The 288,358-nt window shown below is 38.4% G+C and overlaps 1 protein-coding gene and 1 pseudogene across 1 annotated transcript; one reads left to right on the top strand and one right to left on the bottom strand.

Annotated features, from left to right (window-relative positions):
* LOC110261405 lies at positions 79,576–151,881 on the bottom strand (annotated as a pseudogene).
* Positions 151,732–233,998, top strand: C6H1orf87 (chromosome 6 C1orf87 homolog). The gene is given in 13 exon segments (XM_021097622.1): positions 151,732–151,798; positions 152,817–152,946; positions 171,215–171,273; positions 171,276–171,433; positions 183,056–183,196; positions 183,749–184,012; positions 185,699–185,766; positions 189,760–189,928; positions 196,995–197,092; positions 210,172–210,236; positions 218,730–218,809; positions 222,564–222,771; positions 232,361–233,998. Coding segments are annotated over 12 exon segments (1,578 nt in total). The 5' UTR covers positions 151,732–151,798; positions 152,817–152,839; the 3' UTR covers positions 232,522–233,998.

The raw sequence follows: 288,358 nt of genomic DNA on the forward strand, positions 1-288,358 counted from the left end.
ACCTACCATACTGGTCTCCTTGCTCCTTAAAAATGCACAATTTACTATCACCTGTGGGCATCTACAACTGTTTTTTTACCTGCCTGATGTATGGATACTCTTCCCCCTGATATTTGCATAGTTTCTTCCTTCATTTCAATAAGCTTTCTGTTCAATGTCACCCCCTCAGGAAAACTCTCTCCCTCTCAAGTTACTCATTTTTTTTTTCTTATGTTTATTTCTATAAGTTTCATAGTTTCAGTTCTTACATTTAGGTCTATGATCAATTTTGAGTTAATATTTATATGGTATAAGGTAAGCATCTAAATTAAATTTTTCTACATATTTATATCTAAGTGTCTTAGCACTGTTTGCTAAAAAGATTATAGGATTGGTTTGCCATCTTTATCAAAAATTAGTTAACCATAATATAAGGGTATAGTTTTAAACTCTGAATTCTGTTCTTTTGATCTGTATTCTAGTCTTCCTCCAGTACCACATAGTCTTAGTTATTGTACCTTAAAAGAAAATTTTGTAATTGTAAAGTATGTCTTTCACCTGTGTTCCTTGCATTTACACAAAATTTTGCAATCAGTTTTCAAGTTCTGGAAAAAAAAAAAGGCAGTTTAAGGATTTTGCCGGGCATTAAACTGAATCTGTAAATCAATCTGAGGAGAAATGCTATTTAACAATATTAAGTCTGCCAACCCATGAACAAATCTCACTTTATTTAGAGCTTGTTTAATTTTTCTTCAACAGCGTTTTGTAGTTTGCAGCATATAAGCCTGATGGATCTTTTGCTAAATACATGCCTAAGTATTTTGTTGTTTGTAATGCCATCATAAATGTAAGTGTTTTTTAATTTCATTTTCAGAAGAGTCATTGATAACATATAAAAACACAATTTGTTTATAGAGTCCTTAAGATCTTCCACATAAAAAGTCATGTCATTTGTAAATACAGACACTTTTACAACTTATCTCTCAATTTGGATGCCTCCAATTTTATCTATTTTTGTATGCATGTGTATATTATATATTGCCTTGTTTAGCCAGTTAGAAACTCCATCCACTACAATGTCAAATTGGTGGGAGCAGAAGTACTTGCCTTGTGCTTGATCTTTAGAGGATGTACTCACATTTTAGATAACATAGATGACTTTCCTTTCTTTTAAATACATCGCTTAGGAGTGACAGGAGGGAGGCCTTATCTAAAGTGAAAAATCTAAATTCAAATCTTTTCACACCTAAGGTTTCCAAAAGCATTTTTGAAAGCAGCCAACTAATGAACAAAATTTATTTTTATTTAGGTGCTTTCTGTACCCAGTCCAACTTGACCTCCAGAAGCCATTTTTGTTCAAGCACCTGAAGGTAGGTGGAGAGCTCAGGCCCTGTCCATCAGGTCCCTACCAGATGCAGTGGAAAAGAGGAAGGGGAATGCAGCGACCTCAGAATTTCTCTCGGGCGCCTCATGGAACACGGCCAGTGCTCCTGTGAATGGACATCGCAAGTAGGAAAAAAAATTAAGAAGGGAATGGTATTCATATTTTAAACTGTCATAAGATCCTTCTAAGACAGTGATTTTTTTTTTTGATTAAAGTGTCATTGATTTACAACATTGTATTAGTTTCAGGTGCAGAGCAAAGTGATTCAAATATATGTATTTTTTTTTTCAGATTTTTTTCCCCTTATAGGTTATTACAAAATATTGAGTGTAGTCCCCTGGGCTATACAATAGGTCCTTGTTTGTTATCTAATTTATATATAGTAGTGTATATATGTTAGTCCCAAATTCCTAATTTATCCCTCCCTCCACCTTTCCCCTTTGGTAACCATAAGTTTGTTTTCTGTGTCTGTGGGCTAAGAGTTGATTTTAGCCTATCTCATAGTGAGTACTCAATAAATGGTTGCTTCTGATGGTATTACTACCATCACTAATCTTATCATTACTGTTAATATGTATTCAAATTAAACTCTGTTCTCTCCAAAAGGACTTGGTTATTCCCATTTTTCTAATGAAAAAAATTAGAATAAAAGACATTATGAGTTTAACTGGGTGACAAAAATATACAAATCTGCTGACAATTATGACTGCATGTCTCCTGTGTGCTATTCCCCAGCCATAGACTTGACTAGTGACCAGGGAGAAGGCAGAGAGTACAGAAGCTGGGAAGCCTCAGCTCCAGGGGCTGGATGACCCCTCCCCCTCTCCATCCCCAGCTGTGTGATGACAAAGCTGTCAATAGTTAGGGGAGCTAGCAATCCCAAGTGCAAGGACCTTATGCTGTGCTCAAGAGATGGGAAATCACTCCTGTCAGCTGGGGGAGGGTGGGCATGGAGAGCCAAGTCTGTGGGAAGAGGGAGGGGTTCGGGTCCTGCCGGCTCCGTGGTCATCTTCTGGAAGAAACTGCAGGAAGCCTGCTCTGAGAATCACTGCACAGGCCCCCGCTGCAATGACAAAGAGATCACCTCGAGATGAGGGCGTTCTTGGGTGTGAACACTCTTTAATTCCCTGCCAGGCAGCCACAATTTATTGAAGGTGGGTTTGTGAAGTAGCGCTCTGCCAGGGAAAGATTGGCACAAGAGAAATGGAGACAGCTAATTCTCAGGGGGTCGTCTTTGGCAAAATCCACTATTGAGGCCTCATGCTACTTGTGCTCATAGCTGCTGAGAACCAAGAGTGCCATCTGCAAACTGTGATTCATAAACACTCTGTCAGTCTGCCATCTACCCTGACATCATAAAATAACAAGAAGCGGCATTATAATAAAGAGGGGAGGTTTGCAGCCTACCAATTAAATGCATCTAATTTATTTCTCTTACAGCTGAGGCTTTATTTATTAGTAAACAGCTGCATTTGTTACACTTTTTACTCAAAACGTGCCAACTGGCACTTTGGATGATCCATTAATCCTAAATAATCATCTGTGTACTTCATAGATCCTGGATATATAGGTCTATATGTATAAGAAGGTTATTAAAAAGCTAAAGCCTAACCTTGCCAGTCAGCTGGAGGGTGTAGCCCTGGGTGTCAGGCTGGGTGAGTTAATGTGACATGAAGTATGAGGATACGAATGAGCTCTAGCTGTTTTTGGAAAGATTTTGCATGTGGCTTTATTTCTCCCCTCTTCCTAAGTACATGTAGAAAAATGTGTATGTTAATTTTCTGCAATTGAGCATTGCCTACATTCTTGTCAAAGTCTAATTAGCTTGAGACTTCCAGAAGCAGATTATAGGGTTACCTGCTTTTAATTGGGGCTGGGAGGAGGTGGGATAAGAGGGAAAAAGTGTATTCCCTCACCACCTGACCCTGCTAACTGGCATGTGCCTCTGAGGCTAGAGTTCTACTGTTTTGGCAAATGTGATACCTACACACATGCGTACACACACACATGCACACACACACACCTCATTTTATTTAAAAATGGCTGTGGTATATATGGAAAAGATCCAATCTAGCCCAGTTTTTGAGAAAAACAATACTGAGAATCACGGCAAGTGATAAAAATGACATCAAGCAAAAGCTAACCATTTTGTTGGGCCACCTGTAAAGGGAATTGATTTGTTGACTATCAGCTTAGACTTATCCTTACCCACTGATTTATAAATAACCTTTAGTTCCATCAGTTTCTTATTCCAGTAGAGTCACACTGAAATAAGTCACTGGGGGAAATAGTTTCATCTTTAGAAAGGGCTGGCCCTCTTTCTGAATACTGTATTTTGTTTTTATTTTCTGGGAAGTAGTTTTAAGTATAATCTATGCAGAGAGGTATAAATGACCGACTTTGGCCTACTTTAAACTCAATTAAATTAGAAGCCCTCTATAATGTGACATTGCATTTGTGGCTGCTTACATTATGTAGCTGTATGAGGGTCACCAGCATTATCTGCAGACCAGTATTCTATGATGGTGTTTTAGAATGAACAAACATGGATGCAAATGATCAAACTTTAATTTTCTCTTTTCCTTTGATTTTCATTTTTCCATCCACTGACTTAGGCTGGGTATGCTGTGTAACATGCATAATAATTGAGATCGCAAGTTCAATTTAAAAAGTGAAGAGGGACTACAGAAGGAGGAGGCAGTTGAAAGGATCAACAAACAATTTATAAAGTTTTGAATATTTATGCCTCTTTTTTTATTTACCCAAAAAATAATATTTACGTACGGCCTTTTTCATGAACCCATACTAATAAGATCATTACAAGTTCCATGCTGAAACTGAATCTAGTAATGGCTAGACAATTATCAATTAGGTATCTACGTGTTTATTTATTTATTTACTTTTTTGTCTTTTTAGGACTGCACCTGTGGCACATGGAGGTCCCCAGGCTAGAGGTAGAATCCGAGCTAAAGCCGTTGGCCTATGCCACAGCCACAGCAATGTGGGATCCAAGCCATGTCTACCTATGACCTATACCACAGCTCATGGCAATGCTGGATCCTTAAGCCACGGAGTGAGGCCAGGGATCAAACCTGTGTCCTCATGGATACTAGTCAGGTTCATTAACCGCTGAGCCATGAGAGGAACTCCTTTTTTTTTTTTTTTTTTTTTTTTTTTTTTTTTTTTCCATGTGTTTATTGACTACAGTCAAAGGTGCTATGTTGTTTCCAAAGTTGGTTCACAGTTAAAATGTGGGATTTTAAGCCAGATTGTCTGGATGTGAATTCTCAATCCACCCTTACTTGCTGTGGGAGCTTGGGTAAGTTACTCAACCATCCTGAAACTTGGTTCCTTCAATTTTGAAACATGGCTAATCCCAGTTCCTGTTTCAAAGGATTATTATACATTTGAATAAGATAATTCTCATAAAATGTTTGGCATAGTATCTAGTGCGTGCAAGCCGTCAATAAATTTTAAATTTAAAAAAGAAGCAAATCTCTATAGACGAAATCTCTGTAGAAGAATGCTACTGTCTTTCTGAGGTCCCACACATTTAGCAATTCTGTGTATCCTGATGAATGCTACTGAGGGCAGAATGGTAGGTTACTGTATGCAGGTCGTTAGGTGACAGTCTCCTCAACACAGCCTTGCGCTGGTGTGGCCAGTTTGTGCCCTTTCTTCCCCATTCTGTATGCAACAAAGTCTATATTCAGTAACACCACAATGGCAGCTTGAAATCAGCTATGATGGGGTAATGTCCCTCACAGAAATCAACAAATTCTACAAATCAGGGCTCCTCCATTCCCAGCTGGCATTAAATATTTATCAACTCACTCTCCCTATAGAGAAAATGAATCTCTTAAATAAAGCTGCTGTGCAGCCAATTAACAAAACCCATGCAAGTGTTTTACTAAGGATAAATCTTGATGTCCTCCCTCAAAGCTTCTTTACTCTAAGTTTACATATACAACTAAAAAGTTGCATTATTTAGTGTCTTGTTTGATAGCACACTAGAAACAGCAAATATCAAGGCACAAGGAAGACGGTGAAAGGAAAGCAGATAAACATGAACGTCCAAAGATATACAAAGTCTGATGTCATTTGCTATAGGAAAAAAAGGAGTCTGCTATGGCCTAAAGTCCTGTCCTCACAGGAATTCATGCTCTTAGTGAACTTGAATTTTCAAGGAAATATTACGTTATGTTCTTTATTATAATATGTTTGCTTCCTCTAATAGGTTAATTGAAATATATTTAATCATGGTCTAGATGTCAGACTATTAATGCTGAATGGGGTCTTGGGAACCATCAAATTTTTTAGCCACAAAACAGTGTTTCACTTGGTCTACTATACATAAGCCAAAGAGTTGTGGGAGGGCAACTCCAGTTGGGAACAGAATTGATGTTTTGTAGTCTTGCCCTTTCTCCATGAAGCATGACCATCTTCACATCCCTTCTGTGGGGGTCTTGGGACATTTTAGAGTAGGCTGAGAACTACTGAAGGAGAGCACCCCTCCTCACTGTCTAGGCTTATAGATGAGAAGATACGCTTACCTAAATCAACCCCAGTGTATTAGGGAAACAATTCTTGCTCTGGGAAGGAACTACATGGGGTTAAGTCAGAGTTTAGAATATTTATATATAAGAAATAATGTCATTAAATTTGAAAAATAGTATAAGCTAAACATGGTTAATATTAAGACCTACCATTTATTTGTCACTTGCTAGATGTCAGACAATATGTCAAATATTTAATCCTTAGAAATTCTATCTGATAGTTACCATTTTAAATCCCATTTTACAGATGAGCAATCCAAGGCTTGAGAAAGTTAAGAAACTTCCCTAAGTTCACTCAGCTGCTAACTACTGTTCAGTGATCTGAAATCTATGCCCCCAAACGCGACAATCATTCGTTCCCCCAATATCCCGCATTAACAAATTATAAAGTCTTAGAAATGCTAAGACCAACAGACCTAGAGGGATCAAAGACCAACTTAGAGTACAGAACTAGAGCGCAGAGTTGGCAAGAAAAGAATTAGGATACTGGGATCAAATGAGAAAGCTAGGAATGGGATTTGCTTTTATGTACTAGAAGAAGCAAGATGCATATGCAAATCAGCTGCACTTAAAGAATCTGGATTTGGATGGACAGTTTGGGTCAGAATTTCCAAAAGAAGTTGAATGACTTTACTAGGATAACATGGCTCTTTAGCAGTCCAAGTCCAGTTGTTTTTAAACTGTGTCTTAGAGAGGAAAGAGTCCCCTTGAAATTATTGTGATAATATTAAAGAACTTTGGCACCAAAAAACTTAATTTTCCTAAGAAGGAAAATTAATTTTTGTGAAGCTCATGAAGCCAAATAATTGAAATAACCCTTTGCTGTATTTGGAGTACAGATGCAAGTGTATGTCACTAAATAATTTGGAAATCCATACCATCAAATCAATGTTTATTACTCCTTTGCTGGAATGTTGGTTTATACTTAATATTACCTGCCTTATAAGACTCAGAAAAGAGGACCAGAAAGAAATGAAGAAAGCAACATTGTCCTGCTGGTCCAAACTAGAGGACAGAGTAGAGCAGAACTACCTTTAATGGCTACCAAAGAGTCATTCTGTTTCTACTATTAAAACATGAAACAACTGAGTCAGGGAACAAACCGAGTTGGACCCACTCTCCACACATTCAAAGCTAGAACTGCAGTTGGCCATAAACATTTTGCTTCTTTCCAAGACCCCCCTTTTAATCTTTGGTATGGTGTTTGGTGACCAGGCTAAAAGCTACAGATAAAACTAAGAGTGTTCATCTGCTCTTTCATCTACTCCCTCCCTGACCTTCCCTTTTGCTGAAAAGCCATTTTGTTTCTATTGACTGCCCTTTAGGTTTGATGGGGCAGATGTGAGTGTGTTCATAAAATTGAGCAGATTATCTTCCCCCTCTCATCACACCATTCAATGATAATCATTAATTCCCTGAAAGCGCACAGTGCCAGCAATATTGGTCCAATAAGTAAAGCCACACTTCCTAAACAGATGGGAATGATGTTTCTTTGCCACTGGGTGAAATTGCTTTAAAAAGCATCAGCAACAAACATAGGGAGGGAGAACTGAACCATTGCTGCTGGAAGTCCAGCCCCATGTAATGCTTGCTGCTTAAAAATCCAATATTGCATTTGCTTCATTACAGTACTTCGTCCATCAGCTCATTTGAGTCTATTAACTTAATTGTTCTTTATTAACAAATGGGTCATTCTCTCTGGCAGCAGAGCAAAGCTCAAACGCCAGTTAAATACTTTGATAAATGCAACGCCCCCTTCCACCTGCTCCCTCCCTGAACACACTGTGAATGCGCACACACGTGCTCACACACATGCACTCACAGATGCTTAATCAGATGTACTTATACAAGAGGAGCATATCAAAAATTGGTTTTTAGAGTTCGCAAGCAGAGAGAAAAGTGCTTGTCTTTAAATCCTACTGTAATCACTTACCATATTTCTTTTACAAATGTGTGTCATGCCTTTGGTTAAAATGCTCTTACCCTTTAAAATGAGCTAATGTTTTAGCCAGAGAGAACAATGACAGAAATCTTTTGGCAAACCTTTTGCAAAGAGGTTCTCTTTTAAAATCCTGTGTACTTTCCTTCATTTCTCTGACCCACTAATTCTCCCTACGATGAATATTAATCTTTCATAAGATTTTTTATTGTCTTTGTGTATCTTGGTCTCCCTTTCTCTTCCCTCCCAGCCCCCAACCTACATATCCCTTTTTCTTAGGTGACATTATCCTACTCACCAAACCTGTAACTAACAGAGGGTGACAGGGTGACCTTGACGACAGATGTTCTTATGGCAACAGATGGCACTGGCAAACCCGAGAAGCTGCTGTACGCCGTCTCTGTGCCACCTGTGCCTGGTCAGATTGAGTCCATCAATTATCCAGGCTGCCCCATTCCCTGCACAGCCAGTCAGATGGATTGGCCCAGAAGGTTTGCTGTGTGCATGACAATAGGCAAGGGGCCAGTGAGGAAGCAGTCAGGTGAGCAAGTCCCCTTCCTCCACTCTCTACCCTCCCCATCTCAACCCCCCACCCTCACTCACTCATATAGTTAATGACTTCAGTGAGCCAAAGGGATTAAACTGGTTTTATCACTGAGAGTTCACCAAATGCCCTTTAAGGATAGCCAGCCATGAGATGGCTCATCTGAAAACAAAGTGATAGTGCTATCGTTTTGTGCACAGAAGTATATTTCTATTGTCTGGTGACCCTGCCACATTAGAAAGCTGTTCCAGGAATAGATACATAGTGTGTAATAAGGTCTTTGCTTATCAGTCTTTCAATTTGGTTCCTCCTTTTATATTCTGAGCCCATCCTTGCTTGTAATATCTTGTTTTTACTTCTCTGTGCCCACGTGAAAGGAAATAAAGATGACTAGATGGAGGAAAAGTTGATGATGATGATGATGATAATTTCTTAATCTGTTAGTATGTGAAAGAGGTACTTGGCCAGAGATCCTACGGTCATAACCGTTATACTTCTAAACAAAATTATTTCTAATAAAATTATTCCTATTTTATAGTTGAGAGAAGTGAGGCTCAGAGAGGTTCAGTAAGATGCTCAAGGTCCCATATTTAGCAAACAAGACAGTCAGGATCTGAACAAAAGGTGGTGGGCTTTCCACTGCAGAGCAATGCTTCTACCAACCAGGAAAATGCAGGATCTGCTTGGATAGAAATGGATAATATTGGTATATGTGTTTGGCCCTCAATTCACTTTCTTAACACAAGCATCTGGCTTGCCTTCTGCATCCCAGCTACTATGATAATTATATAATTTATTAATAAAGCAGTATCTATCTCCAGTAAGTAGGTCAAACATAAGTGTAACCTTTTATTATTTTTCATTAGTACAACAGGTAGTTAAAGTTGGAACAGTTTGGCTTCTCTCTACCCGAAGAAAGCTGGAGTATTGTATGAAATCATCAGTGGACCTTAATCCAGATGGTGGTGTCATTTCTAAGAAATAGCATATGCTAGCTATTATGATACTTAAATGTAATGGTTTTATATCTCTCCAATGGGCAAAGAAACCATACAACAGGTTTTAGTCTAGGAATTTTTTAATGGTATTTTAACTCTTTAAAATAGAGTATTTCCATAAAGAAATTCAACTGCTAGAGTTTGGTTTAATAATAAAGGAATGAAAATTTCTGCCTTGTTTCATGCAATAATAGGACAGTGTCTGGATTTACTACTCCCTGAGTCTGCTATTTTACATAATGTTGCTGAATTGGGGGCTATTACATGCTTTTTTGATTTTAGAAAAATTGCCTTAAAGGTTATTTACACTCATTTTATAACAAAGAGGGTGATATAACTAATTTTATTCTTAGCGTGATTAGCCATGAGTCATTTCCTAAGAAATGAGTTTAATTAACCAGGGAAAGAAAGTTGTAATAAATCATGAAAGTGGACTGTTTCTAAGTGGGGTTAAAAACATCTTATTTAAAACTGCCATCGAATAAATCACAAACCCTAAGTTATAAATTAAGGGAAGAAATTTTTTTCAATTTTGAAAATTTCTGACAAAAGGAAGGAAAAAAGAAAAGACTGCATGGCAAGGGAAGTAGTTTAAATTAGTTGGGATATTTTAAGAAAATAATGGCAATAAGGAGACCATTATGTTAATTCAAGGTCTATCAGTTAGCTGTACGATTTTGGAAATTCACTTAATTTCTCTGTTATTTTTCCTTCCTTTTAAACTAAAGAGGTTGAATTTGATCAGTTGTTCTTGACCGGAGATTTGGGGCAGCCATTAACATATTCACAAATATTTCCAGGTCTCTCCCTTTTCTGGCACATGGTAGAAGTACAGACTTCTACTACTTTGAATTTAAATGTGGACATTTGACTTGCTTCGATCATGGAATGTGAGAAGTTTATTTCCAGGCGGAAGCTCTAAGATCCCATGCATAGTATGTCCCATCCCCTTCCCACTGCACTTCTAGTCATAGCAGGACTTATCTAGACGAACTTTCAGTCAATGTGGATCTCTGAGTGATCAGGATGATTAATTTTCCTGCTGACCCACACTTTCCATGTGACATGAGCAAGAAATACACTTTTGTAATGTAAAACCATTGAAATTTTGGTAGGAGTTTTTGTTACTGCAGTGTAACCTAGCCCATCTTATGTAGTAGATGAGTGGATATAAGATTCGCCTTGGGAGATTTTCCAGTAAATAGAAGCTAGTACTTATCCCATGACTAATGAATCAGAATCTTCTGGTATTGGGAGATCCTTTGCAGTCTAGTGGTTACAGAATCAACATTGTCACTGCTGTGGCTTAGGTTCAGTCCCTGACCCAGGAACTTCTGCATGCTATAGGTGTAGCCAAAAAAAAAAAAAAAAAAAAAAAAAAAATCTTCTGGCAGCATGAACTTCAGATTTCTGTCTTTTAAAAATGCAACCCTAGTGATTCTGGTGTACACTCTTGCTTAAGAAGTACTAGAATTCTGTGTGTGAGTGGGCACATGAGTGACAAGACAGCCTTAAAATAGACTTTTAACCTAGTATTACCCTAATGGATAATATAGTAAAGTCTTAAAATTACCTGTTGCATTTCAATTTATATGAGCACTTTTGTTCTGTTTATCTTATCTAGTTGTTAAAACATTAGTAGATAATAATGTGTAGGCATAGTATCTATCCATGCATTGAAGACTTAAACCATTAATGTGACTTGATAAATAGTTTCCACTGTCTTCCTTACCACCCACTGTACCTTCTCTTAAAAATTGTCCACTTAGTTGATAATGTTGATCATCATGATAATGGATAATCTTTCTCCTTCAAGGGTCTCAGAAGAGCTGTTTTCCTGCTTGTGACTTTTCTTTCCTTTCCATGGACTACTGAAGTTCCTCGGCTAAGACCACATTGTTCAAAGTATACTCAGTGTTGTTGAAAAATATGTGGTTACTATTTCTGCATTTTCTATACTTATCTTGGGGACCTTAATATTTCTTTTACTCCCAAGTTGTGTGTGAGAACGTGACATACTGAGAACGGAACTCCTGAGCAAATATCATTAAGTTGTTTGATCTGAAATACCACACGGAGGTGGTATTCAAGACTTCTTAATTTATCAGAATACTAAGTTCAACCTAATATATTAAACAAAACATATCATCTGGCTCAACTTTTGAGAAATTCTTACAGAGTTATTATCATTAATATGTGAGGATGATATGTACTTATTCACACATATACTGTAAGTAATACCTAGACAAAACTACTTCTTGCCCATAATATTATCATTTAGGGGACAGATTCTAGAGTGAAAATCTTTGCTTTGATGTCTTGGCTCTCTTATTTGCTCTAGTGGATTTATTGTTGAATAGAACATTCAATTTCCTTAATTCTTACTTTCTTGGTTAAAACAAAAAGGTCATAATAATAGAACTTATAAAATCATCAAAATTAAATGAGGTAATATATTAAATTGGAAGAAAGAAATAAAGAAAAAAGAAAACAGGGAAGAAGAGTAAAAAGAGAGGGAATGGGGAAGAAAAGAAGGAGGGAAAGTAGGAAGGAAGATAGAGAGGAAGAAAAAAGAATCTGAAAATTAATTTAGGGAGTCAAATATACCAAGTGATTAGGGGAGCAAGCCAAGCAGAAAGCAGTATTTAATTACTGAATTCCAATGCACTGCTCCTGGGGATATGTGCATACTCTAAATTCTTGTCTCTTTAATGCAGGTGGATCACCTGAATTTCTAGCAAGAAACTCTCCTTAAAGTAATTACATTGGTTTGTTCAAGGAACAGAAAGAGTTAATTTTGGGGGCATCTAGATCTGTCAAGAGCTCCTATAGAGAGAGAATATATATTTATTTTAGATTTATTGACTTTTAAAAACTGAACTGATGGTTTTATACAGGCCCAGATTGCCTAAATGAGACAAATATTTGTTAAAACACGTGCTCTTTATTTTTTGGTCACTAAGCCCCTAAGTCTTCAAAGAACGCCTCTCAAAAGTTCTGATCACACAGAGTAGCTGTTTGGAACCCCACTGAAAAGAGGCCATCACTCTCCACTTCCTCCACCTCCCCCACGCAAAAAAAAAAAAAAAAAAAAACCCTCCTCTAAGCTTACCTCAGCTCTTCTTAACATCCTGCCTGGATAGTTTCCCCATGAAACACATGAAAACATTTACTGTAAGAGAAGATATAGGCTGGGTAACACATGCATGCATGGCTCAGAACCTTGCTTCAGGTGATAAAAAACAAGCAAATAAATAGATGTATAGATAGATAGGTAGATAGATAGATTTGGGTCTGATGTATATGTACATATATATTTCACAGGTGTGTACACATACACATAAGATCACATGTATGCATGTGCATGTGTATGCACATACCCAGATGTGCATGTTTCCATATGTGTGAGTTTGGATGTATGTGTATATATGTATGCTAGAGTGTTTTGTGTGTAAAGGTTTGGGTGCATATGTGTACATGAATGTGTGTTGATGCCTGTGAGAACAAGAGAAGAAAAATCCGCCTGTCCTCCTATGATACTGAGAAGGCATTAAAGGGTTAAAGCAATCACTTTGGAAGCCATTTTCCAAAAAAGCTGCACCCTAAATTAATTTTGGCTGGTAATCTATATCGGGTTAAATAACTCCTCATTATTCTGTAACACAGCTGAGGCATCTCCAAATGTTTATCTTGTTTTGTAACCGGTACCTTCTGGTATATTCTAGTGCCAGCTCTCCCGGCTCCTGCTATATTTCATTCTCACTATTTTTGGACTGGAGCTGCTGGTTCCAGGTGATTTAATAAATTGCTTTTTTTTTTTTTTTTTTGGTGTTCCTTTTAACTTACCCATCTGCTCAACACATGCGTAACTTGCAATCTGTCGGCAGTTTGCAGAAAGACAAACTGTCAGAGCTGCATGCATTTGACAACTTTGTTCCCAATTAGATTAGTGGTAATTTTAACAGATTTCAGGGCAATGGAGAAAGGGATGGCATGTTATTAAAGCATCAATTCTGACAGACCCAAGCACATATGATTTCAATGTAAATTATTTTAAATGCTTTAATTAAAACTAGAGAAAGATTTACCCTTTACATTGGTAAGTGATAGCAAGACAAATTTAAAAGGAAAGAGAGTGACTGAGTTTTGTAAATGGTTTATGTTGTGCAGGCTGTCCAGCAGTCAAGATGACTGTAATCTATGGCGGTGATGTGGAGGCCGAGTTAATTATTCATTGCTTCCTCTATGTAGCAGATGTGATTCAATACACGAGGTACAGGATTCAGAGCCTGGAACACTCTCTGTGAAAATCTCAGCTCAGGCTTCTTTGGGAACCATCAGGAAATTGCCAGAATCTGTTTAACACGTTAAATGTATTCATAAAAAAAAAATCTTTTTTTTTTTTTGGCTCTTTGTTTTTTAGATGTTTCAATGCAGCTGCTTCCTTCCTCTAAACCTAGCACCCTAGCCTCTGTAAAGTCACCCCATTTCCAGTCTAATACCCCTGAAGCATATGCACGGATGAAAGCAAGTGACTAGATTAGGCAAACCCAGGGATTCTGTACCTCAGGTCACTTTACAGGCACATGGCTCACCAGAAAATACCCCATCTATAATTTAAATGTATTGCAATAGTCACAATTCTTGAGTGCAGAGTGTCACTGACAGAATTTCTGGTGTTCTGGGAGGGAGCTCTACAGAACCAAGGACACATATAGGTGGAGAAGTTTCCCCGATGAATTTGACAATGTGCTTGATTTATTCAGCCATAAATCTAACCATTGGTTTAATGCTTTCCATTTGTTCTTAGACAACATTAGGCATTTTATTATTGAAATCACCAATACATTAATTAAGGTCTAATATTCCCTGAACATAATTGCATAAAATTCTTTTACATGCACATTTCTTAGTCACTTGGGAAGAGCTTACAATTTTATAGATAGGCCCTTTGAGTTGAGAGCTGTCTGCTCTTTAAGAATTATTTAAATGACTTGAAGAAGAAGGTTATTACTATCTGTATGTAGGTTTTGTCAATTTTTCAAGGTTTTTTTTTTTTTTTTTTTTTAGGTCGGACCTGCAGCATGGGGAAGTTCTCAGGCCAGGGACCAAATCTAAGCAACCTAAGCTGCTAAGTGACAATGCCAGATTCTTAACCCACAATAAAACCCGTCAAGTTGTTTTAAAGTAGATTGCTTCCCTGTGTCTGTAAGGGCATCTTTTAGGCACTTGGATTAGGTTGCATCTAAGCTGAATTGGATCAAGATTAAATGTCTGAGAGAAGCTGAATTTCACCTTATTTTTTTGCTAACATTACCTGTAAGAAGTGCATGCATTCACATTTTCAGTGGAAGAAAATATTAACAGAGTTGTTGAAGGATCTGTGCAAAATAGACATGGAGGACTAGTCGTACATACGGTGAATCAGTCAGAGATGGCATTTGGGGAATGGTGAAAGAGACTAGAACGCTAAGTCAGTCAACAAACTCCAGCTTTCCTCCCTAACAACATTCCACTAAACCCTTCACACAAGCCTTGCCCTGGCTTTCGGTTACTAACACACAGAGATTTATCTTCTTTTGCTTTTTTTTGTTTTGTTTTTCCTTTAGTAACAGAAGATAGAACTTAGTCTTTGAAATCCACCAGCCTCTGAAAGGAATTTATCACTTCCACATCCTAGATAAATAACCTACGTCAAACTCTAGTATCTTTCTGAGCCTCAGGTTTTTAATCTGTGGGTATGATAACAAGTAGCTGCATTGCAGATACCTTTTGAGAATTAAATATGATAATGTGCTTCAGGTGGCTGGTATAGAATAAGTGTACCATAATACAAATTTCCTCTGTCCCTCTCCTCTCATTTTACTCATGCTTTTGCATAATTATGTATTTTTGTGTTTGCTTTTCCTTGTGGATAAAGAAGTACAGAGAGGAATGGAAAACTTTGAAGGGAAAGGGAACGCATCCTTCAAATCTTCCAGGTGGGATTTATTACCTGGAGATTTATACTCCCAGGGCTACAGTTATACCAGTTAGTTTTGAAGCAAAAAGACAATATGAGTTTGCATATACTGCAATTTGTTTCCTCCTATAACTATGGTGTACTAAGGAATTTGGGCTATAAATTATACCACACTTTAAATTTACACATTCATTTAATCAGTTTTGAGTTTACATCCCACCTTAGTCTCAATTCAAGGCTTTCTTCCTTACCCAAAGTGGTCCCCTAAAAGCCTAACACCACCTCAAATATTTAGGACACATATCCCGATCTTCAGTTCACATTAGTCACCTACAATGCTCAGTATCCAACACTACACAGTCCTTTACTGTCATCCTGAAGTGGGTCATAGAGAACCATGGCTGAAGGTGAGTACCAAGTTTAGTGCCCACTGCCCTCTAGGGTTCTGCATATCTATAGTGTGTCACCAGAGAGGAGTGAAAATCCTGGATCATTGTTCCCAAAACTAAATGCCCTCCTCCAGCAGCTTTGAATTTTGGAGTTCCAAATTTCCTCTTCACTGCACCTACTAAGTTTTTAAGCTCAGGATCTCAATTCTTAATTAAAAATAACAGTAACAATAAGGTGCCTTAATTCTGCCCTGAGGACTGCTTTCTAGGAATCAAAACTCTGCTGGACAGGGCTTGAAGGAATTGGGGGTGAGACACTGCTTAGTCTTTCTGATACAGAAGGGAGAAGGAAACAAAAATACAAAATTCAATAATTATCTAGTCCCATGTGGACAGCAACAAGGATTTGAAAGGAACTCTTTATATGTATTCTCAAGGTGTCCTTTAAATGTCATTAAATGAAATAAGATGCAAACCCTTATGGATTTTCCTCGAATCAAAATAAGGATGCTGAATATTAAAACTGCTCAGTAGCTGAGTTAAGTAATTTTATATTCTTGGGCAATACATCCTAGTGGCTAAGAATAGGGACTCTTCTCCAAGTTCATGTTAAGCCACTTACAGTTGTGTTATATTTAGTTGTCTTCTTATTTGGAAAATGGGTGTGATAAATAGTACATCCACAGTAGACTGGTTGTGAAGATTAAATGAGTGCTTGGCCCATGGTAAGATTCAACAGTCTAGCTGGAACTGATGATGACTTGAAAGACTCAAGTTGTACTTCCTGCCCTGCCCCTTCCAGCAGAGTCTTCTTTGTGGACATGTAACCAATGCAGTCACACAGGGCTCCACACTCAAAAGGGCTCTGTGCTTGGGGTTTAGGGCTCTACGTTCACGTTCTTAAAATCCTTAGTACTTAATCTTTGAATTTATATTTTAATGAAGTCGGATGGGACAAGGAGGTATGTGCCCTGGGTTTAGAACACCAAATCACATGTGCCCCCACCTCCAACTCTCTCCCTAAGATGGGTTCTTGGCCATGTGTTACCAACCTTTTGGCACCATGGGCCTGGTCTGTCCTCTCCCTCCCTATACTCATCCTGTGTCACCTTCTTCCCCCACTAAGATCTGGATATGGATGAAGAAAGTTCTGGTTCTGCTCCCTGCAGCATCATGGGCACGGCATGGTTGTGCCCATCCATTCCCTGGGCTGACAGTGCTACAGTGAGTTTGCCAGGTGATTCTTCAGTGGCAAGCTTCTCACCCATCCCAGATCCAGGTGCTATACTGAACACATTCTAGCATGAAACTTGAAGCTCCTTGGGGGTTTCATGTACATGGTGAATTGGAACATTGGACATAACAGCCAGCTGACAGGAGGGGGAACGAAGATATAGGTGGGATCATAGAAGGTAGGCCCCTAAACACCTGTGAGGGTGTGCACATACCTTGAGTGTCCCCCCTGCTAGAAGGAGCATAGTATTAACTACAAACATTAGGACAGACTGAGAGACTACAGAGGAAAGCAAAAGGTTTTACTGTTCAGGTCTTACCTTAATGACAATCTCTTCCTGTTTATTTATTTTTTTTAATCAGGGAATCCAATATTTCATTTTGCACTGAGCCCACTAATTATACAGCTGGCCCTACTTGTCAACTCTGTGGTTAGAGCAAATCATCTAACCTTTCTGGGCACTGTTTTCCTTAGGTGTGAATTGAAGCTAAATTAGATTTTTCCCTCCATGGTCATAAGGGTTTTTGATGAGGAGAAAATAAAATAAACGTGAACATGTTTGTAATTCATAAAATGCAAACATATATGAAGTATCATTATTATTTTCATTATAATGCAGTATCTATGCATTTATTTCATTTTAGGTTTTACACTGCCATGGAGATTAGAAAAGTGATGACACTAAATTATATTGCATTTGGAATTTTTAGAATTTTGAAGAACATCATCATATCCTTTGAAACAAAAGGCTATAAAATTTGGAAAAATGTGTTCCCTTTTGAATATGGAAAATGGAAATTAGAGGAAAAATGCATTTTCATAAGAGAGGATAGTGGTCTGAGATTCCCTCTAAGTGGTGTGGTATCTCCACAGATTTCTCTGAAGTTGGTTATCATACTCCATGTTTCCATTCTCTTCAGCATTTTCATTATTGCCATAATATCACATTTCATGAAAGTTCTAGACAAAATGGACTCAAATGTATACTTCCAAAGTAGATAGGAACACTTTTAAAACAAAAGCCCTTCCCCCAAATAATGTGATTTTGGGGGGGATACAGGATGATTATAAAAAGAGAGAATTACTCATTGTAAATGGTCACTTATTATATACATCTATACTTCAGTTAAATTAAAAAAAATAATAGATGCTTCAAGCAAAACAAAAAATTCAAGAAAAATGATCATTCCTAATCTCATAGATCTGTGGAAAGTTTTAATTCATTACCATTTCAAAAATAGTTTTATTTTTTAAGAAAAATGGAAGTATATTTTATAAAATATTTTCAGCTGTTTTTAACATATATAGCAATACATGATACTAAATATTTTTACAATATAATTTTTAAAGATTGCATAGTGGTCACTTGTATCGATATACGATGTTATACTTAACCAACGCCCTGTTTTAGACACTATAGTTAATTTCTTTTTATTTTATTAGTAGTAATTTTGCGATTGTAAAAAGCACTACAATAAATATTCTGGCATGTGCACTTGTGTGCACATTTCCATTCCATCAACTTCAGTCCAAGAATTATGATTTCTAAGTAAAGAATATGTGCAATTTTTAAAGATTTTTATAAATTTTTGCCTGGATAAAATTTATATTAATATATACTAACTTCAGCAGAATATGCACCTAATTATTTAAAATTATTATGTATGTGAGTTTTGTTTTTTAATTTTTTTAATTAAAATATAGTTAGTTTACAATGTTGTGCCAGTTTCTGACTTACAGCAAAGTGACCCTATTATGTCAGTTGTCTCTCTTCCTGGTGTATTATTCTAAAGAAAATTGAGAGCCAAGCCATGGCATGTGAGCTTCCAGTGAATCTATGATTCTTTTCCCTCATGAGTAACAAGTGAATCCATAATCTGGAAGCTAGTCTTCAACTATTTTTTTTTCTAGATGTGCCAGTAGGCCCTTTTCACAACATTAAGTATCATCTAATACATTTAAATATTACCATGAAAAAACATATCTGACACAGTAGGAAAAATGTTTTTAAATAAAAGCATTTAACAGTTAAGGGTTGAATTGTATTGCCCTAAAATTCATAAATTGGAGTCCTAACCCCCAGTATCACAGACTGTGATGTTATTTGAAGACAGTGTCTTTATATAGGTATGAGTTAAAACTAGATAATTTAAAGTGGTTCCTAATCCAATAAGACTAATGTCTTTATGTAAGGGGGAAATTTGGAGACAGACATACAGAGAGGGAAAATGATACGAGACATTAGAGAGAAGATGTCCATTTTCACAAGCCAAGGAGAGAGGCCTAGAGCACATCCCTTCCTTACAGACCTTGATTTTGGGCTTCTAGCCTGCAGAATTATGAGACATACAATTCTGTGTTTAAGCCACCCAGCATGTGATCATGTGTTACAGAAGCCCTAGCAAACTAATGCACAAAATAAGTTAACTTTATTGAAAAGAAGCGAGAAGTGTCTCATGCCTTAAACCTAGAGACATTTGCATCATACTTCGAAAATAAACACTGTTATTCTCCCTCTGTGACATTTTTCAAGTGCAAGGTTTTGTTGATTCCAAGACACTCCCCTTTTTTTTGAAAGATCATTGACTCTGAAATCTTATGCATTTTGCAATTGATGGCAATTGATTGTTCAATTGGATGTATTCTTTTCTTTTTTAGTCATCCATAAATTAGGGATTCAGCTTACAATTAACAGCATCTTACATTCAGTAATATATAACATTTATATATGTATATGAATGTCAATTAATTTTAAATTACCAGCATTTATAGAGCATCTCTACGTGGCAGGCACCAAACTAAACTAGATAGAGAGTAAAGAAAACATAATTCACACAGTAGGGGCAAGAGAGAGAGATTAGCAAGAGTGACAAAAATCAATATCTTAAATACATCTCAGTACCTATATGGTACAATAGGAGGCAATGTTAGTGGAATAATTGACCATTAGAAATTACAGGAAATTTTTTTGACGAAGTAGATTGAGAACGTGTTTATTAAAGTGCTAACAAGGATTTCCTGAGCAGATATGGTGTAATTAAGAGACTGGATGATTGAAGGTAAGAGAATTAGGCAATATGTTCCAAAAAGAAAAAAATGCTTGAACAAAAACAAGAAGCCCCATGGAACATTTAGAGGACCTTGCATGGCTTGGACTATGATGAAGAGGATAAGAACCAAAGACAGGTAGAAACCAGCTAAGAGAGAATGTGCATATCATGAGGAAATTAGAGAAGAGTCTAGAATTTATAAGGCAAAGGATTTGTTAGAAGGCTTTCAGATTGTACATAATGGAATATCTAATAAAAAGTAGATTAAACAATAATGGATTTATTATTGCATATAACAAGAAGTCAAGGGGGCAAACAGCCTGTGCTTTACTAATTCAGCAGGTCAATAGGGTTAATGTTCTAGATCAGTTTGTCTGATTCTCTTGATCTCCCTAAAGAACACCAGGAGATATTGTATATTGGTTTGGGGAATGCCACATTTCTTGATAAACTACTACCCAGTATGGGCACAAAAGTGGGGTTTGTATACCAAGAAAGAAGAAGATGGGGACCTCCTGTCACAGCTCAGTAGAAACGAATCTGAGTAGCATCCAGGAGGACACAGGTTTGATCCCTGGTCTTGCTCAGTGGGTTAAGGATCTAGCGTTTTGGTGAGCTGTGGTGTAGGTTAGCAGCTATAGCTCTGATTCGACCCCTAGCCTGTGAACCTCCATAGGCTGAGGTGCAGCCCTAGAAAGATTAAAAAAAAAAATAAAGAGGATGGTATTTGCAATATAGTATCTGCCATATAGATACTATACAGTATCTGCCATATAGCAAAACTTTCAGAATTCAGAAAAATGCTAATAAAATAAGATTTGACTCATCATTATCCTTCAGTTTAATTTGGAATTTAAAAGCTCATCGATTTAGTCAGTCATTCTCTCAATAGACACTATTCAAGCACTCAACAAATGCCAGATATTGTGGTAGGAGTGGTAGAGAAAAAGATGGATTAGAAAAAGATAAAAGCACTTAAGTAGTAGAGCCAGAGACTCATGTTTACAATGAAACAGAAAGATATGGTGTGTATGAGGCTACAGGGCAAAGATGAATGTGGTAAATGTCATAAAATAGATATAGTATATGCTGTAGTCTATTCAGGATAACTGATTATGTGCCACTCTACAAAGCTCTGCGTTTACACCATCCTGTTGATAATTTGAAATTGTCCATGGTGGAGCAATTTACATCAAGGAAATTGGCAAACACTACAAATCAGGGCTTTTTAATTTGTGTGTTTGTTTTCCCTAAGAGAGTGTGTTATTATATATTTACCAGCATAGGACAAGTGATAGGCAATGATAAGAGTAGGTTTTTAAGGAGGGAAAGATCAAAGATCTTAATTTCATCATCTCATCATAGTAAACTAATCATCAAATAAACTTCTGAATAAAGTCAAATTTGAATTGAATTGCTGACATTAAACATTTATAAGCTTTTCTCTTCTGATGTGTAATCTCTGTACCTCTGTGTGCTTACCAGGTTTTGCTAAACTGGAAGATGAGAAGTGGAAATATCCAGAAAAATCTTTATAAGAAAGTATATTCTCTCCCGGCTACTCAATTTGACAAAACAGGTGTCCTGGGTTTCAGAAAGCATATTGCTAAAGTGATGTCTTCCAGCCCTTCAGCTGCCTCTATATTTACACTATCTTCTACATATCATCTCAAATCGTGAATCTCTTCATATGGCACACTCTCTCCTGATGTTTGTCACAAATAGCTCTGAATACTATCTGCAGTCTGAGAAGCCATGGCCTCCTAGAGCCTGCAGGCCCTTAAAGTTCATTTCATCTCCTTAGTCTTTAGATAGGCTAATTCTGAAGCCAGTTTCCTGGAGAAAGCAGAGAAGGTCATTTTGGTTTTGAAGACATAATAAAGTCCATATCTTACCTTCATTAGCCTGACTTATGATTAACAATAAGATAGGAAATTCTTCCCGAGGTCAATTTAAATTTCACATTTTAGAATTCGATTTCTAATTTGCTGTCCTGTGGGTATTAGAAAACAGATGGTGACCATCCTTAGTGTAAGAGGCATTTATTTAGGCAGATGGACCTCCTTTTTTGGAAATGTTTTAGGCAAATTAAATTTTATAAAATGAATTGATTTCTATTTGGGATATCCCCTGTGTAAAGAGAATCTCTTTGGGAGGTGAGGAGTCCTCTTGTGGAGTGATTGATTATCCCCTTGTTTGGGTTTTGTAAACATCAGTGCTCAGATACTGGGTGTTCTTGGAACAAGACTCGTCTATGCTTAAAGATACATGGTAAATCATCTTTATGGGCTAAATAATCTCTATTCTTTTCATCCTTCTTTATATATATAATTTACTTACTATTTTATCATATGTCTTTCTAGATATACACCTATACATATATAAATTAACAACTTTGACTGACTTTGCTATATAGTCAGTGAAAGGAAAGCAACACAAGAAATGGTTTTCTAAAGAACTTGACTATTTCCACAGGTGGACATAGTTGATCAAATCAATTATAGCAGGTCAGTCAATCTATAAAAGAAAATAAGTTTACAGTCTTTTGTACTTTTCATAAACCTCTCATCAGATTCTTACAATAAACCTATGCGATGAAAAAAGAAAAGTATCATAAATTGCATCTGATGGATAAGGAAGTAAATATAAGCACAGGTAAACTTATTTATAGAGTAAGCCTAATAACTTCACACAAAAACTACTCAATCTGATAAATGAATTCAGCAATCACAAGATTAACATCCAGAAATCAGTTGCATTTCTGTATACTAACAATGAAATATTAGAAAAGGAATATAAAAAACTACTTTTTAACATTACACCAATAAAAGGAATAAATCTGACCAAGGAGGTGAAACACTTACACACTGAGAGCTATAAAACATTAATAAATGAAATTAAAGAGGATTCAAAGAAATGGAAAGATTTCTTGGGTTGGAAGAATTAATATTGTTAAATGGCCATGCTACCCAAAGCAATCTATAGATTTAAGGTGTTCCCTATCAAATTACCCATAACATTATTCACAGAACTAGAATAAATAATCCAAAAATTGATATGGAACAATAAAAGACTGAGAATTTCCAAAGCATCCTAAAGAAAAAAAATAAAGCAGAAGGCATAACTCTCCCAGACTTCAAACAATAAGACAAAGCTAAAGTACCAAGTTTTGTCTTGGTACAAAGACAGACATACAGATTAAAAGAACAGAATAGAGAGAAAAGAAATAAACCCAGACATCTATGGTCAATTAATGTTCAACAAAGTAGGCAAGAATATAAAATTGGGGAAAAGATAGTCTCTTCAATGGCAAAAGGTTGTACATCAATTATACCTTTAATTTATAAAAGTAATTGGAACCACAAACAAAAAACTACAATAAATATACAGGCAAAAGTAAAAGCACCTCAAACATAACATTAAAGATAGTCATCAAATCACAAGAGAAGAGAACAAGAGGAAAGGAAGAAAAAGACCTACAAAGAGAAATCCAACATAATTAAGAAACTGGCAGTAAGAACATACATATAAGTAATTACCCTAAATGTAAAGAAATTAAAAGCTCCAACCAACAGATATAACTGGCCAAATGGATACAAAAATCAGACCTGCATATATGCTGTCTGTAAGAGAACTGCTTGAGATCTAGGGAAACATACAGACTGAAATTAAGGAAATGGACAAAAGTATTCCACACAAATGGAAATAAAAGAAAGCTGGAGTAACATTATTCATATCAGACAAAATAGACTTTAAAATAAAGATGGGTAAAAGAGAAAAAGAAGGACACTACATCATGATCAAGGAATCAATTCAAGAAGAAGATATAACAATTGTAAATATATATGCACCCAACACAGGAGCACCTAAATATATATATGGGAAATGCTAACAGCCATAAAGGGAGAAATTGACAGTAACACAAAAATAGTAGGGAAATTTAACACCCTAATTAACATGCTAATCAATGGACAGATCATCCACCCATAAAATCAGCAAGGAAACACAGGCCTTAAATGACACATTAGACCAGATGGACTTAATTGATATTAATAGAACATTCCATTCAATAGCAGCAGTGTACACTTTCTTTTCAAGTGCAAATTGAAAGAAAATTCTCCAGTATAGATCAAATGCTGGTCATAGAACTAGCCTTACTAAATTTAATAAGATTGAATTGATACGACACATATTTTCCAAATACAATGCTATAAGATTAGAAATAATTCACAGGGGAAAAAATGTAAAGCCCACAAACACATGTAGGCTAAACAATGTTATTAAACAATCAATGTATCATTGACAAAATCAAAGAGGAAATCAAAAATACCTAGAGGGACTTCCAATTGTGACTGAGCAGTAACAAACCCCACTAGTATCCATGAGGACACAGGTTTTATCCCTGGACTTGCTCCAACATTAAGAATTTGTCATTAGCATGAGCTGTGGTGTAGGCCGCAGATGCAGATCAGATCTGCTATTGGTGTGGCTGTGCTATAGGACTGCAGTTACAGCTTCAATTTGACCCCTAGCCTGGGAACTTCCATATGCCTGGAATGCAGCCCTAAAAACCAAAATGAAATAAAATAAAATACCTAGAGAAAAATGACAATGAAATCACACAGATGCAAAACCTATGGGATGCAGCAAAAGAAGTTCCAAAAGGGACATTTATAGCAATATAATCTTCAAGTAACAAGAAAAAACTCAAATAAACAACATAACTTGCACATAAAGCAACTAGAGAAAAAGAACAAATAAAACCCAAAGTTAGAAGGGAAAAAATCATAAAGCTCAGGATGGAAATAAATAGAGACAAAGAAAACAACATAAAGATTGAGGAAACTAAAAGCTGGTCTTTGAAAAGATGAATCAAAATTGGTAAACATTTAGCCAGATTCATAAAGAAAAAAGGGGGGGGCGCTCAAATCAGTAATATAGAAATGAAAAGGAAATTTACAAGTGACACCAAAGAAATACAAAGGCTCATAAGATATTACTACAAGCAACTATATGCCAATGAAATGGAAAACCTAAAAGAAATGGACAGATTCTTAGAAAGGTAAAATCTTCCAAGACTGAACCATGAAGAGATAGAAAACATGAACAGACCAATCACAAATACTGAAATTGAAACTGTGGTTTAAAAATTTCCAACAAATGAAAGTCTAGGACCAGATGGCACTGGTGAAGTCTATCAAACATTTAGAGAAGAGTTAACACCTATCTTTCTAAAACTCTTCCAAACAATTGCAGAGGAAGAGACACTCCAAAGCTCATTCTATGAAGCCATCATAACCCTGACCCCAGACAAAGATACCACACAAAAAAGAAAATTACAAGCCAATATCACTGATGAACATAGATATAACAACAAAATATTAACAAACTGAATCCAATAATATATTAAAAGGATCACACATCATGATCAAGTGGATTTATCCTAGGGGTGCAATGATTCTTTAATATCAGGAAATCTATCAGTGTGATACACCAGATTAACAAATTTAAGAATCTCTATAGATGCAGAAAAAGCTTTGGACAAAATTCGATACACATTTATGGAAAACTCTCAAGAAAGTGGACATAGACAGAACCTATCTCAACATAATAAAGGTCATATATGAAAAACCTAACTTCATTATCAACCATGAAAAGTGTAAAGAATTTCTGCCAAAGAGTCCCCATCATGGCACAGTGGAAGTGAATCTGACTAGGAACCACGAGGTTGCGGGTTTGGTCCCTGGCCTTGTTCAATGGGCTAAGGATCCAGCATTGTTGTGAGCTGTGGTGTGGGTTGCAGATGCAGCTTGGACATGGCATTGCTGTGAAGGCTGGCAACTGTAGCTCCAATTAGACCCCTAGAGTGGGAACCTCCATATGCTGCAGGTGCAGCCCTAAAAAGCAAAATAAAATAAAATAATAATAAAAAAAGAATTTCTGCTAAGATGAGAAACAAGGATTCCACTTTTATTCAACATAGTTTTGGAAATCCTAGCTAGACTATCAGAGAAGAAAAAGAAATAAAAGGAATCCAAATTGGAAAAGAAGTAACACTCTCACTGTTTCCAGATGACATGATACTAACATAGAAAATTCTAATGATGATACCAGAAAACTATTAGAGCTCATCAATGAATTTGGTAAAGTTGCAGGATACAAATAATATGCCCAAAATCTACTTCATCCCTATACACTAACAACAAAAGATCAGAAAGAGAAATTAGGGAAAAAATCCCATTTACCATCACATCCAAAAAGATAAAATACCTGGAAATAAATACACTGAAGGATGCAAAAGACCTGTACTCTGAAAAATATAAGACACTGATGAAAGAAATCAAAGAACACAAACAGATATAAAGAAATAATGTGTTCTTATATTGGAAGAATCAATATTGTCAAAATGACCATACTGCCCAAGCTGATCTACAGATTCAATGTGATCCATATCAAATTACCAATAGCATTTTCACAGATCTAAAACAAAAAAGTTAAATGTTCATGGACATGTGAAAGACCCAAATAGCCAAAAAAAAAAAAAATCCTCAGAAAGGAAAAGTGAGCTGGAGGAATAAGGCTCTCTGACTTCAGACTATACTGTAAAGCTATATTCATCAAAAAAACATGGCACTGGCACAAAAAACAGAAATATTTACCAATGGAACAGAATAAAAAGACCATGTACCCATGGTCAGTTAATCTATGACAAAGCAGGCAAAAATATACAGTGGAGAAAAGGAGTCTCTTAAATAAGTGGTACTGGGAAAACTGGGCTACTTCTTGTAAAAGAATAAAATTAGAATCCCATACACAAAATAAACTCAAAATTGATTAAAAACCTAAACTTAAGGCCAGATACTATACAATTCTTAGGGAAAACATAAGCAAAACACTCTTTGTCACAAACCACAGCAATATCTTTTAGGATCCACCTCCTATTGAAATGAAAATAAAAACAAAAATTAAAAATGTGACCTAATCAAACTTACAAGATTTTGCACAGTAAAGGTCATAACATGCAAAATGAAAAGACAACCCAAAGAATGAGAGAATCTTTGCAAAGGAAGTGACCAACAAGAGATTAATCTCCAAAATATACAAAGAATACATGCAGCTCTATATTAAACAAAAAACCCAATCAAAAAATGGGCAGAAGACCTAATAGACATTTCTCCAAAGAAGACGAGTGGCTAAACAACACATGAAAAATCGCTCAACATTGCTAATTGTTAAAGAAATCAAATCAAATCTACAATAGGATCTCCTGCTGTGGCACAGAGGGTTAAGGATCTGGCATTGCCACAGCTGTGGCTAGTATTCAATACCTGGTCTCTAGTTCCAATCCCTGGAATTTCCATATGCTGCAAGTGCAGCCAAAAATATAAACTATAACAGGTAACGCCTCACACTGGTCGGAATGGCCATCATCAAAAAGTCTACAAACAATTATTGCTGGAGAGGGTGTGCAAGAAGGGGACCCTCTTATTATGTTGGTGGGAATATAAATTGGTACAACATCATGCAAATCAGTATTGAAGTTCCTCAATAAACTAGAAATAGAACTACCATATTATCTTGCAATCCTACTCCTGGGTATATATCTGGAGAAAACCAGAATTTGAAAAGATAAATGCACTCCAATGTTGATTGAAGCACTGTTTACAATAGTCAAGACATGGAAGCAACCTAAATATCCATTGACAGAGAAATGGATAAAGAAGATGTGGTACATTTATATAATGGAATGTTAGCCATAAAAAATGAAATAATGCCATTGCATCAACATGGATGGACCTAGAGATTATCATACTAAGCGAAGTAAGCCAGACAGAGAAAGAAAAACAGCATATAATATTACCTAAATATGGAATCTAAAAAAAATTATTCAAATGAACTTATTTACAAAACAGAGCAATGGAACAGGATAGAAAGTCCAAAAATAAACTCAAAATCCTATGGTCAACTAATCTATGATGAAAGAGGCAAGAACATACAGTAGAAGAAAGACAGTATGTTCAACAAGTGGTGCAGGGAAAACTGAAAAGAAAATGTAAAAAAAATGAAGTTACACACTATATAACACCACACACAAAAATAAACTTAACATAGATTAAAGACCTAAATATAAGGCCCTATACTATAAAACTCTTAGAGGAAAACATAGGCAGAATGCTCTTTGACATAAATCACAGCAACATCTTGTTTAATCCACCTCCTAGAATAAGGTCAATAAAAACAAAAATAAAAATAAACCAGTGGGACCTAATTAAACTCAAAAGCTTTTGCACAGGAGTTCCCGTGTGGCACAGTAGTTAACGAATCCAACTAGGAACTGTGAGGTTGCGGGTTCGATCCCTGGCCTTGCTCAGTGGGTTAAAGATCTGTCGCCATGAGCTATGGTATAGGTTGCAGATGGGCTCGGATCCTGAGTTGCTGTGGCTCTGGCATAGGCCAGCAGCTGCAGCTCCAATTCAACCCCTAGCCTGGGAATCTCCATATGCCACAGGAGAGGCCCAAGAAATGGCAAAAAGACAAAAAAAAAAAAAAGTTTGCACAGAAAATGAAACCATTCAAAAAAATGAAAAGACCCATAGAATAGGAGAGAAATCTTTGCAACTGATATAACAGACAAGGGCCTAATCTCCAAAACATATAAACAACTCAAGACAACTAAACAACAAAAACAAACAACACAACAGACAAATAGGCAGAAGACCTAAATAGGTATTTCTCCAAAGAAGGCATATGGCTGGCCAACATTCACCTGAAAGAATGCTCAACATCACTAATTATTAGAGAAATGCAAATCAAAACTACAATGAGCTAACACCTCACACTGGTCAGAATGACAATCATTAAAAAATTACAAATAGCAAATGCTGGTGAGGGTGTGAAGAGGGTACCTTCCTTCACTGTTGGTGGGAATATATATTGGTACAACCACTATGGAGGTACCTCAGAAAACTAAATATAGAAATATCATATGACCCAGTAATCTCATTCCTGGGCATATATCTGGATAAAACTTTCATTGAAAAAGATACATGCACCCCTACGTTCATTGCAGCACTATTCACAATAGCGAAGACATTGAACAAACCTCAATGTTCATCAACATATGAATGGATTAAGAAAATGTGATACATATACACAATGGAATACTACTCAGCCTTAAAAAAGAACAAGATAACAAGCAACATGATGGAAACAGAGATTCTCACACTTAGTGAAGTCAGCCAGAAAGGGAAAGACAAATACCATATGATATCACTTATATGTGGAATCTAAAATATAGCATAGATGATCCTATCTACAAAATAGAAACAGGTTAATGACATGGAGAGCAGACTTGTGGTTGAAAGGAGGAGGGGAGAGGGAGTGGGATGGACAGGGATTTTAAGGTTGGTGGATGAAAATGGCAACATTTGGAATGGATGGGCAATTGGGACCTACTGTACAGCACTGGGAACTGTGTGTTTGGGTCACTTTGCTGTACAACAAAAATTGAGGAAACATCATAAATAAACTATTCTTTTAAAAAAAGGAAACAGACTCACAGACTTTAAAAATAAACTTATGGTTCACAAAGGTGTCAGGTTTGGGAGGAGGGATGGATTGAAGTTTGGGGGTTAGTATATGCACAATATCATATATGGAATAGATGATCAGCAGGGACCTGCTAATGTAGCACTAGGAACTCTACTAAGTATTCTTTGATAACCTATATGGGAGGAGAATCTGAAGAAGAATGGATATGTATATATATATAACTGAATCACTTTGTTTTACAGCAGAAACTATTATAACATTGTAAATCAACTATACTTCATACAACTTTTAAAAATGGGAAAAAAAAGCAAGGGAAAAATAAAATACCAATTGTAATACGTAAAATGGGAGGGGAGGATTTGAGTAGAAAATAATCATGATTTTCTTATTTTAGGATGTGGATGTAAAGACTATACCAGTTGCTTATGTCATATCCATTTTTTCCTTTTTATTATGTATATATATATATATATATATATATATATATATATGTACACACACACACACACACACACACACAGAGAGTGAGAGTGTTTGGCAATGTAACTACCTAAAGTTTCATATGCCCCTGCTGCCTCTTGAGACTAGATATGTTTACGAATTAATATCTTATCAATAAAAAGTAAATATTGTCTGAAATGTTCAAGAAGATTTCTTAAAGAGTGCAAAATCACTTTTCTCCTTATTGATGGAACGTGGTTATGATAACTCTAATTCCAGCAGCCATATTTAACAATAAACTGAATAAACTGACCTTGAAAATGACAATCACACCCTAGGAAGACAGAAGAGAAAAACAGAAATGTTCTGAGTAACCAATGACCATGAATCTATTCTATCAGCCTTTATAATGCCTATTTCTGAAATTATTTTATGTGATAAATAAACTCATGTCATTTAAGATGCTGCTATTTTGGATTTTTCTCTTATATGTACCCAAACATAAACTCAACTGATAGAGGAGGGAGAGACACAGATTAACTTCAGAATTTTAAATGTACCTGTTTAGAGGGAATAATTAAAATAGTAGAAATACTACGCAAAACCTCTAAGCCAATAGAATTGATATAAAAATTTTGGGGAGAGGAATGCTTGGAGTGCTAAAAAAATGTGGTTACTTAAAGAAAACTTAAGAAAAGAGAAAAAATGGTTCTAGTAATTATAAGAACATTTAGGTCAGATATGCATGTAAAGAGTTCTAATAAAATTATTTTATGAAATGTAAGCATGGAAAAAGCAATATATTTAAATTATGCTATTATTTTATACAATATGTGTGTAATTAAATTCATAAATTGGAATGTGTTATTTAGCCAATGTAAATACCAAAGAAAATCAGCCCTCAACTTGTTGTTACAGACCAGGAACAAACTCATTTCCCTTCTAAGCTCATTCCTTTTTTTTTGTTTTTGTTTCCTTTTCCATCACCACCATTGACCTGATTTTGACTTACCCTTTAATCTGTTGATTAACCTGAGTTCTTTGAATTGACTCTTGGCCCTCTGCAGAATCAGGTTCACAGTCAAGTCTATGGATCATCCACTGCTTGTCTAAATGTACTATTTTACATTTGATTCTAGAATTCAAGCTCTCAGCCAACAATATTCAAGGTTACAGGAATGGAAATAAGTTTCTATTGTTTCTTGTTTGCACATAGATGTTGAATAATGACATATGGCAAAAGTGATATATGCCACCTCTAAGACAAGGTTTATAACATCTCCTGTCCTTCTCACTCCCGCTCCTAACATGTAGAGTATATATTTACTCTCTTTCCCTTCCTAACTTCTGGCTGGATTTAGAAGGTTAAGGAGAACTTAGTAGCCATATATGAAGGTTGGCAGACTCCATCAACCTGAGTCTCAGTGACAACATGGACTCCCACTATGAAATCCTCCACTAAATGAAATTTATATGAATAAGTGGCTTATTCATATACCTTACCTTTTGTTAAGCCACTAAGGTGTGGGTTTGTCAGTTTAAATAGCTAATATTGGCTGAACAAATGCATATGTTATAGATGGCAGTACAATTTTATAATAAATAGAAAGGGCAGTCTAGCAATATGTACACTCTCTGACCCAAGAATTTCACATAAAGATATTGATCATAAGGAAATTACCAGATAAATGTAAAAGATATATGTATAGGAATACTCATTTGGGCATTGTTTATAACAGCAAAGAGAAAAAAGAACTTAATCTAATTCCATAGAGAACTGACTAAAATGTCACTGCATTCACATCATGGATATTTCTTCATTTATTTAGCAAACGTTCAGTATGCGCCATGTAATCCCCACTGTGATGGATACAAGTCAATGGTGAAAAATATAAGATACCTGCCATTGTGAAGCTTACAGTTTAGAAAATATAGACAGACATTTACAATGTAATTTTAAAATTTGAATTATAGTTAGTTGTCATACAAGGAAAAGTATGAGATGCTATGAAGACACATAATAGTAAATATGTGACCTATGTTGTTGGTCAGGCAAAGCTTCCCATGTTAACAAAGATGCCATAAAATAGAGCAAAGATGAATAAAAATCATCTGATTTTCCCAATATTTCCTAACTTCCACCAAGCAAAATGCTTTTAACGTACTTGAATAAATAAAATTCTAATAGAAGGATAGAGAATAGAGATGAAATCATCAAATGTTTCCTTTTAACATTTCATGTATTAATTTAATTACAGGTATTATAATATGCAAAATATAAATTACATTAGAAATATTGCTTTGTTACACTTTATTTGTGGAATACCAAGTCAGCCTGCCTGGGATTGAATCTTGGATCTATTACTTCATAACTGTGCCTGTGGGCAAGTTTCATCGCATAAATGGTAAAATAGTGATAATAATAGTTACAGTTTTTAGGGTTTGGTGGAAATTTAACTTTTTAAAAAAGGTATTTAGGAAAATTACCTGGCCTATAATAAGTGCCACGTAAATATTAGCTATTATTTTTAGTTTCTGTATAAGCATTTTACACACTAATTTCTTGGTTATCAATAGTGACTGATACCTTGGTTATCAATATGAAATCATCTAACACTCATCTTTATTTATGCTTAAGTTATTTGAGATTCTTTTACAACCATAAGACGCTGTCACTGCAGTTTTTATCCCAAGCAATAAACACACGTTTGCATAACATTCAGATAGTTCAGTTATCCTGCAAGGTTACATTCATTGTCTGTACCATGAAGGTACTTAACTACAGGGTTTTTTCTAGTCTCTCTGCTTCTCCTTCCCCACTTCATTTCCGTTCAGTGCAATTTTTATTTTTTTCAAAGCAGGATAGCTGTTCATTGCTATCTAAAGGTAAATATTACTGACAGATTTTTCTAACGTAGAAATCCCATGCTCATTCCTCCTTGCTCTTGCATACCCCCTCTCAAGCCACATGTGTCTTCCATCTACTCCCTAGATTAATTCCCCACCTAACTTTTGACTCATTTAGCGGTTTCATTTACCAATCACTTAGCTTCTTCTAAAAACATGACTATATTGCTTTTTTTTTTTTTTACTTCAGACATCATTTATTGACTTCATACTACTGAAGATTACATTTCAACTCTTTCACCACCAGCCCCATCAACCCTATTTTTACTGTTTTCACTATTTTAAGTTTCATAGGTATCGACCATTTTGCTTAAGTTAATAATCATTGTTTATATGATCATAAAATCATTGTCTATACATGGCCAGTCAGAATATTAATTTTTAATTTAATTTTATTGGAATATAATTGATATACAATGCTGTATTAGTTTCAGATTACAGCAAAGTAAATAAGTCATACATGTAAATATATCCATCCTTTTTTTCCATCTAGGTCATTACAGACTATTGGGTATATTTTCCTGTGTTATATAGTAGGTTCTTGTTAATCATCTATTTTATACAGTAGTGTGTATGTGTTTTTCCCATCTTCCCAATCCCTCCCTCCCCACGATGGTTTCACCTATGGCAACCAGAAGATTGATTTTGAAATCCGTAAGTTTGTTTCTGTTTTTTAATTAACTTCTTTTGTATCATTTTATTAGATTCCACATATCATGGAGCTTTATATAAAAAAAAAAACCCAATCACAAAATGGGCAGAAGATCTAAACAGATATTTCTCCAAAAAAGACATACAAATGGACACAAAGCACATGAAAAAAATGTTCAACATCACTAATTATTACAGAAATGCAAGTCAAAAGTATAATGAGTTATTACCTCACACTGGTCAAAAAAGCCATCATCAAAATGTATACATGTAAGGATAACCTGACCCCCTTGCTGTACAGTGGGAAAATAAAAAAAGTTATAAAAAAAAGTCTACAAAAAATAAGTGCTGGAGAGGGTGTGGAGAAAAGGAAACACTTCTACCCTGTTGGTAGGAATGGTAAATTGGTACAACCGCTACGGAGGACAGTATGGAGGTTCCTTAAAAAACTAAATATAGAACTACCATATGATCCAGCAATCCCACTGCTGGACACATATCCAGAGAAAACTCTAATTTGAAAACATACATGCAGCCCAATGTTCATTTCAGCACTGTTTACAATAGCCAAGGCATGGGGGCAACCTAAATGTTCATCAACAGAGGAATGGATAAAGATGTGGTACATATATACAAGGGAATATTATTCAGCCATAACAAAGAAGTCATGCCGTTTGCAGCACACAGATGGGCTCAGAATATTAAAGTCACACGTGCTATATCATGCAAATTAATTTTTTGAAGTTAGTAATTAACTAGGATTTTTATTTCCCTGATTTTTCTAATGATATGTCCTTAAGTCAGACCTAAACCTCATGAATTTATGATATTTATTTCAATATAAGTACATCAGGAAAATAATCTGTCATATATCAATTGAATATTCCAAAATGAATTGGTTCAATCTGCGATTAATGATTGCTGTGAAACACACACAATGGAGAATAAGTTGTACTTTTAGTGTTCTACCTAAGGAATTTTTGCCTGCCTCAAAGTCATAAAGATATTCTTTTATGTCTACTTCTGTAAGGATTGAAGGTTTAACACTTACCTTTAGCTCTATAATTTATTTTGAATTAATTCATAAAGACAGTGTGAGGTAAAGAGCAGATGGTTTCACTAGAGTTACCTATAAAAACTTTAAAGAAGAGCCAACTCTAATTTTACACAATCTCTTTCATAAAATAGAAGAGGCGAGGACATTCCCCAATTCATTTTATAAAGCTCATATTTCCCTGACACCAAAACCAGGCAAAGATAATACAGAAAAAGAAAATGACAAAAAAATATCCCTCATGAATATAGTCACCAAAATTCTTAACGAAATACTAGCAAATAGAAATCAGCAACCTATCAAAAGAATTATATATCATACCAAGTGAAGTTTATTTCAGAGATGTTAAATTGGTTCACTATTCAACAATCAGTTATACTCAACTATCCTAATTTCTTCTGATATTTATTTGTCTTGTGTCAATTAGATTGTTAACTCAGAAGAATTCTAGGTTGGTTTTGAAAGGACATATATCTAGGATTTGCAAGATAATTCCTCATTTAGGCAAGAGCTGATTTTGTTTGTCCAGAAATTTGAACAATCAATCCAAGAGGTAAATATAAAAACTAAAGACAAACAACACAGAACATAAAACAAAAACTGTGCATAGATGAGGTCATATGTCAAAAGATATGTTCCACTATGCAAGATAATTTTTAAGAAAAGAATGTTATCTCATGAAGCACATCCAAGGAAACATGGATACTTAGCTTAGAAAAGAGAAGATCCAAGAGAAGCATGAGAAATGTGTCAGGCAGCTGAAAGGTGTTTGCATTGAAGCAGGTATGGGTATTTTGTGATCCAGAGCCAAACTAAAATAAGTGGAAGTGAAAAAGAAAGAGATTACCAAACAAAACAGAAAAATCTAACAAACTGACAAAATTTCTTATGTTAGTGAATTTTGTGTCTGCATGATTATACAAAAGAGTTCTGACAATGCACAGAGATGGACATTATAGAGGTGGTCTGTGTGTGAGTGAGATTGAACTATTTGACTCCCCAGTATCCCTTCCAATACAAAAATTCTTTAATCTTAGGGAGCACAGAGCTAGATGAATTATTTTGAACTTCACCTGCAAGTCTCAAGCTCTATGTCTAGCCTAAATGGTCCTGTTGCTTAATTTAAATTGCTTCAATTAGCTAATGTAGAGATGATGTTTGAGTGATAAATTTTCACATTAACATGATTTGAGATATGATCTTGACAGTCTTGCTAGACTGGTCTGCTGGAAAGGACTTCAGGAACCCTACAAATAGCTCTCATTACTTTTCCCCAGTTTTAAATGATGTTTATTTAAATTTTTCAAAATTCCAAGATCTGTAATTACCTAAGGTTTATAAGGTAGTGAACAGATAATTATTCTTTATTTTTAGGCAAATGATTATGATTCTATAATACATCCATCATTTGCCTCTGGTGCCAGGCTGTGTCATAAGGTTCTCACTTAAATTACAGCTCCACCTTTAATGGTACTGATGGTTACAGTATTCCTTCAGCTGCTTTGTCCAACCTGCCAGGTTTAATGTGTCAGTTAAATCAGCATCACAACCACCAGAGAGAGGGGCTTGAGTACAGGTTCAAGAAGCAGCCTTATAGAAAGATTAGTTTTGACCAGCTCTCAGTTATACGTCCCAGAACAAACATAGTCAAATCTTAACCCTGTCCTTTCTGATGTATAACCTAGATTTAAATGCAACTCAAAATAGAACAAGGAGATAATATAAATTAAATAAATTGGATTTAATTTACTTCTGGGGGGAAGGATTAACTGTTATTTCCATTTTATAGATATGAACATTGAAATTTAAAGGATTATATAACCTCATCACATTGTTAGCAATAAGCAAAGCTGTAACCCAGAACACATTTCACCCTGAATATCATGGGGTTCCAGAATTATGGCAAAGCTGGAAAAATGAGAGACAAGACTTTTCAACTCATTGTGATTTGCCTTTGGCAATACAGTGCTACAACATCTGTGTGTAGATATGTACGTACATGTTTTTCCTCTGGGAGCAGTAATATCACTGCTATGATACACACTTTATAAGAGGATTCTATTTCTTAGTATACTAATAATTTTTCCCTCAGCACCTGTGTTTTTGCTGCTGCTATTGTTTTGCACCTCAAGGACAAAGTAAAATTAGGGTTCTGATTCAGAATATTTCCTTTGTGGCTGGTATGGGTGAAGATCTAAACCATGCTCGGTTGATATGAATGGTCCCCAAATACAAATGCCTTCACTGTTTTCCTTTTCCTTGAATTATTTTACAGGTTGGGCAGAGAAATAGTTAATGGGAACCAATATCTGAATCACACATTTTCAAACCTTTTTCTGGAGTTCACTAATCGGTTTTTATAAGATGACAGCTGACGAAATGTCCTTAATGACAGCAGAGCAGAGGCGGTATTGTGGGTAATTGGGCAATGACTTGGAAATAGGATATATCTCTTACAAGGCAAGTGATCAGAACGTGTGAGGGAAGTGAGGGCTGCCATCACTCTGGAGTCCAGAGGGATTCAGTGGTACAATGGTGGTGATTGTGCCTCCTTCCTCAGCTTATTTGGGTTGAAAGATACAAGGTCTCAGTGTCTTAATCTCAGTTTACTTCTCATCTTTCATACAGCAATCTCCCTTATAGTCTGCTTTCTGCTACCCTAATATTTTTACCGTACCTGGAACACAATTTTTGTGTGAGTGAGTGAGTGTGTGTTTGTGGTTGGGGGGTAAGGACATTTGACATGAGGTCTCCCTCTTCATAAAGTGTACAAAACAGTATTGTTAACTATAGGCACAGTGTTGTATAGCTGATCTATAGAATTTATCCATGTTGCATAACTGAAATTATATCCCTTGAACAGAAACTTTGTTTTTTCCTATTCCCAGCCTCTGCCAACCACTGTTCCACTCTGTTTCTTCGAGTTTGACTGTTTCAGATACCTCATATAAGTGGAATCAAGCAACATCTGTCCTTCTGTCACTGGCTTATTCCTCTTGGCATAATCTCCTCAAGGTGTACCCAGGCTATCACATAAGGCAGAGTTTCCTTCTTCTTTAAAGTTGAATAATATTTTGCTACGTGCATATACCACAGTTTTTTAATCTACTCATCAATGGACATTTAGGCTGTATACACATCTTGGCTAGTATGAATAATGCTGCAATGAATATAAATGTATAAATATTTTTTCAAGATCCTGATTTTAAAATATTTTGCATTAAAACCCAGGAGTATAACTGCTAGGTAATATGGTAGCTCTATCTTAATTTTATGTAGAAACTTCAGGATTGTTTTCCGTAATGACTGCAGTGTTTTTCATTCTTATCAACAGTGTACAGAAGTTCCAGTTTCTCCACATACTTGCCAAAGCTTATCCTTTTTTACTATCAGCCATTCTAATAGAAGTGAGGTGATATTTCATTGTGGTTTTGATTTGAATTTCTCTTATGAATTGCAATGCTGAGTATCTTTTCATATACCTGTTGGTGATTTGTTTGTCTTCTTTGGGAAAATGTCTATTCAAGTCCTTTGCCTATTTTTAATCAAGTTATTTGTTTTACTTGCCATGGGGTTGTAGGGGTTTGATACACATTTTAAATATTAACTCCTCATCAGATATATGATCTGAAAATATGGTATAAGGTAAGGGTCCAGTTTTATTCTCTTCATGTTTCTTTCATTCATTCATTTATTTTATGCTTTGTGTTGCTGTCTGTTCATTAGGAAAAAGCAGCCACCTTGCTCAGTCTTCATGGACTGGGCTCATCCAATGGAAGACCCTCACCAATCAGCTTGGCCTGAGATTTTGGGGGCCTCTCAAACCTTCCCTGTGTATGTGTCTTCTTTAAAGTCATATGTGTACATTACCAAGTAGAGAAATTTACCAGTTTTCTTTTTTTCAGGTGTCCTTAATTTCTTGCTCCCTCAGGTGCCTGTCTGCTGTACCCTGAGTCTTTTGGAGAAGCAGCATTCCTCCAGCAAATTCTCTGTTCTCAGTTGCTTCCAGACATCTGGAGTATGCTGAGTCTTTCCATGCTCAGACTGGGAAGCAACCTGAAAAATCTGAATACTGGACATATTGTTTCAATCTTCTATTGCTCTTCCCAGGGATAAGCCAGGAACAGGGAGTCTTTTTGAACATGTTGCACTGATCTGGGGAGAGAGACTCTAGCAGGTGACTAGGTACTACTTCAAACCTTCACCTTTGTTCTCAGTGGTCCTCAGTCATCTAGAGTATGCCAGATGCAGTCAGTGCTCTGAGACCAGGGAGAGAGAAGTCAGTTTTTCTGGCAGCTGCCTGAAATGTAAGAACATTGGGTGTACAGTCTAACTCCTCCTCTCCCCAAGGAGAGTCTGTGCTGGGATTTTTAACCCTCTTGCTCTGTGCTGAGATAGTGGGAGGGGCTAATAGTGAATGCTTATCATGCTAGTACAAACTGCTGGGTTGGATACCTAGCACATACCAGGTTCTGTCAGCACTCTGAGACAGAGCCAGTTCCTTGACCAGTCCCTGGAAAAGCTGAAACACTAGATACATGGTCCAACTACTTCCTTCCCCAGGGAGAAGATGGGATCTAGGGTTTTACAACCTCTTGCTCATGCTGAGCTGGGATGAGGGGCTATAGCAAGGGCTTACATGCTAGTCAAGCCACCATCTTTTTTCTCAGATTTCCAGCTTGGGATCCTTTTCTATTAGTACTCAGATTCAGACAAGAGAGATTCCGGTCCCTTGAGCAGCACCCCCCCAAAAAACCTCAGAACATTGGACGTCTGATCCAATCCTCTTCTTCCCTTCCCAGGGAGAATCTAGGCATTCTCTCCCAATCATGTGATGCTGCACTGACTGGGGAGAGATTATGGTGATGGAGTATCTCAATTTTGGAGCTTTGATGTGGTTGGTTTCCTGCTCACCCAGGATGCAGGAGACTTTCAGCTGCCTTCAGGGTTCGTCGCAAAAGGAATTGGTCTTTGTAGAATTGTTCAGTTGGTGTGCCCATCAGGAGAAAGAGGGTCCTGGGCTTCCTATTCCTTGCTTGTATTGACATTTCTAGGTTGGAACACAAACTTTTCAGGGCTTTCACACATATTGTTCCCTCTGTTGGGAAGGAAATCCTCTCTTTTTTTTTTTTGCCTATATCTAAATATTCTCCAAGATGCTTCTTTGATATCACCTACCCTCTCATCTTCAGATTTATATGCCCCTCCTCTGTATTCTGGTAGCACCCTCTTTTGCCTTCAAAATGCACTCAACTCTGTATTGTAATCATTGTTGTACTGGTATGCTTTTTCCCTATTTGACATTCACCTTACATTTATCTCCCTAGAACTCAGCACATGAACTGGAACATAATGGCAAAATAAGGAACAGGTAAAAATCTGCCCTTTAGATACCTCCTTTTTTCTTTGTGAGAAACAGTAGCCTGGGAGACCAAGAAGATGAATACTTGTCATAGCAATGCCACTACATAGCTGTGTAAACTAGCATGAAGTCACTCTTTGGTTGTCACTCCACCTGTAAAATGAAGTTATTTGACTAAATCACAACTGGTCAAAAATTTCACTATTTTTTTTAACAAAGTCATATTGGAGATACTTGGCCGAAATAAATCCTGAATGAAACACTGGAGCTGTTTTTCATGATAAAAGGAGACTGCCTAGAGCCCTACCAATTTAATCTCCCCTCTTCCACTGCCCCACTCCCACCTGCTCTGTGCTTAGAGCACAGTTTTGAAAGCCACAGAACTAGGTGATCTATAAAATTCCAGCCATCCCAAACATTCTTGAGTTATTTATGCAGTAAATTGAATTGACCTCTTCTTCACTGATGTACCACATTCCCAGGCCCTGGGGTACATCTCCATCTTCATTGGGCTCTATTTTTGTAAGCCTGACAGGTAAGGAAGTCAAGTTTTTTGGAAGTCAACAAAGCTTTGTTTTGGCATTTAGAATGTTTTTTGGCTGGTTTATTGGGGTTTGTATTCTATCCTACTGATGAAGAAAAAGAATGGCATGTGTATCTTGGCTTTGAAATTGGAATATCATTTTAGAATCCTGTGTGGGATTAAGCCATATAGTGGTGGCCAAGAGCCAAGGATAGAAAAAAATTTAAGTGATCCTATATGTGTAGTTTTTAATTCCTTGTGGTTTCTGAAAGGTGCTATATAAAATTATTATTGACCTTAGTAGTCAATTAAATTTTGGCACAGAGGGAACACCAGTTTATTCTTTAGTGATACAGGGGAATAATTAAAATACAGTAATATGAGATCACTGTTTTTAACTTGCATCGAGTTGGTTGGTTGATTTATAGAAGCGATAAGGATTATTTTTCAATTGACTAGAAACAAATATAAGTAACCAAAAAATTCTGCCTCTTTTTAAGATAAAATTTTTGTGACTGCTAATTGTATGAGAGAACCATTTATCAATCTTCTAAGGCCCAGGCTTTATATATCTGATTACCTATATTTTCATGAGGTTAGTACTATTAATCCCACATTTAATTAAGGAAACTGAGTCTTGAATATGTTTAAGAACTTATTGAAGTTCACAAAACTTGCAAGTGTGGTATACATAAGAGAACTGTCAAAAGTACATGGAATAAACTATGTGTGTTATTTGTTTAAAATCTGTTTTCTCTGGAAGAATGTACAAGTGAAAAAAAAATTACATCAAGGTAAGAGATTAAAACTTACATCACCAACTTTGCTTCCAATTATAATGGAGTAACCAGTAGTATATTTAAACTCTTGCAGCACGCTACTAGAAAACTGGATAAACTATATGAAGTGTTGATTTCTGATACTGAGCAGCACAGGAGAGTGATCCTTGATAAAAGAGAACAAACAAGGTAAGGCCTATAGTTGTCCACATTTTCCATGTGGAGGCATTTTCTATATCATTACAGAAAGGGGGAGCCTAAGCAGAACACTGGTCTCTCTGAAAGGAGACAGAAGTAAGAATTAGGGAAACTGATGAATATCTAATTCTCAAGGTAAAATAATAGAAAAGAAGGAATTATGAAGAGCAAAAGCTCAATAAATACATGGATTTCCCTGAGTCTGGTTGAACATGAGCAGTACATGAATAATGTGAGAATGCACGAGGCCAAACAAAGAATAACTATCAAGGAAAGAACAGTTACTATAAGGCTGTGGCTGAATAATTTCCAGAGCTCACACAGGGCTGGAAGACTCAAGTTTTAACTATCAGAGTGCAGAAACTTTATTGAAGATGTGGGGCCTCCAGAAGGGCCCTCAGAAGGATCCTGGCTGTATTGTAAGTCCAAATTAAACTAAATTAAAGTATACTTTTGGTTACCTTTTTAAAATATAAAAAATAAAACTCAAAAGAATTAATCAAGGGATTTAATGACATGTTAAAACCAAATTAAACATCTTTAAAGGTTGATAACAAAATCTATATACTCAACAATGTTATAACCACAAGTATAGGGTCTAATAAAAAGTTATAGTACATGTGAAGAAGCACAAAAAATTTTGACCCATAACAAGGACAAAAACAATCAGTATAAATAGACTCAGAAATGTAAGAACTGGCAGAATTAGCAGATGATAGATAGGGACATTGTAATGGCTACTATAAAAATGACTGAGATTTTAAAAGAAAATTTGAACATAATAAAGAGAAAAATTTAATATATAAAAATAATATCTAGGTATGTGGAATGACTGGCCAATGGGGACCTGCTGTATAGCATAGGGAACTCTGCCCAGTATTCTGTGATAATTTGTATGGGAAAAGAATCTGAAAAAGAATGGATGTGTGTGCATGTACAGCTGAATCACTTTATTGTACAGCAGAAATTATCACAACATTGTAAATCAACTATACTTCAATAACATTTTAAAAATATCTAGAGATAAAAATATATAATATTTGAAACATTTTTATAATAACTTGATGATGTAAACAATAGAGTAGACACTGCAAAAGAGCAGCAAACTTAAATTTGGAGACATAGCAATAGAATATTTTATAACTGAACCCCACCCAAAAAAACCTCAAAAATATTTCAAAGCTACAAAAGGGACAATATCAAGCATGCTAATGTATATTTAATTGAAGTTCAAGAAAATGAGAAGAAATGGTCATAAAAATCATTTGAAACAATGGGTTTTTTTTTTTCAATTTTATAAAACCGCATATCCAAGAAGTTGTAGAAATATCCAGTTAAAATACAGGTATACCAGCCCATAATATTTAATATTCATTTAATAATGCTGTCATAAGTGGGAAAAATGATATGGCTGACCTTTCAGATACTGTTGTCTTTAAGGCAAGAAAGATATTGATGAGGGAAGAGTGAGGAAATGCACTCAGTATGGCGTGTCCTTTACTTGGTAAACTGGACAACACTATATTTAAGAGTCATCAAGAACACTTCCCAAGTCCTGTGTTTGATGCTAATCACACCAACATGCAGTCTGTTACTGTCTGCAAATGTCTCCCTGACCACCACTGCTTTGTGCGCCCATTGAGATCTGTGCCAAGGTTGCTGCTGAGTGTGCTGAATTTTTCATCAAAGGCTCTGTTTTCCATTATTGCTGTAGTCACTGATATTATTTCCTGTCATTGCAGGAGTTGCTGTTCACACTCTTACAGTTCTTTGTTTATTTATGTGTTATTGTTGCACTGGAGTTCTAAAAGACTGGGATTCCACCTTGAATTGATGGGAATGATGTGAGAGACGTGAAGTTACACTTATTCTTCTACTCCAACACTAAGTTTTAACCCAATTTGTGACTTTGATTTTTCTCTTCCTTTAGAATGTGTTCTTTCCAAGTTCACTGAGTCTTCAAACAATACCCTCTTATAGGCATGCTCCTTACTGCTTCCAGAATTGCTTGGATGCAATGGTGGTCCCACTTAGGATCAAGCTGCAACAACTGCTACATATATCATTCCCATTGGGGGCCATCAGGTTCTGGGAGCCATTCAAAGGTGAATAACCTATAGTCTCTGACATCACGGAGCTTGCAAGTTACTTTACATAAATCCCCCAAATAAGCAGGATATGTTCATATAGTAAAGGTCCCTGATATGTTTTGAAGTGTTAATCTTTCCTATGACTCTACTAGGCATGGCAAAAGGAAAAGGGGAATACAAAGGGTGACCCAGCAGCTTCTTTCTTTTTCTTTTTCTTTTTTTAGGTGTAAATTCAGCACTTCAAGATTCTGAATTTTTAGAATGTTGATAAGCTGTGGATTTTACAAGGACGCGGGTAGATTGTCAGATATTTTCCTCCTCAGGGTAAAGAGGTAGGTAGTAGGTAATAGTTCCACATTTTTATATATATCACTGGTTTTGAGATTATTATCCATTTTAAGGACAAAATTTCAAAAACCTGGTAGCCTCCTAAAATTTGCCAGAAAAGAGCAATATGTATTAGAGATATTAGCAGTTATACCCAGCAATGATGTGTATTAGAGATATATTGGCAATTATACTAATATTAGTTACACTTCTCATTCATTGGGATTTATTTCCCCATTTGCAGACAGCTAGAGGCTTAACCCAAGGTTTTGTGGTTCTTAAAGAAGCTTACTTTCTTCCTTTAGAAAAATATGTCTTCAGTATAGACAAGATTCCTAAAGTAGAATCTAGAAATATTTCCCTGCTAGTCTAAAGTGAGACTTTCAGACACAATATATTTTGACAACACCTGAATTTTAGAAAGACAAACATAAAGTCAAGAGAATAAAGGCTCCCTTTTATTTTCTTTTGGAAAGAATAAATAGTTTCAAAGTTATTGCACTGCCTTTATTTTACTTGCAAGCTTCTCTATACTCTATGCCATGAGTCATTGTTTATATAATTTAATTAACATTGGCCAGTGCCTGCAAACTAAAACACTGTCTTAAAGCATTTACTTGAAAAGTCTCCTTGTCCCTGAGCTGTCATTTCTTAGCATGATGGATAATGGATAGAAATAATTACCCTGAACAAGGTTAGACAGCTTAAATGATTAGAGTTTCAAAGAATTAGCAGCCTTAGCTAAACATCTTATTTTGAAAGATGTATTATTAAGGTAAAATACCATGGAGACTGTGATGAATCTGAAAACCCTCTTAAAACAGTGCCATTGTCTGTGACAGGTAAGTTTGTATCAAGTATATTTGCAGAGACACATTTAAATCAGCCTGCCACAAAATACCTCATCAATTCCTCCACCAAAGTGACCTGAGATAATTTTGAATGTCATGCATCAATGTGGGACATATGTAAGTGGAAATATTGAGTCTTGGTCTATACAGTGCAGGGTATTGATTAATCTCTCACAGACAGGACTTTGTGTCTCTTCTATAAGTCTAAATAAGTAAAGGTTTTCTATTTTTTAAATGTTTCAATATTATCCATAACTAGGCTTGCATTTCCCATGCAGGCCCATTATTTTGGCTCTCATGGAATTGCCCGCTATGCTGACACTTGGAAGGATTTACCACCTTTACTGTATTAGAGCACTTTTATTGTTCCATAAAATTTTTTATTTTTATGTTCTATATTGTAAATGGTGAGAAAATGATGGAAAACTTTGAGGCCAGTCATATGTCTAAGGAAGTAAGAAAATCAATTTAATAAAATGTGTATTCTTTTCAGAACTATTTCTCACACAGTGAGCAGAGCAACCAAAGGACACTTAATGCTGATGCTTCGTCATCCCTTCCTAGAAAAAAAGAAGACTCAACTTTCTGTCTATGGTAAAAAATAAGTTCTTTCCTTCTTTTTGTTGACATTCTTCTTTAATCTTAACCCAGTGGAAATACTGCAAAATATTTAAGAGTAATTTGAGGAAGAAAATGTACACCATTTTAAAGAATTTTTTACTGGGCCTGGTGATAATCATGCAACTTACTACTTGTATGACAAGTGGTGGGAAAGCCCTCTTCCTCTTTGAGTTCATGTTTCGTCCATAAAGAGGGGAGGATGACATTTATTTCACACTGATGATTTGAGATCCTACTGAGATCCTACTGAGATTACATATAAAAACACTCAGCACAGTATTTGCAGTATTTAGCCCATTGCAAGCCAAAAAAAAAAAAAAAAAAAAAAAAAGGTAAACTAATATCTCCAGGGTCATACAAGTGGAAAAGCTGGGATAAGAAGTAAGTCAGAAAGAGAAAGACAAATACAGTATGATAACACATATCTGGAATCTAATATAAGGCACAAATGAATCTTTCCACAGAAAAGAAAATCATGGACTTGGAGAATAGACTTGTGGTTGCCAAGGGGGAGGAGGAGGGAATGGGGTGGTTGGGGAGCTTGGTGTTAATAAATACAAACTATTGCCTTTGGAATGGATTAGCAATGAGATCCTGCTGTGTAGGATGTCTAGTCACTTATGATGGAGTATGGTAATGTGCAAAAATAGAATATATAAATGTATGTGTAACTGGGTCACCATACTGTACAGTAGAAAAAAAATTGTATTGAGGAAATAACTATTAAAAATAATAATAATAATGATAAAAGAAAGAAAAGTTGGGATAGGAACTCGGGTCTATCTAACACTAGAGCCTGTGGTTCTATTTAACCTCTACATCAGTACTTGCCAAAGTGTGGTCCCAAGACCACCAGTATCAGAACCATGTGGGAACTTGTTCAAAACATAATGTCTTTTGCTTCATCCCAGACATAATAAATCAGAAATTCTGGGGACTATTAGTTAGTGTTTCAACTAGCTCTTCAGGTTGTTCTAACACATGCTAACATTTAAGAACTAATAAAATAGGCTATACCACCTACCCACTGAAACAGAAAGAGCCTTCCATAGGCAATGAACAGAACCCTTTTGTCTCACTGTCATATGGGGATCTATATGACTCTTCCTAGGAAATGATACCGGGCATGCACTGGGTCCTAGATTCAGCCTGAGGTGGAGCAGATCCCTTCTGTCAGGAGACAGGTGAGTGCAACAATGATCCACCCAGTGGCAGAAAAAGCAACAGGAAAGAAAGAAACTACTGCCTTCTCTCCCTTGCCTAGCTCATCTCCCTATGATTACTTCTTTCTCCAGCTGATTCCAGGGATGCCGGAGGTGACAGAGTACAAATAATAGGCATTATTTTCTTACTGTAAATGACTTACCTTGTGTGCCTCATTATATGATAATAATCATGCACATGATTATAGAAGCTTTAAATCACTTGATTTCAACCTTAAATCTTTGTGTATGTGTAGTCCTCTCAGAATCAGAATGCCTATTATTATTTAAAACAATTATCATGAGTATTTCTTTGATGTTTGCTTTTGTTTCTTCTTTTCCATGTTCAAATAAGTCTGGTTAACAGGGAGATCAAATCCTACTATCCTCTTCTATTTAAAGCTGGCATGATCTTTTTAAATATTTATGAATAATATGTGTGTAAGTATTACCTTCATGTAAGAATTTTGTTCTTTGAGCTTAAAGTTACCATAATGATGCCTCTTTCTTTTAGCCTTGGATGCTTAAAGTCCTCTGCCCTAGCAGAGAATGATGAATTGTCCATGTATATTGCAGAAAGCTGCTTTATTGTTACCGTAATAGCATGCAACTGAATGGGTGATGATATTTCAAGAGAGACGTGGGAGAGGGCAGTTTGCACATAGTAAAGGATCTTGGAAAACTCCACACTTGCCTCCCTCCCCAGTGTCCTTTTGACAATGAAGTCACTGAGAAAGTCGAACATGCTAGGAGCATTTTAAATTTGTGTTTTTTAGTGGAATAGCTGATCAACATGAAATGTAAGGCAAAATAAAACAGACCAAAAAAAAAATTCTGCCAGTGGTTTATATTTGTCTTCCTTCCTCTTGCCTCCTTTTTAACTAATATTGTTTGACTGTGTTCCCATGAAAAAAAGGTTGGATTTAGAGTGAATCAGATCTAGGTTTGAGTCTCAGCCAGCTTGATTCTCCATCAGCTTGTGACTATTTGTTTGACTTATCTATGCTTCAGTTTCCTCTCCTGTAAAAGGAGGACACAAGGAGATATTGACAAAATGAAGTATATTGTATTATATGTGTAAAGTCTGAGCATAACACTTGGTCCATGGCTCAATAAATGAATATCTTATCTATGTTTCTTCTACACAGTTGAGCTGTGGTTCTCTACAGAGCAAAGATTCTCTTAGGATCTTCTTGAGAGACTTCCACTCGTGAGAGGGACACAACCCCCTCCTTGATACATAGTCACCCACATGAGTGAGGATCCTTCTGGAAATAGAGTCCCCAAAGATTAGAAGAAAATGGCCCTTTCAAAAGGATTTTGCTGATTAATAATGATTGTATTGGAAATTTCCATCTAGTATAGTCTCATCACCTACTATTTGGAAATACTGGAAAAATTAAGGAATTTTGGAAAACCAAAAACATTCTGTATTCACTTCTCAACTTCTATATGATGCTCTATGATATAATAATCTACATTCTTTTTTTTTTCTCTTTCTCCCACCATGACAGGCATAAGTTTCACATGAAAGAAAAAAAGTAAGTAATGTACTCAGGGGAAGAATGCAATAATATGTATAAGTATTGCATTACTTATGTAATAGTATTATTAAGTATTCACAGTATCCATTGGTCTATAAGATTGCACACTTCAATGCTAAGATATGAGTCTGAACTTTTCCTAAGTAGAAAGAGTGTTAGAAGAGCACGAATTTTATTATCAAGTGGATAGTGCTTCCTACACTTTCTGGTCATGTGATCTTGAAGCAATCTAACTCTGAGTCCTTTTGAGCCTTAGTTTACAATCATACTTATTCACAGGTTGTGAGGATTGAATCAAACCATGAATATAAAGTGCTCGATATGTGGAAGGTAGTTATCTCTTGGAAACTATGATTATTTCTGTTTGAATTGTTTTTTCCCCCCATCCTTTTACTTGTTTCTAAGCACCACAGTTTGATCTGAAAAATAGAATTTAACCCTACCTTGTAAGGCACCATAGTAGCCATTGGTCAATTTCATCCAACATGGAGTTCAAGGTAAAAAATTAACACTCACCAAGATGTTCTTTAGTCACTGAATGGATAAATAAACTTGGTACATCAAACTATAAAATATTATTCAGTGCTAAAAAGGAATGAGCAATTGAGCCAGGAAAAGACATGACAGAAACCTAAATGCATATTACTGAGTGAAATAAGCCAATCTGAAAAGGCCACATGCTGTATAATTCCACTTATAGGACATTCTGGAAAGGGCAAAACAATGAAGACAGTGAAAAGATCAGCAATTGCAGGGGTTTGGGATCAGGGAGAGATGAATATGTAGAGCACAGAGGATCTTTAGGGTATTGTATTCTGCATGATTCCATAATGATGGATATATGTCCTTATACATTTTTCCAAACCCACAGACTATATGATATCAAAAGTGAAGTTTAATATAAACTATAGATGTTAGGTGATTATGATATGCCAATGCACAATTCTAACTGTGACAATCGTAATGTACTACTCTGATGTGCAATGTTGATAATAGGAGAGACTGTGCATGTGTGGGGCTATATGGAAAGTGTCTGTACCTTCCCCTTCATTTTTCTGTAAAACTTACACTTCTCTAAAAAAAATCCTGATAAAAAAATTAATAGATGCAGACTATTGCCTTTGGAATGAATTAGCAATAAGATTCTGCTGTGTAGCACTGGGAACTATGTCTAGTCACTTGTGATGGAGCCTGATAATGTAAGAAAAAAGAATGTATACATGTATGTGTAACTGGGTCACCATGCTGTACAGTAGAAAATTGACAAAACACTGTAAACCAGCTATAATGGAAAAAAATAAAAATCATTATATAAAAAAAACTAACACTCTGACCTTGATTCAGAACCAACTGTCTGGCCCTATCTTTCTTTATCTGTAAAGTGAGAGAAATGTACTGAATAAATGTGATAATCACACATCCTGCTTTTATAGGGTTTTTAGCACATGTCACAATTATAATGAATTGCTTGCTTATTTGATTAATATCTGTCTCTCACATCAGATTCTAAATTTCCATAAGAGACTGTGTTGTTCATCCCAGCATCCTCTAAGATCTAATAAAGTACCTGGCACCTAGCAGATTTTCAATAACTTTTGTGAAATGAATCAATGAATATGACATGGGTGTGCAATAGAAATGAATTGTTCTTTCACTGAACCCCCTCAATCATTCATATAATAAATGCTTTTAAATTCTTGATATGCATAAGGCCACATCCTTTGTGGTAGGCAAGGCAGTATTCTGCTAGATTATCTCATTTAATCTTTATAAAACACTTCGGGGAGACATTGTCAGTAGGTCTACACTACAAATAAGGAAAGTAGACCTTAAAGACATTATGGAATTTTTCTATGGTCACACAAATGCCAATGAAAAACTGAGCAAATATATTTTTAATTTAAAATTTTTAATGTAGTACTTATTATTAGAGGCATTCTTCTAAGCAATTTATATATCTATATTAAATTCACTTAAAGCCAAAAGGCTTTGAGGTGTTAACTGTTATTATTATCAGCTTTTAGATGAAAAAACTTGGGAGCAAAAAAGGTAGATGATTTTCCAGTGGAAATTAGGGATCAAGCAATTGCCTCTGAAGTCAGACAGTACACAGTGGAGAGGTAAGATGTGAGCCCACAGAGTTCAGTGGTACTTAGCTATCACACTACAGCACATTTCAGAAACCTAAAACAATTCTAAATTAAATACCAAATGCACTTGAGGCTCCCTTGTTTGAAGTCAGTTGAGTTAGTGAGAGGATGGCTAAAAACGAGTATGGTAGGATTTATTCATGTATGTGGTTTATGAAATGTTTTGATGTTTTTCTGTTTTTGTGCCTAGGTTAACACAATAATGTGCTACATTCAGTATGTGCCCAACAACTTTTATTGGTGCTTTGGTTGAAATATATATTGTAAAGCATAATCTAAGTCATATCAAGAAATTCAAAAGAGAGCATAAATCAAAGCAATTGCTAATTATTCAGCTGGCCAAATGCCCCCTTTTCTTAGCATAATATACGATTTTCAGAATAAAAGTTTCAACAAGAGCTGGCTCGGAATTTATTCAGTACCTTCAGCTGTATAGTTTGATCTTAGTATAGTAATCCCTTCATCTAAAGACCAAAATTGCCTAGAATACGGGAATTTAGAAGGAATACTCACTCTGTAATATCAATATTATTATAAGGCAAGAACTCGTTGCAATTTTGGGGAAGAGGAAGAAAGTGGAATAAAAACTTCTAAATTCAAAGCTAGTCTTGTTTTGAGAAGAATATCTTCCACCTTAAGATGCTAATTTTGGAGTTCCCATTGTAGTGCAGCAGAAATGAATCCAACTAGGAACCATGAGGTGGTAGGTACGATCCCTGGCCTCGCTTTGTGGGTTAAGGATCCAGCATTGCCATGAGCTGTGGTTTAGGTCACAGATGCAGCTCGGATCTAGCATTGTTATGGCTGTGGCATAGGCCAGCAGCTACAGCTCCAATTGTGAGTAGTGCTTCAATGAGCTTAGGGATGCATGTGGCTTTTCCAGTGAAAGTTTTGTCCAGATGTATGCCCAGGAGTGGGATTGCTGAGTTATACGGTAGTTCTATATTTAGTTTTCTGAGGTACCTCCATACTGTTTTCCAGAGTGGTTGTACCAAAATATTTACTACAGTGGCTGCCATGTAGCAACTGCTGAGTAAAAATGGCTTGAATACTGCAATTTTTCATCTGCCATTATACTTATGATAATCCTACTTATAGTCTGTCAATTTTTATCCATTTATTTAATAAATATTTCTTGATTGTTCTTGAGCTGCTATACAAAGCACTGGGGACACAATGATAAGTCAAGCACACATTGTCCTTGTCTTGGCATAAGGCCAAAGATTCTCACCAACACATTATCAAGTTTTTATTGAGATATGCTGGGAAGAAGACATTAGACCTGAGATCTAAAGAATGAGTACATGCTTATCTAGGTATCTTAGATAGGATAAGAATTCCCTAAAGGCAGTGCTGAGACACAGGTTCCTGCACTAAAGATTTAGCCCAGAGAGAAGGGTAAGGGATGGGGAAATAGGAGAGGGAAAGGGAGGAAGCTGAGCAACAGTGTGATCTCAGGCACAGATGTGCAGAGAATAGTTTCAGCCAGACCTTGCAGGAAGGCTCTAGATTATGAGCCTTGCCTCAGAGCCGTTTGCCAATTTTTAAACTTTCAGCGTTACAAACCCCTGGGGGAGGGAGATTTAAACTCATTGGTACTTCCTGCCAGCAAAGTGGCTCTAGTAACAAGAGGGCAAACATTAACAAAGGAGCTGAAGGTGCTGCACAGGAGAAGATGCAACGAATTGATAGAAATGGCTTCTAGGAGACAGGGGAAAGCATTAGTATTGTCCTTTATGCTAGATGAGGGTCAACTATACCAGTATATGCATATCTCCTATGGTGGACCAAAGCTTTTCCAGGATGAGGCCTGAAATAAATGCAGAATGGTTAGAACCAGTCAAGACTATCAATTGGCATGAGATGAGCTGGAGGCACGTGAAGGCAGGTCATAGGTTGACTATGGCCATGACTTTTATCCAAGAGCAGTGGGAGGACACCGAATGGTTTTGAGCAGGGGAGAAACACGTGTGGATTTGCATTTAAATCCTATTCCATCTGGAGTATGAAGAGGATTGAAGAGAAGCATGTTTGCGGGTAGGCAGACCTAGTTAGAAGGTGATCTAGAAAAGAAATGATGACAGAGTGGAGCTGGGTATTGGTAAAGAGAAGTAAGCATGTTGGAGAAATTTTAGGAGGTAAATCCACTAGAATTTATTTGCTTATGGATTGTATGGGGGAGAGAAACTCTAAGAAGCATCAATACTTGTGGCTTTCTGGACCAGATGGATGATGGTTTCATTCATGTGAAATAGTAAATACTGGAATGCTATGTCTCAGGGCTCAAAAGTACACACAGGAGGAGACCAATTACCTTCTTACTGACTATCTGCTTTAATTCTCACAAGAGATTACTGCTCACTGGGTAATATTTTGGAAACAAGGAGTGAAACTACAGCCATAGGTTAATTTCCAAATTGACATATCTAGACCAACGTTAGCCACCTTGCTCCAGGAAGGTACTGTCCAATGAATGAGATGGGACTGACTAGGAAAAGAGACCTAGGATAGAAGAAGAACCAGGACAATAATAGAATATAATTACTGTTCATATATGTGATTCAACTATATATCTAAAGGTCTCAAAGAAGTTTTTAATTGAGTGAAATAAATAAAACTCTAGCCCATTGTTAGGTACCAAAGTTGATTCTAATTTTTCTGCATTCTAAATAGTACTGAAATGGATATCAAAGGGAGTGGTATTACTAGGGCACAGGGAATATAATTTCAAAGCTCTTGGGCATAGAGTCAATTTACTTACTCTACAGCAGTGCTTGAATGCACTTTTCCTATACCTCCACCCTACTCTCTTCATTTTGCAAAAGAGAAGTGTGTTATGGTGTAGGGGTGGGGGGAGTAACTTATGGTTTATCTTGTTCATATTTGATTTCTTACATGATTAAAGTTTTTACTATCACCTTCTTACTCTTTTAAAAATATTTTTATATACATTGCCCAAATATATGCTGCAGTATTAGTAATTTTTCTTATTAATTTCTATGAATTTTTGGATTTTCCATTGTGGCTCAGCAGTAATGAACCCGGCTAATATCCATGAGGATGTGGGTTCGATCCCTGGTTTCCCTCAGTGGGTTAAGGATCTGGCGTTGCCATGAGCTGTGGTGCAGATCACAGATGAAGCTTAGAGCTGGTGTTGCTGTGGCTGCAACATGGGCCAGCTCAGATTCAGCCTCTACCTGGGAACTTCAATATGCCTTGGGCACAACCCAAAAAGCAAAAGAAATAAAATAAAATTCTATGATTTTTTTACATAGACTTTTACATATACATTAGCTTCATGTACATGTAATGCAAAAATTTTCCCAAGCCCAATATTTTATATCCAGAACCTTAATTCTAGTCTATAAAAATTCTATAAGATTTTCATTTGGTATTTCTTTGCTTTTTTTTAAGCTTTGAAAGTTTTCCCTTATTTAGAGATAACAGCGTATTCTGAAATTTGTTTTTAAAAAATGCCAACAAGGTATGGGGGTTAGTAATACATAAGAGTATAGATGAACTCAAATTAATCATGTATTTTTCAGATTGAAGCTTAGTATGAATTCATTATACTATTTTTTACCCTATAAAAATTTATAATAATTTTTTCAAAGTTATTTCTATTTCTTTTTTAATTCAGCAAGTTTAGCTCTGGAATTTCTTTTATTTTTTATTTTTTTAATTATTCAAATGAATTTATCACATCTGTAGTTGTATAATGATCATAACAATCTAATTTCACAGGATTTCCTTCCCACAGCCCAAGCACATCCCCCCACCCCCCAAACTGTCTCCTCCGGAAACCATAAGTTTTTCAATGTCTGTGAGTCAGCATCTGTTCTGCAAAGAAGTTCAGTCTGTCCTTTTTCAGATTCCACATGTCAGTGAAAGCATTTGATGTTGATGTCTCATTGTATGGCTGACTTCACTTAGCATGATAATTTCTAGCTCCACCCATGTCGCTAAAAATGCCAGTATTTCATTCCTTTTAATGGCTGAGTAATACTCCATTGGGTATATGTACCACATCTTCTTGATCCACTCCTCTGTCAATGGACATTTAGGTTGTTTCCATGTCTTGCCTATTGTAAATAGTGCTGAAATGAATATTGGAGTACATGTGTCTTTGCGAGTCATGGTTTTCTCTGGATAGATGCCCAGGAGTGGGATTGCTGGATCAAATGGTAGTTCTATGTTTAGTTTTCTGAGGAATCTTCATACTGCTTTCCACAGTGATTGCACCAATTTACAATCCCACCAACAGTGTCATAGGGTTCCTTTTTCTCCACACCCTCTCCAGCACTTATTGTTTGTACACTTTTTCATGATGGCCATTGTGGCTGGTGTAAGGTGGTACCTCATCATGGTTTTGATTTGCACTTCTCTAATAATGAGTGATGTTGAACATCTTTTCATGTGTTTTTGACCATCTGTATGTCCTCTTTGGAGAGGTGTCTGTTTAGATCTTCCGCCCATTTTTTGATGGGGTTGTTTGATTTTTTGGTATGGAGCTGCAGAAGGTGTTTATAAATTTTTCTTCCATTCTGTAGGTTGTCTTTTTGTTTTGTTTATGGTTTCCTTTGCTGTGCAGAAACTTTTAAGTTTGATTAGGTCCCATTTGTTTATTTTCGTTTTTACTGTCAGTACTCTAAGAGGTGGATCTGAGAAGATGTTGCTGTCATTTATGTTGGAGAGTGTTTGGCCTATGTTTTCCTCTAAGAGTTTTATAGTGTCTGGTCTTATATTTAGATCTTTAATCCATTTTGAGTTTATTTTTGTGTATGGTGTTAGGGAGTGTTCTAATTTCATTCTTTTCCATGTGGCTGTCCAGTTTTCCCAGCACCACTTATTGAACAAGCTATCCTTTCTCCATTGTATATTCTTGCCTCCTTTGTCATAGATTAGTTGGCTGTAGTTGCGTGGGTTTAATTCTGGGCTTTCTATCCTGTTCCACTGATCTATATTTCTGTCTTTGTGCCAGTACCATATGGTTTTGATTTCTAATTCAAAGACCAGAAAAAGTAGTTCTGCATCATTGCTAATAGCCTTCTAACTGAGTTTCTTGTTCTGCCCTAGAACCCATTCTCCACATAACAACCAGGGTAATCTGTTAAAATGTAGGCATTTTAGCTCCCTATTTGACCCAAAGAATTTCAGCAGCCAACAAAGTCCCAGGTGATCCATATACCACCATCACTATTTACTGCTCTGATTTCACCTACAGTTCTTCCCCTTTGCTGACTCTCCTCCTTGCTATTATTTGAACAAGCTAAGCACACTCCCATCTCAGGGCCTTTGCTCTTGCTTTTCCTCTGTTGCTCCAGATTCCCACATGTAAACTCCATCTCCTCCAGCTCTTACTCAGATATCCCCTCTTCAATGAGCACTCAAAGGAAAATAGCATCTCTCCCATCTCTCGAACTTCTTACCCTTATCTTATCTCATATCACCAACCATAGTACATAGTTACTTTTTCATTTATTATCTATCTTTCAAAATGTAAACTTCTGGGTCCTTCTCAGTTTTAATTTTTACTATAATTCCAGTGCCCAGAATAGTGCTGAAAAAAATTAGTCATTATATAAATATAGGGTGAATAAATGAATGATGTGCAAGAACTAAGGAAATCCTGAAGAACTATAGTGCATCTATAGTGGAATATAAACAAGTAACTGAAATTGAGATGCTTTTTAATATAGAGAGAAATGTTTTACGGAAATGCTAAGTGGAAGAAAAGCAGGGTACAAAATTTTCATCTTTGGAAAGAATTATGAGTTAAGAATATCAGGAAGAAAATTCAGGTCCTCTGAATGAGAGCATTTTATGTGATTATTTTGTATTTTTGTGGATTTTCTGAATTTTAGTCAAAGATTTTTATAATAAGTAGATAAATTTTAAGAAAATATAGTCATACATCACAAATCTAAGTTTTCGCTTCTGGGGCAATATCTTATATGACCAGTAATGATATAAAAATATGTTCTATGATAATACAGTATATGGCATTAGATTCTCCTTGGACAATATAAAGATAAGGATGCTAATAATTTTAAACTAAGGTTGTTAGCTAATGTCATTGGCAGGAACAACTACACACTGTGTACTTGACATGCTCCAGGTCCCAAGGTAGATAACTTGGGAGTTTAGAGTGTGAGCAGGGATAATGCCTGTCTTATTTATCATAAGATCTCTAGCACACAGTGCACAAGGTATGTGCTAAATAAATAACTATTGAATAAATGGGGAAAAAGGACTTGGGGCTACCACCTTCAAGTAATAGACTAAATGAACATTAACACGCACAGCACTAGATTTTGCTTCTTCTTTCACAAGATTTATCATACAGATGATTATTTGTGTATACATGTCTTTCCTCCTTTACTGTAAAGTTTGTGGAGGCAGAGACTATATCTATATTGACAACAACTGTATTCCCATTGCCCAGTACAGGGCCTGCCACCTAATTGGGACCTGATAAATATTTGTGGCATGAATGATGGATGGATATGCCCCAAATTCCCAGCTAGGTCAGATGTTTAAAAGGCACAAGAAGTTCAGAGAATCTTGAGAAGCAGAATTTTCATCTTGTTTAAAGGAACCTGAAAAATATAAGGAAAAGAGCTGACATTGAGATCAATCTTAAAGAGTAGATAAAAAATTTTTAGGTATGATAAGAAAATAGTGAAGTCATTTTAAGCAAAAAAGGAATGGAATGATCAGTGGTATCAGATGTGCTTTTGTGAGTTTTTGCTATTTGGTGCCTTTTGAAAAGTTAATCCTGTTTAAAGAAAAGTTTAATTGTTGGGACCCACAGCTGGTACCTTAAGTGCCAGATGCTGGTTTTGTTTTATAGTTAGCGGTGGCAACACCGCTTAATTGTATATTTACAAGCAAACACATGTTGTTTCATGAAAACTACTTGATAATTACACAGCGACTACTGGAACCCCTGATAATTACACAGTTACATGTGTTACTGCTACCAAGTTATCTCCTGATAGCTGAGTAATTAACTTGTCAACTCAGCAAATGGGGCTGGAGGGGAGGCATCTGAAACACTTGTTCCTTTTCTTACAGATGTCTGTAGGTTCATTTGGCACTTGTTGAACTTGGTACCATCCTCCTCTCAGTCATCTAACACTTAACTAGAGGCTGAAACACTTTCTGCCTTCCTAAAACTCCATAAACCTCTTCACACTTCTGGTGACTTTTAACACATTTTTTCCTTGCTGCTACTTTGGGGAATATGCATACACACATACATGCATGCATCCATCTATTGCCCCATCCCCCATGCTAGAAGTTTTTACTGGGCCTGTCCTATGTGCCTAGATGCCAGACCTTGTCTGGGAGTCATTGTTACTACTTCAAAAAGCAGTGTGGTATAGCCCAAAGAACATGAATCATGTCTCAAACTCAGGAAATTCTACTCTTTAGGTCTATGAATTTGTGCCAGTTTCCTAATCTATAAAATGGGCCTAATGGGTGGTTGTTAGGATGACAGATAATGAAAAGGCTTGGCATGAAATTAGCACTCAATAAAATTTAACACCTAACCACTGCCCACCTCCCACTGCCAGGCACCAATTAGTCTTAGCTACTTCATGTCTTCATCACCGTAGATCCCAGAATAGCTTCCACTCAAGATTATTAAAATTTGTGGATAGATTTGAAATTAAAATATATATATATATATATATGTTTTTAGTTCTCCAAATTCAAACTACACCAAACTAAAGGCCTTTTATCAAAATTATTGAAATTAATTATTCTGATAAATGGTGTCCCAAATATTAAAATGATAGAAATAAGTGAGATCCATAAGACTTGTATACTATTTTAATAAAACCAATGCCCAAAGCAAAAACATGGGTGATAATCACACAAATGCATCTACTTGGAGGGTAGAATTCAGGAGTCCTCAGAGCTCCTGGTTGTTTGAGACTTCTCAGGGCCCTCACTTCTCCCCGCTTTAGCATTTCCTGTCGCAAAACTTCAGTTCATGAGGAAGTGGCTCTTTTCCGGAGAATAGGGCACGGGACCTTGTGCAGAGCCACAAATAAAATAGAAGGTGAAAATAACACCAACTCCCGGGATTTTAAATAAGATGTTATTGTGGCTGATACCGATTAATGACTTGCCTATGTTAGTGAAAGTAGGAGATAGCAGAACCATAGTTCAAATTCATCATCCTGACTCCTAACCCATGCCCTTTGTAGAACGCTACCCTGCCTCAAGCCAATTTGCACAATACCTTGAAAAATTTTCATCCAATGCTTTCCCATTAGCTTACAATTACTAAGTGCCTACTACATGCTGATAAAATATCATGCCCTAGAGAAAAAAAGTTTTGCATAACTAGCATCTCATCTATGCCTGCTACATGGCAGTCACATATTTTTATGCACATTAGCTCACTGGATCATCTTGACAACAATGTAGGACAGCAACTGTTAATCATCCTCATTACATGCAAGAAGAAACTGAGGCACAGAAGGCTTGTATAACCTGCCTGAGGTCACACCCCATTAAGAGGTACAAGTGAGGAGCTCCCATTGTGGCGCAGTGGGAATGAATTCCACTGGTATCCACGAGGATGCAGGTTCAGCCCCTGGCCTCCTCAGTGATTCAGGGATCTGGCATTGCCGTGAGCTGTGGTGTAGGTCACAGATGTGGCTTGGATCCCATGTTGCTGTGGCTGTGGCATAGGCCAGCAGCTGTAGCTCTGATTCAACCCCTTGCCTGGGAACTTCCATATGACACAGGTGCAGCCTCCCACAAAAAAAATTGGGGGGTACAAAATGGTACCCCTCAAAGTGGTACAAGTGAGATTTGAACTGAATCTGACTAGCTCCAAAGTCTACATTGTTAGCCACCAGGCAAGCTCTGCTCTGTTTTGCTGAGATAGCTATAAGGCCCAGCGCAGGACTGGAACATGGGCCAATGTGAGCACAAAATTTCACAGTCTAATAGTGAAGAAAGGCCCAGAAACAAATATCCTGCAATGTGCTAGGTATTATAACATGTGGTTGTGATGAAGCCCAGATCCCAAATGCCTGCTCTGTCACTTAAAGCTCCTCAGAAAATATAAGATAAAAGATGCCAACCACATGCAGCCTGGTTATTCCTTGCCATGGTTTTCATCTGAATTCCTGCCTACTCTAGGGAGCTGGACTTGATCCCATGTGGAATAAGTGAATCAAAAATAAATTCCAGGGGTGAACTCTAAGACAGAGCTCAAATAAATCCCAAGTGACTAGAATTAGTTTCCCCTTTTTCATCTTCTCCTGGTACTCACCTGGTCCCATTTGGCCCTCTCAGTCTTGGGAACTCTCTAGCAAAAGCTCTACTCAGCCTAAATTTTACATTCTAGTCACAGAGGAGGAGACGGTCATACAGTTCATAGTCATTTGGACCTTTGTTCTTTCTACAAAAGGTCCTTCCTACATGGCCAGAACTCTCCTTCTGACTAAAGAAAGGAGAAGACTCCATGTCAGTGTAACAGAAGGCTAGCAAAGTACAGAGAAAGCACAGAGAAACAGGTATGCACAGCACCTGAGGGGAAAGAGAGGCTTCACAGAGGAGCGGATGGCTGAGAGATGAATAGGGAATGCCAGTCCCATAGGGAAGAAGAGAATTCCCAACAGCAGGAATGTATGCACACACAGGATGGGAATGGTTAGAAATCCAATGTGTGCCTGGACACCTGGACAGGGAGAAGGAGGAAAAGTGACAAGAGATATAGCTATAGAAGTCCCTGGGATGGATTAGAGAGAACGTAGCCTGTCAAGTTGAGGTGTTCTAATTTTTCATGGGAGATCCTAAAGCATGGTACTGGCATGATTGATTGATTGATTGACTTGGCTTTTTAGGGCTGCACCTACAGCCTATGGAAGTCCCCTGGCTAGGAACTGAATCAGAGATGCATCTGAGGACTACTCCACAGCCAAAGAAACACTGGATCCAAGCTGTGTCTACAACATATATCATAGCTCAAGGCACTGCCGGATCCTTAATCCAATAAGTGAGGCCGGGGATTGAACTTGCATCCCCCTTAGATATTAGCTGGGCTTGTTACCCCGACCTACAATGAGAACTTCAGGCATGATTTATTTTAACAAGACCAGGGAAGACAAGTAAGAGCCTATTCCAATTTTTCAGAGAGTGTGTGTTTGTGAATAAGCCAGAGATCAACTTGGGAGCTATTTAAGTAGTAACATTCAGGGCTTAGTGTCAAATATGGAGACAGAGGAAGCAGGGAGAGAAGAGTGTGCCACCAAGCCTTCGACAGAAGGAAAATTGACACATGGAAACACAAGCAGTAAAACCCCACAAAACCTATTCTTAAAGAATTATGATTGTAAATCTGCCAAATATATAGGCAAGCTTAAGCTTCAGAATTCTGTTCTCCTGATGGGTAGATGGTGCTAGTCATGGGAGACAAGATAGGAAGAGAGGAAAACTGAATTTGACTTCTGGGCATAGTTCCTATGTCCGAGTCCTAATGACACTCCCACTGCAGGCTATAACGTCCAGCATAGGTTTGTAACCCACCTGTCTGTGCAGAATTTCCCACTAACAGTTTATGAGTTACCTGTATCTGCCCTGAACACCAGAATATTAACTTCCAGATTGAATCTACACAAGCAAGATATTCATCAATAAAAACACTGGAAGCCATGAAATAAAAGTATTATTGACAATGACTGAGATTATTCTCTGAAATCGCAATAGTTTAAACAACAGCTGATGCATACTTAGAGCTTTCTTTGTTCTCGGTCCTGTACTAAGGGATTTATATATAGATTGCTAATGTGACCTGTGATGTAATATAAATTTCACTCAAGATTCTTGTTCTCCCAAATTTTCTCCCTATAATTCTCCAACTACCAATGGGAGCAAAAATAGGTCCATTGCTTATTTGGGCCAAAATGTAATAGAACTTTTACAGCGGGAATGGGAGGTAGTGTGGTATAATGAGAAATGTTTGGAGCTTTGGAGTTAGAGAGAACTGGCTTCAGTTCAGCTCAGTTCAGTTCAGTGCAAAAGAGAGACACTGAGTCTCTACCATAGGAGTTATAATAAATGCATATGACCTTAAAGTAAGCCCTGAGCTTGGGAGCAGTTATACAAATAAGAGTGAAGGCATAGCACTTGTTCTTAAAGAGCTTACAAACTATAGGGAAGTGGAGGCACATAAATAGACACTTTCCAAATAAAATGGTCAGTGTTAAGATTGAGGTAAAGAGAGTACGATAGGAGCTCAAGGGAGAAACACTTAGCCCAGCTGAGATAGTTCCTGACCTCTGTCTTAAGGGGTAAAGAAAATATCCCTGGAGTTCCCGTCGTGGCGCAGTGGTTAATGAATCCGACTAGGAACCATGAGGTTGCGGGTTCGGTCCCTGCCCTTGCTCAGTGGGTTAACGATCCGGCGTTGCCGTGAGCTGTGGTGTAGGTTGCAGACGCGGCTCGGATCCCACGTTGCTGTGGCTCTGGCGTAGGCCGGTGGCTACAGCTCTGATTCGACCCCTAGCCTGGGAACCTCCATATGCCGCGGGAGCGGCCCAAGAAATAGCAACAACAACAACAACAACAACAAAAGACAAAAAAAAAAAAAAAAAATTAAGATTAGTATGGAGATCCAACATCTGCATAATAATGTTCAAAAGAGAATGAGCATAGAAAATGAAGAAAGAAATTCAATAAAAAAAAAAAAAAGAAAAAAAAAAAAAAAAAAAAAGAAAATATCCCAAGCAGGAATGGTGAGAAACCAATTCTAGGCATTGAAAACACTGACTGAAAACACGTAGCTAAGTTTTATATATAAATGAAGAATTACAGACAACATAAATGAAAAACAGGACATATTTACTATGTGAGCTGGGCAAATTCCTTTACCTTTCTGAGCCCCAGTTTTTTCATCATAGAAAGATTATAATTACATCATTTATATCTGGAATCTAATATATGGCACAAATGAACATATCTACAGAAAAGAAACAAACTCCTAGACATGGAGAATAGACTTGGGGTTGCCAAGAGGGAGCAGCAGAGTGGGATGGACTGGGAGTTTGGGGTTAGTAGATGCAAACTATTGCATTTGGAATGGATAACCAATGAGATTCTGTTGTATAGCCCAAGGAACTATATCTGATCACTTGTGGTGGAACATGATGGAGGATAATGTGAAAAAAGAGAATGTGTGTGTGTGTATATATATATCTGGGTCACTTTGCTATACAGGAGAAATTGACAGAACATTGTAAATCAGCTATAGTAAAATTTTTTAAAAAAGATTATAAACAATGTTTATGCCACAAGCTGGTTACAAAGATTAGAGGTGAAAACCAATAAAGTACCCAGAATGTTGTATATGTCAGAAATTCAAAGTAAGGTAATTCATAAAACATTTTTTCTATAGGATGTTAATAGATGTTTTAAGTTCCACAGTCAGTTATGACTTGGAAATATGGAATTGACTAAGTACAAACGTTGAGCAGATTTCTTTAGAACTGGGGCTTTTAATATGATAATTTTCATTGTGGACCTTTAAAGAAATGAGAGGATGTGTTTTAAGCTTTTCCAAAGTTTTTCGCTTTTTTTATTTTCCCCTAACAAAGCATCCCAAGGGACTCATGTTCCTTAATCACACTGGAAAATATCGGCCAAGACTCAAAGAGCACAGAGGATGCCTAGCACAGCTTTAATCCATCTTACCTTTAGGGAAACTGAATTTATTAGTTCATCACTATATTTAAAAGCCAGGACTTTTTTTTTTAATCCCATGAAAAATTGTGTCACAATGACCCAGAGTAATTAAGGGATCTATGTGTGTAAAGCCATTGAAGAGTTTCAGCCTTAGAACAGCTGGTTTGTAAGAAAGGATGGACTTTCATCCCTGGTCTCTTAAGTATTCGAACTATCATCTGGACAATAACCCATTGCCTTATAAGCAAGAAGGAGGCCTGATATGGTGTCTCTGAGCTCTACAGTGATGGGGAAAATGCTTAGATTCTCTGGGCCTCAGTTTCCAATTCTGAAAAACAAAATATTGGTACACATCATCTATTACCCCTTCTCTTAGATTCTGCAACTATATCACACCCTAGGTCAACTGAGAAAATACTCAGTCTCAAACCTCTAAACTTGGTGAGGCAGGAAGCCATGGCTTATGGGAACAGAATTCCATAGTTCTTGGTGGATTCCATACTTAGAGATACATGGGCAGTAATGTAACTGTTCCTAGGAAGAATGGATGTGCCAACTGGAAATAGAATAGTATCTTCACCTAGCCTAAGGCTTTTTGAAAGAAAATAAGGACTCCATGCCTGTGTTACATGTTGGTGTTAAAGGAGGGCAGTGGGACAGGGAAGACCAGGAAGAAAGTTATTTGCTTAAGCGCAATCTGATCAATTCAAATCCAAATCTCCACTCAGAGTTCTTCCAAAGCTATATATCTATATAGCCAACTGTTCAATAAACATCTCCACCTAACAGATACCTCCCACTTAATGTGTTCTAAACAGAACTTGTGTCTTTTCTTATCTACCTATCTCTGAAGTAAGATGGTTCAAAAAGATCTCACAGGTCTGGGGAGGCGACATCTTGCATCAGAAGGAGCAGTCCTCCTAGCACTGGTCTAAGCAGACAGGAGAGAATGACCAGGGCTTCTGTGTTCTTTGTCATCAGTGCTTTCTCTGATCCTATCTTATTGAATCATGTGATTATCCCCATTTGCACAAGCAATGAAAAGGGAAACTCTGAAAGGGTAAAACCATCACTCAAGGTCACACATAGAGAAGTCCAGAAGCTGGACAAGTAGTCCTGCCTACCCTTGACTCCACAGCAACATTCCTTTGAGCTGTCTCCAGCCTGAGGACGTCAGAAAATTGGTGAGATATATATAAGCCAGGAATGGGCAGCCCTGGTCTTGGGGAGAGGCTGCTCCTTATTCTACATCATGGTCGTCATCAAGAGTGAGCATCTCAGAAGTGCTGAATGCTACCAGAAGGAAGGTATAGAACTGTCAGTCAGGGAAGGAGATGTTAGCATCCAGATTCAGCAACTATCTCCTGTGATATATTGGGGACACTGTGGTTTCTGTGCATGTCACCTTAGAGCCTCCCTTTTTTTATACATATAGCTCATCTTACCTCCCTCCTTGTATCCCTCTCTCTCCTTCCTCCATCTCTCTCTCTCTCTCACATACACATACACATGCTCAAATGATTGCACCTACTCTCTCTCTCACATACACACCTACACCCTCTGCCTGCTCTCTGTGGACACTGCAAAAATGCACAAGATTTACTCTGAGTCACCACACAGCTCTCTCTAGCTCAGAGTTTTATCCACAATTAGCTCTCATTTATTGAGCACCTATTGTGAGTTTCTGCTCTGCAGGCCCAACCCTATTTAATTCACACAACATTCCTCTGAAGCAGCTGTTATAACTTGCATTTTGGAGATGAGGAAACTGAGGCACAGCAAGTTTCAAAATTGTTTGTGGTCACACAGCTAGTAAGATATGGGGTGGAAGAAGTAGAACCCCAGATGCAAAGCCCAGGATTTGGCCAAGGCACTTGGCTGTTTCAACTGGCCCTGTTGGTGTGGTGCTGGGTAGACAATTCTAGCAAGACAGTTTTCTGGTGAAGAAAAGTGATTTAAAATATCACCGATCTCTCTACTGCCTTAAACTTAACACTCGCAGCAGCTGGGAAGTGTATATCAAAGTGAGCTCGTATCCCTTTTTCTATGGAACAGGAAAAAAAAAAAGCCCTAATGAATGCTATTTCATCCTGGTTCACCTGAGTTATGTGAAGAAAGCAGGAAGCATTTCTTGCTGCCAAAGACAAGGTCCAGAAGCCTCCCTCCAGTGCAGCAACACTGACACCCAGTGGCCAAGTCAGCCTTCCCTCCTCCATCCCTGAATCCCCTCCCACAGCATCTGGTGGGAGGGCCACCAGCTCACTCCCAGTCTCTGGAAGGGGGAGCTGAGGAGGACAGATCCAAGCTCTGGGTTGGGAGAGCTGCTAGTAGAGTCCATTTTGCTCTCCTCAGAAGGCAAATACCCCTGCAAGCAACTGATTGTGAAGCTAATTTATGGCATGGGAACAGAGGAAATTAGACTCCCCCCCAATAACTATATTTCTTTATTTAACATTTTATATATCCCTAACTTTGTTCCAAATATACTTAGAGGCAACTTTAAAAGATGTGTTGATGTTTAGTTAGGTAATCCATTTTATAATTTGCTGAGCCAAACGAAGCAAAGGTAAACAATGGCAGGAGTTCCTGTTGTGGTTCAGCGGTAACAAACCCAGCTAGTATCCATGAGGAGGTGGGTCCAATCCCTGGCCTTGCTCAGTGGGTTAAGGATCCAGTGTTGCCGTGAGCTGTAGTGTAGGTTGCAGATGCAGCTTGGATCTGGCATTGCTGTGGCTGTGGTATAGGCTGGCAGCTGCAGCTCCAATTTGACCCCTAGCCTGGGGACTTCCATATGCTGCAGGTGCAGCCCTAAAAAGAACAAAAAAAAAAAAAAGTAAACAATGATAGAAACAAAAATATAGGTCTAGAAATGAAACCTATACAACATGCATCACAAAAAATGCAGTTTGAGAGTATGGATGAGACTTGGATTTGCCTCTGGGTCTAATCTAAGCTAATGAAAGGATAAAGTCCTCACTGGTTACAGTCTATGAGATAAAGAACAAACCATAAGCCAAAGAGGACACAACAAATCCTAATATGGACAGTGGGGAAAAAACGAACAAACAAGCCACCTCTTCCTATGTCCTCACAGAGAATGCAATAAGAAAATGTCATGAAGAGCCTCAGTACACAGATGAGGAAAACTGGTTCAGATGATATTTCTCTGTGGCTCAACAACAGAAAATGGTAATATTCTGACTCATTCCCCCCACATTTGCATTCTTAAAATAGCACAAGACTTTTTTTTTCTTCATTATTGGTTTTGATCCTGTATGTGTGTTTAGAAGGCTTTGTGCTTTCTCTTTAAACGATTGCTGCCAATTACCTTTGTTGTTCTAAAATGCAATAAGATTCCATTTTAAGAAGTCGATGCAGGGCTTTTACTGAGGAACACAATAAATTAATCATTAAATCAATTGTATCGATTAGAACTTGCAAGGCATGAAAAATTGCTGGGCAAGAAATATTTCCACCAAGGGGTAGGAAGGGACTTCAGCATCCTAGGGGAAGGTGGGTCAGTATTCTCTGATAGAACTGCCTCATTCTTTCGCTTGGATCTTTGCTTCATTTATCAACTCTAAAATAAATATGGAGGCCATTTGATTTCAAACATCCACCCAGAATAATAGCTTCTGTTTATTAAGTACTCACTAGACCCTCCACACTATGCTTAGTGCTTGTGTGCATTATCACAGGATCCTAACAATAAAGTCTGTAAGGAAGGCACTCCTATCCCCAATTTGTGGATGAGAATACGGAGGCTAAAGGACACACAAACTTGCTTGAGGTGTCCCACTTAATGAGAAGCGATACCTGGATTTGAACCCAGTTTTGAGTAAAGCCAAAGCCCCTGCTTTTACACTAAATTATACCTTAAATTTTAAAAGACTATAAAGAAAGTTTGGAAACTAGAGCACTTTTTTTTTTCCTTTTTTAGGGCAGCACCTGTGGTATATGGAAGTTTCCAGGCTAGGGGTCCAATCGGAGCTGTAGCTGCTGGCCTATGTCACAGCCACAGCAACACCAGATGCAAGCCTCACCTGCAACCTACACCACAGCTTGCAGCAGTACTGGATCCTTATCCCACTGAGCGAGGCCAGGGATCAAATCTGCATCCTCATGGATACTAGTTGGGTTCTTAACCTGCGGAGCCACAGTGGAAACTCCCAGAGCACATTTTTCTGCCTCTTGTCTGGGCTGCTTAACTTCCAGTCGGTGTGCCAATACAAGTGCTAAAAATGTTAGAACCGAGATTAGGTTTTATTTGGAGGACACTGAGTACTGGTGAGCAATGTCCCAGATGAGTGAGCAAATACCCAGGTGAAATACTTAGGCGCCAAGCCGACCCCAGTGTGGAGATAGGTGGAACAGATTGCCAGGAAAGGCAGGGGGTGCTGAGGGTGTGGGGGCACAACTGCCCCCATGAAGTGGTATAAAGAGCATTTGGCAGTTACTACCATGATTGGGGGTAAGGTTGACATAGTTTTTGACCTTAAAGTTTATATCATGCACCTTGGGCATGCACCTTAATCTCTGAAGATCAGTTTCCTCATCTATAGAAGGGGCCAGTCAGATCTCCCTCAAAGCCCTCCAGGTGTTATTGTGAGGTTTAGTATGATATGCCTGTGAAGCCCTAAAGAACCCCTCTGGTACTGAGCAGGTGGCTTGTCAAAGGATGTCCCTTTTTCCCCTCCCTTAATCTCACATAGGTGAGCCTCTATGAAGGAACCTCCGAACTGAATGTACTGGCATAGTGTTCCTATCCCAGGCTTTTAGTCACTTTACCTCTTTACACTCTTTAGCATGACATCAATCTGTAACCTGGTTTCTCCCCTTTACCCTCAAGGAGATCTCCCTTGGCTTGCCCCTTGGAGACCAAGTATAAAAAGCGCTCTGCCTGTCAGTCCTCACAGGTGTGAGTAGGGCTGGTGATGGGGTGATGCTGATGGCAGGTGTCCATTTTGTGGCCTGACTCTCTGCTTACTGTCATGGATAAAGCCATCTAGTCTCAGAGGACTGTCTTGCCTTAGAAAGAAGAAAGGACAAAAAGGAACCTATACTGATCTTTCTCACCACCTTCTCTCTGAGAAGCAGAACCTCTCCCAGGCTTATTCAGAGATAACCTTTTTAGGAAGAGTCACTCTGAAAAATGGGTATGAAAGGCCGAGGAGGTACTATTGCCTGACAAAATACCGGCCTCATAAAAACACAAGCGAATTTTTATTTTGCTGGGTAAATTCTTTCGACCAATGCATACTTGTTGGCTGATTAAAAATAAAGGTGGATTCATTCATGCCACACTTCTTGAAAAGGCTATAGCCAAAAGGAGAAAAAGAAAAGTCTTGATTATAGTTGCAGCAGGATTTATAGGCTGGTTGAGTATTCACCTGAGATTTGAGCTTGAAGTTCTGGTACCAGATATAGTTTAGGATTCTAGGGAGGAACAGGAAATGGCCTAGTGCAGAGTATTCCTTTTCACTTCTTGAGTCCATTTATTTTATGGGTCTGAGCACATGCCAAAGCCTTTTGGAGTATTCAAGAGTTTAAATAGCGATGTCCAATTAATAAGGCATAAAACCCTGCAGCTTCCTCACCCCCATGCATTTAGCCAGCCCCTCTCTGCTCTGACTGTCTAATTGATAGGAGACACTTGCAAGCCTGTGTCTCCGCACCCAGGCCAAGGATGGGAGCAGTCAGAGTGGTCTCCAGTATGGGTTCCTGTGTTTGGAACCGTTTGAGCTATCATGTCAAGATGAATTACGATTCCTCATGGACACAGTGTCTATGATTGGAATAGGATGAAAGTTCTGGTAGTTTTATTTCTTTCTGAGACATTCTGGAACCTTTTAGCAGTGAATTTGTCTCCTGGCTTTTTTGGACTACAACCCCCCCACATATTATTTTAATAATGAGGCATTCTGTTGAGGGATTAATGAGATAGCTTTGCGGTGTTCAAAGTGACAATTAAAGCTGTTTCTTTTTTTTTTTTTTTTCTCAGTGATGCATTCATCTCTTTCAAAATGATTATTTAAAAAAAAAAAAAAACGCTCATGTTTAGATTTTAGATTTCACCTCTACTTGAACAAAGTCAAACTGGAAAGTATATGAGAAACAACTTGGGTCCAGGAATATTTGAACATATTTAATGGAAGAATCTATTAAATCTTTTCTCTTTAAAAAAAACCAAAAAAAACAAAAAAATGATTTTAGGTTATAGCAGGTATTCACAGCTCAAATTAGAAGGGATGAAAAGCTCTCTCTGTTTTTTGGCTGAAGCTTTCAGTTTTGGGAGAGGGTACAGAGAGGATGTTCAATCTCTCCTCTCCATAATTTGTAGATTACACAAACCCTTGTGCTTTTAATAGACGGTTCCTCGTTAGCACAACAGAATAAAACAATTGTTCTCTATTATCCTTGGGAGGCAGCGCCAAGTTTCCCCCCAAAGAAATTATCATATCAAACAGCCACTTTAAACGCAATGAGAAATACAGGCTTTATGGGAAACCTTTGGATTTCTCCCTTCTGCCAAAGGAGTTCTAAAAGATGAGCGCTTTTGTTATGGATGGCTCTGGAGTTCCTCTAATAGGTGTACCAGATGAAAGATGACTAAAGACATCCCAGATGGAAGAGTTGGCTAACAGCGGCACCATAAATACCTGATGGATATACAAGCCTCTTGGCGTGAAATACAGTCTTTGCTCTGATTTACACTTTTAGGGCATATTTAAAAGAACGCCACATTTGCTGGTGGGGTGGGGGAGAAGCACTAATAAAAAAAATGTTTAGATTAGTGGGGAAAGGGTAAAAAAGCCTCTATTCCTTGACATATATGTTATTTTGTTTACTTGCCAGAGCCCCTTCTTTGTCTCTAAGGACATCTTTGCTTTTCTGAAGAGATTTTTTGTTTGTTTTCTGTTTTTGCCAGAGAAGGTAAACTCAATTCCTCTAGATTAACTCTGAGGATTTTGCAGGAAGAAAAACCTGTGATGTTATGGAAATAGCATTGACCTTTGAGTTCAGAGATGGGACTCTTTTATACGCAACTCTGTGCTTACTTTTGTCACATTGTTGGCTACAGTGCCTTGTCTGGTACTTAGTAGGCTCTAAATAAATATTTGTTATTTATCTGACCCTCAGTTTTCCAATCTTCAAAATGGGTGCTAGCAATATCTACACCACAGAATTCAACCTATATTTAACAAGAGTCTCTGTACGCCATAGTCTTTGCTCAGCGCTTTGTACAAGAAATCTACCTGTATGAGTACAGGATGGAAAGGAAATGAATAAAAAAAAAAAAAACCCAACATGTGAGAAGGTCATACCATAATAAAGTCAAACAAACCTGAGTTCAAATCCCAACTCAGCCACTTGCTAGTAGAGTTGCTTTGGGAAAATTACTTAGCCCATCTTGGCTTGCAATTGTCAATTTCTAAAATGGAATATTAATAGTCCCTACCTCATAGGGCTATTGAAAAATTAAATAAGATGATGCATTAAAACTCTTAAGAAATTGCCTGCCTATAATAAGTACTCCATAAATCTCAATCAGCAATTTGGCTGGACTTAATGAAACCTAGTGCCTAGAATGAACTCTTCAAAACTTTTCTCTGATCAAACCATTGCTTGAGTGATATTTTTATTAGGACATCACAATTTAAACAGATGTCAGTACATCTGAAAAAGAATCCCACAGGAGTTTCCTTCATGGCTAAGAGGTTAACAAACATGACTAGATCCATGAGAATGTGGGTTCGATCTCTGGTATTGCTCAGTGTGTTAAGGATCCAGTGTTGCCATGAGCTGTGGTGTAGGCCGGCAGCTGCAGCTCTGATTCAGCCCCTAACCTGGGAACTTCCATATGCTGCAGGTGCGGCCTTAAAAAAAAAAAAAAAAAAAAAAAAAAAACAAGATGAAGAAGAATCCCTGAGACAATGAAAGGTATTGAAATAATTTCAAGTGAAAAAATGGTTGAATAGTCTATCTACTATTTCGATTTAAGAAAAAAATCCATCACTCCACACATATTTGAAGAGGGATTCAAGTCCTAGGGGATTTTTAAAAGAAGAACTGGAAACATCTGATGGGAAGGTTGATACTACTTCTATTTAGAAGAGGACTTCTTGATATTTAAGGCTTTCTAAAAATGGAATTATCTCTTTTATGTTGTCATTGATCTCCTGTCACTACAGTTAAGAAGAGTAGGCCTACTGTCTGCCTGATGTGGATCTGAATATAAGGTAGGGGACTGGACTTCCTTCCACCCCAAATGTTCTGTGACTCCACATCATGATTAGCAGGCTGACTCTCCTAATGCTATATATTGGATGACAAAAATTCAGAGTTTTCCTGTCTTTCCAGCTACTTAGTGGTAAATGTGTGCTACAAATTCATTCTGCTAATTCCATTCCATTTACAGAAAGTCATCACTTTACACCGATGTGTCCTTCCTTGGGTACAAGGCCAAGCCCTTCACATTTTTTCTTGATTCTGTTCTCTCCCACAGTCTCTCAGATTAGCTCTTAAGCCTCTTTCTCTTTAAATGTTTGCCTCCCACAAAAAGGAGCCAAATCTAAACCTGCAAATATGTTCCAAGCCCTCCTGTGTTTCTTGCTAGCTAACACTTCATTTTTCATCTTTTCTCTCAGTTGATAACATGTTCTTACTTCTCCGAGTACTCAACTCCCACTCACTCCTCAATCTACCAACATCCCCAACCTGGAACTGAAACAATTCCAGAAAAAGCTTTCCTATCGCCAACCCCAATAATCTTTCAGAACTTTGCGTACTCTCCTTCTCTAACTCTTTTTTTTTAATCCTTCCAAAGTTTATTAATTCTTTTCACAATCTTTTGCAATTATGTTTTCAGGTAAATTAAACAGAACAAGCGAAAAATATATACATAATAGTATGAATTTGGAAATCTCTAAAATATTCAACTTTTTTTTTCCTTTTTCAAAATGCATCATTTTGTTTTCCTAAGACAGCTCCAAATCTTATAATGTGACAGTCATATGATTTCTTTAGTTAACATCAAAATTTCATGAGCATTCTGGAAGCTTATAGCCAAAGCTGTCCTGAGATTTCAAACAGTAAATGTTTCTTTGATGTTTATGTTATTGAACACAAACTTGTGGATAATTTGTCTTCAGCCTTGTCCATTTTCTGTTCCTAAAACTTTTACCTACACTTTGTTTTTGTTTTGTTTTGTTTTGTTTTCAATGAACACGCTGATTCCATTTAGCACAATTTTTTCTCCCATTAGATTTGGGTGAAAGAACCGAACAGTTAGGGGTGAATTAATATCATTGGGGGTTCTATCCTACAATGCAACAATAAAAAAACTAAAAATGAAGTTCTCTTATCTTTCCAGGCTTGTCTCTCACTGCCCACCACAATTACAAAGGTAAATAGGCCATGAGAACTGAGCAGGCAACACCTTAGCAATAGTATGGATATAGGACATTTTAAGGATATGGAAGAGAAATGATGAGTGGTTCATTTTGACTCATTTGGCCTGAGTATAATGTTGGTGGTGGGGCATAAGGGAATTTTACAAGAGCTTAAATTCCAGGCTAAGGAATTGATTGTTACTTATATCTTCAACAAGAAACTGTTTCATTTTTCTTAGTAGAAAATTGTCACAATCTTTAATTATAACACATTGAATGAATGACTGGAGGTAGGAAAATCCATTTGGGAGGAGCTATTTATTTTCTGCATCCTTCTCTGCTTCCTATACTCCGGCCTGTTTGGTTTGACTTGAGGAGAAGGTATTCAAAATGAGCACTTGCACAAAGTTATTATAGTACCATTGACCATATTCTCTATGCTATATTTTATATCTTTTTTAGTACTCTGTGATCCATTGGCAACTCAATGATAGATATTTTCTATAACATATAATACATTACTGGGAAAAAAAACTGAGTACTTGCTTAATATCAGAAAAGGAGCTTATAATATTGCCACTATCATCATGAACTTCCCAAAGTACAGACGTGGAATACTGATGGTACTAGAGATGGTGTGGGGTGGGCTAGAGAAAGAACATTAAATATCCTTGTAACACATGACAAGAATTTAAATTATCTTTCAACCCATCCAATGATACCAACAGGGAAGACATCATTTTGGTACTCTGTAGCTTTAGCTCTCTAACACTTTGCTAATCACTTTTCACAAAGAAGTTATGCCTTAGGCACAGAGCCGTCTAGACATGAGGCTCTACAGTGGGAATTTAGTAATACTATTTTGTTTTCATTTATTCATTTTTATTATTACTATCTATTATGGCAAGTGGGATTGCTTTCCATTTATATTGGCATCATACATCTTCCTTTTAAAATGCATTCATCTAAATAAAATTCATCTAAATAAAATTTAAGAAAGAGGGGAGTTAATTTACCAAAAAAAAAAAAAAAGTTAAATAAAAGTACAAGAGCTATGCAGTTATGGTGAAAACCAATGAATAGAATATGGAAAACCATAATTTGTTAGAAAATGTGGAATTTGGACTCAGACAAAATTGGCTTAACTATCCAAGGCATGCTGAATAATGTAAGGCAATTTTCTTAAAGTGTTTTGGCCGTAGCATCTTCATTTGGAAAAATGAAGAAAATAATACCTACTTAATAGGGCTGCTGAGAGAAAATAAAAAAGGAAGTATATTTTTTAAGTGCTGAGCACAACACAGTGCTTAAGATATGTGGTACATATCAGTGTCCTCTTCTTTTTCCCTGATGACCACAAGGATTGACCATTGCTTCTCCATCCCAAGGCTCCCCCTTTCACCGTGTAACCTGTGGGTAGGCTCTTGTGCCTAAAAGCCTCTGATTGAGTTCTCTCCTTGCCGGTTTCTCTACTGACAGGTTGGCACAGGGCCGGGCATCCTGCTTGTAAGGGGGGAAACTCTGGGCTGCAAGTAGCAGGAGCTCTCAGACAAGCGCTCTCCATAGCATCCTCCTTCCCCCTCATTGTCAAGGAGTAGGGTTCTTTGTTCCTTCTCCTCTCCTCTTCTATGTGCAAAGTGGCTAACAATCTGCCCTTTAATTGATTCCAATTATAGGTGAACTCAGGGGAGTTCAGGAGCCCAAACTGGAGCAAAGCAGTGAGAACCAACTTATTTATGGCTTCTCGAAGATTATTCATCAGCTATAGAGTCAAACCTTACTGCACCTCTTACAAGCTTGGGAAAAACATGTAGTTTCACTTTCAAAGCCACAATTTTCTTATCTGCAAAATAGAATTACTAAGGCCCTCTTTTTTGGGTCACTGTGGCCCTCTTTTTATGCTAGAAAGTAAAGGCTTCTAGCATAGTTCCTGGAATCTGATATGATGGCCACCCCACAGTATTAATTCTCGCCAAGTATTAGCACATTCATGGACAGAACCACCATTTAATAGCTGAAAAGAATTTGGAGATTATTAACTTTTTTCTCTCATTGGAAACAGGAATCTTCTTCAGCTTTAAAACTTTCCACTCTCCAGATGGAGGATCCCTTCTTGAAAGGTAGTTTCATTGTTTGATAGATTATAGTTGTTACAAATTTGATTCAACCACTGAGTTTAAATTTGCTTTCATTTGTCTATTTTCCTTTCTAGAGCAAGACAGGGTAAATCTAAGATTTAATGGCTTATGGATCATTATGAATCTGTCTCGAGGGGGCTTCTGATCTGTTATTCTTACAGCCTCTCTGGTTTCTATGAAGGACTTTGCCATTCCTTTTGGTTTTTCGGCACTGGATGGTTTTCCCCTAAACTTCAGGTAGTCCCACAAGTCTCATTATGGTCATTCTGTTGCAAAAAGAACCCTATGACATTCAGACAAAAATCTTGCATAATTCTGGGATTTCTAGACAGCAAACGAGAGTGTTTAATAAGTCCGAGGTTTGTCTAAATGGGAAGACAACACAAATTGTCTTCAAAACCTAGATTCATGGAAAGATTGAGGGAGGAGGCCAGCCACATGGTGGGTAGGGGATCAGCCACCACACAGAAGAGTAAATGCAATGTAGCATGCCTGGCTGGGCATGAATAGGACAAGATCATCCAGGGCAGGAGCTGGGAGAGCCCTTGAACTTGCTAGCTCTTCCCTTCTGATATTACTGGTGAGGAAGCTCCCATGGAGGAATGAAATGTGCAGTTACACAACAGGCAAGTTAGGGCCCAGTTCTCTGATGCCTAATCCAGGGCTCTTCTCCCTACACTAAGTTGTCTCCTGTCCACCACTACTGCCTTCCCTCCTGATACCGTCCCCAGCCCCTAAGCCTCATTAGACCACCGTCAGTAGAGCCATTTTCAGTTCCGCATAAGATTAGACCTTCAACGTGGCTCCTGAAGCCTTTAATCCTTAGGATCAAAGGATATAAGAATCTAGAGTCTGGGAAGTAGAATGTAGATAGTCTGGTACAAATGTTCATTTTAAGAAGGAAAATCAAAAAAAAAAAAAAGGAAAGAGACAAGATTTGAATTACTTCCCCAAGGTTACACCTCTTATTACTGACAGAGCTGGGATGTGAGTAATAATAGTAACTGAAGTTATTGAATGTTATTATGTGTTAGATATGGAGTGTTATGATTTTTCCAAGCATTGTTTCATTTATTGCTCTCAACAAATCCTAGGTATGCACAATGCTGCTTGCATTTTTCAGATGAGGAAACCAAAGCACGTGGCACTAACCTGTCTCCTGAGAGACTATGTACTTGGTTATGTACAAGAATTGGGGATACAGAGGTGACTAAACCCCACCATCAGCCACATGGAGTATATACTCTGGTCAAAAGACACATACATAAGGAAGTGAGCCTTAGGCACTGTGGTGAGTACAACAGTAAGAAATAGGGACAAAGGCAGATCAGAAAACAAAGTAACAAATTCATCTCTGGCCTACTTTACATACAAATTTGAGTCACATTACTCTTTTTTATATGTAATATTATATAATAAAGGCATTTTCTACATTTAAGGACTGTTTTTTTAAGACCCTCATATTGGTCTATAAAATAGGTGAACTATCATTTCTTCAAATCAAACTGTTTAGTAATATTCGCTATTGTAAATAACTCTTCAAAACAATCTTTGAATACTAAACATTTTCCCCTTTTTACTTTGACCTTAAAATATAATTAGTGTTTCAACGTGTTCCAATTTCTTTTCCAAAAGCTATACCTCCTTCATTTTACATACCATCAAGCCAAAGTCCAAAAGCATTAAGCTGTTTGACCATGTCAAAATAATTAATAATTAGTTAAGAGGAGCCTGGAACACAGGTTCCTACAGTTTCCCAAGGTAATGCCTAAAGTTCACAGGAGAAAAATACTTCTCTGGGTTAGAGTTTCTCAATCTTAGTACTATTGAAATGTTGACCAGATAGCCTTTCTTGTGAGAGACTATCTGGTGATTGTAGCATATTTAGCATCGTCTTTTGCCTCTACCAAATATACATACATACCAGTTATGACAACCAAAAACATCAGCAGACATAGCCAAACATCCCCTGGGTTGGAGGATGGTGGTGGTAAAATTGCCCTTGGTTGAGAGCAAGGGCTCCTGCCACTTTGATCTGAAATGAGATCTGCATTGACATCAATGACAGTAAAAAGACATCCTTTTCAATATTAATAAACTTTGATTCGCCACCATAGGTGGACAAATGAATCTAGTAATCTAGTATAACTTAAATATTAAACATCAGCAAATTCAGGATAAGATACCTATAAGAGTTTTGAAGTAGGTTATTCCCCCAAAAAAAACAAGAAGAAATTTATTATTTTGAAAGGCTTTCAGGATTCCTGCTGATGCCCAAGAGAATGTATGATCCACAGACAAGAAAATGAAAGAAAAGAACATAGACATAGTCATCAACTCTGTGGCTACCGTGGTCTTCCAAGCCACTAATCTCTTAGGATTTCTTCGAAAAGACAAACCACACGGAGAGCTTGTTACTTGGAACTAGTGTTTATGAGTCTTTGGATAGTGATATGGGGCCTTGGGAAGACTCTGGCAGTCAATAGGATGACTGTAAAACTCAAGGGATCGCTTTCAGCTAATGTATAGGTGTCTGGTTTCTTAGAATACAGAATTAAGGTAGTCAAAATCTTACAATGAGTCTACCCACATGGTCACTGACTGCATCCCTTACCATTCTGATTTCAGGGGACCATAGTTAAAGAGGACAGTGGACCTCTCAAAACCCATTTAGCATAAAGTAAGCAGAATTTGGCACAATTTAAGATTTGCTTGAATTGCTCTCATACATTTATAGAAAGAAAAGAGTCATAACTAGGTAGAAAAGTGGCCTGGAACTTTGCTTTGGGATAAACTGCCATCCAACACATAGACTCAAGGGTTTTCACAAGAGAAGACTGGGTCACTGTTCATCCTCATCTATCTCTATAACCTGTGCTTTCAGTTTGATGAGTAAATGCCTGGCCAACAGCACATAGACTCCTAAGAAAGAGGCTCTGGTGATTACTAGCTAATAACTCATAGGCAGCTTTCTTCATTTCTCTGAGCCCAGTTAATTTAACTGAACATACTTCCCCAGATCACTTTAGGATTCAATAAGATATTATAAAACTCACCTAGCATAGCATCTACTACATGCTAAACACTCAATAAATGTTAGTTCTCTTTCCCTTTATCGTTCTTAGATAGTCAGACTGTGGGCTAGTGAGCATTCTTAGGACCTTAGCTTGAGGATCCTTTGGCATTTTGCTAAATGAAGTTTCAATTAAGATCTGGGACAGAGTTGGACAGTGACCTCCAGGAGGAAAAGAATCATGCCAGTCGTTTTCTGTTATATGAGAGATACCTCAGTGTTTGGCATATATTAGGTGCTCAATATATCTTTGCTGAAAGAATTAATATACCAGTAAATAAGTTGATTAGACAATAAAGTTATGATATTGGGAAGGAACAAATAGCATTTCTTTAGTGTCTACTCTGTGCTAATTATCTTGATATACACTCTCTAGCCATTAATTTATTTACCTTTCTCAAATTTTAGCCCCATTATTTGGAAGATGGAACTGTGACTTAAGTAACTTGGCTAAGGTCACTTGGTTACTAGAGTATTTGGCTGAACTTCAAAGTCCTAACCCCTACACCTCAGAATGTGAATGTCTTTGGAAATAGTCATTGCAGATGTAATTACTTAAGATAAGGTCACACTGAGTAAGGTGACTGCAATAATGCAGTGTGACTGGTGTCCTTGTAAGAAGAGGGGAGATTGGCACAGGAGAAAGGGGCCATGTGATGGTAGAGGCAGAAATGGCAATGCATTATCTGCAGTGCAAGGATAGCTGAGGATGGCTGGCAAACAGCTGAAGCTTGTAAGCCTTCAGGACACCAGATTGCTCAAAACTCACTTCTGAAGATGTTGTACCCCTGATTTGCATCTCAAATCAGCATGTTTCAAAATGGGCCTTTATTTACCTGGATACAATAATAGTACAGACAGACCTGGCACTCTAATGCCAAGTTACGCATGAGGCAATCTCTGATGTCCCTTCACTGGCATTATGAATTATTATCATATGGCTGAGAAGACAAGCTCTCAGGGTAAGAAGTCCATATTTGAGGTACGAAACTCAAGTTAGGAGTACTTCTCTCACTAAGTACCAGTTATTTAGCCTACAACTCTCAAATCAAATTCATCTGTGAATCTGGGTGAGATGATGGGCTCTGTTCTATCTACTAAATGCTTTTGTGCATAGAATAACATCTTGAGAAGCTACCTTATGCAAAAGATGTTCAATGCTGTAAAATATAGTTGTTAAAACTAAATGTCACTTACTTTTTCAGAGATGAATTAATGAACAGCCTGGTCAAATTCAAAGCTTTTTGGTATATAAAACTTCATAAATGGAGCTCTCCCATGAATAGGCAAAGTATAACACAAATCTGTTTAGATGGGTTTTTTTTGGGGGGGCATATTATTCTGAGTATTTTATTTGTTCCTCAAATGAATCACCTCTGTGGAGGTGAACAAAGACCACCCAAATGAGAATAAACAATATTTACTGACAGCAAGAGAGGCATCCACTACCACCTCCTGTGTTTGGCAGAGACCCAAATCAAAGGCAAGGGGAGGAGTTGAAAAGCTCCATGGTAGCAAAATGGGAAGGCCCAGCCTGATGGAAGGTTATCTGGGTGGGGAAGCTGGAGGAAGGCTGTGTAGAAAGGGGCATCCTATGTAATTAGTGAGGGGGGCATGCTTGTCTTTCCCCTTTTGGTCCTAAGTGGAGGGGTGTGGGCAAAAATGGCAAGCTGTCAGTTTGGGGCTGATTGCTGAAAATGTGTGGTCTGGTTTTCTGACATGAAACCCCCCCTTTGTTGTCTTCAGTCAACTCAACACATGAGGCAATATCCCAGGGCAGAGAATTGGTTTGGGGCAGAGAATAGGTTTCTGGCAGAGAATCCTGGGTTCCCAGTTAGATGTCTGCCAAGGCCCAAGGCTGCACCAATCCAAATGTACCTTCCATTGAACATCCTCAGGCAGCTGGACCTCCTTTGAATTCATGCCAAAGGACTATGACTGCCTGTTCCTAGAGTCTGTTCTAACCATGTAAGCGAGACTAAGACCTTCCTCAAGTGAGTTGATAAAAGCCCATGCCCTTTGAAGGCTGGAAGCTTGGACAGTTTGGCAATAAGAAAGACCCTGTCATAGAACTATAGCATCTTATCCAGGAATTGCTTATTCTTGGCTTCAAAGTTGCCCCTTACACACTGAAGCTCTTTGCGGGCATGGTGAAGTTTGAGCAGTACCAGCCTGTCCTCTCCTTTTCCTTGTACTTCTCTATCTTGGCCTGCAGTCTCTCATAGTCCTGACTTGGGGGCCTGATCTACCATCATCTTACCACAAAGTTGAGGCATGGAAAAACACTGCCAACCTTTTTTAAGGGTTCAGTTACAGTCTTTTGCATCTGGTTCCCCTTTTCCTGGCTGAAGGTATCCATCCATTTCATGGCCATGTCTAGGGATATCACCATGTTCAGAGGGTTAATCTAAGGACCTCTTCACGGCAGACTTGGACTAGACCAGGTCAGCGCTGGTGCTCTTCTTCACATCCTTTGGCAGGCTCTTGGTCTGCTCTTTCAGCTGCTTAAGTTTTTTATCGTTCCTTTCAAAGTCTCCCTCCCTGCTGTCCAATCTTGGAAAGAATTCAGCTTATGACCCTGAATGTGACCCTGCTGCTGGGGTCCTCAGCTGTAATGTGGTCCTCTTTGCTTTCTCAATGAGACTTATTTTACTTAGAGTGGAAAGTTATGCTAGGGACAAAGTCAATACAGACATATATATATATGTATGGAACATCACAGATATAAAGAATGTTTGTAGGGGGTTGTATTGGTGCAGAAGTAAGAAGCTAGGAGCAAGGAAGAATTCTCCCCTACAGGTTTCAGAGGGAGCATGGTCTTGCTAGTGATTTGATCATCTGGTTTTTAGAACTGTGATACAATAAACTTCAGTCACTTTAAGCCACCCAGTTTATGGTATTCTGTCATGGCACCCCTCAGAAGTTAATGCAGACCCTCTGCATGAACTATTTCTGAGCACACTGGAGTTTACCTTGGAAGACTGTTCCTCTCTGTTGCTGAAGGTACTCAAACACAAATAGGAAGATTTCTCAGTGGTCATGTTGATGAGGAATTTAAACTATTATTATTTTTGGCTGCTCCTGTAGCATGTGAAGTTCCTGGTCCAGGGATTGAACCTGTACCACAGCAGAGACCCAAGCTGCTGCGGTGACAACACCAGATCCTTAACCCGCTGCATCACAAGGGAACGCCTAAATTATTTTTTTAGGGTCCCACCTAACCTGGATTCCATGATCTTAAGATAGGAAAAGTTGAAGAGGAATGATTCTGAGGTTACATTACAATATTTGGAGGTGACTCTGGGGAGTATTACTAGCATAGTTGGATTTTTCTAAATCTCTCCAGTCTCATAAGCTACAGCCATCAGTTAGATGTTTTTTAAGTGTTGTTCTGGTCTCTTTCAATGATTTATCCACTTTCAAATAGTGTTTGCCCTCCATGTGGATCGTGGCTTTAATTGCTTTGTCTATACCTTGCCATTTTTCAGATCTAGGAGTGAAAATGTGTGTTCCAGATATAAAATACTGTCTTGAGCTAAGAAAGCATGAGTGATTAAGACTCATCCAAGCCTTTTAACAGAGCCACAAACTTCTCTCCTCTCAGGACTTAAGTGTTAGATGTCTATGACTATGAAAAGTACAAAATTTACAAATAAAGCAAACTTTACCAATTTCAAATATTCCCTCTTGGGTAAGTTCCTTGTGGAAATGGAGTTCCTTTTATTGTTAAAGGCATCTCAGTTTCTTCCCTGTGATTATCCACCAGTATTGGATATTGATTTATCATTTTCATAAAATTGCAAATGGGAGCCTGTTGCCTGAGACCAGTCATAAATTATAAAAATGTGTTCATCTCCTCTGTAGGGACTGATCTTCTTATGGGGAGAATTTCCCAGAGCTAAATTTAACTGCTTTGCATATGTTTGTGAGAAAGTTTGATGTCCCTGGTCCTCTGATGGGGAAAGAAAAGAAGAAAGAGACAAGCATTTGCTAAAACCTACTAGGGGCCAAATTCTTTGCATGATGCTTAATTTAATGCTCTTAAAACAATGGAGCACAACCACCCTTTGCTTTGATAGAAGATAAAATAGACACACAAAATGATGAAAAGACTTTCCTCAGGCTAGTGAAAGAGTAGAGCCAGTTTCAAACCTAACTTTGTCTGCCTCTGAAGTTCAATCTCTTTCTACTTACTGCATTGCCACTCTGAAGTAGAATAGTAATTTCTCAGATGGGGTGGATGGGGTGGTTTTTATTAACATCTACCTAAACCTTGTGCTCTTCAAGTTCTGATAGATTTGCTCCAAGGAGCCATTAAGAAAGGCCACTGATCCAAGGGCTATAAATTAACACCTTCTTCATACACAGCAATAAGCAGCTATTTAAAACCTGGGTAATATCATCCTTAAAATAAAGTATCAGGTGTCTGGGTATTTATGCTTTATCACTCTTGGTTTTCCATCCTTGACTACATTAATAGAATTTTTCTTAATTCCTTTTCTCTTTTTATGGCTTTGCAAGGGGCTAATTTGCAGGCAAAATTGCTAATTTTACAGTTGCTTTCTGCTTTGTCAGCATGAGACTGACTGAAGAGTTATTAATAGAAGAATAGGATTCCCTTTCCATCCTTTTGCTCCTGACTGTTGTAGGATGTGGGACAAAAACCATTATTTAATAACATTTGTTCTTCTTGAAAGGTCATCATTCCAGCCTTTCAGTTTTCACTAAAGTATAGCAGAATCAGCAGCCACGGCAGGCACTTTCTCTTCCTGAAAGGCTTCTGGAATTCCTCCAGGCTATATGGTTGGCATAAAACTGTTTTGAGATCCACCTTGGGAATGGGCTCCAGCTGGGAAATTCTCTCAGTATTTCTATGCACTTTCCAAATAGTAATTTCTAGCTACAATTATTTTTAAGTGCTCCAGTCACCTACCTTCCTGGAAAGGATGCTGAATTTGGGATATATCAGTTAAGAATTGTGCTTGGCGGTTAGTAGCAGGTAATAGAAATACAGTAGCATAAACAGGAAAAATTTATTCTTTACATAAAGTATATCTCAAAATGGGCACTCAGGATTGGTTTGGTGACCTCATACTGTCATCAGAGACACAGGCTTCCTTCAATTGTATTGTCATTACTATGTGGTTTCCATCCTTAGAGCTGACCCACGGCCTCAGACAGCCACTGAGCACATGACCATAAACACACAGTTCTAAGCCAGAATCAGGACATAGAGTAAAGGGCAAAAGGACAGATCAGTTCTCTATCCATCTCTTATGGGACTTTCCCAGAGTCCTCCCAATAAATTCTGTTTACCTCCTTAAACTATAAAAGACACTGGGAACCATAGTCTTTCAGCTAGGTACATTGCTGCTTCCATATTAGCTAGGATTATCTTATCTATGTCTGTTACACAGATCAAAGAGAATGACTAAATAATATTAAGTCAGTAAGCTCTTATTAAGCACCTAGTTCATGTCTGGAAATGAAGTAGAAAGATTTGATTAATTCCTTTAAGGAACAAAAGTTTACATGTCTTTCCCTCATGTCTTCTTAGCCTAGAATGCTTTTTCCTTCCTTGCTCACTTGGAAAACTTGTATTAATTATTCAAGGCTGGTCTCCAGTGTCACCCGCTGTCTGAGGTTTCTTTGGAAAATGCTTCCCAAATGCCAATTGCTCAGCCCTGTCTGCATAGCACTTTATCCTTAGTTCTATTATGCCACTCAATTCCTCAGAGGCAGTATGCTGAGTGAGGATAACATGAGAATTAGGCAAAGCTGACTTTTATCTGTCACTTACTAGCACTGAGCCAGATGCTTTTGCCTTTTGAGTTGCAATTTTCTGTCTCTAGAATGGGGAATGCTAAATTCCACACCAGGGACTTTTGTGAAGATTAAATGAGATACTATGTGCAAAGTATGGCTGCAGGCAATCCTTAAAATATGTTAGTTTATTTCATTATGCTGTACTATATGACAGTTAATGATTTACAGAAAAGAAGCGATAAAATTCCATCTTATTTAAGACACTGCAATTTTGTGGATTTTTTATAACATTCAAAAGAAATTTAACACTCTGATTAATAAAGTTTCTGAGATACATTATTCATATACCTTTTCATAAAAACCTACTTAAAGATATATTTTATCCAAAGGAGAAAGACATCAAAATTCAACAGCCAAAAGTAAAGAAGTTCAATATGAAAAGACTGGCAATGAATACCAACCCATGCAGCCTAAAATTAAAAATAAATAATGAAAATTATAATTGTAAAATTGTCATTAAATATTAAAAAATAAATAAATACAAAGATAATAAACTATAACAGAAAGGCATAAAATTGCTGGGTCATACAAATAAAAACAAAAATAGTATAAAAGACCAGAAATTGATAAAAAGTGAAATTGATGAAACTGAAAATTATTGTCCTTATTTTTTATAGCAGAGTTGCCAAAGTAGCTATATTATTAAATATAAATGTGAGCAAGTTATTTAAAATTATAAACATAACTAAGAATAGAGTTAAAAGCAAACTGGACCCCTTTCAAATCTCTAGATGAGAACAAAGACAAAATTCCCAAACTATAACTAAAGATTTTTTTAAAAGAAGGAAAAATGAAGGTCATATTTTTTTAAAATAACAGAAAATGTAAAAGTCATACATAAGACCATAATAGTGTTGTTAAAACAATAATTAGTAATTACAATAAAATTGATAATTAAAATCAATGTAAATGGTTAGCTTAAATCAAAATAAGAACTGACATGTCTAAAACAAAACATCTTCAAAAAACTGATGAAAAGGAAGGGCAGGAGAAAAGCTAGACTACCAAAAAAATTAAGAATACATTGTTTTTGTTGTTATCATAACAGAGAGACTTGAAATCAAGGTAGAATTGATTTCATGTTCTAAACAAGGGAGTTTACTAAAAATATAACATGAGACTATAACTGTAATGATTTTTAAAGCATTGAAATGAATAGAACCCAAGTGTATGAAGCAAAATTCATGAAAATGTAAGCTAAAACCGCATTTAGATAAAAATTTGTAGGCATAGAGCATTCAATAACATAAGTAATTTGAAATAATAGGTAGATACAAGCAAAGCTAGAGAAAGAGAAAGAGAAAGAGAGAAAGGGAAGAGAGAGGGGATCAAACCTGGTCATTTATAAATATAAAATATACTTTCTTTACAAAGACCCATAGAATAGTTTTAATAATGACCACATACCATTAGAAAATCTTTAAATTCTCCATGAATTTCAGAAAATAAAACTATCACGCGCTACATATTCTGGCAGAAGTGCAACAATACTAAAAATTAATAACAGAGATATATAAAATTCATTTATAAATGCATATGTGGTCTCGATTTGTATGCCAAAAAGGAAGATATCTAGAAAATACTTAAAGGAGTTCCTGTCATGGCACAGCAGAAAGGAATCCGACTAGGAACTATGAGGTTGTGGGTTCCATCCCTGGCCTCGCTCAGTGGGTTAAGGATTTGGCGTTGCTGTGGCTTTGGCATAGGTTGGCAGCAACAGCTCTGATTAGACTCCTAGCCTGGGAACCTCCATATGTCACAGGTGTGGCCCTAAAAAGACCAAAGACAGAAAGAAAGACAGAAAGAAAGACAGAAAGAAAGACAAGAAAGAAAGAAAGATAGAAAGAAAGAAAGAAAGAAAGAAAGAAAGAAAGAAAGAAAGAAAGAAAATACTTAGAGATACCTGTAAAAATTATGAAATGAAAACACTAATATCAAAATCTACTCACTTTGCCCAAGATGTAGTAAGAGGAAAATTCACAAAATTTAAGTAATTGAAGTGTATTAATGATATACCTAAGTAAGACTTCCAAAATAAATAGCTTAATTGCTGAATAAATGCAAGAGGAGTTTCCCTGAAAAAATAAATAAATCAGTCATTAGTTTATCTAAGAAAAATAGGTAAGAGAAAATAAAACATATTAAATTAGGAATGAATTAAGACACATGTTTTAAAGCTACAGAGGAATTACTTACAACTAATGTTTGTGTAATCTACTGTAATAAGTTTTGAAATTCTGGGTGAAAATGATTATCTTCAAGGGAAATACATATGTTTAAAAGTAGATTCAAGAAACAAAATCTGTGATTTTGTTCTGTAAACATGGTGTACTGAAAATCCTGTCAACACACCTAGAAACATGAATAAAATAAGAAAAGGGTATTTGTAAATGTAGACCTGAGATTACAAGACCACGAGAAAAATTCTTAATGATGAGATAGAAAGTAGGGGCATGAATTTAGATAGATAAGCAAACACTTTAAAGTAACTGCCCTTTGTATATTTATAGATGCAAATATTTGTTACAATCTACTATCTGTCCAGAATGAGATTATGAGACCTATGACCAGTGCAAAGTGGCAAGTAGAAATAAAGACACTATGAATGGCTTAGATTCCTAAATCACTATATTACTAATAAAAATGAGACTAAAAAGTGGGGAAAAGGAAATTGCACCACATGGAAATTTAATTCTTTTAGACTTGGGGTAAAAATATCTCCCATGTGAATTGTTGCTTGAATCAATGGTATCGTCAGTCCTAAAGCCACAACCTAAGAATTTAATTTAAAACTGTTCTGGGTTAAGAACACTTTCTAGCATTTAAAATAAGCAACACAATTCCTCTCTTGAAAAATAGGCCCTTAATCCAAGTCCCTTGGTAGTTCCAAATATAAAGTTCTAGCCAACAAAATTTCACAATAAAAAATGGACAAATTGCGCTTAGCATAAATCACACAAATCACAAAGAAAAATCACCATAAGTGAGGTCAACAGAAAATACCCACAGCAAAAATCAACTCCTGAAGACATTCATATGTATTTTCTATATGTTTAAAGAAATGAAAGAGGAATTTCAAGTAAAGATCAAACAATTGTTTTAAATGAAAGAGAAGACCCAAAAAGAGTCAAAAAGAAATTCTAAATATTGAATATGTAACAACAAATTAAAAATTTAAACAATATATTAGCTATCAGATAAGATAGCTAAAGATTGACTGAATGGGAGAAACACCTAATGAAATTAACAATTAAATACAAACTAAGATATAGATAACAAAAAAACATTTATGAAACCTGGAGTTCCCATTGTGGCTCAGTGATAATAAACCTGACTAGTATCCATGAGGATGTGGTTTGATCCCTGGCCTCACTCAGATGGTTAAGGATCCAGCATTGCTGTGAGCTGTGATATACAGTGCAGAGGCAGCTTGGATCCCGCATTGCTATGGCTGAGGCATAGGTCAGCAGCTGAAGCTCCAATTCAACCCCTAGCCCAGGAAGTTCCATATGCCATGGTGTGGCCCTAAAAAGCACACACACACACACACAAAGAGTTTATGAAAACTGGAGAATAAAATAGGGAAGTCTAATATATTTCTAATTATAGTCTTCCCAAAATATGATTTAAAATTGGAAAAGATAACTTTCAAAAGTATACCCCCCAAAATTAAATACCTAGGAATAAACCTGACCAAGGAGGTGAAAGGAAAGATTTATATGTTGGAAACTGTAAAACATGAATCAAGGAAATGAAAGAGGAGTCAAAGAAATGGAATGATATTCCATGCTCCTGGATTGGAAGAATTAATATTGTTAAAATGGCCATACTACCCAAAGCAATCTACAGATTTAATGCAATCCCTATCAAATTACCTATGACATTTCTTCACAAAACTAGAAAAAAAAATCCAAATATTTATATGGAAACATAAAAGACCCAGAATTGCCAAAGCAATCCTGAGGTGGAGGAGTGGGGACAAGCAGGAGGCATAACTCTTCCAGACTTCAGACAATATTACTAAGCTACAGTAATCAAGATAGTGTAGTACCAGTACAAAAAACAGACATACAGACTTATGGAACAGAATGAAGAACCCAGAAATAAACCCAGATACCTATGGTCAATTAATCTTCGACAAAGGAGCCAAGAATATAAAATGGGAAAAAGACTGTCTCTTCATGAAGTGGTGCTGGGAAAACTGGACAGCAGCCTGTATATCAATGAAACTAGAACACACCCTCACACCAAGCACAAAAATAAAATGGTCTAAAGATTTAAACATAAGACATGACACCTAGTAGAGAACATAGGCAAAACATCCTCTGACATCAACCATACATTGTTTTGTTTTGTTTTTCCCTTTGTGTGTGTGTGTGTGTGTGTGTGCTTTTTAGGTCCACACCCACAGCTTACGGAGGTTCCCAGGGTAGGGGTCAAATCAGAGCTGTAGCCACCAGCCACAAACACAGTCACAACAATGTCAGATCTGAGCCGTGTCTGTGAACTATACCACAGCTCACGGCAATGCCAGATCCTTAACCCACTGAGCAAGGCCATGGATTGAACCCGCAACCTAATGTCTCCTAATCGGATTTGTTTCCACTGAGCCACAATGGGAACTCCTCGAATGCTTTCTTAGGTCAGTTTCCCAAGGCAATAGAAATAAAAACAAAAATAAACCAATGTGACCTCATCAAACTTACAAGCTTTTGCATAGCAAAAGAAACCACAAAAAACAAAACTACACATATATAATGAGAGAAAATAGTTGCAAATGATGGAACCAAGAAGGTCTTAATCTCCAAAATATACGAACAACTCATACAACTCAATGGCAAAAAACAAACAACCCCACTGAAAAAATGGCCAGAATACCTAAATAGACATTTCTCCAAAGACATATGGGTGGCCAACAGGCACATGAAAAAACACTCAGCATCACTATTAGAGAAATGCAGATCAAAACTACAATGAGGTACCACCTCACACCAGTCAGAATGGTTATCATTAATAAGTCTACAAATAACAAATGCTGGAGAGGGAGTGGAGAAAAAGGAACCTCCTACACTGTTGGTGGGAATGTAAATTGATGCAACTTCCATGAAAAACAGTATGGAAGTACCTGAGAAAACTAAATATAGAACTACCATATGACCCAGCAGTCCCACTCTTGCACATATACCCAGACAAAACTTTCATTCACAAAGATACACGCACCCCTGTGTTCACTGCAGCACTATTCACAAGAGCCAAGACATGGAAACAACCTAAATGTCCATCGACAGATGAATGGATTAAGAAGATATGAACACAGAAAAGAACACAATTTTCAGCAATGTAGATGGAACTAGAGACTCTCACACTAAGTGAAGAAAGCCAGAAAGAGAAAGACAAATGCCATATTACATCAATTATATGTGGAATCTATTATATAGCACAAATGAACCTATCTACAGAACAGAAAAAAACCTCATAGACCTGGAGAACAGAACTTGTGGTTGCCAAGGGGGAGGTGGAGAGAGTGGGATGAACTGGGAGTTTGGGCCTAGTAGAAGCAAACTACTACATTTGGAGTGGATGGCAATGAGGTCCTGTATAGAACAGGGAACTATATCCAATCACTTGTGATGGAACATGATGGAGGATAATATGAGAAAAGAATATATACATATAATTGGGTCACTTCGCTGTATAGCAGAAATTAATAGAACATTGTAAGTCAATTATAATTTAAAAATATTAAAAAATAAAAAAAATAAAATTGGAAAAGAGAATATATTTGAAGAGATAATTACTAAGAATTTTTTACCATCTGAGAACAGTAGACAAATGAATACAAATATAAAAGAATACCAAAGATAAAGGCTAGTCTTAAAAGAAAATAAAGAGAAGAGCTAACTTATCTTTAAGGGAACAAAAATCAGACTTAAACTTAGCTTCTTAAAAATCACCACAAAAAGTAAAAAAAAAAAAAAAAGTGGGGGAATAAAATATATATTGAATGCTAACAGAAAATAAGTGGAAAATTATAGTTGTATGCCCAGTGAAACTATTTTTCAAGATCAAAGGTAAATAATTTTCAGGTAAATGAAACTGAGTAGATTTACCACCACAAAGCCCTCAATAAGGAGTTCTATAAAGATGTATTCCATAAAAAAAGACACTCTTTCCAGAAGAATTAGAGATAAAAGAAGGAATAGTGAGCAAATAACATAGTTAACATGTGGGGGAAAAGAAACAAATATCTTCTCAATAAGGCATAAATAACAATTTTCAATCTGTGGATTTAAAATAAGACCAGTTGAAACTAAACTACTATAAAAGACACCATGTAAGCCAAGAAGTAAACCATTAGAATTAGAAAAATTTAAATTATATTTTAATAATATGCTAATACCATTCAGGATCAGGGTAAAGACACTAATATAATTCAAACTTTCTTAAGCATAAATATTTAAACCTCAAGGTTGACCACAAAAGATAATAGAAACAGAGTATATCCCTTCAAAATTAGCAGGAGGAGAACGGTATGAAATTTAAAAAAAAGTCTGCTCACAAAACAAGAAGGCAAGTACATAGAATTAAAAATGAATAAGAAGCACAAAAAATGCTGAAATTGCAAATATATTAATAAATATAATAAATACAAATGAATTAAAGTAAGTAAAAGCAAAATTTGTCAGATTGAAATTCTTTAAAATACTGATACTTATTATTTATAAGTGATATAAGATTACTGAACATTTGAAATGAAAGGGAAGGAATGAGTTCTTAGGCAAATATTAGCCAAAATAAATTTAAACCAGTTATGTCAAAAGGAAATAAAATTGATATGAAAATCAAAAGCATGTTTTTAAAATAGAAAAGGTTACTAAAAAATAGTAAAAATTTAAATTCTCTTGTAACTTTAATGATTCTAAAGCAAGATGGATTTAAGATTAACCTCAAAATAATATAAAGCATAAAAGAAAATAAACCAGGTAGAAATGAATTAACCTATGACCTATTAGAAATGTTAACACAATTATCTGTGAAAACTGAAGCACAAAATCAGTAAAAGTCCAGAAAATTTGAACAACTAGCAAGCTTGAGCTAATTAATATCTATCCATCTGTCTATCTATGTCAGTCTTGCATCATGTCAGAAAATACCCATCCTATTTAAACACTTGCACACCCTTTATGAAAAACTGTCCTAGGACATAAAGCAATCTCACCCAATTTTAAAGAATTACTATTCTACAGACTGTATTCTCTGATCTCAATCTAACTAATGCCATGAAAATTTATCCTTAAAATATGATTAAATACAATATAAAATTGGAAATTTTAAATTTTACTTTTAATTACAAGCCCAGTTAAATATACTTCTACCATCCAGCATGCTTACAGCAGAACTGACTAGCAAAAAAACAAAACCCTGCTGATTAGTCTCATTTTAAATTCATGATCATTAAACTCAAGTAGAACTTGGTAAACTCAAGACAGCTTGTTAATCCTGCTATTTCATTCATCCTTCTACTCTCTTATGCAACTATTCACACCTTCTTCTTTCTCCCCAAACCACTCCACCTGCTCCCATACTTCCTCTCAGCTTAGATCTTGCTTCCTATTTCCCTCCGAAGAGGCAATCAGAAGATAATTTTAATAAGCTCAGGTCAGAAAATATATTCACCTATTTCTTCTTTACCTTTGTTTTGATGCATAAACTACTCATGGCCCCTATAGACCTCAACCTTTCCACTTTTATACCAGGTCCCATTTTCTGTCACCTGCACAAGAACACAGTTCCAGCACTTCTCCACTTTATGTCCTATGTCATCAATTTTCATCATCATAGGTAAATTTTCCTCCAGAGAACATATTTTCTTCCATATATCATAGAATTTTCCCTCTCTTTTTGTAGGAAGAGTCCTTATGATGGCTGTGAGAATGCCTCTGATGACCTCCAGCTACAGAGTGCAGTTGACAAAGAACCCAATTGCTATGCTCCGAAATCTACCTCTACATTTTTACCAAGGCCATGTTTCCCACAAGCTACTCTTAGTCAATGGCCACGTGCAGCAGGAAAACTAACATGGGTACACTGAGTTCACCATATAAGACTTCTCTGGTACCTTTGACTCAAGGACTCTTTGACAGCCTTGTGGAAATGTCCTTATGCCACACTGCAGTCTATGATGTGCCCAGCTAACCTTCAGTCCCCTTCTCCTTCATGCAAAATCAGACTTGCAAGCAGTCAAAGGACTATCCCAGTCTTTTTAAGTTCTCTCCCCATTTTCTTTAATACAGGTATGTTTCCTAATAAAATCTTCACACATTTAATTTCATTTTGGAATCTGTCTCTCAGAAGTCTCAAACAAATTCACTCCTCTAAAATGTTTACCTTCCTCGGTCTCTAATTCCTCTCCTCTCAACTTTGTCTTGAATCCATTCTAATCACATTTCTGAGCTAGAACTCCATTGAAACCATTCTAGTCAATAACACTCATAATTCCAAGATTGCTAACTTGAAATGTTAAATCTTATCTATATTTTAGTTGCTCTGCCAGCATCATTTGATATAGTTCATCCCTCACTCTTCCTTTATACTCACAGGCGGATAGGACACAATCAACTATAGTTTGTTTATTCAACTCCTACTCAGCTTCTCTATGTAGATGTTTTAAAGGTATTTCAGATTTGACTTGTCCAAAACTGGGGATTTGATGATCTTCCCTCCAAATATTCCTTCTCTCTTAATTTTCTCAAATCTGTAAATGACTAGTCCACCCTGAAAGAGGGGACATTACTACAGATCCTATGGATACTAAAAGGTTAAGGAAATAATACTATGGACAATTAAGTGTTCACAAATGTGATAACCAAAATGAAATGGAACAGTAACTTGAAAGATACAATTTGCCAAAACTCACACAAGACAATTGGAATAAGCCTATATTTATTTAGAAAATTGAGTTTGGCTAGAGTTGGGCCTGCTCTACATTGGTGAGTCACCATTTTAAATATTTGCTCACTATCTTCCCTGAAAAGAAGTTTTGGTTATTGCTATGGCCAATATTAATACTTTTTAATAATTAATAAATAATAGTAATCAATATTCCTTTTCTTGAGTGACTTCTATGAGCTAATATGCTGTGCTCGTTGCTTTTGATACACATTTTTTACAACCATCCCCATTTAATAGAAAATTTTAGCTCAGTAAAAAATTAGTTTGTCCATTGTCCAACAGTTAGCTAAGTGAATAAACTAATATAATTTGTCCATTATATCACAGCTCCATACAGTGAAAACATCTGTCTGACTCCAAATCCTATGCTCTCTCCATAGCCCCATGCTAGTGCATAAAAAGGTAAAGCTGTCACCCTAGACCATATGAATCAATGAGAACTTGCTGTCCATTCTCTAACGGGTTAATGCTTTTGCCTACCCCTGTTGTAGCTTCTTGGAAAAAGACATTAGGTCTTCAACTCTACAGCATCTATCATTCAACCTGAGCATTTGATCTGCTAGTCTGCTTTCTTGTGCATGCTAGAAAATAAAAGTAGGAAACCAGGAACAGTTTAGCCACACTTATTAAATATTTATGGTGCTGGCCAGGAATGATGTAGACCTTAAAATTATGAATTAGAAGCACACATTCTGAAAAAGAATTCAGTTCAATAAGAACAAAACCAGGGAGTCCTGGGAGAAGCTTCTGGGTGCCCACAGAAGATGCGAAACATAAGCAGCTGTTATATATTTCCTCTGGCTTTTGCCATCGATGGTGCAACTCTAAGGTGGTACAGTTTTTCTATGTATACGTTTTTCAAGAGAGAAGAGGGGAAATCATGACTTTATTTGTGGATTCAAAAGCAACAAGAGAGAGGAAATGGTTTGGGAGAGAGAGAAAATGTGTTCCACCCACTTGTTTGTCCATAGTCTGCCTCCCAAGCATGTGACTTAAGTGTAAAAAGTCAGGTAAACCGGAAAGTTAAACAGTATTACAGAAAGATCTGCCTTTGATATAATTTAATATATTTTTACTGAGGTAAAATACTCATAACATGAGATTTATAGTTTTATCCATTTTGAAGTATACAGTTAAATTGCATTAAGTACATTCAGAATATTGTGATACCATCACCACTATCCAGTTCCAAAACTTTTTCTCTACCCTAAATGGAAACTCCATATCTGTTAGTAGTCACTTCCCATTTCCCCTTCCCCCAGCACCTGGCCACATGAATCTCCTCTCTGTCTCTATAAACTTGCCTATTCTGAAGTTTTGGCATAAATAGAATCATGCAATCTGTAACTTTTCATAGTTGGCATCTTCTTTCACTTAGCATCATGTTTTCAACATTCACCCTCATGGTAGCATGAATAAGTACTTCATTCCTTTATATGGCTGAGTAATATTTCATTGTGTGGATAGTCCACATTTTGTTTGTTCATTCATCAGCTGATGAACTTTTGAATTGTTTCTACATTTTGGCTATTGTTGAATAGTGCTGCTTATATGTTATTTTAGATCCACTCAAATCTGTTTGTCAGGTATTGAAGAAAGTTGCAGTAATTCCCCTTTTTCCCCAAGTGTCCCCCACCCCACGTCCCTGTCCCAGGTGCAAGCTCCACTCCTACACTGCTGAATCAGATTCAATTTTATCTTCCCCAAGTCCCTCTTCTTCCACCCTATATAAAGCAGCTCCTCACTCTGCCATTCTCTATTGCAGGCTCTTTCTCATTTCCTTCTTTCCTCACATTCATTACAATTTGTAATAGATACTCAATTTGTTTAATGTCTGTCTCCTCTACTCCCTAAGGAAAGTCAGCTCCTTAGGGATAGGAGACCCTATCTACTTAATCACTAAGGAGTTTTTCTAAGCACTAATGACAATGCCCACCACAAAGAAAGGTTTAATAAATTACCTGGTAATGGAGATATTTAGCTAAATGGGCTTTTGAGATGTTATTGGACATCTTGCTGAGGTCTATTTAAATTCTGGGATTCAAATATTGTTGCTTAAACACCTTATTGACTGGATTGGTAAATGTTGACCAGGCACTTTGAAGAGAGCTATGTTGATGCTACTGTTTTGCTTAGGAGTAGCCAGATCCTGGAGAGCTTGTTAAGCCAAGCCTCCTCTTCTTAGAGTGTCCTTTCCCCAGATATTCATCTGGCTCACTCCCTGCGTCTTGGCTTCATGGTCCCTCTTTTTTGAGACACACGCTAACCACCATATTTAAAATTGTGGTCTGGGGTTCTTTTCTTACACTTCTTATCCTCCTTTTTTGGGTTGTTGTTCTCCTCAGTGCTTATCACCATCTGACAAACCATCTTGTCTCTCTTTTGCATCTCCCCACTAAAATGTAACTTTAGGAGGGTGGAAATTTGCATTGGTTTCTTTCACTGCTATAATTCAGTATCTTGCACAGTTACCATATGTACAAGTGCTTGATTAATATTTGGTGAATGAATAAATAAACAAGTGAATGCGACATTTTTTCCTAGGGACAAAGGTTGGCCCCACTTCCAGTCCATAAATTTTTGGCTCCTGGCTTTGAGTTACTGAGTCTTAGCAGCAAACCTAGAACTATTGAGTTCTATTATGGGTCAAACTATTGGGAGCGTGTGTGCCTCCCTAACCTGTACTTAAATGTTATTTTCCTGAGCACAATCCTACTCCCCTTCCAAAGATGTATATAGCTCCAATTCTTGCAAATAATAGTATCTAATATGAACTTTTTCTATCTCTTCTGAATGTACTGCCACAGTCCATGTTATTGAGGAATGTGAAATGACACTTATTGTATGCTGGGCATGGTATAAGAAATATATCAATTATAGTAATGAACCCAGGAGCCAGGTGGGTATTATTTTATCCCTTTTACAGATAAAGAAATAAACATCTGTAGTTAATCCCTAAATCACCTAGATGTAAGAAACGATGCTCAGGATGAGCCTATACTATTTGACAGTAAATCTTCAGATCAAACTATTTCTACCCTTGGATCTTCTATTAGTTTCCTATTGCTGAAAATCCATCATATTTAGTAGCTTAACACAATACTCATTCATTATATCACAGCTCCATACAGTGGATATCTGGTACTGTATGGCTGGGTTCTCTGCTCAGGCTAAAATTAAGATATCAGCCAGGTGTGTTCTTACCTGGAGCTCAGGGACTTCTTTCAGCTCATCCCTGCTATGAGTAGGATTCAATTATTTCTGGTTGTAGGACTGAAATCCCTGTTTCTTGCTAACTCTAGCTCCAGCTGTGCTCAGTTTCTAGAAACTACCCATATTTCTCATCACATGGCCCCCTTAAGCTGGTAGCAAATCATGGACTCTTTATTATACGTGTAATCTCTCTGAGTTCTTCCAATACCAGCCACAGGGAAAACTCTCTTTTTTTATGGTCCATGAGATTATATTAGATCTACCTAGATAACTTCCCCCTGCCATATAATCATATAACCTAATCATGTGAGTGACATCTCATCATATCCACAGGTTCTACCCCCATTCAAAGGGGAGGCTATTTCTTATACAGGGGTAAGGATTATCAAGCTCCTTCTTAGAATTGTGCCTACCAAGATATTGCAAACCTGAAATGAGACCTAGTGTTTCAACAGCAGTCACATGGCCTCAAAGCAGGCATCATTATCCTGGTGGCTTTTCTATAATCCACAACCTCCTGAAACAGCCAGGGGCAGATTTCTGTATTTTATTACTTCAGTCTCCTCCAATTCCATGAGATTCTTTTTTTTTTTTTTGGTCCAAGATTTGGCTAGCCTGTGAGTACTGAACCAATAATAATTAATTGTCTAATACACATAATGATGAAAAAGGAGCTGGGAGAGAAATAAAAGTAAACTTTTAAATACATTCATAAGTATAACTAGAAAATAGACAAATAAGTCAAGAAATAGCCAATGTTAATTTTCTTATCTTCTTGAAAGATACACTTGGTACCACACTTCTCCTAGAATTTTTGTTTTATTGAGTTTCATGTAAGCTCTAAGCTGCAAGAATTAAAGCTCCATGCTGGCGTCCACACAACTAAATCTGAAATGGTCTGAAATGGCTGTGAGTGATTGATGCTAATTATGATTAAAAACTAAGTATATGAAGGTCTCTTCAACTGAAAGGCCATTGCTATACAGAGAGCCGCTGGGCTCAGCTTTCTCCTGCTCACCCCAGCACACAACTTGATGAGACAACACATCTGCCTCAGATTTCAATAAATGTCCCTGTGGGAGCATGCAGAAAGTAGACTTACTTGAAAGAACAGAAGGATCCTATAACATTCCAAAGTATAACAGCACGTCCTAATGGAACACTTTAACCAGTAGGAACTTTGTCTACCCTAGGATTTCCATGTCATCTCTCAAACCTCCAACAAAGAAATGAAAATTTACAGCTGCTGGTTTTCTAAATAACTCTCCAAGAAATCCAAAAAGTTGCTTTGTTCTCAACTCTGTTAGAGACTTTGAATCTGTTTAGCTTGTAATGCCATTATTTTTCTTATCACTCTTGCAAGACTGATAACTTGTTGAGTGAGGAATATATGCCTTATTGTATATATTTATATAATTTAATATACAGTATGTAGTAATTGATTAATAAAATGTCTAGTGATGTATCACCAGCCAAATCAGTGTTCTGTTATCATTCATGTTGTGCTGTCTTATCTTTAAGCCTCCTTAAGGTTATATATTTATGAGTTAGTGGCTTGAATTAGGGCACCGATTATTAATGTGAGCTAACCAGAGACACATAGGGTCTGTCTCTACTCATAGCTAGTTGTAGTGCAAGCCAGCTGGAAGCATCTGGGATGGATTCACAAGGATCTGGTGAAAGCAATATAACACAGTAATGGATTAACAAAGTTCAGACAGGGACTGGCAAATCCATCCAGAAAAACATTGAGCTCCAAAGGAAAGTTAATCTGGGTAGTGACAACCTCTTGCACCACTCAGATCCATTTGTTCTCTCCTGTCCTAAGGAGATCTAGGACTATAATACATATCCTTTTTTTAATAAGAGAAAGTATTCTTCTCTGAGAGAAGAGGTACAAAAGTCCAATAATTCATATTCAATACGGTGGCTAGTTGAATTTGTAAAGCACTAAAGCGAGAGAGTTTGTAAAAAAAAAAAAAAAAATGCTACAGCCTTACTGCTGTAATTTGTCTAGAAGGCAAAATTGTTATTCAACCACTTTATCAGTGCCATCTTAGATTCCTCTCACCCTGGTCTAGCATGTTAGCTGATATGAGTTATTTGCCTAATGGGTGACCCAGAATTTAATACCTGAGAGGTAAGAACTAAGTACTCTGTCCTTGTTCAAGTATGTTTGCTGTAGTTGACCATAGTCATTACCAGGCACAGAAGTATGAAGAGATACCCCAGTAGCTCCTTTGGATTCCAGACATGCCCACACCCTTTCTTCTAACAGGGACAGGCAGGGTAAATTACCTCAGACAGTATGTAATACCCTTCTTAGCCTATTGGTCTACTGACATATGAGGAGTCCAAAGTGACTTGGTAGTAGTGATGGTACCCGGTTTAGTAGAACACTATTTTATCCCGTAGCAAGAGACTAGGATTGAGGCAATGGAAGCACAGATTCCACATGTGGATTACAGGGCATGAGAGTTGGGGTGGACACTTTCACTTTCACCCCTTATTTCCCAGAGCCATCTATTTTAAATGGGACAAAAATAACACCAGTTCAAAGTGTATACCACATCTTGAAGAACAGCATCCCACTCTGCAAACATTGACCCTCCATCATGCCTTAACTAAATATTTACAGGCCATTCCATTTTTATCAGGTTGGCTCTTTCTAGGTGGTAGGGTATGTAGTAAGACCATAAACCCATAATCATGAACCCACTATCACTCTTCCTTTGCTGTAAAATGGATATCTTCATCAGGCAACGTGTTGGATGAAAAAACCAATGGATAAGACTTGTTGCAAGTTTTCAGAAGTCTCTGATGAAAACCACTCTATTGGAAGGGAGGACAAACTGCTATCTGGAGTATTTGTCAATTCCGCTAAAACATAAATGACTTCTTCCTCCACTGTGAAAGGATTTTGATATTACGAGATCTGCTATCAGTGACTCCCTGGTCTCCCTGAGGCATTGTTCCTTGTTGTTTGCTGCTAGCAGATTTGCACCTAGCAGTGACAATGTTAGATTAGCCTTGCTGAGGAGGAGCTTCTGTTGTTGAGACTGGTGCATAATCTACATATCTGCTGCCATGGTCTATCTATTCATTGTACAAGCACTGGGATATGCGATACTGAGGAAAGAATATAGTTAATATCCTTAGCATAGGATCCTGTACTGGAGGCTGTCTAGTTGTATTAAGTGTGAGGCAGAGATCTGTATGTTCCAATAACTACCCCCCCCCCGCCTCCTCTATAATTGATACATGTTAGACAAATCCTGGGATTGCTTTAGTTTAAGGATTTTTTTTTCAGAGTTAGGCTTGTGTTTTTCTATCAGGGCTGTGCTAAGACCTAACTTTGATTATTAGCCAAGAGGTAATGAGGGGTGGTACAGGTGTGTCTTGAGAGAGTGACTTTCTAAGGTACCTGGTTAGGTGAAATAATTATATAGTTTCCAGGGAAAAGGAGCTTACTCTCCTCTGGAAAAGATGAAGATGCTGCTTTTACTATCCAGAAATGTCCAAGAGAATTTGGGGGTTCAAGACTCTCAGATTTGTTGACTCAGATGTTACCACCCCTGGGTCTCATGGTTCTACTCTTTTTCTATGCCTTGGCATAGAAGACTTATCAGTCCCTTTCGTAATTCAGTCACCCTTATCTTCCTGGGCCATGTTTTCATCACAGTTCTCTATAAAGACTCTATAAGGCAGAATCTGAGGCAAGGATTGAAGTGACGTGAGATACTTTGTTTACAAAAAAACAAGCATAGAGAAATGAAGGTGGGAAAGACAAGGAGAATCAATCCTTTGAGACAAAATGCAATGCATTTTAGGACACTGGCCACTTTTTCACAATAAGCCAGAAAGGCTTAGAGCAGTTTATCATTAGATATGTTTGACTGACCTGCAGGACTTCTTTGGAAGGTTTACAAAGAAATTTTTCACCTCTGAGAAACTCTGCCAAAGATAAATGAGGTAGAATTATATGACTAGCTCTTATCTATCTCTCCTTTGTCATTGCTCTTGGTTTGCTCCGTTGTACTAGATCAGCTTCTATAACAAATATGAGCCATAAGGCTCTGCAAAAATACCTAATGTTGGCAATGACCAAATGTTTGGAAGCCATAAATAATAGTAAGAGTTTATGAAATAAAATAGACATTCAAGCTGACCCTTATACAAGGAATTGCAGATAATTAATATTGTATGGAAAAGACTGGGTAGAAAAGAACCAATAGGACCAAATGTTTATAGAGAATTCTTGAGAATTTTCTTCTGACTCACATGAAAATATGTTTAGATATCCATGATTATTTCAAAAATCAAGAAATAAAATTTACAATATAGTTATATAATTCTACCCTAAAAATAAATTTCTTCTTCTTCCATAATGAAACAGCAATGACATAAAAGTCATCATTTAAATAGTTGGTGTATTTTTTTATCTTTAAAACAAGTCAAGTATTTGATATGAAACAGAGGCAAGGAGACAACTTAGGGAGTACCCACTCTTGAGGGACCTTTGGGCTCATACCAAGATTATTTTATTTTTACTTAGAGTATGGTCAAAACAACATATAGTTCCCTCATATATATGCACTTTCACACTGTTATTACAAACACTATATAAAAACTGCTGGATTGTATTTTCTGTAACGGCCTGGACCATGTGTTTTAGTTATCAATGGTTGCAGTATGTCAAACTTGGTAAGCATTTAATTAGTATTTATTGGATAATACAATAAGTTAATTAATCAATCATCCCCAAAAGGCTTGATACACTTTTCCATCTGTCATTTCTTATTGCTCTTGGCTCACCCCATTTAAAGTTTTGATTCTATGTCAAGTACAAATTAAATTTATTAACCTGTTTTTGAGTAGGCCTCCTCAATCTTTCTCATAGCTCTCCCTCAGTGCAGTGAATATAAATATAGAAAATTGTATAAATTCATGGCTAAAAGATTAGCCTTTGTAATGCTATGAGTTTAATACATAAGTTGAACATAGTTGAACTTTTATGGTCATCTAGGGTAACTTGGGTACATTCAAAGGATTTGTGACGGTGTATCATGTCGATGTCCATAGATTTCCAGGGGATATTTATTTTTATACTAAATGTATAAAAAGACAAACTCTAGATTGCCTTACTGTAGCCTTATTTGACAAGTAACACTGGATTCATTATCATGGGCCAAATTTCTCCACTGAAAGCAAATTTTTTCCTTCCTTTGTCTTATGTGATATGCTTCAATCCATGGTTAATAGTCATTAAAAATAAGCCTGAATGTTAATATTCGTTATGGCCAGTGGTCCAGAGCATGGATCCACGGGTGATTCTCTATGTAATGAACAGAACTGGAATTGAACAAATAACTGAAATGGGTTCAAAACAAAGTGTCATAAGAAGGGCATTATTTTTCTCCCTCAAAAATGTAGAAATGTCATTCTATAAGACAATAGCTATCCCACAATATTTCCATAAGTTACTAATGTTTGAGGAAAATGAAAAAAAAAAAAAAACCTGAAAGATAAAGGGAAGTCACCAAATCTCCATTCTGGCAGAAGTAGGCTTGTCGCACTTAATCTGTTCCTCAAGATTCAACATTTTTAATATCAGTTGATTTTGTCAACATCAATCAATTGAAAATACATAGGGAATGTAGATTGTTGGAAGAATAAGTGGTTGGGGAAGTTCTTGGAGAACTCCATGGGAATAGAAAATGACTATCTGGTAAATAAAAACACCAAAGATATAACAAGATATTAGCTATCATGGAAAGGAAGTAAGTGCTACTAATCCCTGGGGACATTAGACAAAAAGTCCATAATATTTGTGCTTCAAGTAGCAATCGATGCTCGGAAGATAACAGCTTCTTGGGAAGTATTAATGGATCACAGGTCAAACAAACTCAGTGAAACCAGATCCAGTTACATGGAAAGATGGTAGTTCAAAAGGGGACACCGCTGAATTCTGCTGTTTTATCCAAAGCTACATTCACATAGTGGAGTCTTGGGAAAGCTGGAAGTCTAAACACAGAAGTCTCTCAAATTTTCCTTGCCTGCTTAAGAAAAGGAGTAGAGCATCAATTGTGTGGGTTGGCTGAATGATGCTTGAAGAATGAAGTTGTCCAGCAATTATCAAAGCCTAGACTGCATCTATTCATGTCTCATTTAATCTAGTGTTATGAAGTATGACATGCTGATTAAACTTCTTAACACATCTTAGAGGTAAGATAATTTTCCAGTATTACAGATAGTTTCAAAAGTGACTATCCTGATCATATTCCATGAAGCTAACAACCTACTGATGTCAAAGAAGACTGTACAGGTTAAATTCTCTATTTCTTAGCGTAGACAGATGAAATATGTTAGGAGATTTCCTTCCTCCTGCACATTTTCTCCAATTGGTTTAACACTCCAATTGGCTTCACACTGTTATCAAAGAAGCGATAAATGTTCTTTCTCCCAAGAACTGAGTGAGTAACCTTCAGAGATCCTCAGACTACTGGTCTCTCTGTCTATGTCTCGAAGGCCAATATGATGTAACTATAAGGACAAGAGGCCCAAAGACTGAACATAAAAGCTACTGATCACAACTCTAACACTAACTCATTCTGTGACCTTGAGACAAGTCATTTTTCTTTTCCAGGTCACAATTTTCTCATATGTCAAATGAAGGCATTCATTGAATAATCTGTAAGCACAATTTACAGCTTAATTGTTCTTTAATTCAAAGCATAATTGGGGGTCTAGATTTTCCACATATTTTAGACACCTCATTTACTCTAACAAAGATTAGACTTTCTGGATATTAAGTGTGGTTAATGTAGGTTTGATGTGAAGGATTTGGAGAAAGAAACTTAACTTTGTTGAAATTTGTAGACTCTTCCAAGTTTTCTTTGGGTAACTTTGAGAAACTCTGAAAGAACTCATTTGCATATCCAATCTCAGTGGCCTGAATGGTTTGAAACATGTCTCTCAGTTGGACAAATCAATTCACTCTCATAAATAGGTCAATCTCTTTTGGTTCTCTTTGGGAATAGCCTTTCTGCTTAAGAATATTTTAAGAAGGAAATGGGAGCTATTCAATGCCTTGTGTCTTTCACATTCTGCCTCCTAGGTCCAATGGACCTTTAATGAGTGCCCAATCTGAAAGTGAATTGGGGGTTACTAAGTCATTTGCAAAAGAGTATCCATTTTGATTCAGTAATTAGAAATGTTCAATCTTTTATTATCCTCTCTATGGCTGATTGAATGTGAATTCTTCCTATATACAGTTACCCAATGGTTCTTCTTTTCTATTCTATGGACCCTAAGATATAAAACAGAGAGATATGAAAGGGTCCCTCAGGAAGTTTAACTCTTCCTACAGTGATGGAAAATGTTTTGAAGTTGGCAAAGAACCAACTTCTAGAATTCTTTAGAATATCATCTAAAGGAAAGAATTTATATCAGATTTTTCAAATTCTTATTTTATATCTACAACTGAGTATGCTTTCAATAAATATTTTTGCTTGTGATTATTAGTAGTAGTATATTATTTTCCAAAATAATATCAATCCTAGAAAACTGGCTTTCTACTTTATGTAACCCTTTTCCCCAGATCATATCCTCACTAGGGGTCTAAGGGTGCTGAATATACATGATGTATTGGATATCATCTGTTTCTCCTCCAGATCTGCTCTCCACATTTCTGCACTACTTGATCCAGGAGACTGATCTGTGCGAATATACTAAGGGGCTGACCTGCCTTCTAACTTTCAACTGGGTTTGATCAATGAGTAATATCAGCAAGAAGTCAGAGGACAAGAGCTATTTATTGCCTGCTTCCTTCCATTATGATTGGTTAGAGGCCATCAACTAAAGGTTTCATCCCCTGTTGGGCAGTTCTTTTCACACAGCTCTGTCCCTAGTTAGTAACTATTCTCCATGCTTGCCCGTCAAGCCAGTGCTTTTCTATTACAAACCAGAGGACACTGCACTATGCTCTCCGGTTTACCTACACCCAACCACATCTTGGTAAATGGTCCCTTTATTACATTTTCTTTAAATTATCAATTAATATGTGGCATGCCCTTCCTGATAGGACCCTAACAATGCACATGGCCTCTAGGCTTTCAGTTCTGTGAGGACAGGATTTCTATTACAAGTTATTCATTGCTATATCCTCAGCACTTAGCACAGTTCCTGGCTTTATTAGGCATTCTGGATATATTTGTTAAATGAATGGCTGTTCTTTAAGGAGGGTTTTAGCACAGGTTTTATGGAGAAAAAGACTCATAATTTTGAAGGCTCTCTTTGAGAAAAAGAATATGCAAATATATTAGTGTTGCAAAGTATAAAAAAATATATAATCTTATTACTAAGGCCCCTCAAGACCTTGAATGGGTCCCATGCAAATGAAGGGCCCTGAAACTTAATTTCCTTTAGTTTCAACCTGCTTCTTCTTGAACCTCAAATCACAGTTTCAAGGAATCTGCCAGTTGCCTTCATATAAATGTAAAGAGGACAGCATGATATAATGGAAAATACATCATATTAGGAGTCGATGCACATGAATGGGAATTCCAACTCCTCTGCTTACAAGTTATTTTCCCATAGACTTGGTCTACTTCATCAATAACAGAGGGATGATATTCATCTTTCAGAGAATTGTGAAAATTATCTGAGGTAGCTATGTAAAGGTTGCAGTAGGTGCTTAGAGATTGGTCAGTCTTGCCCTAGGAAAGGTATTTTCTCAGCATCCTCTGTTCAAACCTTCCCCAGGCCTGCTTCCTATAATGCCATAGATGTATGATCATGGAATTGGATCTTCTTGATGATCTGTATAAGAACAAGACTAAGCAGATGCTACTTCAAGAACAGACCATGGCCCTGTTCACACTATGGTCTGGAGTCAATATTTTTACCATGGGCAGTCTAGCCTCTAACACAACTTGCCTCTGGCCAAACATATAGCCCTGTTTGCCAATGATTCCTTCCTGTCACTGACCATAACTCAGCCTGATCTCTGAGGAGCCATTTAGATGCTCTAAGCAAATTTTTTCATTGCTTTCTCAGAGGAAAAATTCTCCCCATATTTCATTTTCTAAGTGATCCTCAAAGGATGTCATCTGCCTTCTACACAAGCATTTTATTATAGGTTTGAGTAAGCCACATTTTAGAGCTTGGGTTATCTATTTTTGCAGATTCTATGTGCTCTCTTATTAATGCTCTCTTCTTCCAGTTCCTCAAATATGAACTACACACAAAGCCTTGCTTAAACAATTCAAAATCCATGAGGATAGGACATGATATTTGCTTTATTTATCATTGTGTTCTTAGAATTTAGTGCCTGGCATGTAATAGATACTCAATATGTTTTAATTAATAAGTGAATTATTGAGGACATCAGTAATCTAGGAGATATTCATTATAAGTATAAATTAAGAAGTCAAGCACAAGCAATATTTTATGCTGTATATCACAAGGCTAAATATCTTGTGAGAGAGTGAGTTCTTCATGACTGGTGGTGAAAAAGTCAAAACTGGTGAATATCTGTCAGGAATTCTGTAAAGAAAAATCTTGCCTTAAATTGATGATGGAATTAGATGGTTACCTATCATTTCAATACCAACTCAGAATGTAAGATTTCATAAATTCATACTGCATAAGTGTTAAGTACTCGTTTGTGGCAATTCGGGGGCTTAATTGACCTTGGAGGTAATTCCAGTTCTAATAAACTAAATTTGGTACCTTGTCCAAGTCAACTTCTCTGAGCCTCAGTCTCAATATATGTAGAATGATCATAACACTGTCACAGGATCATAAATGAAATATTAAATTTGAGTCCTTACTCACCACTCTAAATATTTATTAACTGCTCAACAGGTATTAGATGCCTCTTCTACACTATCCCTCAAATGTATACTCTTAATAAAGCTAGAGTAGTTAAGGAAATCCTCAAGAATATAATTTGTGGAAGATTCTGGCATTGTAATTCAGAAAACCTGGTTTCATAATCTATCACTGGCCCTAACCACCCCTGAGACTTTCAACAAATCAAACACCTCTTATTCTTCAGTTATAGTAAGAAAGCCCTAGATGACATACTGCCTTAGATTCCCTCAAGCCCTTAAGATGTGTATGCCTGCAGAAAACTCAGTTTACCTACAAAAATTCTCAGAGAAATATTAGAGAGGAAAATCCATACTTCCTTACTGGATTTTCTTACCATTATGGATAAAATCCTAGCATGTGGCTGTATCTGACGTGGTCTCATGAGTATAGTATTATGTACGCTGGGCTTTGTGAAGTATAATAAGCCAAGTACACTCCATTAGCCTTAATCAACCTATCTTGGCTGAGAGGAAGGCATCCTACCTCTTCCACAATTGTTATTGTGGCAGACCTCTTCCACAATAACCTCTTTTCTTCCTGGAAAGAGACTGAAGAATTAATACACTGTAGCTATTAAGATAATATTTCGATTTTTCAAAAGGAAATATTCTTAACATGCGCCTGGAATCCCTCCTGCTGCTACACAGTAGGGCCCTCCACTTCCTTAAATGAGTCCTCCTTATAAAGTCCAGAAAATTCATTCTCTGCTAAACAAGTACTTGCATAACTATAGTGAGGAACAGGTCATTTTCACTTCCTGTCCAGAAACCCTACAGTGCACTGGTATGCCTTCCTAAAATTTGATTAGTTCTTCAAATAAAAAGCCTGATATCTTCTCATTATATTCTTCCTCCTCTGGGAATAATTTTCAAAAAAATAATATGAGTAATAGAGCATAACATTAAAATGGGGTGAGTTATTCAGTGGAGATAAAGAGCAGGAGTCAAGAAAAGATTCTTTTGCCTCTAACTGAGAAACTGAGCTGCCCTCTCCGTTTTGATTATAAAGGGAAGAAAAATTTTACTCAACTGTGAAGGCAAAAGGTTTGATTGATAGAGCTGTTATCCTTGGTGAGCTTTATAATGACTTAGTTTGGATGGGTTGATTTTAAGAAAAATTGATTTCGAAGATATGCTTCTACTTCCGTGTCTGCATTAAAGTCATAGCACCTCCTTCCAACCCCATCGCATATTCTCATATCACTTTCATCATTAATGAGCAGTGTTAGGTTCCAGATGGTTTCAGGCCTTGATCTGTTGGTGCACTGGCAGACCCTGGCTGTGTTAAGTTTTGAAATGTTCTTATCTAGAAGTTTCAATGAGAACCTCTGTTTTTGCCACTTGCTCTAATTCCAGTCACTCCCAGGATCTGCTACTCTGAGACTTTTCGGGAACTCTTTACAGACCCAAGTTGCCCCAGCTCAAAGGATGAGTTTGGATATGCCTGGAGCTTGAGTCCAAAAGGCACAAGAATACTGTATACTAAAAGAAAAAATAGAGAGAGGACCACAATAGAGGCACCACCTTTTGAAAAAGATCTGGAAAAGCAACCTCAATGTGGATATCAGAGCACATGAGTTCCAGAATCAGCAAATGCTGACTTAAGCAGCCAGGGAAAACAGGGGCTGCTCCACATCATTTCAACCTCATATCTGTATTTTAAGGAGTCATTATTAACTCTATGTATAATGAAGGCATTGAAACTCAGAAAGGTTTCATGACTTTCTTAAGGTCACACATTTATTGCAGATTCGAAACTTGAACTCATAACTCTTGAGTCTTTGTTACTAACTGACTCTCATAACCAAAAGAACAGCATTAAAATCTTTCTTTGACCAAAATTAAAACCACTCACCTTTAAGTTAAAAATGCCTTATAATCACTAGGATCTTTTCTTTTCAATGACTGTGGTTGTCCGTAGTTTTCAGGATAAAGTTCAATGTTCTCTCCTTAAGCCACAAGTCTCTCCATTGCCTTTCTTCCTACTCCTTTGCCGTCCTCTCTCCTAATCCTCAGAAGCATGTCTTACTCTATGCACTACCCTCCACCCTAGACAGTAATTGCAATTTTCCCAGTATACATGCTACTCCTCCATATCACTTCTCCCCTTTATTTATACACTGAACTCAAATATATCTTTAATAATTAACTCTATGGTCTCATCTTCTGAAAAGCCGACTTTGACTCCAGCTTAATTTAGATGCCTCTCCTCTGCCCCCCACACACCATGGGGACCACCCTTAGAGCAATTCTTCATAATAACCCACTGACTTGCTTTCCTCCTTCACCAGATTCAGAATGTCCTAAGAACAAAACTACCTTGAAGTTGTCTTGTATCCTCAGCATCTATCCCAGCAACTGAAGCATAAAAAGTGATTAAAAAAATAAATGATTCTGAATGAGTAAATTATTAAACCAAGATGGATCAGGAATGACTAAAAAGACAAAAGGGGGATAATCTCTATTTGAGAAGTCAAATTCTTTCAGCCACAGATTTTACCCACCTGTACAATTTTCCATGTCACTCCCTGCTGTCCTCTTCCAACTCCTCCCATCTTAGTCTAGGAGGGATATTTTCTAGTATAAGACATTTCCTGTAAGAATATACTATAAGTAAAATTTCTATTGAAATTGCAGACTGCCAGGTCTGCAACCATGAGCCATGAGCAAGTCCCTGGCAAAAATGGAAAGAAGAAATCTACAGAGGGGAAAGAAAGTTTGGGGGTTCCTATTGTAAACACAGAATCCATGGCTTTCCATTGGCTGAGTCTCCACAGGCTCTCCTTGGAAGCTCTTGCCAGGAAGGAAGAGGAAGTTCTTTTTTGTCACTTTGGGCTCTGCCTATCATCACAGAGCACGAGAGCTCCCTCTTCTGGTCTCCCAACTCTATTTGATTGAATTTTCTGTTTATTCATTTTTGACCACCCATTTATGATTATCTTTGGCATGTTAAAGTTTGATATTATGCTCTCAACTTTCACTGACAATTGCTATGAAAAATAACCCCCCAAACTCACTGCTGATCCTATGACGATATTAGGAAGTTCTTAGAAAGATTAGCTCTGGAAGAGCTTAATTTTTCCTAAATAGATTGTATCCTTTTTCCACTTTTGCAATATAAGCTATGTAACCAGTATAGTTTCATATTCATTTTATTTCCTAGGAACTTTAGAGTCAAATTTCTTGTAAAATCATAGCAACTCTATAAGTCCTCTGGTTTGCAAATTTAAATTTTTATTTTCCTTTCTGGTCTCTACTTCAACAATGTTTTTTGAGAGCTTATTGCATGCATGGAACTATTCTGGGGGCTTAGTGTATATTAATTAACAAAACAGAATTAAAATTCTACCCTCATGAAACTTATCCAGTATAGAGATATATAATTTTTATGTAAATCATACAAACTAATTCCAAAATTAATGCCATACATATGATTTAAAGTTGATGTTTACATTTATTCAATACCTGTTCCTTCTTTTATAATGCATTTATTATAAATATATTTCTCAGCTAAATTTTGTAAATGCTGACATTCACAGATTTGAAACCTATAAGAAAAACATAAAATGTTGGTGGAATTAAAATCACCACATTTCAGACTTTCTTAAATAATGGTAATAGAAAATTTATAGGCAGATTCCGTAATCCCTAATCAGCGTTTTCTAACACATTAGCAGTTGGTGTCTGAAATCTGACATTTACTGTGAATGAGTGCCTGACAGCTTTTGTTGTAAGTTTGGGCTTTTTTGCTTAGTAATTTGCTCCCTGCTATCTAAGGGGAGGGAACTTTACTTCCCAAGATGCCCTGCAAGGTGTCAATATCAGATTTCCAACCCATCCCAGAGCTCACTGTTCCCCACCAATACCAGCTACTCTGACCTGAAAGTTTCCTTGTTCGGAGTCAGATATGACTTGCCCAAGGATTGGAGGGCTTCTTCTGAGATGTCCCTGACAGTCTTCAGAAACATCAAGAGAGTCTCTTTTTTTGTTAAGGCCTTACAGAGACAGCCAAAGAATCACTGAAGCTGAATGTACTTCATGAACTAAGGATATACAGCTTGCAATGCATTTAACAAAAGCACCATGGGCATTGGATTGTACATACTATGCAATGGGAACCTGGTACCTATGTCCCATTCAACTTCCCAAAAGGGTTACAGCAAACCTTTAGAGTGAGGTAGCTAAGTAAGTGAGATCCACTGTATCTATCATTTCTCCTGTCATTGCTTAAACTCTTCTCCTGGGCCTCATGCTTCCCTTGTCTTACTGCCAGACATTCTGTGAGAGGGTCTGACCAAAAGGGGACTGACTTAAAAATGTACCCCATTATTGGGACAAAAACTGAAAATCCATTCACTAAACCTGACACTATCTACCCCATCTCTATTTAACTATTTCACTCTTAATACCATATAGGCTGCACATGCAACAGTGGTATCTAATCCAGCCTAATCTGTCAAGCAAGATGAGTGGATTACTACTAAATATGCAAACTAGACAGAGAATGACTAAAGAATATGGATGGAAAAAATGGCAGGGACTTAGACCTCCTACCAGTTTCCTCTTGTTTGTGTGCTCATAGGATATCGTCACCTGTTGGCTCAGAGAGCAGTGTTCCTTTGTTTTGTTTTTTATATATTGAAAAATGTGACTTTTATACTACACTGAAGGAAAGAGTAGCCTCCCCACTTCACCACTTATGTATGTAATTCATTTTCTTTTGATAAATATACCACATTCCTGACAGCTTATTTTCATTTTCTTTCAGGAAGTTGGCAGGAAAATGTGCTCTGAAGTTACTGATACACGAAACATCATCAACAAATCTCAAATGCATGGTACTAGACAAAAGAAGCCCCTCCCCAAAGACTGTATACTACCATATGAATTCAGGCATACAATATTCAGGAAAAGGTGAAACTAAAAAAAATGAGAACAAATCATAGTATTCAGGGTTGAGAGGTGGGTGCTGGACTTGCCTAGAAAGAAACTTAATGGGGGAATTTTGACATAGAAACAGAGATGAACCTGTCATGACTTTAGGAGTCGTTGCATGACTCTGCATATCTATCAAAATCTACAGAATTGTACAGCCAGGAATGGTTTTGGTTTATGTAAAATAAAACAATAAATAAATAGCAAAGTCCATGTGATGAAAAGAACTCCAGATACATGTCTAATAAGTATGAATTTGCCATGCTACTTAAGACACATATTTATACTTATTAACCTTTAGACTTACGATGTCCAAAACTATACTATAATTTTGATAAGATTGATTCAAGTATTTAAATAACCTATAATCATAGATACATAGTATCTAAAAGTTGTAAAGAATCTTGAGGGTAATTTACCATTAGATTAGAAGATCAAGAAAAACATATATTCATTGAAATAGATTCAGAAAAATCCTCTGATGACATCTAACTACCAATCTTAACCAGGAAAAAAAAAAGACAAAAATCCTCTCAGCACACAGGCATAGAAAGGAACAACCCACCATCTAATGAACCACATCTGCAAAAACCGATAAGCTAACATCCTACTTGACAGTAAAAGACTGAATGTTTTCCCCTAAGATGAGGAGTAAATCAAGGGACCACTTCGGACCACTTCTGGTTAACAGTTTGCTGGATGTTCTACCCAGAAATATGAGGAAATTATCTTTTTTTTTTTTTCATGGCTATTTACCAAAATCTACATTTTAAATATGTGTGGGGTTTTTATACATCAGATATAACTCAGTAAAGCTTTAGAAAATTACTGATTTAAGTACAGTCCCTTCACCTACTGTGAACCAAAGCCTAATCAAGTTCTTAGACTCCACAGTCTGACAACACTGGATCTTAGAAATAGCCAGGAAGTCAGGAAGTCATTAGGTAGAGACAGGCCTGATGGGTTGTTTTTTGTTTGTTTGTTTGTTTGTTGGCTTTGGTGCAGCGGGGGTGCTGAAATTATCTTATGGAAAAAAAAAGAGTAAAAAAAAAATCAGACTTCCAGAAATCCTGTTCATTGAGAGCACAAACTATGAGTTCTAGCCTGAGAAATAGAAAAGAATAGTATAAAAGACTTATGGTGTTGGAATCACACAGATTCAAATAAAATTCTGAATTCACCAGTTCTCAGTTGTGTGACATTGATATATTTATTTCACTTTCTGAGTTTCAATTCCTGTTCTGTTAAATGGGGGCAATAATATTTTTTTCTAAAGTGTGCTATAAGGAACACATAAATTATTCCGCATTAAGTGACAGATACTAAGGATTTAGTAAATATTGGATACATTACCTTCCTCTTCTACAAAGTCCTTTCAGTCTTTTCTGATTTTATTTTTTCCCCAAAGCCTTGTAGATACTATCTATCCAATTATTTACTGAGTATTTTCCTAAAATCAACCCCAGTGCTGGGTAGTGAGGCATCATAGAAAAGCCAGGTGTGGCATTTATCTAGAAAGAGCTCAAAGTCTAGTCAGAAAGACTGATGTAGAAACAAATGTGATCCTGCAATGAAAGTACTACAAAGGGTAGAGCTGACAACAAGTGGAGTGGATAACTTTGATCAGATGACTCAGATGAGGTTTTTTTCCCAGAGCAAAAAGTATGTCTTAAAAGTTAAATAGGTTTATGTGGATTTGGACACAGGGAAAAACATTCCAAGCTGAGAAAGCAAAAAGTATACACTACAAACACTTTACTAGCAAAGTGCTACTTGTAACTCGTGCTTCATGACATAGGTCTGAATCCACACACATTGAGACTAACTTTAGGTGTCACCAGCAAAGCCCATTAATAATTCCTAGAAAATAAAAGTAGAATCTGGGGGAGTTCCTGCTGTAGTGCAGTGGGTTAAGAATCTGACTGCAGCAACTCAGGTTGTTTTGGAGCCCCATTGCAGTGGGTTAAATGATCCAGCATTGCAGCAGCAGTGGCATAGGCTGCAGCTGCAACTCAGCTGTAGCTGGGAACTTCCATATGCCACAAATGTGGCCAAATAAATAAATAAAATCTGTGTAATAAAGTCTGAACTTTCTTTCCCTTTGTGCTTCATCTAGTGTTACTAGCTCATAGTGTGCCCCATGCAGAAGCTTTGCACTTGGCACTTCAGACCAGAGTTCCTCATGTGAAACACCTCAGGGACTTGTGCAGAAGCACTGTGCACAGCACTGCAATTCAAGATGGTGGTAGTGGGCCATGTGCATAGATGCTTTGCCTGCCCTGTGAGAACACCGCCCCCTCTCTGCTCCAGAGATTCCTATAAAGCAGCCCTGTCTCCAGCCTTTCTGGGAGAGCATCTGCTCCAGAGCATGAGCTCACATCTCTCCATTCTTTGATCATCCTTTGCTTCTGAACTGAACTTGGTCTTGTTCTATTGGAGAGAGAGGCACCAGACAGGAGGACCCCTGTGGGGCCTGACTTGGGAGGGTCAGTAACATAGGGAATCCTCCAGCAAATGTTTAACTGCACAGAGATGAACTCCATGGCTCACTCAACAGGGGCTACTCATTCTATATGACTTTCACATCCTTGGTGTAGCCCAGACTCTGGGAAAGTAAATGGAAGAGACCCAGACCATCAATAACATAATCTTGAAAAAAAGGGTCTATGCCTTCTAAGCACAAGTTCCCCATCCAGTTTGTCTTTATCACAACATTAACATCATTTAATGGTCTCTCCCTCTTATTCTACAGAAAGTAGAGAAATTGCAAAATGACATGCCCTTGGGCATGTCAGATATAATCACTGAATGTTAGTTTTCCAAATTATTTGCAGAAGGAATGAAACAAATTATCTGCCTCTAAAGAAATTGCTGAGCACCTTAGAGAAAGATACCAACTAATTATATCACAACCAGAAAATCTGAAACATCTGGAATCAGATCTTTTGGAATACACATCAAAAGCTATACATTGAATCAAACAGGGGAGCAGTCAGTCTTCTAAGCTAGAGGAGTTAATTTGATTTGAAGCCACAGACAGTAGTGCTCCACTTCCCTTACCTATACATTGCTTCTCTTTTTATAAAGCGTGTTCTAATACATTGCCTTGATTTGAAGTTGCCTAGATATGAGGCATCATGAAATCCTGCAGGTACCAAATTCTTGATTTCAAGATGTGTGTTCATTTTATTGCACTATGCCCCTTCTGAAAGAATGAGTGTGCCATTCTTCCCTCCCCCACCATACCTTTTAGAAGAATCTTGAGCAAATGAAGCTCACTCTGATTGATCAATTTTGATGGAGAAAAGGTGAGATTGAAGATCAGGTACGTGAGTCCAGGGATAGTCAAACTTGGAAGGTCCTACAAAGATAAAACAATAATTAAAAGGAACTAAAGAGAAATAAGGGGAAAAGAAACTACTTATGTGCTTTGCACTGTGCTAAGTGGTTAGCCACAGCCAGGGATAGATATTAATATATCTATTATAAAGATAAAGAAACTGAGGCTTCTTCAGGTAGTAAAAATTGTCACAAAGTCATCAGTCTCTTACAATCATCATAAAAACCTTATTTGAATTTTGAATCGAACCTGATAGTTTACAATATGTTGCTAAATCCATTCTTTCACTTGCTCCTATTTTTATCTATCTAAAAAGGATAAGACATATTTTCTGAACTCTATTTTAGACATGATCAGACTGAGGCACAGAGCTTTAAATACTTTGTCTAATTTATTACTGGAAAAAAAAAAAAAACCTCACTAACCCAAAGCTTACAATAATAAGCATTTTGTTCTATCTCCTGAGTCTGCAAATTAAGTATTTAAGCAAGGATCTGCTCTATGATTCTTCTCTTCCATGCAGCATTGAAATCTCTCAGTAGTATTCACCCAGCAGAGGGACTGGTTTGGAGGATTGAAGTTGGCTTCACTCATGCCTGGAACCTTGGTAGGCAGACTTTGTTTAAAAATTTTTTGAGATATTATTGAAAAATACCATTGTTTAAATTTAATTTAAAATGTACAACCTGGAGATCCTTCATGATTCAGTGGGTTAAGGATCTGGTGTCGTCACTGCTATGGCTCTGGTTATAGCTATGGTATAGGTTCAGTCCCTGGCCTGGGAACTTCTCACATGCCAGTGGAGCCAAAAAAATAATAATAATAAAGCACAGAATGTGATGATTTGACATACATATACGCTGTGGAATGATTAACAAGATCACGGAGACTTTAAACAGAATGCGTACACATGGCCTTCCAGCATAATGGTCTCAGGTTAGTTCCATCTAAGGTAGAAACTGCATGACTGACATTTATAACCTAACTTGGAAAGTCAACATAATTGCCTCTCCTAGATTCTATTGGCCAAAGTAGTCATAAACTCACACAAATTCAAGAGAGGGAACATAAACTCCAACTCTACAGGAAAGGAAAGGCAAAGTACCTGTGATGATGTTTCAAGACTGCCATAGACTTACAGGTAATATTGCAACTGTGATTTAAACCCAGCTTGGACTTGAAGTTCCATTCCCTTGATGCAGTGTCTGAGGAACCATTACCAACTTACAAACCTGCAGGGATGGCAAGTTAGGGGAAAGGAACTATAACGGATCAGTGGCCACTCAGAAGGCACAGACTTGGGGCTGGGCCTAGAATCCATCACCAGTCGTGTCAATCTATCATGAAAATCTAAAAATCTAGATTTTTATGTGAAATCTGCCAATTTTTAATTATTAGTAAATAATTCAACATTTTTATATGCTACCCAAAATAATTTTAATCTCTATTTTTTTGCTTTTTTTGGGGGGAGGGGTGTTGCACCTGAGGCATCTTGAAGTTCTCAGGCTAGGGTCCCATTGGAGCTACAGCTGCTGGCCCACAGCCACAGCCACAGCTATGAGGGATCCAAGTCACATCTGTGACCTACACCACAGCTCACAGCAATGTCAGATCCTTAACTCACTGAGTAAGGCCAGGAATTGAACCCAGATCCTCATGGATTCTGGTCAGATTTGTTTCCGCTGTGTCACAATGGGAACTCCTTTCATCTCTGAATTTATCTCAATGTCACATCATTTGAAATTTTCTGTTTGGCTTTCATGTAGGGAGGAAAATGAGATAATTATTTGTTTCCTTCAAAGCAAGAAGAATAGGTTACAGCTCAGGCCAGGAAGCAGAGAGCATCAGGTTCCAACCCCAGTTTTGCCACCTGAGAATTCTGCGCCTGATGTTATATCACTTATGCTTTCTGAGTCCGGGTCCTCATCTTTAAAATGGGGATAATAAATAATAGTTACAAACAAAATATAACAAAATGAGGCAATATATGTAAGAAGGCTAGCATAGTTCATGACACTGAGCAGGTGCTCAGTCAGTTGTGTTTATCATTATAGAGGGGAAAACATCCTCCCCACTCTAACAGGAAATAGTACAGAAAGCTTTCACCCAGAGTCAAAAGCCTGAGTCTTATTCTGACTCCACCTCTGACTTTTGATTTCCTGACTTTAGCATTCTAGAATCTCAATGACCTCATCTACAGAATCAGAACAGTAATATCAGTTACACCTACCTCAATATGCTGGGGAGATCAACAAATCATGTGTCTGAAGAGTATCATAAACTGCTCCCAACATTTAAGACACAATCACAAGTACCACCATGTGTCCATGGATGGTCAAATGCCAGAATCAGAAAAGCAAAGGGCACAGTGGTCAGAGGTGAGTCCGGGCTATGGTTTTGTATTCATAAGGTGGGAAAGTAGGAGGCCCCTATAAAGCTGAGGTCTGGTCAGGCTGTGCATGGAATAAAGTGCATGAAAACAAAGACCATGGTCTACACAGAGACTGAAGGACCAGGCAAGCAGCATGGTGAGCCCTGAACTTGGAATGGGGTCATTACTTAGATGACCTTGGGGATATCAATGGATTTCTTTGAAGTTTGCTTGAATTCCTCATGGATAAAATGAATGATATAATTTCTTCCTCAAAAGGTCAATGTGAAGATCTATTGAACAAGTTTGTGTAAATTATCTGACAATGTCTCATGCATACCTTAATGAACATTTATTGAATCTGACTCTGAGCCATTCTGAAGTCAGGCAGAAGACTGAAGATGTTTCCTTTTTAAAACTCAGAACACACACACACACACATAGATGGAGATACAAGTACATCTAAAACTGTTGAAGTAAGCCCTGTCGATTGTACCAATGTCAATTTCCTGGTTTGAATGTGGTATTATAGTTATGGGAGATGTAATCATTAGGGAAAAATAATTGAAAGCTATACATGGGATCTCTATATTTTGTCTGTTTGCTACTTTCTATGAATCTATAATTGTTTTAAAATTTAAAAAGCTTAAAAAAGAGTCAGAAGAAACAGTGGACATAAATGAGAGAGAGAAGAAAGAAATCAGCAAGGCACAGCAGAACAGAAGGCAAAGACTGGAAATGTGGAGAGAGTGGGGGCAGAGGCAGGAACGGAAAGGAACTCAGGGACGTAGAGAACAAACTTGTGGTTGCCAAGGGGGAGGGGGAGAGGGAGGGAGAAGAATGGAATGGGAATTGGGGGTTAGTAAAGGCGAACTATTACATTTAGAATAGATAAGCAATGAGGTCCTGCTGTACAGCACAGGGAAATATATCCAATCACTTCTTTTAGTTTCTTTTCCTTTCTATTTTTCTTTTCTTTTTTTTTTTTTTTTTTTTTTTTTTTTTTTTTTTTGTCTTTCTAGGGCTGCACCCTCAGCATATGGAAGTTCCCAGACTAGGGGTCAAATTGGAGCCACAGCCACAGCAACGTCAGATCTGAGCCACATCTGTGACCTATACCATAGTTCACCAGATCAAACCCACGTCCTCATGGATACCAGTTGGATTCATTATCACTGAGCCACACAGAACTCCCCCAATCACTTGTGACAGAACATAATAGAAGACAATATGAGAAAAAGAATATATGTATACATATATGTATATATATGTATATATATCTGGATCATCTTGCTGCACAGCAGAAATTGACAGAACATTGTAAATCAACTACAATTTTTTTTTTAAAGAAAAAGAAAAAGGCTGGATAAAGCCTGTAGGGAAACAAAGAGCTTTGAAGTACTGATCCTAAAGTCTCAAATCTGAGGTCATTTTCTCTTATATCCTCCATGCTTCTTGCATGGTTACTATTCTGTTAAGAAAGCTATCTCAGCACCCAGTCAGAATGATAGTTGCAGATAGAAATAGGAACAAAGGACCAGAATGAGAGTCTGCTTCATAGAATGAAAGAGGAGACAGAGGAAAGAAAGGTGGCCACCAGAAAACATCCCGAAAGTGGATTATTCCTCTTGCTGTGTGTGGTTTTACAAGTACACAGAGCTTGCTCTGCAGCAAATTTTGAGCGGTGCATTTGGCTTCCAGGCAGATTGGTGATCATTCTCTTGATTATGCAATCCACAGAAAGGTTAATTATGCTAGTGACTATGGCTGGGAAACAATTCTTAGAAAATGCTTTAATAACAACAGGTTGGCAGTGTATGAAAACCATCTGCTTCCCACAAATGTTAAGGTAAACTTTCAAACTTGTGGGGTTAGCAATTACAGATTGTATAGTAGTTTAGTGGAGGGAAAATACATGCTGTGTTGATGTAGACTTTCTGGATCTTCTTGACACCCAGACAAAGAGGAGCACCCTGTTATTAGAGGGATGGTCTTTGGGCATATCAAAACTTAGAGTAAGTCATCATTGTTTGCATGTATTAAAGCAAACAGAACAAGAACATCACACAAGGGAATAAAGTATTTATACTGAACGTCTCCTAAGTAAATTAAGCCTCTCCGGTTTGCTCTTGCCTTGACCTACTAATGGGAACAGGATCATGGGTGGAAGATTTGTTTCTTATAAAAATATTCAGTTTATTCTACAAAGGAATATAAAATGCTGCTCCTCTGACCTTGTGGCAGGAGTTGCTCTCAAGGGCTGCAATTGTGGTTGTTCCAGCTGCTTTGTCATGAAGAGGTCTGGTCTCCAGCTCTTCTGATGGCAGGGCTTCACGGCTCCCCACCACCACTCTGGAGGAGAGAAATGGAAGTGGCTAATGTGTTCCCAACCTAGGAAATGTTGTCAGGGCTACTAATCCATCACTCTAAGGGTACTTCTCAAAGAGACAGATTCTTGTGAAAATCATTCAGCTGAAGCTGAGAGGGAATATTTTAAGCAGAGTGGAGTTCAAAATTATGAATGGCAGCAGAGAGTGGACACAAATCATATTTGCTAATGGAAGTGAAAAATCTAATTGGTCCCTTGTGGTTTCAGCTTGAATAGCAACACCTTATAATGCTTAGGCCCTAGGTGGCTTATGTCCATTACTTATTGAGGAATGGCCACATAAATATATGAATTAAAGTTTAAGGCAATCTTTGATTTAGAGGTGATTAACGCTCTCTACAGAGCATTCTCATCCTGACTGAACATTTGTGATGTTTCTGCTAAGATATGGAAAGGCAGGGTGAAGAAAATGGTATTATCCACCACAATTTGTATATATGAACATCTTATAGGGCAGGTTATGAAAAAAGAAGACTTCTATCTTTGTCGGTAGACTCAGGGCAATAAAAAGAGCTCAAAATCTGGAATCAGATATTTATTTTAACAGAGACTCTGCCACTAAGTAATTGACCTTGTGCTGGGTATTTAAATTCAGTGAATCACAGAATTTTCATAATTAAAACTGGATAGATAATAATATACTTTCTCATAGGATTGCTATATGAGAGATAGCTATCTCTCCATGTGACAGATACCTATTATTTCCTTCTTTCTTGTTAATCAGGTCCCAGTTTTGTTGAGGTACTCACACTTCCCCTGGCTGTGGGCTCAGAGAAAGGACCCTTCCCAGGCCTAAAGGGTTACTCTTGACTAATCTAAGCCAAACATGGTCATTTCACTGGGGCATAGGTATGTGACAAAATTCTTGCCGAAGAGACATGAAGGGAAGACTTTAGGGGAAGGAGGCCCCTAGGAAATGGATTATTCATTCTTACACAAAGAACTATAAAGACAACTTCATTTTTCTGCCTCAGCATAAGGTCGGCTGCCTATGAGACCTGAAACTGCAGCAGCCATATCAAACATTAAAACAAAGACAAGAGAATTTTAAAGAACTCAAGCTATATCCAGTATGCATTTATCAATAAGTACCCAAAAAGCCATCCTATCTCTGGACTTCTTGTTATGTAAGATGATAAATTTATCCTGTTTAAGCTAATTTTTTGTCTTACTTGCAGCACAAAGGGAATCATACTTATTACAATATAAGTACCAACTAAATAATGTCTGTGGAGGGCTACCCTTCAGATATGGGATGAATCAGATGCAAATGGCACCTTATCAAAGTTGTAACTCAGCTTCAAGTCATCTCAATCTCAGACTGTATTCATGTGATCTGTCCTCTATTTACCACATTGACCATATGGCGAACTCACTCTGGAGGAAAATGACATCACCAAGAGCTTCCACAAATTCCCATAAATAATGTCTGGCTTTCAATCACACATACAGCACATATCAACAAGCATGACTAAAAGGAAAAACAGTAGAAAAAGCATGGAAGGTAAGCTGGTTGGGACCCATCAGATATACACTTTAAAACGACTGTGAGTAAAACTTTTTTAAAAAATAGATGACAAGATAAAGAATGTAATCATAGAATTTAAACATTAAAAAAAGCAATAAAAACTCTGGAACTAAAAAATACAATAATATAAATTAAGAATTCGATATGAACATAATAATGAACTAGGGTTAAGTCAATAGCAACCATTCAAGCTAACATAAGGAGATCAAGAAAAGACAGAAATTTAGGAAGTATCATAAGAGACATAAGAGAGAGGATAAAAAGGTCTATAATGTATATAGCTGTAACTATATAAAGGAGGAAGAGAAAAAGTCAAAGGCAATACTTGAAAGCGAACAGCTGAAAATTATCAAAAACTGACAAAAGGCAGTGAGCCACAGATTAAGGCAGGATATATAAAAAGGAAATAATACCTAGGCATATCATAATTAGACAACTGAAAATCAAAACCAAAATCATTTTAAAAGCAGCCAGAGGAAAAAACTCATTTACCTTCAAAGAAGAAATAGTAAGACTTAATACCTGACTTTTCCATAGAAACTTCAGAAGCTATAAAACTATAAAAATGCTTTTTAAAGTACTTAAGGAAATAACCATTACCTCCCCAAACTCAAACCAATGAAAAATGGTATATACCAACATAAAAAAGTATTTGTGTCCTACAAAAACAAAACAAAACAAAAAAAACACCTAAACAATGATGTTCATCACAGTTTTATTAGTGATAGCCCCAAATGAAAAACAAGCTAAGGGCCCAGCAACAATAGAATGGATACATAAATTTCGACATAGTCGATAGGATACTACATAGCAATTAAAATAACTTTTACACATAAGATGGATGATTCCACAGATTTAACATTGAGTGAAAGAAGCTAGAAACGAAAGTACATTTTGTATGATACCATTTATATGTAGTTCAAGAATAGCCAAAACTAACTTATTGGAAAATACAGATTTGCAATTACTTCTATAGGAAGGTGTTGTCTGTGGGAGAGGATGGGGAAAATTTCTGGAGGGCCCTGTATTTCAAAACCTTGATTTGGATAGCACACATAAAAATTCATCAAGCTGAACATTGAAGTTTTGTGCTTTTGGATGTAGATAAATTATTCCTCAATACAAATGACATCACTTATACAAGGAAGAAAAGAGCAAAGGGTAAATAAAACTATTTCCATACAAGCAAACAAAAAACCCTGAGAAAATGTGCTGTCAACCGAATCACACTAAAAGTAGTTAGTTCTTCTATAATAGGAAAATAACCCTAAACAATAAAATGAAAATGTAGGAGAGAATTAAGGGAAACTGAGATAGGTACATTAAGTATATAAGCCTAAATGAAAATTGTCTATACAAACGATGGTAATAATGTCTTGTGAACTCTAAAATGCATGTGTTACTTTGCTTGATATTAACAACAAAACTCCAGGAAGCGAATAAATGGAGTATAAATGTTCTAAATCATAGCAACATCTGGGAAGTGGTAAAAGATCTAATTTATATTAGACTGTAATTAGTTAAAGGTGCTTGTAATATCTAGGATACTCACTAAAAGTATGGTAAAAGAACCAACAGGTTCATATCCAACAGGTTAATAGAGGAGAAATAATGAAGACAGACCTGAGAGAAAACAGAACATACAATATACCAGAATATACACTAAGTATAAATGAACTAAATATTTCAATTAAGAAAATTATCAGACTAAATAAAACAAAATACAACAATATGCTCCTTGTGTTTAAATATAAAGATATAAATGAACTATAAGTAAAAGGATAACTTAGGGTAGATTTCCATAGAAGGAGACCCTAACGCAAGAATTTGAATGCAAATAATTTAGTGTTATATGATGCCCAGCATCGTATGTAAGGGAGTGAGAAAATAAGACAGGGAAAGGAAGGATACTGGATGCATTAATGAACAGTTTAATTCTTGGGGCAACTATAACTGAGTTTTGTTATGGACTGCTGCAAGTTGGTATAAAACATATATCACAATTGTCTCAACTGAGGCATGAGAAAACTGAAGTATTTATTCCTAAACTCCCAGACTTTATCTTTAGAAGGTGCTGCCTGGAAAACTACTTTGTGCCTGCCTTAGGAGTCAGTTAGATAAAAATGTCAGGCAGAGAACCTAGGGCACCTTCAAAGGATACAGCTGGATGCTTTGGCACTTCTTGGAAGAGTGATGCTGAGGAGATATGAGCAGAGCAACAGACCTTCATTCACTAATGAAAAAATATATACAATGCAAACACTAATTAAAAAAACAAAACTAGGGTAGCCATACTAATATCAGACAATATGGGCAAGACACAGTTTTAGAAATAAAATAAATATTTTATAGGATAAAAGGGTGATTAAGCATTTATTGATTAGTATGAACTCAATTGGATAGCTTCACAGTATACAAAATATAAACTATATTAGAAAAAGGGAAAATAAATTTATAATCATCATCAGAAATATTAGCATGCTTCTCTCAGTAGCCAACTTATACACTGACAGAAATATCAGTAAGAAAAAAGATCTAAACAGCACAAACGACATTCTGGAACTAATTGACAGCTGCAGAACACTGTAGCAGAAAGCAACAGTAACAGAACACATATTATTTTCAAGTGTATATAGAACATTTATCAAAATTGACCATATGCTAGACTATAAAGCAAATCTCAACAGACAATTAGTCATATACAGTATGCCCTCCAAACAAAATGGTTTATAGATAGAAAACTCACAAAAATGTCAATAGAAAATCCCTAAAACTAAAGATTATGCAAGATATCTCTAAATGAACTTTGCATTAAAGAATAAATCACAATGAAATTTAGAAAATACTTTGTACAAACGTCAAAACTTGCAGGCTGCTGCTGAAGTAAAGGCCTGAAGAAAAATGTTTAGCTTTAACTGCATACATTAGAAAAGAAATTTTAAAAGGCCCAAACCCAAATGTTTTAAGTAATTAACTAAAAAAGTAGGAGGGAAATAAAAAAGGCAATAAAAAATAAAATGGAGGAAATAAACAAAGCAAAAGTGACTATTAGAATAACAAAAGGAATAAATACCTAACAAGATTGGTCAAGGACTGAGAGAAAGAGAGAGGGAAGGGAAAAGGAGGGGTAGGAAGTGGAGAGTGATATTTGATAACTGGGCATAAAAAAGAACATATCACAACACATCCTGAAAATACATTTTTGAAAAGAAGAAAGGATAAGGAGAGGATATTATAAAGAAGTTTATGTCAAGAAATTTTAAAAGTTAAGTGAAACTGCCAAATTTCTAAAAGAAGAAAACTTGCCTAAACTGACATAAGAATAAATAGAAAACTTACATGATCTATAGCCATTAAATCTCCAAATAAAAAACTCCACTAAATGTAGGAGTCTCTAGGCTCAGACAGCCTCAACTAGTTAATTCATCCATATTTTTAAGGAGGAAATATCATTAGTCTTGCACAAATTTTTCCAGATAATAGAAAAGAGCTAACTTTATGAGATCAGCATAATTTTGATTCAACCTGGCAAGGATAAAAAGAGGAAAATATCAGAAAAACCTCTCTCAAGAACATGTAAAGATCATAAATAAAATATCAAGTCCAATCTGGCACTATAAAAATGATAGTGTCCAAAGCCAACTAGAGTTTACTCCAGAAATAAAAATCCCCAGTTGGTTTAGACTCAAAGTTCAATCAATGTAATTCAGAACATTAACAGAATAAAGAAGAAGGGAGTTCCCCTTGGCTCAGCGGGTTAACAACCTGACTAGTATCCATGAGAATTCGGGTTCAATCCCTGGCCTCGCTCAGCAGGGTAAGGGTCTGGTATTGCTGTGAGCTGAGGTGTAGGTTACAGACTCAGCTGAGATCCTGCATTGCTGTGGCTGTGGTGTAGGCCAGCAGCTCCAGCTCCTATTCAACACTTAGCCTGGGAAATTCCATAAGACACAGGTACAGCCTTAAAAAGAAAAAAAAAATGAAATAAAGAATAAAACAATGTGGAGTTCCCATCACAGCTCAGCAGTTAGCAAATCCATCTAGTGAACCCATCCAGCATCCATTAGGGTGCAGATTCAATCCCTGGCCTCACTCAGTGGATTAAAGATCCAGCGTTCCCATGAGCTGTGGTGTAGGTCGCAGATGTGGCTCAGATCTCATGTTGCTGTGGCTCTGGCATAGGCCAGCAGCTACAGCTCCGATTGGACACCTAGCTTGGGAACCTCCATATGCACTGGATGTGGCCCTAAAAAGACAAAAGGTCCAAAATAAATAAATAAATAAATAAAACAATGTAATAATATGAACACATGTAAGCATTTGATAAAATTCAATACCCTTCAGTCCAAAAATTCCTAGCAAAGTTGGAATAAACTTTTTTTTTTTTAATGTCCATACCTGGGGCACATGAAAGTTCCCAGGGCCAGGGATTGAATCCAAGCTAGAGCTCCTTTAACCCACTGTGCCGGGCCAGGGATTGAACTCAAGCTTCCACAAGTGGTTGCCTTGGGATTCTCTATGCCACAACAGGAACTCTCCAGAGTGAACTTTCTTAATTGGATACATAGTATCCTTTAAAACCTTATATCAGGGAGTTTTCTTGTGGTCCAGTGGGTTAAGGATCTGGTGTTGTCACTGCAAAGCCTTGGGTATCATCACTGCTGTGGTGCGGGTTTGATCCCTGGCTCAGGAAATTCTGCATGCTGTAGGCACAGCCAAAAAAGAAAAAAAAGAAAAAAAGAAATTATATCAAACGTATTACTTAATAGTGAAATATTGAAAGCTTTCTCCATGAAATTGAGAATGTGACAAGAATGCTTGATATTACCATTTCTATTCAACATTGTACTGAGGACTGGGCTGGCACAATGAGGGGAATAAAAAAAATAAAAGCATAAATACTGGTATGGAAGAAATTAAAAGGTCCTTATTCATGGATGATATAAGTGTATGAAATAGACAATCTGAGAGAATATATAATTTGAATTAATAAGTGAAAAAAGGCAATAGTCTGCATCTGTTAGCCTCAAGCTCCCAATCCATCCCACTCCCTCCCCCTCCCCCTTGGCAACCACAAGTCTATTCTCCAAGTCCATGATTTTCTTTTATGTGGATAGGTTCATTTGTGCCATATATTAAATTGCAGATATAACTGATATCATATGGTACTTGGCTTTCTCTTTCTGACTTACTTCACTCAGTATGAGAGTCTCTAGTTCCATCCATGTTGCTGCAAATGGCATTATTTTGTTCAGATTATGTTGTGTAGCACTGGGAACTATGTCTAGTCACTTGTGATGGAGAATGATAACGTGAGGAAAAATAATGTATACATGTATGTGTAATTGTGTCACCATGCTGTATGGTAGAGAAAAAACAATGTATTGGAGAAATTAAAAAAAAAAAAAAAAAAAAAAAAACCTATGCTTATACCAATGGGAAAAAAAAAGTAAAAAAGCAAGGTCGATATTTTTAAACTTTTAAAATAATAACAAATAGAAAATATTTTTAAATAATATCATTTACAGTAGCATCAAAGGCATGAAATACTTTGAAAAAATCTTAACAAAAGATGCACAAGACTTCTGCACTCACAACTATGAGACATTAGTGAGAGAAATTAAAAAAAATATATGCTTACTTATTGGAAAACTCATACTATTAGTTCAATGCTGTGCCATTTGACATTTGTAGCAGGGCTAGTTATTACTATAAAAAATGACCAGCCAATTCTAAATTTTATGTGGAAATCCAAATGCTAAGAAAGCTAAGATGATTTCAAAAAACGCAATACTGCGAGATTTACCTACCAAACATCAAGACTTGTAAAAGTGTACTGTATTAAGACATTGTAGTACTGGAGCATGGACAAATATATCAATAGAAGATGAGCATATTCAAAAGTAAACCTATACATGTATGGTCACTTGATTTAGACAGACAATTTCCTGCAGTGCAGTCAGGAAATAATGGACTTTGCAATAAATGGTACTCGGTCAGTTGGAAATTATTATAGAAAAAGTGAACCTTGATCCCTTCCTAGCAGCAAACAAAAATTAATTCCCAATGAAATGTAGGTATAAATATAAAAAGTGGAACATTAAAACTTCCAGAAAAAAAAAATATCTTTATGGACTGAGAATAAGCAAAAGTTTATTAAACGGGATGTAAAAATCAACATTAAAAATTATAAAATAGACTATAAGAAATTAAGAAATTGTATATTCCCAAAGATAACATTTAGAGAGTGAATAATTCAACCACATAGTAGGAGAATATATTTGCCGTATGCACTCAGCAAAGAATCTACATCCAGAATTTTTTTTAAAAATATCCGTAAATCAAGAAGAAAAAGACAGAAAACCTGAATTGGCTTATCACAAAAGAAGATATTCAAATAGCCAATAAGCATATGCAAAGGTGTTCAACTTCATTATGCATTAGAGAAATGTGAATTGAAATAAAACTAATACCACTACACATCCAACAAAAAGGGTATAAATAAAAATTCTGACAGTGTCAATTGTTGGTGAGTATGTGGCTCTACCAGAACTCATTCTCTACTGGTAAGGGAATAAATTGTTTGAACTACTGTGGGAAACCTTTAAGCAGTACCTAATCCAGCTAAAGATTTACACACTACAACCCAAAAATCTGGCTCTCAGGTATACAACCAGCAGAAATATGTTTCTGTTTTACCTGTATATCAAAAGGCGAACACAAAAAATCATAACAAATCAAATGTCCATTAATAGCAGAATGAATTTTAAAAATATTGTACAGCAGCAAGAAAGAACTATTGCTACATGCAACAACATGGATGAATATGACACACTAATTGAGAGAATCATACAGCAAAGTACATAATTCCATTTTTTTAGAATGCAAAAATAGGCAAAACTAATCTAAAATGTTGGAAGTCAGATCATCAGTTAGCTTTGTTTAGGAAGAGGCACAAGGGATATTAGCAGGGTATAGGAAATGATCTCTCTTTATATCTCAGTGCTAATTACATAAAGCATGTGCTTTGTAAAACTTAATTGATCACTTATAATTCATGCATTTTTCTGAAGATACAGTATAGGTAAATAAAAAGTATTGAAATAAAATAAAACACGTGTACTAATGTACTTTGTAAATGAGAAATATGTAAAAGCAAAGTGGATGTCCCTCAGTAGTTTATAAAGTTTTTATGAATCAGTTGTAGGAACATGCTAAGAGATCAAGAGGCATTTGGTAAAGACAGAGCAGAAAAAAGAAATATACAACAGACTGAAAGATTGGTGTGAGGAAAGGAGAGAGGCTGGGAGAAGGATGTTCCATTTCTATCCTGCTAGCTCTCAGATTCATTGATGTAAATTATGTAAGAATCCATGCAACTGCAGCAGTTGGTTAACTGCTAAGTACTAAGCTCTGGGCTTTTATTCAATCATGCCAAGCAGGTAGGTGTTTTACATCCATTTTATGGGTGAGTATAATGAGGCTTGGAGAGGTTAGGAACCTGTGCAGTCACAAAATCAGTAAAGACAGAAGCAAGGATGTGAATCCCTGTCGATGTGACTTCTAGACTTTATTCTCAATGGCCACCCTCTCCTGCTAATAAAATAGTCAATAGTTAGCTATTTAGATATATGTTTTCAAAGCCTAAGTAAATAGCAAGTTCTAAAGTTTCCCCACATCCCAAACTATTTTCCTAATATTTATCTTCCTTTATCTTTGATGAACAGAGAAGATATTATACAGGAAAGGAAAAGTGATGACACAGCAACAAATTGATGCCCTAAAAAGCTTTATGGAGTTGGGTCCTTGGAAGTGTTTGCAGTTTGCACATGCAGGAGAAAGCAATGGAGTTTTAAAACACAATGTCTCATGTACACTGACTTCATCAATCACCAGAGAAAACAGCCCTTTTTCTGAAAGCAAATATGTTCCTTCCATTGTTCAGAAAGTCCTCCTTATTCACATCCTGACCTTGGCCTCAGGCTGATCTGGCACCTGCAGTGTCAAGACCACACTGGAAATTCCCAGAGTGACATCATCATTACCCTGTGCATTTCTTTCATCCAGCCAGCACTTTTCTTTGCCTCATTTTAACACTTTGGCATTCAGAGTCCTTCTCTTTTGGAAATCTCATTAAAACCTGTTTGTTGTTGACCTACTGGGTGAATAAATGGTCTTATGGCAATTAATCCTCATCATACATCTTTAGAGAAGCTTGTTGGACTCCTATGTTACATTGGAAGAGAGTGAAGGTCAGAGATGTTAAGGGGTGTGTTCAAGGTCACACAAATATGAAGGGACAGAGCCAGGACCTATCAGATGCTAGAGACTGGGCTTTCCTTTCCACATATACCTATAAAATGCCCATACATAAGTGTAGACTCACATGAATAGCAAAACATCTTTAAAAAGAGAGAGGAATGTGAAAAACAAAAAAGCATAAACACAAAAATCTTAGTGATCTGGGGCTATGTGAAGGGCCAATCGTGTGTATTTCAGTGGCCTCTAAAACATTTGTAATTGAATTACAATTACTCAGCTTCATTTTACAATTAATCACATCTGCTTATACATGCACTCGTTTAGTCAGGCCTTTAGTTAACAGTAGAAGCCAGGCACTGGGCTAAGAAATGGGATGATGATGATGATGACAGCATGCTATCTTCAGGGACCTTACCATCTAATTGGGAAGTTAAACAATTACATCAGCAACATGATATATTGTCAGTCATGACGGGGAAATTGTGACCCAGATCATCAAGTAGGAAGTACAATCATGATTAGAGTTCTGTTGTCAAAAGGGCATGAAAATGTGAAATATATTTAAAACAAGATATTATTATTTTTATTTATTTATTTTCCACTGTACAAGATATTATTAAAATAAGGTGGGGCATTTATATGTACATGACTTAATAACTAGAAGCTGTGGAGTTCCTGTTGTGGCTTAGCAGGTTATGAACCCAACTAGTATCCATGAGGATGCAGGTTCAATCCCTGGCCTCACTCAGTGTGTTAAGGATCCAGTGTTGCTGTGAGCCGTGGTGTAGGCTGCACATGTGGCTCAGATACCACATTGCTGTGTCTGCAGCATAGGCTGGCAGTTGCAGCTCCCATTCCACCCCTAGCTTGGGAACTTCCATATGCCACAGGTGCGGCCCTGAAAAAAGCAAAAAAAAAAAAAAAAAAAAAAAAAAAAGACAAATAAATAATAATTTAAAAAAAACTAGAAAAGGTATTTGTTAACTTTTTTGTGATAATCAGACTAAATAAGAGATTGTTCTAATATGATGGATGACTTTGTTTTACAGTAAAATCAAAGATTATTAGCATTTCTGGTTCTACCTTCTGTTCCTAGCAGGATAATATGAAAAGAGCAAGGTATTTTAGGCACAAATACTGAGTGTAAAGATGAAATACATCATTAGCTTTTCTGGTTCTTTTTAAATTTCTATTAGAAAAAGTCATCCATAAGAATACTAGACACAGGGCTATTCTGAAGAATCAAGAAAGGAGTTCCTTTCATGGCTTAGTGGTTAATGAACATGACTAGGATCCATGAGGATGCAGGTTCAATCCCTGGCCTCGTTCGGTGGGTTAAGGATCCAGCTTTGCCGTGAGCTGTGGTGTAAGTCACAGATGCAGCTCAGTCCCATGTTGCTATGGCTGTGGCATAGGTCAGCAGCTGCAGCTCTGATTCAACCCCTAGCCTGGGAACTTCCTTACTGTGGTACAGCCCTAAAAAGAAAAAAAAAAAAAAAAAAAAGAAAAAAAAAAGAAAGGAAAAACAAGGAAGACATGTATATAAACATAATTTGTTACCTATTACTCAGAAAATTTTTGGTTGCAAATGCCAAAAATCTAATTCTTTAAAATTGTATGTGTTAAAAATATCTGTCCACACAAAAACCTGCACACAGATGTTTACAGGAGCTTTATTTATAACTGCCAAAACATGGATGCAACTAAGAGGTCCTTCAGTAGGTGAATGGATTAGTAAACTGTGATATATCCAGATAATGGACAATTATTCAGCTTTAAAAAGAGGGAGTTCCCATTGCGGCTCAGAAGGAGCGAACCTAACTAGGATCCATGAGGTCACAGGTTTGATCCCTGGAGTCAATCAGTGGGTTAAGGATCCAGCATTGCCATGAGCTGTGGTGTAGGTCACAGACATGGCTCGGATCCTGCATTGTTATGGCTGGGGGGTAGGCCAGCAGCTGCAGCTCTGATTCAACCTCTAGCTTGGGAATTTCCATATGCTGCAGATGTGGCCCTAAAAAGCAAAAAAATTAAATAAATAAAAAATAAAAAGAAATGAGCTATCAAACTATGAAAAGATATGGAGGAAATTAAAATGCATATTACTAAATAAAAGAAGCCAATATGAAAAGGCTGCATAACGTATGATTCCAACTATATGACATCTGAAAATCTATGGAGACAGTGAGTGAACTAGTCTTGCCAGGGATGGGGGTAGGGGGTGGGATAAATAGTCAAGAACACATAAGATTTTTAGGACAGTGAAAGTATTCTGTATGACATTGTAATGGTGGAAACTTGTCGCTGTATGTTTGTCCAAACCCACAGAATGTACAACACCAAGACTGAACTGTAATGTGACCTATGAACTTTGGGCAATTATGACCCATCAGCATAGGTTCATCAATTGTCACAAATGTACCATTCTGGTTGGGGGGAGGTAATGGGGGAGGCTAAGCATGTTGGAGGGGGGGGCAGGAGGATATGGGAAATCTCTGTACCTTCCTCTCAACCTTGTGAACCTAAAATTGCTCTAAAAAATACTGTCTTAAAAAAAATGTAATTTACCATCTCCAATGACTGGAAAGGGTGGGGTGGGTCCCACCTCAAGCTCTGTTGGGCCTGGGGGCAATCAGAATGCTTTCCGTCCCTTGCCTTTTTTACTCTTTTGGCTTCATTCTTTTCTATTGGAAACAGTCTTCTTGAGTCTTCTGACCTCATCCTGGCTGGCAATCCTACAGGAGAGACAGTCTCTCTCTTTTTACTTTTATGTATATAAATCTTAAGGATCCTGGTGGGCCAGGCTTTCAGCCTGTACCCATCCTCTGAATCAGTTCATGGGACTAGAGGGAGGGGATTAATGTGACCAGCTAGGTACGGGCACACTCTCACCCTGCAGTGACATGGAAGGGCACATGGGATTGCAGTTCTATCGGAATACCATGACTAGGTTCTGGGGGAGGGGTGAGTCTCCAAAGAAGAGGAGATAGAGAAAACATGTTAGGGTGTCAGATCTACACAGCCTACCATACACAGTGACTAAGTGAAGATCCTCAGATTTCTACAAACACTTCACAACACTTTAGCTATGTGATCTGGGCCTACATATTTCATGGCTCTGTGCTTCATTTTTCTCATCTATAAAACAAGCCATTTCCTTTCTAAGAATTAAGTGAAATAACAAGCCCTAGCTGCTTTGAACCTTGCGCGTAGAATTGCTCTGCAGGAGTCCCCATTGTAGTGCAGTGGAAATGAATCAGACGAGGAACCATGAGGTTGCAGGTTCAATCCCTGGTCTCGCTCAGTGGATTAAGGATCTGGTATGGCCATGGGCTGTGGTGTAGGTCGCAGATGCGCCTCAAATCCAGCAGTGCTGTGACTGTGGTGTAGGCCGGCAGCTACAGCTCCGAAAGGACCCCTAGCCTGGGAACCTCCATATGCCGCGAATGCGGCCCTAAAAACAGTTTTTTTTTAAAAAAAAAAAGCAAAAAAAAAATTGCTCTTTAGAAGGTAGCCATTACTATAAGATTAATCCCCATCTCAAAGACATGGGAACAGAGGCTCAGAGAGGTTCTAACTTGCCCTTGGACACATCCATTGAACACCCCCTCAGAGAGATCACAACAACAAATACAAGAGCCTGGAGTCTTGCAGACATTCTTTGCACTCTGGGAATTATACCAATGATTTATCAGTGATGACATCTGCCCCTGAGGGAGATAAGGCTCACTTTTAGCAGTGCTTATGGACAATCGTATAATAATCGTAAGGCCTTGTGCTGCATGGTGCTTTTATTTTTCAAAGTGTTTCCCATCAATTACATCATTTTACCCTTAAATATCCCTATGAGTCAGGGAAGGCATTATCACCATTAGTTGTTGTTATTATTATTGATTTTTTTAAATGCTCTGCTTGTTATAGAGCAAATAGAGTCATTCCCATTTTTGAACAGTTTCTAATATATTTTTTCATGAATTCTGGTGCTTAGCTTTTTCTGACTTGAATAACTGTCTCCACATTGAAAATGGCTAATTTCCTTGACAAATACACCACAAGATGGCTTAGGACGAGACTCACTAAGGAGTAGGGGAGCTGGAAAATGGATTTTTATGTACAAACAAATGAATGACAAAATCTGTATTTCCCAGTCCCGAACTTCTGCAGAAGCTGGAGTCAGGAGGACCAAGGAATCTGTGAAATAGCTAACACTACAAGTTAGCAGCTGTTCACATGTGGCCCAGACAGTTGCCAAATGAATGCGTGTCTCAATGTAAACAGAATCAGTGGAAAGTCTGGGTCTCATGAAATCTTGAAATCTGCTGGATAACTCCAGCTGCATGAAAATGAGTTCTTATCTTCTTTTCTCATTATTCAGTGTAGAAAGTCTGATGCAAACAGGAGAGTTTTCATCTAGGTAAAGGTCGGGAGTCCCAGATGCTACCAGTCCGCTCTGCCACTGACCAGCTGTCTGGCATTAGAGCAGGACACCTGCTCTCTGAGCCCTATTCACTCCTGGAGAGTGGATATATTGTGAACTTTTAAGAGAGGTAAGTCTGGGTGTGAGTGCAGCTTCCCTACATTCTGAGTGCATGGTGAGCTATATAATTATCTGAGCTCTGATTTCATCTCTCAAATTGCTTATATTTGAAGATTAAATAGCATCAATACAGACAAAGACTTAATACAGTGCCTGCCACATACCAGGGATCAATAATTATTAGTTTTTCTTTCCCTAGAACAAAACAAAGAAGTAAGCCTATATATATTTGATAGGTAAATAGATATATACATAGGCACATAGATGCTATGAATATATGTATACATAATTACTGGGATAAAATTAAAATTTTGTTATTTCAAATGATTATGAATACATTTAATATGCAGTATACATGGATCATTTTATATTATTTCAAAGTCTCGAATAAATATTCCAGCTTCAGAAAAAGTATCATTGTATAAAATCCAGGGTTAGGATCACCCCAGTCTCTCACATAGTAATTATTTAAGGACCTCCTATGTGCCAAACCCTTCCTTGCATATAACAACTAGCGAAACAGATGTGGTCTCCACCTTGCATCTAGTGAAAGTTCAGGAAATGATGACAAAAAAACGGTTCCTCTGGAGAGCGTATCTAGGGAGGATATCTGGGGAACAAATCAAAGGGCCCCCAAATTCATCCTCAGCAGAATTTAGCCAGGTGGAAACAGAAGCTGAGGATACTAGATAGAGCAAGGGACATGTATGCATTAGATCTGAGGAGGAAGCCAAGAGATGCTCCCAAAGGTAGAATTGATGGCAAATGATTGGCCAGAAACAAGATCCTCATCTAAAACTATAAAACAGGCAGTCACCTTAGGATGAAGGTCTATGTTTTCGATCCATCGGCCTCTGGGTTTTGGGCCTAGCACACTCCCGCTGCACCACTCTGCTGGCGGACAGTTCTACCTTTTCAAGAAATTTCACCCTTTTCTCTAAAACCATCTGTATACATCAGCAAAAACAGAAACTTCGCTTATCAACTTGCTTTGATATCCAAAAATGCTTGAACTGGTCCCAAAAGGTAATCAGTTTCACAGCCCATCCAATGCCTTGTGGGAAATCTAGTTTCACAGTCTGGTTAAATCACATAATAGTCACATGTCTTTGGGCAAGTCCCTTAACACCGAGGCTTCAGTTTCCCCGTTAGCGAATGTTCACAGTCATAAACCAATTCACTCTTCTTTTCAACCACCCACATGAGACCAACACTTTAATGAAAAATGGTATTTTGATGTCACCCCTTACCCTATGATTTTATGCATTTATCATAAAGCCTGATTTTATCATCAGCTAGTTACTACTTATTTAAAAAAAAATGAAAACATCCCTGCATAATAAGACTCTTATGGAAATGCTGAGGGAATTGGAATTCACTTATAAAAATCAAGTAGCGAAACGATTTAGCTGTTGCTTCACTCCAGCCTCAGCTGTGCTTTGCATGAAAAAAATGAGTTCATCTTGGAATGCATCAGATTCTGCTTGGGTGGGTAGTGCTTCTAATCGAGGAATATATATTTTCCCTCAATCACAGGAAAACAAATTGTCAGTGGCATGTTGCTTTGATATTTCAACCATTTGCTGGATTTCCAGTTTCCTAAATGTCTTAAACAGAAACATGAAGTATGAATAGGCCAAACCAGGGAACCCAGTATTTATGAGCCTTTTCAAACCTTGTAAAGATTTGATCAGCAAATATGCCAATTGATACACCATAATGTTTTACAACTGCAGTTGTCTTGGTCTATAAAACTTATTATAATTCTAATGGGATTTCTGCTTTTTTTGCAGACATTTCTATTTTACTGCCACCTAGTGGTGTATATAAGAACTGGCAGTTTTGTTGCTGGAGTTTTAGGAGGCAGATTTTTTTCAAGTTTAAGATACAAATAACCCTGATAGGTATTTTCCTCTCCTTGCTCACTCATCTCACCTTCCCCATCCAAATAACCCCTCCCCTTACACACATAAACACAATATTCCAGGCAAAGTCTATATGGCTCTAGTACGAATTATGGCCTACCAGGTAGAAAAAGTCCCAAATCTATTTTTATCAAAGAGCCCTCATCGTCCTGATTTTTTTTTCTTTTTTCTTTCTTTTTTTTTTTTTTTTTTTGTCTTTTTGCCTTTTCTTGAGCCGCTCCCGAGGCATATGGAGATTCCCAGGCTAGGGGTCTAATTGGATCTACAACTGCTGGCCTATGCCACAGCCACAGCAACGTGGGATCCGAGCCGCGTCTGTGACCTACACCACAGCTCACAGCAAGGCCGGATCCTTAATCCACTGAGCAAGGCCAAGGATCAAGCCCGCAACCCCATGGTTCCTAGTCAGATTCATTAACCACTGCGCCACAGTGGGAACTCCATCATCTTCCTGATCTTTAATATCTATCAAACCATAGTGAAAGCTGATATTTTCACACCCTTTTGACTCCTCTTTCCAAAAATCTCTACAAGTTGGAAGGCAATACAGAGACCTTCTAGACGTCTGACAACAGAAGTTAAGAAGGCAGCAGTGTTGAGGAGCCGGTATTGGTTTCTTAGGATATGGGCTGGATTTGGCAGAATCATGGCCCAGGATAAGCACACTGAGATGTCAACTGGAACTTCTTTTCTAGGAGATTCCTGGGGCACCAAGCAAAACACACAAGAGAAAATCCCATTCACAATGTACTGAGCACACAGAGAAAAAGAAAGGTCCGAACCTGCAGAAGTTCTACGGCTTCCCACACAAATATCATTCTAAGCCTACATAGCACCATTGAGTCCCACTAGATAGACAAATTTCAACTTGGCAGAGCAGCGTCCCCACAATAAGTATTTGAAGTGGGGGTGGTGTATATTTTGGTTGCCGCCATGATTAGAGTGTGCTTCTGGAAACTAGTGCTTGATGTCCTGTTACTGTTCTGGCCTCTTGGCCTTCTTAATCAATGGAAATTGATAAGAGGCCAGGCAGGAAAATCCAGGCAAGCCTTTATTGGAGCCCCCACAGCAGCAGGGGGGAGTGACAACAAACAGTAGGTTCCCTTGTCTGTTTACTCACTGGGGGGAAGGGGACAAGCTGGTTCCTTAGATGGAGCTGGGTAGGGGTGGGTTCAGGGGTCTGGCCAGAGGGGTAGCTTAGGTGCTCTGCCCACCCCTTTTGTGGTGTTGCATGAAGGGGGCATGCTTAGTACGCTGCTTTTTTTCTCAGCTCTTCAGAAGTGGCTGTTGAATTTTCGTTTTCATTTTCATATTTATTTTTGCTTCTTAGGGCTGCACATGGAGGTTCCCAAGCTAGGGGTCGAATTGGAGCTACAGCTGCCAGCCTATGCCACAGCAACTGTAACACGAGATCCGAGCTGCATCTGCAACCTACACCACAGCTCATGGCAATATCATATTCTTAAGCCACTGAGTGAGGCCAGGGATCTAACCCACATCTTCACAGATCCTAGTCTGGTTTGTTAACCACTGAGCCACTAAGGGAACTCCAGGCTGTTGGATTTCTAGACTTTTTTGTATCTTCTTGCCCATAATTTTCCCTGACTGTGCATGTACATAGTTATTTTTAGTCCCCTACCGTTTCTTTGTGTTTTGTTGTTTGAGGAGATGTTTGTCCAGATGCAAGTATTTCAGCCACTGCAGTAAAGGGTCCCATGTCCCAGGTCCCAGCCTATCTCACTTCCATGTTCTAGACAATCCTGCACAATGAAGAAAGGTCCATCCAGAATGCCAACACATCATTCACTTGAGGATGGGGACAATTCTTCATTCCTTCATTTATTCTTCGCTAAAGAATTTCTGAGTTCCTTCTTGTCAGACCTTGGGTTAGAATCTATAGATCTGATGTTAAAGACAGGAGGAGTTAGCCTGCAATAGGATGGACATTATAGTGTTTGAGATTTAGGCATCCCACCCATGTACCCAAGTCTCATAAATGTCAAAGGATCCCAGTGGGTATTCCATTCGTTCTCACCAACACTGTACTTTTGTTGGTTTTCTTTTTCTCTTTTGTGGATATGGTAACTAGCCAGGAAGCCACTTGAGGATAGGGCAGCCGTGTCAGAGTCATGGATGAGGGTGCCCACTAGAAGGATGTTGATTACTTCCCAAGGATGTTGTGGTCCAGTGCACACATGGTACCGCCCTCTCAAGAGACTCTAGCAGAGCGGCATTCTGATTTTCATGGTATTCATACCAAAGTGGAGGGAAATACCCATCCTTTCTCTTTTGTGTTACACCCTGTCACCTGCTTACCAAACACATACTGCTTCCGTCTCTGTGCCTCCACATCATCTCCTTTAACATCTGTGTCTAGTTATGTTCAGACTTGGGTACATGGGTGGGATGCCTAAATCTCAAACACTCTAGTGTCCATCCTATTTCAGGGTAACTCCTAAACACCCACATGAAACCCCTTTATTATTTTCCTCCAGCAACTCCTGTCCACCTCTGGAAAATTCCCTCATGCAAACCTATTACCTGAGGCCTTCTCACCAGTTCACTTCATCAGATATATTAAATTCCACGTTAGACTCAAGCTCCCATTGCATAAGAGCCAAATTGATGTCCTTACCTATGCTTATAAAAAAGGTAGAGAGATGGATAGGGCATAGATGATAGGATGTGACAGAATATCACATGTAAAAATGTTTGAAACATACTCAGCTCTTAATTAAATTCAGCTGTTATCCTTACTACATTTTTTGACAATTCTGTTATCAATGCCATTTTAAAGATGAGAAACTGAGGCTCAAATTCACAGAGCAATTAGTTCATAAAGTTAGGATTCTAGCTTATTGTTTTCTGACTCCAAAGCCCAGGCTCTTTTGACAAAGCCATACTATGTTCACTCCATTCTACATAAAAGGAACCTATTTTAAGACTGTGTAATCTGTTAATATCACAAACAAGTGACTGTGTGTATACACATTATATTGGTTGCTTCCTTCCTCAAGTGTGGCTTTCTCTCTCCTCGCATTCTGATGAAGAGGCATCCTTTGGAAGCTGTGGTCTATAGTGGTTAGACTGCAGCTTGCAGCTGAAGCCAAATGAGGTGTCAGCTGTGTGTCGGCAGAGCTTATGTCACATGCAATATACACCAATTTATGCTACTGTAGAGATAATAACAGGCAAATTACGGAAATAAATGGATATCTTTCTTTCATTATGTGCTGTGGGTGGATAAACCGTAAACAACATTTCCTTCATTTGAAAGTGGTAAATGCAACAGATGGGGAAATTTCTGTTAATAGTATATTAGAACTCTTACATATCTCTACTTTGTTTGTAAATACAATCTTGTTCTGAATCACAGTGATTTTCTGCAAGTGTGGGTGTGGTAGTCATTACTCGGTCTCCTCAGTGTCCAGGCATACAAACACCACACTACGCGGTTCTTGTTTGTATCAGGAAGAGCCATGTTACTGGCCTGGCTAAGGGGCTGTAAGCAGGAGCAGGTGTGTGTGTGTGTGTGTGTGTGTGTGTGTGTGTGTGGTCTTCTAGAACAGAGTCACTTAGTTCCAGGTGGGTAACCTTGATGAACTTTCTTCTTGCAACAGTCATCATGGAATCCTGGGTTGAAATGGAGGTGCCAGAGGGTCCACAGAGACTAGATTGCTCAGCCAGCCAGCACACAGTGGATAACTGTCCTGGAGAATTGCCCAAATCCATGGCAGAATTTGCATAAATAAAAAGGTTTTACTTTTGTTTTCTTAAGCTAGTGAGATTTAAGGGCTGTCTCTTACAACACAAGAGACACAACTTGAACAGTATTGACTATGACAGTGGGTGAGGTAATCTCATTCATACCATGAAATAGCATGCATACACATCCTTCTCTCCTACTCCAAAATTATATATGCATTTTAATCTCACACACAAGGTCTCCTATGAAGTCGTCCAAACCTATCTTCTGAAATCACTTTCTACCATTCTCCAGGTGAAACTAGAAATAATTCTTTGACCATATTTTGCAAACTCTCGCTTTTATTTTTTTAAATCTCTACCTCTGTTATTGCCTTGCTTCGCATTTTCTCTTCCCTTCACAGGTATCAAATTACTACCTGTCTTTAAAAGGCCCAACTCATATGCTAACTCTTCCAATGAAATCCACCCTAATCCCATTATTCTGAATTTTTTATTTCAAATTTACATATTTATTTTTTGTTGTTCCTTCTAACTCTATATTGTGCATCATGATATTACATATAATATTATATTGGTTTCTGGTTTAAAGCATAATAATTCCAAATGTGTATGTAAAGTGAAATAATTACCCCAATCAATTTACTTCATATCCATCACCACTCATAGTTTCAACTTTTCTTCTTGTGATGAGAACTTTTCAAAATCTACTCTCTTAAAATGCAAATCAAAACTATAATGAGGTACCACCTCACACCAGCCACAATGGCCATTGTTAGTAAGTCTACAAATAACAAATGCTGGAGAGGGTATAGAGAAAAGGAATCCTTCCTACTATTAGTGGGAATGTAAATTGATAAAACCACTGTGGAAAACAGTATGGTGGTACCTCAGAAAACTAAATATAGAACTACTATATGATCCAGCAATCCCACTCCTGGGCATATATCTGGACAAAGCTACAATCCAAAAAGATACATGCACCCATATATTCACAGAGGCACTATTCACAATAGCCAAGACATGGAAGGAACCTAAATGTCCATCAGCAGATGAATGAATTAAAAAGATGTTGTTACATATACATAATAGAATACTACTCAGCCATAAAAAAGAACGAAAGGAGATGTTCAATCATGGACTTGGAGAAGAGACTTGTGGCTGCCTGATGGGAGGGGGAGGGAGTGGGAGGGATCGGGAGCTTGGGCTTATCAGACACAACTTAGAATAGATTTACAAGGAGATCCTGCTGAACAGCATTGAGAACTATGTCTAGATACTCATGTTGCAACAGAACAAAGGGTAGGGGAAAAAATGTAATTGTAATGTATACATGTAAGGATAACCTGACCCCCTTGCTGTACAGTGGGAAAAAAAAAAAGAACGAAAGAATGCCATTTGCAGCAACATGGCTCCAACAAGAGGTTCTCATACTAAGCGAAGTATGTCAGAAAGAAAAGACAAATACTACATGATATCACTCATATCTGAAGTCTAATATGCAGCACAAATGAACCTTTCCGCAGAACAGAAACAGACTCACAGACATGGAGAGCAGACTTGTAGTTGCCAAGGGGGAGGAAGTGGGATGGACTGGGAGTTTGGGGTTAGTAGATGCAAACTTTACATTTGAATGGATAAGCAATGAGGTCCTACTGTATAGCACAAGGAACAATATGCAGTCTATTGGGATAGAACATGATGGAAGATAATATAAGAAAGGCAATGGACATATATGTATGACTGGGTCACTTTACTGCAGAAATTCGTGTAACATTATAAGTCAACTATAATTTAAAAAATGGGAAAAAAGGAAAAAAAATCTACTCTCTTAGCGACTTTCAAATATGCCATACAGTATTATTAACTAAAGTCACCATTCTGTACATTATATCTTCATGACTCACACATTTTAAAATTGAAAGTTTGTGCCTTTTGACCTTTTTCAATCTCTATTTATGTTATTCCCCTGCATTTCATCCATTTCAACCCCCACCCATCTCCCATCCATGGCAACCACCAATCTGTTTGTTCTTTGTATCTATGAGTTCGGGGTTTTGGTCTTTCTATTTTTTAATTTTTATTCTTATATTCGGCAAATAAGTGAGATTATATAGTACTTGTCTTTCTCTATTTTCACTTAACATAATGCCCTCAAATTCCGCTCATGTTGTAGCAAAAGGCAAATTCTAACATATGTAAGGTGATACCTCATTGTGTTTTTTAATGATTTTTATTTTTTCCATTATAGTTGGTTTACAGTGTTCTGTGAATTTCCTACTGTACATCAAAATGTCTCAGTCACACACATATATATACATATTTTTTTTCACATTATCTTCCATCATGCTCCACCACAAGTGAATAAGTAGATTTCCCTGTGCTATACAGCAGGATCTCATTGCCTATCCATTCCAAATGCAATAGTTTGCATCTACTAATCCCAGATTCCTAGTCCATCCCACTTTCTCTGCCTCCCCCCTGGCAACCACAAGTCTGTCCTCCAAGTCCATGAGTTTCTTTTCTGTGGAAAAGTTCCTTTGTGCCATATACTAGATTCCAGATATAAGTGATATCATATGGTATGTCTTTCTCTTGCTGACTTACTTCACTAAGTATGAGAGTCTCTAGTTCCATCCATATTACTGCAAATGGCATTTTTCTTTTTAATGGCTGAGTAGTATTCCATTGCGTATATACATCACATCTTCTAAATCCATTCATCTGTTGATGGACATTTTAGGTTGTTTCCATGTCTTGGCTATTGTGTCTCGTTGCGGTTTTGATTTGCATTTCCTTGATAGTCAGTGGTGTGGAGTATCTTTTCATATCCCTGGCCATGTATGTCATCTTTGGACAAATGTCTATTCAGATCCTCTGCCATTTTTAATTGGATTATTTGTTTTATTTGCTACTGAGTTGTATGAATTCTTTATACATTTTGGATATTAAACTCTTATCAAACGTAGGATTCATGAATATTTTCTCTCATTCAGTGGATGCCCTTTTCATTTTTTTTGTTGTTTTCCTTTGTTATGCAGAGCTTTTTAGTTCAATGTAGTCTCACTTTATCTTTTTATTGTTGTTATTCCCTTTACTTTCGGTGTCAAAATTTTAAAAATCATTGCCAAGATCAACATCAAGCCTACCAGCTATGTTTTATTTCTAGGAGTTTTATGGTTTCATGTCTTATGTTCAAGTCTGAACTATTTTGAGTTGATTTTTGTAAATGATGTAAGATAATAGTTCAGTTTCATTCTTTTGTAGATGGCTGTCCAGATTTTCCCTTTACTGAAGATTCTGTGTTTTTGTCATTGTATATCTTGGATCTTTTGTTATAAATTAATTGACCATCCATGCACAAGTTTATTTCTGGGTTCCATATTCTATTCCATTGATCTAAGCATTGACATGTCTCTTCTTATGCCAAGACCATACTTTTTTGATTACTGTAAACTTTGTAATATAGTTTGAAACCAGGATACATGAGGCTTTAAGCTTTGTTCTTCTTTCTCAAGATTGCTTTGGCTATTCAGAGTTTTTCTGGTTCCATATAAATTTTAGAATTGTTTGTTCTTTTTCTGTGAAAAAATGCCATTGGGATTTTGGTAGGGATTGTATTGTATCTATAGATTGTTTTGTGTAGTGTGGACATTTGAAAAATATTAACCTTTCTAGTCTTGTATTATGTATAAGCATATTTTACCACTCCTATTGGTAATCTTGAGAAGGACATTCAAATCTCATTCGTTATTGTATGCTGACAACTCAACCTGGTATCTTAAAATTATGTCCAATAAACATGTAATACATATAGATATCAGTGATACAAATATAGTAAGTTTTATCATAAAATCAATGTAGACCATTTTGGGGCTATATTAAAAAGTGTTTCTTTTCTTAACCACTTTCTTACCCTCCCAAAACAAATAAACAAACAAATCCAGGAAGTGTTATGCTAATAAGGCAGTTTTAGAAGTAGGTGAGGATATTAGCCATTGAAAAGCCCTGCACCTACACAAGGCCCCTCTTCTAGGCCATGAAGCAGTACCAGGAAAAGCAGCAGGCCTCCCTCTTCCCCCACAAGTATTTATTGAGTATGTAGGGCATGTCAGGACCTGTGCTAAGTGCTTTGTGTATTTTTTATCACTTGCTCTCAGCAAGACCAGCAGGAAGGTAGTATAACATGGTGAATGTGCCTAAGCTCTGAAGCCAGATGGCATATGTTTGAATCTCAGTACTACCACTAAGTAATCGTGTGATCTAGGACAAGGTATTTAACTTCCTTCTGCCTCAGTTTCCTTAACTGAAGACAAAACTCCCTACTCTATATAATTATTATCATGATAAATGTGTTGGCAAATTGAAAACACTTAGAAGAGGGCCTGCATATGATAAGGGCACAATAAATATTGCTTTGAAAAAAAAAAGGATAATGTAGTTATTTTTATGATCCTTCTTTTACAGATTAGGATGCCAACGCATAAATGCTAAACTCATTATCCAAGGACATGCAACAGTAAGTGGTAGAGTTGATATCTAAACCAAATCTTCTGATCTCGGAGTCAATATTCTTACTTTTTCTATCATGTAGCCTCTTTGAGGCCTTCAGAATGATGGGGCAAAAATGTTACAAAGAATATCCAAGCTTCATCTGGCTGGGTGGAGGGACAGTTAGACAAGACAACTTGTAAGATTCCTTTCAACATTGAGATTTTTGTGATTTGCAGATGTTGAAACTTAAAGAGGGTAAGGTCCCTAACAACCCAGGGCAGAGGTGACCAGAATGGTCTTCCTGTATTTAGAAAGTCTGTAGTCATTCTCTAGGACCTTTCATTAAAACCTCATTTTTCCAGGCCTCTGTTTTTTATACTCTAGATGATGAAAATATATGTCCCAAGGAGAAGTTACAAAACCTTAGAGTCAGGCAGATGTCAACTTGAATCACTGTTCTACCACTTATTTGCTACAAAACCTTGGGCAAGTTATTCAACATCATATCAGACTAATCTTTACCAGGTTTCTGTACCTTGTAACTTTTTGGATACTGTCTCTTCTCCACAGCTAGGACTCTGCCAATAATTTTGTTTATGATTCTGCTATTATCTCCTTTCCCCAAGTGCAACAATTCATTGGTTCAGATATACCGGCATAACCCAAGTTAAGCCAACCGTATTGTTTTCCCTAATAGATGAAACTAAGAAATTTTGGGCTTACTAATCTCTTGAATGGAAATAATGTAAGCTCAAGAACTGTGATGGGTGATTTTTTTCCCATGGTTGGAATCAGAAAATACCAATACATAGCAAAGAAAAGAATAAGTGAAGCTGATCTATGGAGAGAAGCAAAGACAAAGGTTAATGAAAAAAAATCTCCATGTCCCTGACTCTTCCAGAGGCCCAAGTTCATTTCTATACCTGGGCTTCAGAAGACATACCCCCTTTTTCTAGAGTTGGCTTTAGTAAAATTTCTGTTATTTGCCACCAAACGTCCTGTCTAATCCAGCACTGACCCCAGTTTCCTCATCAGTAAAACAAACAAAAATAAAAATAAAAATCACACCCCTTTTAGGATCATTACTGAGATTAAAAGAGATGCTACATATAAAGTGCCTTATGTGTAAGATACCACACTTACACATAAAGTGACTGGCATATAGTAAATCTTAAATAGAAGATGTTATCCTTTGTTAAATTATGTTTACTTATGATAATTCATACTATTATACCATTACAAATGATCCAGTGTGTTTGTTTTCTTTCATGTATTTAAAATATACTTATGATCACATACTATGTGCCAGCACTGTACTGGCCACATAAGTAAGACACAGTATCTACCATGAACAGGAGCAATTCGAGCATGAGAAAAAGATATTAAACCAGTAATTACAATTGAGAGCAATAGCTGTTAATGTTACAAACCTGGTTCATTTTGCAGAATGAATAGCCCAAAACACTAGGACTCTGAAGTTTGTAGGAAAAGGGGTTTGTTCAAAGGCAGCTAAGGAAGGAGATGGAAAAAGGAATATTAAATCTACCTCCCCAAAAGCAAGGGGCTATGAGTATTTCTGGGTTAACAAATAATGAAGCAGGGTGGTTTGAGGCATTGAGAGTGGGGAAAGGTGATGAGAAAAAGGTGCAATAAATATTGTTCTGTGCAGGTGTAACTTAGCTACTGGCCTCTACAATTTCAAAAGGTCATGGAGCAGACACTTGTGCATGTCCAGTTGAAGAGCCAGTGGTCCTATCCAGTCTTAGCTGGCTCAGCTCAAACTAGACACAACTGATTCCAAGTTCCTAGAAAACAACTCAGGCAAACATCTGATTGTCTAGGCTGCATGCTGCTTGGAGGACATGCCATTCCAAAAATCACCTTGATTAGTGAAAGTAGGTGAATTGGGATTTAACCCAGGTTTCATTAAGACTGCTAGTTTACTGAAGAGAGCAGACCTATCTGCCTTAGGATAGTGGGAACACATAGCCTACAGAATTGGTAACATCTGATTTTATCGTAAAAGTTAGAAACAGGGCCACGAGGAAAACATTTCAAATTAAAAACAACTTCTGCAAAGGCATGAGGGATAAAACCCCCTGGAAATTTCTTAAGGAACAGCAAGCAACTTGGTGAGGCTTCAGTTAATGAGGTGGGTGGGAGAAAGAGTGGGAGATGAGATTGTAGACGTGAACAAGAGCCAAACCAAGGAGGCCATAATAAAGAACATGTATATCACCCAAAGGAGGAAGACAAATGAAAATAAACTCTTATCATATAACACTATTCTAAACATTTGTTAATTCCCTTTAACCTTCCCTGATTGTAAGCACTGGTACTATCCACAAAGAGATAAAGTTACAGAAAGGCAAAGTAACTTTCCAATAGTAACATCATACTAACTGCAGAGGCAGATTTGGGATCCAGGCAGTTAGGGCTTCTTTTGGGTTGAACTGTGTCTTAGTCAGTTCAAGTTGCTATAACAAAATACCATAGAGTGAATGGTTTAAACAATATCCATCTGTTTCTCAAAGTTCTGAATTCTCAGAAGTCCAAATCAAGGAGCTAGCCAATTCAAACCAGAAAGAGCCTTCTTCCTGGTTTGCAAAGGAACACTTTCCTGTTGTACTTCATAGGGTGCAGGGAGAGAGCTCTGGTCCCTTCTTTCCTTTTAAGGGCACCAATCCCATGACCTCATCTAAACCTAAATACCTCCCAAAAACCCTACCTCAAATACCATCACATTGTGGATTAGGAATTCAACATATGGATGGGAGGCTAGGGAGGGAGCATGAATATTCAGTCCATAGCAAATTTTATGCCCCTCAACTCCACATGTTGAAATCCTAACCCCTAGTTGCTGAGACTCTGAACTTGTATGGAAATAGAATGAGTAGTTTCCTGGTAGCCTAGCAGTTAAGGAACCACATTATCACTGTTGTGGCCAGAGTCACTGCTATGGCTTGGTTCCATGCCTAGTCTGGCAACTCAGTTGTGGGAAAAAAAAAATTGCAGAGGTAATTAGTTAAGACCTGAGTAGAGTGGGCACCAATGTGCTCATGGGGGAAATGTCACGTGAACATGAAGGCAAAAATTATAAGCTGAGGAATGCCAAATATTATCAAAAAACCTCCAGAAGCAAGGATGCAGGCATGGAAGATATTCTGTCCCACCACCCTCAGAAGCCACCAACTCTGCTGACATCTTCTGGGACTCTAGCCTCTAGAACTATGAAACAATAAATTTCTGCTTTTAATCCACCCACTATGTAGTACTTGTTATGGCAACCCTGGTAAACTCATATAGGGGCCAAAGTCAACCCATCTAATCCGTATGCTACATGACCTTATTTTTCCAGAGCCATGAGAGCATTTGAAAGAGGAAAGAAACTTGGGCATATTTTCATTCTGTTCTAAAATCAGCTTGCCCTTGCTCATCTTTTCACCTGAAGTCCCCCATTAGTCATAAGGATCATTGGCTTGAGTCCTGTATGTTTCTTTGGCCAAAAAAAAAAAAGAAAAGAAAAAAGAAAAAAGATATTGCCTCATATTTTTTGCAACACAGTCTACATCAGTATTTGTCCCTTCTCTTTTTAGACAGGGACTTTAATGCAAAATGCCTCGGTTTTAAAGATCTATGATTAAACTGTTCAAAAGTGGTGCTTTATGGCTTCCTATTTATAAACTCATTCTTTTGAATTATGTGGGCAAAAATAAAACATTGGAGACAATTCTTTTCCTCTTCTTTAGTCTATTTGATGGTAAATGTGAAATTATGATGTTTGGGGGGGGCATTCTTTGGTCCCCTTATTACAGCTATTCATCTTTTTGGGGAGGTGGGGGGAAGAGAGAGCTGACTCTATTGGATAGAGATGTTTCTCTGGAATCTTTCTCTGGTGACTTGTAATCTAAAGCTGTTGAATTCTAGGAAGACAGCTTTAACCATGGTATTTAATCTTGTGGAGACATTTATTGCATAGCTTTTTGTTTTGTCTTGTTTAATATAAACCACTGGAGAGATGTTTCCTGGTTATGTCATTTCATAAAGCAGAGTGTGAAGTAGAAAATCCTAGATAAGAAGGGACCATTCCTTCTTAAGAATTTTATCATAGAATCTTTTCTCTATGGGATCTAGACCCTTAAAGCAATGCCAATAAAAATATTAACTTAGTAGAATAATAAAATGGCTAATATCCACAAAGGAGGAGTAGAGGTTATAAAGGCTACTTCTAGAGTCAGACGCATCTAGATTTGCATTGCAGCTCTGACACTTTCCAGCTATGTTCCCTTTTTTATTCTTTTTTTTTTTTAAGTTTAGTTCAGGTATAGTTGATCTACAATGTTGTGATCATTTCTGCTGTACAACAAAGTGATTTGGTTATACATATATACATATCCATTCTTTTTCAGATTATTTTCCAATATAGATTATCACAGATTATTGGGTAGAGATCCCTGTGCTATAGAGAAGGCACATTTCTTTTATCTTCTCTAAATCTCAGGTTCCTCTTCTCTAGAATGGGGAATAATAATAGCCCTTATTTCACACAATTTGTGGGAATAGTCAATGGGATATTGAATGAAAAGCTTTTAGTACAGTGTCTTGCACGCGATATTCGCTAAATATAAGGTCCTATTGTTATATACAAGAATACAATTTATTGGAAGCCTAGCAGTGCTTATTAGGGTTCTAAGAATGTTATCTCTAGGAAGTTCCTTCATGGCACAGTGGGCTAATTCGATCCCGACCTGGGAATTTCCACATGTCTTGAGTACACCAAAAAGAATGTTATCTGTAATCCTGATAGCAATCTTCTGGGTAATTATTTTTGTCTCTACCTTAAAGATAAAAGAGTTAAATTGCATGTCCAAGGTCACTTGGGTAGGAAATGGCAAATCAAAGGCTCCCTGGGGTCTGAAAAAAATACATCAAATTTCATCTAAATACTTCCAAACTGATAGATGAGCTGCATTATGGAAAGCCTCCCTCCAATGTCATTTTGTTTCAAGTTGGCATTTGTAAAGCCTCTAAGTCAAGATAAGGTCAAAGGATAGTCTTTAGTAGAATATCTGATTTGATCAAGAGCAATTTACTCCTTCAAGCTTTATCACAGAATTTATAGTGAAACTTAAAATGCCATTCAATCTATTAACTGAACCCCACATATAAGCCTTAGCAACATGAAGTTTAAGAGTATCTGAATTAATCAGAACTCTTTGGATCTAACACACAGCACAAATGAACCTTTCCATAGAAAAGAAAATCATGGACATGGAGAACATACTTGTGGTTGTTGGGGAGGGGGGAAGGATAAGATGGACTGGGAATTTGGGGTTAATAGATGAAAACTATTGCCTTTGGGGGATAAGCAATGAGAGCCTGCTGTATAGCAGTGGGAACTATGTCTAGTCACTTATGATGGAGCATGATAATGTGAGAAAAAAAGAATGTACATATGTATGTGTCACTGGGCCACCTTGCTATATGGTAAAAAATTGACAGAACACTGTAAACTAGCTATAATGGAAAAAAATAGTGATAATTATTAAAAAAAAGAAAGATTAGTGGAGTTCCCATCATGGTGCAGCGGGAAAAAATCCAACTAGGAACCATGAGACATGTATCTTTTTGAATTGAAAAATGGGCAGAAGACCTAAATAGACATTTCTCCAAAGAAGACATGTGGACAGCCATGAGGCACATGAAAAATGCTCAACATCAATAATTATTACAGAAATGCACATCAAAACTACAACGAGGTACCACTACACATCAGTCAGAATGGCCATCATTATTAAGTCTACAAATAACAAATGCTGGAAAGGGTGTGGAGAAAAGGGAACCCTCCTACACTGTTGGTAGGAAGATAAATTTGTTCAACCACTGTGGAAAACAGTATGGTATTTCCTCAAAAAACTAAATACAGGAGTTCCCATCGTGGCTCAGTGGTTAATGAATCCGACTAGGAACCACGAGGTTGAGGGTTCTATCTCTGGCCTTGCTCAGTGGGTTAGGGATCTGGCATTGCCATGAGCTGTGGTGTAGGTCGCAGACACAGCTCGGATCCCACTTTGCTGTGGCTGTGGCGTAGGGCGGCAGCTACATCTCCAATTAGACCCCTAGCCTGGGAACCTCCATATGCCATGGGAGCGGCCCATGAAAAGGCAAAAAGACCAAAAAAAAAAAAAAAAAAAAAAAAAAAAGATTAATGAAGCCCATCTCAAGACATTTTAAGTAAAAGGCAAATGCATCATTCCTCTGTTTGGGAATTCTAGAATCTAACTTTAGACACTCCTGGATTCAGACTCTTTTTTCTTGTCACCTTTCACACACTGGCTCTATTTTCAGTTCTGAACTGACTTCCTCCTCTTCTACTGAAAAAAAAGGGGGGGTAGTATGTGTTGATAATGGATCTCTACCAACAGCCTCAACAACTTATCCTCACAGGTTACTGAACTGTGAGCACATAGAAGAGTTCTTTTTCTCTCTGATATCTGGGTACTGGTAATTGATAAGAACTATTTAGCCTCCTTAAGCCATGAAGTGTGATCAATTCTATAAAGAAGTAAATCCTTCAATGGCATTGCATTAATTTCTTATGGCTATTATAATAAATTATCACAAACTTGATGATTTACGACAACAAAAATTGGAAACCAGATTCTCAAAAGCAGTGTAGCTGGGCTAGGGTCAAGGGATCAACAAGATGTGGTTCCTCCTGGAGGCCCTAGAGGAGAATCCCTTCCCTTGCCTTTCCTAGCTTCTGGAGGCCACCTGCACTCTTTGGCTCATGACCCATTCTTCTAATTACTCCACCCTCTTGCTTCATGGTCATATCTCCTACTTCCTCTCCTGTAGTCCAACCTCCCACTGCCTCTCTCTTTTGAGGACATTATTTATTATACTCGGGCCTACTTGGATAATCCAGGATAATCTCCCCATCTTAAGATCTTTAACACCTGCAAAGTCCCTTTTTCTACAGAAGGTAATGTTAATAGGTTCCAGAGATTAGAATGGGAACATTGGGGCCGGGGGGCATTATTCAGTGTATCACAAGCATAGCCCAGGAAGATATGATAACAGATGCAAACAAACAGTCATATCCTCAGGCAAAGAAAGACATATTTTATAAAAAAGAAATCAAATTATACAGAGAATGGAGAAATCATTTTCAGCTTCTGGGATCTGGTTTGGCTTTTTGACAGATCATTATAATAATGATGAGAGCCAGCATTTATATTGCTCCTTATGTGTCAGGCATTGTTCTAAATGCCTTATTTATATAACTCAATTAATCTTTACAAAACATCATCCTCATTTTATAGAAGTTGAAACAAAGGCATAAAGTTGTTAAGGGACTTGCCTGAGATCTCCTTCAACTAGAAGAGCTGAGATTTCAACCCAAGTTATCTGAGTCCCCGATGCATACATTTAACCATTTGAGACGACACTTAAAGAACAGAGAACAGGCTGATACAATGAGGAAACAGAAGGGTATTGTAGACAGAGGGAAGAGAATGAACAAAGGCACAGAGGCAGAAAAATGAAAGGCAGATTCAGACCAGTGAGTAGACCAGATTGGATGGAGTATAGCAAGTCTGGGAAAAGTAGCGGGATAGCAAGTTAGATCTAGCTTGATGTTGGGGCATAGAAGACTTTGAAATTATGCATGACCTCCATGGTTGATGGTGGCCTTTGAGACACTGGACTAGAGGAGGGGGCTTATCAGAGCTGTGCCTTGTGAGGACTTCTCTGGTGACAATCTGAAGGCTGGACTGGAGGAGTGAGACAGGAGCTGCCCCCTCTCCTGTACTCCCCTGGTGCTTCATATATCATAGAACACACTTATGAGTCTTGCCCACTAGAGAGTGAGACCTAGAGGAGATCCCAATGCATCATCCACCTCTGGCAGCCTGTGCGGGTAGATGATACAATGAAGCACAACACACAATATAGCTAGAGGGCAGGAGTCAGGATGTGGGGAAGCAGGAGTTGTGGATGCCTGGACTGCTGCTGCTGATGGAAATATCACCACTGTGGAGTCCATTTAATGCACTTTTACCCACATTTGCTGAAAACTTTTAGCATAATAAAAAAATGCCTGAAATTTTAAATATGTACGTTTATATTAAAATCTTGCCTGTCAATTGTCTCTGTGGAGTCCTGAGTAATTTGTCAACACCTCAAGACTTGTTTTCTTAATTTTTAAAATAGAAATAAAATTATTTTATTGGTAATTGTTAACTTATAAGGTAATAGTTATCAGGCTCAATGAGGGAGCTGGCATATGGATACCACTCCAAATTATTTTTTAACATGTTCTTATTTAATTGCATCACCAACTTACATTTATGACCCTATTATTACTTTCCCCTCTTTTGCATTTGTGGACACTGAACCTCTGGGAGAAGAAGCTGTACATTGAGAGCCTGGATTTGTAAAATTCCCAGCTGTGTGTACACCTCATAAAGGGAAATGAAGCTTAAGGGAAAGAGCGGGACAAGCGTGACCACACAGGGGAGAGAGATGGGTTTCAGGAAGAATGCTTAAGTCTTTGAGGACATTCCAATGTACAGATTTGAAAAGAACTTCCAGACTAATTGCCTGTCAGCAGCAGCACCCTGGGCGTGGGTGGAGGCCCCAGCCTCCAGCAGGTAGCAGACTTGGTCCCCGCCCAGCAACGGCCCTCTGCGTCCTTAGCAACCTGGAGTAGGGAGCAGCCTTCGCCCAGAGCGGGGCTGGTGATTGGCTCAGAGTCCTGGGCCCAATGCCCCTCCCCACCCTGTCCACACAGGTCGGGTTTTTGAGGAGAAGGGCTGACCGCGCGTACCCCTGAGTCGCAGGAGCGGTAAGATCAGCCCCTATGTTCTCTCTAGGGCAAGGACTCAGGACTGACACGAAGTTGCTGGGTAGAGGGGACCCCACAATCATAGATTCTGGTCCTTGAGTTTCCAGAGAGCTTCAAAGAAGTTGAAGGGATGGGACTACCCTTGTAGAGTAGGTCCTACTGGGGAATACGCACTAAGAAAAACTGGCGTCTTCGGAAGAATCCTGGTCTTGTTACTAGACTGGAGTACTAAAAACAAGTCTGCTCTCACTTGCTGTGTGACCTTGGTCAAATAATACCATCTCTGAGCTCTGTTTCCCAATTTGTAAAGGAAGCATTTGGTTTAGAATGATTTCTAAAAGTCTTTCAATCTCAGAGAGGCTCTGAAAGGGAATGATTAGCCTAGAGCCAGGTTTACAGAACTTCTAAATTTCCCTTGGCATCAGTCCTGTTTAAAAACCATCTAGTGCAGGACTTCAATTTTAGATTCACTGGATTATGACAGAAACAGATCAATGGTAATAAGAAAAATCCCTCTTTTCTATGCATGATGCTCCTTCAGATGCATAATCTCACTGCATTCTCCCTAAAGCCTGAGAGCAGAACTGGAATTATTCTGGTTTCATAAATGGGGAAACTGAGCATCAAAATCGAACACAGGTTCACATATCCCTCGAAATCCCTGGTTCCCTCTTTGCCTTCACAAGAATCCTGTCTGGTGATGTGTAGTATAGGAAGGCAGAGTCCCTGAATGGCTCAGTCGACCAGTTTTGCAGACCTCTTGGGTAGGATTCCTAACTCTGTTAATTACTATTATGCGGTATTGGATAAGTTATTTAGCTACATTATGCCTTAACTGTAAGATGAAAATAATAATCGTGATTGAGTATCTTACATATCCTTTTATAAGAAATATTGAGATAATAATATAGGGAAAGTAGTTGGTTCATTGTGGTTGTTGTTATTGTTATTGACAAGGATGCTACAGTTGTCTAGTGGAAATCAAGAGGAAAAGTTTTGCTTATTTTCCATCACCAAGGGTTTGAAGAGGTTTCCAGAGTCATGTCTTCAGTTTGGAGGACTCCCCGTGGATCAGACGCAATGCCTGAGATGGTGGTGAAAATCGTAGGAAGTAAACACTTTCGATACCTTGTGGAGAGGCCAAAGATGTAAGTTTACTGTTTGAAAAATACTGTTTTGCTTGGATGATAATGAAGTTTGGGTTTTTTTTTAATCTAGAAATTTACATTTTAAAAATGCCATCCATGGAAAATTAAGTCATTAAGATGCAACAACCGAATAAAATAACTGTTGATAACTTCTAAGCAGAGTGTTTTCCTGAATTTTTCATCTTTGTAATTCCCTATACTCTTTAATTACTTGGGCTAATTTTCCAAATGGATGGGAAATATAAGTATTGAGACATTTATAAATATTAATGGAGTATTGCTGCTTCTCCTCATCAGGTTTGTAATCCACCACATGTAGTAATTTTGGTAGGGGAGGAAGGGAAGGAGGAAGGTTGTTAGTCAATTTGTTAGAAATTAAAGGAGTGGGATTAATAATGAAATCATAACTTGTAAGAGTTTCACTTACTTTTCTTCGTATTTCATACTGCTCTAAGTAGGGGCTTCTCAGAGCATAACCTAGAGGGCTTTCTTCCTCCAAACCCATCACAGTCACATTTGAGAGAGGATACTCATCAATCTCTGATATCCACTAGATGTTTGGCACCACAAAGTATAACCAGTTCTTCCTTCCGGAGTATTGGTGGTTTGCATAAGAAAAGGAAGGTACTAGACCTGCTTTAATCTAGTAGATATCCCATAAATAGCAACCAGTCAATTATTGACTTCCCAAGATTATTTCCTTAGCTTTTTCCTCTAGTTCAGAAACCCACAGAGCAAATAAATAGACAAACAGAAAGATCTAGCCTCATTGAACAGGTGCAGAAAGCAGTGGACTCCAAACCTGGCTCTCATCAGAATCACCTGGAGAATCCCTAAAATAAAGACATGGGGTCCAACCCAAGACCTATTAAATCAGAATCTCTGAAATGAGGCCATTAGAACTACTGTTACGGAGTATAGGACTAAGAAGGGCAAATAGGTTTTAGCATCAGTATTATCAGCCCCGAGAGACTCCAAACTGAGTACAATAATCAATTAGTAATGTCTGCCATGGCACAGGAAGTGAGCTTTGCAGCACGAGTCATACATTTGGGATCCCTACGGACCTGAGAGATGTGTTTGATTCCTGGCTTTGTGTCTTTCTAACCTTCCAACATTGAGAAAGTGAATTTACAGCTCTGGCCTCAGATCCTACATCTATCAAGTGGGTATAAAACCTATCCATCTAGCAGGGTTATTGTGAGGATTAAATGAGAAAAAAAAAGTGTGTAAAACATCTTCACAGTGCCTAGCAGTATATTTGACATGCTTAATAAATGGTTCTGCTATTATTATTGAAGCAAAGCTTTCCATGGATATAAGACAATCAAATCTTTTTCTGTGAAATGCTTGTTGTTTCTTTTATGTTCAATGCCAAGATGTCTTTGTTTTGTAGATGAGTAAGTGAAGTGATAAATGATGTTTCAAGATCTGCTAATTTTGACAAATCCTAGTCATTGTCCAGAAGAGTAAATAAGATCGGTTGAAATGTTTTGCTCAACTCTCCTGCTACCTGAAAGACAGCATTACTGTTCTACTAATTCCATTTCTCTTTGAGATTGTTTGTTTAACCTTTTCATACCCAACCACTTCCTTTTTCCAGAGGTATCAGGGTCTAATACATTTCTAATGTGGGTAGAGGATTAGGAGAAGGGTCCTTGTCCTTTTAAAATAGAGAAAAATTTCATTTGTCTATAAGGTGCCTTTACTTATTTCTCTCTATTCTTTAAACTTTAGATTCGGGAAATAAGATTACATCAGCTACGTCAATTGGGAAATAAAAGACACAGTTCTGTTTCTTCTGTGACACAGACAATAAAACAATTGTTATTTTTTATATTAAGATAGATTTTGTTTCTGTTTTATACGGACTTGATAATACTATTGCTGGAATGACGTAGGATAGTTAATAAGCTTTACTAAAATATTTTTGTATAGTTCAAAAATAAACAACTCTCAAAAAAAAATCTTCCTGAGATAAGGACAGACCCACCACAATTATTTATGCCTTGCATGTTCCAAATTCTGTCTCTAAAATTCATTTTCATCATGCTGTATGTACATACACCCTTCAACCAAGGTCTCAAGAAGTTGTTTTCTTTGGATTGAATCAATGTGAACCCATTAGTAAAAAAAAAAAAAACCTACCTAGGAAACATAAGTAAATTCCAAAAAGAGGGAAGAAATCTCAAAAAGGGAAATCTGAATTAAAAAGAAATATTATAAATTTAAAAATGGATGGAAAAACAGAAATCTTCTTGTGTCACTACATGTAGTTCAGATTTCTTAAAGGATGTTTAGAAAAGAAGGATAATATGTCAGACATAGAAGTGACCTTCAAGGCACAAATCAGTGTATGTTTGCTAGATCTGCTGTATGAAATTACCATAAACTGGGTGGTGTACACCCACAGAAACATACTGCCTCATAGTTCCAGAGATGACAACTGAAACCAAGGTACCAGCAGTGCCCTGTTTCCTCTGAGGTGCCCAGGAAGCACCCTTCTGTTCCAGGTCTCTCTCCTTGCTTCTCCCTGTATGTGTGTCTGTGTACAAATTTCCTCTTTTCATAAGGACATCAGTCAGTTGGCTTACTTACTACTTTAGCATGACCTGACCTCATCTTAACTAATTATATCTGCAGTCACCTTATTTCCAAATAAGTCACTTTCTGAGGTACCGGGGGTTAGGACGTCAGTATATGGATTTGGGGGCTGGGATACAAATTAACCCTGGATATCCAGTCTCCCATTTCACAGATGAGGTGAGACAACAGGCATCAGTGGACCTAAGTGTGGCCTCTTGTGAAGAACTAAGACTGGAATTGAACTCCCTCTCCTTCCTCAGTTTAGTCTATATAGTTATTGACAGGAGATGAAAGGAAAATAATCAATGCCTACTTAGAATGCATATTTCACCAAGGAAGTCAATATAAAGGGTTTAAGGAGTAAAACAGGAGTCCCTTAGTTTGCAACGTTATCATTATCCTTCTTGATGCCTACAACAGCCCTCCAGCCCAGCTCCCTGCCTCTATTCTCACTCACTCTTGGAATCCTTTCTCCTCGGAGTGTGGTCTATGGACCACCACCAGCAACCTCGCATGGGAGCTTGTTAGAAATGCAGAATCTCAGGGCCCTCTGCAAACACTGAGTCAGAATCTGCATTGTTGTCAATTCACAGGTGAGGCCTATGCAACATTACAGTTCGAGAAGCCCAGTTCTCAAGTATGGCTGGCACCATCTTTTTAAAATGAAAATATAATCAGGTGCCACCATCACTAGCCCCAGATTTTCCTGCCTCCCACTCCCTGTGGGCTCCCTTAGCATCGTTAGAGATTATTAGTGCACAACTGTACCCTTAGCACTGAGTGCAAAGTCTGGTACATATTGAAAGCCCAATAAATGAATTACAGTACAACAGATGCCAAGAAAAGTAAAGCTCTAGAAAGACAACACTTAGTTGCTTTAAATATAAGCCTAAAGGCCCATTTTGCTAAAATAACATGAAGCTGTAACTATGGAACCCTGATGAGTAATCTGATAGCTGATCCAGAAGAAGATATGCCAGATGCTAGGAGATAAATATTCTCATTTTCTCAAAGGAGATAAAAGTTGGTAATGAAATCACAGAACTTGAGGCTTGTGGACAATCCCTAGCAAAGTTATGTATCAAAGGATTAACTATACTAGATATGAGAACAAAACACAAAGGTGATGGTCAGTAAGGGTCGGTACATGTTCACTAAAAACAGATCGTGCGGAACTGGCCCCATTTCCTTCATTGATGAGTTTACTGCAGTGCAAAGAAAGGGAATCATAAACACACAGTATTTGTAAACTTCAGTGAGTCATTAGGCAAATTTTTCTCATAATCTTGGAATAAGGCAGAGAATTCTGGACTCATCAGTATTAAGGTAGTGACATAACAACCTGGTAGTGATTAAACAATGGCTGTAAACACACAATGTTGGAGGTAGAGAGGATTGAGAGGATTTGTGTAACCCTGTTCTTAGTCAACATTTTTTTAATCCTCAACTGAAGGATGACAGACAAATCACTTCAGTAAACAGGTAGGTAGTTGAATGAATGCTGGGTAGTGTTGGTAGGAAAATGAACTAAAACCAACAAGATGAAATCTACAGAAATATATGCCAAGTCTGTCTTTAGATAAGGGTAAATGTAAGTGGTTATAGAGAGAGAATAAAAGTTTAGGTTTTACTTACTCTGAAGTAATAGAATATGTACTAGTCTCTGCTCCCAGATCCTGGCATTGAACTTCTAAATCCCTTGCAACTTCCTAAGCTATAAGAACACCAGGAACATCTTTTGTTCTTCAATCTGGTCTTTTTCCCTGGTTCTGACACAAAGCTCTTAAATCCTGTGGAAATTCTTGAGTGATGGAATTTTATTCTAAGGAGGATACCATCATTGGGCTCCTGGATGGCTTCAGGATGGTTGCTGGTCACTAGAAAGACCAAACAATGAATAAAAGCTTAGAATTCTCAGCCCCAACCCTCACTCCATCCTCAGAGGGAAGGGAATCTGGAGACTGAATTAATGATTAATCTTAACTACATGATTAAGCTTCACTTGGATTCCAAAAGTATGGGGTTCAGAAGGCGTATGGGCTACTGAGACATCCATGTGCCAGGAGGGTGGTGTGCCTGCAGACGGCATGGAAGTTCATGGCCCGTCCTACATACTTTGCCCTATGCATCTCTTCCATCCAGCTGTCCCTGCATTGTATCCTTTTATAGTAAACCATTAATCTAGAAAGTAAATGGTTTTCCTGTGTTCTGTGAGGCACTCTAGCAAATTCATTAAAGCTGAGGAGGAAACCGTAGGAACCCTGATTTATAGCCAGTCTATCAGAAACACAGGTAACAACCTGGACCTGTGACTGACATCTGAAGGGAGTGAGCAGTCTTGTGTGACTGAGCCCTACATCCATGGGGTCTGTGCTAACTCCCGATAGATTGTGTTGGAACTGAATTGAAATGTAGGCTACTCTGCTGGTGTCAAAGCGTTGTTTGGTGTGGGGAAAACCTACACATATTTGATGACCAGAAGTGTGGTAATAGTAGAGAGTGGAGTGGAGGATAAAACGGAGGGTTTTCCCTGTACACTTGCTTTTAAGCTCAGCAGGAGCCAAAGGTATCCAGATAGAGGAATGGGGAGGCCCATCATACCTGTCACTGGGAATACTATGCTTCATCCTGCATGCCACAAATGTACGGCATTATGGAAGGTCCAGGGTGTGACAGGTGGCCTAGGGGAGCATTTATAGAATCTGGGAATAGAGTTGTTAAATAAAAAAGGAATTGGTTCCCTTTCAACAAACTCCAGTGAGTAGAGATGCTTCCAGTGAATAAAGTTGGCCTCTATAGTTCCTACCAGTGCCAAGAATCAATGACCCAAAGCACTTTATTCTGTAGTTACATTTCTATTCGTATAAAATCGTTAAGCACAGGGGAAGCTGGCTGTGATTTTTTATGGGAAAGGGTAGCAAATATTTGTATAATGTACATTGATATTTAGAGCCAATAAGTATAAAGTTCTGGTATTTTTCCACATGTCTCTCTGGAGCCCATTCTCTGTGATTTTTTAAATCCCTCAAAGCCCTTCATATTAATACATTAGTTTTTCTTCATTTCTTGAAGTTTTGTAAAGTGTTAATGTTAACCCTCTTAGAAATTAATGCATATATGGAATCAACACCTTTTCTACAAACATTAATTGAGTACCTGCTGAGTGCCAAGCCTTAGGAACACAGTAGTGTGCCTGAAGTTCTAGTGATGGGAGACACTCAACAAACTAGATAAACAATGACCATGCAAGTGAGGATAGTGAAATGAGGAAAAATAGAAGAGGGTCATTAGGGTATATTGAGTCACAAGAGGTGACTCTCTAAGCAAATGGTATTTAACTGAGACTGTACAGATGAGTTAGAATTATTTAATGAGTCTTTACCATGGATTGCTACAATGTGCTGCCTAAGACTAGCCCAACTTTATCCCAATGAGCATGACTCACCAGATTCCAATCGTCCATAAAACTAGTAGTTTCTTCTTCCTTCTTCTGACCCAGAAGAAGAGGCTGTAACTTCCCACAGACCTCGCAGCCTCCAGATATTGGACATTTGGCTTTCCCCGCAACTACTTCAAATAGCACCTAAGTTCAACACCTGGAGCCCAAGCAGATTTTTTTTTTTTTTGGTACAAGGCTGCCTTATGCCTGCGTCGTAAAAAAGTCACCTTCCAGGATCATAGCACCCAGAGATCAGGGCAGTCTTATAGCTGCTGATTTCCTTCCCGTGAGAACCAGTGGGTACCGAGCGACACCATAGGTGTTTACTCCCATCCTCATGCCTCCACAGTTCTGCACAGAGAATCAACTGTAAATAGATGAGGCAGAGCATTCTGGGCAGAGGGAATAGCCATTAGAAAACCTTTTGGTATGTTTAAGGAGGAGCAAGGAAGCCAGTGTGAGTGGAACTAGTGGTGATGGGGAGAGGGGTAGGAAATGAAGTCGGAGAGACAGTGGGGCTCAGATTCTGGCCCATGTGGTCCATAGTAGGAACTTTGGATTTGTTCTAAGCAGAATGAGAAGACCCTGGAAAATGAGAGCAGTGGAGGACACAATTGAGTGTATGCTTTCTAAAGGATGGTTCTGGCTGCTATGTGTTAGGATAAATGATAACAAGAATGAGTAAAGTGAGAGAGACCTTTAGGGAGTCATTACAATACCCAGGCGGGAGATGGTAGTGATGGTCAGTTATAGTCCTGATATAAAACCTGGATAAACTATGGGATTGAGAAATTCATATGCCTGCTTATTCTTTTTTTTAAGGAATAACTAATCATTATGTATTGCATTTCCTGCTGTATAATCTACCTATTACCTTACTATCCATGAATTCAGTCTCTCTTTAAAACAGAATGATATCAGAGCACAAGCTATTGTCTTTATTTTCACAATTTCAAAAAATGAATATGTTAAAATCAGACTTCTCCTACGCCCTTTCCACTGTGTTTTTTAATCTCCTACAATAAGTTTTAAATTATTGTTATTATTTTAGGCACTGTGAGAAGTATAAACAAGCATGATATATTGTTTTGGCATATGACTTTAGCATAATACATAGGCACAAAACTTAAGTAAGAGAATATGGCATTATGTGAATGAATGTCAAATCAACGTTGTAAAAATAGGTTCCCATTGGTCTTAAATATCGAGGCTATTAGGTAAAGATTGTTACTTTACTATTTAACTTCTACATTTCCAAAAATATAATAAATAGTAAAAGGCAAAAGCAAAATACTATTTACAAAAAAACGACAGGAAAAAAATAATCCTCTTAATGTATAAAGAGCATTTATGAATTAGAAACAAAGATGAGCAGTGCAGTTTCAAAGAAATGGCAAAAGATCTAGATAGGCAATTCACAAAAGAAGAAATAAAAGTGAACACTAGATATGTATATGGTTGGGGAAGTGGGATGGGGAATTCAACCTGAGTGGTAATAAAAGAGATTTAAACAATTAGATTTTTTTTTCTTTTATGGCTGGATCCTAGATATATGGAAGTTCCCAGGACAGGGACTGAATCCAAACTAGAGCTGCGACAGACACCACAGCTGCAGCAACAATGGATTCTTAAGCCACTACTCTGGGCCAGGGATTAAACCTGGACTGGCACCTCTGCAGAGACAAGCCAGATCATTAACTCACTGTGCCACAGCAGAAGCTCCTATTATTTTTTACCAATCAAATTACAAATATTTTTATAGGCGTTCCCATCATGGCTCAGTGGTTAACAAATCCAACTAGGAACCATGAGGTTGCAGGTTCAATCCCTGGCCTTGCTGAGTAGGTTAAGGATCTGGTGTTGCCATGAGCTGTGGTGTAGGTTGCAGATGCGGCTCGGATCCCACGTTGCAGTGGCTCTGGCATTGGCTGGCGGCTACAGCTCTGATTCATCCCCTAGCCTGGGAACTTCCATATGCCACGGGAGCAGCCCTGGAAATGGCAAAAAGACAAAAAAAAAAAAAAAAAAAGGAAATGTTTTTATAATGGAATTACTCAGAGTTGACAAAGGTTTAGAATAAAGAATATTCATTTGCTATTGGTTTTTAAGCATACTTATTAAAAGTGCATTACCTTGGCATAAAATTTCCATCTATGAATTAATTCTATGGAAAGAATTATAGGTGGATTTAATGGTTTGGTTTCAAAAAACTTACCCAAGAATATACAAGCCTGGCTCCAGTAGGGAACCAGGAAATCGTCAAATTAGGATGATTCAAGGAGGGTTTGGTTATGAGAGTAAGAGAATTGCTAGGTGTAGTACAGGAATCATGGGCTAGCAGCTGCTAGGCTGTAATCAGCCCTGAGTCTGCAGAGATGGAAAGAGACGAATATTATTGAGGAAGGAGCATTCTGTAGTTCAGGCCACCTTGAGAAAAGAAGTGACCTTTGCAAGAGACAAAAGTAGCTGGAGTCACTCTTGCAGAGTGAGCCATCTCCTGCCAGGGACAAACCTGCCAAGATCAGAGGACATGGGACCTGACCAGCTGACCAGTCCACAGAGGTATCGTCTACAACCAGAGGACAAGGCAAGGAGGTAGGAGCAAAGGAAAACATCCAGAGGAGAAGCAAAATTTAAATTAGTGAAAATTGGAGAACAGTATACATTCCCAAATAATATAGGACAAGTTAAATAAACAATTGTATATCTTTGCAATGTAGCAATTATCTAGATACTTTAAACATTCTTGCAGAGATGTAAATATTGATGTGTAAAGTATCCACATTATATTGTCAACTGGGAAAAAAAAATTTAAGGATCACAAAATTTATGATCCTAGTTTGGTTTAAAAGCAAAAGACAAGTTCTTGTGTATGTATATGGAGCATTTCTGTAAGTAGATAATATAATAACTTGCCACATTGAGTTTAACCGCTTATAATTTTGAGAAAGCACAGATGTTTATATAGTACTTTTTTTCAGGACTTTATTTTTTAGGTCAGTTTTAGGTTCACAGCAAAATTGCAAGGAAGGTACAGAGAGTTCCCATATACCTTCTGCCCCAATAGTGCATAGTCTTCCCCATTATCAATATCCCCCACCACAGTTACAATTGATGAACTTACACCAACACAGCAAAATCACCCAAAGTTCATAGTTTACCTTAATGTTCACATGGTCCTGTCCATTCTATGGGTTTGGACAAATGTATAATGACAAGTGTTCACCATTACGGTATCAGACATAGTATTATTATTGCCCTAAAAATCCTGTGTTCTGCTTATTCATTTCCCCCTCTCCTTTGCTATAGTACGCTTTTAAATCCATGATCTCTTTATCTCAACCATGATCTCAACCTAATTAAACAAAACCGTGTAGCAATAAATACTGCTCCTCATTTCCATAGACCATGTGAATGTATCCGACAGAAGGTGTCAGTGAGTGTGGTGCATGCTCTCAGAGTGTGGATAGAAGATCTGTCTCATAATTGTGCATTAAAGCACGGAGATAATTGATGAAGAGGCCAGGTAGTTACACAATCATCTTGCTTAGAAACAGGTGAATACAAGCACAAAGGACATTACATTTCAAGCCCATAGTTGAAATTGTTGCCTCAAAGATTTAAAAACAGCACAGTGCACAGCCCCTAGGTATAATTCACCTGAGGACATTGTGATGCAACAATGTTTCTGTAAAATTAAGGAAAGTGATTCCAAAGAATTATGCTTTATCAGAACAGATTTTAAACACTGATCAACCTGCGCTTTTTTTTTTAAGCGTTTCGTTTCTAAAACTTTTATTTACTATTATTAGGAAATAACAAGGTGGCTGGATAGATTATGTTCTTTTTACCTATTTAAAAATAGGTTTTCCTCAGTTCCTGTAAACTATGAAATTTTGACCTTTCGGACTTTAGTTTTACCTATCAATAAAGAAAGTTTGGGGATCCAAAGGAAAGAGCATTCCTTATGTACCTGGGTGATGAGGAAGGTATTGATTAAAGAGTTATCTTTAAGTTAGGACTAACATAAAATTACCGTTTGTATGGGATGACTGAAAATCAGGTTCGGTGCTAAATATTTTATGTATTTTATCTTAAGTATTATTTTTCTAATCTCAGATTAAACTGAAAACCAGAGATGTGAACTAACTTACCAAAAGTCCACAAGTTATGCTTGGGGCACCAGGTCTGCTGGACATACGGTGTATACCCTTAACTGCTGCCTGAAAATCATATACACACTTTACACAATTATGGAAAAGATCTTCCCTTCTCAGTATCTATGTTGGTGTTTCTCAAACTCTTGTGTACATAGGAACCATGTGAGATGTTTGCTAAAAATATAAATTTTCTGTCCTGCTTTAAGAAATTTTCTGTCCTGCTTCTGATTAATGAAGTATAGAGTGATTCAGGTTTTCTGTCCTACTATCTAGCACCCTGCACAATTACGAATCACTTCAGGTGGTCTAAGGCTCAATCACTGTCATTTTCTCCAAGAACAAGCCCTTCGTTCTATCTGGAATATTTTCTCACCTCTTAATTTCTCTTTCAGCTTTTGTTTTAAGTATCAATACCTTCATGGAGTCATTGCCATTCCTCTTAAGCAGATTTGGTATGACAGTCCTCTAAGATTCTATATCTCTTTGATACATACTCTATTTTTTCAGTTATCACATTTTGTTTAAATATCTGCTTCCCCTACTTATCTTTGAAGACAACACAGCCTGAAAACAGTGAGGAGATTAGAAACTCACTGCAACCTTGACTAAGACAGTAGTAAATCATAGCTAAAAGTCAAGTACAATAGAAGAAAATATCCTTGGTGTAAATCTAATGCCGTAGTACTGCATTTAAATGGAAAAATTAAGTTCCAAAAGAGTAAGTATGTTGGGATATCATCTTCTCTGGTTTAATTTACCTGAAGAAAATGAAAACACTAATTCGAAAAGATGTGCGCATCCCACTGTTCACAGCAGCACTATTACAATAGCCAAGATACAGTAGCAACGTAAGTGTACATTAACAGATAAATGGCTAGGAGATCACATCATGACTCAGCAGAAGCAAATCTGACTAACATTCAGGAGGACGCAGCTTCCATCCCTGACCTTGCTAGTGGGTTAAGGATCCTGCTTTGCTGTGAGCTATGGTGTAGGTAGCAGATGCAGTTCAGATCCCATGTGGCTGTGGCTGTGGCTGAGGCATAGGCTGGCAGCTGCAGCTCCAATTCGACCCATAGTCTGGGAACCTCCATGTGCCTTGGGTGCAGCCCTAAAAAGACGATAAATAAATAAATAAATAAATAAGTGTTATATATACAATAGAGTATTAATTAGCCTTTTAAAAAGAATGAAATTTTGTCATTTATGACAATATGGATGGAACTGGATGGTGTTATGCTTGGTGAAATATGTCAGACAGAGAAAAACAAATACTGTGTGTGTCCACTTATATGTGAAATCTAAAGAATAAAATAGATAAACAAATGTAGCAAAACAGAAATTGACTCACAGATACAGAGAACAGCCTGGTGGTTGCCAGAAGGAAGAAGGGTTGGGAGAGGGGCAGGTCAGCAAAGGGCACTAGGAGATACAAACTACTAGGTATAAAACATGTCTGAAATGTACAGCACAGGGAGTATAGCCAATAATGACTTTATATGGAGGAAAATCTATAAAAATCATGAATAACTATGCTATACACCTAAAACTAATATAACATTATAAGTCAAATATGCTTCAACAAAAGAGGGGGGAGTAAATCATATCAAAGAACAATTGCTGATTGAATTGGTTACTAATTTTGCAGCCAAAGTGGCCCTAATTTGAGAAACTGTTTTTATTCCATAAAGTAATATAGTGCAAATGCCATGAAAAATACACTTTGGTTATTTTCACTGATGTCAGAATGTGGCTTAATGCTAGGAAGAAAGAACTGGGATACTTTGGAAATAACTCGGGTGTTCTGAGAGGAACTTTAGGCCTATATTGGAAGATGGACAGTTTGTGTATTATGGGTGTGAAATGAAGGAGGAATGTGAGAGAAGGGGTGTATGCTTTGAAACCACACAGACCCGGATCTGAGCCCTAGGTCTCTATTATCATTTTATCAATGAGCAATTTACCCACCCTCTCGGATATCCTAATCTCAGAGAAACAGTGGTAAGCAATGGCTTGGAGTGAGATCTTAATTTTCTGCTCAGGAATTGAACTTGATGAAAACCAAGAGTCCTAGCCACTAGATTAGCTAGAGGCTATTAGAAGAATTGCCCTGATCCTTGCCCCCCATTGGAAAGCAAGAATGTTTCAAGGAGACAAGGACTATGAAAACAACTATAAAGTTTATTATTGGAGTCAGTACAACATGTGGGAGAGCACACAGATAAGTGGTTGATTTATTTAAGTCAGAAATAAAATAATACACACCCTAAAGAGGAGTACACCCCTGAGTGAGGAGCGTGCCAGAGAGGTGATTTAAATCACTTATATAGAACAGTTCTATTGGGTCTTTGTTTACCTTTAGCCAGTTGTCTTGTTTTAATTCTCACACCTGATGGACATAGGACCCTCCCCAATATGTGTGTACACCTTTTGACAAAGATGGGCTCCAAAGCAAAGAATGCCAGGATGGTAACAGGACTTGTTATGGCCTGGTGCCCCCTCCCTTCCTGACCCCTAGGAGTCTTACTGCACATGTATTATTGAGGAGATCTCCTTGATCCCAGGAGTGACTGAATGGTCATCCTACTTACGTGGAAAATGAAACAGGCCTAAAAGGACACAGACTCCTTATCTAACAGGCCCGTGTAATGGATGAGTTTCCAAAGACAAAGATAGGCCCAAGGCCACAGACTGCATGGCTCAACAGAATGACCCCTTCTATAAAAGAAAAAAAAAAAAGCACTCCCATGCATTGGAGGAGCCCGAGCCTCACCTGCTCAGAGCTCTCAATGACTCTATTGGTTAACAAACTCTGCTTGCAATCTCATTGCTCCAGCTTCTGCCCCCTTCTTTCCTGTTGCTCTAACAATCTTATCTCTCTACTCCAGCAGAGCTCAGTGCCTTCAACTAACTTTTTCCTTGATATGTCAAAGAGAAACAAGGCCCAGTTTACTCGTCCTAACAAGTCCCAGCAGTTCTCAGCCCAGGGGCCCATCTACCTCCTACCTCAATCCGTTTCCTCATCTGTACAATGGTGATCATAATACCTACTTTTTAGCATCATTAGCATGACATAAATGAATTTGTGTGAACTTATACATAGTGATGACAAAATAAGCACCATCTTCTACAATGATGAAGAAATGACTCAGGTATAGGCTTGGAAGGTGATGTACTTTAAAAATCTTTCTGAGGACTAAATATCAATGATAATAATATATGGATGACTCCATGGCCTAAAAAAGAGGGAAAAGCCCTCACAATTCATCACAATGACATTTGCTATGTTAGCACAGGTTTTACGTTTCAGCCTCCCCGTGGAGTTCCGTGAGATTTTCAGCGGCTCCCCTCCCCCGCCCCATTTTATTTTTTATTTTGTTGTCTTTTTAAAAGGGAAAAATCTGGTTGTGTTGATTATCTGTTATTACTTCCAAATAAGAACATGCTTCCATTTCCTGAAATTACATCCCCATTCACTATGTTGGCACACTCATGGCTGTCTTCTCCAGAGGGTTTGTGGCCTGTTAGATGGTACACAGTTGGAAACTGGCAGCCCTGAGTCGCTGCCAAGGCTGGCAGACCTTTAAGATGGCATCTGGTGACCTTTTTCTGAGCCCCCTGGGTCCTCCATTTGAGATTTGATGTTCTCGGCAGGGGTGTAATCCAAATCAAATGTGAGATCTGGTGAGATGGAGCTGCATGGGAGGCAGGGGCCAATAGTGGGATCTGTATGTTGCTTCAGGCGGAGGATGCTACTAGAGGCCCTTGAAATGTTTCTTTCTAATCCTGAGATGCTGAGCTCTACTAGAGGGTGGAACTAAAGGGCTTGTTTGCAGGAATAGCCCAGTATAAGAAAAGGGAACAATTGGACAGTTTTCTCATTTATTTATCATCCAGCAATACTGTAATCCTCCCTAATTGCTGTAGTTCCCAGATGACACTAAACTCTTTACAACATCGCTCAGCACAACAGCTGAGGTTAGAAGTATATATATGAGGAAGCTAGCTGTGTCTTACTTCCAAAATAGTATTGGTGACTTTTTTTTTTTTGCCTTCTTTCGAAATGGCAATTTTCTATTTTCAATACTGCAGGTAGATAGCACACAAGCCCAAAAGAAAGAACTGTGGGTTTGTGAACAGCATAACAACCAAAGTGTGTTGATGAATTTTTTGTGCTAACAGTGGACACATGCCATTTCTCAGCTGGGGAGTCTTTTTCATGATAATTTTAAAGTGCTATGAATGTTTCGTGTGTGTGTTTTAAATAGATTTTACTTTGAACAGATTTAACAGGTTATTTTTGATTTTACGTCTACTGTGGCTATTTTAACAGACAAACAATCACATTTTACATTTCTCAGGCAATTCTGCCTTGAGACTGCCCACAAAAGGATTTTGAAAGTGGTTAAAGTAAAGATGATTTCTCCCCATTGCCTTCATCCAGAAGCGTTAACTGTCTGCCCATGACCATTTTCCCCTTTAAATCCTATATTTCCTGCTTGCTTCCTTCTCTAATTTCTGCTCCTCTTATACTCCCTAACTTCCAGGCATCCTTTCCTGACTCTACTGGCACTTGGAACTGGTGTACAATCAGGATGACTTAGGTTTAAATTCTGGCTCCAGCTTTGCAAAGTCATGTGGAATTGGACAAATCACATAAACCCTCTGAACCTTAAATTCTTCATCCTAAAATGAGAATAATATAAGCACCTACCTATAGAGCTGATCTAAATACTAAATAAACAAATGTTTGTAATGGCTATAATGTGGCTGTCATGTAGTTAAATGTTCAACAATGCTATTACTTTTGAAACTACTGAAAACCATAGTTACTTATCTTTATTATGAGCTTCAAATTGCACTGATTCTTTGTAACATCCACTTGACATTTATTTATATAATAATTAGATATATTTCATATTATTTATATAAATTTTATGCCTTTTTGTACTTTATGAAAATATAAGATACCTACATAATACAGAAAAGTGCATGCATCATAAATATACCACTCACAGAATTTTCATAAATGTCATATAGCCATGCAACAGACACCCAGATCAAGAAACAGAATGGTACCCAAATCCTAGAAGCCCTGCTTGTATTTCCTTCGGGATTTTATACCTCCCCTCAAAGGTAACCATTATCCTGATTTAAAAGTAAGTTTATACCACTTGTTAACCTTACTAGTTATGCTAATTTTGGACAGCCAAATTAAATTAAATTATCTGAGGTCAGGGACTGTATATGTCTTCTCTGATTGCAAGAAATATGTGTTAAATATACACTCTTCTTATAATATTTCCAGGTTGCTCTATTTGACTGTACCTGTCTCTCAAAGCCCCAGCCCTAGGCAAGCCCCACTGTTTGCCTCCCTTGCATCTCCATGAGGACTACTAAGCATGCACCTTCTCCAACAGGTGCCACAAAACCTGTGATCACCAGCATTCTCCGGCCACTGATTTGTGCCCAGCTAATCTTTCTTCTCTTTCTGATCAGCTATCTTCCCTTCTCCATAGTGGCCATTTCAAAACATATGCCTTTAATTCAAACTTGCTACCCCAGCATGTCCCTTCTTGAGACCCAACAGGTCTCAACTTGTATGTGAAAAATTCCAGCTGTCAGCAGTTTGATCAATCTCCTGTCATCATATGTTAAAATTTGCCCACATACTTGTCAGTCTTCATACTAGTCTACCCTGAGGTTTCATTTCTACCTCTGTTCTCTCAGTGACACCCTATCTCACTTTTTCAGGGTTTACTTTTTGTTATCAGTAACATCCTCTCCTTTTCTTTAGTCAGTTGGCTCTTCATCAAAATCCACTAATGGCCCTCTTATCTTCAAATATGATAATAACAACACCTTATCTGAAACCAGCATTGCACTCCAGTGACTACCCCAGCTCTCTCCCCTCTTGCAGCCAAAATTCTTCACAGAGGTCATTATACTTCCTACCTTCAGTTTCTTGTCCCTGCGCTTCCCTTAACACACTTGAGTCTAGCATCCACCTCCACTAACTCATGGAGCCCCCTTACCTAGATTACTGATGGCGTCCTTATGGCTTACTCAACGGAAACTTCTCAGAACTCATCTTTCTCAGCAGCACTTGACACTGTTGACTATGCCCTCTCTCTCTATAAACCTTCTCTACACTTTGCTGCCAAGGCCGCACTCTTCTGATTTCCCTTCTACCTTAGAATTTCTTCTAAATCTCCTTTTAGGGCCCTTCCCCCTATAAATATAGGTGTTCCTCGGAGTTCTTTCCTAAGCCTTCGTTGCTTCTCATGCTGCCATGACCCAGATGATTACTATGAAAAATATGTATACATCAAACTTTTGCCTATGGTTTGGCCGTATTCAGATCAACAAGTATTGGAGCTATTGTTGTATGCCAGATAACATGAAATGCTTTAAAATAGGTAGTTTCCATTGCATCAGTATCAACAGCTAAGGAGTTCCTGTAGTGGCTCAGCAGAAATGAATCTGACTAGCATCGATGAGGACAAAGGTTTGATCCCTTGTCTTGCTCAGTGGGTTAAGGATCCAGCATTGCCATAGGCTGTGGTGTAGGTGGCAGATGCAGCTTGGATCTGGCATTGCTGTGGCTGTGGTATAGGCCAGCAGATGTAGCTCTGATTTGACTTCTGGCCTGGGAATTTCCATATGCCATGAGTGTGGCCTTAAAAAAAAGAAGACAAAAAAAAAAAAAAAAAACAGCTTAAATTTATACAACCTTCCAGTTGCAAGGCATAGATATTTTGAAATGTATTTTTCCTGATAATGGAATAATATTTGCTCTTAAAGGAAATTTAGAATAATAGTTGCATAAGATATAATATAGAATATAATATAATATCCTAACTTCTATTACCCCGAGATACTGTTTACTTCTGACGTATTTCCTTCTAGATATATTATGTACCCTCACACATAAAACATATACTTATACATGAATTTATAAGGTTGAGATAATTGTATTTTTCATTTATTTGTATGATTAGACATTTTTTTATAATTAAATTTATTCATAACTATTTTAATGGCTCCATAAATTCTATCATATGAACATAGAATACTCAACATGTCTGTTACTAAACACTTATTGTTTAAAATTTTTCTTTTTCTGCATTTTTTTCCTTAATATGAATTTTTTGAAAACTATTTGGTAAAAAAATTTCAATGTCCTGGATCTTTTTTTTTCTTTTTTCTTTTTTTTTTTTACTTTGTGGCTGAACACGTAGCATATGGAAGGCATATGGAAGATCTGGGGCCAAGATCAGATGCCACCACACCTGATCTTAACCCACTCTGCTGGGCTGGGGCTGAGGATCGAACCAGTGCCTCCACAGAGACAAATCACATCATTAACCCTCTGTGCCACAGTGGGAACTTCTCAGTGTCCTGACTCTTAATATGTTCAGTCTGGTCACCCACTATAAGAATTATATATATTTATGTGACCGCAAGCATTTGAGTTTCATATTTCCAAAGAAGTTTTTGATATTTAAAACAATGCCTTAAAATTATTTTGACTTATAAGTCTTTACTTATTAAACAAAGTTGAATAATTTTTAGATTTGGGGGTTTTACTTAAATTTTTTGAATCATTCCTTCAGTTTTTTTCCCCCTTTTTCTATTGAATATTAAACAAAGGACTACTGAGAAAAAGAAGCTTCATGGTGAAACAATTAAGGAGAGACACAGAGCATAACTCAAGCTGGAAAACTGCCTTGACTTTCTTTCTTTCCTAGTTGCAAACACAGAAAACACCTGTTAGACTTACAAATAAGAAAGATATGTGATAATCTTTAGGGTTCATCTGCCATTTCTTATACTAAGGGTTTTGGAGCAGATGGTTAGATCATCTTTATGAGTACGAGGAAGATGAAGTCTTAGAAGAGACTAACATGTCTTTCTATAGTAAATGATCCCTAGACAGATAATCAACATTTACTTAGTCATTCCACCATGCTGCATTACCACTGTTCACACCATCAGACTACCACCTTCCTTTTCTTATGCCAGGCTAGTGCAGGGCGAGTCTTTCCTGTGAGTAACAAAGTGCAAAACTGTTCCTTCACAGTAAAGAAGATGAGAACTTGAAGGCAGAAACTCAAATAGTGCTCCAGAAATCAGTGACTGATATGCAAGGCAGACAAGCAAAGACCCCCCAGTTCCTGCTAATCCCACCGATCATCAAATCAATCTTGACCCAGATGATGTGGAAGAGAACAAGCATCCAGAGAGCCACCAGAAACCAGAGGACAACCAGAAACTCAGCTGCAGACTTCTGGATAACAAAGTAAGTGACAAATACTTGAGCTTTCCTTGGTTACCGGGTAGGAAAATTCAGTTAGGTCGAAAACACAGATTCACATCAACACACAATTGTACTAATGGTAATTAATACATTTTGTATCAGATAGAATCATTTTTTCAATCTGAAAATGAATTGTGAGGTCATTTTGTATGTTGTATCTTTTCTGACCACCAACTGAATTGGTCAACCTACTCTGTGACTAACTCAGTGATAGTTATGCAGTAATACGTCATCAGACATGCATATTTGGTGTGTGTTGGAGGGAGAGGGTCCATCTGCTTTATCATTACCGGAAGAGACCATTTATTTTCACAATCCAATGAAATCATGTTTACATATCAAAAAATATCAACCCTAAACTATCTTGATAGAAATATATATCAGTGCACTAGGGTAAGAATCAAGTCCACAGCAAAATAACTTGATAATGATGAATCTAAATGATTAGTAATTTGTAATTAAAAATCGAGAATAGCAACAATTGAAAACTAGATCCAAATCAAGACAAACTAATGATTCATTGATAACAAAGTACCATTTCCAAAAATTGCTGAAATTGCAATTAAATGGTTACATAGAGGCGTTCTGCAGTACTGCCAAGTATTAAGTGACAGCCAGATATTTTAGTAGAATACTGAATTAGAGCCTGCAGTAAACTCTAACGTTACTATTTTTATTTTATAGTTTTAATAGCACTTACTAAATCACTCAGATCCTCTCTAGTTTTCAGTCATGAACAAATAAAAGCCTATAGACTTGTGATCTTTTCCTCATCTGAACTCTGCAAAGATTATAATTTGAGTGGTTACAGTCCACCAATGGACCTCAGACCATTTTCTGCAAGGTCTGGGGATTTTTCTTTTCTTCCCAAGTTTTTCATTGTTCCTTCTAATTGTAAAATATTACATACACATAGAAATTTTGGAAAATGGAAGGAGAATAAAAATAAGATGAAATTAAAACTCAAAGAAAAACAGCAGTATATTTCTTTCTCTTTCTTCCATGCATAGATATAGAACAAGAAACATTATGTATATAGTCTTTGTTATCCTGGTCTACTTGCTTCTTATTAAGGATTGTCCCCATGGCTGCAAAAAAATTCATCCTAAGCATCATCTTTAATAGCTCTATGGGAGTCATGCTCAGAACTAACACTTAGATAACATTTACTATGTGCCAGGTACTATTCTAAGCTCTTTACATAACTTACTACTCCTAAGCACCTAATGAGGTTGGAAGTTTAATTATCTTCAGATCACAGATGAAGGAACTAAGAAACAAAGAGGTCAAGTGCCTTGCCCAGTTCCTAAGGCTGAGAAGTGGCAGAGCCACAGTTGAGGCCCAGATTCTAGGTTCTTAATGCCCAAGTGGTATTCATTCTTTTATTTGAATATAACATGGCTCATTTAACTAATCCCTTGTTGATGAGAATTTAAATAATTCTAGCTTTTCTCTTATAAATGGAAGTTTATTTCTTGACTCTATCCCTATCACATCAAGCTACCCATTTGGGGAACTGTTTCTACATTTGCCATTGTAATAGGCAAAATATTCATTGGGTAGGCTCTTCTTGGACTAAGATCTGGATTCTTTGCTAGTTCTGTAATGCCAGAGGGAGATGATTTGCCCCTCCTCTCCCGGAATCCAAGGAGGTTTCTTGTGGGAGACTCAGAGGGGCTAACACCCAGCCACCAAACACAGCAAGACCTCATGGTAAGTGTGGAGCCTGACTAATTGGTTCTTTCTGCAGAACGTGTGGTGCTAGCTGGACAGATGGCAGCCACAGTTGCCTGGTTCAAAGACCCTCATTACCACCTTGACTAAGTGGTAAATGGAATCTTGCCACAGTGAAAGAATTAAACCAATTAGAACTCCTTCTAGATCCTTATCCTCACCCATACATGAAAATAAGCTTTCCTGCCTGCTTCATAACAGGCAATCTGGACCTGCTGTATTTATTCTAAAAGAAAAGTTGCTGATAAAGACTTGAGCTAATGTGAGTGAGGACAGCCAAGTGTGAAACTCTGCTCTAAATTACAAATAAATTGAAGAGTAGTGTTAGTAGGAATAAGTAAAGCAGAAAATATTAAGAGAATCCATAGTTTCATGTATGTGAGAACAGTAAGATATCTTAGAAATCAACAAATACAAACTTTCATTTCACAAATGAAGAATGAGAGGCCCAGAGAACTTAAATCATGGTTTAAATTCCCACAGGTAGAGCCTGGCTCTTCTCATCACCAGCCCTAGAATTTGTCTCTTAATTCTTCCGTGGTCGTCTTTGAAAATAATGTAGATGTGGTTTATGCTATTTCTCAGAAGTATCAGTTCTGCCTTCTCTCAGAAAATAAAAATGAATGTGTGACTAGCAACAAACTCAGTAGCACAGTTTCAAAAATAAAATTAAAGTAAGCTTTTTGCATCTGGCAGCATGAAAATGAAAATGTTAGTGCTTTAATTTCAATAATTATCACATTTGATTAGTAGTATGTTCTTTTCAAAGCCCTTCTGCTGTTATATCTTGTTTGTTCTTCACAGAAGCCCTGTGAGGTAGGTAGAGACACATGTTACCCTCATTTTTTAGACGAATAGACAGATGACAAGGACATTTCCACTCGACTGTGCATTGGCAGCTCCAATTCAATAAGTTCAACGGAAAACCTTTGATCCTGCTCTTCTACCCCTAGTCTGTCTCCCAGAAAGATTCCACTACTCTCCCAGTTGTACCAGCAAGAAAGCCAGGCATGCTTTCGTTTTCTCCCTAACTATGATATCCAACTAATCACTGAGCCCTTTAAATTCCACCTTTTTTAATGTCTCTCAAAATTGTCCTCTTACTTCCATTTCCTCTGCCCTCATCCTAGTCAGAGCACTTTTACACATCTGCAGGAAGATTTCAATTATCTTACAAGAGGATTTATTTTTCTATGCTTCCTTCTCTTCATTGGTCAGCTGTGGTAATAATGATGCTGTGTGAACAAATAACCCCAATACTCTGGTTCGTAGCAAGATCACTTATGTTCACATCACCTATGTGAGCTAAGACAGCTTTTACTTATTCCAGTAGGATGTTTTGAGGTTTGGCTCCAGAGTGTAGATGTGGTTCAGGTCTGCTCTGTTTTTCTCATTGTTCTGATGTAATGGGCCTCTCAAGGCAAGATCTTCTCGTGGTAATTGAAACATCTCAAGAGGACAGACTTGAGTAGTCACATTACTCAACCACAAGTACATTTTAAGTCTTCACTTATGTTATAGCCACTAATATGCCAATGGGCAAAGCAAGTCACATGGCAAAGCACAACACCTGAGGTGCAGGGATATATGTGTGTACATATGTATAGATGATATACATGCACTACCTCTTGTAAGAGGAACTTCAAGACCTACTAAAACACTTAAAACCATTGTTTATTCCCAACAGCCCTTATATAAAATTCAAACTCCTTGACATACCATAGCAATTCAGCTCTGCCCACTCTCTACTTACCTCCCATCCCTACTTTTCATGAAACTGAATTTCTGGTTCTGAAATAGAGCTCTGCTTCCTTTTATCCCCTGTCTTTTGACTATGCTGTTAGTTTTATGTGAAATTCTCTTCACTCCATTTTTAATTTACTCCTGCTTTACAACAAGGTCTCAATATAAATATCAGCTCTACCACGAAGCATCATTGTCTGATCATCAAGACTGAGGTAAATGCCTTTTATAAGGTACTTCTAAGTTAATCTGTGCATAATTCTACCGCAGATGTTGCTGTACTATCAAAAAGAGTTTGTTCTCTTATCTGTCTCCTTCCATGAGCCTGAAAGTTCCCTGAGAATAAGAATTTGCCTTGTTCATTTTTGTTGCCAAAATAATTCTCTCTATGTATTAACCCAAAGCCAGCATCTCATTTAATGGAAAAACACTAGAAACCTTTTTTTTTTTTTTTTTTTTTTTTGTCTTTTTGCTATTTCTTGAGCCGCTCCCGCGGCATATGGAGGTTCCCAGGCTAGGGGTCCAATCGGAGCTGTAGCCACTGGCCTACGCCAGAGCCACAGCAATGTGGGATCCGAGCCGCGTCTGCAACCTACACCACAGCTCACGGCAACGCCGGATCGTTAACCCACTGAGCAAGGGCAGGGACCGAACCCGCAACCTCATGGTTCCTAGTCGGATTCGTTAACCACTGCGCCACGACGGGAACTCCTAAAACACTAGAAACTTTTACATTAGAGGCTGAAAGAAATCAAAAACACCTATTATCTCCACTGGTTTTGATACTGTGTTGGAGGTATTAGCTAAAGTAATTAAATAAGATGGCTTAATCACAGGCATAATAATTAGAAAGAAAAAGGGAAAACATGCATATATATGAAATACACATGTCTGTGTATATGTATATGTGTGTGAATATAAATATACATAAACAAAAAATACCAGTTAGAAGATAAAATGGAAAACATCATTGAAAACAACAAATAGGAGTTCCCATCATGGCGCAGTGGAAACAAATCCAACTAGGAACGATGAGGTTGTGGGTTAGATCCCTGGCCTGGCTCAGTGGGTTAAGGATCCAGCATTGCCGTGAGCTGTGGTGTAGGTCGCAGACGTAGCTCAGATCTGGCATTGCTGTGGCTGTGGTGTAGGCCGGTGGCTACAGTTCTGATTAGACCTCTTGCCTGGAAACCTCCATATGCCATGGGTGCGGCCCAAAAAAGACAAAAAGAAAAAAAAAGACGCTTAATTAAATTAACTAACTAAAGAAATAAATCAAATGCCTAGGCATAAACTTAACAATAAATACTGTCCAAACATTTGTGAGAAAAAATGTAAAACATTCCTAAAAAACACAAGAGTATATTTGAGCAATGGAAAGGCATACTATGGTCTTGTACATAAAAACTTAATATCATCAATTTCTGTCTAAAGTCACCATGACTTTTTTTTTTGGTAGTATTATAAAAACTTGTCTTAAAATTCATATGGAATCTCAAGGGACCTAGAATATCCAAAATAATCCCGAAAAAGAACAAAGATGGAGGACTTATACTTTCTGATTTCAAAACTAACTGCAAAGTGCAAAGATACAGAAATCAAGAGTATAGTAATGGCATAGAGACAGACATATGGACCAATGGAATAAAATAGGGAGTCCAAAAATAAACCTTTATGTATATGCTGAAATGATTTTTTGACAAGAATGCCAAGATGAGTCAATGGGGAAAAGACAATTTTTTTCAACAAATGGTACTGGAAAAACTGGATATCAACACATAAAAGTATGCAGCTGGACTTTTATTTAAAACCATAAACAAAAATTAACTCAAAACAAGGCTATGAATTAAATATAAGATCTAAAAGTATAAAACTCTTGGAAAAATATGGCAAAACCTTCACATTGGATCTGGAAATTATTTCTTGGATCTGACCCCCACGGCACAGACACCAGAATAAAATAGACAAATTCGATTTCATGAAACTTTCTAAATGTTGTACATCAAAAGATACTATCAAGAGAGTACAAAGACAACCCACGGAATGGGAGAAATTATGTGCAAATCATTTATTTGATAAAAATATAGAGAACTCCTAAAACTCAACAATAACAACAACAAAAAGACCTGATTCAAAATAGACAAAGGACTTGAATAGACATTTCTCCAAAGAGGGAATATGAATGGCTAATAAGCATGTGAAAAGATATTCAACATCACTAAACAATAGGGAAATATAAATTAAAACTGCAATGAGATACCACCTCACACCCATTAGGATAGCTACTATTAAAAAAAAAAAAAATAGAAAATAACAAATGTTAGCAAGTACGTAGAGAAATTGAAACCATTGTAAGTGTTGGTAGGAATGTAATGTGGTACAGCCACTGTATGGTAGTTTCTGAAAAAATTAAAAATAGAAATTACCATGAGATCCAGCTATTCCACTTCTGGTAACACTCAAAGAGTTGAAAAGAAGATCTCAAGGAGATATTTATACATCTGTTTTCATAGCAGCATTATTCACAACTGATAAACTGGAGAAGAATCCTAAATGTCTATCAACAGATGAATGGATAAGCAAAATGTGCTATATGCATGCAATGGAATATTATTCAGCCCTAAAAATGTTGGAAATTTGATACATGCTACAACATGGATGAATCTTGATATTGTTAAGTGAAATAAGCTTTCCACAAAAAGACAAATACTGTATGGTTCTACTTATACAAGATACTTAGAGTAGTCAAATCAGAGGGACAGAAAGTGGAAGGTGGTACCAGGGTCTGAGGGGAGGAGGGAATAGGCAGTTATTATTTAATAGATACAGGGGTTTCAATGTATATGAAAAAAAAAAAGAGTTCTGGGGAGTTCTCATCATGGTGCAGTGGAAACAAATCTGACTAGTATCTATGAGGATGTGAGTTCAAGCCCTGGCCTCATTCAGAGGGTTGGGAATCCAGCATTGCCATGAGCTGTGGTGTAGGTTATGGATGTGGCCTGGAACCCATTTTGCTGTGGCTGTGGTGCGGGCCAGCAGCTGTAGCTCTGATTATATCCCTAGTCTGGGACTTCCATACACCACAGGTGCAACCCTAAAAAGAAAAAAGAAAAAAAAAAAAAAAAAGAATTCTGTGGGAGTTCCTGCAATAGCACAGTGGGTTAAGAATCTGACTGCAGCAGCTCAAGTTGCTGTGGAGTTGGGGGTTCAATCCCCACCTGGTACAGTGGGTTAAAGGATCTAGCATTGCCACAGCTGTAATGTAGGTCACAACTGTGGCTCGAATTCAGTCCCTGGCCCAGGAACTTCCATATACTGAGGGTGCAGCCATTAAAATTAAAAAAAAAAAAAAAAGATTTCTGTGGATGCATGGTGGTGATGGTTGCACAACAAGTGAGTATACTTAATACCACTAATTTGTGCACTCAAAAATGGTTAAGATAATGAATTTTATGTTGTGTATTTCACAACAGTTTTTAAGAATGGAAAAAAAAAATATTAGCAAAATCAAGACATCAATTCTACCTGAGATAATTTATAAACTTAATGTGATTCCAATAAAAATAATATCAGATTTTTGTTTTGTTTTGAAACTAGTCAGGTTGGGTTATAAAGTTAATTTTTCATAATAAACAAGCAAGAATAGTCAGTAGAACTCTGAATAGAAGAGCGGTGGGTATGTGGCCAGCATTACCATATATAAGAAGTAAAAACTCTCTATGTACAATAGTGTTATTTTGTCACATGAATAGATGAAAGACTAAGGGAGTTGAAAAGTGAAGAAATAGACCTGATGGGATATTGCAATTTCGTGCATGATAAAGATGACATCACGAATTAGTAAAGAAAACATGAACTTTTAAAAAAGTGATATTAGGACTGTTGAATAGTCACAGAGAAAGTCTTAAATTGGATATATATATACCTCATATATGATACATATAACATGTATATCATGATATATTCCAAATGGATTAGGAATTTAATATAAAAAATAACTGTACAATAGTATAAGAAAATAGGTGATTTCCTCTGTAATCTGGGATAAGGGAACATTTTCTCACTGTGACTCAGAAGTAGAGGAAATTTAAAATGGAACAATCCCTTTCGAAGGAAATTAGGCAATAATTAGCAAAACTACTTATGCATTCATTTTTTGACATGACAATCTGCCTTTCAGAGATATATCTCAAAGGTACATTGGAAAAATATTTTAAAATTTATATAGAAGGTACTCATTGGAGTGATATTTATTATGTCAAAAACCAAAATAATCTAAATTTCCATCAATAAGAGACTGGTTGAATAAACCAAGTTACATCTGTACATGGAGTATTATAAAAACTTTAAAACTGTAGAAAGGAATGAAGAAATTTAATATTAAAAAATTGTACAGTAGTACGAGAAAATAGGTGATTTCCTCTGCAATCTGGATAAGGGAGCATTTGTTCAACTGTGGCTCAAAATGCAGATACAGCAAGAACAAAATTTTACAATTTTAACTAAACATATGTGGCCAGAACTACCTTCAGCAAAGCTTGACAAACTGAGGGAAAAAAATCTGCAACTTATATTGCAGATATATATAATTGATGGGTACAAGAAAATAGTGATTTCCTCTATAATTTGGGATAAGGGAACATTTGCTCAAACTGTATCTATACAAACCATATCATAGATAATTATTGATGAGACAGGGCTTTTTTTTTAGTTTTCTATGTATTTTTTCTAAATTTATTTTTTATTAAAATATGGTTGATTTACAATGTTGTGGCAATTTCTGCTGTATAGCAAAGTGACCCAGTCATATGTATAGATACATTCCTTCTCTTACATTATCCATAGTCTATCCCAGGAGAGTGAATACAGAGAAAGTTTTTCTTTAGAAGAGTATTACTGTTAATAAATGAGAAGTAATAGTAGAGTAAGAATATCATTGTTTTCTAAAACCCTAATGGAAAAAATGGACTAAAGAAGCAAGTATCAGTACTTGTGAATATTGCAAAAAGTAAGATAACCTGACAGCCCGTGCTTCCATGGGAAAATATACATCCTATGAAAAAAAATCTTGCTTAAAACAATTGAACCTGATCATGATCAGGATTCTAGATATAACTACTATTTTATAAGATATATATGGGACAATTTGTTAAAAAGCATAGGGAACAAGCAACAAAATCCAGACCATGGAAAACTTTATAGGGCAGACAACTCATCTTCTTCAACAAATAAATTCTAAAGGAAAAAATGCAAAAAGAAAGGATGGAGGGTAAGAAGAACTAGAAATTTTAAAGGATATAAGTGATATCAGCCAATTGAAATGTGTGGATATTATTTGGCTCATGATTTGAATTAACCAACCAAAAATATGATTTATCAGATAATTAGGGAATTTTGAACACTCACTAAATATTTGATGATATTAAGGATTTACTGTTATTAATAAGGACTATTTTAGCATAATTATTATAGTTATGTTTTAAAGAGAATCTTTATCCTTAGGTCAGTGGTTCTCAAACTTTATTGTGCATTAGAATTAATGCAATGCTTATTAAAACAGACTTCTGGACCCCCAACCCTAGATATTCTCATTCAATAGATCTGTGGAGGGTCTTGAGAATTCACATTTTTAGCAAGTTTCCAGGTAATATTGAGGCTTCTGGCCCAAGGACCACACTTTGAAAATCACTGCTTTATAAATACATGCTGAAACAATGTCAATGAAATAATGCACTCTTTAGAGTTCACTTCTTCTCTGGTAGGGGGTGATGTGGGTATAAATAAAATGATATTGTCAGTTAATAACTGAAGCTTGGTGATGAGTGTATTGATTTTCATTACTCTTTTCACTACATGTGCCTATGCTTAAAGTTTTCTATAAGTACAAGTTAAAATTTCAATAAAATATGAATTTTTATAAAAATAAATAAAAATCAAATGAGCAATATTTATTGTACTAATAAACCATCTGCAAGCTCTGTGAGGGCAGAAGCCAGTTCTGTTTTGTTCCCTGTGGGGCCTATCACAGTGCCTGGCTCAGCCTAGGCAAGCCACAAGTATTTCTTAAATGAAGGAATATAGTTACTTAACTTCTATAAGCCTCAGCTTATCATATATAAAAGCTTGCTAGTACTGTCTATCTTATAGCATTATCATAAGGATTAAATTACATAAACAAAGCATCCATTGGTACTTTGTACAAAGTATATGCCTGATAAATGTCTTGTTATGTCTATGCTGGACTTCTCTGCTGCTTCTCCTCTCTCTGCCCACTCAGAGACCCTCTTGATTTTTTAAAGAATCTATTTTATTTTTATTTGGCTATGTGTACAGCATGTAGAAGTTCCTGGGTCAGGGATCAAACCCGAGCCACAGCAGTGACAATGCTGAATCCTTAACCACAAGGCCACCAGGGAACTTCGCCCTCTTGATTTTTTTTAAGTGATCACAACTCTAAACATCTGTGGGTTGTATCCATATTGATAGCTTATTCAATGTAACTATCAACTGAGTACGGATGCTCAGTTTTCAGTGAGTCCTTCTGACAATGTCTCCTTTCAATTACCTGATATTAAAAAATAGCAGGTGATTCAATTTTTACCCAGGATTTTATTTTAATCAAGTGTGACAAGGTGACAGATCTTGAGGTAACTTCCTTTGAAAGAGTGGGTAACTTAATGTTTCCCAGGAAAAGGGGGGCATGCTACATCGCAGGAACACATGTGGAAGCCCCAAGATCAGTTAGGAGGCAGAAGTGAGGGGAAATCACAGGCCACAGGCTTTACATGGGAAAGGCAATGCAGGACAGGGCAAACCGATTATAATTGGGCTTTGGGCAATTCTGGTGGGCTTCGGGCAGGGGGCTGGTATCTGGACCTGGATTGATTTCAGGCGGGGAAATTTTGGCTTGGTGTGTGAGTGAGACCAAGGAGGTGGTTGGATATGTGGACCCAAGATTGGCTGCTTCCCATATAAAAGATGTGTTAGCAGGCATGCTGCTTACTATCTCTGGGAATTAGTTAGCTCTTTCAGGGGCAGTCTTCTCCAGCCAGCAAGGCCTCCAGTATGTCAAACCATCATAAAATATAGAAAATCAGAGTTCCCTCATAGCTCAGCAGGTTAAGGATCCAGCCTTGTCACTGTCACTACTGTGGCTCTGATTACAGCTGTGGTACCAGTTCAGTCCCTGACCCAGGAACATCCATGTGCTGCAGGCACAGAGGCCTCCCCCCCCCAGAAAAAAATGAGGAAAATAAAAAACATTATTCATGCATCATACACAGCTCTTATGTTGGAGACCACCATACAGCTGAACTCTGCAGGAGGCAAAAATCTGTGGACTCAAAGAGTTCCAAAGTACATGGTCTCCTTCAATACACCATGGCTTGAGAGAATGGATTTTACCATTGACCTATCTTCCATCATTTATTCTGCTGTACCCTTTAATAACATTGTTCTTGGGACGTAATATGCTGGCCCTTTCATTCTTGACAAAGCTCACAATTGTCTTTGCTGTCCTTCTTGAATCTGCAATTTAAACAGCCCAGGGATAGCCCTATCTCTAAGAAGAATTCTATATCTGTTCATAAACACCTTGTAGTCTATCCTTTGTCATACATAACCTCTTTTTTGCACAAATGAAAATGTTTCTAATTGTTAATTTGTCAAACTTGTGTTAATTGTGCAATGCTGAAATTAATGTTGAAGTAAGGTTTTACTCTCTGGGGCCTCAATGACTCATGACCACATGGGCTGAGGTCATTTGGAACTAGGAATGTGTTTTAAGAATTAATTTGCTGGGAGTGTCCATTGTTTTGTAGCAGAAACAAATCTGACTAGTATCCATGAGGATCAGTTTCCATCCTGGCCTCTCTCAGTGAGTCGGTGATCCACCATGAACTGTGGGGTAGGTCACAGTCACGGCTTGGATCCTGTTGCTGTGGCTGTGATGTAGGCTGGCCTTGATTCGACCTCTAGCCTGGAAACTTCCATATGCTGCAGGTGTGGCCCTAAAAAGAAAACAGAAAAAAGAGAGAGAAAATTAATTTGCTCACTCATATTTTCCCTTTTTTCTCTCTTCACCTACCACTTCTGATCCTTGCTACCATTTGTCTTTGTGTTGTCAAGATTCCCAATCAGGCAAACATCTACTGCAGCTCTGTACCGACTGGAGACCAGTCCCTGTCCTATATCCATGGCCTTCCCAGGAGAAACCTTAGAGACTGGTCCTTAGAACAGATGGCAAGGGACAGTTCTGACCAACCCAAGGTGTGTATACAAAGATTGTTGAGCTGTTTTCTATTGTGGATGGAGGGGTATTATCTGTTGACAGTATATTTTGGTGTGGAAGAGATAATAAGATGATCTGAGCATGGGCTGATGGATTCCATACGCCCCTCAGCTTTCCAGGGAGCCTCTGTGGGGATTTCACAGGTAAACCTCAAATGACTCCACTGAACATCCCATCTTGCTTCCTTCTTCCTCCCACATCCTGTGGGGTTCTCAGATTTGTTTTTCTAAATGCTCATATAATCAAAATTATTTCCTAAAAGACACATGACACACCTTAAGGAGGCTTCTAACAGAGCAGTATTGCAAAATGGTTTCTTCTTCTATTCTCCTGAAGGAAAGGGTCCTGGTATATTGTAAACTAAAGAATACACTTGGACTGAATACCTAATTCCATGCACATTCTTTCCTGGTCTGGGTGAGGCCTGAAAGTGGATGACCACCCCACCAGCCCACCTAGGCTTCTGCTCCCTTGCATTGGCCTTTAGTCATTTTATTTTAGAGCCCTGTTAATTTGTTGTTGTCATTTAGGATATTGGCCAGAGGCCAAGTGGACCAATAAAAGAAGACATTTTTCTTATTGCCCTGGTAAGAAGAGAACTCAAGTCACACCCTTTGAGTCCTGGCTTATTAGACAAGCTTCAGGAAGAGCTTAAGATCCTGGATCCTGTGTCTTCAGGATTTCTCCTCCAGTCTCAGCTGACCCACCTCTTCTTGAGGTTTGAAGTCCCTCTGCAGCTGCCAACAGTCAAGATCCTTTGCCAGAGATTTTGTGGGATGGGCTCTCCTGAAATGGTATGACCATCTTGCTATTTTTAACTGTGGGATTCTTTTGTTAACTTGACTTGTACTCACAGAGTAATAGGATTATAATTTTTTTTCTTGAAAATAACCTTTGCTATTGACCCTTAAGATACAAAGCATACTTAGATGCATACGTGGAAATCTCTAGTCAGACAAGACCAGACTAGAAAATAGACTTAGGTCTCTTAGCCCCATTGAGTTTCTCTTTAAAGAGCTTTCTTGTACCAGCTTTCATTGGGACAAACATCATTGGGATAGTTACAGATTCAAGATAATGGGCCCACTTAGGTCCATTTATAAGCTGCTTGGTCTGTGAGCTCTGAGATTAGAATGGAGAACTTGATGAAGATGTATCATGACAGTTCCTGGAGAGTTAGGTAGGAGGTATCTTTGAAATATAACTCACCACCATCGTTTTACTTATTAGAAAACTGAAACCCAGAGGGGTTAAGGAACTTGCTCAGGGCACCCAGAGAATTAATGGCAGACTCAGGAGAGAGAGAAAGTTCCCAAAAGACAAGGCTATGATTCTTTCTCTGAGCACTCCACTTCCCAAACTCATACTGTGGGTGAATACAAAGCATAGTCCAAGTGTAACCACATTCTGGGAGTTAGAGGAAACTATCCTAAAATAGGAAGAAGTTATAGCAATGGGCAGATCATTAGGGTGCATGTGATCTGGGCACAAACTAACCTCCTGAGGTCAACCTGCGGATTTTGTAATGTAGTAAATGCAAATTACCTGGCCTCATGCTTAGCATTTAGTAGGTACTCAAATAAATGTTAGTTCTCTCTCCTGCCCATCCCTAACCTGCAAAAAGTAGAATTAGTTATATATTTGTGAGACATATTAAGCAATATAATGTCAACCTACTAGTACAACCTCTATGAAGCTTCAGCTCAAGCCAATTCCCTAGCTTGAGACCTAGTTTCTATCAGGACCTTATCTAGCTTCCTTCCCCCACTGCTACCCCTCTATTGCCCTAGAGTTGTCTGCCCATCAGAGTCCCCAGGATGTCATCTTAGGTTTTTCACTTAGGTAAATAAAGTCTTGTCCGTAAATTCTCTGATTTTATCTGATGATGATATTAAATATAAGCTTATATTATATGTAATAAATATATGAGATGTGTATGTGACAGAGAAGCTAGAGCATAGGTAATGCTGTTGTAACAAATAGCCCCAAAGGCTCAGGGCCTTAAAATAACAAATACTTATTTTTCATTTACATTTCCGTAATGGATCTGCCACATGCTCCTCTCAGTACTGTCATCCTCTTAGCTCCAAACCCAGGCTGATGAACTATTCACCCTGTAATCTTTTTTGAACGTGATGGCAGAGAGGAGAAAGAGATGTCTGGAGGGTGTCATGTCAGCAGTTTAATCCTCAGCCCAGAAGCAGAACATGTCAATTCTTCTCACTGCTCACTGGCCAGATCTGGTCATTGCCCTACCCAGACACAAGAAACCAGGATATGTAATTTTTCCATATGTCCAGAAGAGAGAAATAAAAGGAATAGTTGGTAAAACGCACCATTAATTATTCCACTATACTTAAAATCTGTTTTAAAAACTTGTCATGTTAAAACTTGTCCAAATACATTTTATCTCAGCAGAAGTCTTCTTTCTGCTACATGTCAGTTAAATGAGGATATTCTGTTTGATATTTAATTTTCAGGTGAATTACGAAAAGCTACTCTGGTTTTTAAAAGTCGCCACTTCAGATGATCCACAGCAAGACAAAAGGCTGAGGATAACAACATGAAGGAAATTCAGGGTGGTAGCCATCGAAGGTACTTTTCTCCCTTTCTGCAGGCATAGTGTTCGTAGACTTCAAAAGCTGCCAGGGATCTTGAAGGTCATACATTCAAAAGATTCACTCAATGCATAATCATTTTGCTCTTCATCAATACTTAGATTCTGATTATAGTTTTCTCCTCTCTCTCTCGTATGCAGACCAGCATAGAAAGTTGTCTGCAACAATTACCTGCTTCTTAACATCAAGCATGTGTCTTTTTCATGAGGTTACCATGTGAAAATGAAAAATCTCATTATGAAATAAGAAATGATTGTGTCCTGGGGCAGAGCTCCAGTCTATAATGTGTTATTCCAGAAATATGTTCAGTCAGTGAACTCTTGGGTTACAGGCGCTAGCAGAAAAAGGTATAAGAGACAGAAGTCAATAATTCTTTCACGTAATCTCAAAGGAAAGAAATGATTCAATGTAAAAATAGGATGTGAGAAGTAGAATTAAAGATGAGATACAGTAAAGCATGACAGTCCCTGTGTCCTCCAAGAAAAGTGACAAAGTACAGTGGTTAGGAGCATAACCTCCATTGACAGAAGCCTGGGCTCAATTCCTATTTCTGTCCATTAGTGGCTCTGCAACCTTGGGCTGGTCACTTACCCTCTTTGTGCCTCAATTCTCCAGGGGTAAAATGGTAACAATAATAGATTTTCCCCCTTCACTTCATAGATTTGTAAGAAGAACTGAGTTAATAAATGCAAAGTTCTTAAAAATAGTGCCTGATAGATAGTAAGTGCTCTATAAATGTTCATGACTATTTTAAAACTATCCTACCAGAAGATACTCTTTCCAGTTACACATAAGGTAACATAGTGGCTAAGAGCCATAGCATTGAAGTCTATCGCTTCACTCCAGGGAGAAAGGCAGGGTTTCCTACAAAAATGCCCCTGGGCCAAGTGCTAGACTTGATTCCTTTCTACTGTGTGCCCTTTTTGACCACAATATTTCATTCAACACACATTCATTGAATGCCAGCTGCTTGCCGGGCACACTTTGCTGAGCACAGTGTATCTGGAGATTGGTAAGGCCCAGTCTTTCCCTGAAGGGCTCACAGTCCAAAGAAAATGATGCTGCCATGTGGATACACCACTCAGATATCACTCAGAGCAATTGCCCTACTGAGAGCTGGAAAGCCCTAGCAATATTTAATAATTAGAAACCATATACCACATGGTACAGACAGTGAGATTTGGGCCCTGAGAGGTAGTAGATGTTGCATCAGAATACATGGCCACTTATTGGCAGATATGGGTTTTATGAATCCTAAACAGGAAGCCTTTCCTGAGCTCTGAACTAGGTTACATCTCTTCTCCTTATGACGCCATAGCCCTTTCCTTTTATAACAGTCATTGTTCTCATAATTACTTATTTGACATTTGAAGCCAGGGATAGTATCTTTCTTGGACAACTCAGTGTCCAGCTTAGTTCTAGCACACTTCCTGGAAGATGCTCAATAAATATCTGTGGAATGTAATTGGCACCTCCAGTTATCCAAAGAGTTTTCATCCCTTCACTTGGAGGGATATCTGGATATCTACTGTATAAAAAGCTGCATAAAGAAATCACTTGGGGAGTTCCCATGTGGCTCAGTAGGTTAAGGACCAGGTGTTGTCTCTGTAAGGATGCAGGTTCGATCCCAGGCCTTGTACAGTAAGTTATGGATCCAGCATTGCCCCGAGCTATGGTATAGGTCACAGCCTCAGCTCAGATCCAGTGTTGCTGTGGGCCTCAGCTACAGCTCTGATTTGACCCCTAGCCTGGAAAATTTCATATGCCACAGGTGTGGCCATAAAAAGAAAAAAAATCATTTTGAATTCATGTAGAGAAAAAAAAATCATCATGAATTCATCAGAGAAAGTGCTATTCTGTTGTTATGTACAAACAAAACAGTATGTGGAAGGACAGGGCTGACGGCCTATACAAATCAGTCTCTTTGTTAATTAATGTACTGCTCAGAAAAAGGCCCTCAATGTCAAGTAACGCCTTCCATGGGGCAGCTCTGTGATGTTTAAAAAGCCCCAAGCATCACCAGTGGCAGCAGAAGTGGCCAACAGCTCTCATCACCTAAGTTGGACCAGATGAAATAAATTCCTGCAGTAGGTTTTTCTAAGAAATACCACAAGCTGCCATAAATAGGTTCCATATTACACCTGCCCATTCAGTACTCAGTGGGGCCAAAGCCTTATGAATTCCTACCCACAGGAACTGCTATTGCAAGAAAAGGAAAGATGAAGGAAATTTTCTGACTAAAATCTGGGACAGATACATCAGATTGCCAAGGCCATTCTCTATAAGACCCACAGGAAATTAGGGTAAAACAGACCCATCTCATGTCTTACAAAGCAGTCTACTAGGGAGGTCAGGCAGGAAACAACAGCCTAAGGAACCAGAAGCCATTGTACCTTGGAGGAAACATTAAGGAAAAGAACAAAGAAGGGACATCATATTGGCATCTTGAAATCAGCCATGAAGGGAGCATTTGCACCATGAAAATTAGTAATGCTTCCAATTAGGGCTTTATCTTGAAGAGCTGGTCACTAAAGATTTACCAGAATGTCACTATTTACATGAGTGGAGGTTGGAGGATGGCTCTTTAGGGAAGTGACACTTAAGTTGAGATGGTGGAAACTAGGAAAGCTTCACTGTGGACAAGATACTGCAGCTTGCATCTTGAAGGACACATACATTTGTGTGTTAAATGAGTAAACATCTCAATCTAGTTTCATAAAATAAATGACCATTTTTTTTAAAAAACGTAAAAAAAAGATAAAATAATAGAAAAAATAGCTTTCAGTATTATGACATTATGGATAATTTCCCAATATGTCCATTGTTAACAGCAAGGTGACTCAGGGAAACAGAGGTACATTGACAAAATTCAATATTTTATTGAGTTGTAGCCCAGTCAAAAATATCAACCCCACTCTTACTTTGTAGGGTTTAATGGAAATAAATATTAGTGCTGAACTTCTAAAAAATGTTTTAATAAATGACTATCACATTTTATCACCCTGTTGTTTTTCACCAATTGTTTAAAGTAGCAATAATGTTACATACACCATCTCAATAATTACATACGTTTGCATTCCAGATGGTAAGTAAATAATTATTTCCAGACCTCTTCCAGGTTATCTAGATACAAAGAGCAGAGTCAAGGATAATGCAGGAAGTTCTTCGGGTTCAAGAGTTCCTTCTATATGGAGTTCCCGTCATGGCTCAGTGGTTAACGAATCTGGCTAGGAACCATGAGATTGCGGGTTCAATCCCTGGACTCACTCAGTGGGTTAAAGATCCAGTGTTGCCATGAGCTGTGGTGTAGGTCACAGACATGGCTTGGATCACGGGTTGCTGCGGCTCTGGCATAGGCCAGCAGTTGTATATCCAATTAGACCCCTAGCCAGGGAACAGACATATGCCACGGGTATGGCCCTAGAAAAAGGCAAAAAGACAAAAAAAAAAAAAAAAAAAAAAAAAAAAGAGAGAGAGAGAGAATAAGAGTTCCCTCTGTAGAGGTTCTCTGGTTATAGGGATCTAGCAAGATCTGCTTTGCTTTGCTTGTGGCAATGGACAATTTGGAATTTGATTTGCTATCAGTAATTACCTAGGCTTTAGAAAAGTAAGATCAAGCAGGTAAAGTAAACTATTATGGTTACTTCTAATTTTCTCACCTGGAAAAAAGAGCTAGTGGATTACAAATGTTAGTCTGTATTCTAGTTGAATTAGTTGGTGCCTCTGGAGGAAGAGACTGGCATTCACAAGGGTGGAACAGATCTTAGGTAATCTGTGCCCTCTCCACATGCAGTCCCTTGATGAGGCTGCCTAATGGGTTCTCTAGTTCCACAGTGTATATCACAGGGGAGAGATATGGTATGAAAACACCCAGCAACTTTGAGTGGGTCATCTTTTCACAGCCTTTCTCTTGCCTCTCCAAGCAGTACTGCCCCTCAGGACTCCAGCTCCCAGTCAGATGTGAACAAGAGCCTGCTGGAGATCTTGAAGATGACACTGAGGGCAGCCAAAGGCAAACTCAACATGGAGAACCTCAACCTGAGTTTTCGTAAAGAAGATCACTCGTTCTCCGGCTACTTGCCCCCACCCAAGGTAACCAAATTAGAGTTCAGATTTGTTCACCTCAGAAGGCCACCTCAGGGTATTGGATCTATAGTCAGAAGGCACAGTTGGGATCTGCGTTCTGCCTGTGGGTTACATTACACAATTGTGTGCTTTCTGTGCCCAAGAGGAGAAAAACAAAAGAGAAAAGGAATTTTGAAATATGCAGAATTGGTCCGGGAATTACTTACATTAGGCTATGTTTTATGCTAACAATAGACACTACTACAATGCTTAAAATAATATTTCACAATGGAAAATAAATATTTCTCCAAAGCCAAGTATTCATTTCTCACACCCTCTGCCAGCTTCCCGTGAGGTTATCATGTGATACCCTGTGCCTTAGGGACACCACATTTAGGCACTGATGTGATTAATTGCTGACAGAGATTAGCATGCTGGCACATTAATTAACTGTGCAGATATGTTTCATGAAAAAAGATCCAGAACCATATTGTCTTTAGCCAAACAAACCCCAGTTACGAGGTTACCTTGAATATAAGCAAAATAATAATGACCACTACTACTGCAATTTCACTAACAACTTTCACCACCAAGCTGTACTGAGTTCTTCCTAAGTGCCAAATACTGCACTAAATGCTCTACTTACATTAACTCATTTAACATTTACAAATAAGTACAAAATATAAGTAGAGTTATAATGCCCATTTAATACATTTTTAAAAAACTGAGTCTCAGGAGTTCCAGTCATGGCTCAGCAGAAATGAATATGACTAGCATTCATGAGGACACAGGTTCGATCCCTGGCCTCCGCTTAGGGGTTAAGGATCTGGAGTTGCCATGACTGTGGTGTAGGTTGCAGACAAGGCTCAGATCTGGTATTCCTATGGCTGTGGTGTAGACCAGCAGATACAGCTCCAATTCAACCCTAGACTGGGAACTTCTGTATGCTGTGGGTGCAGCCCTAAAAAGACAAAAAAAAAAAAAAAAAAAAAAAAAGGTTAAGAATTGAGAGAGGAGTTCCTGTTGTGGCCCAGTGGTTAACGACTACAACTAGGAACCATGAGGTTGTGGGTCCATTCCCTGCCCTGCTCAGTGGGTTAAGGATCCAGCGTTGCCATGAGCTGTGGTTTAGGTCACAGACGCGGCTCGGACCCCGCGTTGCTGTAGCTCTGGCATAGGCCGGTGGCTACAGCTCTGATTAGACCCCTAGCCTGGGAATCTCCATATGCTGCGGGAGCAGCTCAAGAAAAAGGAAAAAAAAAAGAATTGAGAGAGAATTCAAAAGAACAAGCGACCTTTACTAAAGAAGCAAGAACACAGTATGCTGGAAGTGGATTCTTATTGCAGGACAGAAGGAGCTATCTCTGGCTTTCATTCATACAGTCAACTAACCAACTAGTCAAGGCACGTGTGTACGTGTGTGCTTGTGTATTCCATCCATGAGCATTACATATGCAAGCATGTTTCACTAGGAGAGAGAACACTAAAGGAGAATCCATACATCATAAATGGCTTTTATTATGTTACTCAAAAGATCAGCAGAAATTGACTTAAGAAGGAACAATTTTTTTGTTAGTAATTTGAAAATACATAACAGCATCAGTGAAGCTGGAATGTTCTCAGATGACACTCATAGAATGGAACATAAATGACTTGAAAATCAAAATAAATTTGCTTAAACTCTTTGAGTCTCAGATTTTCCATCTGGAAAAACTGGGTTCCAAATATCTTCCTCTTGGGTCTATTGTGAGGATTAAGCAAGGTAAGTATTTGAAGGCATTTATTACACTGTCTGATATATGATGCACTCAGTAACTGTTTCCCTTCTTTATTAAAAAAAAAAAAGTGGTGAAATTATGCAAAGTAGCCTAAAGAAGGAGTACGTTTTCCAGGGTCCCATGATGGCTACATCGCTCACTGGCTATCACAGCAGGCCCTGAATGTCTTCCCCTCCATAGCTGGCCCTAAAAGCTTAAATTTGTAGTTCATATCCAAAGAAATGGGGCACATTTTTCTTGAAGTTGGTCTGCCTCTCATGAGCCATCTGGTGTCTCTTAAAGACATCTGGAACTCACTCAAAGTATATTACAGTTCTGGGAAGCATGAAAAATAGAATTCTGTTTCCCCAGAACCTGAGACAAATTGAGGCTCAACAGACATTGGACATGGCAGGCAGCAGCAATTGTACCCCAGTGTCCTTGTTCCTAGACACAGAACTTCAGAGTAGACTGAGAATGGCCACCTTAGTTGGAAAGGTTTCTCTTTTTGATCTGTAATTCTAAATCTATTCAGGGTACAGGGGAGAGAATCACAGACTTCCTTAAGTTTATCATGAAGTCTATGTAGCTTGTGCCCAGAGAAGGAAGAAAGCACATTCTCACAGCCAACATTTCAGAGGGCTTAGAGCTCATCCGTGGCTATTCTAATACAAAAATGCAGTTTTTAAGGGTGATCTATGTGTCTTGTCACTCAAATCAATGGCATTGTCACCATCCTCAAAGAACAGTATAAAAACATGTCTCATATCTGTCATCCTCATTCTATGGACTCACTCATTCTTTTCCTCTGTCATGCCTGTGATGCAATGACGGTTCAGAAAGCACTCCTGAGGCAACATGGATCCACATACATTTCTTTGTTAACTTCCCTGGTCCTTATTCTAGTCCACCATAGGTTGAATAGTCTGTAGAACCTAAGACGTTTTCTAAGCATGCAGGCTCAGTTTAACACTTAAACATAGTCTATATTCTTTACCTCTTGAACTCATCTTCTTTCCACTCTGCATAACACCTCCTCCCAAACAATTCCCAGATCCTTCTACCAGGAGAAGCTGGCTAGAACACAGGTTGCTCTACCTCTTTGCTTGATTTTTATGCAACTTCCTCATTATCATCAAGAGGGAGTCCCGTTACCAAGGAAACTGAACTTGTGAAACTGAAGTGCATTCCTGTGGCAACACTACAACTATGACACTAGTTTACCAAGTGACCAGAACTGTAAGACATTCTTTTACAGTTTTCCTGGCTTCTTTTTTCTGTATTTAGTTGCTTCTGTATCATTACATTCTACCATAAAACTATAGATGATTTCTACTAGCTTCGAACCATTCCCTTCTTCCAATGATCAATATGGCATATTTATTCTTGCATTCCACCTATTGATCACTCAGTGTTCTGGGAAGTGTGATAATGCACTGAGGATAATACACTATGAGTTCATTTCCAGAGTTCTCTAGGAGTTCAGGGAAGAGGTAATAGTTTAAACATCTTACACCTCTATATGACAAATGCAGTGATGGCAGTTTAGAACACAGAGAACCTCACCCAAAAATCCAGAGGGGATGATGAAAATACTGAATCTTAGAGAACATATGACTTTGGCAAAGAATTGGGGCAGAGGCAGAGAAAGGGACAGGAAAGGTGTTCTAAGTAAAAGGTGCAATGAGAAACGTCACTGAAATGAGAGAGGATAAAGATAATTGAGGGACTGCAAGTCATATGTATAGGCAGGACACAGTAAATGTGTGCTGGCTGGGGATGGTGGGGGATGCCTCTCAGGTTAATATTAGAATGGAAAGTAAGAAACAGTTTCTGAAGGATCTTCCTGAAGAATGTGAGTGAATTTTATCCTTATGCCCCAATGGAATCATCGGCAGGTATTCAGCAAGTGAATGATATGATCAAATTTGAAATTTGAGAAGAGCACTCTAATATAAAATGGAAAATTAGAGACCAAGAGAATCTTTAAAAGGCTGTTCCAGTAATTCAAGCAAGAAATTAGGAGGATTTAAACCAGGTCAGTAATAGGAGGAATGGCACTACTAAGAAGTAGAAAAGTAGGTCTTAGAGACTTAACCAGATGCAGGTCCTGAAATAAGAGGAATCAAAAATGACTCCTGTTTCTGGCTTCATCAACTTTGTAGATAGTGGTCCCATTCTCTGAGATATGACATAGAAAAGGAGTAGATTGGGGAGGTAAAGGAAAGGATGATGAGTTCAGTTCTGAACATGTTGCTGTAGGTTGAGAGATCACAGCGAAATAATGATTTAAGAGTCTTCAATATGCAGTGGAAGCCTTGGGGGTAATTAGGATTACTCAAAGACATAATTGAAAAAATGGAAGGTTGAAGAGGGCACTCATTGTTCAGATGTAGATAGATGAAGACAAACCAAGAAAGGAAACTAAAAATAAAAGAAACATTGGAGTTGTCAAGAAAACCAAGAGAAGAGATTTATAGAAGGATGGCACAATCAGCCATGTCACATGCTACAAAAGATCATCTATAATCAGGACTGAAATATATTCATTAAATTTGAAACTCCAGAGGTTACTAGTGACCTGGGAAACACAATTTAAGTAGCATGATGGGGTAAAATGCAGATGGAACCATAAATGGAAAGGAAGTGAGAGAGCATATGTGCATCATTCTTTCAAGGAGCAGTTTGAGGAAATGAATATTTTTTTTCACATGTCATTTTCTAAACAACACAGACATTTTATTTACATTTGATTTTCTAAATGTCCTTATTAAACAGAAGAAACTACACATAATCAAATGTTTTCTTATTGAACAAGGGTCATAAGAATGAATATTTAAAGTAGTCAAAGAATTTAAAGTTATTGCTTTAAAGGATTTTAAAAATAATACTGGATAACACTAAATTGCCAGGATTTTTTGGTAGATGTTTCTATTGCTCTTCTACAACTGTCAGCAGTCAGTTCTGAACTATCAATCAATCTGCTTCCAGGAACCCTGATGTACTATTTCTAATGTGCTGTTCATTTAGCCTGGAGCAAAACTCAGTGTTGCCAGAAGTAAATAAACTGTTTTCAGAATAACCTTTTAATATTGATGCTTAAAAATACATTAATATGTTCTAATCCTGAGGATAAGTCAATTCTTATTTGTAGAGTAAAACAGCATAATGTGACAAATTTCCCCCTCCTCTCTCCGTTTTTTGCAATTTCTGCTCAAACATATTCCACTCTTCAATATCTTCAACTCATTCATTCATTCATCCCTCATTCATCCATGTATTCATTTATTCAATAATTATTTTTCAGCACTGTGCTCAGCAATAGTGATAGGAAAACTAAAGAAATACAATTCCAGCCCTCAGAAAACAACCGTCTTTCAGAGAAGCTCTAATGAATAGATATTTACTGCCCAGCCTGGAACAGGACATAAAATTATATAATAAAGTGAATAATGTCAAAACACATGCAGTTTCTAAAAAGCACGATGCTCTTTCTCATCATTATTTACACGTTTTTCTTCTGCCTTGAATTCTCCCTAACCTCTTGTTCTTCTGGCAAGTTGTTATTCATTATTTCACGTTTCAAATTGATCTCTTTCCTTCCCTGACATACTCCTCTATACCTAGTAAGTAACGTGCAAATTTTGAACCTAAGTTGGTTGTTTGTTTCTTCCATAAAGACAGATGAAGACTAGCTTTTTGTCACTGTATTAAAATCTAAATTATATGATTATTCAAGTATGGTCAGACCATCAGATCAGGAGGTTGTTACCATTGAAAAGACAGTTTGTTGCTCACAGTTCCCAAGAGGAGGGGCCCAGCATACCACAGAAGCCACATAGAGAAGCACCAGGTGGGTCAGGTGGCAGAGATGATAGGGGGAAATGTGGGCAGAGCCTTTACTTTGGAGTGGGTGAGGCAGGGTAAGCAGGCTTAGGATTTGCTAGTTTGAATAATTTCAATGGTCACAGAGGCCATTCCTAGTTGCCTAGTACTTGGCCCTGGAATAGTTAGGACAGGGAAATAGTGGCCCAAGTGTGAAAGCCTCAATAAAGGAAGTAGTTGGTTTGCAGAAAAAGACACACATTCACACCAGTCTTCCACTGTCCGTAGGAATTGGCTAGCCCTGGGAGGGTCAATCCAGGGTCAGCAGGGCCCAGATGTCAAAGCATCAGAGCAAAATGGTGTCCTTAATACTGTCACTATGTGAACATCCTCTCAACATAATAATAGTAGCTACGATTCGTCCAAACACTAAATTAGACATTTCTTTTCTTCTTTCTTTGCCCCTTCCTCTCTTCTTTCCCTCCTCCTTCATTCCTTCTGTTCCGTCTCTTCCTCTCTCTCCTCTTGTTCACTGGCTTCCCCTTCCCTCTTTTCCTTTCTGCTCCTCTCTTCTCTCTTTCCTCTATCTCCCTTCTTCTTCCTTTTCTCTCCTTCTTTTCTTCATTTCAACAAATATTAAGCAAGTGTCTACTAAAATCCAGGCACTATTCTTACTGCTTATTTCTCCTGAAAAGTAGAAAATACAAGTCTTGGACTGTCATAGACAATGTAATTGGGCATAAAAAGACTTGGTAACTTCCTGAGGTCAAACAAATCACAAGCAGCATATCTAGTGTTCAAGCATATCTAGTTTTACTCTTAAGGCTCTATGATTAAACATTACACTAAACGTACATACTATCACAACCCTACAACCCTGACATGTTTGAATCTAAGTATCACCCACCAATTTGAGAACTGAATTGGTTTGTCAGACCCAGAAAACAGTAAGTACTCAGGAAACTGCAGCAACACTTCATTCACCCATCCAACAAATATTAATTGAGCATTTGGTTTCTAGATTAAGTTCCATCATTTATTAACTATGTGACATTGACATTGAAAAAGTCATTTAGTCTCTCTAAGTCTAGAGTTCCTCATATATAAAATGTAGATAGTAATAATAACCTTACTAACTTATAACCTTATAATGCAACAAGTTTCTTTGGTAAATCAAGGTAGATGTACAAAAGTACTTTGCAATTTACATATATAATAAGTGTGATAATTTCTAGGCCTTGATTCTCCATTCTATGGCTGACAGAAATGAAAGATCTGCATTCCAAAGTTCAGTGGCTTCTGAGTAATGAATTATACCTCTGTGCCAAGCAAATAAGAATTTGCTGTTGATGACCATTTAGTTGGAAATTCTTGCCCTGAATGGTATCCTAATGGTGTAATGTATTCCCGGTTACTAATTCTTTGCCAAATCATATAAGTTCTAATTATGGGGGGGAAATTCAATTCTTAATTTCATTATATTAAAATTTCAAATATTTTCTTATTTGCAGGTCAGGGCTATTTGTGGGAAACATGGATTATATTTGACTTTGAGCCTTCTGGAAACATTGCTTAACCATCAAGATCTGGGTTACCAAGGTGAAATAAAGTAAGTTAATTTATTTTTTATTCACATGGTCCTTTATTAGTATACCAAACACAGAGATCTGTCTTTAGGCTAGAAGTTTTATGTGTGAAGCAATCAATTTTTTCACCTAAAGACATAATAAAGAATGTTTGCTTATACTAAGACCAAAATATGCTTTTGGCCATAGAAAAACAAAAGCAGTAAATTTCCACTTCCAGCTATTGCAGACTCTCAAGAATCAGATTTACCATTCCACCTTAAACAGCTAAAAAAAAATTATATAAAGCAATACTTTTCAGACTTCGGACATCAGGCAGCACAGAGAAGGAATTGAGGTAAGCTCAGTTTACCGAACAAGAAAAGGGATTCCAAACTAGTCTCAGGATCCTCCCTGAGCTAATAAGTATGAAGTTCAGGAAGGTGAAAAATGCGCTGTACAAAGTAGTAGAGAGGAGAGATTCCCCAAAGAGTTCTTCCTGGAGACTTCCAAAGAGTTACCCTTGAGTGTTTATGTAAAGACTGGTTAATGTATGCACTTGAGTAAACTAAGGCTGGGGGCAGGGGGAACAGAAGAAAAATGTGGAAAATATTTTAAATCTCACACAGAGTTGGGAATAGTTCATACTTCCAACAATCTGAAAGGAACACATGTGGCATTGATTAGAGTCCTCAGAAGAGCATTGTGTTATAGTGGTGCCTAATGCATTGGAAACTAGAGTCTCACTCATAAGGGGAAAAGACAAATAGAAAGAAAAGAGTGTTGAAAAAAATACTGGCTGTAATTTTTCCAAATTTGAAAAAAACTATTATAAAGTCATGGACCTAAGAAGCTTAATGAACTTCAAATAAAAGCAATTTGAAGTAAGCCATACCAAGGCTCATTATAATCAAGTTGCTTAAACTAACAGTAAATTAAAAACCTTAAATATGCAAGATAAATGACAAATTATGAAGATAAAAAATACAACAGATTTATCATTATAAACAATGTGAGTAATAAAACAGTGCAACAATATACTTAAAGTACTGAAGGAAGAAACTATCAATCTGGAATTCTATATCCAGCAAAACTATCTTTAAAAAACCTAACGGGAATTAAAATTTTTTTCCATATATACAAAGGATGAGAGAATCCATAACCATCAGAGCAGCACTACAAGAAATATTAAAAGAAGCCCTCAGGCAGAACAAAAGTAATCATTTTGAATATATACAAAGAAATGAAAAGTATTAGAGAAGAGTAAATGGAATAATCACATTTAAATACTAAGAATAGACTGGGGGGGGGAGAGGAAAAGAAACAGAAGAGATAGAAAATAAATATGAATGAAAATGATAGATTTAAACCCAACCATATCAATAATTACAGTAAGTATCAATGATTCAAATGCACCAATTAAAAGGCAGCAATTTTCATACTTCACTTAAACAAGATCCAACTAAATGCAGTCTGGAATGAACCCCTTTAAATTATAAAAACAGACACACTAAAAGTAAGAGGATGGAAAGTGATATACCATAACTAACTCTAATGAAAATAAAGCTGGGGTGATTGCATTAAAGTTAGACAAATTAGATTCTAAATCAAAAGATACTGCCAGAAATTTAATCATCAAGAAGACATACAAACCTAAATGTCCATGTGCTTAATAATGTACCTTCAAGTTAGATGAAGTAAAAACATAAAATTGGAAGGAGAAATAGACAAATTCACAATTAGGCTCAGTGGCTAATGAATCTAACTAGGAACCATGAGGTTGCAGGTTCAATCCCTGGCCTTACTCAGTGGGTTAAGGATCCGACATTGTGGTGAGCTGTCATGTAGGTCGAAGATGCAGCTTGGATCTGGTGTTGTTGTGGCTGTGATGTACGCTGGAGGCTACAGCTCCTATTAGACCCCTAGCCTTGGAACCTCCATATACCGCGGGTGCAGCCCTAAATAGACAAAAGACAAAAAAAAAAATCACAATTATAGTTGGAGAATTCAACATCTTTCTGTCAGTAAATGATTGTTTAAAAGTAGATAGAAAATCAGTAAGAACATAGAATGCTTGGACTATATTATCAGTTAACTTGAGGTAAGTGGCATACAATACAGATTCCTTTTAAGTGTACATTAAATATTTAAAAGATAAACCCTATTCTGAGCTACAAAATAAATATTAGTAAGTTTACAATGATAAATCATATAAAATAATTTTCTGGCCACAAAAGAATTAAATTATAAATCAAAAACAAAGTAAAACCCTGGAATTCTCCAAACAATATGAAACTAAACAATACACTTATAAATAACGAATGGTCAAAGAAGAAATCACAACGGAAAATCGGACAATATTTTGAACTGAATTAAAATGCAAATACAACATACCAGTAATCTCTGTCTTTTTTCTTTTCCTCACATTTCATATCCAATCCATTGGTAATCCATTAGTAAATCAATTCTATTTTGAGAATATGTCCATAATTTGGTCCTTTTCATTACCTCTATCTTTACTTACCTACACCCCACCCAAGCTACCATTATCTTTTTTCCGGATTACTATAATGGCCTCATAACTGAATTCTGTTTCTCCTTGTCCCTAGTTGATTCTAAATACAGCAGCTTCAATGACCTATTAAAACTTAAAAAAAAGTTGTCATTGTTCTGCTTATGACACTGCAGGTACACCTTGTTTCACTTGAAGGAAAAAAATCAAAGTCCTTAAAAAGGTTCTATATTTCTATCTGACCTGCCTTCCATCACTTCTCTGGCTCCATCTACAGCTTCCTTTGTTCATTCTGTTCCAGTCACACTGTTCTCCTGCCTTCCTCAGACATACCACGCAAACATCCATCTTAGCACCTATCTCCTGGGGGAGTCCTCAACCTAGAATGCTCTTTTCCCATTTATCTTCATGCTAACTCCTTCACCTTCTTTAAATTTTTGTCCAAATATCACCTTGCCTATGAGCCCTACACCAAACACTATTTAAATTGTAGTGCCCCCCCACCCTTTCTTCCCCTTCACCTGCTTTCCTTTTGTTTTCTTCTATACACTTGTAAGCTTTTAATGTATTAGACAATTTGATGATATATGATGTTTATTGTTGTTATTGGTCAATCTCTAATAAACTATAGACTATATTGCTATAGTACAGGCAGAATATTTGTTTTATTTGTTGATATATCCCAAGTGTCTAGAGAAGGGCTTGCCATATAGTAGGTATTTGATAAATATTTATGGAATTGATCTAAACTAAAAGCATAAAGTCTCAAAATCCTCTGAAGGATGCAAATATATGAGAATTATGCCTAATCCCTAACTTATGGTCAAAATGAAGAAGGCCTTCCCTAATTATCTCATCAAAAGCATGTTCTTTGTGCTATATTCTCGCTTAGCATTCAGTAATTTTCTTTCCTACCACTTATCACTATTTATAATTATGTATTTATTTATGCAATTTGTTAATTTAACATCTAGATAATGATCTCCATGCTAGCAAGGATCATGACACATTATATTACAACAACTTGTACGCCAATACTTGGCACATGGTAGGTACACAGTAAATATCTGATTAATCCATTCATTAATTTAACAAATATTTATTGAGTGCCTACTGTATACCAATCACTAGTCCTTGGGAATATGGATATGAATACAAGCTTTCCTCATGAAGCTTGTATTCTAATGTTAAAGAGAAATTATAAATAAAGTGATAAAAGCAATACAGAAAAACAGTGATAAAAGCAATACAGAAATAAAAGCAATACAGAAAAGCAATACAGAGTGATAAAAGCAACACAGAAAAACAAAGTATAAACATTATGGGGAACATCAAGTGATAAATAAATGATGATAAGAGACTGAGCCTAGCCAATGAATTGCCACTAGACCAGCTTTGGACATGAGAGTTTTCCTTCTCTAAAATCTTGGAGGTGGTTGGGTGAAGATGATAGAGGTGGTTAAAAAAAAAAAAAGGCAAAAAAGTGGGCTAAAAACAGAGTAGAAAATCAATAAGCTAAAATTGAGAGTCCTAAAAGGCACCAGTGTAAAAGGAGAAAGTGCAAGTATCAGAGTTCACACTATACTGAGTTTACTTGATTACAAGTTGGGGTCCAGAACCAAGATTCCAGGAGTCAGAGATATGAGAATAAGAGTGTACGGGGAACGAATGAGGTTAGGCTAGTTACAATTACATCCATAGTCTCAATTTTCCACTCTTTAATGTGTATATCAGAGAAGCATACTGATTTTTTATTCACCTATTTTTGACCTTTGAATGTTCAAGGACATCAAAACCTTGAGACTGATGAAGAATTGCATTTATAAGTGATAAACCTGTTTCATCCTTAAATAGTCATTGGCTAAAGCTTCTTCTGTTGAATTAAATCCATTCTGTTAAGGGCTTTGTATGCAAACCTATGTTCTTAAGAGATTAAATATGCAATTTAGACACATTTTAGAAGCTGAATGCACGAATCATTATTTTAGTACATATTGTCCATTAATCTGTTGTTCAATTGGGAACCCATTTGGAATGTGGCTGCTTGCTAATTAGCAAGATTCTAGTGCTGAGCTGCTTCCTGATTAAATGTCCTTTAGAATCAATAAAACATCAGGAGGGATTATGGTGACATGGGATTAGCCCCATATAACCAAATAAAATGAGTTGTGTTCTTTTCTTAAACTGTCACGTTGCAAGAGCTGATGAGAGGAGCAATTTCAAGAATGCTGCTGCAAAATTGTGTGTGTGTGTGTGCGCGTGCGTGCGCACACACACACACATTTGTTTTAACATCAAGATTTTGTTTTTTGCCATTCGCCTACCAATTAACAGAAACATTAGTGAATGAATGCCAGGGTAAGGCGATTCTGAGAAAGACTTGATTACAATTTCAAATCTCTACTCTGAATCACCCTTATGTAAAATGAGTTCAGGTTGTGTTGGATGGAAATTATTATCCTAGTTCTTGGCCAGGAACATGTAAGTCAGAATTAGCATTTAATGTTTCTGTGTGACTTTGCAATAAATGGTAATTAAGGAGGGCAGAGAGAGAACAGGAGGCAAACTAATACTCTAAAATTGTATTGGCAAAATTAAATGCTTCAAACCCAGTTTAAAACATAGGCACACAAGCCAAACTGTGTCGGGGGAGGGGATAAATAATGAAGCTGCTATGGAAGCTTGGTAAATAAAGCGGTGCATTTGACACAGCCCCAAGTAGAATTTATCATACACATCTGGCCCATTATTGGGAGTGCAATTAGGTTGAAAAAGACTGGCTTGATAATCCCAGGAACAACCAGAGGATTTTAGGAGATAAAGGAAACATGAGGTGTTTGATTCAGCAATTACTTTTTAATGGGAATAGGAACAATGTTAAGCAGTGAGCTATTAAAAATGGGGTATGGATCTGCCCATTAGTTGGGTCTTAGAAACCAGATCTGGCTTGTAAGAGTTAATTCCAATCTTCTCTTTGAGAGCTCATAACTCATATAGGGTAAGAATTCTTATAATAATATTCCTAATAAAGTAACTATAATTACTAATAGCCAACATTTATATAGTGCTTACTATATTCTAGGCAATGTTAAGTGCTTTATAAATATTAACTCTTTTAATCCTTGCACATACCCCATGAGATCGGAACCATTATTTTTCAAATGAGGACGCTTAGGCACAGAGAGGTTAAAACCAGTACATTACCAATAAATGAATTCATCAATAAGGCTAAGTCCCATGCAGGCTCTCTAGCTTGGGGTCTTGGCTTTTAGTATACTATACCAACTCTCCTACAAGCCTTGTGAAACTTAAAGGCTTATAGGATAGTGGCTAGGCACATGGGCTTTAGGCAAACTACCTGTATTCCATAGCAAGCTCTACCCTTGGGCTTGGTGCTGAACACAGTTCTGGATTTGAGGGGCTAAGTATCTCTCTGCCCTAGGACCCAGGAGAAGTGTAGGATATGCATACAAAAGTGAGGAGGCTTTTAAGTTGCAGGGTTTGCAGGTTTAGTACCTCCAATACCCCTTTAGCCCCCATCCATGCAAGAAACACAGAATGAGCTCCTGGATCACGTAGGCCTGGATGAAAACACTGAAATGCACTGGCTTTGAGAATTTGGACAAGTCACTCATTTCTCCACCTATAAAATGTAAAAAAAGAATCCTTTTGTCTGGATTTGAGAGCTTATCAGCTATGTATCATGGAAGGGCTGTGCTTCTCACCATTACCTGAAAGGCGAGAAGAATACAATACAGGCTACCTGGTTAAGTAGGTGAAAGCAAAGAAAGATGGTGCAGCTGGATGAGCTTTTCAGAAGCTGAGATAAAAAACAACCAAAATAACTTCCTGAGTCAAGGTCAAAAGGACTGGTGCATGTGCACCTAATAAGAGCAGGTATAAGGCTACATGCTGTGCACGGCTTATTTCATACTCCCAGTTGCCCAATGAGTTAACATTTTTTTACACCCACTTCATAGATGAGTAAAATGAAGTTCAGAGTCCTTAAGTAAACTGTCCCAAAAATTTGGATTCTTTAAATATTTGTTCCTATTATAGACTGAATTATATCCTCCCCTAAATTAATATGTTGAATCCCTAACCCCCAGCCCTTGAAATAAATGGTTTGAAGATAAGGTCTTGAAATAAATGGTTAAACTGAGGCCATTAGAGTGAGCCCTAATACAGTCTTACTGGTGTTCTTATAAAAAGAGGAAATATGAACACAGCAAGAGACACCAAGGAGAGGCTCACAGAGAAAAGACCATGTGAGAACACAGACACAGGCAAACCAAGGAGAAGCCTCAGAAGAAGCCAAACCTACTGAAATCTTGATCTTGAATTTCTAGTCTCCAGAAATGTGAGAAAATAAAATTTCTGTTGTTTAAGTCACCCAGTTTGTAGTGTCTTTTGTTATAGCAGCCTGAGCAAACTATATATCCCCTGTAGGCCAACAGTCTCCTCCATAGTCTTCTTTCTACCCGCCTCTCTTCTTAGCATATTTTCTGTGCCTATGCAGAGAGCACAACTCCTAGGAGTGACAGAGAAGTAAGTTGGGGTGAGGAGGGCCCTAATGGCTAAAACTGGCTGTGGTGTTTGCATCTGGTGAAATATAATTCCTACAAATGTAAAGTCATGTAGGTTGGGGCAGAAAGAGGAGATCTCTGGTAGTTGTACATGTTGAGGAATATGTAAAAATTGAATCTACCGAAACCTCAATTAAATAGAAATGGGATATCATAGGGGGAGCTCTCATGCCCCGCAATGAATATTAGAGCCCAACAGGAAGAAGAAAGACTCCTTTCCCACAACCCCCCACCCCAGCAAGGACTCAGGCAATGAGAAGCCAATGACACTGTGTTTTCTGTAGCCCTCCCAATTCCCTTTTCCTTTCTACAAAGTGTTCTTTTCCCCTTGCTGTGAAGGGGACATAAACACAGCTCACTGTGGTTGCAGGCCTCAGATTATAATTCTCGACTGATCTTGAATAAATGCATCTTTGTTAGAGAAATTTCTTGCAGTCTGTTTCAGGTCAACGAGTGCACCCATTATGACATATGACACCAATTTAGTGTCTAATATCCAACAGGTGTGGTGAAAAGATCCCACCTCTGAGGTGCACCCAACTGAGGAGCACCAGGCAAAAGGCTGAGGAGCATCAACCATTGAGAGTTGTCACTCACCCCTTAACTGAGAGCTGAATGAGCAGTAAGTAGGGCCAAGGGAAACCTTTGCAACTCATCTGAATATGAATTGCTCCTCATTTGACATGGAATAAAGAGAAAACCCTAACATATGAGGCCTAATTTTAAAAAAATACTGCAGAACACAGGAATGACTTTTGTGACTCAGTCATTAACAAACCCACCTAGGATCCATGAGGTTGCAGGTTCAATGCCTGACCTCAATTAGTAGGTTAAGGATCTGATGTTGCCATGAGCTGTTGTGTAGGTCGCAGACATGGCTCAGATCCCGTGTTGCTGTGGCTATGGCGTAGGCCAGCAGCTATAGCTCTAATTTGACCCATAGCCTGGAACTTCCGTATGCCATGAGTGTGGCCCTAAAAAGAAAAAATAATAATAATAATTTAAAAATAAAAAAATTAAAAATACTGCAGAACAGAGAGAGGTAATCATGATCCCAGGGACTCTAAATAAAAACAAACTTTTGAAAATGATTTGCTCTAGAAAACATTTAGAAAGCCATTGGTGTTCTCTATAGGATGTAAAGAGGTATATCATTGTTGAAACGGATTGGAAAGTAGCAAGTGTAATGAGATTAAAAGGCTATTAAAATGAAATGTAAAAATCACTAAAGTGAACATGAAATTAAAGGGAACTTGGTGAAACATGGATAGTTGCAAGGAAACTGAAACTTCTACAGCAGAATGAAGAGGTAACCATTTGATGATGGATGTTAACTAGACTTGTTGCTGTCATTTTGCAGTATATACATATATAGAATCATTATGTTGTACACCTGAAACTAATATGTTATATATCAATTGTATCTCAATTAAAAATTATAAGACAAGGCAATCTGAATATTGCTGGATATTTAATGGTATTAACATATTACAATATCACTTACATGTGGAATTAAAATATGGTACAATGAACCTATCCACAAAACAGAAATAGATTCATGGACATAGAGAACAGAATTGTGGTTGCCAAGGGGGTGGGGGAAGGGAGAGGGATGGCCTAAGAGTTGGGGTTAGTAGATGCAAACTATTAAATTTAGAGATTTAGAGTGGATAAACAACAAAATCCTACTATACAGCACAGGGAACTATATCCAGTCTCCTGGGATAGACCATGATGGAAAAGAATATAAAAAATATAAACCCATGGGACCTAATCAAACTGAAAAGCTTTTGCACAGCAAAGGAAACCAAAAAGAAAACAAAAAGACAACTTACAGATGGGAGAAAATAGTTTCAAATGATGCAACCGACAAGGGCTTAATCTCTAGAATATATAAACAACTTATACAACCCAACAGCAAAAAAGCCAATCAATCAATGGAAAAATGGGCAAAAGACCTGAACAGACATTTCTCCAAAGAAGATATACAGATGGCCAACAAACCCATGAAAAAATGTTCAACATCGCTGATTATAAGAGAAATGCAAATCAAAACTACCATGAGATACCACCTCACACCAGTCAGAATGGCCATCATTAATAAATCCACAAATAACAACTGCTGGAGGGGCTGTGGAGAAAAGCGAACCCTCCTCTACTGTTGGTGGGAATGTAAACTGGTACAGCCACTATGGAGAACACTATGGAGATACCTTAGAAATCTATACATAGAACTTCCATATGACCCTGCAATCCAACTCTTGGGCATCTATCCAGACAAAACTCTACTTAAAAGAGACACGTGCACCCGCATGTTCATTGCAGCACTATTCACAATAGCCAGGACATGGAAACAATCCAAATGTCCATCGACAGATGATTGGATTCGGAAGATGTGGTATATATACACAATGGAATACCACTCAGCCATAAAAAAGAATGACATAATGCCATTTGCAGCAACATGGATGGAACTAGAGAATCTCATACTGAGTGAAATAAGCCAGAAAAAGACAAATACCATATGATATCACTTATAACTGGAATCTAATATCCAGCACAAATGAACATCTCCTCAGAAAAGAAAATCATGGACTTGGAGAAGAGACTTGTGGCTGCCTGATGGGAGGGGGAGGGAGTGGGAGGGATCGGGAGCTTGGGTTTATCAAACACAACTTAGAATAGATTTACAAGGAGATCCTGCTGAATAGCATTGAGAACTTTGTCTAGATACTCATGTTGCAACAGAACAAATGGTTGGGGAAAAAATGTAATTGTAATGTGTACATGTAAGGATAACCTGACCCCCTTGCTGTACAGTGGGAAAATAAAAAAATTATAAAAAAAGGAAAAAAATTATATGTATATATATATATGTATATATATATGTATATATATATATATATAAAATTATACATATATATATATATGAGGTACTTTTCCATACAGCAGAACTTGGCACAACATTGTAAATCACCTATACTTTAATAAAAAAATTTAAAGACATTTGCATTAAACATTTAGGTCACCAAACCTTTCCTATGAAGGGTCAGATAGTAAATATATTGGGCTTTGTGGATCTATAGCCTGTTGCAACTATTAAATTATGTCATTGTATCATGAAGCCAAAAATAACAGAGAATAAACTGTTCTGGTTGTGTTTTAAAAAAATATCATTTACCAAAAAAAGATAGCCATAAATCAATAAACAACAAAATTAACACTAGAGGAAATCTAGTGCAGAATGTCAAACTTGAGAGGTTTTACAAAACCTAGAGGAAAAAAGCAAAAAAGAAAAATGAAAAAGGATAATAGAGATAGAAAAATACAGATTGAACCTAAGAGGCCTTGATATTATTGAACAAGGAACTAGAAGAACTGGACAAGAAGTAAAACCAAAAGTCACAACTGAAGAAATTTGTAGAGATAGGAAAAGAGGAAAAAGCTTCTGTATACAGACTGAAAAGAATTCACTATGATCTAAGCTAAATTAAGAATAAAAAAAAAGTATCCATGTCTACCGTGACAAAGCTTCTGTGCTACAGAGCAAAAATTAGATAAGTATGCAGGTCAAAATGAAATAAAACTAAACCAAAGCAAATAAACAACAAAAAATTATAAATAATAATAAATAATAAATATCAGAATGCATTGGAGTCATGTTCATGGAATTCCAAAGGGGGAAAAATATAACTGAAACCAAGTTATATTACATTCAAGTGTAAAGCCATAGAGTACAGTGGTTAAAGCGCAAGATTTGAAGTTAGACAGACAGGGTTTAAATCCTGGCTGCCCCATTGATCAGCTTGTCCTTGGGAAAGTCCTTACATGTCTCACAGGGTGGTTGTCTCAATTAAATTAGAGAATGCACACTAAGTACTCAGAATGGCTCACTAAAGCCCATTTTAACTTAAATTTGGACAAAGATAGAATTTAAACTCATATCTGTCTGAATCTAGAATTTAGATTCCTTCTTTCCTGACCTCTCTGGCTTAACATGAGAAGTTTGGCACTTGCTTCTCTGATTAAAAACAAACATTATAGTGCTTGCCATGGCAACAAGAACCCATCATCACGTTGAAGTTGACAATGTCTCTTAGAAGCTCCCAGAGTAATGGAGAGTATGGAATATATTTTATTAGATGATCTTAAGGATTTCACCGGTCACATAAGTCCTCTACACCATTTAAATCAGGCAGTGTCCAAGTTCAATACTTAGAAAAATTGCCTGCAATTCCTCTCCCCTACTATCAGTAAATATTCAAGAAGGGACAGGAGAGTTTCTTGTACCATTTTGTCCAGAGCCCTTGCCACAGATTTGCTAACTCCTAACAGCTCTGAAAAATAAACGTTATGCAATTTGGAAATATCAGTCTAGGTTTTGCTTCTGTTGTGTTATTCAACAGGTCAGAAGATCCTGCAGCCATTAGCCTAGCCCTTCTAAGAGGAGGGAATTGCAGGAAGTATAGAAAAGATACTTCTGCAGTTCATTTCCATATCTCTGCTTAGATTGGATCTTTGTATGTTTGCTAATATTCCTTGAAAGTACTACTTCTCCAACTTTCTTTTCCTTGTCTAGCCCTTCAGCAGCTGATAGAGTCATCAGCTTATGTAGCCTGATGTTCTGCATACCTGTCTTATTCTTGTCCCCTTATCTATTCTTGTACCCAAAGTGACATGAAGCTCTGGAGGTCATATTTCTATACTAATCAAAGAAATTTTCTGATTTCTGATGCCATTTATAGAAAAAAAAGCTTTATGAGGTATAAGCAAAACAAACTAGTTACATATTAATGAGTCATTTGAAGAGAATAAAATCACATGACATTAAAAGTCTCCTAGAAAACCCAGGACATTCTGACAGTTGGCTCTTTATATTTGCTTGACTTCTGATGGGCAAATAGGTGATGGAAATTCTTATCAGTTGCAGTTTGGTTACTAGCAACAGAAACTGTCTTTTGATAATATCAGCAAAGAAAATGTTTTGAAAAGATATGTAGTCACACACAAAATTAGGGGTAAATGAAACTTCAGGAAGCACCAGAAACAAAAATTAATCAGAGACACACAGACAGAGACAGAGAGTGGGAGAAAGTGAAGAAGGGAGGGAAAGGTGGATGGGGAAAGTGATAGAAGATTAATTAGACAAGGTGGGTCACAACATTGGCTAGGGAAGGGTATGGGACATTGGTTATAGCCTGATACCCTCCAGAGAAATATGTTTATGTGTAAATAGAGTGTGGATGCTAGTCAGTCAAATATAACTGGTTTTCACTACCAAAGGCATTCCAAAAGTACCTGTAAGCTTTAAATGACTCCCTGTTTGTCACATGCCTACACATTGTTCAAGGCAATTTCTGCTTCTGCTTGGGGACTTCATTAAAGATTGTTTATTTGCCCTCAGCACCCATATCTATCCCCTTCTATGTTCTTCCCTGTGTTGTAATACTTCCCATACTTGGGAAAGCTTAAAACATTTCCAAACCTCCCTTGACACTGAGGTTCTGGAATTGATTTAAGTTCCATCATTGAGATGTAATTGCACGAGACTTGAAAGGCGGGAAGAGTGGAGAGAGGGGCAGGGACATTTTAAGCATTTATTGTAATTTTCCTGCAGTAGTAGCAACTCCAGACCTTGGCAGGCAGCAGTTTTTCCAATGACCAGAATGTACTTCATACCACCTAGTCACTAAACTCATGGTCAGGGGCAACTGAGACATCAGCCAGAATTTCCTTCAGTTCCCTGGACTCTGGACTACATCTACTGAGGTTAACCCTTAGCCCAGCAGCAGACACCAATCTCCATTCTACTAGTCCCTGCAGTAATTTTGAGTGCACCTAATTTCCCACATTAAAGCCATCTCTATTAGAGATACCTAAAGTAGTTTCTGTTTCCTTCATTGTACCCTAAATAATGCAGGCATCAAAAAACTTTAATATCACTATCCATATAAACTTTAAGTTTCATTGCACATTCTCCAAAATTCTTACATTGATCACCAATATTTTTTCTTCTCTTGTACAGATGGCAGAATTTTGTTAAGTTGTTGAGCAGAGCTTCCTCTGAGTTGTCACCTGATTTACCTACAGGTAAGTTTGGTTATTTTGTTCTTCTAGAGACCTGTCATTTCCCAGAGCTATTGTTAACTCTTCTGCTTAACCCCACTGGTTTGCTTGTTGGGTTTTACCTCATTGCTCCCATAAATGTAAATGTCTCATCAATGAAGAAAAAATAGAGTGAAGTTGCCTTAATGGCTATTCTTCATGTCATTTGGATCATAAAAGGCATAATTCTCCAAGCTGTTTTATACTGTGAAGCATTCTCTAGTGAAAGCCTTTTAAGATGAATGCAGCACACTTATAAAAGTTGATATCATTTATTAGAATTTTAGTGGCACAGTCCCTTAAATCTAGGAATCCTGCAGCTGGGTACTTATCTTTATTTCTTTCTATTTTTTTGGTGGGGTGTATACCCACAGCATATGGAATTTCGCAGGGCTAAGGGTGGAATCAGAGCTGCAGCTGCTGGCCTATACCATAGTCACAGGAATGCCAGATCCAGGTGGCATCTGTGACATGCACCACAATTCATAGCAATGCCAGATCCTTAACCCACTGAGCAGGGCCAGGGATTGAACCCATGTCCTCATGGATACTAGCTAGGTTCATTACCACAGAGCCACAATGGGAACTTCAGGGACTTATCTTTCTAATATCACATTCAAAAGCTCTCTAAGATTTATATATATTTATGTATATTCATACATGTGTTTATATTTATTTATATTTGTATATATGTTTAGCAATTTTTGTACATGTTTTAAAAAATGGAAACAATGAAAATATCCTTCTGGGATTATTTAATTAAATTACAGGATATCCAGTTGATAAAACTACGCTGATGTAAAATAATATGGCTGGTCTGACACAGAAACATTTCCAAAACATTATTATTAAGTGAAATGATAACGATGAATTCCACGCAATATTTAGCAATTAGCAAGTATTAAATATGACAGGTGAAAAAATATGCATTGATATTCATCTGTTGTTGCAATTTCTTTATTTACTATGTCCATCAACCACTTACTCATTACCCTTTGGATCAAAATACAAGATACTGAGAGTCTGAGGGGAGGAGTATTATATCAGTTTTCATTTCAGCAGAGACACAGAAACTTCACCACGTATTTCAAACAGAGAATTTATAGCAGAGGATCAAGGGATTGGTTACATCAGAATCAGAAGACTGAAAGATCAAAAAGAGAATGCTGATTGTGTTTATTTCCCTAGGACATTTGCCTTATCAAAGTGCCACAAACTGGGTGGCTTAAAGTAGTAAAAATTTCTTTCTCTCATGTTTCTGGAACTAGAATTCTGAAATCACGGTGTCGGGAGGGCCATGCTCCCTTCTTAAGGCTCTAGGAAAGACTCTTTCCTTGACTCTTACAGCTTCTGGAGGCCTCAGACTTTCCTTGACTTATGGTTGCATAACTGCAACCATATCTCTATGTCTAAATCCCCTTTGCCTTTTCTGTACAAAGACACTACTATTCATTCAATGCAGGGCCCACCCAAGTCCAGAACAACATCATCCTAACTTGATTAAATATAAAAATACATTGTTTCCAAACAGCATCACATCAGTAGTTTTCAGTGGTACCTGTGTTGATGGACACAATTCAACCCATTACCATGAGCTAACCCAGAGATTAGTAACTGTGGGAAGCAGCTATTGTCCTTAGGGATAAAGGAACACAGAGAAAGGCATGCTATTAGCAGGACCTAGGATCTCATGGGGCGATTATGAGTCTGACAAACAAAAAATTTTAGGCAACATTATACTCTACAGAGTAACAGGAGTGTGGTGCTATTGTTGCCAAATTGTGATAGCCTGATGCTTACTGAGAAACTTAATGTCTTGGTCTCTTCCCATTTCTATATTGCTAGACCTATGATTACTAAATGCTCTAAGGCACCAAATGGGCTGTTTTACTTACTTGTTCTCTAGCCCCACCGGTGTCATAAAAGGGAAAAATGGATGTTATAAGAAACTAAAGACAGAAACTCATTTGGGATGCATAGAACTGTGAATTTTCTCATTCCCATTTTCATTCAAAGATTCTATGATAATCTGATTAAAATTACTAATTTTTATATATACTGGCTCATATTATAAACTTCATCACATTTGGAATCTCAAAAATCCTGTGAACTTGGTTTTTTTTTTTTTGTATTTTGCCATTTCTTGGGCTGCTCCCGCGGTATATGGAGGTTCCAGGCTAGGGGTCGAATCGGAGCTGTAGCCACCGGCCTACACCAGAGCCACAGCTACGCGGGATCCAAGCCACATCTGCAACCTACACCACAGCTCACCACAATGCCGGATCCTTAACGCACTGAGCAAGGCCAGGGATTGAACCCACAACCTCATGGTTTCTAGTTGGATTCGTTAACCACTGAGCCACGATGGGAACTTCTGAACTTGTTTTTAATGTAAATATGATTGTCACACAAATACTTAATATCTGTAACTTAGACTAAGGACTAGAATGGACCGCTTGGAAAAATCAACTAGAAGACTAGATAAAATACAAAATAATATGTTTTGAGGCTATTATTTGGAATTCAAATTGAACAAGACAGAAGGAAGGAAAAACCTCTTTGTGGAAGAAGTTATAAAATCTCTAGAATTATCCATGCAATTATCCATATAATTATATTTATTATCATTTAATTAAAAATGATCGGTAATGACACAAAACAGATATGAATTTTCCAATAACTATAATATGTTTGAGAAAATGGATAAGATGGAGAATTTTCAGCAAATAATTTGAATCTATAAAAACAATCAAATGGGATATCTAGAACTAAAAAATACAAAAATTAAATTAAAAAATAGATAGGTTTAATAGAATATCAAGCATAGCTAAAGAGAGGTTTAGCAAACTGAAATATTATTTAGTAGAAAATATCTAGATTGAAGCAAGAATGAGAAAATACAATGGAATATACAAGAAAGTGTATAAGAGACATGGGAAATTGCGACAGTATCCAACATACATGTAATGAAGTCATATAAGGATAGGAAAGAGAATAGAGCTGAAGTGATTATTTGAAGAAATTATGCCTGAAAATTTTCCAAAAGTGATAAAATATCTTAAGCCACAGATCCAAGAAATGATATAAATTCCCATGAAGACAAAGACAAATATAAAAGAGCTTAGACCCCTTCAAATATGGCATGTTCTAAGGTCTAAAGTAATATTAAAAAAAAAAATAAAGTATGGGAGTTCTCACTATGGCACAACAGGATCAGAGGCTTTTATGCAGCACCAGGACCCAGCATAGTGGATTAAAGAATCCAGCATTGCCGCAGCAGCAGCATATGTCCCAAATGCAGCTTGATCTGATCCCTGGCCCAGGAACTCAATACACCATGGGGTGGCCAAAAATAAAAAGCAGAGAAATATGGTCCCAACTTTGAATCTCCTCACATTGGAGCCTGTGAGTGAGGGAAAGGAAAGAGGAAAACAAGATGCAAGGAACAAGGCTATAGCATGACTGCTGATGGGGGGAAATTAGGAGGGAATTATGGTAGCCTCAGAAGTTAATTGATACCCTCAAACATTTTTGACCACTCATCACTCAAGATAGCACAGAAAAATGGCTAAGAGTTTAACCTCCCTTTTATTGAGCGGGGGGGATCCATGGTGATTACTAGTTAGAACTACTTATATTGAATGGACAGAAAAGCCAACTGAATTCATTTAGACAATAAAGAGATTTAGTTTATGTAACTGAAAAGTCTGGCAGCAGCAAGAGCCATTCAAGTGTCAGATCAAGGATCTACTCTCTTTACCTGGCTCTCTGCTTGCTTTACCTGGTGTTGGCATCACCTTCTGGCTCTAAATACTGGTGTCCTAACTGCTCTGGGCACTCCTTCTATAATAGCAAAATAGCTCTGGCAGCTATGTTCATCATATCTTCGCTAAAGCCCTCCCTTTCGAGAGGTCCTGCCCACAAGGAGGGAAATTTACTTGCTAAGAAACTAGCAATTATCTCCTCTCATCTCAGAGACTCAAAATAATTTTCATGTCCATCTTCGACCCAAAACTGTGATTGGGACATCATAATAGTCTTCAACTAATCACAAACCAAGCTTAGACTTAGAACGGGGGATCATTCCCACCAAACCATAGCACTGGGATGGAGAAGGGGTGGCCCCCACAGGGCAAAATATAGTTGCTATCACTAGAGGGGGATAATGAAGGATCACATAGATGGCCCATCAGGCCCTTGAGTTCTGAGAATACTTAACCCACTTCTCTTCCCTTTTCATCTTGTGTCAGCGAGGCTCTTTTCAATGACAGTTTTAATGCACCAAACACTCCCTCCCTCCCTTGGGGCCTTTGCCCTTGTGATAGTTATTCCTGGAATGCTCTTTCCCCAGACATTTGCCTGGCTTTCTCCCTTGCTTCTCTCTACTCAAGGATCTATTTAAATGTCATTTCAGAGAGGCCTTTTGTGAATTCTCTATCTAAAGTCACAACTGCCATTGCTTTCTACCCCATAATTGGCTTTAGCTGTGTTTCTAGCACTCATCACCACTTGACATTATTTACATATCTATTTGTTTGCCGTCACCACTGGAATGTATATCCATGAGAAACTTTTGCCTTGTTCACTGTCATATCATAGTTGGCACTTAACAAATGTTTGTTGAGTGAGTGAATGGGTTAGAATCCCAAACTAACCCTACCTTGTTGTCTCAAGCAGGTAACTAAAACTTGCATTTCTTCAGTCTCCTCACCTGTCAAAAGGAGATGATTTCTACCTCACAGGTTTATTCTTCAGATTAAGTAAGAACATTGTGGGAAATATATGAAATATGTAGATATTTGACATATACGTGTTTTCTTCTCACAAAAGCATCATCTGGTAAATCCAATGAGGCCAGATTCTCTTTCTTTCCTTTTCTTTCTTTCATTAAAGGTATAGTTGATTCACTGTTTCAGTGTACATCAAAGTGGTTCAGTTATACATATATATATACATACATATATATACATTGTTTTTCAGATTCTTTTCCATTACACATCATTACAAGATATTAAATAGTTCCCTGTGCTATATAGTAAGTCCTAGTTGTTTATTTTTTTCAACTATAGTTTTAATGCACCAAACACTCCTTCCCTCCCTTGGGGCCTTTGCCTTTATATATATATAAAGGTACAAACCATTACCTTTTATAATATGCTTATATATATATAATATAGTATGTGTGTGTATATATATATATATGGTATGTGCTTGTTAATCCTAAATTGCCAGTTTATCCCCTGCTTTCCACTTTGTTAACTATAATTTGTTTTCTATGTCTGTGAGTCTGTTTTTGTTTTGTAAATAAGTTTATTTGTATCATTTTGTTAGATTCCACATGTAAGTGATATCATAACGTATTTGTCTCTCTCCGATTTACTTTGCTTTGTATGATAATCCCCAAGTTTATCCATGTTGCGAATGACATCATTTAATTCTTTTTTTAATCAGTTGTTATCTACCATAGCTTTACTTTAGGATTACCTGGGAATTTTTAGAAGTCCCATACTGAGTTCTCACCCTTAGAGATTCTGATGTAATTGGTCTGCTGCGACACCCAGGCATTGGTAATTTTTAAAGCTCCCCAGGTGGGAGCACTTTGGCAGCCATTGCTGAAGACCATTGATTTCAGGTCATTAGTTGGGGTAAGGGAGAGGTGGTGGAACTGGCTGTGTAACTCTCAGAACCCACTGGAAGCCCTGTAAAACCTGGCCCTTCCAACACCTGGAAATCTCCAGAAGCCAGTTGGCCTATTTCCTCCAGTACAAATCTTCAACTGGCAGACTAGACAGATGGTTATTATTTATTCTTCCTGCTGTGCTAGAAAGAAAAAAAAAATCAGCTCTGCCTTGGGTTTCTCAGTTTTCACATGTGCAAGCAATTACCTTTTTTATTTTTTTTATTTTTATTTTTTGTCTTTTTGCCATTTCTTGGGCCGCTCCCACGGCATATGGAGATTCCCAGGCTAGGGTTCTAATCAGAGCTGTAGCTGCCAGCCTATGCCAGAGCCACAGCAACACAGCATCTGAGTCGCGTCTGCAACCTACACCACAGCTCATGGCAATGCCAGATCCTTAACCCACTGAGCAAGAGCAGGGATCGAACCCCCAACCTCATGGTTCCTAGTCAGTTCATTAACCACTGCGCCACGACGGGAACTCCCCCATTACCTTTTTTAATATGCTTATAAGCTTTAGGAGGGAGAAAGGGGAGCTTAAAAGAGACCAGGGAGACTAGTATGCATTTTCTCTTAATGGAACTTTTAGAAGTGCAGACAGTAGAGAAACTGTACCAGGACAAACTCTGGGTTCTAGATTTCATACTAAAAGGGATAATGCATGTAAACAGTGCCCACACAAATGCCTAGCACATCATAATTAATTTAAGTCCTCTTTTCTGGAGAAAACTAGATTTGCTTAAGATCACACAATAATAGCACAATAACAAATACTAATACCTCATATTGGGCATCTTCCCTGTGTTAAGCACTTCATGTAGTAATTTCTTTTAACCTCCACAATATTATTGCAAAAAGCTAGTATCACTTCCTTTCACAACTGAAAAAAATCAGGATCTGAAAACCTGCAGCTGGTAAAGGGACACATCCAGACTATAGCTTTCAGATCTGACACCGAAGTTCTTCTTCTGCACTTAGCTTTATACTGCTTCTAGAATTCCTTTAACTCTCAAACTTTATGATTCAGTCATTTGAATCTTTTTTTCAGCTGTAGAAAACACTTTTTCTTTCAAATACCAGGTGAAATAAGCAGGAGAAATGCCACTAGGTGATGATGGGTTCCCACGACAAATTTTTAGTGGATTAATCAGATCTGCCTTGAAGGAGTTGCTTTAATTGGCTGTCATCATGATCTTCATTGCGCATCCGTTAAGTTTTACACAGTATAGTATCTGGGTTAAGTATACGAGGATAAAGAAAGAAATCCTTCCTTCATAGAGCCTGAAAAGGAACTGGAGACACAGAACTATATATTAAGTGATTTTATTTTCCAAACTCCACATTAGGGTGCATGATCATCCATTCTGTCAATAAACATGCATGGAGAGCTTATTCTAATGCTGGGAGCTGGGGCTTCAGAGAACATTATGACACCACATTGCCTTCTTCATTAAGCTACTGTAGGAGATTTATAATGAGTTGTAGGTGCAAAGTTAAAAGTCTAACAAAAGGCCTTTTAACCCAATATGTGTACTTATTTATATAAACAGTCTTACATAGATAACACTATTAGTTAACACGAATACTTGCTATTCTCCAAGTATTTGCTTTACATTTTCTAGTCCATTTAATCCTCACAATAACCTATATCCCCATTTTATAGAAGTGGGAACTGAGACACAAAAGGGACAAATTCCTTGCCCTAGGTTATGCAGCTAATAGAGAAAGGAACCAAGACTCAAACCCTAAGCATCTGGCTTCAGAGTCTCTACTGTGTTACACTGTCGCCCTCTATCTATTGTTTAAAATTCATTGATGGAATCATTTTATTGAAAATAGTAACAACCAACTCAGAAACAATTATATTTGCCATATATATATATATATATGATATATATATATATATATATGGCACATTTGAATTATGCACTAAATATTGAAGCTGAAGCTACCAGAAATCTGTGTTTTGTAGTCATCATACAGATCTGTATAGTAAATGAATACGTCACCAAGTATGATGGCTGGTGCTAAGTGATAAATGAATGCTGCACACATTAAGCCTTAGAAGATTTAAGCTGGAGGTCATCATGGTGTTTTCCCTGCACCCTAAAGAAATTTCGTGTACTCATGAAGGCAACAGCCTGAGCAAGTAGTAGGTGGGCAGCAGAATCCTATGGGTTAGGGATGCCATTCAAACCTCTTCCAATACAGTACCTCTGACCATTGAAAAGAGTAAGTAAGGGGGAAGACAAAGGTTTTACCTAATCTTTCAAGGTCAAATCTGAGTGGAAATAGGGCAGAAATTCCTGCTTCTCAAAGAGGCAGGAGACCAGGAAGAGGCCCCTTCCCACTCCCCAAGCTATAAAAGCCTCCCGATTCAGGGCAGTTCTACAACTGATGTCTCTGCTTTTCTAGAACTCTCAGCTTCATTCACATGCCCACCATCACCTTCACCTGGAAACTCCTATTCATCCTTCAGATCCCCAGTTTAAGTATCACTTCCTCCAAGAAGGCTTCTCTGATCCTCCACCACTCCTACTCCTAGACCAAAGGAAGGTTAAGTATTTTCACATTTTCCTTGGTTGTGTTTATGGCCATTTATAATTCAATAATAATCTTGAGTGATTATTTGGCATTTACCTCCCCTTTGTGAGCTTCATCAGGGGAGAAACTGTATTTTTCTTATCTACCATATATATTCCCATCACCTAATACATATAGTAGAGCCTCAATATTTTCTTTGCCTGGGTGTATATGTTAAAATGAAGACATCAAATAAAATTTGTTTCTTTTTTGTCCAGGAAAGAAAGGAAAGGAAACCTCTCCTGCTCCAGCGCAACCTGAAGTTCCTGAGGTATCTCAAGGAAAAACTGAACATATGGTAAGCAGCTGGGTATAGAGAGCTCAAGCCAGGGCTTCACCACTCCTTTGCCTTCTCCTCGCTGATGTGGGAGGCCCTCTCTTTTGAAATTTTGCTTTCCACCCAATGTCTTGATATCAGACTATCTTTGACTTCAAGACCTTCCTCTAGTAGAGAGGAAAGCCAGAAGAACAAGAGTGTTGTTCGTTCCTGTCCTAGCTGGTACGCATGCAGAAACCTCTCATCACCTCTCAGGGATGGGCTTGCCATGGGCCCCCAAAAGTTGTACTTGTAGCATGTGTATGGGTGTCCTTCCCAAGCCTATGACCAGTCCACCAACTCCCATCAAAATAAAAAGTGGTTGTGTAGCCTATTTCAACATCTTAAGTCCAGCTTCCAGAAACTGAGGGTGACCTTTTCCCCAGACATCACATTTTAAAATGTAATGGGCTCTTTGATTTAAAAAAAGAAAATCTGCAAGAAAGTTAAAATCCATTTTAATATTCCCAGCACTCAGCCAGGAGAAGATGCAGATAGAATTGAAAAACAGCCTGAGTTTTCCTGTTGTTGTTGTTGTTTTTTAAATGCCTGGATTAGAACATAATTCATCTTAAAATGACGGGAAGCCTCCTCATGCACTTCACACTTTGAAATATTTTAGAAAATAGTATCCATTTTGGCAAGCCTCTTGCCATGCAAGAAACAACAGCAAATGCTTTTCTCCTTGAGTGTTAAGTCTGTTGTGAATAAGATTATTAAAAAAAAATACTTTGCTCTTTTATTTTACCTCTTATTTGAGGATTTTACTGCATCTCTGCAATCATTGAGTCTTCTCATGTTCCTGTATAAACAGCATTCATCAACCCACTTTTTAGAAGGGGAAATTGAAGCAGATGTTTGGTAAAGCAACTTTCCTCATGCCCCGGAGAAAATCATTCATTCATTCACTTATTCATTCAGTAAACATATCTTGAAAAACAACTATATGAGATTCACTGACCAGACATTAAAAATACATAAATGACTATCTCACAGGCCTATCTCCAGATCTCTGGGAAAGGGGAGAGATACTCAAACAGACAATTAAAATATCCTGCAACAAGCACTGTGATAGATAAAGGATTTACAGATAATTGCACCTTGTCCAGCCTGGACTGTCAGGAAAGTCTTCCCACAAGAAGTGAAATAGGAGTTGGGTTTTGAAGGATTATTATAAGACCAACACATCAAGGCATAGGTGGCAAGAAAGGCTTTTATAACAGAGGAAACTTCATGTATAAGGCATAAAGGCGTAGAAGAAATGTTTTCTGGTTTTATGTGAATGGAGAAAATTATGTATACATTGAACGAAGAGATGCAAGAATAAAAACTTTAATGGTTTTATGGCTAAGCAAGGAATTTGGACTTCATCCTGACACAGTGGAACAAAAACAGTATCAGGTGTGTTAGCTAGTTAACTACTTACTTAACTTACTAGATTGAGCCTAATTCAGGCCCATACAAATTCCCCCATTCCTTGTCTTCAGTGGTCAAAGAGACTGTTGAACTACCTGAAGGAATATATCTATATAAAGACAGTTTTCTATGCTCCAAGGATCTCTTTGAACTCTCTAAAATCATCCACCAAACTGTATGCAAATATGCATTTACCTGAGTAGATTGTCTAAATCTTTCATTGGATTTCTACAGTGTTATGAAGTTCTAAAAAGTATAAATATCACTATTCTATTTACTTTATAAAAACCCTCAGGGGGATTCCCATCGTGGCTCAGTGGTTAACGAATCCAACTAGGAACCATGCGGGTTTGATTCCTGCCCTTGCTCAGTGGGTTAAGGATCTGGTGTTGCCTTGAGCTGTGGTGTAGGTCGCAGACATGGCTCAGGTCCCGCGTTGCTATGGTTCTGGCATAGGCTGGCGGCTACAGCTCCAATTAGACCCCTAGCCTGGAATCTCCATATGCCATGGGTGTGGCCCTAGAAAAAGGCAAAAAAAAAAAAAAAACTTCAGCTTTTCCAAAATTGATTTTATCAAAGTATAATACTTATATATTAATCTCTTAAAATGTACTGATTATTGGTCATCTATATGAGTACAGTTTCATATTGCATTTTATTATTTCAAACAAGACAATTCTTCACATTCCCCAGCAGCAGCTGAATCCATGTTTGTTAAACTCAAAACTTGGCCTCTTATCGAAGTTACTTTTCTTTAGAGCAATGGGCTTTCTACAACTTATATATTGAGAATGTTGAGATAAGTTACAAAACTGAAGAAATTCCAGGTATTTGAAAGTTGGGGAAAGCACAGATGGTATACAAAATGGGAGGCCTAATTCTATGACAAATTAGTTAAGAATATTTGGATCACAATGAACATAACCAACTCTACAATTTATTACAAGGACAGAGGTACATATTCAACCTATTTTCTATCCAAGGATATAAATATAACAAGAAACTAAAATCAGAGATTTCCTGGAGCATCATCATCCTAGTTTCTTATGTCTTCTCTCCTCTCTGTGTCAGCTTTATTCTCTCACTCTGGCTCTCTCTCTCTCTCTTGTTCTTGTTTTCCCTCTGTTTACCTCTCACCCAAAGTAATCTTCATTTTTCTATGTCTGTCTTTAACTCTCACAGATGGTTCCAAATTCATTGGACCATGTGTTTATTGGCCAGTTTGCACTAGAGGCCCAGTCCTACCCTATGTACTTAGATATGTGGTGGTTCTCTCTACAGTCATATGGATCAACGGGACAGGCAATTGCTAGACAAGAGGACTGGGATGCCTGCTATCTCTACATAGCAGGTGACAGAAGGTCTGACACGACTCTGCTGAGATTCATTTGTCTATTTATTCTAAAAGGTCTCTATTTTGTACCTAACATAGGGTCAGGGTACAAAGATGTGCTAGACATTAACCTCTACATCCTTGTTTTGGTTTGTGTCTACCACTCACTACATGATCTTAGTAAATCACGTCCACACTCCGGCTCTCAGCTTCCTTTGCTAAAATGAATACAACAGGCGTTTCTGTCGTGGCTCAGTGGAAATGAATCTGACTGGCGTCCATGAGGATGCAGGATTGATTCTTGGCCTCACTCAGTGGGTTAAGGATCCATCGTTGCCGTGAGCTGTGGTGTAGGTCGCAGACGTGGCTTGGATCCCGCGTTGCTGTGGCTGTGGCGTAGGCTGGCAGCTACAGCTCAGATTAGACCCCTAGCCTGGGAACCTCCATATGCTGCAGGTGTAGTCCCAAAAAGACAAAAAAAAAAAAAAAAAAAAAAAAAAAAACCCAGACGGAGCTCTAGTTAGAGGTGCTTTATGATTCACTACAATGGGCCCACAAGCCCAAGATAATATCACTTTTGTTTCAATCATTTTTGCCAAGAATCTCACATTCATGATTTAGATTTTCCCACCAAGAAATTATAAGCATTTCCTGTAGATGCCTTTAGTATAAAACAGAGTACAACATTATGAGAAGTTTAAAGCACTTACAAAAACCTTTGTTTTGTGTAAATCAGAAATGCAAACTGAATAAAAGTCATGATTTCACGCTTCTCCTAAAGAAAAATAATAACATAGTAGTCTATATCCAGTAAGACCTAGCAGATACGGTCCTATGGCACTGAGAACTTTAAACTCATCCTCCAGCTTTATGAAGCCAGACCTGCAATAAATCTTGCTAGCTGTGCAACTTCATCATTGGCAAGAGCCTGGGGGAACTCTGGGTGGTGGATGTGTTGCCAGTGAGATGTTTGTGTTGTTTTGGTAGAAAACTCCAGAAGAGGATTTGCAGCCAGAAAACCCTTCTGCTGAGACATCAGCTCCCAAAGATCTCCTGAGCGCTGTGAAGATCAGGCCAGTCTCACAGCCTTTTGTGAGTCCAGTGATGAAAAATGCATCTGGAGAATGTGAGATATGGAGCGACAGGTTCAGGAGGCTAGAAAATGCCCTCTACCTGTGTGATCTGAGTAATACAGGTGAAGTGTGCCACTTATTGCTCATACACCCATTTGTGTTTTAGTCTGAAACCTCTCTTTCTCTTACTCCTTAACAAATACAATTTGTATATAAGCTGTGTTCCTGGTGCTGTGCTGAGAACAATCAGGAAACACAAGGATGAATCAGACATGAATCCTCATCAGTTGCTTACAGTTTCTCTGAGTCTAACCCACAGTCCAGTCTTTTCCCTGATCAAAATCTTTAGCATGCCTGCTAACAGACTGAACTCTAAACTCTTCAGCAAGGCAAAAGCTGGTCCCTGTCCACCTGACTAGTCTCTTCTTCAGCTGTAATTCCCTCAGCATATCTTATTCTGTCTAAGGAATAACTTGCCTTCCTCAAACATCCCTTGCTTTCTCCTGTGGCTGTGCCTTTTCTAACCCTATACCCTCCACCTAAACTGTCTGCCTCTCCTCTACCTATCCTACTCCCGCCAGCTTACTGCTTTGTCCACCTCACTAATTAATGCCTAAACGTCTCTTATGTTGGAACAAAAGGTCCATTCCTCTGAGATACCCACAATTTCCCCAGACAGATTTAGGCCAATCTTTTATCTGGCCTCTCAGAGTTCTTTAAGGCCCATTATCATGTTTGATATTATGTATTTTTTCTATTTGAGACTTATAACTTTCTACCAGCAGACTATATTCCCTTTTTATCCTGGGCACCTTGCACGATTCTGTTCAGCCTTTTTTTTTGAGAGAGCAAATAAATGAATGAAAGTACATAAATAACTAAATCCAAATAGAAGGTGATAAATGCCATTAAGGGATGCTATGTGGGCATTCAGAGAAAAAAGAAGACCTTTCTAGTGAGGTGATCAAGGGAGGTTATGTTAGTGTGAAATTGGTCATTAAACATAAAGTACACTTTGTATACAAAGTAATGAAATAGAGGGCTTTTTCTGGCCAAGCTGCAAGTTAACCAAGTATTATGTATGAAGCTCAACATAAGGAATTTGGCTTGAATAGAATATAAGCGCTATTAAGAAGAATATTAAATTATAAGGTGAAAATATAGGATAGGATCAGATCTAGGAAGGTCTTAAAGGACAGACCCATAAATTGGGATTTATTGAAAGATAGTGAGTAGCACTTTACATTTCTAAGCAGGGAGTGGTTTGGTGAAGTTGTAGTTCAGAAAGGTCTTTGATGACTATGTGCAGAATGAAGGAGAAATTGAAAACAGAGCAAGGATAAAGGGTGCTATTGCAATATCTTTTTTTTTTTTGTCTTTTCTAGGGTTGCACCCGGGGCATATGGAGGTTCCCAGGCTAGGGGTCTAATTGGAGCTGTAGCCACTCTCCTACACCATAGCCATAGCAACACGGGATCCGAGCCATGTCTGCAACCTATGCCTCAGCTCACTGCAATGCCGCATCCTTAATATTGCAATATCTAAATGACAGAAAATGGAATCCAGAACTCAGTGAGATACCTGTGGTATGGAATAGAGGGAGCAGATACAAAAACACATGCATTGAAATTGCTGTATTATGATGTTGATTGATTTGTGTATGTTGGACCATCCTTGTGCACCTGGGATGAATCCCACCTGGTCGTGGTGTATGATCTTTTTTATATGTTGTTGGGTTCAGTTGGCTAAAATTTTGTTGAGAATTTTTGCATCTATACTCATCAAAGATATTGGCCTATAGTTTTCTTTTTTGGTGGTATCTTTGTCTGGTTTGGGAATTAGGGTGATAGTGGCATCATAGAATGTCTTCAGGAGTGTTCCTTTTTCTTCAACCTTTTGAAAAAGTTTAAGGAGGATAGGTATAAGTTCCTCTTTGTATGTTTAGTAGAATTCGCCTGTGAAGCCATCTGGTCCTGGACTTTCATTTGTAGGAAGTGTTTTTATGACATATTCAATTTCATTTCAAGTGATCAGTCTGTTCAGTTGAGCTATTTCTTCTTGATTCAGTTTTGGCAGAATGTAAGTCTCTAGAAAATTGTCCATTTCCTCTAGGTTGTCAAATTTGTTAGCACACAATTGTTCATGGTATTCTCTCATGGTCTTTGTATTTCTGTAGTATCCATTGTGACTTCTCCGTTTTCATTTCTTACTTTGTTTATTTGAGTTTTTTCTCTCCTCTTCTTGGTCAGTCTAGCCAGAGGTTTGTCAATTTTGTTTACCTTTTCAAAGAACCAGCTCTTGGTTCACAAGGATGGTTCAACATAGGTACATCAATCAACATCATACACCACATTAACAAAAAAAAAGTCAAAAACCACATGATCATCTCAATGGATGCAGAAAAAGCATTTGACAAAGTCCATCATCCATTCATGAGAAAAACTCTTACCAAAGTGGGAATAGAAGGAACATACCTTAACATAATAAAAGCCATTTATGACAAACCCACAGAAAATATAATACTCAATGGAGAAAAGCTAAAAGTATTCCCAGTAAAATCTGGTCAAGACAAGGATGTCCACTCTCACCACTGTTATTCAACATAGTACTGGAAGTCCTACCCACTAGCAATCAGACAATCAAAAGAAATAAAAGACACCCAAATAGGAAGAGAAGAGGTAAAACTGTCACTGTATACAGATTACCTGATACTATACATAGAAAACCCTAAGGACTCAACACAAAAATTATTCAAACTGATCAACAAATTCAGCAAAGTAGCAGGATATAAGATTAACATTCAGAAATCATTTGTATTTCTGTATACTAACAATGAAATATTAGAAAAGGAATACAAAAATATAATATCATTTAAAATTGCACCCCAAAAAATCAAATACCTCGGAATACACCTGACCAAGGAGATAAAAGACTTATATGCTGAAAACTATGAAACATTAATCAAGGAAATTAAAGAGGATTCAAAGAAACAGAAAGATATTCCATGCTCCTGGGTGGGAAAAATTATTATCATAAAAATGGCCATTCTGCCCAAATCAATCTACAGACTCAATGCAATCCCTCTCAAATTACCCATGACATTTTTCACAGAACTAGAACAAACAATCCAAAAATTTATGTGGAACAAGATCAAGAATTTCCAAAGCAATTCTGAGGAACAAAAACCAAGCAGGAGGCATAACTCTCCCAGACTTCAGGCACTATTACAAAGCCACAGTCATCAAAACAGTGTGGTATTGGTACTAAAAGAGACAGACCAATGGAACAGAAGAGAGAACCCAGAAATAAACACAGACACCTATGGTTAATTAATCTTTGACAAAGGAGGCAAAAACATAAAATGGGAAAAAAACAGTCTTTTCAGGAAGTATTGCTGGGAAACCTGGACAACAGCATGCAAATCAATGAAACTAGAACACACCCTCACATCATACATGAAAATAAACTCAAAATGGCTTAAAGACTTAAATATAAGACAAGACACCATCAAACTCCTGGAAGAGAACATAGGCAAAACATTCTCTGACATTAGCCTTACAAATATTTTCTCAGGTCAGTCTCCAAAAGCAATAGAAAAAGCAAAAATAAACCAGTGGGACCTAATCAAACTGACAAGCTTTTGCACAGCAAAGGAAACCAAAAAGAAAACAAAAAGACAACTTACAGAATGGGAGAAAATAGTTTCAAATGATCCAACTGACAAGGGCTTAATCTCTAAAATTTACAAACAACTTATACAACTCAACAGCAAAAAAGCCAACAACCCAATGGAAAAATGGCAAAAGACCTGAATAGACATTTCTCCAAGGAAGATATACAGATGGCCAACAGGCACATGAAAAAATGCTCAACATCCCTGATTATCAGGGAAATGCAAATCAAAACTACCACAAGATACCACCTCACACCAGTCAGAATGACCATCATTAATAAGTCCACAAATAACAAATGCTGGAGAGGGTGTGGAGAAAAGGGAACCCTCCTGCACTGTTGGTGGGAATGTAAGCTGGTACAACCACTATGGAGAACAGTATGGAGGTACCTTAAAAAACTAAATGTAGAACTACCATATGACCCAGCAATCCCACTCTTGGGCATTGAAACTTACACTGAAAATGACACAGGCACCCACATGTTCCTTGCAGCACTATTTACAATAGCCAAGACATGGAAACAACCCAAATGTCCATTGACAAATGATTGGATTAATTTTAGTGGTATATATATATATATATAATGGAATACAACTCAGCCATAAAAAAGAATAAAATCATGCCATTTGCAGCAACATAGATAGAACTAGAGACTCTCATACTGAATGAAGTAGTCAGAAAGAGAAAGACAAATACCATATGATATCACTTTTATCTGGAATCTAATGTATGGCACAAATGAACATTTCCACAGAAAAGAAAATCATGGATTTGGAGAACAGACTTGTGGTTGCCAAGGGGGAGGGGGAGGGAGTGGGGTGAATTGGAATCTTGGGTTAATAGATACAAACTATTGCCTTTGGAGTGGATTAGCAATGAGATCCTGCTGTGTAGCACTGGGAACTATGTTTAGTCACTTATGATGGAGCATGATAATGTAAGAAAAAAAGAATATATAAATGTATGTGTAACTGGGTCACCATGCTGTACAGTAGAAAAAAAAATAATGTATTGGGGAAATTTGAAAAAATTTAAAAAAAGAAATTGTTGTAGTTACATACCACAGTTCATGAAAAATTAATATTATATTTGGAGTCTAAAAACATGGCACACATAGAAATGGTGGTTGCCAGGAGAAATGGGTAAATGTTGCTCAAAGGGTACAAACTTTCATTTATAAGATTAGCAAGTTCCAAGGATTTAATGTACAGTGTGGTGACTTTCATTAACAATATTGTATTGTGTATTTGAAAGTTTCCATGAGAGTAGAACTTTTATGTTCTCGCCATAACAAAAACAACAACAACAACAAAAGGGCAGTTATGGGAAGTAAAAGGATATGTTAACTAACCTTATTGTAGTTAACATTTCATAACATACACATGTATCGAAGCATCAGATTGTATTGCTTAAACTTATGCAATATTACATATCAATTACATTCCAGTACAAAAAAGTTAGTATACATATTAGTACTTTCTAGAAGTAATCATATAACACCACCAATGCCTTTTTATTCTCTGTGTGTTTTTGTTTCATTTTGCTTTGAATTTCCAATGCCAATTAATTCTAGACCAGGTATAGTATAAATACTACATGATACCCGAGGACTTCTAATAACAGTATCAAAGAGGGGAAAATTAAAATTGTAGATGAAAAATTCACCTAACTGAATGAGAAACTATTTATTAAACATCTGTAATGAGCCCAGCCCTGTGCTGGAGGCTGCACCAGGAGGGAAACCAGAGAGGATGAGACACAGACTCTGGCCTCAAGGAACCTTTAGGTAAGACACAGATACTGCCAATAGTTTAATCCTAGTAAAATAAACAAAAAATATTTAAAGACAGAATATAGTAAAGTATTATAATTAAAGACACCGACTGAGTTAAAGAATCCCAAGGAAAGAGAGAAATGATGAAAAGAAGCTCATTGTCTAATGTGGGCTGGGTACTCAGAGAGGGCTTCCTGGAAGAGAGAACTTGAGCTGAACCTGAAGGAGAGGTAGACTTTGCAAGCTGAGTAGGGCATTCTGAGTTCAAAACCATCTTCTGCAAAGACTAGATGGTAGGAACGAGTATGATGGGAGAGAGTAAGCAAGACAGGACTGGAGGTCATGTTGGATTAGATAGTGAGGTTGAGACCCTGCCATGAATCCTGAGGGCTAGGATGAGGCTTAAGTCTCTTATCCAGTGTTCACCAAAGTCTCAATCAGAGAAGTGAAAGGTGAAGTGGACAATTTAGGGAAGATACTGGGGTGGGGGAGAGAGATCAAAAGGTTACTGAAATAATAGATAGGTCTAGGTATACATATCAAGACTATTATAGTGGTGATGGGATTACAAATAAAACAAAACGAAAACTCAAATAGAAAAGAAGTTTCTAAAGAAACAAATGCTGAGTTTTGATGATGAATGATGGACCATAAACTTAGTTGCTAAGAGACTTTCCTAAGACTGGGACTTTTCTCAGACTTCTCAACTGTTCTGGAAGAAAATGGAGTTTTGTTGACTTTGGGGCAGATTCCAGCAGATTTGAAATGCCTTTCTCATGGTCTTTTCACTGTTTATGCCTGTTTTCTCTGTTTCTATGAAATTCATCAGTTCCTCAAAAGCCAAGGAATATGTCAGTCAGATCTGGAAACATCTGTAACTATCTTTAATGAGGAAAGAGGATTAACTGAGGTCATCTTGTTGGTTTATTAGCCACAGTTGTTAGCAGACCACCACAGCCCTCTAGACACTGAGCGGAAGATCCCTACTCTGCCTGTTGATGAATCAGTGCTCTTTATTATGTGCAAAGAAATATGTAGGCCAGGGTGTTCCTCATCCAGGCTGAAGGAAGAACATCCATCATCAAATTAGTGTTTCTGGGAACCTATTCTGTTCTTATTATTTAATGGGGGTTGTCAAGAAAATATCCTTGAGGAGAAAGAGTAAGGAATGACTATGAATAACTGGTCATGTTTTCCAAAGAAAGATGGGTGGTTGGGATCAATGTTTGAGTGACTAGTAGATTAGGAATTTTCCCAGTGGACCAAAGACTAGATAGAAAATACTTTCAAGTTCAAGGAGGCAATGAAAACCTTCAAGGACATTTTCTGCATGGGACCAGACTTAACATACACTGCATCACTTACTCCTCACATCAACCACAGGCTAAGGGATTAATGTCCTTATTTACAGAGAAGCAAGCCAAACTCAAAGCGATAAAATATCAGCCAGTAGAAAGCTGAGGTATAAGTCTAACCCAGGTCTATTGGGCTTCCCACTAAACCAAACTCCCATGACATACCAGAAAGAGCATGAGATTTTGCGTGTTGCTTTGCTGGTTTGTTTCTTTGTGTGTTTTCAACCCAGATGACTTAGACTCAAGTCCAGACCTCACCAAATGCTGGCCTGAAAGTCAGTCACTGTATTCTTTAAACCTGTTTCCTCATCTAAAAAAAGGACTGATAATAATAAAACATACTTCCCAGATTTGAGAAAGGATCCAATGAGATTTAAAAGTTCTTTGTAAACTATAAAATGAAGCGGATGCAAAGAAGTGCTTCTTATTTCTTTCATTTTGTTTCTGGTGGGATAAGGACAGGCTTTCCAACTCTAAGATGAATTGTAAGGGTTATTTTATGCAGCTGTCCTGGACATCTCCTATTGACTGCAAATTATACAGAAACAAATTTCAGTCAATGGATTTTCGTCTGACACTGGGAATCTTCTACTAGTGATAAGCTTAGAAGATAGAAAAAGGCCCCACATCTACCAACAGTGATTCTTAGATGTATTTTTTAACATTACTTCTAATTTTTGCCTAAAATATAATCTGTACTATATGTATTTTTAATAATTCTTCTAATTAAAATATATTCTTATGTATATTAAATAATGTATAGTGTTGATAATATAACTATCACCACTATTCTTTTTGTCTTTTGTGTTTTTGAGGGCCACGCCCATGGCATATGTAGGTTCCCAGGCTAAGGGTCCAATTGGAGCTGTTTCCGGTGGCCTACACCAGAGCCACAGCAACACCAGATCTGAGCCGCGTCTGCAACCTACACTACAGCTCACAGCAATGCCGGATCCTTAACCCACTGAGCAAGGCCAGGTATCGAACCTGCAACCTCAGGGTTCCTAGTTGGATTCGTTAACCACTGCACCACGACGGGAACTCCTATCATCACTATCCTTTAATAATACCTTCATTAATGAGTGCTCAGTAGTTCTGGGCACTGTGCTAAGTAGTTACCATTTTATTAATTTTCATACAATTATCCCCATTTTAGAGCCAAGGAAACTGAGGCTCAAAAAGATTAAGCACCTTCCTCAAACAGATGTTTACTCCAGAGTCTGTGACTTATATTTCTAGAGGTAGAGTATGAGGCAGTGTCTGGAGGGATCCAACCTAGACCAGGTCAGGAGCAGTCAGCCAATCCAGAAAACTGCAAAGATACGACTGACCAGCCCAAAGAAAGATATTTCTGCAGAGGAATGGACCAACATTCTAAAAGGAGGAATAGGCAATAAACATATCTGAGTAGAATGGACAATAAAAAAAAACGGTAGATTGGATAGGGTGGGGTGGGGCAGGACAGCACAGAACCAAGTAGAACTGAATAGATAAATCACATTAGGACTCCAGCTGTCCGTAGTCTGCTGTTTAGAACGCTCATTAGAGAATAGTTCAAAAGGGATCATCACTCTCAGCCATCCTTGCCCATTTACCCATAAACAGAGCTTAAACAGAGATGACAGGTATCCATTAGAGCCCAACTCTGACTGGTCTTGGCTTTCTACAAAGTTACCAGGGGAACACTCCGTCTGGATTCTTTGAGAAAAAATTTCACAATCATTATTGCCGGCTGCACAAGTACAAGCGAGTAACAGAGCAGCATGAAAGAGATGTAGCTTTCACCCCATTAGAGATATTTAAAAGCTTGAGTTGATACCTGTAGCAGAGATCTTCACAATTAAAGGAAAATATTTAGGAAACAATCTGAGCCCTACTTAAAACAATCTCTTCCCCCTCATTCTAAAATGCAGTGTGGTGGTTAAATGCATGGATGAGAACAACTTTGGCCAAGATTTCCCATCTCTTTCCCTAAGCTTCTCCCTCCATAAAATGGGTGGTTTTGAGAATTAAATGAGTTAATATTGGTAAAATATTTGGAGGATTGCCTGAATCATGGTAAATGTTATAGATGAATATCAGTAATTAATGTTGTTGTTGTTGCTTCAACCCTAGTTAATTTTCTGCATCTCTTATCATCTTGAGGATCTTCCTAGGTCACAGACCACTTCTCAAAATCCTCTATATTCCCAAGCACAGTATCTGACATCTATAAACTCACAATTAGGGGCTTATGAACAAGTTATTGATTTTTGCCAATGTCATGTTTTACACTTAAACTCCTCTCTGCAACTATCAAAATTTACTCACCCTTAGGATAGAAAGCACATTGGCATTGGTACATGGGTACCAGAAAATATACCCTGTGATGGTAAGCACCACCACCCCTACTACACATATTTAGACTCTAAGGCACAAGAAGTTACCTGTATTTACTGACGCCCTCCAGCTTGCTGTGTAATCACAGTAAATACCTTTCCAGAAATGTATAAAAATTGAGCTGTTTCAATCCTGAATGTTTAGGAACAGATATGAATACTTCAAAAAGCTAAACATAAATCAGGGCAGTTAGGAATTATTTTCAGTAGGCACCCCACCATTTTCAAAATTTGGCCTTTTAAAATTTCACGGTTACAAAGAACAAGCTAACATCACTTTACAATCTACCATGGATTTTATTGGACCCCAATCCCCTCTCTCCCACATCACCCTCAAATTTCTCCTGACATCTGTGATGCATAGCCAAGACTGTAAATATCTTTTTAGGGTGTCACTTGGTTTTTAAGAAGTCTAATGTTTCAAGATACTAGCTTTTAGTTTTTGCTCAGAAATCATTCTAGCTAACGCATTTTCCTCATTTTTTGTTTTCTCTCTTTTAAAAACTCCCACACACCCAACTCAATGACAGGAGTCGTGGAGAAGGAACGGGCCAGACGCCTCATTCACAACTACAATCTCATTTACAACCTGTCCCTGAGCCCTCGAAAAATCGACCAAGCCTTGCGGAGATTCCGTGCGGGAGAAAATATGCTTCTGGAGCCAGCGCTTCAGTACTTAAAGGAACTATGATAACAAGCCCATATTGTGAGAACAGATGTTCCCTTTATCTCGCTTTTTACCCAGACACGTGTTTCCCACCCCACCCCCCCACCCCCGCCTGAGTGCAGTGGTGGAGGCACTGTCAGAGCTGAGGCTGATGCAGCTATTGTAGACATTTTGAACTTGGACTTGGTTTCTGGCTATGATGCTCGCTCATAAGCAGCTCAAAGTGATCTGAGAAAACCAGGTTTTTCTGTTCTGAGGTGGCAAGAACCCAGTTTCTTAAAACATCCTTCTATTCTTTTAAAGCTGATGATGAATATTCCATGATTTTTCTCTATATTTCTTATCACAACGTGGTTTTGCAAGCCCTGCAATTCCATACTGTTCAAAAGAAGCTAGATGTTGTCAACTCCCAAAAATGCCTGTCACATAGTAGATCTAAATATATCTTCTTTGGATAAGTAAGTCTGCCCTTCCTCTAGCCACCATTCTAGGAAGGATTTCCATATTATAAGAAAAAGAAAAGTATTAGAAATATATTATCTTAATACTAATCAGTAGAAGCAGAATTTTAACTAAGATTTTCTGAACAAGTCCAATATTTTCTCCAATACAAAACTAGATAATGTTATTCTGTCTTCAGGGATATTTTCCCAGAATATTTGATACAAGTTTTCAAGAGAGATGCCTGGGACAAAGGATTCTGGAAATAAGTAACATCTTTGCTTCCTCTGGCAGGAACATCAAGTCAGTTACTGGACTCAATCATAAGGCCCTGAAGGGCACTGATTTTCCCTTGCCCCATCCTTTGTGTCCAACATCTCATAGAGCTCCTGCACACAGCCTCAGTACCCACCCACCAACATACATAACTGGAGGTGAATCCATTGACATAGAATGAGGCATGAAAGCTGTCCTCAAATACATGGGACCCTGTAGGTTTCACATACCCTATACTCCTGCAGCCCTGGCTGAGGGAATGCTTCTATAAGTGGGGTAACCATGGCCAGATCTGGATCCACAGTCACCCCACTAACCACCACCATCCATCCTTCAACACAGCAGAAAACCAGCCAGATCCTAGCTCTGGCACTTGGTAGGTGACAGCTTTGGCAAATGTTTGATCTCCCTGAGCTTCTTCAGTTCCTTCATGTGTGAAACAGGAGTAATTGTACTTTTCAAGGGAGTGTTATAAACACTGGAAACCATGCCATTTGGACAGTTGCTTGTATGCAATAGCTACTGAGCTTTAGGAAATTTGAACAATGGTCTGTGTGAAATGACCTAGGGAGGTAAGGCTACCACTACAGCACAAAGTTTGAGATATATCTGCCTTCTAGAGCCAAATGCCAATTGCTCTTGAATCATCTACTGTCTGGAGTTCTCCACAGCTTCACCCCAGGATGTGTGTGGTGTATGTGTGTATGAGGAGGTGTTTTGCATGACTTGCACTTGCTAACATAAATACTCATTAGCTTTACTCTGAGTAAGCATTTAAAAAAAATAAAAACTCCACTTTAATCACAGAGAATAGCTTAGAAATCTAGGTGACCCTGTGACAGCAGAGGTTAAATGAGGCAAACCACTGGACACAAGCAGCAGAATGCCGTGAGATCATTGTGCTTCAGACTATGTTTATAGCCTCTATAGGACTTCTCCAGGGTTTACTTATGGAAAATATGATACCTTTCTTTTTTCCCAGGTCAGTGGTATTTCATATGCTCCCTCTGACTGCATTGTTGTGAACCTCAAATAAACACTGGGTAGACGGAATCTGGTTTTCTAGCAGAATCTTTCTAATGGGTGTTTGTGTATAGCAGACTGATTAACCTCCAGGATGCCTCGAAAGGACTTGGTGTCAACTGTGTCTGCCCCAACTATCTGAAAATCTAGGCCTCTAAGGATGGAAAGAATACTGGGTACAACAGAGGCTGGGTCTCACCATCCGGGCAGACTCTTTCCCAGATGTGTGACCCTGAGCAATCCTCTACCTCCCCATAGAGTCATTCATATTGGAGGGGATAATGCATGCAGTTCGCCTGACATTGTACCTGCCACACAGACATGCTCCGTAAGGAGGCAATGGTTTTCCAGATACAGACACTTTATAAGTCAATAGTTGGCCCACTGATGGTGTGGTCCTGGAAAGCAGAGACAGCATCTTCCACATTTTTCTTCATTCTCTCGCCTGCCCTTACTTCTCACTGTAACCAAGCCAGATTGGTATTACTATGCCCATTGTACAGATGAGACACTGAGGATCCTGATGGTAAATGGACTTGCCTAAGGCCTGAGTTGGGACCAGAACTCAGTGTACAAATTCCAGTCCAGTAGTGCCTTGCAGGTCACAGTTAGAACAAATAACTTACGGAAGTCCCTTTAGTGTGTGTGGTCTGGCTCCCTGGCAAATTAGTGGACACACCAAGCCAGGGCCAAGGGGTTTCTTGTCTTTGTCCCCAACACAGAGCCCAAATTCATGACAGAATGGGCACCTGGAAAATGTCTGCAGAAGAGAGCCCCATGTGAGCATTTGGAAAACCCAGCAGCATCTTGCCCTCTTCTAATCCCCCCCAACTCATCACCAGCTTCTGGGGCCAGGAATAAAGGGTGTTTTCAGGACTCTCACAAGCAGAAGCACAACTGTGCAGATCACACCATCCACAGAGTTTGCTAAGTGCTCCCTGACTCTTCAGAGGAATTTCCCAAGATCATTAAGAGAAACAATAACGGGGTTTGATATTCTAATTGGGATCAGAAATTGGCCAGCTTTGGAGCCGGCTGTAGAGCTGTGTGGCTCTGAAAACAAATGCTCCCCTTCTCCTCTCTCCTCCCTCCTGTAAGAGCCTCTCGGGTCTGGTTCCAATGCTCCTTAGCAACAAAGGCGGGGTTCCCAGAGTGGTGCCTCCAGAATGCCAGCCGTTTCCCTCATTAGCATTCAGGGCCCCTCATCTGCCTGCACAGTTGGCCACGGCACTGTGCAAAAGGCAAAGTGGCTTGGGGGAGGCCCAGCATTTAGCGTGGCTTGTTGGGACATGGGAAGCCTCCACAAAGAGTTTCCAAACAAAAGGCGTCAATATTATTTGTGGAGCCATCAGCCTGCCTGGGGCACAATATGGCTCTGGCTCAGCCACATGCTCTCTCCCCAGGTTCTGTATGAAGCGTGGTGGGCGAGATCTTGGCCCTGAATGCCAGCGCCTTGGAAGTTTGCCCTCTTCGTCCTTCTCTATACCTCCTGGTCTCTCCTCAGACTCAGTTTATCCAGGTGGGACAATGGGTGGGCTCTTACTGGTGGTGGGATGCCCTGGGGAGGGGGGCTGATGGAGGGTAAATGGTCAGATGGTGGGACAAGCATGGACAGATGGTGCTGCTGGGGATGAATTCCAGACAAATTCACAAGCAGGCTGAGCTCTGACAAAGACTTATCTGGTGGAGAGCAATTGGCGCCTTGAACCAAGCCTTTGCTCCAAACACATATCCTGCTCTCCCACACAAGTGTTGACAGTTCCATGAGGCTCTATCTCACCAACATTCCGAAATATTGATCAATAGGCCGATCCCTGGGAGATTCCAAACAGCAAAGCTAGTTCTCAACATTCTCATAGAACCAGCCCTAGGCAGTTTCTTCAGCCTTCTTATGTTTGAATATCTTCATGGATGTGGATTTCACTACTTCTTATCTTTTCCTCTCTAGAAAGCTCCAGTTTGTTCTTCTAAAATTGGTTAATCTTTTAAGCTTTTTTTTTGACCCTCCCTTAGGGCCAAAATATGCAAAGTTTGATCAATCATTATTGCAACAACTGCACCAGTGCTGTGTCTAGACTTCTAGGCATTAAGGATTAAGAGGGAGAGAAGGAAGAAAAGGAGGAAGAGAGGAGGAAGAAGGAAAATAAGGAGGGAGGAGGAATCGAAGGAGTTGGGAAGGGGGAAGTGAAAGAGGAAGAAAGAATTCTCTGTTTCTTTCCTCCAGAACTGACTCAAGTTGCAGAGGGGCTCAGGGAAAAATGAGGAAATTAGGGAATAGATGTCAGCCAGTGTATTACCTTGCTAGAACAGCTGTATCCAAGTACAACCAATGGGGTAGCTTCAGCAACGGTAATGTATCACCTCACAGGTCCAGAGGCCAGAAGTCCAAAATGAAGGTGTCTGCAGGATTGGTTCCTTGAACTATGAGGGCACAGTAAGTCATGCCTCTTCCCTAGTGCCGTGATTTGTTGGCAATCTTTGGTGTCTCTCAGCTTACAGATGCATCACTCAGATCTCTGCCTTCATTGCCACACTTAGTTCTCCTAGTAAGCTGGTTTGTCTCCATGTTCAGATTCCCCCTTTTTACAAGGTTGTGTCATATTAAATTAGATCCCACCATAATGACCTCATTTTAACTTAATTTCCTCTATAAAATCTCTAGTTCCAAAGAATGTCATATTCTGAGGTACTGGGAGTTAGGGCTCCAACATGTCTTTTATGTGGGGACACAATTCAACCTAAAATAACAAGCAAATAACTGTATGTGTGTGACAAGCACTTCCTTAGATTTCTCCTGGGACTAAAGAGGGCCAACAGGGGGAGTGCATGTTCCACTTGAGTAAATCAGTGAACTTCCTGGAAGAGAAGACACTTGTGCTCGCCCTGGGATGTTGAGTGGGATTTTTCCAGGTGAGTGAAGGGAAATGATCTTTCCAGAAAAGGGAAGGGCATACGCAAGCTACATATAATCTCTTTCCCACTTGACAGTTTTTCTGGATTCACCATCTCACCATCCTCTCTTCCCTAATACACACAGATACACAGACACACACACACACCAGGTCGTATAGATTCTTCCTTTACCTCCACAAGCCAGAATTTGAGATCCTTTCCTCATCATGTGTGCTGTCTTCCAGAGGGAATTGAACACAGAACTCCAGGGTTACTGAGAGCAGCCCAAGTGAGCAAGAATTTACCACTTACATTCACAAGACTAGAAATCTATATCCCTTATTTGACACTGAGTGACTGCCAACATCTGAAGGTGTGACTCTCCTCTGAAACCTTTGGACAAATCCACAGGATCTTGAAGTGCCCTATCCCCAAAGGGTAGGGAGTCTGGGTCCCCTGGAGGAATTTTTTAGTATACTATTTTTCAAAATATCTATTGTTATAAACTTGTATCCTCTGCCTAGAGGATGATAGTTTCCCGACTCATTCCACTGGTGAGAACCTGCCACAAAATCATGCCTCAGTGCAAGAGGTGCTGGGAAATGGAATCCCTGCTAGATGTCAGGCTTGACCTGTGACTTGTGACTCCCTTCCCGGGGGGAGAATTATCAACCCATCCTGTTGATCCCAATCACTTACTTTGATCGAAACAGGTGGGTAGAAGAAAGATGTCACTAACAGTAGCTTTAAAAGACATTGCACGGTTCTTGTATGTTCTCTTTTTCTTCTACAACAAAATAGCAAGCTCTCTGAGAGCAGCCTGGGACTGGGAGCAAAGGCAAGGTGGGACAGAGTGGACATCAGTATTATGGACATACACGTAAACAAAAGTCAGCCTTGGAGCATGAACAAAAATTAAACTACTAAGAATCTAGAATTGTTATCATGGCAAAACTTGGTTAAGCTCACCAATACCCCTTTGAAAGTAAGAGGAAAAGGGATACAGTTCCACCAATAGCCCTTGGAACTCTGCAGTATAAAGTTGTATATTCAGAGGCTTTGAGTTTTCTCTCTCCAGCTCAGTCATGGAGTCTTGCTTTCAGACGCTATGGCAGAGATAGCTAGCCATCCACCAAAAATTTTATTCTCTCTTCCATAATCGGGAGTTGAAGCTGAAAAAAAGTGGCTGCCCAACAGAGGTTTCATTTCCCAGCACCCCTTGTGCTGAGACACCACTTTGAAACTAGTTTGCACCAGTGGAATGTGAAGTGAAGTCATATGTGTTCCTTCTCAGTCAGATATTTTAAGTAGCTGGGCCTTCTCCACTATCTCTTTATCTTTCCACTATGTTCTTCATGATTAAAACCATTCTGCTTCCTATAGTTCTCTGGTGGCTCAGCAGGTTAAGGTTCTGGCCTTGTCACTGCTGTGGGGCAGTTTCGGTAGGTTTACTACCTGGACTGGGAACTTGTGCATGCTGTTGGGGTGGCCAAAAAAAAAAATTCTACTTATTTTTTTCCTTTTTAGGTATGCACCTGTGGCATATGGAAGTTCCCAGGCTAGGGGTTCAATCAGAGCTGCAGATGCTGGCCACAGCCACAACCACAGCAACACCAGATCTAAGCCACAACCACAACCTACACCACAGCTTGTGACAATGCCAAATCCTTAACCCACTGAGCGAGGCCAGGAATTGAACCCACATCCTCATGGATATTAGTCAGGTTCTTAATCCACTAAGCCACAACAGGAGCTCCCATTCTACTTCTTAATCAAAACCACAATGAGGTACCACCTCACACTGCTCAGAACGGCCATCATCAAAATGTCTACAAATAACAAATTCAGGAAAGGGTGTGGAGAAAAGGGAACCCTCCTACACTATTGGTAGGAACTTAAATTAGTGCAGCCACTATAGAAAACAGTATGGGATGTCCTTTAAAAACAAAAAAATAGAGTTGCCGTGTGACCCAGCAATACTACTCCTGGGATTATATCCCAAAAAAATGAACACTCTAAAGAGATAGATCCACCCCAGTGTTATTGTAGCACTATTTAAAGGAGCAAGACATGGAAACTAGCCCAGTGCTCATCAACAGACTATGTGTTTAAGAAGATGTGGTACATATATGCAATGGAATATTACTAAGCCATAAAAAAGATGAAGTATGGCCAATTGTAGCAACTTGGATGGACCTGGAGAATATCTTACTAAGTGAAGTCAGACAAAGACAAATATTATATCACTTATATGTGAAATCTAAAAAGTAATACAAAAGAATTTATGCACAAAACAGAAACAGACACAGACATAGAGAACAAACTTATGGTTATCAAAGAGGAAAGTGTTACAAAGAGGGATAAATTAGGAGTATGAGATTAACAGATACAAACTACTATACAAAAAATAGATAAGCAACAAGGATTTACTGTATAGCACAGAGAACTATATTCACTATCTTAACCTATATTGGAAAATAATCTGAAATATATGTATATACTCATATGTACATTCAGATACATATTCAGATATATATATATATCTGAATCACTTTGCTGTATACCTGAAACTAACACAGTAATGTAAATCAACTATATTTCGATAAGAGAACAAAGTTACCTCTACCCCTAAACTGGATTCGTTTCTTTTCTTTCTAACCATCATCACATTCTTAATCACATCAATATCTTCCTCAGGTGACTTGAGGTCCAGAGGACCTTGTCTAATTGGACCCTTGCTATTTCTCAGGCAAACCTAGAACAAAGTCCTGTGAGCAGTGGCGGCTTCCACAGCCTAAGAGATCCAATCTATACCAGTCTCTGGGAGGAGCATTTGAGGTTCATTATTCCCCCACCACCTGGAAGGAATGGCTCTGATCAGGTCCACTGTAATGACCGAGGCATTGTCTAGGGTACTTGTGTGCCCTCTATCCTCAGGACAAAACACAAAGACCGGCCAGGGGTGCAGTGGAATGCAAGAAGAATGGTCAGAATTTTTCAGATGAGGATACTGAGACTCAAAGAAATTCTGTGGCTTCACTAAAATTTCAGGAGGAGTTGAAGACAGAGGTGATGACCCACCTTGCCTAAGCACAATTCTTAGTGGCCATTTCTTACCACACCTTCCAGCTCTCCTCTATCCTGGCTTATTATCCACCTTCCAGCAGGTAGTCTACCCCATTCCAAGAACCAGCCTGGCAGGGTACATGGACCTGAGTATCCTCACCTGGTGCTGCTTGGGATTTGTTTCCTGCTGCCTCATGTCAGGGTTTCCTGAACCCAAGATAAGGAGAAGGAAACTCAGTAATGAACATATGCTGTAGGCCAGGTACTAGGAACTCTCCTAATACCCATGACAGCCTTCAAAGAAGGGGATCATTTCCACTTTGCATATAAAGAACTGAGTCTCTGAGGCTTATGAAGAGAGTCATAGTGTCACGATATAAACACAGACTTTTCCAGCTCCAAGCCCTGTGTGTATCCCCATTCTGTGTTGCCTATGGGGGCCAGTTGCCTGGGTGTTGCTTCCTTCTAGGATTTCCAATTGCCCTGCATTGCTTGTGTCTGGTGAGGAAAAAGAAGAGTGGACATACACCAGAGTTCTCTCCTTTCACTTAACAAGTATTTGCTGAGCACCCACTGTGATAAGGCCTTAGTAAACAGTATGAATGGATTTCCCAAGATATTTCTGGACATACCAGGTAATGCCTATGTCCAAATACCACTGACTAACTTGGACTTCCTAAATTCCAATTGCCAGAAATTGGTCTGTTGATATCTTTTCTCCAAGGCATTTGGCAGGTCAGAAAATGCATGTCCAGGCCTATATACCTGTCTCCCAGCTCAATCCTTCCTTCTTAGAGAAGGTGACACTATGATTTCCTTAAGTCCTCTCTGGGATCTTGGTGAGGCATTAGTGATTTACTCTTATATGGAAAACTTAGTCATGTGTTGATCTGAGGACATTACAAATAACAGGCATACTACATGGGTGCTTCAGCAGGGAGCATTTGTCATTTTTATCCATCTGTACACGCATTTTTTTTAAACTCATCAGTTCAAAAAATATCCCACCTACACCATACTTAGAGCTGTGCTGGGTACCAGGAAGACTGAGATGAGTAAGGCAGGACTCGTCACCTGTCAGTGAAGGCAGATGCCAGAGCTGCTGAGAAGACTATCAGCACCATGTAAGGTGAAAGCCTGGAGTACTTGGCCACAGCAGAGGAGCAGTCAGCTCAGCCTGGTGACCGGAGGGTCGCGTTTATCAGGGAAATTCTCCTAGAATATCTAAGACTAAGCTGAGTCCTGGCAGAGGTGAAGCAACTGCCAAAACAGGGACATGAGTAGGGTATGTGGGTGGCAGGGCTGAGTTTTCCTAGCAGGCCAAGCAAAATGAGCAAAGCCTCTGAGATGTGAACCCCCTCTATCCTGGGAACTAGGGTTACATACACCTGAAGCATGATGCTCCAGGTAAAAGTAAGATCAGATCTTGAAGGCTCTTGATGCCCAGCTAAGAATCAATATGAAGACAAAGGGCTGTGATGAGATCAGGTGAATGTTGTGATTGGTTGGGAGCCATTTGGGGGAAAGCTCTTGACACTCAAGAAGAGAAACAGGAAAACTCTTCCACACTATTGTGTGACTTGGGTACATCACTTAACTTCATTGAATTTCAGGTTCTTCATCTATAAATTAGTCTTTAAAGTACCCACTTTGCAGGACCATCCTAAGGGATGGATATCAGGTTTGGAAAACACCACATACAGTGTCTAACACTATACAGGTCTCATAAAACAGCAGCTATGTATTTTATAACAGTCATGTTCTATTATAACCTGATCGCAAAGACAAAGGACTTTGCAATGAGAAAAGCCTTTCTTAGGAAGGGCGTGAAGGATAATGCCATCAGCAGAACAGCTTCAGGCAGTCATTGACACTGATGCGCACACAAGTAAATAATTTATGTGTTTGGACCATCTTTTAAAAGCTCCATTATTATTCCTACTCCCTGCCTCACAGTGATGCTGGTAGTTGCAGTGCATTAGTTAATTTCATGGCCCTGTTTTGAATCTTACAATATTTCATCCTCCTAATTCAAAATATTCATTCCAAGTGTTTCCAACTTCACAAATAAATAATTCCTGTTGGAAAATGGAGTTTTCCCATCTGCCCAGCCCATTTTCCATCTGTTCCTACAAGCTCATGGTAGGATGGAGCTGGGTCTTGAGGCCCCATTGATTAGTCCTGATTTAAGAAGGTATGGCTTTCTCCCAGATGGACTGTGCATTCATGATAAAGATTAGTTTTCACTCATTAATTACTATGTTAGGAGACAGTTTTAGAGATCTGGAAGTGGATCAAAAAGTACATGTTAGGTAGGAGGAAGGAGAAAAAACTCACACTGACTCAGCTCTGCCATGCACTTAACATTCTTCTAGGCACTGAACACACCATACACATATAATTTGACCATTGCAACAACCCAACAGATAGATGGAATTATGTCCATCTGACAGATTAGGGAACTGAGGATCAAAGGGGCTGAAAAGCTTGCTTACAATCATGTAATTTGTAATTATGGAAGCTAGGACCAATTCCAAAACTCAGGCTTTCTCCATAACACCAGAGATTCAGAGCACTGTGCTTTTTGAATAGAAAGTACATTGGCCAAAGAATTGTGATTTTTGTTTCATCAATAACCACGTCATAACAGAAGAGCAACCCATAAAATAAAGGTAATCTGTTTTTAAATAAGTTCTTACAATGGCATGGTACTGGATAGAAGAGAGCCACTTATTGATATGATCAGAATATAAAACTGTTTAGAAATAACAGTAGACCCTGAGTTAGGAAACTCGGACTCATATTTTGGATCTCCAACTGCTTATCTTAAGGACAAATCACTTAGCTGCCTATGCTTTGTTCTCCTCAACTGGAGAGTGACAGTCTATCTTATGTTGCTTCTTTGGGAAACCTTACCAGGTCTGGAAGGTATGTCTATAAGGAGGACGTAAGAATACAGAAGGGAGTACAACTTGTCAGTGGTAAAATTCTGTGCAATATTAGATGACATTTTCGTTTCTGTGCCTGCTTGCAACAAAATGCTTGACTGCAACAAGGAGTTTGTATCAGTGTATAAATCTATGCAATGCTAAGCAATGCATGTATGTTGACTTCTGCATTTAAGCTACTAAGTGTGCAGTAGTTTGTTACAGAGCATATGAACTCTAATACAGTCATGAGAGGCTTCCCAGGACTGATACTTCTGACTATGGGAATGAGTTCTGAAAGAATGGGTAGATTAATCCAGCAGAAGAATGATGGCAGGGAGGATAAACCAGGATGAAGGAACAACAAACACTGTTGTTTAGAAGCAAGACTATGAAGTGCCTTAGGAACTGAAAACAGCTTGGTTTACATTCACAGGGTGAGTAGTAAAAAATATTCAAAACCCCAACAAATAAACAAATAAATCTATCCAATGCTTCATTCATTGAGAAAGTCAGCTACAAATATATATATAATATATATATATTATATATATTAGCTTAACAAAATGGTGTGCTTAGTGGTACAGTGGATTTACTTCATTATAGACTATAAGAAAGAAGTTATGGGTCAACATCAATCTGTGACCTGCACATTGAGTCTTGCTTTCTAGACTATCTTGAGGAAAGCAGATAGTGTAAGTATTAACATATACAGGCTCATCTTTCTGCTTATAACCTTACCTTGATCAGCTTATTTAATCTCTCTGTGCCTCAGTTTCCTCTTCTATAAAATGGGGTTAACAGCAAACTGATAGGGTAGTTGTGAAAATTAGATGAGAATACACCTGACTCTATAGACAGGGCCCAATATACAGTTTTGTTTTGTTTTTAAAGATGCTTATTATCATTATCAGCAATAGCAGCAGTAACAACCTAAAGTAGCTATCCTTCTGGTCTACCACAGTATGAGTATTCCCACTGTCAGGGGTTTTGTCTTGGTTGTCACAACTCAAGGAGTTTGTGGTGCTACTGACATCTAGTGACCAGAGGCCAGGGATGCTGCTAAACATCCTACAATTCACAGACAGCTGCCCGCAACAAGAAATCATCCAACCTACAATGTCAGCACTGCCAAAGTTGAGAATCTTGCATTAGAGCCATTCCTTTGGGTTGAAGTCCCCTGTCATCAAATGAAAATCTAATAACAGAGTTGAGGCTTTACCCAATTTGTGATTTCATGGCATGTCAGCCTTAAAAGAGAAATTTGACCCTAAAAATTACCATTGTGTGGTCCAACTATCTGATTTACTGAAATTAAACCTTAGAGGGGACAGGACCTGCCTTCTTCCTTCCTCATCTAGTAGTGAAAATCATATTTCTGTTTCTCCTGTCCTTCAGTCTTGCCTCTTGAAAGCATACTTTCCCAGAGTAGATTAGAGAGATCCAAGGTCAAGGTCAATGTTGTCGGACTACTGAGTAAGAGAGCTAAAACTGCACCCTATACTTCCAGGTCCAGTGACTGAGAAGCTCAAGTAGGGAAGAGGTCAGTATAGCTCAGGGCACCTGCAGCTCAGAGACTAGGCTTCTGCATCTCTTGACTCTTCATCTTGATAAAGCCTGGTACGCAGGAGGGAGGTGTACAGGAAACAGGAGTACAAAGCATTGGGCTTGGGGTCAAATGGGACAGAGTCCTGCTCTCCCACACTAATCTGTGTTATTGGTCAGTTATATGAAGCCTATGCTATTAACAGTGAAAGTATTTTTTGAACACTCAGACCCAGACTTTACAAAGTTCATACTCTCTCATTCATTTTTTTTCTCTCTGATTCTCCACAAATAAAATAGTAATAAAATGTACTTACTGCATAGAACTATTTGTAAGATTGAATGACAGCAAAAGTGTAAATCCAAGTTGTTATTAACACTTAAGAGGGCAGATAATTATCTGCTCTGTGACCTCAGAAAAGTCATTTAATCTCACCTTGCCTCAGTTTCCTCATCTCCAAAGTGAGCATATTAATATGTTACCTACCTCATACTGCTGTTGTGAGAATTAATGAGTTAATACACTTAGAAGATTGCCTGGCTTATAGCAAGTTTTATGCAGACTCTTAGCTAATATTGTAACTAGCCATCCTTTGCCCTTCTGGTTCTTCCTAGTGAAGTCTAAGATCCAGCCACATGCAAGTGTCTTCAGTAAATCATGAAACTCCACAACAGTCACAAAGAAGTGGCAGGTTTCTACCAAACTCCATGGTGATTCAGGTCTCTGTTTCAGGATTAGGAGACAACAGCTCCCTCTGCTGCCCAGAACTGAAACAGCATTATCATCTCTGACAGCTTCATTAATATTCTGTCCTTTCTGCCCTGCCAATCTTGAAACCGCGCTTCCCAGACTGATGAAATTGCTTCTATGTACTAATATCATCAGCGAAGCATTTTCCTAAGCAGCTGACTCATGACTTTTTTTTTCAATCAAAAAGAACTATCCTTCTAGGCTCTGGTTAGAATTTGAATAGCTGCCTGTTCTCCAGCTCCCATTAGGAAGCAACGCTGTGGAGCCTTAGTAACTGAAGAGGGCATTCTCCCCACTGAGAAAGAAGCAGCGGAATTGGAGCATTATAACAAATTGTTCCCATCCAGCAATCACTTTGTAATGTGACTGTTTTCAAGGTAAACTCATTCATCTTGTTGAACAGATGGAAAAAAAAATTGCACTCTGTCTTTGCATTTCTGACTCCCTTCAGAAAGACTCTATCCAAGATTCAGAGGTGAGCAAACAGGCTTTAGACCCAGATGGGCCCCATAGCCTGAGTAAAATAGGACAGGGTGTTTCTATTTCCTAGGAAGGAGGTTAGCGTCCATTGAAATCCTACCACACCAGATAATTGTAAGTATTACCTCCTTCAATCCTCAATGTGTGAGCTAAAATTTACCATGCCCAGTTATAGATGCAGGAACCAAGGCTCTGAGAGGTTCAGAAATGTGGGTGTGAAGTCACATGACCAATCAGCAATAAAGCCAAGGATTTGAGCTTTTCCCACTGTCTATGCTGCCTCTCAGAGACTCCAAATCATTATGGGAACACTGGCCTGCAAGTTGGCCATATACCACCAAAGGGACCAAGGAAGAAGAGCCATCCATATGTGGTTTGGATAAAGGGGTTTCCCCATTCCTCTGATGGGACTGAGGTGGTACGTCCCTCCCAAGCACTCCAGGAAGGACCCTCAGTTATCCTGGAGCTGCCTAGAGTATGAAAAACCTTAAAAATGATGAGTCTACTGGAAAATTCTACCAAACATCTGGGGAAGGGGAGTTCCCATTGTGGCTCAGCAGGTTACAAACCCAAATAGCATCCATGAGGATGCTGGTTTGATCCCTGGCTTCACCCTAACCCTAGCTGGTTTGATCCCTGGCCTCACTCAGTGGGTTAAGGATCTGGTGTTGCCATGAGCTGTGATGTAGGTCACAGGCACAGCTTGGATCCTGTATTGCATTGCTGTTGCTGTGGCGTAGGCCAGCAGCTATAGCTCCAATTCAACTCCTAGCCCAGGAACTTTCAGGTGTGGCCCTGAAAAAGCAAAGAAAAAAAAATTTAAGGAAGTAATAATATCAATTCTACACAAACTCTTTCAGAATATAAAAGAGGAGGAAACATCACCCAATTCATCTGGGATATCCTGATGCCAAAACCAAAGACATTCCAGGCAAAGGAATCTGCAGATCAATCTCCCTCATGAGCACAGATGAAAAAATCCTTCACAAACTACTGGAGCATCAAATCCAACAATATATGAAAAGTAAGTACCAAGTGAGGTTTATCCTGGGAATGCGAGGTTGAACAATCAAAAACCGATCCATGCAATTCACCATATCAACAGACTAAGAAGAAAAGCTGTATGATCACCTGAACTGACAGAGAAAATGATGGAATCCAACCCTGATGTTCTCCAGATGAGAAGCTTCAAGCCCAGAATGGAAAAAATACATTCACAGTGTTGCAAATTACTGACAAATCCAGATTTAGCATCCAGCTCTCCAGTTCTGTGCGCTGTGTGGGGCTGTCACCCAGTGCAGGGGGGCCTAGAGAAGTCTTTGAAGTATAGAGGCTATAACCTGGAGACTTCCTTCACAGCCCTCACACAGCCAGCTGAAGTAAGGGAGCAAAAACAAACTCCAGTGCTACAAAACTTTCTACACACCATGGTAGGAAATGCCTGTGCTTCAGTGCAAGAGCTTAGACTCAAGGGAGCCTTAGGTTGGTGGGAAGGATTATGTTTTCCTGTAAGTTTCCAAAAGAGGTGGAAATTGCAACTGCTGAAAACCTGATATAAAAAATCCACTTCATAACTTGAGAAATGAGCCACAGCTATAGTTCTTTTGAAACGGAGTTTTCAAAAATCACGCAATTTTTATTAAGAAGAGGGAAAGACTAGGAACACTTGTGGTGTAACTGAAAGGACAGGGACCTCTCAATCCTACCACCCAGCCAGGGCTCAGCTCAGTAACCTTCACAAATGTTCACTTTTGTCAATGCTCTACATCCATCCGTCTGGTAAAAGCTTTCCCTACTCTCCTTTACTAATTTAAGATCTTGGTCACAATCAGCAAACTAGTAGTTTCTTTACTCTTAGTTGTGATGACTGGAAAATCTATCAAAGCCAAAGCGTCTCTTCTCAGGGGCAAATTCTCCGTGGTTCTGTCTCTGGAAAACCCTTTCTCTATCCCCCATTCCCCTCCCCAACACACACACACACACACGCACACACTTTCCTGCTCTGCGTCTTCCTTTACCTGGTTCAGAACTCATGGGCAAGGTGAACGCAGACCATGTGTGTCACCAGGGAAATGACTGACTACAAACTAGCCCCACATCAGCATCTTCAAAGTGAAGCAGAAATTGGATGTGCCTTTGCTTCATGTCTTTCCTCTCATCCTGGCCCTTTCAAATTGACTCAAGTTGGTTTTGAGCTTGCAAGTTTAAAAGGAATTCAAATATTTAATGCTCCTGATTGTCTTGTAACCACAGTTTACAGACAAAGAAAGTGGAACTCAGTGGAGTGGGCAAGTTTCCTCCACTCACCCAGATGTATGTGACAGGATCCGGGGTTTGAACCATGCTGCAGGGCACATAGAGGTGTCATGGCACCTGACCTCAAGGAGGGCACAATCTCTTCAGAGGGCATTGGGCAAGTGTATAAGCAATGACTTAATAACAGCAACTATTTAATGAGCCCATACTGTTTCCATACCCTGGGCTAAGTATTTTCTCTTCAGTATCTCATCAAATCCACATGGTTCCCCAGTGGAATGGGTATGATTATATCCATTTCTATAAAGGGGGAAATGAAGCTGAGCAGTTATTAAATATGCCCAAAGCTAACAAAAAATAAGTGGCAGACTCAGAACATGAACTTCGGCCTGAGGTCAAAATCTGGACTCTCCCCTGAACTTGGCTGCATCTTGGAAAGCCAAGCCTACTGAAAGAAATGCAAACACTATTTTGTGGGGTTAAGCATGCAATGGAAGTGGGGTGATATGGAAGGGTCCCCTGATTGAGAAGGGATCACATATGCTTGAGAAAGCGTATATCAGGGAAGACCACATGGCAGTTGACAGCTCTCTTAACTGATGAAAGGGATTTGAAGGGGAAGAGGGGAATGAGGGAAAGACAAGATTTCTAGAGGGAGGCAATGCTACAAACATAGCTCAGAGGTAGGAAAATGTATTTCACATACAGATAATAATAGTCCTGTTTGGAAAGACATGGGCACTTGCTGTCATGACCAATTGTGAGGTGTTTGTACAAGAAAGGCAATACATGGTAAAGGATGGAAGTTTTATTTCATGTAATTTTTATATAAATTATAGCCAAAATTATTCCTATAAACATCATGACTCCCACAGTCAAAAAGCTTGGCTTCAATTGGGAAGATAAATAATTGAACAATTATTGAACAGCAGTTAAGTTCTATGAAAGGGTAGGCACAGGATGACCCCGCCAACTCATGCCTTCAGGAGGGCATGCTAGAAAGCGGTGGCCAAGCTGGGAACAGAGGGACAGGTGGCATTACCCACAAGAGGGGATGGGATTCTGGACAGAGACAGCAGCTTGTGTGAGGCTCAGACACTGACAGACCAGAGCTTGTTTGGGAGGCTACAGGTGTTGAGCAGAAGATGATCAAGCAGGTGGGAATTGACAACACATGAGGCCAGAGGGGCCCACGAGAGGTCGGCTCGTGATGAAGCCCCGTTGTGGTGTAAGAGAGTGTGTGGGAAGGTGCCCCCGCCCAGCGCAGTGCAGGCATGGGCTGGCTTCCCATCGCAGTCAGCAAATCAATTACGCCCTCCACCGACTTCGCCTTGTGTATTTAGAATGCATGGAGTTCGCCTGCCAAACATCTGCTCTCGCTATTAAGCATGCCATGGTAACCATTGCACTCCCGTGCGTCAGCGCCACCAGGATTGGTAATAATCACAAGTGTCAAAAACGAGAAAGAATGGAGAAGGAAAGCTGTGCAAAACCCAGCGGCGGGATGATTGGGCTGGCGGCTCCACTCGGGGCCCCGCCAGCTGCACCTTCTGCTGCCCCTGTCGGAGGCAGGGGAATTGATGTGGCTCTGGCCTCTTCTTGCCCCTTCTGTTGATCCCTCTCCCTGTATTATTCATCCGCAGCTTCAACCGACATTGGAAAATGCGCCTTGCCTTTGCCAGAACAACATATGTGCCCCTGCATCATTGTGTGTGATAGATAAACCCGCCAACAGCTCCCAGACCCGGGGGCCCTCTGGGTGAAGACCCCACATTGACACAGGCAGGCAGCACTGCGTCCTGGCAGCAGCCTGCCCTGCAGACAGATCTGACTGAGGATTTCAGTGTTGCAGCTCTGCGGTGGCCTGAGACCTTGGGCAGATCTCTTACCCTCTCTGAACCCACCTGCCTCTTGTGCGAACTACAAGGAACACTAACCTCACAGGGTCGTTTGGGGGCTTAGAGACAAGAATGGGAGATGGCGCAATGACTTTTACAGAATAACCCTTCAAGCTTAGCTACTACGATCTTTTTGAGCCCTCAAAAAACAAACAAAAAAATGCAAGGCATTATGCTGTGCACTTATTAAAATTAATCCACTCTCCACACCCATCCTGTACAGTAGACATTATCCCCATTTTACAGACAAAAGAACTGAAGCTAAGGGAAGTTAGGTGATGAGTCATAGAGCCAGTCACGGCTGGTCAGAAAGTGAACTCGGGCTTCCTCCACAGCCCACACTCTTGCTGCCTTCCCCACGTAAAAAATTCTTCATATGTTGAGCTGAAGTCTCTTTTTTGATAAAGATTATTCATAGGTCCCATTTCTGCTACTAGAGTCACATAAAATTAGTCTAGTCTCTCCTCCAAACAAAAGTTTTTAGGAACGTAAAACCGGCTCCCATCACCCCCTCCCCCAGTCTTCTTTTCTCTGACTGAAAGGCCAGAGCCTGGTTTGCAACAGTCACTTTCTGCAGGATACCCTCCAAGCAAGCCAATGCCTCCCTCAGAGCCTGCCCAGAATGCCTTGCTTCTGGATGCCTGCGTGGGCTTTATGTCCTCCCTCTCACCTAGGGATACGCACACAGTACCTGAACCTCCAGCCCGCAGAGCTAGTGCCATCATTTGGAACACACCCAGATGGCTTTTCTGCCTTTTCCTGGATCCTCTTCTCCAAGCCAAGAACGCGGTAGCGTGGGCTGCAGCGCCCTCTTGTGTAGAGGGAGAGAAATCTGCAGGAAATTAACAGGCTCAGGATGAAGATCCACATGAAGAGGTGAAAGCTGATGGTCTCTGGGGTTTTTTTAAATGTTCACCCAGCCCATCCCCACAGCTGCTGTAAGTTGATGTCTCTAACTTGAACATTGCACCAGGTTGTTGTGCGATGGGGGATTACCCTGCAGGTGAGCCTGATTCCTCTGATGATGGCAGGCTCTCAGGAAAGAGGCAAGTGTGTCTCCCACACCCCACCTTTAGTAAAATCTAAACCCCCCACCCCCCGTATTCTTTCAGCATGGCTAAGGACATAAGAAGGACATGTAGCCATACCTGGATTCAAGCATCTGAAGTGGAGAGACCCTCCCACCTCTGCCCCATAGGGTCAGGGAGGTGACAGCAGTAGGATATACAGAAACAAAGAAGGATATTCTGGAGGTAGGAATGGGGAATAATTGAGAGCAACCCGAGGTCAGATAGCTCCTTGAGCAGGCTCTCGGGACTGCTGACATGCTTACTGCCTCTGGTCCGACTCTCCAGCTTTATGCAAATATTATCTAGGAGGGTTTGCCTGGTAAATCAAACATTCCTTTCTCTACCAAAAATTCACTGGGGGTCCTTGGGCAAATCACTTCTCATCCTCTGGGAAAGGTGGTGTCAGAGGTCCCTTCCATGGTAATATTCAAGGAGCTCTAATAGAGGCAGCCTCAGGTCAATTTCAGCCATCTAGCAGACTCCTAAGGGACTGGGCCCTGGGACTGCTAGGCTTTTAGAATGAGCTAAATAGTATAGAACACATTCCCATGGAACATGAACTATTATCAATATTTGTTGAGCATCTAACGTACTCAATAGATACAATACTGACACCAAGATTTTCTTCCTTCATGGTAACAGGTCAGTCTTCATTAAGCCGAGAATGAACAAAAGCATGAAAGTTTTTTATTGCTCACGGTTAGGAATCACACTCAGAAGTTACACCTGTCTTATTCCCCATACAGAAGGTTATAGAATATCAGCCTTTTCTGATTAAAATTTCCAGTGGTTTAAAAGCTCTATGGACATAGTGTGAACCATTGAGTTACGACCTTGGATGCAGCAGGTGGGAGAGGCAGAAGTCCACTACAAAAATGGTGCAGAACTTCTGTTCTAGTCGTCTGTGTGCTCTGGTTTCCCCACTGCCCACAGCTTCATCCTCTGACTGACGTTGTCACTGTCCCCAGAACTACACACACTGTTCTTGGCCATGCAGTCAGGGTTGATGGACAGAACTGGGGCATCCTCTGGCTCTCCTGGACTGACTGTAGAAAAGACCTCTGGAGGGAGAGCCAGCAAACAGCCACCCTGTTCTGGCTGTGTCCCTTCCCCCACATCTCCTCCCTGGGACTCCAGTCTTTCCTAGAGCCCCACCAGCTAGCCTCTGCTAGGAGAGTCCAGGCACTTATCTGTGGGGGGCATCTGGAACCAAGAGGTGAAAGGAGTGAAGTGTGGGTGGCAAGACAGAAAAGAGAGAGGAATAATAAGGGAGAAGAGAAAGAATAAAGAAACTGTGTTATGAAATAAATTCCAAATATTTTCATCCAACTCCACTCAAACAATCCCAGCTCCTGTTTAGTTACTTTGGAGATCTTTTTTAAACAAATATTTTCAGGGGGAAGGAGGGGCAGATATCATATTGGTTTCAAATAAGCCATTTCTGATTTGTCTGTTTCCTTTAACATTGTTTACTACAGACCTACAGATGGAGATCCCAGCTCACATTTCACTCCTGCAGGAGAGCAGAGAAGAATTATTCTCACCATAGACGCTTTATGAACCGAGAGCTTACTAGGAATGTGAGCCCCACAGACCTACGCAGGCTGGGAGACTACCCAGGAGCTGGTCTTTTCCCCTACATTGAAAAGTTGAATCTTTGATCTAAATCTCACTTCAGACTTCAGACTTATAAAAATACTATGAAAATAGTTATTATACCACCCCAAAAGGCCAGTAAATCAGTCTTTAAAAATAGCTTGTTACGTGGAGTTCTCACTATGGTGCAACAGGTGAAGAATCCAGCATTGTCTCTGCAGTGGTGCAGGTTTGATCCCTGTGGCTTGGATTTGATCCCCAGCCCCAGAAACATCCATATGCCGAGGGTGTGGCAAAAAAAAAAAAAGTGTTACACCATAATCCCACCATATCTGCACCCAATAATTCAGCCCATTTCTTCTCATGCCATCGGAAGATGAAATGAACTTTGCCCCAGGACTTAGATGCAGGAGACGGAGACTGTGCTGAATATGTTTTCCATCTCATTCAAAATTAAAGCGCAGAAAGCTGAGCCTTGCTCACAGATACACACTCGGAGACAGCACACACACAAAGGCAAGTCTCAGCTGCAGGAGGCAGATAACAAGGCAGGTGCAGGCAGGCAAGAGCTGCTGCAGGCTGGAGAGGAAATGCCAGCCCAGAGGAGGCCTTGATAACAGAATCCCCAGGCCCACTGCTCTTGGTAGACCATGTTAATGCAACTTATGGGTTATTTTCTCCTTGAAAGAATAGGCCGAGTTTTAAAACCTCATCTTCTTCCAGCCGACAGGCTCACGCTTTGCCAAGCTCTGTTAAACACCGACTCATTGGAAAGGAACAGCCCTTTCTAAAGAGGAAATTGGATGTATATTTGTATAAACCTCCTTTAAGAGGTTTGCATAAACCCCTTGTGATTACATGGCCTGGAGATTTGTTCCTGGCTTTGTGGCTTCTCCAGCAAGAGCTTTCCTTAGCAGTTATCTCAGCTCATTCTTAAAACTTGTGTAAGCTTTTGTATCTGGAGTTTTCAGCCTAAGCCATAAAACTACATCTGCTCAAAGGCTGGCTGATTCAGAGACAGAGGCCAAGGTCACATTTCAATGGGAGAGAAAAAAAGAGGAAGCTTGGATATACATTGTAAATGCAAAATGATTGATTTAGGGACTAGCAATGCCTAAAGAGCTTAGATTTCCTTGATCTAAATACCTTGTTCCTCCCTACCACCCACCACTAACACCTTCTGAGACATAAATGTCAGGACTTCCTGATGCACGAACAGCCACCCAGAAAGTAAAACACTCAGTAGGAGGTGTTATCTTTGACAATATGGATGAAAATGTATTCTATTTACCTCTTTCCTCCAAAGTAAATTCAGACAACTTAGTTGCTATGTAAAGATGGTCACAACAGAAGAAGCCTTCCTCTGCTTTCATCGCCACTCACCCTTTTGTATAGATGGTTCTACTAAATAAATCCAGCTGCCTTTTTTTTTAATCAGCCCCACCTGCATTTTTCCCTAAGAAAACCTGCTTAGTCCTCACCAGCAACCATAGCAGTTCTGTTATGTTTGTGCTTCATGCACCAGCTATATTTTTAATGTGATAAAACAGGAAGAACATGGCCTTGGGAATCAAACAATCCTGTGCTTGATTCTCAGTTCTGCCATTTACCGGGTACATGATCTACCTGAGCCTCAGTTTCCTCATCTGTAAACTGGGAATGGCAGGAATTTAAAAAAAAATCCACATCATAGGATTGCTGTGACGATGCAATTAAATGAAACAATAAATATTTTTAAGCCACTCTGGATGCAGCAGGCTTTTCATAAGTGTCTCCATGAAGAATTACAGGTAAAATGCTCTGTGAGGCTCTGGAGGCAGGTAAAGATGAGGAAGGAAAAGAGTGCTCTCCTGAAAGGTTGAGGCACCATCCTCAGAAGACTGGGACGAGCTGACATTACTATCTGGCTGAGGGTCAAGCTTAATCAATATTACTTCCACCTGCCACCATCTTGCTTCTGGACTCCTCCAAAATAAGCCCACCACTCCCCAAAGGCATGGGAGGTCATCCACGATCTTACAGCTCACCCAACTAACATAAAATCTTAATACCTTGCAATGATCACAGTAGCACAGTGACATCCAGCTCACCACAGCTCACTGCCATCATTCCACTGAGATGCCACCTAGTCTGGACATTCCATACAAAAGCAATCACACAGCATGTGGTCTTTCAACTGCCTTCCTTCAGAAAGCATAATGTTTTTGAGGTTTATCCATTTTGTAGGCTGTATCAGCATTCGTTTTCACTTTTTGATTATGATGAATAATGTCTCTGTAACATTCACGCACAAGTTTTTGTGCAGACCAATATTTCCATTTCTTGTGGATGTGTATAGATGCCTAGGAGTGAAACTTTTGGGTTGTATGATAATTTTAATGTAGGAGTTCCCATCGTGGCACAGTGGTTAATGAACCCGACTAGGAACCATGAGGTTGTGGGTTCCGTCCCTGCCCTTGCTCAGTGGGTTAACGATCCGGCGTTGCCTTGAGCTGTGGTGTAGGTTGCAGACGCGGCTCGGATCCCGCAGTTGCTGTGGCTCTGGCGTAGGCTGGCGGCTATAGCTCCGATTCGACCCCTAGCCTGGGAACCTCCATATGCCGCGGGAGTGGCCCAAAGAAATAGCAAAAAGACAAAAAAAAAAAAAGTAAAGATAATTTTATGTTTAAGATTTTGAGGAACTTCCAGACTGTTTCCCAAAATTGGTGCACCATTCTTCATCCCCACCAGCAATGTATAACGACTTCGTTTTGTCCACTTCCTCAACAATACCTCATTTGGGTGTCTGTTTTATTACAGCCATCCTAGTAGGTGTAAAGTAATATCTCACTGTGGTTTCAATCTATATTTTCCTAGTGACTAATGAGGGTGAGCCTCCTTTCGTGTGTTTACAGCCATTCCTCTATCTTCTTTGGAGGAATAGTTATTTAAATCCTTTACTCATTTTTAATTGGATTATCTGTTGGTTATTGAACTGTAAGCGTTCTTTATGAATAAGAATCCTTTATCAGGTATACAGAGAAATATTTTCCCGTATTCTAGAGATTTTCTTGTCAATTCCTTGATGCTGTCATTCAAAACACAGGTTTTAGTTTGAGTGAAGTTGGATTTATCTGTTTTTTTTTCTTTTACTTGTGCTCCAGGTATTGTCTCTAAGAAATCATTACCTAACCAAGATCATGAAGATTTACTCCCATGTTTTCTTCCAAGAGTTATATATCTTCAGGACTGAACATGACCCACTTCGAGTTAAGTTTTGTGTATGGGGTGAGGTAGTGGCCCAAAGTTCTTCCTTCTGCATACAGCTATCCAGTTGTACCTGCATCATTTGTTAAAAGAACTATTCTTACCTCCTTTGAATTATCTCAGCACCTTGGTCAGATCTACCTTTTTTTCTTGATTGGTAGTTTGGCTGGTTATTCATCGAGCTCCTATTAATTTGCAGGCATGGTCTACCCTCTGGGTATGTGGTGGTTGAAAGACTGATGAGGTTCCTATGTGTCAGCCACAATCAGAGCTTTGGATCACTCAGAGTGCCCCAGAGTACTTCTTGCTGCTGGTACTGCATCTGCAAAGTGCCAAGAAATTAACACCTTCCGGTAACATCCCTCAAATGATGACCTAGGAAAGTTGATTTATGTAATTACCCAAGCGCTCTCTTCAGTAGGGTCATCCTGAAGCATCTGTTTTATATCATTTTCTAGAGTTTCTCCATGAGGATTAGCTCCAGGGACCCATGGTGATAACTGGCTTAATAATGCATCCCTTATTGGCTGTTTTTCCTTTCCTTTTCAATTTTCCACTCCCTTACCATTGTTATCCACACTTTCTAAATAATCTGTTTGTACTCAAATCTTATCTCAGGATTTGCCTTCATAAAAATCCCAATTAAGATATCTCTGACTTAATAACCAAAAAATTACATAGATAGATAGCTGGTCACTTTGCTGTACAGCAGAAATTGGCACAAAATTATAAATCAACTATACTTTATTTTTTTATTTTTTTTATTTTTTTGTCTTTTTGCCATTTCTTGGGCTGCTCCCGTGGCATATGGACTTTCCCAGACTAGGGGTCGAATCAGAGCTGTAGCCACTGGCCCACACCAGAGCCACAGCAACGCGGGATCCGAGCCGCATCTGCACCCTACACCACAGCTGATGGCAATGCCGGATCCTTAACCCACTGAGCAAGGCCAGGGACCGAACCGCAACCTCATGATTCCTAGTCCGGTTCGTTAACCCCTGAGCCACGATGGGAACTCCAACTACACTTTTTTTTAAATGTGCAAAAAAAAAAAAAAAAAGCATATCCCTGACTTTGAGAAATTTACATTCTCATGGAGAAGAAGGAGACATAAAAACATTAAACATTCTTGGAGTTCCAGTCGTGGCATGGTGGAAATGAATCAGACTAGGAACCATGAGGATGCAGTTTCAAACCCTGGCCTCACTCAGTGGGTTAAGGATTTGGCATTGCCATGAGCTGTGGTGTAGATTGCAGACACGGCTCGGATCTGGCGTTGCTGTGGCTGTGGTGTAGGCTGGCAGCTGTAGCTCTGATTAGATCCCTAGCCTGAGAACCTCCATATGCTGTGGGATGCAGAGAAGGGGCCTAATTGGAGGAACGAAATCCTTGAGAAGGGGAGAGGGATCTGTGCATGAACAGAAGCAATCATCTTTGGAGCAGGGCCAGTTGAACTAAATGAACGTATATCATTATAATGACAGGTCATGAAATCCAAGCTAGGTACAAAGGAACTATACGAAAGTTTTTTTTGAAGGAAAGATCAGGGGACTGGAAAAATAAGAGAATAAGGAAACAGACCTGGGGGAAATTGATCATGTACAGATAATGGCATGGGCTTGGGCATAAGCATGGAAAAGTGTGGCTAAAGTGAATAGAAAATGAAATGATTAAGGAATTAAGTGATCAAAGTGTTGGAGAATGGATCATCTTTGTGGATACAGAAATCATCAAAAATGACGGAATGAGCAGTTATAGGAACAAAGAGAGTAAGTTAAATGGCAAGCTCCTCAATGAACATGAGCCACCTGAAGCATGATAACGGGTAATTGCAACACTGTGGGGGTAGAGAGTGGTCTAGGGAATCAAAGAACTGGGAGGTTCCAGAAAGAAAAGAACAAGTGGCAATGAAGAACCACAGAACAATAGTCCAGCTTCCGTTCCAATGACACAGAGGGCATAAGAGGAAAAGAAACAGCTGATAGGATGCAACCAAATGACTATAGGGAGGCAATATTGCCAGGGGAGAGCCTGGTTTCCATTAGAGCAAGAAAATTAAGGGAACGTTCATATAAGAGGTTAAGGATATGACGGGTTTTGTGAATGATAAATTGTGGATCCTAGAGAACACAGTGGAAGGGTTGGCACATTGAGTAGAAGTGAAAGATGTGTCAAATCAGTGAATATACAGCAGGGTATAAGATACAGGTCCAGGTAATGTGGGAAGATCTGAGAATGTTGGCTCTGGTGATGGGTTCAAGTAGAAGGACAGAATGGACGTGGTCCTGAAGGTCTGTTAGGAGAAACTGGGTAAACAATTCCCATTTTACCCTCCTTCATAGAACTGTCATTTTAGGCTGTGCTTAGTAGTAAAGAGAACTATTCAGAGTAGGGAGGTATCATTGTCTCATCACAGAACACAGAGATCTGTGATCCCTGCCGTTGTTCTAATACACCTGAGAAGGTGCTAAGACCATATTCATGGTATTGCTCTAGTATCTGGAAGACCAATGCCATTATTCTATTTGATTCTTTGAATGGTACCTAATTCCCATCCTATGAAAGGTCACCTCTTCACCTGGTGCTCTGAAATTTTAAGATAACATACAGTCATATGGGTCTTTTCCATCCTTTGTGTTGGAAACTCAGTAAGCCTTTTTGTCTGGAGACTAATGTTCTGTAATCTGGGAAAGTGTGTGTGTGTGTATGTGTGTGTGTGTGGAATCCCTGTCACAATGGAATTTTTTTATTTGTTTAGAAGGATGAATTTAAAAACTGATTGCCAAATCTGTGTGCAAGAGTAGAAAGGAACTCAGGATTTCTCCATAGACTTTTTCTAAATCCTCCATGTTTCAGTGTCTGGTCTCTCCTTCATGGTCTGTTATGCATGGTGTTGCTAAGTTTGGAAACTTTCTAGTTCAGTTTCACTCCAGAGCAAACATCCTGCATCTTGCCAGGATTAAAAAGGGGTTAACGCTTGGCTTCAAAGGATAAAAGAAGGACTTTATTACAGTATAGAAATAGAAAGAATACAATATTCTTCCTGCCCTCGTGTGTAACATCCTCCTTTCTTGGTACCTTGTCCTTTCGGTTCTAGATCTTTCCAAGATTCTGCAGCATGAGTTGCATTTGCTGTCATTTCCCTGGTGTTCAGCTCTCCTCTCTCTGCTAATACCTCCGCCTTCTCTCCCATTAACATCAAAGCAATCATCTTATTTTCCCCCACTGTTTCTGTGGGCCAAGGATTCCAGAAGCACGCAGGTTGAGGGCTTCAGGCTTGGGGTGGCTCATGCAGTTTGAGTCAGTGTTGGGGATGATGGGGCTCTGGAGCAGCTGTGGGTGGGTCAGCCATCTCTTCCCATGTAGTCTTCAGGCCTCATCCTCTGGTCTCTCCACGTGGGTCACTTCGGTGGCCTGAATATGGCAGGACTTCTTACTAAGGTGGCTCAGGGCTAAAGGGTAAATGTCTGTATAGCCTCTTGTGACCAGACTTCAGAAGTCACCAAGTGGGACTTCAGCTTCGTCTATGGTTCCACTGGCTACCAGATCCAAGAGGAGGACAGAGAAACTTACCCTCAATGGAGAAAGATCAGAGAATTTGCAATTGCCTTGTGAACTGCTACATTCCTTTTAAAATTATTGTCTTTACTTTCTTCTTTCCAAGAGGAAGAGATGAATGAAACAGCTGTCATTCAGAGATGGTGACAAGTGGCCAGCCTTTGAACAGCAGGTAAAAAGAAGTTGGAATTAATTAGCATTTAGAAAGCCTGTGCAACGTGTCACACGAGTGCCAAGGAAATGCATGTTGTTCCTTGCAAATTATGTCACCTTTTAAAACTAGTTTGGATAAAAAGACAAAAATACAGCCAAAAATTAGGAACAAATAATTCAGAAAAACAGCCCCCTGCTTTATCTAAAATATTAAATGCGTGTGTGAAATTCAGAGGTAACATGGATGAAAAAACATGCCTGTGTTATTGCACTCAGGAGCACACAATAATTTCAAATTCACATGGGATATTCAATACAATATTTTTTCTTTTTTTAATTTTTTTTATTGTTATTTTCCCAATACAATTTTTTTTCTACTGTACAGCATGGTTACCCAGTTACACATACATGTATATATTCTTTTTTCTCACTTATATCTGGAAACTAATATATGGCACAAATGAACATTTCCACAGAAAAGAAAATCATGGACTATTCAATATAATATTGAACATGACCATGTCCACTGCTGACCCACACTATGACTCTGTGGGAATTGGGGGGGTTCTTATTTTTTCTGTTATATTTTGCTCTCTATTTGGAAATAATTTCAAACCTACGGAAAAGGTGTAAGAATAAGTACAGTACATACACAAAGAAATCAGTAGGGGAACACTTTAAAGTCTTGAAAATATCCTGCTCCTCATTAAAATGTCCCCTTACATTCAGCACCAGGGATGATTTGTACCTAAACCATTCTTTCTGATGATGATGTTGCCAAATGATGATTTCCCAGCTCTGGCACTCCATTCTATCTTCCAGTTGGCACTTAACCTTCTATGGTAAGCAAGAGCCCTTGCTTCTCCCCATCTCTATATAATGAGTGTATCATACACATCCACACATAAACACTATATATATATATATGAACTATGTATACATACACTACTTTACATAGGTACTATTATATATCCCAGAAAGATAAAACACATAGATTTACACATTACATAATGTATTTATATGTATACATGCATATTAGAAACCATGAGGCCAAATTAATACCTCTAATTCTAATACATCTCCAAAGAATGCCTGGCATGAAGAAGATGCTCAATAAACATTTGCTGAATGCATGACCCAATGCTTCCCACGTCCATCACCGGCCCATTAGCTCCATGAAGACAGATCTGGGGGCTTAGGGAGCCTCAAGTGGAGAAGGTGGCTGGACCCTGACCCAGAGGACAGCCACCCACTATGGTAAATAGTTTGATTTGTTCACATATGACCTATTCATCATTTGTAGTCTCAGAGAGAGAGCAACTAGGACCAACCAGTGGAGGGCTCTCCCCGGACTTGCCTAGGTTTTCTCCAATTCTCTGGTCTTGCTTCTTTCTCTCACTCCTGTGACTACACAAATTTTGAGTCTCTTCTGGATGCTGAATATCTTTTCTATACCACTGTACTCTCTACCTGAATCTCTTCCTTTAAAGCAAAGTGACCATTTGTTTGCTTATTGTACTGCCTGAATGCACTTAATCATTTTCATGCAGACCAAAGACAGACACAAGAGAGACCATATCATACTCATTACTCTAACTCTTGTGCCTGGGTGCACTGGATGGGGTCTAAGGCACAGTTGCAACCTCAACACATATTTGTTGGGTAAATGAATATGTGAATAAATGGTGGGTCCCAGTTTATAGTCCCTGCACATCAATTACATACCTGTATGCATAATACATGGTGCTGCCTAATGAGTACTTAGAGAAAAACTAGCCTCTGTTTTGGAGTTGCTCCTGGCTTCCATTGACATCATCTTCTCTGGTTCTGCCTGGATCTCTGAGGAGCAGTCTCCCCCTCCCAGGAAGGGTTCTTCCTCATAACCCCCTCTGCTATCCTCACAGTCTCCAATGCCAATTAGAAAATGCCTGATAACTTCACCTGGCATTCTGCATGTTGGCATCTGGATTCCCCCACCCCTAACAAGTCCCATGCCTCCTCCTGGATCTGCCATTGCTAAGCACCAGCTGATGATTGCCCATCTGCTGGTTATTAGGGAAAGTTAAATAAGCAAAGGAGCTCCAGGGAAGTTTAACAAAAGAAGATTGACATATGCATAGCGAATTGGCAACCACTTGGTCCCTCTGACACCAGGTTCTCTGGCTTTGTTAAGCACACCTAACACGAGACTTCTCAGTTTATTGGCACATGGAGAGCCCTTTGGAGGCAGCTTGGCCTCATGCTCCTTCCTAAAGCAAAAGCAGCCCCACAGCCCTTCATTATAAGACATCTGCCATTCATTCTGTCTGAATCACTGTCTCGTTAGGGACCAGGGTGGGCCTGGTTAAGAGCACCTGGTCAATCTATATAATATTTTTGAACTTCGCATTCAGTGAGTGATCAGTCAATGTCAAAGAAAACATTCATGCAGTAGTGAAAGCCATGGTCTGGATGGCAAGGATGGAAAGATCCAATCTAATGTTGTTCTTAGGGGTCAATAAAGGACAAACTAAGAATGTCAAAACATTTAAAAGCAGAGCCAAAGCCATGACACTAAGCCAAGGGCCAAAAGTTAGCTGGACATGGAATGGGAAGAACCAGAGTCAGAGAAGAAGCCAGGAGAACTGAGGCCCTTAGGGGTTTTTTGTTTGTTTGTTTGTTTGTCTTTTGTCTTTTTAGGGTCACATGGAGGTTCCCAGACTAGGGGTTGAATTGGAGCTGCAGCCACCAGCCTACACCACAGCCACATCAACACAGAATCTGGACCATGTCTGCGACCTACACCACAGCTCATAGCAATGCCAGATCCACTGAGTGAGGCCAGGAATCAAACCTTCGTCCTCATGGATGCTGGTCAGATTCATTTCTGCTGAGCCACAATGGGAACTCCTGTTTTTTTTTGGGGGGGAGGTTGTTTTTTTTGTTTTGTTTTTTTGTTTTGTTTGGTTTTTTTTTTTTTTTTTTTTTTTTTTTTTTTTTTTTTTTTTTTTGGCTTTTCCAACAGCATGTGGAAGTTCCCAGGCCAAGGACTGAACCAGGGCCAGAGCAGTGGCCCAAGCCATGGCAGTGACAATACCTGATCCTTAACCACTAGGCCACCAGAAAACTGAGAGCTTACTTTTAATGGCCATACATTTCCTGGTACACAGAAAGGTCAGAATGGTTTTTAAGAAAGAGGGTGAGGGGGAAAAGAAAAAAAGGAGTACACATCACGGCTCAGTGGAAACTAATCTGACTGGTATCCACAAGGGCGCAGCTTCAGTCCCTGTCCCCACTCAGTGGGCTAAGGATCCAGTATTGCCCTGAGCTGTGGTGTAGCTCACAGACACGACTCAGATCTGGCATTGCTGTGGCTGTGGCATAGGCCAGCAGCTGTAGCTCTGATTTGACCCCTAACCTGGGACCCTCCTTAAGCCTCCAGTGCGCCCTAAAAAAAGAAAGAGTGTGAGGTTCATTCACATGTTCGTTTCTTCGGTATACGTTCATGCGCTAGTCCTTACGCCATATGACCCAAGACATAGGGAGATAGATAAGACCCAAGCCCAGTTATAGGATTCTAGCAGGCTTTTGTGAGAGATAAAAATCCTATCCACTAACTGAAATATTAAGGCACTCAGAGAACCTTCTGATTTATTTATCTGAAATAGAGACAGCTTTTGTTGTTGTTGCTGTTGTTGTTGTTTCTGCTTTCTTATTTTAATGTGAAGGACCTTTAGAAAAATGGTATAGAAGGTTAAGTTGGAAGACTTTATTTCAAGCTTAGAAAAACAGGAAAGGTAGCATTTTTTCTGGGCCTTGAAAGCCATGAGGAAATTAGATATACAAACATGGAATTAAAAAAAGCTTTAAGGGGAGTTCCTGTGGTGGCTCAGCAGTAACAAACCCTACTAGTATCCATGAGGATGCAGGTTTGACCCCTGGCATCGCTCAATGGGCCAAGGATCCAGCATTGCCCTGAGATGTGCTGTAGGTCATAGATGCAGCTTGGATCCCATGTTACTGTGGCTGTGGCGTAGGCCGTAAGCTGGCAGCTACAGCTCCAATTCAATCCACAGTCTGCTAGTCTGGGAATTTCTATGCAGCAGCAGCAGGTGTGGCCCTAAAAAGACAAAGAAAAAGAAAAGAAAAGGAAGGATGGAAGGAAGGAAGGAAAGAAAGAGCTTTAGGGATAAATTTAAAGAAAGCCATAAGGCAGTGTCGTGTGGTGGTAAAAAAACATGAACATGGCAGTCAGACTGATCAGAGTCAAATCTTGGTCCTTCCACTTAGCTATCGAGTGACCTTGGGCAAGTTATTTAACCTCTCCATGCTTACTCAAGCCAGACTTGAGTAGTGGCAGGGAGTCACAGGGAGAGAGAGCCATGGGGTGGAAAATCAAGATGCCTCAGCAGACAGCCAGCATGAAGCCTCAGACATGAAACAACCATGGATCTCCCAGTCCCAATCAAGCCCCTGCAGGCAGCACCACACAGAACCAAAATGTACATCCTTGCTGAGCTCTGAAAGTCCAACATCCTGACCCATAGGATTGGGAACAGTGAAATGGCTGTTGTTCTCAACCCCTCCATTTAGGGGTGATTTCGATACCTGCTACAGCTCATCAACAGCCTAGCTATCTAACTCATCCATACACCTCTCGCAGTCTGGTTAGCAAACCAGAATGAATTCCAGGGATGAGGAGTTGGAAATAGGAGCTGAGGATGTCATTGGAAAAGCTTGGGGAGCAAATGTCAGGGGAGCCAACACTAAAGATGCAGCCTGAGGAACTGAAATGGGTGGTTCCAAAGAGCTGGCCAGGAAGTTGAAGATCTCTGAAAAGTTCCCACCAACTGTGTCTCTCAGACTATAGCAGCAAAGCAAAAGCTCTCAAGAGCTTGTAGGAAAACCTATGAGGATACATACTTGTCTTTGCTTATGGCAACAGCTGACTCCTGCACTTCCCTCCCTTCCAATGATGCTCAGTGGCCAGCTCCAACTTGAAACCCCATTGGAAGGCAACCAATCCTTAGATGGAGTGCTAGTGATGTCAAGTTGACAACAGAACATGCTGCCCAAGGAGCAAGTCATTTATTGTTAGAAAGTCTTGACTCTCTTGTTCAGTTTCTTGAATTGGACCATATTTCCTTCCTATTCCCCAAAATCTGGTCATATCAGATGATAGAGCACAAGGGCAAAAACAAACAAACAAACAAACAAAAAGCCCCTGCATATCCAAGAATGTCCATGAGATAATCCCCTATTTCTCCACTGAGCTGTAGAATACACAAGAGCAGCAATCCTAGATAATCTGGGGAATAATGAAAAGAACCATTTTGAAAAGTCCCTGGCAAGAAGTCTCCTGCAAGGGAAAAGTAATAAAAAAGGCTTCTAGCCACAGGAGATCAAGGTATCCCCTTACAGAGATTAGAACCTACCATCTAGTGACTTGGGGTGAACTGGAGTTTATGACTGAATTTTGGGGGACACATGTGCAGACTTACTAGTAGTTACTGGCATCCACTTACCTCTCCACAAACGTTTTTTGAACTCCTCCCATGATCTGGGAATGTTGTCAGAGATAAAGAGTGTCTTCCCTTCAGTCTTGTAGAGAATTGGGACAATAAATCAAAAACCTATAATACACTAAAAAGAATTAGAGTTGAGAAGAATGTAAAGATGTTATCCAAGCACCAAATGAGGAAGAAAACTGAGTCCAGGGGTTATGGCTGGAATTTGGGAAATCTCAAAGTCAAATGGCTTTTATGTGCATACTTTTCAAAGATGACTAGAAATTCCCAGCAGACAAAGGAAGTTAAGTACATTTTATGCATATGCAAAAGCACAGAAAAGTGAAAGTGTATGGTGCAGGCTTGGACTCAAAAGTAGTCCAATTTGTCTGAAATCAGGTATGTCAGGGTACAGGAGACAATGCTTAGAGCCAGGCTGGAAGTATAGCTTGGGCCAGGTTTTAAAAGACTCCCAAATGCCATTTTGAAGTCCAGATCCTGTTAAGTCAGTATTTTCCAAATAGATTTGCATTTGCACCAAAAGCTGCACAAGACTCTCCATTGAGATGCTGAAAAAAAGTCTGAACTTCTATTATTATTGCTCCAACAACCAATTAAATAAAGCACCAAGTAAACTGAAATTTAGTAACACAGTGTTGAAGGAAGAACTTCAAAAACAATCAACTACGTGGAGTTCCTGCTGTGCTGTAAACAGGATTAGTGGCATCTCTGGAGTGCTAGGACACAGGTTTGCTCCCTGGCACATTGGGTTAAGGATCCAGCATCACTGCACCTCTACCTGTGTAGGTCACAACTGTGGCTCGGATGCCCAGGTACTCCATATGCTGCAGGGTAGCCAAAAAAGAAAAAAATAAAAGGGTACAAAAAAGGTACAAGTACAACCAGTGATAGGGCTTTCACCATAAAACGTGATATTAGTACAATAAGATTTTTATACTGACAAAAATAAGTATCACTGATGTTTTTAATCCTTAAATTTTTATTTTTGTCCTATAACATATGTGATTTATGACTATAGTAGTACATATATGTGATTTATGAACACCTAAATAAATCTATATTGTGGATGTATTCTGGGATGTAGTTTACTAACAAATATGCATAATCAAGATATTTAAAGGCCATTCCAGCAGGTAAAGGAAAACCATCAGAGGGTTTTATGTAAAATACTGGCCTATTATTGTCTATTTTTGGACATTTCCTCTGGCAGCTGTTTGGAGAATGACTCTACGAGAAGAATGGAAGCAGGCAGGGAAACTATTTAAGAGGCTGTTTCAACAGTCAAGGTGAGAAATATGGGTGCCTGAACTAGTTGTTTTTTAGCGTTTAAAACTTCTGAGAGAAAATGCAGTTAAGAATATTTGAAAGCAAGGGGTACCATGTTCTTAGTGTGTTGCACGGTCCTAGGGTCTGGGGGATGCAAAGTCAGAAGAAGTACCTCACTCCTCCCAAAATAGATTAGGTTTTTGGTGGCGAGGATACAAGGGTCACACAGAATTTTTAGTTGGGTTTTCAAAAGTTATCGGGGTTTCTTATGGTAGAAATGGAGGCAAAAAGCATGTCAGGCCATAGGATTGTGTATGCAGAAACCCAGAGGTAGAAGAATGCCTGTCATGTGCAGGAACTAGAGAGACATCCTTAGATGGAACCAAGGATGAAGAGGTTAACTGGCCCCAGATTACAAAGGGCTAGGAATACCATGTTCCCAAAGGAATTTTATCCTGTGATCATTTCAAACTATGAAAAATACTGGCACGTCTAGAGTCTCATCGGTGGTCTTACATCAAGTGACAAAATAGTTAAAGAAACAAGGATATAGGAGAGTTCTCCCAGAAAGGAAGAGAGGGGGTTTGCTTCTACAACTTCACTTTATGACCACAGGGGGGCGGTCTCAACCCATCACATCGTGGAGCAGCTCAGAACTTCAGATTTCACCTGAGCTTTCCAGATAAGCACAGTCTGTGTTTGCTGCCTTTGGGAGAATGCACTTTTCGGAAATAAATGTTTTTAGGTTGCCTCTAAATAGTCCTTGGAATTTCCCAGGTCAAATTCTAATCTGTTCCTTTTAATTTTCAAACTGCTTGGGTGGCGTTCCTGGCAAGGCAGCCCTTGACAAATTTACCAAACACTCTACTTTATAAAATTCGGCACACCATGTGACCTAACCTCATACCCTCCATTTTGCAGATAAGAAAAATAAGTCCAGAAGAGGGTCATAACCAGGGAAAAAAAATACCACTGGGAAATTAAAGTATGTAGAAAAGTTTTTTTTTAAAAGAAAAACAATAGTGGTTAGGAGCATAGATCACCTGGGCCTGAGTCCTGTGTTCGTCACATCATTTAACAGATGAATAATGTCAGGCAAGGTCCTCTTTCTCTGTGCCTTGATTTTCCCATCTCACCTTCCTCAGATTAAATTAGTCCCTAAAAAGCTATTAAATGTTACCAGTACTTAACAAGTACGGCATGCATTAAGAGTTATCACTATAATTTCAAGGATTAAACTTTCACATATAAAAATTCTGGAGTTCCCACTGTGGCTCAGCAGGTGAAGGACCCAAGACTGTCTCCATGAGGATGCAGGTTTAAGCCCTGGTCTCACTCAGTGGGTTAAGGATCCGGTGTTGCCACAAGCTGTGGCATAGTTTGCAGATGCAGCTCAGATCAGATGTTACTGTGGCGTGGCACAGGGCTCAGCTGCAACTCAGATTTGACCCCTGGCCTGGGAACTTCCAAATGGCACTGGTGCAGCCATTAAAATGTGTGTGTGTGTGTAACTATATATTCTGTTGATGCTAATGTAAGTTACTTTGTTATGTGTAAAATAACGCATTTTTATCCTTATAACCTCTAATATCTTTATTATCTTTTTGAATATTTGACCCATTTAACCTTAAGGTCTCTTTCAATGTCTCTTTTAATGGTTTATTTTTCTTGTACTTCTTAGTATGTAAATTTTCTTCTTCTTTCCTTTTTTTTTAATCTGTTTACATAGCCAACAAATATTTATTGAGCATCTGTTTGTGTGCTAGTCATTGGTGATGTCACTGTGAACAAAACAGATTTTTATAAACTCTGCTCATGGAGCTTACATTCCAGTGAGGAGCAGAGGGAGAAAGAATAAACAAAAATCACAAAGTATGCTAAGTGGGTATTTGTGCTATGAAGAAAAATAAAACAGGGGGAGGAGTTGCAGTTTTACATAGGGGTCAGAAAAATTCTCGAGATTACAATTTCTGAGCAAAGGTCAGAAAGAGGCGAGGGAGGGAGCCATGTAGACATCTTGGGGAAGAGCTTTGCCAGCAGAGAAGAGAGCAGGGAGGCTCTGAGTCAGGAATGTTCCTGGCAGGTTGGCAACATTTGGGCCAGAAAGTCAGGTCTGGAGAATAACAGATAAGGTCAGAGAGATAACAAAAGCCAGAGGGCAGGGCATGCTGGGGCTTCACGAGGACCTAAGCTATTGGACAGCTTTTTGAGTAGTTGAATGACTGGATCAGACTTGTTTTTCAAGGAAATTCCCTGACATGAATGTGGATGCTTGAATGTGCATGAATGTTCAAAAAGCAATCACAGAAGCAGGAAGATTAGGCTTTTGCAATAATCCAGATGCGAGGTGAAGATATTTGTGAAAGGATGTCAGCAGTGGAGAAAGTGAGAGAGAGTTGAATGTCAGGTGTATTTTGAAAATGGACACCTGAACTTGTGGATTTACATTTGAAGTGTAAGAAACAGAGGAAAGGAGTAGGATTCAAAAGTTCTTTGCTTGAGAACCTGGAAGGACGGCCTTCTTACTTCTGAGATCTGGAAGACTGTGCGAGGTGTGGGGTTGCTAACAATCCTCACCAAGAGCATTTCCCTTGGAATTGGCTAGACCAGCTGATTTCCAAGTTTATCATGAAAGTCAAAACGAAAAGGATGGCCGGAAAAATAGGGAACAAAGCAAAGTTGTGGCGTAGGATGACTAAGACTAAAAACTGATTGCAGCAAAAACAAATCCGACAAGGAACCATGAGGTTGCAGTTTTCATCCCTGGCCTTGCTCAGTGGGTTAAGGATCTGGTGTTGCCCAGAGCTGTGGTGTAGATTGAAAATGCAGCTCAGATCCCACGTTGCTATGACTCGGGTGCAGGCTGGCAGCTGTAGCTCTGATTAGACTCCTAACGTGGGAACCTCCATATGCCAGGGGTGTGGCCTTAAAAAAAGCAAAACAAAACAAAACAAAACAAACAAAAAAAAAAAAAAAAAACACTGATTGAAGAAAACACATGAATACGAGTTCCCGTCATGGTTCAGCAATAAGGAACCTGACTACTATCTGTGGATCTGGCATTGCCTCGAGCTGTGGCATAGGTCACAGACAGTGCTCTGATCTGACATTGCTGTGGCTGTGGCATAGGCTGTCGGCTGCAGCTCTGATTCAGCCCCTAGCCTGGGAACTTCCATATGCCACACCTGTGGCAAGAAAACAAAACAAAGCATGAATATATAGAAAGATCAATAGACCCAATTGGAGGGTCCCAGTATAGATAGTATGGGGGTGGGAGAAGAAAGAGGATTTTTACTTACTAAAAAAAAAAAAAAAAAAAAAAAAAAAAAAAAGATAGCATTTCAAAGCAGTAGGAAGACAAAGAATTAATTAGCAAATTAGCCATGGGGGCAATAAATGAAGTTAGATCTTCCTTCTCACAGCAAAATTTGTCAGATGGATCAAAAATGTTAAAGTCAATATTAAACCATAAAAGAATTCCCAAGATGTGGGTAAATTATGTTATTTCAATTGGGATGACTTCTAAGCATGACACAAAGCTGTGAAGCTCAATTTAAAAAGAGATTGCTGATTCTGACTACATTAAAATATAATTATTTCTATTTGGTAGAGATACTCTAATTAAAGACATAAGACCAGGAAAAATATGAAGACTCCATCAACAACATAAATCACAGATAAGTCTAGTTCTCTTAATATGGTAGAGTAAATACAAATTGGTAAGAAAAGGATTGACTAATAGAAAAGAAGCTAGGTAAAAGTCATGTTCAGATAAAAATAAGTGCAGGGTTGTGGGATGGAAATCCTGTGAAATTGGACTGTGATGATCATTATACAACTACAGATGTGGTAAATTAATTGAATAAAAAAATTTTTAAATAAGTACAAATGGCTTTTACAGAAATGTGCAGAAATTTTTAAGCTCAACATCACTTTTGAGCTTAAAAATAACAAGTAATAAAATGTAAATCGAAGCAATTGTTTTTCATGTAGTCAATGGTCGAATAACTATTAGCTTTAAGTTGGCAAGGATGTGAGGAAACAGACACCCTGGTACATAGAAGACCACAGAAAATCTATCATGTTTATCAGTATTTAAACAAACACACCTTTGACCCAATTGTTCTCCTTTTATGAATGTATCCTAAACTCACCCAAGAAATTTTTTTTTAAATCTTTTTAGGGCTGCACCCAAGGCACATGGAGGTTCCCAGGCTAGGAGTCGAATGGAAGCTGCAGCCTCTGGCCTACACCACAGCCACAGCAATGCCAGATCCCAGCCTTGTCTGCGACCTACCTATACCACAGCTCAGGGCAATGCCGAATCCTTAACCCACTCTGCCAGGCCAAGATCAAACCTATGTCCTCATGGATGCTAGTCAAATTCGTTCCTGCTGAGCCATGATGGGAACTTCTCACCCAAGAATTTTAAAAGCACAACTACAAACACCTTCCCTGAAGCATTGTTCATGGTATTAAGTGGCTAGAAACAACAACACTGTTCATTGCACAGGTATTATACACAGTCATTTTTTTTAAACTGCATCAGTAGATACATACATTAAATGATGGTTGAGACCTTTTATAAGTGAAGATGACAATGTTGAGGATCACATCAACAGCAAACAACCATTTGTGCATTAAAGGGATGACTAGGAATACAGATACCTCTCTATGAGCAGCACAGAGCAGCTCCATTCTTAACACTGTGCCGTATCTTCAGCCCTGTTCCCCAGCAAAGCACAGTCCACCTTCCTCTCACCACTCACCTGGGATACTCTGAGATCACCAGGGATTCCACATGGACAACGCCCAGGGTCACTGCTCTGTTCTTATCTTACTTTAGCTCCACAAAGTCAACACACTGATTATTCCCTCCTTAAAAATCTTTCTCGAAGGTCCTTGATGATGCCAGGTTCCCCTGCTTCCCCTCCTATATTTTGCATGGCTTGAGATCATTCCACTACACCTTTGCAAAATGTGCTAATGTTGTGTTTCTTTGGTAAATGTCAACTTCTGAATGTACTTCCCCAGGCGTGTCTATCCATGGGTCATCTGAGAACGATTTGCTAACTTCTACATTGCCCTACATTCCTCCTCTCCCATCCCTGTTTCCTCATGACCAGTCTCTGCCTGTAAAACATGTGCTAACCACCATGTGCACTTTCAGACTCTCCTTCATGCTAGCAATTAGGAAAGGCTCTCTCTGTGTTTCTTTTTTGGCTGGTCTTCATTTATTTCTGGACTCTTGATGGCTCCTTTTTCATTCGATTTCTAACTGTTGGCATCCCTCTTTATTCCTGGGGACATATTTTTCCTAGATGATCTCATCCAATCCCACGATTTAAAAATATGTCCCAGAACCCCAGACCTAAACATTCAACTGTCCACTTGAATATCTAATAAAAACATCAAATTCAACATGGCCAAAAGAGATTCTTTATCTTCTTACCTGAACCTGTTCATCTCAACTGATAGGGATGGAGTAGGATAGTTACACTGGTAGTTGCAGAAGTCCCAATAGAGAGAGAAACCTAGGGAAATTTGGAAGGTCACAGTAAGCTTATAATCAATCACTCAAGAAAGCCATTGAAAGAAGCAGGCTTGCTTAACTATAAAACCACAAATAAAAGAACAAGATATGCCTCAAGTCATTAAGTGGACGATAAAATGAGGCCTGCATTCAAGTTCAGCAAGACGATGACCCTTAGGACCAAGGGCAGGAGTGTAAGGGAAAGATGACATTCCAAAGTAGGAGAACCTCATTATACAGAAACCTGAGATGATTCAAGGTATTTTAAGTATATGTTACTGCCCTTCTGCTGATTTGAATAAGCACCATGACAGTTTTCGTTTGCTCTCATTGGGTCGAATACTCTCTTACCAGATACAAAGGAGGAGCTAATGATGCAAGCCTGACATCTTTTCCTACTCCCCACTTCGCTTGGATTATAAAAATGTAGCCCACCTAATCCTCAGGGCAGAGTCTCCTTGCTTGCCCACTTGCATCTCTCACAAGGGTCTTATCTTAAGAAAGCTATTTCTTGCTTTATCATTTTGTCTCTTGCTGAATTCCTTCTGTGCTGAGACACAAAGAACTTGAACATCAGTAAGTCCAGACACCAGGTGAGTGATCCTAATTTAAAAACCGTGGGTTCAAGTCCCAATCTGGGTTCTGACTAGGTTCAAGTCATAAGCATTATCCGTTTCACACAAATAGCAACTCTTCCTACAATCAAAACATTAACCTAGTTTTGCTTAATTGTTAAAAGTTAGATACTTTAGGAGTTTCTGTTGTGGCTCAGTGGAAACGATTCTGACTAGGAACCATGAGATTGTGGGTTCGATCCCTGGCCTCACTCAGTTGATTAAGAATCCAGCTTGGCTATGAGCTATGGTGTAGGTCACAGACATGGCTCGGACCTGGCATTGCTATGGCTGTGGTGTAGGCCCGCAGCTGTAGCTCTGATTTGACCCCTAGCCTGGGAACGTCCATATGTCACAGGTGTGGCCCTAAAAAGCAAAAAAAAAAAAAAAAAAAAAAAAAAAAAAAGAAAGAAAAAATTACATACTTTACTTTTCCATGCCTCCATCTCTTCGTTTGTAAAATGAGGTTCACAACAGTCCAGATTTCAGTGTGTGGCCATGTAGGCTAAGTAAAATTTCAAAGGCTATTGCTGTCATTATTTTTGATTCCTTTCTTTCCACCAACGAGCTTGAGGCAGAAGAATAACTCAGTTAGAATAGGAACATGGGCTTCAATCTATTCCCTGATTAATGTCCATGGTTTAAGATTTGTAAAAACTAACCAAGACAAATAGGCCTTGCTTGTTGGAAGATTAACCACTGAAAGCACATTTGCTTTATGTCAAGGTGGGAATTAACCCCTGACCTATATACATTTGACTGTTACCAAAACAATGTAAGAGTGGTGACTCTAAGTCTAGGGAAAAGAAGAATAAAAGGAAGGCCCACAAAGCTTATGGAGCCTACCCTAACTCTAAAGTCCCTATTGGACAAGGCCTGATAAAGGTAAACTGGGCAAGGCCAATGGGAAGACGAACTGATGTCTGGGCTCCACGTTGGTACCCCTGTCTTTAAGAGATAAAAACGTCCATTGAAGAATAGAAAGGGGAACTCTTCCTCCCCCTCCGAGTGTCTGTGCTGGGAGCTAATTGCTTTCCTGTAATAAAGACTTTTTCCTTGCTTGATGCCTGTGTGTGTTCACAAAGTTCATTCTTCAGCTCTGTGAACAAGAACCCAGATTCTGGTAACAAGCTCACTTAATCAGCTCTACTTTCAAAACACATCCTGAATCCCACGTGCTTCTCTCCATCTCTGCTATTGCTGTTCTCAGCCATTATCCACCAGCCTATGTATTACAGTGATTCCCTAACTGGTCTCCCTTCTTCTGCTCTAACACAGGAAAATCATTATCTTCAAGAAAAGCAGGGTCATTAACAGAAAAAAAGAAAAAAAAAAAAAAAACCCAGATCATTTCACTCCTTAACTAAAAAACTATAGTGGCTTCTAATCAAAATTAAAAGAGAATCCAAACTCCTTACCCTGGCTGGCAAGCTCCTTGCCCAACATGATCTCTGACTTCCTTCCTCTGGAACATTCCCATCCCCCTGGGCTGGCCACATGAATATACCAAGATTCTTCCCACATAGGGTAACCGTTTATCCTGCATGATTCCGCCCTCTCCCCTCATCTGTACTAACATGTTTTTGCTTCTTCTTAGCATTTAGATATAAGTTAACTCTTCTCTGCTCAGGGAGACCTTCCCAGACTGCCAGACCTTAGGAAACACATCACTTTCCTTCACATCATTCCATTTTATTTTCCTGAACAGTACTTAGGACCACCTGATTATTATTATTTGTATTGGTTTAGTATCAGCTGCCGCCAACCAGAACATAAATTCCACACGAGCTGAGACCTTCTCTGTCTTCTTCCCCACATATTTCCAGTCCCTAGAATGGTGCCTGGCCCACAGTAAGTACTCAATAAATAGCCATTGAACAATTAATGAATAAAATCCCATCTGATGCAGGGCACACACTTCTTACCTCAACACTTCCATATCAGGGGAGAGTCAAAAGCTATTTAGTACCTGGTCAATGCCTGCAGTTTGTAACAAGTTTCATCAGGAGCCATTTCTTCAGACTTAACCTTGTCAAGAATCCAGGAAAAGGAGTTCCCGCCTTGGCACGAGGTCAAGAATTTGACCGCAGCAGCTTTGGTCGCTGTAGAGGTGCAGGTTTGGCCCCTGCCTGGTGCAGAGGGTAAAAGGATTTGACATTGACATAGCTGCAGGACAGATTGCAGCTGTGGCTCAGATTCAGTCTCTGGCCTGAGAAACTTCCATATGCTGTGGGCACAGCTAATAAATACAAATTTTTAAAAAGTTCCAAAAGAGAAAAACCGAAACCAGGTCAGTAAAGTCAAATTTAGTAAGAGTTAATTATGCACACAAAAACAATTCACAGACTGGGAACTTTCGAACCCAAAACTGTTAGGAAGCTTAGAGGCATGACTCTGCAGGATGGCATACAAGGTGAAAATTAAGAAGCTGTTCAACCTTTCCAATGTTTGGTTAATATAATGGAAGTTTCCAGATGGCAAGGGATTGATAAAGATGACTATCTTATAGCATTTTAGGAAGATGACAAATTTCTTTTATACTTATCAGAGGCATTTACAAAAAGCAGTCTAAATTAAATGTCACTTATATTTATGAAATAAGTTAGATTTAGTGTTTACGTGACTTCAGTGATATCTGCTCATGAAATTTTCAAATTTTGCCTTCATTTTACATTTTCTTTTGACAAACTTTCAATGCTCTAACCTTTTCTGGATGAACATCAGGGTAAAACTGGTATTAAACATTGATGCTGATGCTCTAACCATATCCACCTGATTCCTTGTTTGTCTATTAACCCCTCTTCCCCATCTCTTGTTGATTTGTGTCACCTGTAAACATTTGTCATAGGTTGTATGAATGTGTGTATAGTAATATTGTATAGATATATGTGTATAATTCTGCATATATATACCTTTTCCATATACTACATATATGGTAATGTATGTATATGTATATATGATCATATATGTCTGTGTGTGTGTGTGTACTTTTTCACCATTTAGCATCCTTTGTCACTTACATGTTAATGGCATTCTGATTTTCTTTTGGGAAATTACATCTTCCCCTCTGTGTGACATCCTGATGAGATGGTCAATCAATGCAGCTGAATTTCCCAGCAGAGGAGCAAGCCCGTGACCTAAGCCAGGCCAGCAGGAACTCTCTCTCCTCAAACTTGGGAGCACTGAAAGGTCAGAAGGAAAGGAGGTAGAGTTCCTTCTTTTCAGTGGCAGTACCAGATAAGACAGTGGAATGGTTTCTGCAGCCAGTAGACCTGAGGATGTCTTTAATCCAGTCCTGAATCCTGTCCTGTTTCTAAGCGTCCTTAGTCTCCAGTTAATCCTGCATCACATGTCTTTTTCAGTTACATAGAGTTGCTTTTTTTTTCTGCTTCCACAATGTTATCTTTATTCTTAAAAATCAAATATTTCATTCTATTTATGTGTAATACATAAAACTTTCTTATCACTTTCAATTTTTATTCTCTATAATAGCCACTGAAATAATACCTTTAACTTACTAGCATTCCTACCACACTCACTACTTTTTTTGTATATTTATTTGATATGTACAAAGCAAAAGAACTTCAAAAAAAAAAAAACCCAAAGATAGGTAAGAGCTTACAGGTATATCAAATCAATAATACCATTGCGTGTGTATGTGTAACGTATGTGCATGTGTATGTCTTTCGGAAGGAGTTAATAAAGTTGTTCTGGATCATAGCGTCATTTCAATTTATGAAAGTTATTAAGTTAAAATTGCTTCAAATAAAGTAATTTTAGTGTGTAGAGAATGTCAGTTAAGTGACACAGGAAGTAAATGACAAAGAGAGAGAAACTTAGAGAATGAAACAACAGGGACCTCTCTCTGTGGTGCAGCAGGTTAAGGGTCCGGCGTTGCTGCCTTTGTGGCATAGGTTACACCTGTGGTTCAGCCAGATTAGATCCCTGGCTGGGAACTTCCACATGCCACGGATGAGGCTATTTAAATATAATAGTGATAACATCTTATGGTCAATTGATCTTTGACAAAGATATGTAACAGTATATAGTGACCTTATTTAAACTGTCAAATACATTGTCCTATTCATATCCCACCTAACACTACATTCTTAATCCTAACACCTCCCTAGCCCTCATCAGCCTACTTGTTGTGTAAGTTATGGAAACACAAAAATGGTGTATCTAGAGACTCTCATAGCTCAGTTCCCTGAACAGAGACTAAAACCCAAATAAAGCAGTCATAAAAAACAAGAGAAAAACAACAAAAAATAATAATAATAGTGATAAGATAATAACAATAAAAACACTTCACAAATCAGTTTGACACTCATTATCTCCCTGTAATTGCCCTACAATTTTAAGGAAGATAAATTGTTGGTCTCCATTTTAATGCTAAAAGAAGTGAAGTTCAGAAAGGCTAAATGATTTCCAGAAAGTCCTCTAGCTATTAAAAGCAAAACCTAGGATAGAATGTAAATTGTTAACCTATCACCTAATTCTCCTCTGTTTACATTGTTTCCTTTATTTTTTCTTTTTCTGCCTCACATTTCAAATCTTACAGAATTATTCACAGTAACTGTTTAGAATCGTCCCCTAGATTCACTAGTTATAGTCACATTTTAACACACTTGCTCCATTTTTCTCTCCCCACCCACACCCTCACAAGGCACATCCCCACCAACTACCTAGCTTTGACTTTTGTTTACCTGAAACTTTGAGAGTTAATTACAAGCCTCATAATATCTAACTCCTAAACATTCTGGCACGCATATCCTAAAAAGGAGGCTGTTTCTACACAATCTTAATAAATTATCACATTTAGGAAATTTTGCAGTGATACAACATGAAGTATCATAAATTGAAATTTTATAGACTTTATTTTCTTTCTTTAAGCTTACAGAAAATTAAACAGATACCACAGAGTATTCCCATATATCCCCTCCCTGCCTCATTCATTTTCTCTTACTATTAACATCTTAACATCTTGCCTTAGTGTGGTATATGTGTGGTACATTGGTTATAATTGATGAACCAATATCAAAACATTCTATGAACAGAAGTCCAAAGTTTACACTAGGGTTTACTCCATACTGTCCACTTCTATAGGTTTTGACAAACACATAATGTTATGTATCCACCGTTACAATATTATACAGACTAATTTGTCCTGAAACTCCCCTGTGATTCATCTGCTCATTCCACTCTTTCATCAGTCTGCCCCCAAATCCTGGTAATGATTGTGTTTTCAACTCTCTCTATAGTTTTGCCTTTTCCATAATATCATTTAGTTGGAATCATGCAGTATGTAGGCTTCTTTCACTAAGCATTAAGTTTCCTCTGTGTCTCTTTGTGGCATGACAGTGGATTTTCTTTTTTTAATCACCAAATAATATCCCATTGTGTCCATGGATCACAATTTGTTTATCCATTCACCTTTTGAAGGACATTTTAGTTGCCATCAGTTTGGGCAATTATGAACAGAGACTTTTGTGTCTATATAAGTTTCTAACTCATTTGGATAAATACCTAGGAGTGTTATTGCTGGATTGCAGCTTGGTGTTTTTTTTCTTTGTTTGTTTTTTGATTTTTAGGGCCACAGGTGCAGCATATGGAAGTTCCCAGGCTAGGGGCCTATGCCACAGCCACAGACACACCAGATCAAAGACACATCTGTAATCTACACCACAGCTCACGATAACACAGATTCTTAACTCACTCAGCATGTCCAGGGATGGAACTCCAATTCTCATGGATATTTGTTGGATTGTTGAGCCGCAGTGGGAACTTCTGCACTCTATCTTTGTAAGAAACTGCTAGACTGTCTTCCAAAAGAGCTGTATCATTTTTTCTTTCCCACCAGCTGTGAATGAGAGTTGCTTCACATCCTTGCCAGCAGTTTGTATGGTTAGGTTTGGGGATTTTTGGGGGGAGAGAGGGGGCAGCTTTTTTTTTTTTTTAAGCAAGCATCATCTTTATTGTCTTCAATCACATTTATGCTATTTTCTTGACCAAATCTCAATTTGTTATCATAACTCTCCCCTCTTAGCCCCTGGTAAAACAATAAACTACTAAATTTCCTTTTACCTCAAGTTCCTGTACTCAAACGTTGTAATGGAGAATACATATGGGGTGAAGTTGTACTTCCTGAAATATTCTAGATATTCCACTACCAAAACGATTTTATGGGAAATGCAGGCTTAAATAAAGTCCTTTAAAAATAATAGCAGAACTTCACAGAGACTTCAATATGCTAATGCTTATTGTGAATCTCCAAGAGTGAAATATATATGTAATAAGTATCAAAGCCAATTGACAGGAATTTTTTTTTAAATTTTTTTCTGTCCACACCTGCAGCATGTGGAAATTCCATGGCCAGGGATCAAACCTGTGCCAAAGCAGGGACCCAAGCTGCTGCATTGAAAATGCTGAATCCTTAACCTGCTGCACCACAAGGGAACTCCTGACATGGAATTTTTTAAAATGAAGCATCTCATAAAATGAAGGGCTCAGGACACATTTTGGAATTAGCTGAAATATAGTATTTGACTTTCCATGCATTTAGAATTTTGTTTTTTTAATACAGTTGATTTATAATATATTAGTTTCAGGGGCACAACATAGTGATTCAAACTTTTATAAACACCATTTAAAGTTATTATAAAATATTGGCTCTATTCCCTGTGCTGTGCAATATATCCTTGTAGCTTATTTATTCTACATGTACTAATTTGTGCTTCTTAATCTTCTACCCCTATTTTATCCCTTGCCTCGTCCCACTCCCTGCTACTAACCACTTCTTTCCGTATTTGTGAATCTGTTTCTGTTTTTGTTACATTCACTTATTTTATTTTTCAAATTCCACATGGAAGTGAGAACATACAATATTTGTCCTTATCTGTCTGGCTTATTTCACTTTTAGCCTTTGAGAAAGTTTTGTAGTGGTAACTTGTTGTTTAAACATGCAATTCCCTAATGACATATAATGTTCAAGATCTTTCTATATGCTTATTTGCCATCTGAGTATCTTTATTTGGTGAGGTTTCTTTTCAGATTTGTTTGTCCATTTCGTAATTGGGTTGTATTTTTTTTTCTTTCTTAGGGCTGCACCTGTGGCATATGGAGATTCCCAGGCCAGGGGTCAAATCAGAGCTACAGCTGCCAGCCTATGCCACAGCCACAGCAATACAGGATCCCAGCTGCGCCTGCTACCTACACCAAAGCTCATGGCAGCCACCAGATTCTTAACTGACTGAGTGAGGCCAGGTATTGAACCCACAACCTCTTGGGTCCTAGTCGGATTCTTTTCCACTGCACCATGGCAGGAACTCTGGGTTGTATTGTTGAGTTTTATGAATTCTTGTGTATTTTGGAATCAAGCATTTTATTAATTTTTTTTGCAAATATTTTCTCCAAGTCTGTAGCTTGTTTTTCCATTCTCTTAAAAATGTTATCATAGAGCAGCTTTAATTTTTTTTAATTGAGGTATAGTTGATTTACATTATGTTAGTTTCAGATGTATAGCAAAATGATTTGGTTATATATATATATAAAACCACAACTATTACTTTCACCATTCTTTTCCATTATGGTTTATTATAAAATATTGAGGAGTTCCCATCATGGCTCAGTGGAAACAAATCTCACTAGCATCCCCGAGGACACGGGTTCAATCCCTAGCCTCACTCAGTAGGTTAAGGATCCGGCGTTACTGCGAGCTGTGGTGTAGGTCACAGACATGGCTGGGATCTGACATTGCTGTGGTTGTGACATAGGCCAATGGCTACAGATCTGATTCTACCCTTAGCCTGGGAACCTCCATATGCTGCAAGTGCGGCCCTAAAAAGACAAAAAAAATACTGAATATATTTTCCCATTTGATACCATAAACTCTAGTTGTTTATCTGTTTTGTATATGGTAAAAATTTTTAATGAAATGCAACTTAATTTATTCTTTCATGGAGTATGCTTTTGCTGCTATATCTAAAACCTCATTGCCAAATCCAAAGTCACCTAGATTTTCTCCCATCTTATTTTCTGAAAGTCCTATAGCTTTTTTGTTTTGTTTTGTTTTGTCTTTCTGCTATTTCTTGGACCGTTCCTGCGGCATATGGAGTTTCCCAGGCTAGGGGTCAAATCGGAGCTGTAGCCTCTGGCCTACACCAGAGCCACAGCAACGCGGGATCCGAGCCACGTCTGCAACCTACACCACAGCTCACGGCAACACCGGATCATCAACCCACTGAGCAAGGGCAGGGATCGAACCCGAAACCTCATGGTTCCTTGTCGGATTCGTTAACCACTGCGCCACAACGGGAACTCTGAAAGTCCCATAGTTTTTAATTTTACTTTTAGATCTATGGTGTTGAGGTAACTTTTCTAAAAGGTATAAGGTCAGCTCCTAGATTCATTTTTTGCATATGGAAATTCAGTTTTTTCAGCACCATTTGTTAAAAGACTACCCTTTCTCCATTGAATTTCCTTTGCTCCCTTGCCAGATTAGTTCATTCTATTTGTGTGAGTCTATTTTCTGATCTCTCTGTCCACTCCATTGATCCACTGTCTATTCTTTAGCCAACACACCATTGCCTGTTTTTTTGTTTGTTTGTTTTTTCTCTTTTTATAGCCGCACCTATGGCATATGAGAGTTAACAGACCAGGAGTCAAATCAGAGCTGCAACTGGGGGCCTATGCCACAGCCATATCAATATGGGATCTGAACCACATCTGCAACCTATGCTGCAACACAGGATCCTTGACCCACTGAGGCCAGGAATCAAAATCGCATCCCCACAGAGATGACATGGGGTCCACTGAGCCACAACTGAAACTCCAACCACTCTCTTGATTACTGTAGCTTTAAAGTGATGAAGTCAGATAATATCAATCCTCTGACTTTGTTCTTCTTAAGATTTGTATTTGCTATCCTTGGTCTTTTGCTTTTCATATAAACTTTGGAATTAGTTTGCTAATACCTAGAAAATAACTTTCTGGAACTTTTCATTGGGCTAGTATAACTTGATAGAACTGACATCTTGATAATATTGTTTTCCAATCTGCTTTTCATCTTAACTGCATTAGCAGGGACTTCTAGAATAAGGTTGAATAGCACTGGTGAGAGAAAACATTCTTGCCTTATTTCTGATCTTATTAGAAAAACATCTATTGTCTCATTATTAAGTGTAATGTTAGCTATAGGGTTTTTTGTAGATGTCCTTTACCAAATTAAGACAATTCCCTTCTATTCCCCATTTGGTGATAGGTTTTGTCATGAATAAGTGCTGGTGTGATTGTTAATTTTATATGTCAATTCCTGGGTTATGAGATATCCAGATATTTGGTCAAACACTATCCTGGGTGTCTCTCTGAGATTATTTCTGTATGAGTTTAATATTTAAACTGATAGGCTGAGTAAAGCAGAGCGCCCTCCCTAACACAGGTGGGCCTCGTCCAATCAGTTTATAGCTTGAGGACAAGAAAAGCTGATCTGCCTCCAAATAGGAGGGCTTTCCCCCTGCCTGACTGCCTTGATTTGGTGTATCAGTTTTTTCTGTCTTTGGGCTGGAACTAAAACATCATGTCTTTCTGACCCTCAGACCAGAACTACACCATTGGCTTTCCTGGATCTCCATGCTACTGACTGCAATTCTCAGGACTTGTCAGCCTCCATAGTCATCATGAGCATGTAAGTCAATTCTTTATAATGTATACGTGCATTGTACTGATTCTCTCAGGAGAACTCCAACTAATACAGTTAGAATTTGTCAAGTAATACTTTTTCTGCATCTATTTTATATAATCGTATGATTTTTCTTTAACCTGTTAATGTAAGAGATTACATTAACTGATAATGTACCAGTCTTGCATAGCTGGGATAAAATCCACTTGATCCTGGATTTGGCAGTTTTTATACATTGTTTCATTTGATTTGCTAATTACTTGGTTGAAGATTTCTGCACCACAATCCATGGGAGATATTGTTGTGGTTTCCCTTGATTGCAATGTCTCCATCTGGTTTTGGCATTAGGGTAATGCTGGCCTCATAGACTAAGTAGAGAGGCTTCCCTCAGCTTCTATTTAGTGGAAAGGATTATAGAGACTTGGTATGATATTTTCTTTAAATACTTGATAGAATTCACCAGTGAAACCATATGGGCCTGGCACTTTCTGTTATTAATTATGGATTCAATGTCTTTAATAGATATAAGTATACTTGTATTACCTATTTTTTCTTTTGTGAGTTTTGGCAGATGTGGTCCATCTCATCTAAGTTGTCTAATTTGTGGGCATAGAGTTGTTCATAAAATACCTTTATTATCCTCTTAATGTTCATGAAATCAGTAGTGATGCCTCATTGTTTGTTTATTATATTAGTTATTTGTGTATTATACATTTTTTATTAGCCTGGCAAAAGGTCTATTAATTTAACAATCTTTTCAAATAATCAGCTTTCCATTTTGTTGATTTTCTTTATTTTTTTTTCTATTTTCAATTTCATTGATTATTGCTTTCATTCTATTTTATTATCTTCTATTTGTCTTAAGTTTTTGTGGGATTTTTTGTGGATTTTTGTTTGTTTGTTTTGCTTTTTACCTGTATCATATGGTGGTTCCTAGGCAAGGGTCAAATCAGAGCTACAGCTGCCAGCATACACCACAGCCACAGCAATGCCAGATCCGAGCCACGTCTTTGACCTACACCACAGCTCACAGCAATGCTGGATCCTTAGCCCACTGAGTGAGGCCAGGGATCAAACCTGCATCCTCATGAATACTAGTCAGATTCTTTCCCAATGAGCCATAAGGGGAACCCCTGTCATAAATTTTTATTGCCCTTATTTTTTCTAGTTTCCTAAGGTAGAAACTTAGATCTTTTAGATCTTATTTCTTTTCTAATATAAATTCAATGCTATAAATTTCCCACTAAGCACTGTTTTCCTGCATCACATACAGGTTGATATATTTTCACTTATATTTTATTGAAAGTATTTTTAATTCTGCTTGCAAATTTATCAAATTCTATACTACACATGTGTCATTTACTGTATATCAATTATACTTCATAAAGTTATTTTTTAAAGTCTGAAGATAGGAGTTCCCGTCGTGGTGCAGTGGTTAACGAATCCAACTAGGAACCATGAGGTTGCGGGTTCGGTCCCTGCCCTTGCTCAGTGGGTTAACGATCCAGCGTTGCCGTGAGCTGTGGTGTGGGTTGCAGACGCGGCTCGGATCCTGCGTTGCTGTGGCTCTGGCGTAGGCCGGTGGCTGCGGTTCCGATTTGACCCCTAGCCTGGGAATCTCCGTATGCCGCAGAAGCAGCCCTAGAAATGGCAAAAAGACAAAAAAAAAAAAAAAAAAAGACTGAAGATAAGCAAAGGAAAGAGTTTTAAGGGTGTTTTTCAGTTCATGGCTGATCACCTCACCCTAACTAGCTTTAAAACAAAGTGGAATATTTTGGTGATACACAGATATATTTCTATAGCATCTTGGAAATAAAATCCCTGCCAGAAAGGAAGGACACTAGAAAGAGCAACATTACAGCAACATTGTGACTGGTGAGCAAAATGGCCAATCCAGACTGGACTTCCAACAATGAGAAGCTGCCAGACAGCAGGGACTATCTCAGGGTGTGAGTTAACAGTGACATATACACTGCAGTATATAAGGAGGAAATATCCGAAATATATAAAGACTAATCACAGATCTGGGAACTCAAATTCCTTTGGGCACAACATCTAGACTGTGAGCTCCATAAGATGATAGACTGATACAGTTTTGCTTACCATTGTATCTCCTTTGCTAACATATGCCTGCCACATGGGAGGGATACAAAATCTGTTGAAGGACCCTCCACTGTAACAGCCAGCTAGGATGAACTTCAGATACTTCTCTACATCACTCCTGTGCCTCAGTGCAAGAAAACTACAAAGCTTTGCTGTTCCCTTTATGACTTCCTGAGTAGATTCAGTTAGACACAGTACTCACTGGCTTTTAAAGCATGAGGGGATAGGGTCCTTAGATTTAGAGCCCAAGGATGATTCAGTGAGCAGTGTTAAGGACCCATGAGTTACCTTTTCAAGCCCTTGCCCAGAAGGATAAAAATGCAGAGGAGAAACAAAATAATAGAGGGCAGTTACTGCCAAAGTAATCCTCTCACCATTTACCCTCCTGAAAATAGGCTACACCCCACCCCATACTAGTACATTTTGTGTTTCTTGGAGTATCAGATTAAGAAATTAAAAGGACCACGGCTTTTAATCCCAAACAGGTACATGAGGGTAACACTTGTTAAATAAAGCAAACAGAGTTTTCTGGGAAAAAAAGGAGCACAAGTAGAGTCAAGGGGAAGGAATGTTGCTATGAGACTGGCAGAGAGATGAAAGCTCTGGGAGCAGAAACAGGTGCATATCAAAGGGTGATACCTTCAGACACAAGGCATTGCAGTCAGTCTTTATGATTCAGGTGCAACAGGTGGAAGATATGGGGCAAGACAAATACCTTTTGCTACCACTGATTCCTGGGACTAAGCAATGTGGAGCAGACGTAATCATGCAGCTTTGACTGAAGGCCAGCTACTTAATTCCAACTCTGATCTGTAGCATAGATATATTTTACAGTGGTTCCCAATGAACTTGGCACCTAACCTGTCACTAATGCTAACTGTTCTCCTACAATATTCATTTTTAGATGGACACATGGCTGCCAACTAGAGACTCCATTTACCAGCTTCTCTTGCAAATTAGTTGGGGCCATGTTACTAGGATCCTGCTAATGGGATATAAGAGGAAGTGACAAGAATAATTTCCACCACATAACTTTTTTTAAAAAAAAATAGTCACTTGCCCTCTTAACCTCCTTTCAATAACCTCCTCCTTTATGTGTATAACATACTTCAAAAAACAGTTTAAAAACCTTTTATGCCATATTCCCAGACTAGAATGTTTCTGTAGTTCTGTTGAACCTGGTGTGACTTTTGAGATAAAGGCTATATCATAGGAGATGGTGAATAATGAGATAGAAGGAACCTGGAAACTTCTCTTGGTATTGCTCTTGGAAGTAGAGCCACCTATCAGTTCTGGCCCAATTGCACATCTCTGGAACGTTCTATCAGACAAAGGAAATTTAAATCCTGTTTGAGTCACATATCTTTGAAGTCATTGCTAAAGAAGCATATTCAGTGCCCAAATTAGTAATTGGTACTTCATGTTGCTTTTCAAAAATCAGTAAGTGATCTAAGTCACTTTGAGTAGAAATCAATTGTGGTAATTTTTTTACTTCATCATGTGATCGATAACTGAACATTTGTTCCCAAAGCTTGTATTTGATCTGCTTGATACCTAACTGGTCAGCTGACGATGCCTTTAAGAATTGGTTCTAGAGATCATGCCACCAGGAAAGATTTGATCCCATGTCCTGGAATAGTTGGTCTTTAACCTGACATTTGATGTTGGGGCAGAATTTCAGTATATATTCCAGACACAGATATCGGGGTTGGGGGAATAGTAAATAGTAGGACAGAGCATGGTACAATAATACAGGAAGCTGGAGTTCCTTGGTGGCTCAGTAGGTTAAGGATCTGGCAGTTGTCACTGCCTTGGGTTGGGGCACTGCTATAGCTCAGATTTGACCACTGTCCCAGGAATTTGTGCAAGTCGTGGACACAGGCAAAAACAAACAAACAAACAAACAAGGAGTTTCCTTGTGATACAGCAGGTTAAGGATCCAGCATTGTCACTGCAGCAGCTCAGGTCACTGCTGTGGTTCAGTCCCTGGCCTGGAAACTTCCACATGCTGCAGGTGCAACCAACAAAAATATATACACAGAAAGTTGTGGAGGATGTAGGACTCAAATTGGGCCTTAGAAGATGACTGTGTTAATTAGAAGGACCAGACAGGGCACTCCAGCAGGTGGTCTAGGGAAAACAAGTCCAAAGGTGAAATAAACATGGCATATACATAGAAAAGTATATGTGTCAGGCCTGGTTAGAATCCAAATGTATCTTTAAAAATAATAGGAAATTCAATCAGATAAATTAGGCTGAGGACAAAGGAGGCTAGTATGAATTTTGGAGGCTTTAGAAACTAAGCAGGGGTGTTTATAGATGACATGGAGAAAAGAAAAGCACTCCTGGCTTATGGCTCCAGAAAAAAAGCATTAATTTTGCTCTTGAGCAGAGGTGGCTTTGAATCTTTGCTTTGCTATACTCATTGGCATTTTGAACTTGAACCAAGTAATTTATATCCATAAACTTCAGTGTCCTCATCTGACAAATTGGGACAATAGCTCCTACATCTCAAATCTGTTAGAAGGATTACATGAAATAATAAATGTAAAATGTTCCAGTAATATAATCGCACATGGGAAATAAGAGGATTGAAATTCTTTTCTCAGCTATAAGAGATCTTATTTTGTTTAGGAGTGAAGTTTCTCCCACTGAAACGTTAAGGGCCTGAGAGCAGGGTGTGCCCTTGTCAGTTGGAACTGAGCAAGACCCTGTGGGGTCCTTCGAGTCCTTCTAAGTACAAATCCTTCCTGCTTCCCCCATTTCTTGTTGGTAGGAAAGAGGCTTCACTGAGTCTTTTTAACCTTCTCTGAGTTGCAAAGTGCAGATTCAAACAGTTGCTTATCCGGGAAGAGACAGACCTATTAGCAAGAGAGGAGCAGTTAAGAAATAACAGTGCAGCACTGGAGCAGAGTCCTGGATCCTCCCCAAATAACAGTATCTTGGAGTTCTCTGGCACTGAGGCCTCCACTCAGGTTGAGGATGGTAACTTTAGGCTGAACCCAAGAGTCCTGAAACACTGCCCTTTTGCATCACCTCAGAGCAATCAGAAGAAACTTTATACACAGCAGCTTATAATGAAGACTCCGGCACCCTTCCCAAATGATTGTTCCTTTAAAAATATTACGGCTGAGCAAAATCTTTGGAGTTGGCTTTGGGGCCCAAGTCTACCTTCTTCCCAGGTTGCTGACCTTCTAAATAAAGCAAATTTCCTTTCCATCCGACACTCTCTCTGGAGTATTGGCTTTCAAGCTGCAAGCAGCTGAAACAGAGTTCAGTAACACAGTCACAAGATTGAAGTTTCTTTGTAAAGATGTTTAATATTCTCAGACTTCAGTTCACACTCTCCAAGGGAGAAGTAAAGGAGCCAAGTTAAACAAGCAGAATCTGAAGAAATTTTGAGAGAGCTGACAAGGGGGCTGACACTGGAGATGATAAGGACAGTGAAATGATCCAAAGTATGAACAAAACTAGATCTAAAAACTGCTAAATTTTCCCTGGAATTCTCATTCCTGAGTGAGGGAAGGAAGAATTCAGCTTGATTCTAAAGCATGTATTAGACAATCCATGGTTTTATAAATCAGGGTGGAACTTTACCCCTGGGTAAAGAATAATGCCTGGAAAGAGGCATGAGGCAGATTGTAGATATTATTCTATTTTCTGTTCTGGGTCTTAGTTTTACAGGATATGTTAAGTTTATGCACATTCATTGAGCTGTGCACTTACAATGCGTATATCTGTGTGTATGATATATTTCAATAAGCAGTTTAAGAGCTTTTTACACCATAATCCCAAGACAAAAAGGTCTATTTGTCACACATTTGCATAGACAGAGGTGTGTTTTAACTCTGCCTTTAGAGTAGAAAAGAAGATAAGTGTTTTTTTCAGGAATTTTAAAAAATTGAACTTGACCCCATTAGAACGTTGTGGACAAATTAAGGGCATCATGTAACATTGGGTGGCTTGATCTTTAATGAAATGAAT

Source organism: Sus scrofa, chromosome 6 (genome assembly GCF_000003025.6).
Source record: "Sus scrofa isolate TJ Tabasco breed Duroc chromosome 6, Sscrofa11.1, whole genome shotgun sequence".
Classification (NCBI taxonomy): domain Eukaryota; kingdom Metazoa; phylum Chordata; class Mammalia; order Artiodactyla; family Suidae; genus Sus; species Sus scrofa.